We start from the raw sequence: 280,528 nt of genomic DNA on the forward strand, positions 1-280,528 counted from the left end.
GTCTCTCCCTTGCTATCCCCACCACCCCCTGTTGCTGCCTGTCAGGCCTTTATCCTCATTGAGATGCAAGGCTGGCTGCTGCGGCCATCCGCTGAGCCGTCTGCTCCTGAAGGCACCTTCCCCTCCTTCCCCCCCTTCTCCCGGGGCTGCCTGTGGAGCTATTCTTCAGCCTCTGCATTTCACAACAGCTCAAAGGCAGATGCATCAATCCTTTCAGGGGATGGGGACGTGAGGAGAATGGCAAGGGGGCTGCAGGCAGGTGTTGGTAGGTTCCCAGCCATCTCCCAAGCCTTGTCCCCCTCCCTGTCCCCTGCTGGCTTGTGCCTGAGGCTTGGACTGAGGCGTGGGGCAGGGATGGGAAAGGGAAGAGGATGGGGAGGAAGAGCGCTGGGATATGCTGACCCCATAGGCATGCCCAGCCGGGATGCAGGCATGCTCCCAGCCGTCTGCACACTGCAGCCTTTTCCCCCATGAGGGGAGCAGGGATCCAACCCTGTCTGCTGAAGGTTTATTCCAGGGACCAATTTGGCCCTGATGCAGACAGCTGAGGGAGGGGGAACAACCCCGTGGCCGCTAGCAAACATGAAGGGTGGGGAGAAAAAGGAGGGGTGGGGATGGGCGTTGTTCCTCCCAAAGTCGCCACCTTTGCTGGGCGCCCTGGACGAACAGCACTTCTGTTGTGCACACTGAAATGGGTTGGGGATGATTCAGGACTGGGTCTCCAGGACCCCTCCTCGACTCCCTCATGCAACCGCTTCGGTCCCACTGCTTTCCCAGCAGCTGGTGTGGGGCAGGAGGGAGGTCTGGGTCCGGCCAGCTTGCTGTCTGTGGGAAGGCGGCTGGTTCCCGGTGTGTGTTTTACCCGTAGGTGCCACAATCCTTTGACTGTGTGTTTGAAAGCCTTGAGTCTATACATTTAAGAATCAGCAATTAGAAAAATTGTCCTGAAATGTTGGAGGGAGGAAAAAGGCAGGAAGGCAGAGAGGGATGGGGAAGGACTTGGAGGGAGGGTGGGAAGGGGCTGGTAAAAGAGAGTTCATCCAGGGGCACTGCCCTGGCTTTGTGCCCATCACCTGCGGGCTGGGTAGGAGGGAGAGAGGCAAGGACGAAAAGGGAGGACTGATTTCACACATTCAGTGCATATCATCCAACCAGGGCAAGGCTATCCTCCCGGGGCTCCTACCCAGGATGGCACTGTTGCCATAGCCAGTCTAGAACCCTGCCCAGCAGCCCAAACCATTCTCACAGCAGGGTTACAATTCACTGCTTCATTGCTCGGGGGAAAGATACCTTCTCCTTTCTTTCTCTTTTTTTTTTTTTTAATTATATATATATATTTTTAAGTACTTTTTTCTCCCTTTTTTGTTTGTTTGTTTGTTTTTTAAAGTCTTATAATTTTCTGTAACAGCAGCTTCTTTCTGTATTGGTGTGGAAGTTATATATAGAGAGATATCTATAAATATATATAAGCCAAACTGCCTTACAGGTTGTTGTTTTGTGGGATTTTTGTTGGTTTGCTTTTTGTTTTGTTTTTTTCAGTGTTGTATGTGTAGCAGGCACTTGAGTTTATATGAAGATGTTTGCTTGGGAGCTGTGGGGCAACGGACTTGGGAGGGGGAGAGGGAAGGAAGGACGGAAGGAAGGAGCAGGGACTTTCAACAAGTGGCCACTGCTAGCCAAGGATGTCCAGGTAGATTGGTGTGGCCTTGCCCAGAGCATGAAGGATCTTGTAGATCTCCTTGATGTTGAGCCGTTGCTGAGGTTCTCTCTGCCAGCAGCCCAACATGATGTCATAAACCTCCTTGGGGCAGACTCGAGGCCTTTCCAAAACTCGGCCTTGGGTAATGCACTCAATGACCTGGAAAAAGAAAGAAAAGAGATGTTGAATACCAGTTGGGCAGCTCCTGGAGGATGTCCTGTCCCAGCTACTTCTTGTCTGATGTGATACCATTTAGTGAATGGGAGCACTGAGAAGCCAAGAGGTCTGCAGATCCTCAGCGCTCACCTGTTTGTGTGTTGTTAATGAAAATTTTACAATGAAAAGTTTATCTTCAGCTGCAGTCTTGCAGTTCCCAAAAACTTTCCCCATTTGACACCTACCTACCTCAATGCACTCTCCAAACACGAGGTCACAAGAAAGTGAAATGAAGTTTTAACTTCTGATGTCAGTTTTTCCTGATAATTGAAGAAGGAAAAAAAGCCTTAAAATCCCCAAACTAAAGTAATATTTTGCACAGCTGAAATGATATTTTTCTTCCCTGAAAATCAAGAATCCTTTCCATTGCAAAGCCCAGGAGAGTTCTACAAGGGAGAGTTCAGAGCATCTTTTTCTACCTCCACTTCCAAGGGCAGTTTTGCCTCATTTTGACATAGAAAAGCAGCTGAAAAAAATGAAATTTCATCTCAAATCACATCTGTGATGGAGAAAAAAAATTTGCAGTGCTAACACTCTGTTCTGGGTCAGGTCAGTGCTGCTAATGAGAGAAATGTAAGCTCCTGGGTAGCATTAAAGTGTCTTCAGAGGGATGCCATTGGAAAGGACTCCCTAAGTGTCTGTTTGTGTTTTGTTCACTGGAGGAATGGATGCAAAGGGCAGGGAGGTATGATTTGTCAGAGAGCTGCTATTACCATCTGGCCTCCTTGGTTGGAGTTGATGAGTCCCAGCATTGCAGTGCGCGAGTGACCTGCCACGCTCTGCAGATAAACACAGATCCCAAGCAGTGTGTTGAGGGAAGCCACCCAGCAAGGGGTGTTTGGAATTTATCATTTATGAATAGTAATGGGCCTGCCACACAGCTCAACGGATACTTATCGCTTTGCTGTTTGCATATAAATACAGAGGGGAGAGATTAGGACCTGCTGAAAGCAGGGCGAGGAAGACACAGCATGCAGAAAAGCCTGCATTGCCATAAAGCTGCTGGCAGCGGTGACCTGTGGGAGGAGGTGAGTTATGGTTTCTGACAGGACATCCTGGACATGCACAGGAGCCCTGTGGTGGGCCCTTTCTCTCCAGGGCAAAGGAAGGCCATAGAACAGACGTTAATGGACTGGCTGAGGCTTTCAGACGAGGTGGTGCCCTGCCTCATTCCTCTGCTCAGGCGGGGTCTCTTCCAGCCTTGAAAAAACCTGCTAAAAATGCTCTGGGAGTATGAGGCCATGCGGATGCCAGAGGAGGGAGTGGGCATCCCAGCCGTGCTAATGCCCACACCCAGCAGCAGCGATGCTCTATCAGCCTGGTGATTGCTCTCGGTCCAGCCCTAGCAGCCTGGAGCTTGGCACAGATGCAGTTAACCTGCCCCTCCGCGGGCTCTACAGCTGCGGCCAGGCTGACACCGAGACTGGTGGAGGTGTCAGTCCTCTGCAGCCACACAGGCTCTGCCCACCCCTCCACAAACTGTGAAAAATGAGCCAGAGGAGAGCTAATGTGGGTCTCCCACCAGGATAGTGTGGTCTGGGGTTGGAGTCCTCAGTTCTCAGAAAGAATTGGATACAGCAGTAGGAAAGCAAAGGAAAAGAAAAGATTTTTTTCCATGGATGGTAGCAAAGCCAGTACAGCTGTATCTGTACAGATTTTAACCAGCCCTCCTCCCTCAAGGTTAGGGGTGACTATTCTCAGTCCTAATGCCCTGCAGAGCAAACTGAGGCAGAAAGCATGGGGATAGCTGAGCTGTCATATTCCAGCGTGCCTATCACCCATGTACAAGCTGCATGTGCTCATTTGTGTGTGTTTGTATTTACCCTCCCAGGGAAATGCAAGAGCAGCTCATTAAATAGCGTGACAAATAACTTCTGTCGCTGTCGATTCCATTGTTTGTGTCTCTAAAATGTTTGCGTGTGCTACTTTGGGATATACAGTCAGGCCCCATTGAGCACACGAATGGGCAAGTATTAGAGCTGTAAAGCAACACCTTGGATTTGCTGTCTCTGCAACTCACTTAATTAAGGGATCTGTATCCAGAAAGCAGAAAATGCACATTTCTCATTACAAAAGGTGAAATTTTTGAAATCCATTAGATACACAGTAGGATAAAAATGTGCAAGGTTCCCACACACTGCTATGTCAATGCATCTTGTTCTTCTTCTATAATACCCCCTGCTATTCTGAGCAAAAATCTTCCAATGCATTTCTGCTGATGTGCCTCAAACCTCAGCTCTGATGCTCTGCTAATCCCAGCCAGCCTTCCCTCAACATTTTTACAGTATAGCCCTATACTGATGGGCTGCAACTTTTGCTATTCAAAGAAATAACAAGAACGAACAAGCTCCTTGGGTCCTACCCACAATGAACTGGGGCACCATATAATAGATATCCCTATGGGAAAAAAACCCACAGAAATGTTCCACATGCTATCTAACAGGCTTCAAACACTTTCTCATAAACTGAAGGCTGCAGTAAGAGCCTCAGCTATAAAGTAAGGAGAAAGAGAGCAGAGGAAATACAGGCCATGACAATAACTTAGATCCCAGCAGCAAATTGGGTATCCTCAGTTCTGGCAGCACCCCAAGATTTTATCAGGTGTGGCTGTTATGGAGGTATGTCGGGAACTTAGAAGGGAGAGACTGAGGATGAGCCAGTACATGGCTTTGGCAGAGCCCTTTCACTCCTGCATGCCTCAGTTTCCCCAGCTCTTAAACAGAGATAATGACGCTTCTCCCATGGAAGCGTGCCAAGGAGGAGGCCATCTATGTACAAAGTGCTTTGCAAGCAATCTGGAAAGGAGAGATGGTAAAAAGTACAGTTTCCAGCTGAGGTGTCTCAGCACTGTTGTACCTCTGTGTTTGAGAGCTGAAACCAGGGCTGCTTCCCATATGTGAAGATCTCCCAGAGGATCACCCCGAAGCTCCAGACGTCACTCTCTGTTGTGAACTTCCTGTACATGATGCTCTCCGGAGGCATCCAGCGGATAGGCAGCATGGTGTGTCCTCCAACCTGGGTGAGGGCAAAGGGACAAGGAAATCTGAGTGACGAGAGCCCTGAGCAAGGGGTCAGCCCTGCCATAATGCGGACAAACTCAGGGCCTCCCTGTGAACTACATCAACAAGGAGCCGTTCGAAGAAGCTGGGCTGGCTACTGCCTCCCTGACCGCCCATGGGCTTACCCGCCAATCCCACCTGGTTAACATGATGGATAGCAAGTGAAATGTATCAAGATAAATTATGTCCCCTCCTCCCAAAATGGGCTTGTAAAGTAATCGAATGACAAAATGCCAAGAGAGTACTCCAGCCCTACAGTCTGATGAACCAGGAGGTAGGGCAAGAGACAGTGTTCAGTGAAGTATTGTGCTGAGTTTTGCAGGGCCTCAGTGATCTGAGGCACCCACCCGAAATACAGTGTGAGGTTTGTCCCTCTTCGGTAAGGTTTTCTAAAAGCCATGCACAGGCATCTGCACATCACCTAATTGCATGAAAGATTTTATGCTCATAAAACTGTGCTACGGGCCTTTTCAAAGAGTGCTTTGAATATGTAAATGACTGCAGGACCGCACTGCAAAAAGGCGGTCTGTTTGTAAAGAACAGGCTCTCACGGGCAGGGCTATGCCCAGCATTTAATGGAGGGAGGAAAGCCAGCCCCTTTGGAGAGTTCAGAAATGGAGGAGCCCATGGGCCAAGTCCCATTGGGGTATGCCAAGCCAGGGAAAGGCACTTTCTCAGCCAGGGTCTACCCTTCTCTAGGGCACATGAATCCAGCAGGTATACAGAAGGTTTGCAGGATACATGCAAGCAGTTTGAAAGCAGATGGATTTACCTTCAGATTCACTAGAGATTTCTAAGCAAGTGTCTCTGAGCAGGACAAGTTTGTCTCTGTTCTGTCCTTCTACATAAGAAGCACCATCTGTGGGGAAACAGCTAATTGATAAGACCAGCCGGTGCTGGAAGCAGTATGGCTGCAAGTCTCCAGCACTCGTGTCTGCTGAGGGTAAAGTGTCTGAGGTTTTAGTGGTGATGACAAAGAGTGCTTTTTTGGTACTGCTTGGAAGACTGCTTGTCTCATTACGGACACCAAAAAAGCAAGTGCTAAAACTTTGTAGCACCGCAACTGAATCAAACAGGCAGAAATCTCTCTGGTCCTATGACAGATCAGGGGAGAAGGTATCTGGTATCTAGGTTTCCAGCATATGTATGGCTATTCAAAATAATGAGATTGTTGCGCTTGCTTGGATGAAAACGTTTCTTGTACAAACAAAAGCTCTCCTCCAAGCTGCCAGTTTTCCCAAGCTGCCGGAGGTTTCTTTGCCTGATTAAAGCAGAACTAACATGGGGAAGTCAGTACGGAGACAGTGCTTGGAAGCAAGAGGGACAGTGCTGGGGAGGTGTGACGGAGTAGGGTGTGAAATGGGTATGATGCTTAGCAGGCTTTCGGCATGGGGGGTGGAAGCCAGATTTCTCTGGGGTTTGACAGAATTTGGACCCTGGCTTGCAGTGTTGTACTCAGAGGTCTGCAAACCAGCCCTTTTTCTAACTCTGAAACAGCCTCTTCCTACAAAAAAAGAGAAGGGATTTTAAAGGTCTCAGGAACACCTGTCTTTCCTAAGTGCAGAGGTGCTCAGAACTGCGATGCATGAAGACAAAAAGCTCATTGCAGCTCTGTACCTCCTATTTAGAAAAGGCTTGGCTGGTGTGTTCTCAGCTTGCTGCTCTGAACTCCCAAGAATGTTCTCCCATAATGGAAATGGAAATATGCTTTTCTTTGTTTGTTCCTTTGAACTCTGGCTGCAATTTTAGCTCTTTCCTGCATTCCCAGCTTTTACAAGTTGCTTTCCCTTCTTGTGAAGGGCTCTGAGGAAATGTTATCAACAGAATGGGACATACATCAAACTTGATTGTTGCAAAAACTGTTTTGTGCTAATGCTTATTTTGTTCTCCTTTAAGCAGCACTAACTCTTCAGTTTTCCAGCAATCTCAAAATGATTACTTATTACAAAGCTCTCTACATTTGCAATATCCTGAACCTTGCAGGATCATTTGAGATTACAGGTAGTACAACGTATTGAGCACACTTAACTCCCTTTTGAACAGGTCTTACAGCAGTTCAGAATCTATGAACCAGGTCCTCATCTTACACAAACAGTATTACAGCAGTTTTGCTTGAATGGGAGCACCCTGATTTACACCACTTGAGAATCTGGACCTGAAAGCAGAACAGAGAAGCCAGTAGTCCCATCTCTGTTCTCATAAGCTAAAATAAAGTCCAGGACTTTGGTCTCCTCTAGACACATCCTGATGAAGAACTGCTAGTCAGGTGACCTACACAGTCAACTGTTGTCCCAAAAATGTGACAACACAGTCTTGGCTTAGCTCATATTGTAGAGTCCAGGGACTGCCAAAGCATTCCTCTCAGCCCTGTATGTCATGTGAGACGTATCTTTTACTAAAAATTAATCCAGTAATAATTAATAATCAAGCTAACTGTGGGGGGAAAAAAACCCCAAGCAATGCCCAGAAATGTGTGGATCCCAAAATATGGCTCAGCTACGCCCATAGGTAAGGAGTTATTCTCTGCAGAGGTATTCTTTGCATCGCAAACAAGGTGCCACATTTTTGAGAGGAAATGTTAAGTCTTGCACTTACTAGCTAGCTATAAGCGGAGCAGTCATCAATTAAACTGTACCATAAAACCACTCCAATGTCTAGCTTAGCACATAAGGCTGACTATTACATTTTAAAGCATCACCTTTGACGATCCCGTACTGCTCCCCCTGCAAACAGATTAGGATTAAAATTCCCATTTAACAGATGAGAAAACAGATGCAGGAAGGCAGGGAAAGGCCCTGCTCTGAAGCTGTGTAGTAAGTGAACGCTAAATTGAGTCTTCCTGGTCTGCAGTCAGCCGTACCCTGTTATTTGCTGATGTAGCAAAATTATTTAGAGCTGAGCACAGAGGGATTGTACTACTGGTGCCATAGGAAGCAGAGTGTGTCCAGGATGACAGAAATCCTTTGTATAACATGTAGTGGCTGTGATCTGTGTTATGCCAGCATCGACTTCCACGTGATTCCAACAGCTACATACTTCTTTTACAGGACCAGGCATTGCCAAAAGCTTAAAAGCAAAATGATGCTATTAAATCAGGCTTAAAAAAAAAAAAAAAAAAGGATGCTTTTTTTTTTTTCTTTTCCAAAGCCATTTTACATGGCATGTCCTTGGCTCTGGAAAGAATCATTATTGTGACTTTAAAGAGAAGCTGAAAGTTTGCTTCATGAAGTCAAGCCCCTGTTTGCTCAGAGCTTGGCCTGGCAGGTTTCAGATATAAGTGGCCATGCAGGATAGAGGCTTGGCAGAGCATGCTACTTCTGAGACTTTTCTAAAACAGTCGTGTCATCTTCCCACCCCACCTTCCTGCATTCCCCTTGGAAGCCAGGGATGGTGGAGCCCCGCCATCATGCAGGTTCATCTTCCAAAGGCTCCTAAGTGTGGTATGTCCTCAAACAGTGGCACTGCAACATGTCCCCTGGAGACACTCCACAACGTGGAAGAGGGATTTGCTTTCAAGCAAATAAGACAAGTAAATCCTCTTCTGTTCCTCCCTTTAAATCCTATGATGCTGCCAAGCTTGCCCTTTCTCTTTGTTATTTTAATGCTTCATAGACCTGCAGACTGGCCTCTTTATCCTATTGTCATGGCTGTCTAGCTTTGCTTGACATTTTTAGCTCTCTATCTTTCTCTCTCTAGATCAACTCCCCATGCCCACTGTGCTGGTTTTGGCTGGGATAGAGTTAATTTTCCTCATAGTAGCTAGTATGAGACTATGTTTTGGTTTTGTGTTGAAAACAGTGTTGATAATTCATGGATGTTTCAGTTACTGCTGAGCAGTGCTTACACAGAGTCAAGGCCTTTTCTGCTTCTCACCCCACCCCACCAGTGAGTAGGCTGGGGGTGCACAAGAAGCTGGGAGGGGACACAGCCGGGACAGCTGACCCCAACTGACCACAGGGATATTCCATACCATATGGTGTCATGCTCAGTATATAAACTAGGGGGAAAGCTGGCCAGGGGGCTGCTCCTGGGGGACAGACTGGGCATCAGTCTGTGGGTGGTGAGCAATTGTTTTCATTTGCATCACTTGTCTTTCTTCGGTTTTATTTCTCTCTCTTATTGTTATTTTTCTTTTTATTATTATTATTATTATTATTATTATTATTATTATTATTATTATATTTTATTTCAATTATTAAACTGTTCTTATCTCAACCCATGAGTTTTCTCACTTTTACTCTTCCAATTCTCTCCCTCATCCTACTGCAGCAGGGGAGTGAGCAAGCGGCTGTGTGGTGCTTAGTTGCTGGCTGGGGTTAAACCACGACACCCACATTGACATGTTATTCTCACTGTTTTGCTCTTCCAGTTTGCAGTACTATCCTGGTAATAAATAGAGCAATCCTCTATCCTCTGAGTGGCCAAAGTTTCCTTCTTCTGTCTCCATTTCAGGATCGCAGTATCACCTACTCATTTCCATCCCTTTCTAATGGATACTCCCAAGTGCATGACCTGGTCTACAGCCACGTTTCTGATACTCCAGGGCACCTGGCCTCTGCTCTGAAGCCTCATTACACGTCTAAGCCCATAGACTTGCAAGATAACCAGCCACCCCCTTTGAGCAGCTTATTGCTGTATTAGATATGAACCTCAGGGAGCTGGGGGAGGTTCATGAAAGGCCAGCATTAATGGCCATTAGGGAGAGAGATAATTACTTAATGCTAGTACAGCACTTTGACGATGTAAAGCTATATAAGTACTATGTACAAGTAGTATTATAAGGCTCGAGGTTTGTCTGCTACCAAGGAAAGGTGGTGTCTGGGGAAAAAAATCTCCTTGTCCCAGCTTTCTGAATGACATCCAGCTGATTAGAAGGGAAAAGATGGCATGTTATCCCCAGTGAGTTTGACAGTACAGCAGCAGGTACTTGAGCAGCAGTGTTCAGTGAAGAATGTGCAGTATATCTACAGTTTGGGCCACTAACAGAGATACTATGGAAATCAAAACCAGAGTAGGGCTGAAAAACCCTCATGAGAACTTTGGACTTGTGGGAATCCAGATTCTAACATGTTACAGGCAGCTCTGGGTGGGCAGCCCTGTTTTCCCCCTCCTGGCTCAGATATTAGCTCCATGGCTGTAGCCCAAAGTAGCATTCAGAGGGGAGCTACTGAGCCATCTCCTCCATGCTCACAGCTGAAGGTTGGTTCATGCTCCTCAGCTAAGAATGGAATTTGGTCTCTGGCATACTCTAAGGCTGTGTTTTATTTTCCTTTTTGTGCAGTTTCCTTCCCAACTTTGAAATAAAATAAAAAATAAATAAGTGCTTTTGTTTTCCTTGGTCGCTTGACATTTGCTTTCCAAGGTCATTTGACAGCTTTCTTCCTGTTCCTAGCGTACTTCAGGGAGGCTCTGCTCCTGCCTTGGGAAAGTCACAAGAACGACTGTAGGTGTCTTCATGTGGTGCAGCGTTATTTGAGCTTCCCCTTTATGTTCAGGAAGCTGAGACATTTGAGTGTGTACAGAATCATGTAGTAGTGGTGGAGCCCTTGACACCATTTCTCTCCAGGAAAATCAACTCAACACTCAATCCACGCAACCTAGTGATAAGATACACATTCTCTGATTGCTGTCTCTGTTCCTGCTGCTGTAGGTAGAGATGACCTGGGATCTTCTTTAATTGCAGACCTGGCTGTCATCCCAGGCTGGGCTGCACCAGAACATATGTCCTTTAGACCTCAGCCTTAGGAGCTGGGTGATCCCTGGAAGATACGTAGCTCTGAAACTTTCCCCAACAGCCAGAGGTATGTCCCCATCAGGACACATTAATTCCTGCTGTGGGCACAGTGTGTTATTCAGCAGTTCTGGAGAGCCTTGTATGAATAAGAGGCACAGGTGGTTGGGTCACCCAAGAGGACATAAGGACAAAAAAAAGCAATGCAAGCAAGATGCAGGAAAAGCTTCTGTGTTTGGCTAAGTTGAGCTCTTGGAGAAAAACAAACAGCAAACAAAACTGCTGTAGATCACGTCTTTGTGAGCTGAAGTTTGTCAGATCAGGTTGGGGCATGCGAAGGTGGCTTCTCAGGGGTGAGGCAAAGGGCACGTGCTCATGGCTGCGTATCCAGGAGGAGATGCTCCCTCCCTGCCTTCAGTGCTGGATCAAGCAGCACTGAGAGACATTTCTCCATCAGATGTGACAGTATTTTGCCTGCATGAGTCCTGACAGATTCCTGGGCACTTTTTGCAAAGCAGAGGGATTAACTCTGACACACCAGACAGAGCTGAGCTTTGCTGAACTTTAGCTGTCCCACACTTCATAGTTTTAACTGTCACCTTACTAGGCTCTTAAGTACCCAAGTAGTTTACATCAGAGGTAGCTGAATTTAAGTGCAAGTTGTGACTGGATGCAATTCCCAAGTACTTTATCTGTAACTTCTTTTCAGATTATCCAGAAAGAAGGGTGCTAGCTATATCTGAGACTGCAGTATTCCCAGAATTATTCTGGGCTCAAGAAATCCCCATGGTGTTCCCCTGAGTGAAAGGCATCATGTTTTATGGCCGTACCACCCCCTGGCTGACCCTCTTCTAACTGAGTCAAAAGCCACCACTACAAACTCTCAGCATAGCCCTGTCCTTGCCTTCAGGTCTTGTGCCTTTGCTGTCCCTGCTGTCATAGCCAGTGCTGAATGTGAGCTTAAAACCAGTCAACAAAAACCAAAAAGCTTCCGCCAAACATTTTGACCCACTTGACTTCTTGTGTCCTCCCCATGCAGCTCTCCACATGTGTCTGCTCCACTTTCTGGGAATGGCAGATCTGATCCTCTCCTAATCCTCACTCTCTGCACCTAACCATCTCCTCCACTGCAGGCTCTGGCAGCGCCACAGCATGGGGCTTGCAGCTCCCCTGCATGCTAGTGACTGAAGGCATCTCACAGCAATTTTCAAGGATCACAGAGGGGTTTTGGAGATTTACAGAACGCACAAAGAAACCTGTAGCCATTTCTCCTACTTGCATGCAGCTATGCTGGGTGTCCCAGTCTTGCCCAAAGCAGGGGAGATGCAGGATGCCTGCTGCCAGAGGGGAGAGGGTTGGACTTACCCAGAGAGAGCATGGGGAAAGGAACCAAATGTCCCTGTTGTGATGTGATGTAAGGAGCCAGATGGACTTGCTCAGGAGCAGGAAAGACTGACCAGGCAGGGTTAATGCAAAACTGAGAAGGGGGTGAGACCTTCCTGCTGTCAGTAGGACTGTTTGGCAAGGGACTGTTTGTTCCCCCCAGATGCACATACTGTGTTTAAACATGAGTCTAAAAATAAAGTCTGCCATTGACATTGTTTTTCCTTACTTCATTTAACAATCTAGTTGCTTTATGACCTGTAATTCTGAATCACGTTGAATCAAGCGGTGTAATTTGCAAGCAGGGACAGCAGCCTCTCTCCCCCTTCCCCTCATCTCTGCTCCAGTGAGTGTGTTTTAATCCCACGGTTTTCAGCATTCCTAATGAGCCATTAACAAGCTGCCAATTACTTATGCAAATGAGAGGGGGCAGACATGGAGGGGTGGCTGTAGCTAGAGGTAAATTCTGCTACCTCAAAACGGCCTGAGATAAATCACTGCTGCTCTAAGAGCTGCCTGTACCCAAGAGTCCTCTCAGTTATATTATCTGCCATCTAAAAATGCCAGAGGTAATGCAGAGGATGGTTAAGAAAAGGGAAACAGAGGAGTAATCGCACATATATTTTTAATTATGTTTGCCAATAATCTATTTGGTGTGCTCCTTACCACAGTTCACCCCTCCCCTTTTCTTCCCAGAACTCAAAGCAGCAGCACCCAGTGCTAGGAAAGGGCTGCACAACCAGCCTGCAGAGGAACAAAGGTCAGTTTTCCATTTTCATAAGTAAATGCTCCAAAAGCCATGATGTCCAACACTGGGACATAAACTCTGAGAAACCCCAGCCATGCCTCATTCAGCTGGGGAGACATGGGAGCAGAGCAGCTGTAGTTTGCAAGGCACCTAGTAAAGAGGTCAGCGAGGCCACCACCAGGTCCTAGCAGGTCCTAAACCCCTGTCCTAACAGTTGCTGCTAGAGCCTTCCCAGGCGAAGGAGAGGTGACCTGCTTCCTGGTCCCCTGGGCCACCTCCTGAAAGCTTCTTGTGGCCCAGAACAAGACCCCACACTAGTTTCTCAGGCAGTGGAGGAAAGTGGTAGCACTGGGGAAGGATTCACTGGTGGGAGACCCAGTGGCTTCCCAGGAGTGCCACTGCTTGGCTGTGGGCTGGCACTGGGCAGCTGTGCAGAGGGGTGCATGCAGATGGTGGCCGCTGCAGTCTTCTGCAGCATAGCCACAACATGGGCACCACATCTGGGCTGTTCAAAAGCTACCAACTAAGCCACCTTTCTCCTGGTCACTGCCCACTTAACAGCAGAGTCTGGGAAAGCCACTAAACCTATTCAAACTACAGCCATCAGATAGTTTGTCAGGCACTGTATGGATTTACCAATTTGTCTCCAGCAGGCTGGAGACGCTTGCACCACACCACACTTTTTTAGAACAGGCCTGCTCAGAGACATGCAACATCCATGAAACAGCACAGCTGTCGGCTGGTTCCAACTTCAAAGGGGATCTGTAGTCTGCAAAGACTGCATGTGCCAACAGAAATTGTCCATGACTGATCTGCATTATCATTTCGCAGTGAGCTGGTAATACTACAAGAAGTGTTTAATAGCTCAAAAGCTAATCAGATAGAGGCTAAGTTAAACCATCATGATGCAAGAAACGCGTCCATCAGGATTCGGCTCTTTTGCTGATGCAGAGAATGAAAATCAGCTCAGTTTCTGGCTTCAGAAAGTAGGAAGAAGATTTGCCCAATAAATCTTAACCTGTCGATATAAAAGCAAAGTCTCAAAATGGCCTGAGAAATGCAGCTTAGGAAACAGGGCCAGCAAAGCACTTGCATGTGCGATCACTCTATGCTAAAATGCTTTCAGATTGGTATCTCATAATCTCCCCTTCCATCGTCCCTCTCTCTCTGTCCTGACAGTGACTCCCCTCTGGTAGCCAATAATGCTCTGTCTTTGTCTGCAGCCAGATCCATTCCTGACTGACGAATATGCATGATTTAGATAAGGCTCCATTACTTAACTTCTGGATGCTGGATAATCAGTTCAACTACCTTGGCATTAATCATAATAATATTCAAAATTCATTAGGCTAGATTGTTCGGAAATCTATTTCTTGTTAATGTCAGATTCACTGAGCATAGGCCTGGCAGCATACAGACAGAAATTTAATACAACGCAGGGTATGGGAACTCCCTATAGAAGCAGTCCCTTTCTTTTTGTGCAGCTGGACCATGATCTGGCAGCTCCTGCCCGGTTTGTCATTTGTGAATCTTGTTAAGTAGCAGTGAAACACTGTGAGCTTGCTGCCTGTTGGTTGATCAAGGGGCATCTATAGAAATTTATAGCTGAGTATGAAGTTTTTAAGGGGGAAGGTTAGATGCTCAGATCTGCACCCACAAATCTTAATAGTATCTCTTTTATCTAAAAACTGGGCAGGCAACCCAGAGACTTTTATGTGCAACCATGGTATGGAGGTTATGTGCAAGCACGGTATGGAGGTACAAAAATTGAAAGTCTTTTTAAAATAGAAATCTGTTCATTGCTTTCCTGAAAACTTACAGTACTTTAGCTTAGAGGATGGGGCCTTAGTGTTTTACCAAGACAAAAAACTTGCAGCAATAAAATAGCTGGATGGTTCCTTCCAGCCAGTTTCCCATAGGCCAATTGAGGACGGTTCCCCATGGTGCGCTTCCTAATGGTTTATTTGGCCTGTTTAAGCATTTTAGGTGATGGTGCTTTCCTTCAGGTACCAGTTCTCACCCTCTAGTTGAACAGTGGTTTCTCAGCAGGGGAACATCACAGAAATATAGAACAACTTCAGAAGATGCATACGCTTTCTCTCCTAATGAAGGCAGTGCAGGCACAGATGGCAGCTCAGACAAACACGTTGCAAGCCGTGTTAAAATAAAGAGCTCATCATCGGAGGCTGCAGTGTCACACCTACTAATGATGTGATTAAACTCATCAGTGCCGGTGGGAAAGCTCTGCCAGCTCTGGCACTGCTTAATGGAGAGCTGCATTTCACAGCAGAGGCAAACCCCAACCCCCTCCATCACCCACAAGCTGGACCACTGTAGAGACACATTGAATATATGATGGTAATGGCTAAACTTCCTGAGACCTAAAATAGGGGAGGTTGCCCTGGACATGCCCTTCCCATGCCTGCCTGAAGCATCCCTGTCAAAAGGTGGTGTGTCACGCAGAGGAGAGGCTGCAGATGGTGACAACAGCCAAAGAGGGACAGGCACAGGAGAAGAGAGCGGCTGCACCCATCTGAGTACAGCTGCAATGGGGGAGCAGCAGCAGCACTGGGAAGCAGCAGAACTAAAACTAGCACTAGTGAAAATGGTGGCACATAAAGAAGGTGAGGCTGGGATTTGGCTGCAGGATGCTGCTGGAAAACAAGCTAAATTTGAGAATTTGAAGGAATCAAGAATTGCATCCTCTTCTACTCTATTTTTCTACCTGAGACTTTCTGTGCATTGAAGTTTCCTCCATTCTTTATCAAGTATTCCAGATGCCCTTGAGTATGACAGAGTTGCTGGAGTCCCATGCATTTTAACCACTGTGTTAAAAATCTTCCTCCCTACTTTATTTAGCCAGGAGTGTAAATAAATAAGCAAACCCACAAACACAGGAACATGGCTCCCAGATGCCATTAGAGCCCTCAAGCACTAAGTGGCCATCGCAGATATCGTTAGTTGCTTTCTGCTCCCCTTCCTGCAGCCAGCCAGACGCTCCACCCCAATGAGCACCTCGGGGGACCATTTCACAAACCCAGCACCCGGTAGGACACATCTGACTGTTTTTGCCATAATATAGGACTGCTTCTAGACAGTCAGCTCTCTGAACCGGGAGTTTTCCTAGAGGAGTCTCTAGCCACTAGCTCTCCATTAGGGGTAGCCACAAGAGGAAGGATGGAAGGAGAAAGTGAGTCTAAAGAAACCACTAATGTTCTGCAGCGTCTGGTAGGATGAATGACCCCTGCAGACATATGCTGAGCAGGCAGGACAGTCCTCAATTATGTCATTGCTGGAGCATTTACTTCAAGGAGAAATGTGACTACAAATGCTGGGCTTAAAGCCTTGGCTGGTTTCACTGCCTCTGGATAAACCTCTCTGTTCCAAGAGCGTTAGGTATGTGTATGCAGCATGCACAGGCAATGACACGCATGTCTGCGTATGAAACAGCTTTACAGCCCAAAGAGCAGAGCTGAAAAAAACCCCTACTAAATTTCATTCTGCCCTCTTCCCTTTGTGAGAGAGGACCCTAAAGGATTTGCTAAGGTATTGATGGGTGCCAATCCATATATCCTAGTGGGCAACCCACAGCCTCCCTCAGGAAATCACAAGCAAATCTTGCCTACATGATGGAAATTTCCTGCTTGCCACACTGATTTTCCCCAGCCTCATCCTCACCGCATTATCCCTGTGATAACGTCTATATACTTCTCTCAAAGTTTTCTAACCTTCAAGCTCACAACTTTGTAAATATTTGCAACCAGGTAGCACATCTCCTCACTCTGGTCATTCTTTAGACAAACTATTTACATACAGCTCTTTCTATCCTCAGCAATCAATTGCTTCACACTGTCCTTGTTTCTACTGCACCTCTCCAGAAGCTGTCAACCTTATGGATGCTCTTTGTGGGGCTGAGTCAGGGACATGTGGCTGTGTAATAAAAGTGTATTTAAAATAATGGTTGCTGTAAAGGCACGCACTTTGCTCTTTGACTTGGATTCTTTACATGGATGGCTTCAGAAGAGCATTTGTTTCACTGGCACACTGAAAGCCACAAGCTTGCTGGGGAGCTGCCACCCCACAAGGGACTGTGCTTGGTTCGAAGAGGACAGGGTTTATAAAGACAAAATGCAATGTGGCCTGGGGCGGGCACAATCTCACTTTACAGAGATACTTGCTGTATATTGATCAGAACCAGCTTGGTGCTTTATTAGCCACCCGAGAGGTGCAATGAGCTGCTACTGGAATTTGTGCTTGATAATCAAAGGCATTTGTCATTCTTTGAAATGCTCCATGAGTAGGTGTTTGATTTGGGTGAGTGTGAAAAACGGAGGACAGCAATCCGGAGCAAGAGGCAGGGAGGCAGCAGGCACAGGTAGGGTGTCCTGCTGCCCACCCTTTGTCCTGACCCACGGGGCATCCCCACCACAGCATCCCACATGGCCCCATGGACACCATCCCGCTGGGCAGGACCCAGCGGCCGTGCAGCTCCATGGCTCAGCAGACTCCTCCACCACTGGCAAAGCTCTCCCCGAAAGAGCAGCGGCCATTGCTGCCGTTCAGTGCCCAGCCACCTGGCAGATAAAGCCCTCCTTTCTGTTTTGGCTTTCCCTCATTTCCTAGACAAACTGCTCTGGGCGTTTTTTTTTCCTCCCTCTCATTGACAGGTACAGGTGGCCTCGCTGCCCTGTCATTGCACCTCTCCCAGCTTGAATTTTAAACTATTTAACAGCTTTAAATGCACCTAATGAGGTTTCAGTCTGCACTTTGCTGCCATCCCTCTGCTTCTCTGACACCGGGAAGAAGAGCAGTTTGGAAACCTTTTGAGGACTTCCCTGTGTTGGAGGTCAAATTACATGGTAACTGGTGACCTTGTAAGTACAGGGTAATCTGCTGTGTAATACTAGGGTAAATTATCTCAGTACTTCTGTCTTTTCCACTGCAGCCTTCTGCAGAGATGGAAATCATAGAATCATAGAATCGTTTAGGTTGGAAAAGACCTTTAAGATCATCCAGTCCAACCAATACAGCCACTTACACGGTAATTAATCTTTGAACCATTTGACACTTGCCAAAGCTGGCGAGGAGTAACGAGCAGAAGCCCACCAGCTCTGCACGGGTCAAGGGACCGGCTCAGGAGCCACCACTCCGGGAGTGTCTGGTGTCACCTGGCCAAAGCAGGGGCTACTTTGTCACCCAGCCTCTGCAGGTGCCGGCTGCCTGGGGCAGCGGGTATGGGCTGCTTTCTCAGAGCTGGATGTGGCTGTCTCCTGCCTGCCCTGTGTTAGGCATTGCTGATTCAGAGGAACACATCCAGAGTCATCTGCAGGAGGAAGGGAGCACCAGGGGCATGTGGATGCCTGAGGGGAACAGGCAACCACCTTGTCTGAGTTAGCAGGATGGGGCCAGAAGTTCAGAGAGGCTCATCTGTGATGGGGGTGAGCTGTCTGGAGCACTTTCTTACCCTCACTGCGAGGGAGGTGCATGGGAACAGCACCAATGCCTTCCTCTGAAACCATCCAAATGAGGCACAGCCTCAGGCATTCACCTTGCAAAACTCCAAGAAAACCAGCCAAGAGATCAGCTTTCTCCCTCCCGGCTGTTCGTTCCCTCCCATGCTAACAGCCCTGGGGCGGGGGGCTGTCTGTCTGACCCCTGGTACCTTTATAGCAACGAAATGTATTTGCACACATTTTAGACCTGCTGACATCATTCCCTCTGGAGAGCTTTGGGTTTTTATAGTAACCACGGTAATGATTTTCAGATTATAGACTAATAAAATTTTTTAATTTGTTAGGAACATTAAGGTGGGCACTGTAAGATTCTTATGACATTTAAATAGTGCTTAAAAAAAGGGGGGTGGGGAGGGGGTTCTGAGTGCATTTCTTTTCCAAACAGGAGCACTGAAATAGAAAGTCAAAATCCCACATGCTGGTACCGAGATCAGCTCTGACACCTCCCCTCCATGCCTGTTTCACTTGAATACCTGCCAAGTTAAATAAGCAAACATGGGATTTTTGGCGTCCTAGTTGCAAACTTTTTTTTGTCAAGTTAGCCCTCCTCCTTAGTCACTCTGGCTGATGATGCTGCACGGCATTGACCTGATCAAAGTGTGTACAACTCTGCGTGCCATTGCCCTCTGTGGGCTGGGTCACAGCTCATGGGTGTTGCAATGAGTAACACAGTGGTTTTGCACCTCTGCCTATACTCACCTATTTCTCCCCCCACCACCCCCCACCGCCAATTCATTGCACACTCTGATTAACTAACTGGACAAGACTGTAAAGCAAGCAAGTCATGGGTCTAGAGCATCCCATCATTTCCATAGCATGCAATATACGCTGTGTGCCACAAGGCAGGCTGCTGCACCAGCCCTTTCCTCTGGCTGGGTAGCAATTGCATGGTTTGGAGTGAATAAGACTGCACTGAATAAAGGAGGGGCATTTTGGAGGAGGAAAGTTGCCCCTGCAGTTCTATGGGGTGATATGGCTGATATAGCTCTGTGCTTCACTTCCTAATCTGTAAAATGGGGCAATGCAACTCACTGACTTCTCGAAGATTCTGTGGAGGTAATGACTTGTACAGTAAGGTAATAAATGGCATGGCAGAGACTGCCAAGAAAGGGAAAAACAGTCAAATGTTTAGCCCAGGGTTAGTTATCCTGGCAAAAGAAACAGAGGGTTACACCATGAATATTATAGAGAAGAACAGCAAAGAAGTGCCTTTGTTCTGTGAGTACTTTTGCCTTGTACCTCAACTGGATCATATAAGATTAACAGAAAGTGATTATGTAAAGTCTGTACTACAAGGCATAGGCAAGTGTGAGCTCGGGCCTCCCCATTATCATTACCTGACCTTGCATGTTCCCTTTTGCAACCTCAGCATTTTTTTGTAGATAGGATTTCTGGGTGGTTATTTTAAGAAAACTGTGTTAAATTTCTTGCTTCTGTGCCAGGTACCTGCTGTTTAACAAACGGGCCATGACTAAGCATAGACTGGAAATTAGAAGCATCTACAAGTTAAAACAATGAGATTCTGAGACTGTCTTCCCTTAGGAGCACATTTAATAGTGGTGCTTGATTATGAAAAGTATAAATCTGATGTGATTGATGCAACAGGGGATAGGATTTGATGATCCAGGGAATCCCTCCCAGGCCTCTCTACTCCTAATGAATTTATTTTTTAAGGAGGGGGTGGGGGGGATGCAGTGCTGTACTGATGGCAAACAACAGTGAAGTGTGCAGACACCTGCTGATGGTTAGTGGGTCTCCATCCCCAGATTTAACCACTTCCCATCACCAAGAAGGTAAACAGGTCTCTCTCCTGATTCTGCCCATCCTGAACATATCAAGCAGAGGTGGGTGCAAGGATCCTACCTGCTTCCCTCTTTGCATTTTCCAACTACTGAGGACTTCCAAAATTCACTCTCCTCGAACCAATACCACAAACATCTCAGCTCACAAGTTGCCTATGTATTTCTAAGGTACTTACCTGTCTCCCAACACCATAATGACTGTGTCCCTTGCAATGTTTTTTTCATGTGAACCTCCTCGGTGAAGATGAGCAGGGATCACCTTTTAACAATGGGAAACTGAGGCACAGAAGGACTAACTGAATTTCCTATGGCGACAGAAGACATCGGTAGCATGGAAGGGACCTGCAGCCCAGTCCAAGGCTGGGATCTCACTGCTGGACTCTTCTTCTTCTCAGTACACCTAACTGAGCTCTCCCTTTCAGAAGAGGAATAGCAGAGCAGAAAGTGTTTTTCAGCTCAAGCATTCACTGGTCTGGGATTCCCATTATCTGTCAAGCCAAAGGGGCTGAGCTTGGGGTTTCTGAGGACACAGTGCAAGGTTGTTTCAGAAGGGATACACAGGGAAAGTGGTTATGTTCCTTTTCCCCCCCGAGTAGCTTTAATTCTTTAATTCCTACTTGCTAATAGGATAAAATGCTGTGATTTCTGCAAGATCAAATTGTGCAGGATAAGCTAAGGGAGTTTATTAATTAGCATGCTTTCAGGGCTGGGGAAAAAAAAACAACAATAAAAAGAAGCAACACGGTTGCAGATGATAGCTATGACTCAAGCATTACCTGCCATGACATTCTAGCTAAGGGGAGGCTGTCATGTTAGTGCTGGGCATGGTACTCTGATAGTGAATAAAAATCATAAATGAGAGGGCAAGGCTTTCTCCTTCCAAAATGTGGCTATTCACAGACATGTGCTACATTTCTCCAGGGCCTGATCCTGCAAATAATACCAGGTATAGCACTTCTGTGTGTGAGTGCTCCTCTCGCTTCCCAGGGATTGCTTGGAGCAGTGAGTGCTAAGCCCAGTGGTAAGCAGTTGCAGCATCAGATTTATAGTGTGCCAAGCATTTTGGATGAAAAGAGCTATAAAGAAGTCACATATTATTATGTCACATTGCAAAGGTCAACCCCAGTATTTGTTCTGTCATAAGGACATGATTGAAAGGCAAAAAAATAGTGTCAGGGCACAGGGGAAAATAATTTTTTAAAAACTGCCTTCAGGGCTGAGGATACAAAATTACATCAGTGCTTAGAACTAAATTCCCATCCACACCCCACAGTTCAATTTTGGCTCAGAAAGGCATAAACATAACAAAATCACCTTTCTGTGGCATGTCTTCTTACCCACTGACATATCCCCTATAAAATCAGCAATATCTAAACCCACACTCCCGTGTGATTCTGGCAACAGGAGCTGCCAGAGCCCTGCTCTGTCACAGATCTCAGGAGGGCTTTGCAAGATCCACTCAGCTGCTTAACACCATGTAGGCATTCGCTTAATCCCTGTTGCTGCGGGGACAGGAAGAGCGGTGGTGATGTTGGGGAGAAGGCTGGGCAGTGGGACAGCTAGTCCTTCAGCACCTGGCCAGGAGCATACACCTCACCTAGCAATGTCACAGGGAGGTTTAGGTAATTGGACCCCAGTAATTTGTCCCAGTCACGGCTACTTTGCAAATATTTATAGAATCATAGAATCTAAGTTTAGGTTGGAAAAGACCTTTAAGATCATCCAGTCCAACCATTAACCTAACATTACCAAGTCCACCACTAAACCAATTAAGGGTAGAGTAGCAACCCCACGCCTCCAGGCTTGGCGGCTGGATCATTTATAATGTCCATCTCTCTGGGCTTGCTGGCACAGGGAAGCTATTGAGAAATAAATTGTGGAAGCCCCATCACTTTCCTGCCTTAACTTATGAGGGGTCATAACTGCTCTGCACAGACAGTGTCTTTGGGTGGATTAGCTCAAGCCATTTCCAAAATGGACTCAAGCAAAAGTTCCCCAACTTTCTGGATCAACAGAGCACTTCCTTGTGTGCCAGCAGCAAAACCACACAGGACAATCAAGTTCAATGTTTGCCCCTCTGACAGGCTTCTGCAGCTCACCTCCAGTAGCCTTGCAGCTTGCTCGCGGTAGCTTCTGGGAAGCTGTGACAGCTGGGGAACCACTGGGCTGAGCATCCCTACACAGAGGCTCCAGAATGCAGCGAGCACAACAGGATGGTGGCTCGCCTCCGTGGGAGGGTGGGCAGGTGAACAGAGGTGTTACCAGCCCTCAGCTGGCTCACATGGCTCCCATCAGCCACCACCTTGGCAAACCCAAACTCCTTTGCACTGCCAGAGCATCGAACCTGCACCGATCTCTCACTGCCACTCCACAGGGCAAGGGATGGGAGGAGCAGTGGGGCAGTGATGGCTGACATCCACTCAATTGCAGCTGCAAGCACCCAACCGGTCAGACACCAAGGCTATGTCTAGACTAGCAGACAAAAGGTGTCAGGACAGGCATGTGGCTGTCCAACTGTTCAAATGGTCTGGTTTTAGTCCATGCCAATTTGACAGCATCCAAACAACTGTTGAGAGGACAACACAAGTCAAGGACAGTTCCCAGTGAGCAGTGCAAATGCCACCCTTCTTGGAGGCAACAGAGCAATTTAGCTGTACGGAGACAACCCATGTTGTGCTTGCTGCCATCAGAGCCAGAGGACGGCCCATGCTGTCCACTAGTGCAGACACAGCCTGAACACCCACGGAGGAAGACTGAACTGCAGACTTTTGTATTCATCCCATATTATCTCACCGTTCAGACAAGCCCCAGAGAGTTGCTATGGTAGAACCATGTGCAGTTTCCATCACACACGAGAGCCCCTTCACTGCCAAATGCACTAGACCCGGCCTAGTCCCAAAGCCACTCAACCCCAGGTCATTTCATGCTCAAGTGGCACCAGTCCCCCGCTTCCAGCTGCCCCAGGGGTCGAGATCCACTCACTGTTGCAGCTGCCGGCGGTGCCAGTCTCTGTCGCTGCCACGCTGCGCTGAACTGGCCCTTCGGACGTGGCCCTTCCTGACAGTGAATGGGTGAAAACAAGGGAAGGAGACAAACAAAAGAAAAGGGAAGGGTGAGAGAGGGAGGGAGGGATGGGGGGGAATGAAGCAAGGGGACAAGAAGGGAAAGGGTATGTCTTTAACCGAACCGTACGTCTTTCACTGGCTACAACATCCCAATACTGCACAACCCTTGCTGTGAGGGCACGGGGAAGATAAGACCCCCTGGCCCTGGTCACCGCCACCTTGCACCCCACACCATCACCTGCACCAGTGTAGAGGAAGGGCGAGGAGCGAGCACTGGTGCTGGGCGAGAGTCACAGGGTGCTCTGGCATCCTGAAACTTCTCCTTGGACTGAGAAGCCACATCCCTTGGGGACCCAGAGTTCCCCTCTGACAGGAGAAGTTTTAGGAGGCTTGAGTGGTTCCTCTGTAGCTGGTACTTAAGCATCATGCTCCTTGGCCATCACCAGCCCTCCTGGGCACAAGCCAGGGACACACCTGCCTGTGCCAGCAGAGCAAGATCCAGGCCTGATGTCTTTACTCAAGCAAGCTTGGGTTAGCCAGTGTTAAGGGTATCATTGGCCAAATGTCCCAGTGAAGAACGTGGTACATCACCCTATGCTTCCCCAGAAGTCTTTGTCCCATTGGTACTGTCGCAGGCTGGGCAAGGAAGAAAAAACTCATCCCACAGCTTCCAATCACCTGCATACCTGCCAGTGCTCGCAAAACTGAACCTTAGGAAGGGACAAGGGAAGCAAAATGATGGAGCAGAAAATACATCACTACTTTTTCCCATGTATCAAAGTAGGAAAGGTTTGGGGAATGGGAGAAAGGAGAGGGGGTAGGGGTCTCAGTGTGCAAATTAAGAGCGAATGATGAGCGTAAGGTCCACTGACTTTCAAGTAAGGTGTTCATCTTCCCACCAGGACAAAAAGGAGACAAAATCCCAAGAGGAAAGGGTAGTTGGTGAGCATGGTGGTTTGGGGGGAGACTTCTGCCTGTGCTGCTTAGGAGCTCAGGCTGACAGCTGCCCAGGGAATACCAAAAATACAGCCTCAGGGTGTGTCCAGCTAGTCATCACCCTGGGCGCCTTCCCACCCTGCACTGGAGGTGAAAATTGAGCTGCTAAATGTAGCCAACAGCTCATCCCACTTGGGGAATTGCCCCGTGAATGACTGACTCACCTCCCTTCCCAAAAAGCTGAGGTAGGAAATGGGTGGGGGAAAGGCTTAGAAAATTGTTTCAGGATGGTTGTTTAAATTGCCTCTGGATTACAACGTTAGAGTTAGGGAAAAAGGAAAAAGAGATCTATCGCATAAAGCTGCATCCTAAAGCCAGCTGTGGCAGGTATGGACATTGGAAAGAAGTAGAGAAAATGAAGTCATCCAGCAGTGGAAAAAACCATCAATATAATATAGTGCAGAACAAAGCAAATTCTACCTCAAACACAGAGCTGAAAGAGAAACATCTTCCTCTGTCAGATCTATTACCATGCATTTATTCCAATAACAAATAACTAGCCCAGAGAGTAACCCAAACCTGATTTATTCCTCCATCTAAGTAAATATGAAGAGGCAGCCGAATCTGACTGTAAAAACCACTGATCTCATATGTTTTCCTTGTATGTATTGGAAAAAATAGGAGTGGAGTTTCTGCCTTGCTGCCAGGGGATGCTGGCAAAGCATTTGAGCTATAGATATTGTATCTTGTCACTAATGACTGCAGGGATCTAAAAGGGATTTGGATTTTTTAATGCTTCACATTAATTGATAATTTGGTCTCAGAATCCACAGTGGAACATGGGATTTGCTATATTGGATCAGTCTAGTGGCCCATAAAATCTGGCGTCTTGCCTCAGCGATGCTTAGAAAAATTATCATCCAGTGCCTTTGCTTATAAGGTTGCTGGCCATTTGTGTAAGGCCATACAATTGTAACAGAGGAAAGGTCTGTCTGGCCTGCACAGGAAGCCTCTTTAAAACACTGAAACGTGGTTTTGGCAGGGCTGTATTACATCTTTTTTTTTTTTTTTAATGCAAGGAAGAAACTCTGTAGCTACAAACATTTTCAACAGCCATGTGCTGTTTTTCCTCTTAGTCACCACAGCCCAAATAGGGAGAAGGTGAACATGTGTTTTCAGAGGGCAAATGAGAGCATGACTGGGGCCAGAGGGGTGAAGATGCCTTGTAGTGAGCAGAACAATATTGATTAGGCAGTGTAAAGATTTCCCTCACTAATTCCTTTAGCAATCTTATCATGTGTTGCTCACATAATTGTATGGGGAAGAGAGAGGTAGAATCACTTAAGCGTTCAAAGCTCAACACACACTGAGAAAAGATTCTTATTTTGTGTGTGTGTGTGCAATTTTGTGCATCGTTGCCCCTTGATTGTACATTGAACATGATGTCTTTGACAGCCTAGCCCTAAACAGCCTGTTTATTAAAGACAGCTGCTTGCAAATAGGGGCTTTCTCCATCCAGCTGGCGTGGAGGAGCTCACTGTGGCTGTGAGAGAGGCAGGACTATGCAACAGGGAGGGGATCAGGCGGGGAAAGCCTGCAGAAACTCTGACCATGCAGGAATCAGGAGGGAAAAAGAAAGGTAATGGTTTCTCTACATGCAAACATCTTAATTAAGGAGGACAATGAAGATATTTGCATCTTAGTTTTTCTAGGGAGGTCTTCAGTTGTCTTGAAGCAAGGCTTTTCACCCTGGGAAAAACCTTTAAGTCTATCTATCACACTCAAAAAGTCACTACTCCACTCCAAAAATCAGAAAAAAAAAAAGCAAGCCAAGTCATAATTTATCCATGCTCCCACTAAACTGGCTCATAACTTCTCTGCCTCCAGTTCTTTTGCTGAGGTTTGGGGATGCTTCCCACCTTTCCCAACTGATGTGTGATCTCATGGCTGTCCCCATGGTAAAGGAGAGCTGAGATCATGGTCCTGCAGGTGGGAAGGCAGGAGGAGGCCACTGGCCAGTGGAATGCAGTGGGGAAATGGGTCCAACAACACAGAGAAGCTGAGAGGGGAGGGTTTTGCACATCCAAGTCTCCCTCGATTGTATGTGGCAGTGCTCCTTCCAAAGCATGAACGGTTCATTTCCATGTGTTCAGGAGCACACACGCCGTTTCTGGTCCACCTGGGGCTAGAATAATGAAGCTCACTGGCATATGGTTCTCCACCTTCTTCTGCTCTCGCTACAGGTTAAGTCAGGTCACCTTGGTAAAACCCAGGAACCATCAGCTCCTCTGTCCTGCCCTGTACAAAATCCTTCCTTGTTTCTGGTGACACCACAAACGAACATGTTTTGGCTGGATCTCCACCATGGGAGAATCTCTCTGGCTCAAAACTAGGCACTGTGCTCTCTTCCATGTGTCTTGCAGCTTTCAGGCTAATGGGATGTTCAGAGTGGGAACAGCAGGAGGAACGGAGCACATTGCATGCAGGCAGCCTCTAGCAGGTGGCTGGGAACCACACTTGGACAATACAAATTAGAACAGGGGAAAAAAACAGTTTCACAGTCAAGGGTGGGGAGGGAAACTACTCAAGGATGGGTGGGGAATCACTCTTTCTGGATCTGTCGGCTGCACCCAAGGAACACTGAAAGTGGAAAAGAGTCCTGCCCTCCCTAGTTAAGTTTTATGGGAAGGGAATTGCTTTGAAGGGAAGGGCTCTTGAAATCCCTGCAGAAAACTTGCTGTATCAAGTTTTCACAGCAGAGGTGAACAGACTTGGGTAGTTTGCCTATGTCAAGAAACAATCCCAGCTTTCTGAACTGAACTGAATCTCTGACTTCCCAGGGATGGTGTCACTACCCCTCCGCTGGGTCCAGCATTTGACTGGTTACTCCCGTTACTCCCCCCAGCTCGCAGCAAAGCAGAGACCAGCCTGGACAGCTTTTAAGAGCAGCCAAAGCCCAGTCAGCTGGGACCCTGACCTCAGCCAGAAATGCATAGGGGAGAGTATGGAAACAGAAGAGCCCAGAGCATATGTCCCAAAATATCTTCCAGTCCTCAATAATCAGTGGCACAGGCATTTCCTGAAACAGGGGAGGTATTTTGTGCTTGATAGCCCCTGATAGATTACTTTGCTTTTACAATTCTGTTCAATCACTTTTTCAACCCATCTCAGCTGTTGGCACCTACAGTCTCCTGAGACAAGGAGTCCCACCACTTTACTACCCACTGTAGCATCCCTGTTGGATCCAAACCTGCCATGAACATCACCAGGTCTTTTAGGTCAGGAAATACTGAACAACAATCCCTTCCTATTTGACTACACATATGATCTCTGCAAATGGAAGGTCAGGATTTAAAAACCATTAGGAAGCTAAACTGAAAGGCTTTGAACCCCCAGCTCTCTGGAGCTCAGTCCAATGGTTGGGAGAAAGCAAAAGCCTCAATACGAATGTCTGGGAATGGGGCCGAGCTTTGATTGAAAGATCGTAAGTTTGATTAGCTCTCTGTGTGTGAGGGTTTAGGGGGAACACAGAGGGGTTAAGAATGGAGGTCAGTGTTTGGGTGAATGTTGAGACTATATTAAACAAAAAATCTGACCGAAATTGCTTGCAATGCAGCAGCAACATATCTAGAGCAGGAGAAGAGGTGAGTGTGGAGGTCAAGTACCATAGCAGGGAGTTTTTATTTTCCAAAACCAAACTGCTCTTTTGTGCCTGTGCTTCAAAGAAGATGTCACCAGATTGTGAGAGCTCTTCACCTGCCACATACCTCTCATTACTGAAATGAAATAAATGGCAACAGCATGAAAACAGCAACTCAAGCAGGAGAAAGACAGGTAGACAGTGAGGAAAAGGGGAGGGAGGAAACAGGGTGCAGGTGGAGGTCTTGGCAGAGTGGAGAATTAGGGCAATTACCATTTCTGAGAAAATGCCAGAAATACAACACAACCTAATTTCCCCAATTAATTCCTCTGCACTTGAGCTGCTTTGTGTGAAGGGCTCTTAATGTTTCAAACAGGAGGAAGGGGAAAAAAAAAAAAAAAGACTCAACATTTGTTTTTCCCTCAGTGTAGAAACGGGGAAATGTTGAGGAAAAATGTCTGGCTAAAACACAAGATGATGCTGTTACATCTTCCTTTCAGGAGATAAGGAACTGTACCGCGAATTCAATTTGCAGAGGTTTTTATAGGAGCCACAGAGATATCGAAGACCAGCACATTCAATACCACACTGACTTTTCCTGCACGCAGAACACACCACGACAGGCACAGAGACACTTAACCCACGCACCTACATTCAGCAGTTCCTCTGCCTCCCCTGTTTCCAGCCCTACTGCAAGTTAGGGGGAAATCGGTTCTTTTGTCCCCAAACCACCAGTCAGGGCAGTTGTGAGACACCATGGCATGAACCGTCCACACCTCATGGGGCATAGAGGTGTCATCTAGGGGAACGATGGCAATGAAAACAAGGCAAGAAATAACAAATCAGGGTTGGGGTGATGGAACACCTAGGGTAAACAGATGCTGAGAAGGGCATGTAATACTTTCAACAGCAGGCATGGGGTCCTGCACATAGCAAGACTGTGGCTCTGCCTGGCTGGCCCCTCTGTATCAGCACTAGGGGTCTCTATGTCACATCTCTAGGTCACTATGAGACTTTCCTGCCCTTACTTATGTAGGTATGACAAAGCAAGGCATATTCTTCAGGATCCCACTTAATACAGGAGAAAACTAAAGTACTTTTCACTTCTAAGTATTTTCCTTAGCGTAACATATATTTACAGATATGAAACAACACCCTGGCAGAAAGGATGGAAAGAGAGTAGCACATTATATTTTTCACCTCAGAGAAGGGGTAGAGGAGACAAAAGGCGATGCTCAGCTGCTTAGTATCTGCACAGCACTTAGGTGCTGGAAACGGTACCGACGTTGGAAGCTGAATGTGGCACACACATTGTACCATCTACACAAGATTACACACAACAGTCAGCACAGCCAGGGACTGAACTTGCTTTCCCCCACCCATCGCCATTGAAATAGAGCCTGAGAACACTATCTGGGTGCACAGAGCCTGGCTCGCTGTCTGTCTGGAGCTGACTAATCCTGCCAGCATACATCAGGTCTACAGTAAAACCTGAGAGTGGCAGCCTTTTTTTTCCCCCACAGAGTGAGTCAGTGCCATATCCCAGATAGAAATTCAGAGGGAGTTTTCCTCCCCTCTGCCTGTTGGCTTTCCCCTTCATAGGTGATGATGCAGAGCCCTAGCACACCCATCTCAGGGCTCCTTCCTGGTGCTAACAGTGCTGGGCAGCAATTTCCCTCTGCAAGGCTCAATCTCCCATGCACACGCTGCATGAGGTGGACAGCAAAGCAACAAAGAGAGCATCAGGGGACATGAAAGCAGATGTTGACAGCTGAAGGATACACACAGGCATTAAGAGCCCTGGCAATGATGCACAAAAAACGTCAGTGGGAGAGTACAGCTAAACCTCTGCAGTAAGTTCAAAGCTGGTAGGAACAGAGCACCATTCAGTAATGGTGTGACCATTTAGGGACCCTCTATCTAGGAAAGTGTGGGTCAGAATAAATTTACTTTCATTGTAAGTCTTGTCTGTTAGTCTTATCTACCATGTTGAATGAGCTTCCAAAGGAGCATGACCCAGGCAGCTGCTAAACCTTGGTGATCTATTACTTGTGTGGAAACTTTACTGGAAAAATAACTGACTGTACCCAGAAGAAAGAAAACAATTTTGAACTCTGGAGGAGAAGAACTAAAGTAAGAGATGGTCTAGATGGGAAATGGTCATCAGGAAGCAACTTGACAATGGGTACTGAAAATTATAAAGAATATGAGTTTTTCTCCAGCCTTTTTAAAGAGAGAGAAGAAAGAAAATGTTTACACAGTAAACCTTCATGCTTCAGAGGAGGAGGCATCTGCCAGAGGGATCCTAGACTTTTTAAAGAACACTGACCTAAGGCCAAAGTCATAGCAGAAATTTTGTTTTGGTTCTGACGGTCTAAGGATGTGAGAGCCAAGGTTCATAGGAAGAGATATTAATCTTTTATTAAACCAACTGATACTACTGAAAAAAAAAAAAGAGCTCAGAGAGGGTTTGTGTGTCTAAAATTCATTTTTTTTCCCCTCCAACAATACCGTATGTTCTAATAAAAGATATTACTTCTTCCTGCAAACCTTGTCTCTCCCAAATCCAAACAATGTTCCAGAGTGGTGAGGACACAGAAGCAGGGAGTGTTTTTTGTTATTATGTTTAGCTTTGTGTTGCCAGAAATAGAAACATATTTTCAGAGCCCTTTGCAAATCCTGCATTTGTCTTTTTTTTGATAAGCAGGTGTCCTCTGCCTGATGAACTGTGACCTGGAGTACACTCAGGACAGACCTCTGGGAAAGGATGGAGCTAAATCCCCTAGAGGTTCAAGCCCAGCCCAGGATTTGGGGCAGGATGCCAGAAGGGTGGGACATAGGAGACCTGGACAGAGGGATGTCTTAATGCGGTTTAAGGCCTACATAAATCCTTCCTCTACTCAACATGTGTCTTCACTGCTGGATTCCCACCCATGTCAGGACATTGCCATGGAAGATATTAAGGACTGTTGACTATGATTTAAGACTGTATTCTCTTCTAAACATGAAGAAATACTGCCCTTTCCCTGGGCAGCTGCCACATGATTTTCTTCTGGAATTGAATTACATATTTTAGGGGAAGGCAGGAAAATGATCTGGATTTTACTGGAGCACAGGTGAACTCAGAGCCACAGAAGGGCTCTGGGAGCAACCAAACCCCAGTCTGCTGGGTGAAAGAGCAGCTGGGGGTTCTAAGCCCAGCCCTGGTGATGTCCCCAGCTCTGGACAAAGCCCCAGCCACTGTGACAGCCTCCAGCTCCCCAGGCAGTGCTGGGCAGGCACCATGAGCCTGACTTGCTACAGTCTCCGTGCCACACTCAGCTTGGCTGAGGCACAACGTCCCTGACCTGCAGCGTCTCACCACCTGCTGTCACAGTCCTGAGTCATACCTAAAAAAATCGCCTACTCACAGATTTTTTTAAAGAAAACAACAAGGAAAATGAAATCCGCCCAAATCTTTTCTCTCCAATATGGATATATTCCATCCTGCCTTCCCACAGAGACCCACACCAAAGATTGCACAGCAGATTACACAACGCATCACAGAAATGCTTCTTCAGCATCCCCGCCTTTACGCTTCACACAGATGCTGGGCTACTTCTCCCTGTCTCCCCAGTCCTTCCACTTTCCTCTGCTTTCTAATCAGATGCTATTTCACCTCTCCCTACCACCTACACCTCCACAACCATCTTCTCTCCATCCTGTCTTGTTGCAAGAAGGTTTAAAGACACCAGCTGACGGGATCCCTCTGTGATGCACAAGGAAAAGGACGCATCTGTCTTCAGGCAGAACATGGAGAGCCTTGCAGAGAGAGGAAACAAGCCTCTCTGCTGCTTTTGTTACGCAAATGTTTCTTTTCTGTATCCAAAAGTGTAACAGGAAATTAAGCAGTTCACCTTTGTTAAAGCACCTTTGCATCCCACAAACGCAGGAGCCAGATGGTGTTCTTTCTTTGTTTTAAAAGATTAAAAATGGGAAGAAAGGAAATGGCCAGGAGCTAATCTTCAGCCTGGAACACACTCACATATCCACGTGCCCAGTTAGCTGTGCTCATGGGGCCTGGGCAGGATCAAACATGGGGACCCAGTGGACTGAAGTGAGTCTGCTTGCAGAGAGCTCCAGACCTGTCACTTTGTGTCAGCTTTGAGGTGGAATCCTTCACTGTGTTCCCAGAAACAAATTACAGTATTATCCCTGGGCTGCAGCTTGGACACACCAAGCAATATTTTCTACAAACCACCTGAAGTAGAACTTTGCTCCAGGTCCTACTGGTGGGAATGGCAGGCTGTTGACAGGGGAGACCTTCTGTGCACAAACACTGAGAACCAGACTTGGAAATATCACCAGGCAGGTTGTGGATGTGACCAGGGACAGCACCAAAGAGTTTCAAAGAACAAAAGGCTGTGTTGGTCTGAAGCTCAGCTCTTGCTCTGGTAAACAGGTGATAACCAGTTATTGCTTCGGTCATGCATGGCAATGTGTATTAGCAGAGAAAAGTCCACTAGAAAAGCCTTACGACACTGTACAAGATAGCATGGAGCAATCCTCAGCAAAGCATTTTGCACAGACAGGATGAGGTCTACAGGACACCACCACAGAGAAGACAAAAAATCCCACAACAGTGAACTGGCCTGTGGAGATCTTCTCAATTCTTATTTTTGGAGGCTCTCTCAGCCTTCAAATGGCAATAGCAGCAAATTCTCCCATTGCAGAGAGAGCTCTCAGTGCTGCAGGAACACAAGCTTATCTGGGATTGTTTCAAGTGGAGTGACACTGACTGTGGTTGAGGTAGGTCTAACACGGCTGAAGGAAAGGAGCCAGGCAAGAACGTGGGTAATCACACAGGCTGCTTCTCATCCTGCCCTGGGTCTTCTCTTCCCTACTTGCTACTTCCTGAAGTTTCTGCAGTGATGGGACCATAGCCACCTCTCTTCCCTCATCACTGCCCAGTAACTGCACCAAGCCCTTTTCCCAACATGGGCTTTTTTGTGCTGCACAGTGAAGATTAGTTCCCTCACTGGTGATTAAACTTAGTGATAGGCCAATGTCCTGGGCTGGGAGAGGTGATATGTCTCAGCAGAAATCTGATCACATTTTTCCTCCTCTCCAACACAGTAACTCCACTTGGCAAGTGCCTATCACATAAAGAAAAACTTCTGACTCAGATCAAGACCATAGGTCAACCCTTTCTCGGGTAGCTCATAGAAATCATCCTCAAAGCCAAACATCCATGTTGTAACCAGAAATAAACCAGTTTTAGTCCAAGCATCAGGCTAGAAACCACTGCTCCTTAGCCTGAAAAGCCCTTCCCTGCTGGTGGATGGCCCAGTGACAAATGCCTACTCCAGTGTGCTTCAAACTCTGCACATCACAGCTTGTCCTGTAGCTGAGAAAGGGTGAGAAACACGCTGTCCCCCCAGGGAGGCTGCCATCCCAGGCAGATAGGGCAGTGCAGACAGGTACAAAGGGAGTGTGCAAGACAAGGGGACAGTGCGAGCACAAATCACAGAAGAAAAGGCTGGAAAAGCATTCCTGACTCATTAAGTCTGTCCCCAGAGACGAGTACAGGATTAGCCTCTGCACTAAACCCAGGCATTTTTATCTAGTTGCTTCCTGAACTTCGTTAATGACAGGCCCTCAGCAACCTACCTCTGGCAAATTATTCCATTGTCTAAATGATGAACCTGCTGGAAAAAAGTGATTTGAGGTCGGACCTAAATTGCCTATTATTTCCTCTTCCATATTTTATGCACTTATCAGTCAGTCTTTCAGTTGCCTTTTCTCTAGGTCCCTGTATTACATTTCTTTAATCTAACACCAGAGATCACAGCCTGTAGTCTTTGTCATCTCTTTGGATTACCTTCAGTTTATCAACATCTTCAAAAAAGAGGGAGAAAAAATAGGAAGGAAGTAAGAATGGGATGACTTCAGAGCCATCCCAAAGCATGTGACTGTGTGCTGGGGTATCACAGAGAGTTCTGTGTGTAGGCGTCTGCATGGATGTCTGAACTACGAGCATGCCCAGGACTGAAAAGGAGCAAGGACAGTGGTTCAGGGATGCCTGATCGACATCTGTGTGCACGTTTCAGTGAGGGAATAACCAAGGAAGTGAGCCCAAGAGCTCCAAAAACTGATTTACTGTAACATTTCCTAGTCTCCCTTTGCTCTGAGCATCAGACTGCCGCTGGAGCTGCCTTACCCTGTAGTAATCAGTGCTGTAGACATCTCTTGACATCCCAAAGTCTCCAATCTTCACCAGCAGGTTGGCTCCGACCAAGCAGTTCCTGGTGGCCAGGTCTCTATGGACAAAGTGCTGGGAGGCAAGGTACACCATTCCAGAGGCGATCTGGCTAGCGATGTGGAGCATCTGAGATAGCCCTAGCTCCCCTTTGGCTTGTCGAGGCTGCCCATCCACGAGGATCATAGCATCTGGGCCATGTGCCCTATAGGGAGGAAGAAGCAAAAAGCATAGAGTTGGGTCTCAAAAGTGACCAGGAGATAGGAATCCCACACGGTCGCTGCTCCTGCTGGGGTGGCGACTAGCCCCCAACTCTGCACTGTGAGGATGCACACACAGCTCCAGTGGAAAGAAAAAAAAGAAAAGCTTAAGAGAACAGGAGGTTGGGGGAACATTTTGTGGGTGAGCGGGTGCCATACATCCTTATCCTATCCTTACTCTTCTGCAAGGAAGCTCTTATGGCCACAGATGGAGACAGACTGCCAAGACAGAGGGACCATTGGCTTGATGCAACATGGACATTCTTCTCTGACAAGACCAATACAAAACTGATGAGCCTCCAGATATTTACATGTGTGCTCCAGTTAATTCTTACACCTTGGAAACCTTCCCAGAGGTAGAGATGTCACCCCTTGTTCTTCCAGAGCCATCATATTGTTGCTACCTAGTCTCTTTATTAATCCCAAACAGCCTCCTCTATTTTCTCCAAACACCATATCACCAAACAACCTCCCCCTGATCAATACCAATAGAGCCAGAGATCACATAAAAGATTTCAGAGGAACACCAGCAGCTTCATCCCTGGAAAATACCTTTTATACCCTAAGCTTTCCCAGAGGTAACACAGGTACTATAAACTGTGAAGGCATGAGCAGAGATGCAAAGGTTAGACTTGGATGTCAGCAGGTGCAGAGAACATCCTGGGCAACAAAAGGAAATATTTTGCTGAACCAAGTACATTGTAAATGCAGGACTGAAGGTCAGTCTCATTGCTGTCCTGTCCCCTTTTTAGTCCCCTCCCTCGCTGTGTACAAGCCTGTCTTTGCTGTGCCCCTTCTGTGATGTCTCTTCCCCTAGGAGAGCTCACCCTGCGGTAGCCTGTGTGAAGGTGGAATAACAAAAGCCCTCATATTTGGGGAGAAGCAAGAGATTTTGCTGTGACCTTCCTCCTTGTGACTAAGATACAGTACAGCATTTCCTCTGAGGCTTTCATACTGTTCTCTTTGAAATCATTCTTGGCATTTCACCCCTGTCATCAGCAGTAACCCCACGGAGAGCTAGCAAATTGAAATTGCACATACAGAGCTTTCCCTCCTTCTTGACATAGGACTGAACCCACAGCAAGATCCAAACTGTTTCCCTCCATTGTCTCTGTACCCTAATGGCTCTGTTGGGCTTGAGGGTGCACCAAGGGGATTAGCATCCAGGCATTTGGGGCTCAAATGACAGTTTTTCAAATGCCCCTGTCTTCAGCTACTTCCTGCTGCCCTACCACTGGGAACATGGCTCTGAAGTGCCCTTCCTGGTAGAAAGGACAGCTGGAAGAGGAGAGGAACTCCAGAAATGAGTGCTGACAAGCCAGGAATGGTTTTTGGGAGCCACGAGTGGGTGATGCTGCAGTGAATGTGGGATGAGCTGGCTGGGAGCAACACTGCAGGCAGCAGGGCTGGGGCTGCCGGGCAAATCTTGAAGGCTCGCAGGCATGGTGAGAGCAGCAGCACACCAGAACTGCTGGGGGCAAGGAGGAGCTGCAGAAGAGTGTATGCACAAATGACTGTTTGCTGTCTTATTTAAACAGCCCACAGACGGGTTTACCCCAGGAAATTACCTGGTGGTGACAACAGATGTCAACAGCAGGTGAAGCTGAGCCAGGACTGAGCAGGTTAGCTAAAAACAGCAACGCAGGACAAATGATAGCTTCTAAAACTGTGCTGGACAGTTTGTACCAGTCATGCCTTGCAGTTACACCATATTTAGGTGCAGCTGATACCTGTTGTCACCAAAGGTAAACATTCCTAGGTGACAAGTGAAGGATATATTACTATCTCACTACTGCCACCTTTTTCAAATACAGTAATGGCCCCCAAAGAAATGTCTGTGTCTGAAGGGAAGAGGCGATGTTTAAAAAATGATCAGCCTATTTCACTGGCTCTTTTTACATCCTACTATATCGGACGCATCTCGATATGTGCTATATTTTTACATCCTACTATATCGGACGCATCTCGATATGTGCTATATAATACATACACCTCCCTCCCTCCCTTTCTCCATCCCATGTGGGTATAGTGCAGAAGAAAGAAGTATCAACACATTTATGAGATTAACAGGAGGGATAATGTTAGGTTAATGGTTGGACTGGATGATCCTAAAGGTCTTTTCCAACCTAAACGATTCTATGATTCTATAACATTAGTACATTTAGTTGTATCAAGAAGGCTGCAAGGAATACAAGAGGGGTCTGCTCATCTCTTCTGGGGGAAAAGGGTTTAATTCAGCTTTACAGAAAGGACGTAAGATTGGGTGGATCCCCTGTTAAAGAACTGTTGGGGGTGGGGGGGGGTGGTCTGTTATGGGGCAATGGAGGCTTTTGTCAACCTGGGGAAGAAAATCACCCCTCTAGCTGCATGCTTCCTCTGCTGAAATGCCTCTTTATGTCCCAAGACAGTCTGACTGTGGGGGCTGCTCCACAGGAAGGACTGACACAAAAACATCAGAACTATGCAACTTTTCTAACAAAATCTATTGCCTTTCTGAGTTAACAGCAAATGGCAACAACTTACTATAGACTGCAAAGAGGGTCTGTAATGGCAACGTGCAAACAGCCCTACTTCAAATTTGCTGCTTCCACAGACAGAAAACAAAAGCCAGAAACCAGTGACAGAAGGAAAAGGAGGAAGTGATGGAGATATTCAGTGAGCAGAGAGGGAAGGCGGTTGCTGCAGACACCCAAGCAGCGAGTCTGTGTGGCGGGGAGTGCCCAGCCTTGCCACACACATAACCTGCGGGCAGTCTCCAGCCCCTGTGTACACCAGCCTGAGGGATGCCCTGCTCACTGGGGAGCAATGCCTGTTTTTCTCTACGGCAGGACCTTTCACTAACCCTTTTCTATTAGCCAGGACACCACGATTGCAGTCTCCCCTGGTGCGGAGAGCAGAGGAAGTTGTTGCACCACTGGCAATGGTCTTACACACAGGAGCCCTGGGAGGAGTGTAGAGCCATGCCAATACATGCCAGCTCTAGCCCAGCTGGTAGGTGTTGATCCTAGTGCTTCACCTTGCCACACCAGTTAATTTTAGAGACCAGTAAAATTCTCTCTCTTTTCTGGGAAGCCCACAAAGCTCTAACAACACTTAGGGGAATTTATTTATTGTGCTTTTCTCCAGGAAACTGGGTCTAAAATGAGCCTCTTCCGTTTTACTGCTTTTCCAATTTCTGCAGTTAAACTGGGAAAAGTCCATCTGAGTGTCTCTTACAGACTCCCAGCGCCCCTGGCCTCCAGTGCCTGGAAGGAACCATGTCCTGCTGTGGGCTGGGTGAATCATGCCACAATAAAAGCTGCTACTCACCAGGGATGCCAGACACCCCTGCACCACCGACCTTCTCTGACCCCCTTGCAGTCCCCATCCCTCATCATTGCCTCTGTGAGGATAGCAGAGAGCTGACCTGACAAACAAAGCCCAAGACTCTCTTTCCATATGCCCCCTTAAGTGTTTTGCTGGGTATAAGCTCACTTGTCCCAAAAGCCAGCTTCCTTTGGGACACAAAGGGATTTCACTGCCTATCATGCACCAGCATGCAGAGAAGGCTCATAGCTGCTTGCTCCATAGCTGCTTGCTCCACAGCTGCATGAGAAGGAAAAGCTGGCAGCTAAATGCAGCAGGAAGATGTGAGGATGCAATCCCAAGGACCACACATCTGGAAAGTTTCTTTTCCTTCATAAAGGCCAAAGATAATACAACAATGAGCTTTCCTCCCCAGTGACACTGGGACAGGCCCTGGCCCCCCAGGGCATGAGCTTTTCTCAGCTATGTCCCAGGGAAGGGTTGGGACGTGGGGATGTGGTGGCACATGGCTTCAGCACAATATCAGCCTTAGGATCACACTGTTGTGTGAAGCTATTACACAAGGCATTGGCAGTGGGCACAAGACATTCCTCTGAGACAGCCAGAGAGCCTGTTTTGGACTATACTGTTTGGGAGGTCATTTATAGCAGTGAAGGAGGCTATGCCTCAGCTGTAATGTCTACCTCCTCTAAGGAGAATAAGGTTGCTTGTTCTGCCAGGAAAAAAGATGGGTCAATTTTCTGCTCTTCCTTGTGAAGCACTTCAAGAATGTGGTCTCTCATGCTCTATTTTAGACTGCCTTCCTCCAGTCACGAGGCTGAGGCACTGTCTTTAAAACTGCATCTCCAATCTGTACTAAAACACTGTTTCAGCCCAATGCTCGGTTTCATGCCGGTAGGCAGAGTTCAATCTGCTGCTGCTCGGAAGTTGCTGAGCAAGAGGGGTAACCAAGGCTGCTCCCCTTTGAACATGGGTCTGAGGAGCTCTGCAAAGCTAATGCAGCATCAGCCTTCACTTGTCCTAGCTTGCCAAGGATGTCATCTATCCAGAGCCTGAGACAGGGACTGAGCTATAAAATCATATTCAATCTACCCACAACTATGCTGAAATAAGGAAGGAAACCAATGCAGGGATGTTCCCAGCCCAGCCACTGCCCTGTGAATGCCCCAAGGGAGCTGCAGACAGGTTGGCACTGCTTGGCAGAGAAAAGAAGAAACCTTTGAGGTCCTTCTCCATATCTCTTCTGGTTGCAGGTGATTGCTTAGAAATTAAAACCTCAGGGAAGGACCTGTGTTTCCTGGTCAGAAGCAGACGGTGATAGTGGAAAAATAATCACCAAGTCTATCCCAACCCCAGATCTAGACCTGCTGTGCTCAAGCCTCTTGTTCCTGTTGCAATCATGTTCACATTTAGCAGTCAAAACAGGAAAATATCAAGGGTCCAATTTTCTAAATACTGGGAAATAAAACTACTAATTATTTCAAGAGGTAGGTACCACTCCACTTGCATGCAGGTTTCAGAGCATAATTTCTGTATCGTGGGAGAACACCACCACAAACATCCTCCCACAGGTGCTCCCTGCCCCTCACTGCCGGCAGATTCAGGGCACACAAATGATCTGCCTCACACTGATGAAATGGTTGAATGATGACTGAGGGGGGCTCCAGCAATTTGAATCTCTCTAGAGGCAGGGAAGGTAATTATGGCACTTCGTTAGGCCTTGCCTAGCTTCTTGAGTAGTGTGGTGCCACAGATTAGGATAGGTTGTACCTCAGTCAGCATCTCTGTCTGATGAGACTTGGGGAACAAGGACAAGGCATGGGTTCCACAGGCACTGCCTGAGGCCCCTCCATCATTTCTCAGCTTTTTTCTGAATAGAGGAATGAGAACTAGAGATCAGTAAATGCCCAGGATACCAATCAGAGCAAGGACTCCAGCAAGTTTCTCAAAGGAATGTTTTGGTTATGGTGCTGTTGAAGCAGGAGCTGGGTGACATGGGGAGTGATGAGTAGTGGCCTTCCTGCTTCAGCAGGGCATGTCTTTGCTGGGTGGATGGGACTTGGAGCTGCTGACAGCCGTGGGCTTCCTACCCCCACAGGGCAGAGAGGGATTGCAGCCACGCTTTCTGCAGCTTCAAACTTGCTGGGGTGGGAGAAGAAAAATCTGGCTTCCATAGCCCACAGGCACCACCCCTGGGACTACCTAAGAGGAAATATTGGGGTAGGGTTAATAAAGCACCAAATCTGGAGAGGACCATCATCTCCTACAAGCTGTCCTTGAAACAACCAGCTGTCATTACCCAGCCCACCAGCATCCACATGGCAGTGGTGTCACTGGTACACCACGGATCAATAACATGCCACACTGAGGCTGCGGAGCAGCTGTACAGCATCCCCCTTGCCCTCCTTCGCACGTACCTCAGGAACTTGTTCAGGTCCCCATGCTTCATGTACTCGAAGACCATGATGAGGGGGTCACCATCACCACACACGCCATAAAACTTGACTATGTGCTCGTGCTGCAGGTTGGTGAGCAGCTCTGCCTCCCTCTGGAAATCCTTGCGGGCTGCCAAGGTGGGGTCTTTCAGCGCCTGAAAGAAGGGACGCAGATACAGCGTGGGCTCAGGCAAGGGCAAAGCCAGAACAAACGGGTTGCAGTATCACAGAGGAGCTGATGAGGAAGGGAGGGGAGAGGGGCCGCTGCAGCCAGCCCAGTTGCACTGGGATGGCTGGCAGTAGGTGCCAGTGGCACCACCTCAGAGTTTTGTTCATGCAGTTACCAGCCCAGCAGGTTCCCCAACTCATTTCCCAAGCAGCAGCAAACATACCTTAGAGGGTAATAGCTTCCAATTATTCCCAGCTTGGGCAGGATTTGTACTGGTGACCTAGGGATGAATGGCTTCATATCTCATTATTATTAAATTCCTGAGCCAGCCAGTCCTTGCTATCTGTCTTTTATTTTGAAATAGCTGACTACACTGCCTTTATTCAGAAGATGGATTTGCCTGGCTGTGCAGTTATTGTGTGGATTTTTCAAACTGCCTCTGAAGAAGGACACTGTCAAGTCTTTTCTCATAATTTTTAAAATCATGTTTTTATTCCCTGCTGTTTATAACAGCTCCCCTGGCAGACTGATGTTGAAATCGGTATCCTTATTGAGAATATCTCATCTTCCACATTTGAGCACACCACTTTGCCATTGCAGGGTAGCTTGCAGGCTCTAGGCTGTGCAGACCAGCCCAACATCGCAGGGTTGCTATGAAGATGTTGCTGTGGGTGCAGCTGGTGATTGCGGAGAGTTCCCCAGGGTTGGAGGCCACTTGCTCATGCATTATCGTGCAGTGGCATCAGAGAGCTAGTTTGAAAGCAGCGTGTCATCATCCCAGGGTATCAAGGGAGGGTTTTTCCATGAGCACTTAGCAAAAAAGTTGAAGTCCAGAATATTTGACAAGATGGGATGGCCACAAGAAACAGCACAGTCTTTGCAAACATTGAAGGAAATGAAGAGGCAATTAGAGGCAATTCTGGTTTTGAGTTGCTGGGTCTTAGTTATATTCTCCCCATCCTCTACGTGCCAGGACTGTTTAGTACTAGTTCTGACATTAACCATGCAGGCTGATGGGAGTTGAAAAGGATTCAGGGAAACTTGTTTTAGTTAGCCTCAGATTCAATGTGATGTGCACCAGTTCCCCCTCAGTGGTGGGGAACATAGGTTGCTCTCCCATAGATACGCCTGCCCCCTTTTCCTCATGCCTTCAATCTCCCCTTGCTGACAGGATAGGTGGCATCAGCAGGTGCAGGCTCCAATTTATGTGCAAAAAGGGGTGTTAAGTATCAGAAAGCTGTGCATAGAGGAAGGGGTTGAATAAGCTGCTAATGCACCTCCAGCTGGTCCATGGCACTGCTGGGTGCAATGCCACGTGCAGCAAAGCAGTGAGTCCTCCAGAGTAGCCGCTTTTCCCCTTGGAGCAGATCTCGTGTGAGGTTTTTACCCAAGCCTTAGGACACTGCCTCATCTCCTTCTTCTGCCCCCAAACTGCTAGTCACATGGCATAGTTTTATTTTAATTCTACGTCCTCTGGGATAGCTTAACTAGAGATATTTAGATGGATGTTACTTACACTGTGCAGATGGCAAAGCATCCATCCTTATCTCAGGCACCCAATTACTTTTAGTCATTTAATATCTTCATAATGTTGATGTTACCCTATTTTTCCCCAGGAAAACAGTCCCCCTCCCCACCACTCTTTTCTCCCCCTTTTTCCAGTAGTTGTATGTAATATTTCAAACTGCAATGAGTTTAGGTTTCCTCTTCTTCACACGCAATCATTTCTACAAGGTGTTAGGGCTGTAACTGTGTAAATATCACACACCAAAAAAAAAAAAAAAGTTAAAAACCCCCACATTACTAAGGTCGCACAGCCAAGCATTTAGAAATAAGGGAAACAGGAGCTGGAAGTGGTGGAACAGGGAAAGAAGACCAGGACTGGAAGGTTTGGGGTGGATTGTATTTGTGCCTCCATCACATAATTTCTACGTGACATCTGGCAAGTCACTCAGCATCTGCAGGTTGCAGCCATGGTCACAAAGTGTCGGTTGTTCCAATATTACCTTGAAAATCCCCTCTCATGCGGCATCAGGGCCAGGTCTGCACAAGGTCCGCTGGTTTACTGCAGCAGCAGCGGTCAATGTGGGTCTGATACCCACTCTCTGCAGGGCTGGAAAGGCAGGTTAGTAACTCCATCCTCCACCTAAGTGGATCCTTTCAGCTCAGCTTGCCTGCTTATCCATCTGCCTTCTGCAAAATGGGGTTGATACAACCCCAGCACCTCACTGGGAGGCTCTGAAAACGAGCACACTCACATCTAGGGAGCTCTCAGACACAGGAGTGATCATCACAGTGAAGAAGTCCGTAGAGAATGAAAAATATGTGTTCGGAGGACATGCCCTGAATACCAGCCCCTCCAGCATTTCCAGTACTTGACTTTGCAACCTCAACACTCTTCGCTGAATATAGTTTTTGTGCATTTCTTAGGATGCTTTTAGAAGCAAGTTGAATAAAACAGGAAGCTTGGCCATGCCATCACACCAAAACTCAGCTTATCTGGGGGGGCTGCAATCTTTAGATCTGCTGAAAATCTGAGTCCATTTAACCAAGCGAGTAACTTTCTTTGGCCTTGGGAGGGAGTCCCTGAGAGCACAGAAGAGGCAGACTCTGGGCTGCGGACTCAGCTGCCCTAACCAGCATGTCCTGCTGCTGCCCTGAGCTGCAGTGACTGGGGAGGTAGTTCTCAGCCTCTTCCGGAAGCATGAGATCTTCAGGAAATGCAGCCAAATCTCAACTTAATATGTAAAGCCTTTTTTCCTTTCCTTTTTTTTTCCCCCTAAGACTTATAATGTGGCCCAAATTAGAGGGATTTTTCCCTGCCCCCCTTCCCCCCGCTGCCCCAAGCTGGCAAGAAGCCAGATTGCAAGGCCCTGCTCTAAAGTTGGATCTGTATGATCTTGCAGGATGAAAGGCACTCTGGAGATGTAAGCTTATAGTAGCAATTAATAGAAACAAGTTTGGATGCTGTTTCTGCCTACATGCAAATGGAACTCAGTAGAGACTTGAGAGACAGGATTGCATAAGGGATGGCTCACACTGATAGGCAGGTACCAGCCATTTAATCAGGCAATTAATCATGTAGGTAGCTGTGCTACCTCAGCTTTAACCAGTCTCAGAGGTGATAGGTGCAATCTTGCAGTTCACGGTCAGAGCATAAGGAGACAAAAAAAGTGCTTGAACTGTCAATGATTAAAACAACTTTCAAGTAACTGGATGCCTCCAGCATCCTGGAGAGAGAGCTGGAACCTTTCTCCCTGTAGAGCATCAGTTCAAATGCAGATCTTCGTCCAAGGAGTTAGGAGCCATCAATTAACTCCTGGGGATTAGACTATGCGTGTCTGCCCACCGGTGCCACTTGAGAGAAGAGCACATTTCTGCACTGAGTGGTCTCCTCTGCCCAGAGCCACACTGATGGGGCACGGCTCACATGAGGACCCTCACAAGGATGCAAACAGCACAGCACAAGCCAAGTTGAACTGGTGTTGCCTTAAAATCACCAAAACAGGAGCAATCTGTGGCTAGGCAAGCAGGACCTGGGTGGAGCCGAGCTGGGTTGCTTCACTCATCTTGCAGCAAATTGATCCCAGCAAATTGGTTTGTCATGCTTAGCTTTTCAGTGCTCATTTTTGCCAAGGCCTTTTGTTGTTTCAGCTTCTGCATGTTCCACAAAGATATAAAATCCAGAAAGAGAAAAGCCCTGCTCCCTCATGGAGGGAAGGTGGACTCCACACTGTGCTGCTGCAGCTGCATGGGAGCTTACAGCTTCCAGACCAGCTTCTCCTCCCCATCTGTCTCCTGGCCACATCGGCAGGAAGAGAGGCTTTGGCATTGGTGAGAGTAGACAACCTTGAAGTGAAACACTGAAACTTTTTGTGACTAAGTGGATTTACCACAATCTCAGGCATCAGATAATTCTCCGCCCCTGGCCCCCAGCCCTCCCCTGCTTCCCTTTCCCACGCAGGCTCATCCAGCCTTGCTTCACCGGCCAGACTCTGCCCTACTCTCTGCCGTTCACCCTTGGGATTTACCTTCACTGCCACCAGCATTTTGTCGTTGGTGGGGCTGAGGTTGTAACACTCGGCCAAGAACACCTTCCCAAAGGCACCTTCTCCCAGCTCCCTCTTCAAAACGATGTCTCTCCTCTTAATATGCTGGACATCTGTTGGAGGGAGGGGAGGAAGAGGGAGAGAGTTGAGGGAAGAATGAATCAGGGTTAATTCAGGGAATGGAAAACAACTAATTCAATTTTCTAGCAAGCTGCAAAGAATCTGCAATTGCTTTGCAAAAATATCTATTGGGATCTTTTTACCCACCCACGGAACGCAGCCATCTCTGGGATGGAGCTAGTCTCATGCAAAACATCTGCAAGGAAAGTACTTGAGGTTTATCCTGTTTTTCACTATAAGCTTGCGGCAAGCTTGTCCTCAGGGAGAGGAACCTTTGGGGCAAAATCTGCTACAAAGACCTGAAACTCTTTGGAACGTTCCTGGAAATAATTCATCTCCTGCAAGGCATAGCAAAGGTCACATACTTTCGATGCCAGGCCAAGTGAGATTAGAAGGTCCTGTTGAGTTTTGCATTTCAATCAGGATCAGTTTAAACCCCGAACTCAGGCAGATTTTTGAGGCTGAACTTTGGCAAGTCAAAGCGTTCCCAAGGGGAGGAGGACCACTGACCCCCATGCACCTTAGGGCACAAGCAGGAGCCAGTTGGACATGCCAAGCACTGCCCTGCAGCAAGACCCTGACCCTGCAAGCCATCTCCTATGTGCCTGTTCCCTTAGAAACAAGGTCATCCCAGGATAAAGTCACTGGCACAACAGACAAACTCAACCCATTAGTTTCAATGATCCTTTCCACTGACATTTAGGATGGCGAGGACTGACAGAGAATAGCAACCGAGGTTTCAGGAAGAATCAAAAGAGCAATAGCTATTAATTTAACAAAGGTACAGAGGCCTATGAAGATTGATCTGCTCAGCTAACAGGGTCATTCATAAGGGTTAGATCTACCCACGTACTAGGCACCTACAAGAGTAGATAAGCGACTAGGAGGATCTCCACAAATGATGGGTCATGATTAAATGACACTGGTTGCTGGAAGAGCTTGGGGGTCTCCATACTTTCTTTTGGGGATGACAGTAGGGTACAGCTACTTGCTGCCAAACCTTTCTGGCATCACAGCACCCATACAGCTCCTCTGGAACACAAAGAGGCTTTTTTTAATGCCTGAAATGAACCATGGAAGCAGCTAGAGATGCACAGCCACCATAGCATTTTCTGGAGGCACAGTACCCAAAACTTCATCTCTCTAAACTGCACTTCACCGGAGCTTACCGCCTCCCTTGAGAACTGTGGTAGCACAGACCACTCCCAGCTTCAGCCTGATGGTCATGGCAGGGCAGTGAGAGCTACACACTATTCTCCAGTGCTTGGTGAGCAAAAGCTGATATATTAGAGTCTCCTCAAGCAGAGGCATTAGATGGGACAGTGCCCTCTTTCCACTCCTACCCTGGGGCATTCATAACTTGACCTTGCATCTGCTTGCTCACAAACTGGACTGCTTTTGAGTCTTTTCCATCTCTTCCATGTGCCACAGGAGATGTACAAGTATTACCCCTTAGCTCAGACGCATTTCCCTTGGGGCACTGCAGATGCAGGAGGTGGAGGTGACTAACACTGGGTTTCAAACTGGCTGCAGGGAAGCATCATTAAACAGCAATCACAATCTGCCACCAGCTCCTACCACCCAGGTACCCAAGTAGGCACCCGCATCGACCTGAGGGAGCATATGCCTCACAGCAACAAAGATACCACTTAATGCATCAAAAAGCCAAGGGATTGGAAGAGTAACATCCTAATGGCTTTCATACAATTAAGTTTTTTTGTTAGGAACTCACAGGCAGGCTTAAGGACCTGCCATCTCTGGCCCTTTTTCTTGTTTGGGAAGATGGATGCTGTGAGATTGCATAAGCAATGGGCCTTGGAATGAACAATGCCTCTATAGAGAACTCCTGTTGACCTTTTGATTAATTGTTCAATAAACTGAAAACTGTTAGTTACCAATATTAATAAAATTAGTAACATTAAGGCACAGGGTGGTAGGCACATCCAAAATGACTTTGGTTTTAAATCTGCGGTGACAGCCAGGGAGAACAAATCACATGTGGACTTTGCCTTCTCCACTTGGTTTAGTTGAGTGTTTAAGGAGTACCTTGAGAAATCTGAAATATTACGTGTTGAAATGTTAAGTGATGCACTTGGGTGAGGAAAGCCCTAATCTAAGAAAAGCTCAAATGGCACCAATTTACTTAATAGAGTAGAGGAAAAGGGGTTTTTTCCTCTTTCTCTTGGCAAGCATTTCTATAGCACTCATCACTACAGCACCTAGGATTTGCTGTATTGACAAACCATGTATTTGCATTCTTGGTCTCCTGAATAGCAGCAGTCAAGAAAGCTATGGGGAAATGATCTTGTATTAAAAGGAGCCCAAGGACACTTTAAAAAACTAAAATCCCAACAGAAATGTAGCAATTGCAATTCGATTGCCCCATTTGGTGTGAGATAAAGTTAAAAAGGAAACTGTCTCAGAATAACCAGCAATACTATTTGAGATTATTTACACTTCTGATGAGTAAGTGGTAACATCATGAGAACTGAAGCAAACCTCTTTTTCTGAACTCCCCAGTGTCTTGCCCAAAATTTTCAGCTCCCAGTTTTTCCTCCCAACAACATCTTAATAAATGGTCAGACATTTCTGAGAGCCAGCATCCAGACTGCGTAATTATGTCTACATTATTAAAATGATATCCCATCTGTCTTCAAGACCAGATTTCACAGCAAGTTGTTAGGGTCACCTAAGAAGATTCAGGGAAAATTTATATGAAGAATTTAAGGAGATATTGTGGCAGACGGAGTTGAACTGAGGGATGAGCAATCCTTTTGAAGTAGTGGATTCATGTAGCACTGCTGGATTTAAAGTAAACTTGGGTGGTTATAAAAAAAAAAAAAAGGTTCATGAAGTTAAGCAGTTTGACAGCACCTGGACACTCTTAATGTAGAGTCAGAAAAGTACTTTTGCTGATCACAATTTCTTGCAACCTCAAATGTCCATAAATTTTACTTCATAGTATTTTCAGCACAAATGGAATAATAAGTGAGTTATAACAAATTGCTTTTTCACATGCTATAGACTTAAAATACTGAAGTTTACATCAAATTCTTCCGTTCACAGTGAGATCAGCACCATGATTAATTCTACATTACTATTAAATATGGGCTTTAAACAGAAAGCAATGACAAACCGCTTTGGCACAGTGCGAATGGCTGTGTTATTGTGCTAACCTTGCATCTCTTTGCTCATCTGTCCTGGTTGTAACTCATAAGGAAGGCCGAGTAGCCATGAAAGATGCTGTGCTGCAAGGGCACCCGGGAGGTTCATCTGCATAAATCTGTTTACCTCCTCCTGGAGAAAGCTGAGCCCTGTCTGATAAACAGCTGGTGTTTATTTGTTTTAGGCAGGCAGTGGTGTGCTAATCTGTCTCGGCTGTGTTGCAGTCAGCCCTGCCAACAAGGTGTATGCAAACTGTCTTGCCATAAGTACCACTCTTTTTTTTTCTCCCCCCTGTACCATTAACTTATAAAAACAAGCCAACAAGACAATTCAAAAGAAGAATCTATGCAGGAGCCACAGTAGGACCTGACAGGAAAATAACCAGACTTGACAGCATGATGGGAAGTCATTCAAGGCCGTGCTGTATCTACAGGAAGGATGTGAGCGCACAACACTGAAGTAATTCCAGTTTTAAATGAAACATCTTGCAGTCCTTGTTTTGGGATTACTATGTTGCTGCATGACACAGAAGGAGAGTTGGGCAGATTCCCCACCTTCCTTCTTGTCCATCAGGATTTAACACATAGAGAACGTGCTTCAAGCTCTTGCCATCACTACTGTTCTGAATAACACATGAACCACATCAGAAAACACTCGCCCTGCAGCTGGTTGGAAATGCCCCACAACTTCAGTTTAGTGATGGTAGCATGTGGGTAAGCAAGAGTATTAGCAAGAGAGTAAGTCTGGGACACTGCACTCACCTTTACAAACTACCTCCAGAGCAGAAAAGCTTTCCTTTTCTCTGGAAGAGTCAAGACAGAAGGGTTGCAGCTTTGGATCTGCGATGGGATCTTACCTAACCTCCTCTGAACCTTTTACAGGATGGCTGACTTGATCTATGCTTAAAGTGCACTCAAGTCAGAAAAGTGGCTGTCTAAAAACAGCAACTTCTTCCTCCCCATATTTGCTCCCATGTGTCCCTTAGTCATTTCCACTCGACACAAGCGTATTCTAGTTTGCTAACCTTGCAAACCCAGCACAGCCATGGGATAGAGAGGAAGAAGAGGGAACAAGATTAATTCTGCGGTTTTCATACATCAATCTACCATGTCCTGATGGGTCACTTCTGCACTGACTCCTGGGATGGAGCCTGGAAAAGCCAGAACTTTTTAGTATAAATCACTGATTCAATGACTCTTCACCCATCTTTTACACTCATACTGCAGAATGTCTCTTGCTTGTGACAAGGACAAGGCACAAAGACCCTGAGTCAACCTCCAAATCCCAGGTAGAGCATACAGAGCTGAGAACAGACTGTGTGCGATGAAAACACCCTTTTTTCTAATAACCACTGCATTTCAATCACATGAGCAGAAATCGGGAAGTCGCATGGGTACATTTCATTAATCTAATTTTCAAATTATTTTCTCATTTCCAAATCAGTCCTGGGGGGTCAGGTGAGGAAGATGTGGGTTCAATGACACTGCAAATTCTGCGTTTCAGATTCCCATCACAGCCAGCATCCTTAAAACCATGATTTGATAATACTCTTGAAGCCTGGATGCACACGATGAAGTGTTTGGGCACAGATGACTACAGTGGGAGGTAAATGGACAAATCAAACTCCAAACAGAGTAAACCATGAGCAGTGCCAGTACTTAGTTTACAGCAAAATGCAAAACTGCTTCTTAAGCTGGATCATTTACACAAGGTCTGAAATTAATTCCTCACATCTCCTTCTTTCAAACTCCTGAACAGTGGTCTATCTGGTCGACGTATTTCTGGTGGGTTTCCTGTCCTTGGACTCTTAATTCACAAACAACATGTAGCTCACTGACAAAACAGCAAACCTATGGAAATCTTTCCTTTTACTTTCGCCACCCTCTGAGCAGCAGCTTTCTCTTCTAGCCTAGAAAAGACCAATATCAATTTTCTATCAGTTTCTTTTCTCCTCTACATGTGTCCCTGTTTTCCCTAGAGGTAGGTCCTTTCCTGCACCTCTCCATCACCAGCTTCTTCCTCCTTTAGCTTTGTCACTTCATGCCATTTCTTCTCTCTTTTTCTTCTCTATTTCTTGCCCTTCTTGTTATTCAATCCCTTTTTTAAAACTGACTTCTTTTAGATGTGTTTCTAAGGTACCCTGATTTAAGCCTGATCCTGGGCTCTTTGTGGTAATGGCCTTGATTTTCATAAGCTTCTAAAGCCTCATTTGCATCAACAGCGCTTTATAAATGATAACAACAACATTTTTCAGTAGTGGCTGAGTCATTTGCTGTAACAACTAATTTATGCCAAAGAGTTGTCTCTTTTTTCTTTATACATAAGTTGTCCACAGAAAGGTAGCAAAGTTCCCAGTTAGTCAATATGATTCATTCACTTCTTTCTTGACTCACTGCTGTAATAATTCTTATGAATAAACCCTGCATAGCTTCTCTGCTCCATGACAATTAAAATCAAATAAACAAAGCTTACAATTTACACTGGAAATCTTGTCATTAAGACATGTAACTACCAACAGAGTGCCTTTCATGTCAAGCAGTCAATTGCAACCTGGACGTCAACCAAATGTGTTGATGAGTTACCCGATGTACCTGATCAGAGCAAAATGTGCAGATCAGGTAGGACTAGATCAAAAAGCTTTGCCACTGGAGGGCTGATAAGTCATTCTCTCACAGACCTGTCTCATAGTGAGAGAAGATAATGCATAGGCTAGCTGCACAGAGTCTGAGTCTCCCTCCTGGCCTGGTGCAAATCCATCAAAGTCAATGAAAGATATTGATTTCAATTGTGGACTGCTGTGAAGTACACGTAAACAAAGGGAGAATCAGTCCCACATTATTTAAAAAAATGGAGACATAAACAGGCTGTTTCTTATCTCTGTATGGACTCCAAGTAGGTAGCCCTCCATGTCTGGTGGCTTCTCTCTCACCTCTGACATGAGCCACCTCTGGGAAAAGGCCTGGATACACAATTTGGCAGCTCAGTACTGTGCCCAGACACTGGTTCTTTGCCAGGTTCCTTTGTTAAGGCACTCTTCAAGGACTCGCCTTCAAAAGAGTTGTGATGCACCAAGCAGTTCTGACAGTCTTTTCAAAGAGACCCCAAATCATGGAGGTTTATGCGAAGCATATCTGAATCTATGGGAACTTCGTGGAACAAGTACAGTCCTTGGCTGAGCCACCTGGGCTCCAACATATGGGTGCACCAAGGTCCTTCCCACCCCCTTCTTTGCAGGCCCTGTGGACAAGACCCCCTCACTCAGACCTTTCACTTCACTTTGGGGGCAGTATTTCAATCTTACTAATTCTGCATGACAGCTCTAACACACATTTGTGTGTGTCCACACAGAAAAATATAGAGAGACTTTCTCGCATTTTCCATCAGTCTCTCCTTTGGCCTTGGTGGAAACAACCTGAAATGCAAAGGATGTTCTCCCTTTTACTGTGTTACCCCTCTCTTTGCATCCCTTCTCAGGCTTTTCGATCTCCAGCAAACCAATATACATCATTGGCCTCACAGCCTCTCTTCAGACCATTTTTCATGTCTTGTATCTTATCAAGGTGCTGGCAACTTGCTTCCAGGCAGCCCCTGATGCCTGACTGTATATTACGTAATCAAACAGTCATGATCATACTCCTTCATAAAGACCTTAAAAGCCAATGACTTTATGCTTCTGCAGTTCTTTGCATTTTCTTACTATTCCCTTCATTCCTTGGGAGCAGCCACAAGGCATGAGTGCAGGTCCAGATATAAAGGAGGCATTATTGCCCAGCTGACCCAGCAGATCCAGAGCTAATGAAGTACATGCTGCTAAATAGACCTTGATAAAAAATAGCAGGCCTTGACGAATTTAGCTGGACAATATGGGCTAAAAAAAATTATCCAAGAATACCAATCTGAACGAGGAGCTGATGTTCAGTGTAATCAAGCTCAAGAAAACAGGACAGAAGAGCAACCTCTGCAAGCCAGATCTCTGATGCTTTGAAAATACCTTACATCCACCGCTTCCAAGCGTACCTCCAGCAATTAGGACATCATCAGCTCCTCTGGCTTTTGCTGTTGCAACAGCAGGTGGAGAGGAAGCCCTGACCCAAAGGGCTGCCTTTCACTCACCAGCTAACTCCAGCCAGCCTTGATTCAAGGGAGAGCTGCATTTCTGCAAAACAGCCCTCAAGCTCCACAGAGTGATTTGATTAGTGGCATGGAGCGACTGGATTAGCACCTGCTGAGCTGCCGTAACTTGAGCTGCTGCGTCTCTGCTGTAGCACCAGCTCCGATATCAGCCACACAGCAACTGCCAACAGCGACAGTCTATATGTACAATGCTCTCACAGCTAAAGGTAAGAGTAAATGGAGAGTGTGTTTGTGTGTGTGTAAAGGACCTGACAGAAAGGCAAAGCACAATCACGCCTTAAATCATCAACTCATCAGATACAAGCCCAGAGCCTGCCAGACTCCCTCACTACATCATGCTGAAAACCATTTGGAAGCAGGTGACATTACCTGGTGTGGCATACCTGCAAAGCTTAAACCCAAACCAAATGAAACTCTCGTTTTCTTCATGAAAAAATCTGAAAAATAATAATGTTATAACGCACCTGGCACCACCCCACAAACACTTGTTAAGCAAAAACTTCTGTCCCAGCTTAAACCACCTGACACTCTTATGAAAATACAGCACAATTTCAAGCTCTTCTCATCCATTTCAGTCCCATAAATCCGAGTACTAACCACTTAGTAATTATTTTATGAAGAGAGCAATGTAAAGTGTCCCATGGCTACTGGGTGCTAAGCAGTCTCAGCTGGGATGCACAACACCACATAGTCCTGCAGAAGCACAGCCATTCTGGGGAGATCCTGAAGCAAAGGAGTTACAGCAAGAGGAAGGCTCCTGCGCATCACCCCCAGCAAATGTCTGACAATGACTACAGCAACAAAGAAAGGAAGTCTCCAGCACATCTGGGCCTTGCACAGCAGAGGGCTCTTGCCTTTAAGACAGCATTTGCCTCCTCCTCTTTCTGCAGATTTGCAACTTACTGAAATTGCTCAAGCAAGAGCTCATCATACCAACAGGACCCTTCCTTGATCCAACAACGTAAATCCCTCCACCTGTGCTATTGTCAATGGTTAAAATGTCCTGTAGTATGGAGACCTGGAAGACTTCCCAAAAGAAATCTAATGCTCACAAGGCTCCCTGCAGCTGCTGGGGTCAGGGTTAGGGAGCAGGGACGCAGCTGTAAGCAGGTTCTCAGTTGTGCCCCAACCCAGTCTCTGCCCAACCTGCTTGTGCCCAAGACACATGTCAAGATCCCCTCAGGTTAGGACAGACACCCTGGTCACCCTTGCTGTTGTCACCTCTACAAAGCCTGGGTGCAGCTTCACCCTGTGCCCGCTCATGTCTCTGTATGCACCAACTCTTCCTCAGCTTGGCTCCCAGGGGAACATGAAACACTGCTGATGGGACCAAAACCTTATTAACATTCCAGACAAAAGACTTAAAAAATGACTAATGATTCCTATCATCCCCTGCACCCTCTCAAATAACTGCTGGCTGACACTAGGCTGCAAAGCCAAACTGCCTCTCCAGCTTCAGCAGTCTGGTTCCTTAGACATCCAGCACCAACTTCACATCCTGAGGGGACACTCGGGCTCTGCCTTTTGTATACAAGGGCTAACTACACAGCTGGGCTCTTCTGAGGAAGAAGACTAAGCCCAGCAGGAGGCAGACATTGGAGGGACTGTAGTGGGCTGCAGAGGTCTTTGCATTGGGTGAAATGCCCAAGAGCCCCATGGCAGTGTATCACAAAAGGGACCTTACACAAAGCATTGTCCTCACCGACTCACTGGTACACTCCAGCAGCTCTTGGAAACAGGTATTTGGATTCTTGGCAGGGTGGGAGGAAAAGGGAAAGAGAGAGGGGAAGGGACTCTTTCTGGTGAATGTGTTTTCTTTCCACCAGCCAGGCCCCTAGGTCCCCTGCTGCCAAAGCACTCAGAATAAAACATTAATTCAATACCACACATTTAATTACACATTATTTGAAAGTGAATTTATTTAACAGAGGAAAATAGTCTTCAGAGAGCATCTGCCTCCCTCAGACTCATGCGTCTGCAGGGAAGGGGCTTGGAGAGGAGATAGGAGGAATAATGGCTTGTTTTACATCAGCAGCTATTGCCGTTCAGTTCATCCCTTCAAAAGGGGAGATTTAAAGAGATAGAGTTGTGTTTTGCAGGAACTTACCAGCTGATTTGATTTTCCAGCTAGTTTTCACTTGATTGGAAAGCACTGCTGCAGACAGATATCACTTGTCTTCCTTTTTTATTATTTTTCCAAGGGAAGGGAGGGATTACTAGTGGAGGGACGGAGGAGGACTGGCTGCCCCTCGAGGGACCACACAGTAATCAGATTTCAGGCTTAAGGCTTTAACAACGCAGTAATCAGACACTTAACAGCATCCTATTGCCGAGATGGATAATCACGAGAAAGCTGGAAGCGACCGGGTCTCAGCAGCAGCCTCGCAGCTTTGAGACCATCTCCCACCAGGAACACAGAGGCTTACCTTCTGCCCCCGAGGTCTCAGAGGCTCTTGGCTATCGGCTCCCCCAGCCTGTGAGTCCACTGCCATGGCTCTGCCTGCTCCAGCTGGGCCAGGAGCCTGGCAGCACCTGCCTTCAGGCAGCATCGAGCCTCCTCATATTTCCCCAGTCAAAGCTCCACTGCAGAGAGATGAGGACTGACTCCAGTACCTGGCACAGGCAGCAGACCCTCCCCGGCTGCGTGCAAATCATGCTGAGCTGCTGCAAGGCCAGAAAAGAGCTGCCGGGTCCTTTGTAGGAAGGAGTTTGCTCTCAGTAAACTCAGCCTGAGCTTTCGCCTTTGCTGTCCTCTGGGTTTTGGCACTCCTGCAACATCCCAGCAGGAGGATGTCACTCAGGGCTGAATTAATTGGCTCTTGCCACAACATGAGCCTTTCTCACAACCCTCAACCCTGCGCTGGGTCTTCCTCTCACTCCTTAATTTGGGAGCAACACCAGAAACCTCCCTCATCTTTGCAACAACTTTGATTAGATTGCAGTCCCTACCCGGAGTGACAGGCAGGCACGAAAGGTGCTGTGCATCACCGCTGCTAGCATCCAGTGTTCCCTCCAACAGGTAACAGGAGAGCTCAGCCCAGCTAGTACTCACCCCCACAGCAGGGTACATCTCTGACTGACAGATGTCCTGTGGTCAATCTATCGCCCTTTTTGGCCTCACCAGTCAGATCCTGCTGGTGCCATCCTGGTCCCAGCAGTCAACCTCAGAGCCGTGCTGCAGTTTGCTTGCACACCCAGGTAGATATTGCAGTACTGGGTTCAGGTCACAGTGTTAAGTTTTTCCTTGCAATTTTGAGGATTTAGGGGGTTTTGATACTACTGTTTCAATGTTGTTCAGTCTCTGGCCTGATCCATGGTTTGAAGATCTAGCCACAGGTATATGCTGTTTCTGCCTAGTCTGATTCTGCTGACATTGTTTTCCTAACGGTTTCCAATCTCAATATGCCCCCACCATAAATGCTAAAAAATTCCAGATATATTGAATACATTCTGGGGACCATGTGACTATTAGAAGGGTGGCATTAAAGAAAGAGGTTTGGAACTGGTTTGAGTACCAAACTACAGCTGTGGTCCCTAATGCAGAACCCACTCTGAACAGAGTAAGAACTGGCCCCAAAGTTGGGTGCAAAATTAAGAAATATTTTTAGAAGAAGCACAGTTCCCTCCACATGTGGAAGTGTGAAAAGACTTTCAGAAAAATCTGTTGTGACAGAATTTATGGACCGTCTCAAAGCAGGAAATTTGGTGAGAGAGCCTGGTCTTCTGCATTTTCCAGCTAGAGCTCTAGGCATGTTGGAAATGCTTCTTATTGTTGCCAGCCTCACCATCATCACAAAGGAAAAGGACAATTTTGGACAAAATCTGCCTTTTTTCTCCTTTTTTTTTTTTTTTTTTGCTTCTAAGATCTCTGGGGACTTATGTCTTTTCTTGCCCCATGCCCAGTCATTTTCCCACCAACAACTGCCTTTGGTGGTTGTTAAATGAGTGGTTAATGCAGCCAAACTCATGGAACAAGAAAATTCCAGAAGTGAGGCCATATGGATAAAAACGTGATGTGTTGAAAGACAGATCTCAGGCTCAAGTTATGATTTCATTAGAAAGCGTCTCTCCAATATGCCCAATTTCCATCTCTCCCCTTTCTTCCCACCTCCTCTGACTCCCTTTCTCACAGGACCAACACAGGAGGTGCGCTTACGTCTATGGCTTGATGAGGTGTTCCCTTGGACTCATGTTTTCCTAACACCCCGAATGGACCTTGCTCCGTCTTTGTTTCTGCCTGAGGTTTCCTTGGCTTTCTCCCTACTTGTTCTGCGTGCACAACCCCATCCCTTTTTTCATCTTGCCAACTTCTGCAGAAGGAAACCCCTGAAGGACGAGTAATGTGAGACAGGTCTGCCTGCTGGGCTCTAAAATTACTGTGGTTTGGGTGATTTCGGCAATTGTTATGAGGCAGCAAATTATGCAGAGAGGAATAAAGAGAAGGACAGATCATACAAAGGAATTAGCTAATCTGATGGGGATAGCAGCTGGTCCTCATTTAGCTCTCCAGGTCTGTGCATAGTTGGGGCTTCCTGCACTCCTTTGGTCTACGTCTGAGTCATAAGTAGGTTGCAATGAATATTGGACTGGTGTTCCTGTGATGCTTCACACAAAGAGAAATCTACCTTTCCTCTCAGGTCCCGCTCGCTGCTGAAAAATGAGCAGGGCAACAGCAGGGTGGCTCTAGATGAGAAAAAGGATCCCACCAGTACCCTGGGTCCATCCTGCAGAAAAGGACCTCTGAAAGGCAGCGGCTCGGCCATGCGTCGACTTCGGAGCTGCTCCACGGTGGGATCCAACTCACTTCACAGACACTGGCTGAGTGGAGGCACTGTCATGCCAACACCACCTTCCTCTCCTTGGCAGAAATAGAGTGCTTTGAGGAGTGAGAACTGAACCAGAAAAAGTTCTCCTTGGACAAGGCTTTGGAAATCCCTCATCAGCAGGAGTTCAGGACTATTTAAGTAACCACATGCTCTTGTTAGGACACTGCACTTCCTTCTCTGATGGTGCTGCTTTATCATACCCCCTTCACATCTTGTCTTTATTACGATTATAAATGAGAATCCATCTTGGTTTATTGTCTCTGACACTCCCAGCATAGGAAGAACATGGGGTAATAAAACACTGTATATTTGTCCATTTTTTTGTCTGTCATCTTTCACTGATGTCTCATGCCATTATGAGCTAGATGGTTGGGGTGAATTTTCACAGAAAAACATCAAAAACTTCACTGCATGCAAGAGGGGGAAAAAAAAAATCCTACAGTTTTCGGTTGTGGCAAAACATCAGTGTCTGTACCAGGGGAAAAATAGCCAGTTAATTCTTCTTAAGGGCCCTGGTGAGACTTGAGAAAACATTCTGCAGTGCTAGTAGCCTCAGAAGACATGATTAATTGCAGATGGTGAAAAGGTGCATGTTCAGCTTTAACCGAACTATGTGTGAGGACTGAGTGATTGCTAAGTTGGTATTCAAGACACATGGGGAAGGCAACCTACTAGGATCTTCAGCTACAAAACCAAGATTTTATATATATATATGTGTGTGTGTGTGTGTGTCATACATGACTTCACAGCTTAAATTTAAATGTGTATACTGGAGTTTTACAGCAAGAACATACTGCTAGTGGAAAGGACCAAAATGAGCAAGATTGCTGAGAAAGGAGGGAAAGGGAAATAATGTTTTGCAGTTAGCTGAGGATACAGACCTCCCAAAGCTGGCAATAGCAATCTGTAGATGAATATACATGGGTGCTGCTGCAGAGCATGGAGTGGGGTATAATGGTGGAAAGATCTCCAATATGCCATTAGGCGTTTCTCTTCACTAGCCTAGGACAGGTCTCATTTAATTGGAAAATGTCTTGAACAAGAGTATATATGGTGCTTTCATGAGTTGTCTTAACTGGAGGGCCAGCATCAGATACTGGGATAGTAACATGGAAAAATCAGAGGCTAGTTTCCACTAATCTAATCCATCAGTCTATCTGCAAATCCTGTTTCATTATTGCAATCTGAGCTTGGAAAGTGACCCCAAACTCAGCTTGTATTATAAAGGTCCCCTTGATGTCTTTTCTTTATCAATCAGAGTTTAAATCAAGTCCTTTAACCTTTTCCCAGGGCAGAGACTTTTCAAGCAGGTAATAGCCAAACCTACTCAGATCAATATGTGAGTGCAGATGAGCACCCAAACTTCAAAACTTCACTCACACTTCTTGCATTTACACAGTCAGACTGCGATTCCTCTGCAAACAGAGCTCACATCAAGTCATCCAAGGTCTCCAGACTAGAAACTGGAATTGTAGAGAAAGCAGACAAAATTAAAAAATAATGAAGGAAAAAGTAATTACCAAGCTGTTCAAAATCACATCTTCGTTTCTGGAAGAAGTTCAATGAAAGAAGATTTCTATGCTGTCCAGCTTGCTTCATTTATCCTTTGTTCATAGACAGTGCTGTGTCTCCATTGCATAAATTGCAGTCTCCCTGTGCGATGTCTCCTCCAGTGTGGGTATATTCCCAGTGCTGCTCAAGGTATTGCAGGAGGGTAAAAGAGGTCCTTTCTCTGCTTCTCTTCTGTCATTTGGCATTCCTCTCTCAAACACATCCCAAATCAGGAGAGGCACATCTGGGACCTTGGCCATAGTCAGTGCTGGTGAAAAATCACTCAGGTCCGTGGTGTTACAGCAGGGACAACTCTGGCTCCTGCTTTCAGTCTTTTCTTGTGGATCGTTAGCAGACATTATGAAAAACACAGATGATTAAGACTGACCTCCAGGACACATCACTTTCAACCTCTTTGCAACTGGAAACACTTTTAGCAATAGCTCCCTTCTGTCTCATGCTCTTAGGGCAGATTTCTACACAGGCTTTTATTTTAAATCCTACACCAACGCTTCTACCCCCAATCATTAATCTCTGATGCTGGTCCTTGTCAAATACTTGCTGAAAATCTCAGTATACTATATCCACCAAATTTCCTTTATATATAGTGGCAGTCAGATCCTTGGGGAATGCCAGCAGATTAGTTGAGTGTGACCTCCCACTACTTCAAGCCACATAAGTTTGGCCTTCACAGAGCGTTGCTTTTCCAGGTGTTCTCCCACAACAACCCTTAAAGTTTAAGAAGATTTCCAAGAATTTCCCAGAGCAAACATTAAACTTACTAGTCTGTCTCTTGTCCCCGTTATGTCCACCCACCTTCCAACTCTCATCCATCTGCCCCTTTTCAGACAGGCAATTTAAAATGTCAGTGAAGAGCTTGGCAAGTCATGTGTGTGCTCACAGGCGTGCTCTCCATCTGTAGAGGATGCTCACCTTGTCCTGTGCCCTTGAACAGCTGGCCACAGATATGGGGAGATCCTTCTCTTCATCCTCTATAAAGTTGGATGCAATTTTGGCAGATGAAAAATATTTAATAATCCTTCTCTCTTCTTATCAATGATATAAGCTGGCTTGCTTTCTCTGTCGCCAGTCTAAGTTCTCCATATATCACTCTCAAGATAAGCACTTTCTCCTCCATATCCTCCATACCAGTTCACTGTTCTCCTCAAAACTCCAAACCCCTCCTTGCTGTGAGGCCAGTTTTGTGGTCTCTCAGAGATACTTATGTGCAAAAGGACCTTGCTGTCTGAAATAAACCCTCAGCATCCCATATGGCTGCTGCTTTCCATCCCTTTTTTTTTTGCCTGCTTTCTTCTTCCTCCCCTCTCCTTTCACTGTGATACTTCAGCAGTGCCCCACCACGGTCTCTATCTCTTGCTTGGCCAGCCTGGCATACATCAGTCCTTTCATTCCTTCTTTTATTGTCTTTACTTTTACTAAACTAAATGTTTAGGACAGCCTTCCCAACTGTATCTTAAAGATCTGCATTAAAGCCCAGCCAGCTTTCTTCAACTCATTTTGCATTCCCTGTAAGCCTGCTTGCTGAAAGGCCAGTGGTTTTGTACGGCTGCCCTTTCTGCAGACCCTCCTCAGCACTTCAGCTCTGCAGGGAATATAATCACTGCATCCTACATGCTCTTCAATTTCAAGTGTATTTATTACAGCTGCTCAATTTCCTTTAATCTGTCATTTCTCCTTCTCCTCCCCCCCACGATTGCTGCCTTTTCACTGAACTGTAAGTGCACTGAAGGAGGCTTTTACCTCTGACCCTCGCTGCCCGCTCCAGCCCCATCCCTGCACTGACTGACGCTGGGTGCCTTGTGCACTGATTACCGCTCATTACCCGTGTGGCTTAACGAATACACCGGGCCCTTTGCAAAGAAGTGCAAATGTCGCAGACAGCACGCTCCCACTGGTGACCCCTCGGGACTAATTGAGGGAGAGAAGACAACACTTTCATGCACAAATTGCCTGTATCATCAGCACCAAGATGGAAATAAAGACGGAGAAACTCTCCCAGGCCTGTCTGAGAGAAGGAAACCTTAATGACAAAGAGTGCTTGTGCCTGCCAGAGTCTTCTACAACAACATACTTCTGGGGGGGTGAACTATGTTTTTATGTAGAGGATGAGTGTCCCTTTGGTGACAAGGTTGAGCGTAAAACCACAAACATCCCTTCAGAGCTGGAGCTGAAACAGCCAGAGAAGTCCCAGTTGATATAAAAGACATCAACATGCCTTCCTGTATGTTAAGCTGCATGAGCACGCACACACCCCAAGGTTTAATTGGTGTATTAATGTATTAAAGCACTGACACAAACAAACAAGGACCGCTTTCATAAGCTACAAAATCCTTGAGTACATTGTAATTAGCTGGGCTTGTTAAACCACTTAATAAGCAATAGATGCATGTGTCTGATGCCCCCACACCTTGGCTCAGTGGGAAAGACAGGCAAGTGTTCAAATATGAAATGAGTTCAGTTCTTAGGTGAACCCCAAGAAATATAATTTCATTCCCTGTCACAGGGAACTTCTGCCCAGGGCAGACACAGCTGAGACCAGTGCCAGGGTAACAGGTTTCTCTGGTCACAGTCCCCATACTTCCCCTGGGGTCCTGTTCCCTGTCTGGCCATGCACTCCCATGTGCTTCTGCAGGAACCGCATCAGCCTGGGGAAGGCAACACAGTTGCCTCAGTTTCCTTTCCTGAAAATGGCCTCCAAACTATACCCTTAGCAAATCTTATTGACTACTGATTGCAAAAGTACTATAAAAACCTTCAAATAGGACAGACAGAGAAAAAGGGAAGCAACACAGCAGGACAAAACACCATGTACACAGCATTTCTCAGCAGATCCCAAAGCTTTACAGGCTAACTGTCGATTTATAGGAGTCCTTCCTCCTTTGCAATCCTGCCCTCTCAACTCACTACACAATGATTTCACAGGAGCAATCTCAGCCCTCAGCTTTGACTGGAAGCGGGGTGAGAAAAATGCATTTCCCTGTGCTTACCCAGGCCCTTTAGCTGGGGACTAAACCTGGAACCTGTTGGACTAGAGACTGTATGAAGCTCCCTGAGGATATGCCTGATTCAGTTAGAGAACAGGAAAGAGCTGCCATGTGCTCCCTCTACAATCAGGTGGCTCCCAAGCTGTGTCCAGTGGTTTCCGAGGAAAGGTGGGCAGGCACAGAGAGCATGGGGGATAAAGCACTGTGTTGGACACAGCAGGGGTTTACCTTTTCAAATGTTGGGTTTCTTTCCTTCTTTTGGGTATTCTGGGGAGCAAATACCTAAAAACTGCCTCTGAGCCAGGTAACTGAGGAGTGGCAAGTGTTTGGCAGTATCTGAGCCTCCAGTATGTTGATTTGGATGGGGTGAGGGGAATATACTCACATACAACACAGTGGTGCTACCTCGACTTTTACCACCTCACAAAGTGGACCAAAGTAGCGAGAACCAGGAAATCATCCAAAACACAGCCCAAAAGCTTTCTGTCCAGTGAACCACCACCAGGACTCATGCTGTGATCACCCTTTTCTCACTCCCTGAGGGATCCCAGGAAAGGGGAAAGTCAGCACAAACACAACCAGAGCAGGCGAGACATCTCTAGGGTTACTCAGCATCCCTGAATGCGGAACGGGCAGGCAGTGCCTTAATTTTATCCTAAATTCCAGCTTACACCCACAACTATACCACCAATCCACATGCTCCTGGGCAGTCCAGCTGGCTATCCAGCACCTGGCTTAACTTTCTCCAGCACATCACCACACACAACAGCAGCTTTCAGAGAGCGGGCAGAGAAGCTCCCTTAAACACCACCTCCACCCAAGTCCACCACGGGCACTTGCTGCTCTGCAGCTATTCCTAGATCCCCGCTGGATTCTTCTTTTCATCTTTGTTCTGCCTTCTATTCTAGTGCTGAACCCCAGGCCCGCTGCCTTGGAGCTTCCTCCAAACACTGTATTCATCCATTTTTAAAGGTGACCTTCCAACTTTAAAGGAAGTTAGCAAGCCTCACTGTCTTCACTTGCCCTCTCCTTCTTTTCAACCTGCTCTTTATTATGAATTAAAAAGGGGCCTCAAAGGTTTCTCTATTAAAAAATAAAAACTTTAGAAAGAGCACACATTTCCAAATAATTTCTCTCCCAGTTTTTTGCAGCAGCCGCCTTGGGTGTCACAGCACTTGCTTGCTGCAAACTATCAGCTGCCAGCTCTGATGGTGAAACCTGCTTGGGTGTTTGGCTTCCTCCCATCCCCACGGATGCCTGCCATCCCCACCACTGGCTTCCCCCTCCTCCTGCTGTCACTGCTGTTTGGCAAAGCAGTGCTCTGAGATGTTCTGGGTGAAAAATAACCTTTGAGGGAGCAGGGTGGAAGTGAGGCTATTTATATCCTGGATCATACTAGACACCCGGCTTACACTGTGGCCTCATAAGCGCTTGTGCTGGCACAAATGAAGAACAGCAAATAAATGAAGTTCTCTTTATCTCACCTTACTGCCAAAGCTGCATCTTACAAGCCCCGGGGCCATATAGCAATGGAAAGGGAAGGTGTCTCCAGCCCTTAGCAATAATAATACTACTCTTGCCAATGAATTGGTCACAGTAATTAAAAAGGCAGTAACAAAGCAACATGATAGTTTCCTGCTGTTGTGGTACAACATTTTGCTATTTAATCAGGACAGGCAGGATCTGAATTTTTACTGCAATACTGATTTTATAAAATGAAAACTCAGCTTCCAGCCCTTCTCTTAGATTACAGAATCAAACCAAAAAAAACCACAAATGAAAAACAACCAACCAACAAACCTCTCTTCCACCAGTGTTTTCACTTTTTTGACTATGAGTTCTGGGTTTATTCAGACTGGTTATGTTGAATATTTCTTTTTGCCAAGAGGTCAGGACACCACAAACCAGTGCCATGCAGCCACGGTCTGGATTTAGTCATCGGCATCAGCCTCCACGCCAGTAACCATAGACATTTTCTGTGCTATGGACACCTGCCTGCCAGGAACAAGGCTGACATGCACAAACTCTATTCATGCTGACCACCAAGTGACCACAAATGAGCAGGAGCCCTTATTCACAGCTGGCTTGTGCCACACCAAGCCCAGAAGTGCCTGGCTCAGTCAGAAAGCAGCCAGCCTCTCTTTCCAAACCATTCAGCTACATTCTCCCCTGCCGCTGTTTGCCAGACCCAGTGTTAACCCTTCAACCCTGCTTGACCCCAGACCATACCAAGGACTCTTCCATTCTCCGTCCAAGCCAATGTGTCCATGCTTTTCCCAGCAGTCCCGCTGTGCTCTCACACACTTACCAGGACATACCCTTTACTCCTTTAAAGGCCAACCACCAAGCTGCACAACACAGGAAGCAGCTGATTGGGTTCTTGCTACAATTATCTACTGAAAGTAAGAGAGTACTTCAGATTTTTAGGAGAAAAGAGGGCTTCCCAAAGCAAAGGCAGAATTGCAAGGAGAAGGTGCTACCAGGTCAAGATTTTGTACAATAAATAATGGAAGGTTCCTCGCCTCACACCCTCAGCCTTTCCTTAGCTCTGATGCTCTGTTTCATCTTTGGGCTATGAATGATTCATGGAACCTTAAAATATATATAATCTATATCTCCCAGAACAAAGAGTCTTTATTCAGGGGGTTGTGAGGGAGCAGGGAGCAGCATGTGAGATGCCTGCACTTGGGCTGGGATGTCCCTTGGGGAAGGACCCTTGTGGCTCCCCGCTTCCCCAGAAGCTGTTCTGAGCTTGAAGTTCAGCTCTGCAGGAGACCCCAGCTCAGTCTCTGTGACACAGGGACGTGCTCGCCACTGAAGGTCTCAAGAATTGCTGTCTTGAATCACACCCAGGACCAGCTCAGAGCCAGGCTCTTCTCATCCATCCCTAGCAGATGGAATGTACAAATGCCACCAGTGCACTGCGGGGCACTTAAATCATTTATGCAGGATTACAGATGGAGAAACTGCAGCAAAAACTTACCTCCATGTCACAGCCTAATCCACTGAGGACTTTACCATCCCAACTTCCAGTTCTCTGCCTTGGGCAGTAGATCACATTTAATGATTGTGTCTCTTCCCTTGGAAATCCAACACTGCCTTTCCACCATCAATATTTGATTCCTACTGTACATACAAATGCAAACATACACACGTCCCTGCATCATGATCAGCAAACATCTACTTACTTCTCCAGACAAGAACTTCACTTCAGGCAGTTTCCAAGGATGTTATGTCAAAGTAATCTCCTTTCCAACTGAAGAGATGGCCATCCTCTGATTTCTTGTTGGGGAACCTAAGCATGAGCCTGGGTAAGATCTGGTGAAAGCTCCAAGCCCATGAGGATCCATCCTTACTCAGAAGGGAGCACAGGCAAAAGCACAGGCAAGAGATGGAGAGGTCTCAGACAGGGCAGGCTTTGCAGCCAAGTCCTCCATGGCTCATGTCCAGAAAGCTATGGGATGCTTCCCTCCCCATGCTGGCAGGCCAACAGCCCAGGTAGCTGGCCAAACTGAGCTTCGCAGTGCCATAAACTAAAGACACAGACATGCCCCAGAAGGTTGAACCATCCTTTCAAGGGATCACCCAAATATATTCCTGTGCAGCCCATTTGTTTTCAGTGGTCCTTTCAGGATCAAAGAGCCAGGATTCAGTCTGTGCTGTATCTACAGCTCATGATCACCACATTTCCTTGCTCTTTGGAGTCTTAGAGATCTTCTTCCTTAGAAGGGACATTGTTGATCTTTACCCATTTGGGTGTATCTGATGATATCTTTTATGCTCAGGAGTCTTCTTTATTTCCTAAGGGTGACTGTTTTTTTGGCGAAAGATATTCTCCTTCCCTTGTAAGACTGCTATTGATATCAATCTGCCCATTTTCTTTGAGGCTCAGGCCAGCACCACTGAATCCAGGGAAGGAAATTTGGCACAAGATTAGATGCTTCATGCATTACAGTCATGCAGAGGAGCTTAAGGACCTACACAGAACAGTACCCAACTCCCAGGAGTCCCCTCTGAGGTTAACAGGCTTAAACTGAACTTTCAGTCTAGTCACAGGACAGTATTTTCATCCAAGATGCACTGTCAGGGACTTTGCTGCTTCCTTCTGAAGCCATGGCTACAGAGCTTCTGTTGGGGATGAGTGCCAAGTTTTTCATGCGGCTGCAAAAGAGGTGATCCATCTGAAATGCATGCTCTGCTGGCACCAGACAGAAAGGTTAAGGCACACCAGAGCCTTTTTTGCTTATTGCTGGTGAAAATGAGAGACTGGTGCTACCATCAAGTAGCCACCCTTGCAGTTCTGTGCTCCCAAGCTTTCTAAAGGAGCGAACAGCCATGCCGAACACCTCCCACCGCTCTGCCATACCTGCTGGCACCCCAGCTGCATCTCCCAGCTGCCAGCCCTGACCTGGGTGGTCAGACAGGAGCAACGGTGGGGGTTAACCCCAGTCTCCAGCAGCACTTGGCTCTTCTGGTTTTGGACTCTCACACAGTGCCAGATCTGCAGCATTTCCAGCCAGAAAAGCCTCTGCTAGTTTCTGAGCGGGGACTGACAGTTTCTCACTGATACTGTCTAATGCAGTCAGTTATCCTTTATGCATTTAGAGCAGATCCATCAAAATAATTCCTGCTAGAGGTTTGAATTCAGCATATTACACACAATAGCTCCCTGGAAGGAGAGAAATGACACTTACCTGTCTTTAAGCGAGTCCTTTCTCAATTGCCTGCAACGTCTGTGCGCTGTGAGATGTGATGGCTTTGGGGGACGTGTACTTCTGAAGTTGTTCTAGCAGCGCTGAGCGTATGACTGGAGCTTAAACACCCTTAAACTTGCAACCCCCTTTGGCACCATTTGATGAACAAATGTGTCTCAGGAAACACAAAGCAAACCTACAGCCACCTTCAGCAGTCTACGGGGGACTGGACCAGGTACTACCAAGGAAGGAGTGACTGTGCACAGCTGCTCCTGTTGTTCCCAAATATTGCTTGGCACTGATGCAGCAAAACAAAATGCTATTTTGATCTAGAATATCTTTAAAATTACCAGGTAACAAAGCCTCATGAGGAAATCTGAGCAGAGGTACAACTCTTTAGCTTGGCAAGATGAGCTCACATTGGTAGTGTTTGAAATGTGCATACTGCATTATCATGATGACACCTTACATCCCTGTTATTGGCATCAGGGACTGAATCCCAGCAGGACCAGGCCCCGGACACATGCAGAACATCAACTTGCAAGACCATGAGCCCCTGCTCTCTTGTGTCAGATGTTGCAATACACTCCACTGTCTCACTGGTCTAGTTCACAGACTGCAATCATCCCTCCCTCTTCCAATTATCTTAATAAACAGCCTGGACACATCTCCGACTCACTTAAGATAATGATGACCTGGCCATGATTAGCTTATTCAGACATCCTGGCAGTTTCCCGAGCCTAATGCGACTCCAGTCTGGCTCTTTCTGACTTCTCATGAAAGAGGCTGACCTCCAGCAGTAGCTGTGCTGTGATCAGCGGATGGAGACCCACATATAGATCAGACACAGGCTGCTCCCAAAATTCAGGCTGGAGCCATGAAGGTTACTTGCTCTGAAAACAAGCTCTTAACTACTCCAAAGGCCTGGGGAACAGCAGTTTTTCTTGCCTGCAGACAGACCTGGTGGGGTGGTAGCAGTCCCAAAATATGAAACAGAAACACGGGGTTAAAGATAACCCCAAATATCAGATTACTGAAGAGCATCTATGCATATTACATTCCTGGCTGCCTGTCTGAAACATTCACTCCCCCAACCTGAGAGCAGAAGCAGCACCAGTCAGCCAGTCACACAACATGAATATTTGAAGCAAACCCTTAGAGGAAAAAGGCCAAATAGTCTGAAATCATAGGCAAATCCTTACAAAAAGTCAACTTGTCTGCAGGAATCGGGCACAGGTCACAAGTGACTCACTAACAGCAGAGCAAATCATTTAACCAGCGCTTGGAACAAATCCCTCCACTTTGTAGAGAACAACCAAAATTTATTCCTGCTGATTAGTCAGCAGTTGCATTCGCAAGTTCAAAATTAATATCAAAGTTCAAATGTAATTGTCTTGTACTTGCACTTTGCTTTACTGCTGGAGAGATCATCATCTTCACTTAGCAAAGGAATCACCCTGCATTTATTTACTGGGGCTGGGACTGTGGCTTGGGATATATTCTAGCTCTTAACTTGACAAACTGAAAGCCTGAACTCCACCTCAAAGCGCTGTCTGGCAAAAGCTCAGTTAACACTCTTTTGAATTTCTGTACTGATTTCAGTAAGAACAGGTACTTACCACTTCTCTGGAAACCAATTACCAAATCCCAATAAGGAAGATGGACAAACAACCCCCAAAACTCCAACGGTTCAACCAAGGAGGTGAAATTCGGAACTGAAGAATGTCAGGAACTGACACAATCAAACTGAGCTCCCAGCAGAAACAGAAAGGCATCGTACCTGCACCCCTAAGCCCTCTGTATCTTCCCCGCATGTCAGTTTACAAGAAACACAAAGGAAGCCACACTAGGCAAATTAACTTATTTTTACCATTGGGTTTCCTATGTTGTTTTTTAGAGGTCAAGGCAAAGCAGTATCTATGTGATCCCCCATGGTGTGGACACAGGGTAGGATGTCCTACAGCCTGCATTGCACCCCTGTGGCACAACAAGCTCAGGTCACCAGAGATGTAGGGCTGGTGGCTGATGCTCTGTGGCATCAGACCACGCGCTGGAACCACCAAGGAGCCTGCCTGTCATGGTGGGGCAGGGGGATGACACATCAGGGAAACAACAAAAGATACAGGCAAAGCAAAATGCACAACAACAGAGGAAGATATGTTGCTTCACCAGGTAAAACACCTTTTTCCAGCTGTGTGTGTGCCAGTCTCACATCACACTCTTTCCCCTTCAAAGCAGCTGTATGCACTTTCCCACAGCTTGTTAAACTTTTCTGCCAATTGATCAGGGTCTGCAGGCACTGGTAAATACACAGTTAATAAGGACTCTTTGACTCATTGCATAAACTGCACCAGAAACACTTCAAAATCTTAAGCATAAATGAAGTCACCCAGCATTGATTTCTTGCATGCTCTCTTCCTGCTGCTCCTCCAAACCTGTGGTTTTTAGCTTTACTACTGTGTCTAGGCCTCTTTATCCTCTGCTAATGCCAGGGCTTAACCCTCAGGATCTGCAGCTTGTTCTGGGTACAAATCAGAGCAGAGCGGCGATGCACTGCTGCTGTTTGCTGAAACAGTAGAAGCACTTTCCTCTGACTGTCCACAGCTCCCGGACTCCTGCCCCACCACCCCAGCCACAGATACATACTGGAAAGGCCAAAGATCTGGTGGTAGAGAAAACTACCACCTTTGAAAAAGCTCCAACGTCTTGAGAAAGAAGGGCTAACTCCTTAAAAGCACATCTAAATAAACAAAAGAGCAGCAAAACCATCAAGACTCATCCTGTGCAACTTGGATAAGCAGCTACAGAGACTCAGTATACCCCAATCGTGACCTATAGCATCAAACACTCGCCTGCAGCAAGTCCACTGGGTACTTGTACAGCAGGTCCCACCAGGCCACATGTTGTTTCTATCATGCAGAGAGGTATTGTGCCAGAATCATATTGTGCCCATCACACTCATTCCAGGCATGAACTAAAAGAAATGCGACTCCATCTTTTTAGAATCAAAACACAAGGAAACAAAACTTCTTCTGCTTGTTCACATGCAGGTTCTATAAGAACTGAGAAGGCAGAGTTGTGATTTTCAGGAGGAGCAGACACGTACCACTGCCTGCACCCTACCAAATCAGTACCCCAAGCTCCTTCAGTAATAAGCTCTGTAAACAGCTCAAGAGCCATTTGAAGCCAGTGTGGGAAGGGAGAGCAAGACAGCAGTATCAGCTCACAGTCCAGCTGTCTTGAAGAGCACGGAGCCTTCATGTGGGTAAAGGCAACACAGAGGCAGTAGAGACAACCAAGAAGCAAGCACAAGGAGAAACAAGTGCCCAACCCCTCTGCAATGCATGTCAGAGCCCGTGTGCATAGTTAAGCTATCTCTTTAGGAACTGGCAGCAGCAAAAACATTGTGGGAACTCATAGGTAAGGAATCAGTTGCCCTGGAATACAAAGCAAGTTGGACTAAGGCTGACAATACCAGCAGTCTAAGTAATTGGTTAATCAACCCCCTGTTTGCAATGTTTCTAGGCTGTGAAACTTCATAACAGACCCTGGAGTAGTGGGGAGGAAAAGGTAGAGCTTCCAACACCCATGTTTGTTTCCCACACCTCAAAAAGGAGAGGGAAATAGGGATGAAATCCAACGCAGCTCAGCTGCCCATCCCATGTGTAAGGTTATATGTCAGGAGAAAACCATTTGTCTCAGGCATCGCAGACATCCCTGGAAAGGTAAAGATCTCAGCCATCACCTAATCCTGTGAACCACAGCACCCAATCATTTATTTCTACAGGCATGCTCAATAGAAGGGAATAGCATGCAGAAATTCAGTCATAGCATCATTTTGAGACACTTGCTTGAAAGCCATGCCAGGAAGTTATAGGAACAGAAGGATGCTGGAAAACATGTTTCTATTTTGCTCATCAAAACTCACCAGGTTTTCTAAGAGGGTTCCAGCACCATCCACCAATATCAACTCAAACACACCCCCAGCCTCATGCCCACAGTTGCCTGCAGGTTGGCACAGCAGCTTTAAGTCACATAAATGACATCTCCCATTAATGGTACTAAGACACAGCCACTAAGACACATCCTCAAACCGAGCCCCACATGCTGCAGAGTGGCTCCTCTCTCCTCCAGAAGCAACCAGCTGTCCTTACATGAACTCCTGACGAGGAACCTTGAGTGCAGCACTCACTTGTACCCCTCCACCTCTACATCACACACATCCTCGCTAGCTTAAAGGGAGGCTAATTGTCCCTGATGAAGGGACAACAGTCCAACACCCAATAGAAGAGCACTTTGCACAGCCAAGCAGGGAGACCTGTAGCAACAGCATATTCTGAAACAAGAGCACTGCAGCCAAAACAATCTTTTAGTGTCAAGCTCCCTGAGAGATAAGGCTCCTAATAAAACTCCTTCCACTAAGTGTAGAAACTTGTCTTGGCAAATCCTGACACCATCTCCAGCAGTACTGCCTTGTCCCTGAGAACATGACCATTTTGAGCTACAAAAAACAACAGGTTGACAACTGAGATCAGCAGCAGCTAAGCTCTCAGGCAAGAAAGCATCTTTGTGCCTGATGAGAGTGACGGAAGCAAGAGCTACACCTGAGCAATGTTCACATCACAGCTGTAAATCCCACCCTCCACACCCCCCGAAGAAGCAAACCAGACTCCCCACACATGGACCATCTCATGAAGAAGTAGACTATAGGATGTGTCATTCTGAACTTTTATTTATTTTGTCTTCAAAGAAGAGACCTGATGCAGGTGTTTCGTTAGAAAATAAAGTGTTTATTAAGAAACTAGACATTGAACACCCCTATAGTCTCTGTGAAAAGGGACCGTCCCATTTCCCATTAGCACAGGATGATAGTTATGGCAAGATAAGAATGCTCAAAGATGGAGGAGTCTCATTGACAGAAAATGAGGTAATGATTTACAATAATTAAAAATAAAATAAAAATTAAAAAAAAAACATCCTTAGACTTGCTACTTAAAGCCACCAATCGCAAACAGCCATGACCGGCTTTTGTTTTCAGCTGTGAGGAACCAGAGACTTTAATTGGTGTTAAACAAATTGAGACATCGATCACAGTGGGGAGAACTGCCTTAAATTATGCTGTACGGTCCAGAGGATTTCTTCTAAGCAGAGATGGACCTGAGCTGTAAAATTCAACCCTTCCTCTGCTAGGGTGTTTGGACATAGGCTTCTGGTCCAGGCCCACGGATGTATCTCTACGACTGATACACACAGTTGAGAGCAGAGTCCCCTGAACAGTGCTAGGGAGAGGAGATAGTTCAGACGGACAAGACATCCCCAGGTCAGGTGGGCAACTTCCAGGAGATGGGGAAATTCAGTTCAGACAAGCACCCAGTGATTCACACGTTTGGCGAAGCTCCTCCTCACTCTGTGAATCTGCAGAATTGAGGTGTCAATAACACATGGCCGCAGGTCCTCTCTGGCGGTGCACCTCTTGCATTTCCAGCTCCAGTGCGGGCAGGAAACATTGTTGGGAGTTTTGGTCATGGTTTCTGAAGCCATCCAACCTGAGCCAGGCCTCCTTGTCCTAACGCAGATGACCCCCTAAGGCATGTCCGTTAACTTAAAGCAATCTGTTACCGTTTCTCCTGTACTATTCTATTGCACTTTACCTTTTCATGCGAGTGAACCAGGAGAAGAAGCAAGAGAATGGAATATTCCCAGGGACATCCCTATGGGAAAGCTGATAATCAAACCTCCTGGCAATTTCCAGGGCAGTTCATGCAGGTCACCCGTAAAGGCAGGATGAAGCAGAACATCCCATTCTGAGGCTTCTGCCCAGTTCTGACAAAGGGGGGCCGTGACTCTTTCCAGTGGCAGCAACCATTCAGGGCTGGTGATTTAGAGACATCCCTGATGTGATACGGTTGCCTTAGGCCACCAAGAAGGCAAGCAAAGCTGAGTGGCTGGTGAGTAAGCTCCTGGTTCAATACTCCTCTCAGAAAAGGATCTGGCCACACCTGAAGCTTTTGGAAGGTTTTTTTTTCCTCTAGACAAAATCTAAATAGGTTATCACTGATATGTGTGAGCAAATCTGTATTTCCTGTACACTTGACATCCAGAGAGTCCAAGGAAAGCCCTGCCAGTTGCTGCGAGGGCATTTGGCTTCTCCTGAGGACAGGACCAAAGGGTTTACTTTTCCATCTGAGAGGCTTTGGATGAAGTAAGACAAAAGCAGGATGGGAGAGGGAGAGAGAATATGAATATCGGCCAGAGAACAGGATTGGTATTCTTGTTGATGCCAGAGAAGAAGCAACAATATTTATTTTTCCTCCCCTTCAGTCAGTCTGCCTCGAGCTGATGGTTCTGGGTACGTGACTGGGTTACAGTCAATCTCTAGCTGGGTGGCAATACAGGGGAGAGCTAAAGGGGGCTGGAAAAGGCCCAGCAACTGGGACCTGCGTGCGTCTGCTTTTCCATTTTGCTTACTGCCCTAGTCTGGCAAGGACACGGACCCTCCTGCGCTATGGATTCTCCATCCATGCAGGAAGTCCAGGCAACTCCTCAGATAAAGCTCATCATTCAAGCAGCAGGGAGAGACTAGAGTACAGCAACAATATAGTCAGATCCAATGAGCCGCTCTAACACACACAGACAGACAGACAAACAAAAAAAGCCTCCTAGAATATGTGCACTTCAAAGATAACCACATTCTCTTCCTGTCAGAGAAGTAACTTTTTTTTTTCTTTCCATTATTATTCCTTCCAACATTATTTTCTGTGCAAGAACTGGGAGCAGGGCTGCCTTTGTTCTTACCAAAAGTCTTCATTCTGCTTTAGTTTTCTTCCAGGCTCCCCGCCTCAGCTCGCTCTGGGAGACCTCCCATGGCGGTGCCACATAAGAGGTGATGGCGGCATTCACTGGGTGTTGCGAAGACACAAGCTTACAAGGAAAACTCCAAGCAGGGAGGACATGACTAAAGATGTCAGTTTGGTTGGCTTGGTTGGTTTTGTTTTGTGTTTTATTTTAAAGCAAAAGTACAATTATTTACTGTGTTTTTAGGATGACTCCTTTCAATGGGGTTTTAATTCTCTTTATTTGCTCTCATTGCTGCTGTTGTGCCTTGCAGGAATATTTAACGAACACAGCGACCATTGGAGGAAAAGAACAACCCTGTTATCTGGTGACAGAAAACCACAGTTTCAGTTGGCTTTAACGTGTGTACAGGCAGGGCTGTAGAGTCCTATTAGGAGGAGACCTCAATCCATACAGACCACGCTTACTGCTTCCCACCATTTTGAGGGCACAGCCTATAAACTTGACATCAGAACAGGGACTTTTAAGGAGTTTTTAAAAGCCATGACGTCCTTTGCTGAAATAAACACTGACATCCTCAACATAAATGCCTTGGTTAAGAGGTTTGGAATGTCCAGGGAGGCTTATTGGATTCAACATAATTTCTCTGAAACCTAAAGGGGAAAAAAAAACAGAAAAAAGAAAAAAGCAAAATAAAGTAAACAAAAGAACAAAAAAGAGCAAAACTAGAAAAAAAGAGAGAGATATCGACACACATGTAATTATTAAAAAAGAACCAAATGAATAACCAGCAAACGGCTGCCATTAAATTAAAGGCAAAACACCCTCTCCAGACAGGGCTACCTCGCTCTGTCTTTCCATGAAGAACAGGCAATCTTTTCATGTGGTGTGTGCAGGCACAAGTGCTCCAAGGACAAGGGGCATGCAAGCAGTCTGGATAGAGAACCAGGAACAACTCCCTTCTAGGGGTTCCCACTAATCAGGGGTGGAAAAGTCTTAATTCCTACCTAGTCTGCCTTTTCCCTAGACAGGGAGTGAGGAAAACAGAGAATCCTTCCTATGTCTACTTTTCTCTCATGATTATTTCTGAAGCTGAAGAGTACCATTGCAAGGCTGGGGAGACCTGACTGTCATAACCCCACAGACTTCCTTAGCCCCAGCTGTCCCATCTATACCGAAATCTGCACACTGGAGGCATCTTCTCCTTGCACAACCCTACCTCTTTAAAAGTAATTTGAAAGTTTAGGATTTGCTAGAAATATTGGCCAGATGAAAAGGAAAAATAAGTGGAACAGAGAACATAGGCATGTTCCTTCCTTCAGTCCCAATGAACTTACTGGGCAAATATAACATTTTCAAGGGCTGTATTAACCATGTCTTCATAATGACCCTGCCTTGGGATGCCCCAGCCAGGGAAACCCACTACTAGCATGTTTCTAATACAGAAATTATTAGATGTTAATTACTGTTAAAAATGAACATTATTCTCTGAAGCTAAATAGATGCAAATATTCAGGACTTGTCAGAGAATAGTTCTCTGGATGGGAGGGAGCAAACCTGTTGTGGAGTGCTGGATGGGAGCTCCAGGAGGGAATCCTTCTGCTGAGACATCCAGTCCCACAGTCCTCTCCTCAAGGTCTAACTGAAGGAGGCCACATTCTGGTTCACTGTTAGGACACATCCTGATATTTAGCCTACATTTCCCTTCTTCCTGACTTGAACCCCGGTTTTCTATCATCTTTTGTGTTAAGTCCTGCAAGTTCTTGCAGAAATGACCCACGCATTTGTCTTCAGGCATCAGCTCATAATTTTTTATATTACTTTCTCAGACACCTGTTTGGAACAGTATTTCTACAACTGAGGCCATCCCAATGGACCGGAAAGAGACATGGCAGGAATAGGCATAGGTCATTGAAGGTAGCTGCTAAGACTGCAGTGAAGTTGCTCTTAGCTCAGATCAAGTATGTGGACATAAGAGGCTTCTACACCAGCTTACCAACATCCCCAATACAGATCCACCGAGTTGCCTGGATCAAGACATGCATGGCAGGATCCTGGGGATTGCTCTAATCTGTCCCAACTTCTCATGGGCCCAAAGGGCTTCTCCAAGAAAATTACTGGGATACCTTGGCTACAGAATTCTTCTAAGGTCTGGAAAATGTTCCTGTTCTTCATACAGTTACAGGATCCTCAACAAATCAGGTAAGTTAGCCCAAGTCTGGCATCACTAGAGCGGCATGGAGTAGCTTGGATGCCCTTGTGAATTGATCTTAATAGGAAAGGTGCTTTCCACTAAGCTAGGAACAGAAAGTTTCTCACACTGAATCTACACCAGCCAGAAGTTTGGGTTTGGGTTGGGTTTTTTTTCCCCATTTCTTCTTTCTATTTTTTTCTTTTATAACTATTTATATTTCTTCCCTGCACTATCTTATTCCATCTGCTCATCAAAGGCATGCCTCTTTTGATGAACCTGAGGATGCAGACAAAAGCTGTTTGTTTTAGAACTGTTTAAACTTGTTTGGGGGAAACTATCTGTTACTCTCTGTGGCCCTGAAGGGCTGATCCACATGGGAGAGTAAGCCAGGCTCAGCTTCAGTTCATGTGTCATAAACAAAAATCATAGGCAATTTCCAAGTGTTGAAATATCATTAGTAGTGAGAAAGAGCCTAGCTCAACTCTCAGAGCCAGAGATTAAAGTGCTGATGCTTGGAAATGTGTATGTAAACTAAGTCCATTTCTTATCAGAGTCACTGGGAGACAAATAAACATGGCAACCCTGAACATCACTATTTATCGTGTTTTGGTTTTCTTAATATAAATATATTTTATGGCCACCAAAGGATAGCTGGGAAAGTCTATACTCAACAATACCAAGTATCTCCAAGGAGCACTCCTGTCTGCATTATTTTCTTTGCATTTCTTAGCTCTGCTAAATTAAGGCAATTCTACTTCGCCGGACCACATCCAACAGTCCTAAAAACCCACTGGGGACACACAGCCTCAGTAAAGGGACATGTGAAAGATCAGCAAGACTTAAAGCTGGGGACGCTGAGGGCTTTGCTCTTTGTCATCAGCACTATGCTGTGAATCCCAGCTGCAGGGATCTCCAGCCACAGCAGGGTCTTTGCAGAATGGGACTGCAGAAGGGGTTACCCCATAACTGACATGTAGTCACTACTGAGGGATGATGAGGAACATGGCAGGAGGACAGCCTACGTTTCTGAAGCTTAGGGGCTGAACACACATACCGCTGACTTGGGAAAGCAATGTAGCATCGGTCATTTTGGCATCCTCTCCTGATTTATTAAAGTCCCCAAAGAATCTGAAAAAAAAAATGCCTGTCTCCTGACTGGTTTTGTCTCTTTCCTCACTGCTGTCTCCCACATTGTACTGTTACCTTCAACCCCATTCTTTTGTATGGAGCAGAAACCAACAAGGCTTTTGCTAGGTTTATGTCTTCACTGTCAGATGCGAGATGGATGATGTTCACTGAGATGTCCAGGGTTAAAATGGGTGAATCTCAACAGGTTCAGAGTTTGGATGCTGCTGTGACAAATGTCATCTTTCTACCATCAAAGCTGTTAGCTCCTGAAAAACTAGCTTGGAAATGTCTTAAAGAATGTGGGGGGTTTGTTTTACTCTTTCTTTTTTTTCCCAAAAGAAAAAAAAAAAAAAAAAGAAAAAGAGAAATGTTCACCTTCTTAGAAGAAGTTGGGGAAATTTTAAAACCAATCCCTTTCGTGGAGTTTCACATTTGTTAGTGCTAGCTGGAAAATGGGAGGAAAAATACTATCTTTGACATTGGTGTATATTTGGAGGGAAACTCCAATATACAAGCCTGAAAATAGTAAGGAGGTAAAAAATCCCACCCCATAGATTCAAATCAAAAGCATCTCCAAAGACCTACAAAATTAGGAAGGGTCTGACTTTATGCTTCTCCCTGTTCTAGTCAGACCACTCTTTAAATTAAAACATGGTGCTGTCTCTACTAATAGCCATGGTATGGTAGTGAAATAAATGTATGGAGAGTGTTGGAGAACAGGGAAGGAGGAATGAGCTCAGATTTGCTGTGCAACACTAACAGCTTGAAATGGAGGGGGCAGATGGGGCATTCCACTAAACAGGCTGGAAGAATGTGGCAATGAAAGGACAAGAAAATTGAAGGCAGCCGAACCATGCAATCGGTTTTTGTCCTCAACCCTGGCCATCCACTTAGTCCTCCAGAGCTGTCTTGCATTTCCCAACACCCTGGCTAGTGGGTCTCAGCCACTCTGCCCCATGCACACACCCAATCCAGCCTACAGACAGTGCCCTGCAAGAAACACCCTTCCTCCACTGACTGAGAGTAAGATTAAGGAGATAAACCAGATAATTTCACCCCTCCTTCACTGTTTACCTTCTGGTAAAATTGCAACTATTCAAATACACCATGCTTCTAGGGCTCTTGAGAACTGAAGCTGCTCCAGGTCACCTGAGAAGAGCAGCAGGGAATGTGACGCAGCAAGGCAGGGGAACGACACAGAAAATGATGCACAATTCCTCACGGCAGCCTCATCCGCCGCAGCAGGAATGGTGCAGCCCAGTTTTGAAACCCAGGGATGGAAACTGCTTCTAAAACAGCAGCATAAATTGCTGTGGGAACGGATGAGAAAAGCAATGGGATGCCATGTAACGCCTGGCAAAAATGGGTTAACGAGCTGGCCAAACATAACACTGCTATCCGCACAGCCCACATTAGACAACAGAGCTTTGATCTCTCTTCTGTGTTACAGCAGAATTTATGATATAAAGGAAAAGCAATAGGAGACTCCAACAACAGTGTACATTTTATCTTTCTCTATGCACAGATATGAAGTATGAATAGCATCAAAGAAGGCATGAAAACCATCAAGCCTGGCCTGCATCCAGAGCAAAGGAAACAGCCATCCATCTAGTCAAAGCCAGGACTGATATGTCTATATCTGAGGGGAAAGCAACAGAGCAATCCGGGTTTCCTGTCACGGATGGGTTCATCTGCAGGGCTATGGTAGAAAACCCTCTTATTTTTTTCTCCCCTCGCCAACATATAGCAGGGTGAGATGCAACCCAGCCTGAGGCCTTGCCTGCCACAACAAAGCAGGTAACAGAAGCTCAGCAGAAGCACACCATGAGGTTCTCCCTGATGTTCTCAGCTGCAGATAAGCACATCATCTCCTCTACCATCCAAGGTAAAGTCAAAGAGCCTAGACCTCCTCTCATTTACACCAGCCCAACACTGTTGACCACAATGGAGAACCGCAAGAAAATTCAGCCCGCCGATGAATTTCACACTGATACACAGACCTCAAGCAGATCTTCAAGTAGATAACAGCTCTTTTAAGATACACAGAAATGCTCTGAGAGCTACAGAAATGCTTATGATTGTTCATTTTCATGGAAACAGGGTCCTTATTCCCCTGCACAGCAGCTCACCTTGTATCTTTGTTCATTTTCCATGGTTTAACCTCAGGCATAAGAGTCTCCCACTTTAGTCAATGAGACTTGACGTCACTGGAAACCTCTTGGGAATGTGCTAGATGGAGCTTTAGCTACAGTTTGCGGAATCTTCATCTTCACCACAACCCAAAATCACGAGCAGGGGATCGCAGCACTGAATGTGTTTTTGAGGGCAGGAAAGGGAAGAGACGGACTGAGAGCAAGAGAAACAGCAGAAGCAAATGGGTCCAGAAGATCCCATTTCCACACAAATTTCTCTCATGCTTAACTACAGCAGAGGAAGGAGTAGGAGAATACCGCAGGCACTCAACAGCTGAAAAATGTTCCTTGAGAAAAGGGCAGCGTTCGCAGCTTTCCACGCAGTGAACACTTTAAGCCTATGTAAGATTCATTAAACCTTTGGTCGGAGGAATTCCAGTATCCGTTGCATTTCTACTGTTGCTGCTGTTAATGTGGGCCATGTCCATATTAGCCGGGATCACAAGTTTGTTTTCTCTGGAACTCTTTCATGGATGGAGTAGTTCCAAGATACTAAATGATGTAGCCTGATAGCTCAGGAGGCAGAGCTCCAAGATTCCCCACCGATCCCCCTTAGGAAAAGCCCCAAAGTAGGAAAGCATTTACCAGGGTATAAAATAAAAAATAAAAAGGAAAAATAAAAATCTGTTTAAGACCAAGGACAAAATAAAAAGGCTATTTTCAGGTCTGAGATGCCCTGTGATTTGAGTCAAAGCTACCCTCCCTGTCCAGAGGCACAGCCAATGCTTTTCTCCAGACTGCACAGAGGTGCGGCTATTTAAAGCCACTCGGAGGCCCACTGCAAGATGGAAAGCAGCCAGATCAGTTGGGCCTCATCGGTTTTGTTTTCGTTAGATTGAAGCCAGAGTATGTGAAATGACTTGTAAGAGGACCAGGGAAGGGGGAAGGACTGGGCACCTAGCAGTTTCACCCACAACATGCAGAGCATAGTCCCTGCCTCATTTAAATCGTAGTGGGTCAGAGAGAAGGTACCCAAGCGAAGATGGCTGTTTTGTCTCTTGCAACACCCATGGCTGTGCAAAGGTGCGTGGCAAAACTCTTGGGGTTTATAGGTCAGCCAAGAGAACAAGCTGCAGGAAAGTTTGTAAAATGCCTGAAGAGTTTGGTGGTAGCTGACATCCTGGGCGTTATCAAGCTGCTGCCCTGCCTCTGTCCCTCTGTGTGCTTGCACCGCTACATCCAGGAGCCTTCTCTGCAATTCCCACCAAATAGAGGAACAACCATGTCTCCCTGCCTCCGTGAGTCCCCATCTCTCACCACCACACACTCTCTCTGCCTTTGCACTCCACAAAGCCCGCAGGACCCGGCATGAAAGATCCCATCCCAACAACTAACACGGCATTTTCATCACTTTGGTTTTCAAATACATTCTTTTGTCAATTTTTAATTTTTTTTTTTTAAGTCAGCCCTCAGAGTGCTGCCAATTTAAGCACTGTGCACAGTGTTACAAAAGCTTCTCATTTCCACTTTGCCTGACAGGTATCCACATCCCTCTGCCACCGCCTCTGTTCCCCAGCTGCTTCAGATAGCAATAGTTACCCTAAGCGTTTTACATAGTTATTGAAACCACTGACTAATCTGTCCAGAAATGAATATGTACTGGGAAAGAATCTGTTTGGGCTCATGTTCCTTAATTGCTGATTAATTCCAATTATGGTACAGCTGATCCACCAGTACCACAGATCACCACATCAAAGAGCCAACCAGCAAAAGAAGCCCCGAAGTTAGAACAGCAACAGCCCTGTTGCAAACTTCTTTCCAGCCAGAGAGCACTTCATAAACATTAATTTGTTACACCTTGATCATTCCCTTGGGAGGCAGGAGCTGTTATATTCATCACACAGATGGCAAAACAGTGGCACAGAGCAGAACCACGGTTTCTCCAACGTCCCCAAAGGAACCAATGCCAGTCTTGGGCACTCAACAGGGAATAGCCCCAGCTCCCAGACTCCTGTCCTCTCCAGGAGCTCTGGGGTCTAGAAGGGGACAGAAGTGCTTGGTAAAACCAGATGGCTGGGGTATGAGAGCAGACACCAAAAGGAGACACACACAGTGGGTAAGGAAAACACACAACTGCTGCAGTCTGCAGCAGGGACCTTCCCTCCCCAGGCAGTGCCAGCGATGCTTTCCTGCTCTTCAAAGCACAGGAGGAGCCTGGCGGAGGAGCTGATCAAGGCCCAGGATAAATCCTTGCTTGCTCAAGTCTCTTTACTCTGCCATCTGCTCCAGCAATACCTTACTTCATATAGAAAGGCCAGAGCTGCCCTCCAGGAAGCCCAGGAGCAGTACAAGCCCGAGAGCCTGAAGTGTCAGGAGAAGTATCCTGTGGGGAAATGCAATTTCATGGAGTTTACAAGCTGAGGATGGAAACTGAGGAGCACGGGAGATCTCGGCAGGCAAGGAGGCACCAAGCACTACAGAGGAGTTGCAAATGGGAACAGGAAGAGCTGAGGGCAAAAACACAGTGAGAGCAGCAGGAAACCTTGAGGAACAAGGTTTTGTTGATTTTTCAGGCTGTTTGGATGCTGCGTTGTCTGGAATTATTGTCCTTCATCTGTGTCTCTCCAGCACTCCTACTCTCCTGATTGTTTTGGAAACAAAGGCTGCCACCACAGCTCTTCTTCTCTTGATAATCACCCCACTAGATGGTTCTCAAAATAAGTTGCCTTCTGCACCAAAATATATCAGAAGAGTGTCATTAATCTTCCCAGGGGAGAGCTCCTGGCTCCAGATTTTGTTTCAAGACCGTGTTTTGGTACCTGCCAGTATGTGGCAAGCTCTAAAACACACAGGCCAGGGCACAGGGAGGGCTGTGTTTTCCCCATGGGAAGAGGGGACAAGCAGAGGAACATAGATTTGTGCTGGGATCATGCTGCTCCTAGGGAACAATTTGGGTAGTGCCAACCAAATGAGTGGCACGCATTTGTGGCAGCCTTCATTCTGTAGGAGGGGAGAAAAGGCTTTGCTCCCACAAACCACACATGAAACATAGTATGTTTTTGCAAGAGAAGGTATGAAAGATCCTTGCAGCCAGCAAAGCAGAGATAGGGTGATTGGGGAGCCCTCCCAAGCACTGCACCAGGGGGGCTGCTGGAGAGGGCTGCTGCTGTTCAAGGAGACGCTCACTCAACCCCACAGCAGAGGGTGAGCTTTGCAGAGTGGGGAAGGTCTGGCACACCACAGCAGGGCAGCAAATGAAGACCTAAGCCCAAAACGCTAGGATGCTGTCAGTTAGGAGTCTTCATTCAAAGGAGGGAGGAAGGACCAGGGTTTCTTCCCTATGAGCTTCTTCCAGCAAGTGGTCTAGCTGTGAATTTTTGCTCTGGTAGTCAGCTCCAAGCTTAACGAACTATATGACTGCCAGACCCTCCTCTGACCCAGTTTCATTTTGGGTCTGAAAGTAAGTCTCCCTCTCTCCCTTCTGCCTCTCACATCAAGTCACCTAAATGCACAAGGCATTTAAAACACTTCTGCCCAATCTTATTTCACAACGTATAATTCTGTGCAAGCCTTTGCGTCTGTCCTCCCCACTTGTGTCATTGGCATGTGCTGATCAAATATCAGCAGAGATGAGGGACAGGGAAGGGGCTGAGCTCTCAGGCCTCCAGATGAGGAGGCACTGCAACATGGAAACTCCCAGGAACGTGACTATCCAAAACCCATTTTCCCTCCGCCAGAGGATTTCATGCTCGAGAAAAAGAGAAACAGCTTTACTTAAAAAATAAGTTCTTTCCTCTTCTCCATCATCTATCATCAGAAGTCTTGCATGCCACCACAGCCAGGACATGTCCTCCTCTATGTACACTGCTTCTTGAAGCAAGAGCTGCCCACATCGGGGCAAAAGCATGCAAAAGATTCTAAAAACATACACTTCTAATGGCACCTTTGTATTTGCACATGCAACTAAATGTAAGAGATCACAGTCCGCAGCCATGAATTCAACCTCAGCGTCAAACCAGCCTGTGCAGAGAGGAAACCGAGCTGAGCAATACCAAAATTGCCAGCAGAAAGCAGGGAGAGTGTGCACACGACCTGCAGCATGTGGGACACGTGGGATGGCCAGTGGGGAACCATGTGAGAGAAAAGCAGAAAGCGATACTGCAGTGTAGAGCACAAGGCAGGGAACAGACAAGTGCCAGAGAGGGGCTGGGGAGCGCGCGAGCGCACACGTGTGGGGCTGAAAGCAAAACGCTACTGAACATTTACTCTCACTTTACATTACGGATTTAATGGCTTTTAACAGGAGACTTTGTAAGCGATCAGGAATTGGAACAAAAGGAGCTGGGGGAATAATTATTCTAACCAGGGGAGCTAAAGAACATGGCAAAATCGCGTGCTGAGCAATCATGCTAATTAAAGGCACCCAGAAGAATCAGGATAGAAAAGCCAAATGGTTTTCACTCTGCTGCCCTAATCCACTAACTGCCTCATCACTTTGACTCCCACCAGCTGTAGGAAGGACAGCTCTGGGTGAGTTGGTTTGTAGCAATAAAGGATGGAACTAAACCAGTGACGTGGAGGGGTTGGTCCCCTCTGCAGTGGGCTGAAGTGATGTTTGGCCTGCCAGGCTGAACAGTGGCTGCTTTGCACCAGGAGCCTGAGGGAGGGACCAAATGCCCCCACAGCCTCTGGCTGAGCAGCAAGGATCCAAACATGCTTACCAGAAAGCAGAACAGCTGCTGGCAACTACCAGCATGAGGCTAAACACAACCCCCAGCCACAACCTTGGTCCTTTCAGGCCAGTCAGCCCTGCTGCATGACTGCCTCTGCGATTAGCTGTGTTATGTGGCTCAGCACGGTGTGGTCTGTCCTGGGCTGTGTCCAAGGAACATGTTTCCAGTGCCACACCAGAGCTCTGGCAGCACTGAATGTGCTGCTTCCTTGTCTACACAGCTTTGGTCATCACTAGGTTGGGTCCACTCAGGTTGGTGCAGGGGCTTTCAAAGGTAAGGGCATCTTCTATGCAGAAAGCATCATCCTGATGATCTACTGTTTAAAATGCCAGCTGGGGTTCATGCCATGGTAGCATCAGAAAAGCAAGAACTAACACTGCAGCATGGGCAAATTTTCACCCAGAAAAAGTGGAGACTAGGAAAATGTCCATGTTGTAGGGAAAGGAAATGAACACAATATAGCTACAACAGACTAGAGGCCTTACTGACCCAAATAAAAACTCCCAGGCACTCAGCCTGATGTAAAACCCAAGACAGACTCCCTTCAAGGAGCTGCTGAGCCTCAATGGGCCCTATCCCCTGGGATGTCAGGGGAAGATCTTCCTCAGACATTGCTGGTGTCCAACAGGGTATTACATGCTAAGGCAGATGGGTGCATAAAACACGATTAACAGAGCAAGACACACAGCGATTAAATCACACACTGAGTACAAAGAAGTCTCTCTCTGTCCTTTCCAACCTCCAAGAGAAGGTCCACATACAGTAACTGCTTGGGTGAGATGTGAGTGCTTTTCTTTCCAGCAGTGCAGACCTGGGTTTTGTTGCAGCAGTCGCCTGCATTGGCACAGAGAGCTGTACATAGGAGAGGTGGGGCAGCAGAAAAACAAATGCTAACAATTGCCATCAAGTAACAGCTTTCTATTTAAAAAGCAATGGGTTTTTTGTTAATCAACAGGTCCATTAACACAGAGCAAATGCCTCTCTAATGGACACCCACAGGATCACAGACTGAACTACTTGTGTGCGGCATCTTTTGATTGATTCACCCTAAAGATCATCAAGTAAATGAGAGAGGATGTAATATTTCTGCAGGAAACATTCCACAGCAGATACATTGATTGCAACACTCAGCCAGCTGCTAGTCTCTCCTTAAAGAGACTTCATATTTGATATGCTGATTAAATATTCCGAAACCAAGAACAAATCGGGGACATTGGCTCGACTGTGCCAGGCACTTGGCCCATGGAGACCTGGTACCTTGCCAAGGAGGATCACATGAGTGGCCAATGTCCAACCTGCTCCCTCTCTTTCTGCCCTAAAGGCTCATGATCCCGTTCCCTTGATCCTTGCCCAGACACACAGGTCACTGCCACTCTGCTGCCTGGCCTCTTCCTGCCACCATTAAATTCTTGACCCAAGCCAAGGGAGCCTGCTTGGTGGCACACCAGGAACACAGATCTGTTGACTCATTTATTCAACTCCTACCTGCAGCTAAAGCTGCAAAATCATGGTCCGTTTTGCCTGCCAGTGCCTCTCTGAGTCCTGCCCTGTCACCACAATGAATCCATTTTTAATTGAAAGCCCACTGAACGCCCAACAGGACAGGAGGAGGCAGGGCTGAGAATAAGAAATAGTCTGAGAACAAAGGAAGAAAGTCCAGGACCCATAAGGAAAATAGCAATGAAACCATCAGCTGAATAATTTGCCACGCCAGCAATCCCAGCTGGCGGAGATAGCCCATGAGCCAGAGCTAAGTGCTTACTGCAATCTTCAGTTTGTAAAAGCAGGTTCTTTTTCCCACAGACCAGACACCGGGCTGACACCTCCTTTATGAGCTGCTGAAAAAAACCACCATTTTCTGAACAAGCTCTGCAAAAACACAGTCACACTTCCAGTTTATGAGCAAGCCCTGCCACTGCTCACCAAGCCACAGCCTTGGAGCTGTTGAAGCTGCCCTGAACAAGACCGGGGGGCCAGGAGACCCAGGTTGCTGCCACCACTTCTGAAACAACATGCTCATTTCACATGCAAATGAGCCACCCAAATTGAGACCAGACCCTCTTTTTCCCTTCTGAGCTACTCATAAAGAACAGATGCATAAGGCAGGTGAAGGGTCTTTGAGGCAGGAGAAACAGAGGTACAATGGACTGAGCATCTAATTGGAGACAAAAGGAGAAAGCTAAACACTCACCCAAGTCCCACGGGGAGACACAGCTAACCCTCCCCTCCGGAGATAAGCTCCATCAAGAGGGCATCCAGCCTGTTGGAATAATGACTCCTTGAGGCAAATCAGAGGTGCCAGCAGCTACAAATGAGGGCCTTTCTCTGCTGTAGCTTCCATCCTTTCTCCCCTTCAGTACCGGCAGGGAAAAAAAAAAATAAATAAAAAGAGCCTGCAGGTCCCATTGAGTCTGAACTATGTGTGCCATGGCAGCCTCACAGCTGGGCAACAAGGTAAGAGCTGCAGGTATAAGCTTGGCTGTGGATGCTGCGCTCCTGCCCCCACTTCCTTTCTTTTCAAAGAAAATAAAATCAAGTTTGTATCGACTACTGAGAAAATGAGACAACATTATACAGGACACGACCCTCCACAATCAAATTAGGTCATTGCAACATCATAACCAGCATGGAATACGTATCCCTGATAGCATATAGGATCAAGGAGAATGATTTTATGCAGCAAACATTAAAAGACAAAAGGAAAATTAATCATATCAGGACATCAAGAAAAAACAGAGTGTGAGATAAGTTTGGAGTGGCAGGAACAAGCAGCACTCCTGTGTCAGAGTTTCCCTCCCTCCCCTTCCTGTGTCCCCATTCAAACTGGCCTGCCACTTCTCAGAGCTGGTCATTAGAAACATGGCAAGTGTTGGGAAATATTTTTGCCACTTCCTGCACAGCTTCCTTGCTTCCCCAACCCCAGAGCTCTGATGGTTTTCAAAAGAGTAAAGCCACTATTCACAGAGCAGGTTTCCAGCCATGGCCCTCGCTGTGTCAGCAAATACCCAACAGCAACACACTCAAGGTGCTGATTTCAGGAGTGCTGAGATCTGTTTAGACAGGGGACTTAACGTCCTACTTTTGCTGTAAGTCACCACTTCTGTGTCTATATATACATTGCACACAGATCATCAGAAAATAAAAACCCATGGTCCAGCTGTGCAGACTTTCGCCATCATGGTTTGGCACTCCACTCTCCTCCCATCTCCCTCCCCCAGCTCACATCTTTCAAACATGCTATGTCCATGCCCTCTTCCTCGGCGTACCACTACACAGGTCACCCCCCTCATCCCAGCTCTCTCATACACTCTCCTGAGCGCTTGGTCTCCCATAGGAAAGCCCTCATCACCCAACTGCCGAGCGATCACCAGCAGAGACAAATCCATAAAGCTGTTTCAACCTAAATATCCCCCTGTAAGAGGGGAGGGAGGTCTCCAGCAGTCCAGGTGCACATGTTGGTAGGTATTTATGGTGATGCGGAGGCCACCACATGTCTCTGGAAAGGTGAGGGTGGGTTAGCACTAGCGTTGCTAACAGCAGCAGTGCTGTTCATCACTATACCACGACTGTGAGGATCTAGATGTGGAGCCCAGGCTCTGCGTGAGCTAGGAGGTGAGTACTGCCACCCCAGGCAGGTCAAAACCCAGCTCGGCACAACTCCCACAGTGCCTGTTTCACCCCATCAAGTAGAGGAAAATGCACCCAATATATTCGTCCTGCTACATGCAGGAAGGAGGACACAAACCTTCCTGAAACCTATGATTTACATAGCAGCCTGTGGTGGTAGTTTCCCAACTGCATAATGAGTACATTAACTTTAGCTAAGCTGATTCTCCAGAGGTGAAGAGATGGAAAAGAATAATCGAAGAAAACTGTGATAGAGTTTTTGATTAAGCAGCTGATGATCAATAAAAGTTATCTGCAGGGCACAGAGTGTTAATGAGCTACCATTCCTGTAGCAAAGAAACACCTGAGCCCACGCTCCCTGCTCAACACAGCCCACAGAGGTCAGCAAGACCTGCTCCTCCAGGGCTGACAATGAGAGTACATAGGCCACCGAGTCCACAGGTCTCCCCTGCCCTCATTCCTGTTAAAAGGGTGATGGTGGAAGAAGGAAAAGAAATAACCTTAAAGAGGACTGTGGCTAGAAAGAGAGGAATGAAAAAGGTTAACAGCCTGATTCAAGGCTTGAGATGCTATGTTTGGGGGAAAAAAAATAAATTGAAAAGGCATTCATAACCTTCTCAGACAGCTCCATTAATTTAAAGAGGCCTTAGAGCTCTGCAGCTGTAACACTGGCACCTAGCACACCTACAGCAGGGAGCAAGAAGGACCAGCCAGCCAGGCTACCAGCTCTCTGCAAACAATGAAGCCAGCTGGGCTACCAGATCTCTGCAACCAGTGATGCAGGGCACAAAATGACCCATGGCACACCCCGCAATTGCTATCCCATTATCCCTTCCCCCATAGTGATGTCACTGCAAAGAAATATTAGGTGTTAGATCTTAATACTTATTAATACCTTAAACTCATCCCCAAAGATTCTAAGGCATTAAAGAGTAAGGACTTTACAGAGAATTTCTCATAATAATGTAGCCACCTGTTTAATAGCAAGGCTGCACAAGGGTTTCAGAGAGCAAGTGGAAAGGAGAGCTTCAAATTAAAGCTAGAGAGAAGAGACAAAACTCATATTGGCAGAGACATAGAATATCATTACCTCTGCCTGAATTTAGCTATTTCACTGCAACTAATCATTTTACTCTTCCAGAAATGTCCAGAGAACTGTTAGTGACCACAGGGAGCTGCTAGGATCTTTGTATTGCATTTCCTCCCAAAGTTGCCTCCTCTGACAGCCCAGCCCAGCCTGCCCACAAAAGGGATTTGTTTTCCCAAAACTCACTTAGCCTTCCCGTCCTTGGAGGGTCTAGGGAAAGCTGAGAAAAAAATCAGCAGACAGGATACTCTTTCTGGAGTGTCCCAAAGGGAACAGAGGGGATGAACAGCACATTAGGATTTCTCCCCCAATTTCTCAAATTCTCACGGAACTGGGGTTTGCAATTGCCCTCTGCAGAGACCGCGTCAAGACAGATCATTAATACTACTTGACGCTGAGGATCTTTTGTATTAAAAAAGCACTGCAATTACTTAGTTCAAATCTCTGTATTATTCATAAATCCATATCTATCATGGATATAGTATTTACACTGCTATGGGGAAATGTAATAAATAAGGCAATAAGCGCTTCCTTCCTCCTGGTCAAGATGAAAGTCTTCATCTTGGAAAGCAGCGCTTTCCTTGGGCAGTGAGGCTTGTATCCCAGGCTCCCCACGCAATTCCTTCATCCAGGAACTAAAGCCAAGGTAAAAAAATAACTGTTCTTCCTCCAAGCCCAGCACTGAGGTTCCAGCCAACTCCAACTGCAACCAAGCGGGCCAGGAGGCAATGCCTAGGTGGAATGAGGTCGGCAGAGCTCCTAGGAGGTCGGCAAGGAAACGTCTTTTCAGAATTAGTCAAGAGAGCAAAGCAGAAACATGTTCGACTGTAGCATGGTCCCCATGAAGGTGGAAAGGCAGAATTTGATCTAATCTATCTTGAAAGCAGCAGGGAAAACTCAGAACTGCCATTTTGTGGGATCATAATATACAGCTGACAGCTCCAAGACCTTGTTTGTCCATCTAAACTCTTGACTCCAAAAGACTGGCCATGAAAGGACTTCAGATGGTGACTCATAAACACACAACACGGTCCAATGGGCTGAACATGGGCCAGACTGCTAGCTGTCAGCAACCTGGTGTGACCTTGAGCAAATTGATGTCTTTCCAGCTGCCTCTCCTCATCCATAAAATGGAGATGAAGATGCTTGGCAGCCCCGTGATGGGCTGGAAGGAGAAATGCCTCTTTCCAGGAATTAGTGAAGGTGCAAGATGCCAGGTTACTTCTCCTTGTTAAGAGGAGGATAAAATATACCCCATCCCTCAAATACTCAGCTGCCTGCTGTGCTCTCAGTAAGGTTCCCCTGACATCTGAGCTCTTCTGGGATCTGGCATGAGAACAGGACAGTCCCACCCCATCTCTGGAATTTGCCCAGAATTTATTTTTAACACAGCCCTCCCTGTGAACATTTGTGGTGGGATTCAAACAAATTCATGCTGATCTCTGACTCTGAGCTAGCCTCACCCTGGCTGCGCTGATAGCCAGAATTGTCGAGACAACAGACAGCACAATCTCCCCCATCCTGAACGAGGTGTTTAACACGGGCCAGACCCAAAGCATCCTATCTCCTTCCACTTGTAGGAAAGAAGCTTTGGGCAGCCACCTCAGATAGACCTTTTCCTGCTGTCCGGGGCTAACTAACTTGTCCTAGAGCATAAGACACATCAAACAGGGCCCTAAGCTGGGCTTAAATTGACCTTTCAAAATCATGGAGCCCTTTGCTAAGTTCTTTATTTCTTTTTGGTTTTGGGTTGTGAGCAATGGGATAGAGCAGAAGCTGTGGCCCATCTGAAAGATCAGGCTGCAACTTTCTGGTATATCAAGACCTCAGGTATGTCCTGAAGCATGAGGTCCTTTGCTTTGGTATACACCTGATGGCCATCATCTCCCCTTCCTCAGTGCATACAGTGCAGAGATGTAAAATGACTGATACTGTTAATACAAAGGGCCTGTCATTTATTTATTAGCTGGCAACAGGCCCTGCAGTCCAGGATGGATGCATTATAAATCAACTGCATTTCTAACCATTAAAAATTCATCCAATTCATAATGTAGGACGCCCGTAATTTCCTTATTAGTGTTGAGTGTGAAGGATTTTTCTTTCTCCTCCCTTGGTTTTACTTTGCTTCTTTGCTTTCCCAAAGATCTTGCTCATCTGAGGATTAGCTTAGCTTAATCCTGCAAGAGGGAGGTGGAGGGATGGGAAGGGCTGGGGGAAGGGAGACAAGGGCTGGAGTAATTTTGTTTCAGTGTTTTCTTCTAATTGCAGATTTGCCATATATACTTAGGAGACTTAGCTGCCTTGTTTTCTAGACACACTTAGGGGAGCGAGAGAAAATGCGCATCCTGAATTTAAGAGATGCTTGTAGGGAAAAAAAAAATAGATCCCTTTTTCCCTCACAAAGGGAAAAAAGGAGGTATGGTGGTGGGACAAAGAAGGATGATGTAAAACCTGTTGAAATATATTAGCAAGATAAGAACAGGTGTCCCAACACTGTGAAACAGTACATTTCAAATAGATCAAACATATAGATATTTTTATATATATATATATATTTAAAAAAAAAAAAAGTAGGCATAGTGCCTTCAGACTCAGTGCTCCAATTCATTGGGGAAAAATAGGTTAGTATGGCTGAAAGAAAGGTGTGACATTTTTGCAGGGCCACAGCTGTGAGAGAGAACCACAGGTACTGCTGAGACATCAGCAACAAATAGGAACTTGGAACTAACAGCAGGAAAAGCTGAGTCTACATGAAGCTGTAAGTCATCGCTTAGTTTGAGTACTGCATCCTGTACTGACCATGCTTAGCTTCAGATGGCAGGACAGCCCGATCGCTGAGGTACATACAGACATTTTCATGCTTTCACTGAGTCTCAGTTTGTTCCTGTCTCTTAAACGGATCTATCCTGGTAGGGGCAGGGAGAGAGGGCCCAAAAACCAGATTCAAGCAGGGTTCAGCATTAGGTAACTTACAGTCTGTTTAGGAATGAGCGTGCAGGAATCTAAAAATGGATTATGCAGTAAACCCTGCCTTAATGGGAGACAAGCCTGGGCATTGAGAGCAAGCTTTACATGCTGTGAATTCAATGTACTTTTCACCTCGAGACACTTGCATACAAATCTTACATCAGCTACACGTGGAAATGGGTTTGCTGAGTTCTCAGCCAGATCTGTTCACTTCAGTAAATCACGCCGAGTTCAACAAGGCTAGTGCTTCACGCTTAACCATGGTGCAAGACAGCTGCTTCAGGTCAGGGCTTCAGGAGCACACCAGCAGAAGTGATGCTTCCATTAGCAGCAGCACCTTCCTCCATCGCATCAACCCCACTGGCAGTGAACCTATTCCTTGTCTGCACCCACGACCAACGAAAGCAAGACAGCCAGAAGGATGTTGAGGAGGACTGGAAATGTTCAGCAACCAAGAATGACAATTTCTGCGTTTTTGTTATATTATACATGAAGCAATTGAGCTCTGCTCTACAGAGAGCAGCGCTGCTCCGCCTGCCCCATGCCGCCGGGAGGCACGAGCCATCACTGTCTGCGCACACCATCTCCCCAGAGTCAGCCACCACGCTAGGCTGGGAAACAAAAGCCCCCTTTGATATGAGAAGCTCTTTAGGCAGAATATCTTTTTACGTGGGTCTTTCCCCAGCTTTCAGGACTGAACAGGGTATTTTGGGCTGTCTAGCCGAAAAGCAGCACTTAAGGTAGATTTTTTTTTTTTTTTTAACCTGATGTATAGCTTCACTGCTGAATCTTGGGCTGTACTTCTCGTCCCACAGGGCAGCGCTACTAATAATGTTCCTGCTGTGTGTGCGGTCATGCAAAACTGCTCCAACTCCTAAACAATAGCAGCTATTTTTAATTAGGAATTGTAATTTAACCGGACAATGAACAAGCAATGAGAGCCTGCAATCTTCTAAACTTCTCTGACCATGATGAGTCCCTACACACTTCTGAGAGCTAGATTTTAAATGTGAAAACAGCCTGGTTAGACATTAGACTAAAAAGGCACAATACAATGTCCTTGCAAACTCTGGGAGCTCCCAGTGCCTTTGGGGTACCCCACAGCCAGGCACCATGGGCACATCCCCCTTGTCCCCGGAATGCAGAGGTACCCAAGCCTCCAGATACTTTCCCAACAGCCAAGCATTATAAGCCACAGTAAACTCATTAAAAAGCAAGACAAATATTTAACTGATGGCCAAAAGAAATCAGTACCACAACTCTACCCACAGGCATATACACACACCAGCTATTTTTAAAGGGACCCACAGCAAAATCCACACAATCAATGAGCCATTAGGAGAACATTCTTGAATCCCCTTTGTTACCCCTGACACCAGGGCTGCCTGAGTTTGCAATAGCTTCAGGTCATGCACTGTGTCGCTATCTCTTGTCTAGCAGGGAAGAAGCTCTGGGCACGAAGAGCGTTGGCTGACAAACAGAGCCCTCCTTCTGTGGCATGGACACCTCCTTCAGGTTTAAGAGCACCATGGGGTCAAGAGCACTATGAGCACAACTGGATAGGGAGAAGCACCAATACCTGGACATGCAGCCAATAATGTAGGGAATGAAAACCTGCTTTATGCTCATTTCATCCGGTTCCTCTTCTCTCACCCTGCTACGATGAGTCTTGACTCATGCCAGACCCCATGTGAGAAGCACACCTGTGCTCCCAACCTCTGAACACCCACTAGAAATTGGAGGTGCAACCATCTTTGATGGCTTTGGGCAATCCCTGGCAGGGGAACTGCCTGGTCAGGAGCACCGTGGCATCCCTTTGCTTTGCCAAGGAAAGGTAGAGAGAGCTTCAAGGGCACTCAGCAGAAATCCATGTGTGCTTCGGCAGCATCAGTCTTGAGGCAGAGGTGATCGGTATGTAGGTGTCACTGTGCAGGAAGCTGAGCCACGGGGAATGAAGAAGAGCTGATTCAGCAAGGGTTTTATACCATGCTTATCCCACGGTGAATGGGTGAGCAGGTGGGGAACACATGTCCATGTACGCAGGGATGGTGGCGGGGGCGGGGGGGCCAGGAGATGCCGCAAGAGCAGTGGGAGGGTGCGTGAGCCCCTATATGAGATGAGCAGGGGGCTGGATGCAAGACAGGAGTGCACATACACAACCTGCCAGCGTCGCTTCCCCACACCCGGGCTGGATCCCGCTCGGCCCCCTTTGCTCTCCGGTGTTGCTACAAATACCTTCAGTAAACACACACTAAAGTAACAGAGAGAGGATCTAAAACCCAAGCAGCTGCAGGAGGTGATCGACTTGTGTGCAAACCAGCTCGGGTGCACATCACATTTGGAGCAATGCAGGGCTGCACTGCTAGCTACAGCAGCTCCTTCTAAAGCACGCAGGGGTCAGGCAGAGCCACGTATCCCACCCTCCCGTGCTGCTTTTCTTTCTCTCGATACAACCACCCAGCCAACACTTGCAGAGCTGGCTGAGTGGCAAGGTATACACAACGGATTTTGCCAGCCTTTCCAAAACAGCCTGAAAAGCTTTCATTTCTGTAGGACCATCATGGCAGGAAGGTCTGAAGATTGAATCACTGAGCATGAGGTTGCAACTCAAAGTACAGCTGCCATAGGTGGGATGGGCACTCCGCCTCTGCAAACACAGGTTGGACTTCCGAGTTCTGGAAAATGTGGATATTTCTTCCACTTGCTCTTTCAGAGCTGGATGAAACAATGCAGAGCATAAAATAGCCACAGGTAAGGAAAACCAGCTGAGAGGGCTGGGAAGAGCTGAACAGGTTGGATCGAGTCCCACTGGCCATGGGATCTCTCCTGTTAGTCAGATGTTACAGCCTGCAGAAGGAGATGAGAAGGCTCAGAAGAAGTTCTTTCCTGCTCCGGGGGGTGACAGAAACAGTAAGCTTTGTTGCTTACACTTTTCTTCAGGTACCTGCAACATCTGCTCTGGAAGCAGCCAGCCAGAGCTTGCAGAGTTTCTTTGATGTCCAAATCTTTTGCGGGATGTTCATGTCAGCACTTGGAGCTCAGAGCAGTTTCTATGAGAGGCAACCACAAACCATAAGGAAGGGAAATTTGGAGGCAGAAGGTCATTGCAGCAACCTCCAATGCCTTCCACCTGCTAGCAGCTGAGCATTGAAGCCAGGGCTTTTCCACAGACCCAAGCCAGAAACCCAGGCTTTGCTAGGACAAATGGGGAGACAAAGAATAGAGTAGCAAAATACGCATAAATGAGAATACAGCTACTCAAGCGCCCTCGTTAAGTCCTCTAAAAGTATCTCATGCAGGTTGACTGAGAAGGACAAGACCATAAGACAGTGAGGACCCCCAGTGCAGAAGAGTCTCGACCTACAGATGACTACTTCAGAGAAGTAATGGGCATTGGGTCCTGCTGGAGAAGAGCCTGGGGCTTTCATGTTAGAGGAGAGAAGAGGAAAAGAGAACTCTGGAGAAACTGGAGAAGTAGCAAAGACCTGTGGGAGGAACTGAGACCTGCACAGCCTGGCCCCAGGCTGGGCACAGGGCAGCAGAGTGCTGCTGTTCCTTCACACTGGCCTCCACATTCATATTGCATGAAAATAATATCTGACAAATCCTCTTATCAGGAGGGAGAAAAAAAAGGAAAAGTTTCTCTTTTCCACTACCAACAGGTTTAGTTTTCTTTTTTAACCAAATGAAACTTCAAGCATTTATTGGCTTTATTTATATGTTATAGTTTTTGGCAAAAATGGGAACATGAACTGACCAAAACCAGAAATGTTCCATAGTTTTTAGCTCCCCATGGCCAGGATGAACAAAACACACTAGGCAAACAAAAAGAATTTACAGTGGTAAAGGTAAACATCCTTTGTTTTCAAGACCTATTAGAAACAGAGGTAAGGAAAGTTATTTGTTTAAAAAATATGATCTTTTAAATGACCACAATGTTCCTTTTAAACTGCACTGAAATACAAGATAAAGACAGGGTACTGAGTGAAAGAGTGCTGATGGCGCTTTTATTGTGTGATTTGCCTTGTTTTTTTTCTGAAGTACTTCTTTTTAGCCGATTACCATGTATTTACAGTTACTGTAATTATATCTAATTACTTAATTAGCATGAATACGTGTAATTACTAACTTCAAATATGTAATTATGTCAGGGCAGCCTGTAATAGATGAGGTTGAAAAAAACCCCTCATTAGGACTCTACGGAAGGACGGCTGCTCCACCCGTGTGGAGAATTCATCCCAGTCCCCAGACTGCGCCAGTCCTGGAAGAGGAAAACACAGCCAGCTCCAGTCATGCCTGGCAACAACCTCCACCAAAATCAAACCACTTGACCCAAAAGTCTATCTTCACAGCACTGGGGGGAACCAAGCATCCACTGATGGGAGACAGACAGGGATCTGGCAAAGGATCTGTCCCCCGGATTCATTTTCTCCATCGAGGTTTGGATACTTTTCTCTGCTTTGTGTCATTCTTGAGAAGACCTCTTTGGTCAGACATTGGTCAGACAAGAAATACAAGGGAACAGAGCAGCTGCAAAACTATGCTATGGCATTTGAGTAAAGCTTGAGAGATCAGATCCAGGAACTAATCTCCATCTGATGCCTTGTGCTGATAATAAATTGCTACTATTAAAGTAAAACAATCTTCCAAAATGTTTCTTCTGAAATATTACTAGTTTTTCACCACAAAAATCTGCAGCTACTTATAACTACCCATTTTGCAAATTCAAATCATGAACATCAGGAGATGGAGATAAGGTTAAAAGTTGCTGTTACCGCTAAGAAGCGTACGTATGAAAATGGTGTCCTACCAACAGCCTCATGAGCTTATTTCAAGCTGATGTTCCCGTTTTTCTGCTGATTAGGAACTATTTGTTGTAATGAGCTGACTTTTCCTGCCCAGAAGGACTGATAGCCATTTTCTGGACACAAATGAGGGTAGACTGGATCATGTTTTGCATTACCAAAACCCCTGACCATAGGTTGAATCTAGGTGGTCCTACACCCTATCTCCTCATCACATATTTTGTCCACAGTGCTTGCTCCACAAGTCCCATCCTTCTCCTCTTATCTGTTTATTTCCAAATATAGAGAGGTGCAAACTCATCACAACCTGTCACTCCTCCTGTTAACATCTGCCGAGCAGATATGTCACTTGGTTTCTCCTCATGTGCAAAAGATCCGGAGAAAAAGACTATTTCAGCTTATTCTTCTGAAGTTGATTTGTGGTTGGACTGTCCCCATTGCCATGCTCTTGGCTTAACCCTCCAGGCAGGGCTGAGGATGGCTGAAACAGGGATTGGTTGCAAACCCTTGTGCTACCCAGCATGCCATGGAGTTACAGCATAAAGACGGGGGGGAGCATCTTCTCAAAGACTCAGTGCTTCATCACAAGAAAACAAGGTGGTGCGGTTTCTTCCATGGCTCTTGAGAAGCCCTCAGCCAGGAAGGGAAAGAGGACCCTGAGCCAAGCTTGTCCCTCCTGCTCCTCTAAATTAGGCAGTAGCAGAAAGGGGGTAAGAGACTACTGCAAAAATCCCAGAAAGTCAGACGTGAGAGCTGGCTCAGGCGCCCTTCATCACATTGATGCGAGGACAGCACATCCCCAGCAAGGAACAAGTCTCGATCTCCTTGAGGACACATTAACAAGAAAAGCCCACAGGACAGCATTGCACAGCAGGATCGAGGGGCTGCAGCTCCATGGGCACGGAGCTGCTCTCCATATTTCAGCTGCAATTCCATTATGCAGAGCTAAGTGGCTGGGAATAAACATCTGTCATCCCTGCGTGATAAGCGATGTTTGCTAGTATAGAGGGTGACAGAGATCTATATCACATCAATGTACTATTAATACTGCATTAAGCATATAGAGTTTGCTCTCCTCATTGCAGCACGGTAATGGGTATCGGCATGTCCTCAACCCAGACAACATCCAAGAGCACAGGGAGGCTTGCAGGAGGAAGGAAGGAGAAAAGGCTTCACGATGGAGAAAGCGTTTGCTGAAGATGTTGCTCTAGCAACACCTCTGTGTAAAGGAGAGGCACTGGGTCCCACAGAGCACATTGCTGGGGGCTCTGCAGGAGGTGGGTGGCAGGAAGGAGGTGACAGCTTGCATCAGTACAGGCTCAGCTGGGTATCAAGGCACTCCCCAGCCCAGAGAAGTTCTCCTCTCTACAAGTGACAGCAAATGAAGAAGTGTTTGTGTCCAAGCTCTAGACAGGGGGAAAGAAAAACCTTCCGGCATGAAAACCACAGGGAGAATGGGAGCAACAAATATTCTCCAACTTAGGTTTAGGTTGAGCAGAGCACATCAGATCAAACAAAACCCTTACAGCGAAAGCTCCCCAAAGCATTGTTAATTTAAAAGGTGAATTATGAAACTTTCCAGCCTCAAGCAAAGCCACCAGTGAAGTCAGAAGTTTTGCCCAAGTAAAGTCCTGGGGACTAAAATACATTACACACACCAAATCTAACCCTGTCTGAGGTGTCAAAGCCTGGGTTTTGCCTCATGAATGACAAGCAAATCTAAAAAAATACAAGGGCTTTCAGCCTGCCAGCATCCAGCTGTGGTTTGCCTCTTGTTAGCACCCAAAGGGAGAGCCTGTGTGTGGGGTTTGGTTTCAGCCCCACCACCTGGTAGCCCTGGGAAACCTGGAGCTCAGAGGTGACGATTTGCTGTGGATTTCCAAGTGTGCACAGTTGTCAATAGCGCTGCCTTTCACCCCTGTGGCACCTTCCACAGGAGAATCGGCTCCGGATGCCACCCCCAAACATCTCTGTGAACTCTTCAGATCCTAATCAAATAGACCCATGAATCTCTGAGGCCAAATCCTGCTGCGAGCGACTTCCCCTGCAATCCGCCCAGCTCTGACAAGCCCCACAGGGCAAACGCTCAGAGCAAAACTTAATCCTTTGAGGTTTAAGCTCTGCCTACAGCACAGCCACAACAGCACCCACGTCTTGAAATGGTCGGCGCATAGATTAAAGAGATTCAAGAGAGCACAGGAGGGGAAGGAAAAAAATAAAGTGGGGGAGCTGCCCCCCCTCCCAAGCCATCAGAGTTTGTAAATCATTTTGAGATGAGGTGCTATAAGAAATGTAAAATATATAATTAACTGCAGAGAAAAACCACGCTACATTCAGCTTCTCCGCTCCTGCCTAATCACCACCCTCCTCCTCCCCCTCTCTACAAACAAACCAAATTTAGCACATTAAGATGAAAATCAAAGGGAAAGCCGGGCACATTCATTGGGCACACCCCATCGCTCCGGCAAGCGAAGCACGGTGATAACGGCTCTGGCACCAGCTCACAGTGCCTGGGAGGGGTTGCCCCAGGGACACCCCCATGGAAGCAGCGGCTGCAGCTCCCCATCCTGATGGGAGGAGCAGTGGCCGGGGAGCAGCATGCTCCCACCGAGCACTTAATGCTGAATGAGTTTCTGCAGGTTGGGAGATCAGCCTCCTCCCTGTTTCCAGGGGCTGAGTTATGTCTCCTGCACTCGTGAGTCAGCACAGCCACGAGGAGAACAGAGGCGACTTCAGTGAGGCACTCCCTGCATCATTTTACCCAGCGTTTTTCTTTTACGCACAGAATTTAGGAGCGCAAAACAGAGAGGACCACTTGATCACCACCTGCTAGTCTAATGAGCCCAGTTCACAACCCAGATTTATAAGGTGAAGCTGCAAAAGCTTTACAGAAGCCCATGAAAACAAGACAACCAGCATCTAAGCCTCCTGTTCTTTATCTCCATGCATCTGCCCCATCTATGGCCACATGTCCTGAGCTTCTCCCTGGCACAGTGGGGAGCCAAGGAGGCAGCCCCATGGCTGGGAAACTGCTGGAGGAGGAAGGGGAGGCAGGTCCTTTCTGCGGCCAGGCAGGTGTCACTTCCATCCCCGCACTCCCAGGCAGCTCCTGCTCATGCCAGGGACCTCATGCTCGGAGCCAAAGAGGCAGAGCCCAGCTTCAAATGGCACTTTCAGGCAAGGGGGGAAGGTGACTGGTGGGTGGTGGAGGGAGGGTGAAGGGAGGTGAAAGTGAGAGTGGAAAGTCTTCTCTGGAAGCACCTACATGTATGTTGTGATATCTGAGACCTGAGATTCACTTTGGTTTCTGGACCATACCAAGACCCACTCTCCTCAAAAACCTCCTTATCTTCTTCCTCATCCTCTTAACCTCTTCCTCCTCACCCTCCTTCCCCCATCCCCCCAACCCATCCCCTGGTCCTCGCAGGGGGCTCCGGCCGGATCGGGCACTCACACGTGTCTGGTTTGTGGCAGTTGTGACCTTGTCGGAAGTATTGGGGGTTCTCGATGACGGGAATGCGGGTCATGCCGATCACCACTGTGTCTGGGCCAGCATCCAGGGATGAGGGCGTCGTGATGCCGTGGTTGATGTGGTGGAGGGGACTGGCTGAATCCTCCTCTCCGCTGATCACTGCCACGGGACCTGCAAACACCATACACATCTGTCAGGCACAACAGGGGAAAGGGGACCCGCGAGACCTGCTGACCATGTGGGTACGGATCACTGCAGGTCAGCAGAGGATCACCACCAGCCACTTGACAGGATGCTTGTCCTAGCACTCCTGGCAGTTGTCCCGTCCCCAGGGCTAGTTTCTCCAGGCAGATCACAGTACAGGGAAGACACTTCAAGTTTTCTTCCCTGGTTTTGGGGTACCAGGCTAACAATCCTGCAGGGGTTAAAGTAGCTACAGGTGACACCACATCAGACGTGAGTCCTGCACAAAGTCCTCTCCTAGGGCTGTCACAAGACAGATGAGTCACTGTGGTGCCTGTATACCCTGGCATCACAAGCTTGGCAGAATACTTAAGTGAGCTTAGACTGGAGAAACATCACCCCAAAGATCTGTTTCACCCAAACCCATATTAACACAATTTCTCTTGCTCAGTGTGTTGCCCATCTTGTTTCCCCTCCTCCAGTTTCATTCAGGCACACACACAGAGCCTTTCAGTCAGGCTGATACCTACAGGGACCCACAATGCACTGGAGCAGATCCTGCTCAGCTCATGCTGCTTCCCACCACCAGCACCAAGACGAATGGCAACATCTCCCCTTTACCCTCTTGACCCCAAAATGCTCACAGCACCGTTAGACAAGCAAGGAAATGAGGCAAAGTAGTCAGACTCCCAAGATGGGAGCAATGGAAGTCTCCTGTCCCTCCACAGCCTCTCTGGTGTTCATTAATTGCTCTCACTGGAGTAAGAGCACAGAGGCAGTTTCCCATGGGAGAACCGCTCTGCGATGCTGGCACCCCTTGGAGGCCACAGGCACCCAAGGATGGCAGAGAGGAGAGTCCTCAGCAAGATATGGAGAAGGCAGTGCCACAACCTTTAGGCTGAGCTGCAATAAACCCAGAAGATACCTCCTCCTTGTCTCCTCTGATTCATCTGCCACCACCAAGTACTTCTTAACTCCCAATTCCCCATGTGCTGTTTGCTCATGGGACATGTTATCGATCCCTGCCAGGCTGAGAGGGATCTGGCAGAGAGCTCGAGGTGGTCCCTCTCCACTGACCCCCATGCAAAGTCCTGAAGTTGCTGCTCCATGAGCAAGAAGCCCTCAGCACTGTCCATGTGCCTTCCCCAAGTTCCCCAGCACCCACTTGCACATCTTTGTCAACCTCCACAGAGAAGGTCCTCAAAACACCAGCGTGCCCAAATGCACCCACATCGATCTCCCTCCTATAGACGGCCAGCCAGCAACCATGCTCCAGCTCCTTCAGCCTCCTGCCCCAGCCATGACTCCTTACACTCAAGTGCCTGCGCCCAAGAGCATCACTGCTCTAATCTCACCCTAACCAATAGCAGGCTTGTTCCCATAAGTAAAAAGAAGTGATGAAGGAAAGAGCATCCATACCTGAGAGCCAAGGCCTGCTTTCCCACACAGAGCTACTTCACAATATTCAGCTGTACCCCAATTTTTGGCTTATGCTTTGTTTTATTTTTAGACCTTCTAACTTCAGCCTTTGCTATCATCTGCCAAGGCTGGAAACCTCAGGGGACGTCAGGCATTAATACATTATTCCCCACTTCCATCTATTCTCAACACATCCTGGGGTCTCACTGGCAAACCAACATCACAAACACCTCCATCATGAGGTGAAACCCTCTTATCCATGCTGCAGACACTCATGCTGCGTAAACACAGGATCCTGAGGAGCTGGGCAATGTGAGGACCGCACTGCAACCTTCCATGAGGACCTCCCTTACATATTCACATGGGAAGAAAAACCACACTCAACTAGAGATGTTCCTTTTCTCCTGTCTGGATGCTACCAGGGGCTACCAGAAGCTCAAGCAAAACCGAGCAGAGGTGCTGCACTGAAGCTTGAAACCTGTTCAGAGAGGCCAGTCTTTTGCCTACATTGCATAGAAAATGCCTCTCTCCCATCACTAATCTACTTCTAATTGCACAATTACTTTATTATGTAGCACTAGCAACAAAGAGGGGAGTCTTCAAGCTATTTTAGTCTCTGGGGCTTCTGGGAGGACAGGGCAAACACCGGCTCCATGCAGTCATTCTGCCTGCATTAATCTAGTCTAAAGGCTGCTCATTTTTGGACCTTCAAGTATGGTTTGTTCTTCCAAGTGGGATATAATAAAGTTATTGTGTAATTAGCAGAGTCCTGGCAGCCCTGACAGGTGTTTTGGTCACAAGGAAAAAAAGTCTATCCCTTTATTATGAATTCCTTCTAGCAGGTTCTGGCTTTTTTTTACGTTACCGCCTGGGTCCGCATGACTTCCAGCTTTTAAGACGCAAAGGCAAAATTCAGCTCTTGCTGCAAGATGCCTCTGTTGGGACTACGCACACCGTATTTCTCCAAGCACAAAAAGCAAACAGACAATTTTGCTTTGAATGACTTTTGTTTTTTCATGATGTCAATTCTTTGCATGCAAACCAGGAGGATTGGGTTTTGCATGGTCTGCATGTTCCTTCAGCTGTACCCTGCACCACTGGCCTGCCTTGCTGTGGTGGGAAGGGGAGACCCCTGCATTTCAAGGTGCAGTTCACAAAACAAGTCATAAAAATATCAGCTGGTATAGACTGGTGTAAATAATTTGAGGAGAGACCATAAAGGTCTCCCTTGCAGTGGAGTGGTGGGAATGGCTATTGAAGGTTTATTGCTTTTCCTAAGCAGCCAAGGTGTTGCTTCAAAGGAAGGTACTTAACCAGGCAATGGGATGTGAAAGGCCTCTCTAGTGAATGATATGAAGGAAGTGTTCATTGTCCTCTGCTGTGAAAGCAGAAATCACACCTTTGTGACAAGGAGCAAAGAGGGCATCTCCTACAGCGTTAGTGCTGGACGGAGATGGTTGGTTTCATAACCAACCATGGGATAACACCAGGCTGGCACAGTCTCTGCTGGGGGCATAGTTCTCTGGTGCTCACAAAGCCCTGCCAGCACTTAACCCTTGCTGTCCTTGCTTGCACAGCACCACCTCACTTTTAAGGAATAGAGATCATGGCAATGTCCCTCTGGCACAAGCAGGATAGAAGGACATGGCTACAGCTAAAAGAGTAGGGCATGATCAAGGAGGTCGTGTACTTGTGAAATTAAGCACAGCCAGCATCTATTACCCAATGTTCTGATGGCAATCTCCTTGCCAAAAAGTAGATCCAGAGTCTGACCTTCTTTACACTCCACAGGTTTTTTTTCTGCAGCTCACTTAAGAGGACTTTCTACATGTGTTATCCCTAATTTCATGCCCCAAACCCATCCAAGACCTATGGGGTAAGCAGTAACCATGTCTCAGCTGATCCACAGTTGCACTCCCATTCCCCAGCAAACACTGGGTCCTGTGAATGGACCCAGCTTCTTAGCCATCCAACTCAAGTCCATGCCGCCAAATTTAGACATTTACAAGATCTATCAACCCCTCAAAAGCTTCAGAGCCAAACTCTGTTGTTCCATGACCATCTCAACTCCTTCCTATTTCTGCAAAAGTGGGAAACCAAAGAACTGCCAAGGCAGTTGCAGTCCTAACACCACAGGGTTAGTACACTACATAAGTATATTCTACCCTTGCAATAATCCAGAGACTGTTTACTGCCTCTCACTGTATTTCCAGGTCTTGAAAAAAAGCAAAATAAATCACATTCTCAAGAGTCCTAAGGAACACACCCGATGGACACAATGCACTAGCTTTCAGGCTTTCAGAAACATTTCTGGTGGCAGTAGGCTCTGAGCTGTCATGGATGATAACATATCATTCAGCCCATTCATCTCAATATCCTCTACAGGATATAATTGGATTAAAGACATAATTTACAGTTGAGGACTTTTCCAAGTTTCTCCTATTAACTCTTGGGGCAGGCGGAGGTGTAGAAATCTGGACAACATTAACTCCTACAACATAGTCATGGCTCTTTATCACTTTCATTCTTTCATTGCCATCTCTTCTGGATGGTCACAGCTGAGTTCCAGTTCCCTCCAAGCCACTCTGAGACTCAGACGAGTGCTGGACTCACTGCGCAAGCCTGAGACAAACTTTAAAAACATCATTGATATCAAGCAGTCACCGATCACTTTTATAGGTTTGACTATGGCTCTGACACTCAAAATATGTACTGCCATTAGTAACTCCTGGAAATAAAGCAGCTACCTAGACTTCAACTTTTTTAATCTATCTTGGCAATAAAATATTTTTTTTACTGTTAAGTAGGTAAAGAGGTTGAGTTTCTGATGTATAATGCTGACGAATGGCTTTGTTTGGAATAATTCTCACTGGCTGCAGCAGTGTATTTTCCAGGTAAGGTTAAAGGAAAAAATGGAATAAAAAGAAAAAGAGACTACAGATTTTAATATTTCAGTTTACCTTCCACTTGAGAAAGAAATGGGCAGAGGGACATAGAAAAGAAGCCAGTTTTGTACTGTAAAAATGCAGAATAATAGTCAAGGGTAGCCCTGGGTTAACTCCTGATATACCATCTTATGACCTTAAAACACAATATAAAATATTTTGGAGCTCCTCTGAAACTTAAAATCTAAACAGTGATGCAGTAGCTGCATCTGTGAATAACTCAGCCTGTGCTACGGACAAACATACTGTGGATATTAACTATAAAAAGAGTCTATCTGTTAATACTTTAAGAAGCCTTTGTATGTTTTGAGCATTGAACGTGTCAGGTCTATGTTCTGAGCATTGAACGTGTCATGTCTATACTCTGAAAGGCTTTTGATGTCTCTCCTTCCATCCAAGCAGGGGTCTCACCAGCCAGCAGCATCTACACTGCCTGCAAGGGCAGAGTTTAGCTGTTCTCCATGCTAAGCCCATGCAGTTTTCCTGCCAGGGAAGCAATGTCACCAGCAGTGATGGAGCCACAGAGCTGCAGGGAAAGGCTGGGGAGATATTAAAGATGCCCCAGGGGTACCCCTGGGTGAAGAGGGGGTCAGGTCAGCCCCTGCTCCAGCCCAGCAGTACAGCCACTGCCATCATGCTCCTTTGCAACACCAGTGGGAGAGTCAATAAAAACAACCAGAAAATTAGGATCAAATTTAATCTGATGTTAACCAAAGAGCAGCAAGGCAGCTGAAAATGTTGCTTTTGGAAACATCACAAGGACCAATGCTGTTCTCCCTTCCCTCCCACATCTCCTCTACAGCCAATTCCTCTTTCCCAAGAAAGACGCTTCATTCAAACACCACCATTCCTGGCCTCATCTCCACCCTCTTTTCTCCCCCGGCCTCCCAGTCAGGCTATGCTCCATCCATCCCAGCAATGTTCCACTTCTTGCTTTGTATCCATCCTGATATTATCATCTCTGTAAATACCGAGCAAATACTCTTCCAGATTGCCCCAAAATCTCTGCTTTTCACAAAATTTCCTATCGTTCTCTGTTCAGCACTCTTCCCTGTGGCTAAACTGGAGTTTAGCTTGGTGTTTTCCTTCATCTCCTTGTTTATCTGGAAGCTCTATGAAACAGGATATACCTTTTAGTCCATGCCTATGAATCGCCTAGTTCATTCACAGTGTTATATGGACAACTTGTTACTTAAGAAAAATAAAGCAAATAATAATAAATAGCTCGGGGACCCCCTGTTTGCATGATCACATCATAATGGTAAATTATTTAACAAGGCTAAGAGGTATACTTTCTGATAAAACATAAGCTCAGGAATATAGGGTACTGTATAAATAACCACAGATTAGAGAAGATAAGATAATGGTCACTTCATACACATCCATAACATAATGAATGCTCCAAGGCAGACAGGTGAAGAAACAAGAACAGCTTTCTAGCACAATAACCTCTCCAAAGCAACAAAAATGATCGAAGGTGTAGAAAACATGACCTTCAATGGAAAACTGAAAGAATTATGCTTTGTGTTGAGAGGAGAAGACTGAAGGGACACGTGATAACAGCCTTCAAATATGTAAAAGGTTGCAGCAAAGAGAAATATAATAGCTGTTCTCCATGTCCACTGGGGATAAAACAAGAAATAATAGGTTTAAATTGCACTGAGGGAGATTAGGGTTTGAATGTTTTCCCTAATGCCTAGCAGTACAGATGGTTAAGCACTGGAACAGATAACCCAGGGATGCTGTGGGGCTCAGCCACTGCTGGGCTGGGAAGGGAAAGGTTAAAGAAACTTCTTTCAAGGACAGTTTAGCTACAGGGCCTGATGCTGCTCAGAGCCCTCCCAGGCTGCAGCACTTTTCCTCTGCTACCAAAGAGCCCTCAGCAAGGAATGGTCTTCCCTTTTTGATGCTTCCAAAGAAACTCCAAGCAGGGACCTCGCCAGCACTGCAGACCAGGTTTGGGCAGCATCTGAGGCACCGTGGATGCAGCACTGGACTAGGATGGGGCCATGGTTTCTCCAACATGGTTTCAGAAAGGACAACTCCATCCACATTCCAGGCCACGTGCTCAGGACAGAAACTGAATTTGCTGAAGCAGAGAGCGATGAGGTGAGTGCTCAGGGCTACAGGGCAATCCCCCTCACCACCCATGCTTCTGGGAGCTGTCACTCAGAACATCATTTTTTGACCAAAAATGATGACTGCTAGAGCTAATTGTGCCATCCACATTTGTCTGTGTAATATAAAGGAGCCATATAATTAACCTACTTAATTAGGAACCGTATATGACCCGTAACTAGAAAAAATAATGCTCTTCTAGTAAAGTGGGTCACCATGCATTGTATAGCAAGTGCTGAAGCAGACCTCATTAAACTCCAATATATATTATACATAAAATCCCCTCCTCCTCCTCTGACTCCAAACCTCTGTTGGCACTTCGATATTTCCCTGATCTTAATCTTAAATGCTGTTCTTCAAAGGGCCATATCACCGACTGGCAAGTAGATAATTCCAAGGCAGGATCTCTCAGCCTAGCTTTACAACTCAGAGCTATACATAGGCACATACACATTTATTTTCAATGCAGATAGAAAACTAACCCCAAACTTCAGTTCATCAGGAAAACAAACAAAATAATGTTAAAAAAAATTCCAACCTTTTGCTGGAGCTTAAATCAAACCATCCCCCAGGGCTGATCTCTGCACCAGCAAGGAAGGGAACTGAAACTCATAAAACAATAAGCGCAGGCACAACACATACAATTAAAAATCTGGCGGTGCTCAGAGCGAGATTGCATTTACTGTCTCATAAAGAGCGCCTTGTCCTGTCAGGCAAACAAAAGGAAATCAATTTCTTAATTTTTATTGGCAGATGTGGGCACGGGGCCAAGTCAGTGTTTGGTGCCTGTATGGAACCTGCTTGGAGCCAGACTGCTGTGGGCTCCAGCCTGTCCCCTGCTCTCCCGCAGTGGGAACCAGCCACTGCTCTTCATCCCCAGAGTCACCAATCCCAACTGCAGGATGGTTCATCAGGTGGTGCCTCTTCCCCTGAGCCACAGCAGATCCCTCAACCTGTACAAAACACTGGGCTTTAACCAGAGACATCCCTAATTCCAGCTCCCTCTGCACTTGCTTTGTCGCCACCACCTCAACCAGGTCCAAGCGGCTTTTCCCACGCCCATACAGCTCAGTTCTGTCTCCCTGCCCCAAATTCACCCTGGGATATCCTTGCATCCTTGCACAACCCCTGCAACATGCCACGGCAGGTGGAGGGCATGGCTGGAGAGGCTGGCCCATACATCACAGCTCTGGGTTGAACCACACCATGACCAGCTGCAGAGCCTGCAAAGGTGCCGACCCCTCCTCTGCCATGGCCCACGGGGCGCAGACTCTCCCATCACCTTTTGGGGGAAACAGCACATACCGAAGGTCATATTCTTGAGCTTTGCAGACAGATGAAGACTCCGAGAACATAAATTTGAGCTCCCAAAAGGGTCTACTCCAAATACCTGACTTCCAGCCCTTCCAGCAGCAAAGGCAGGAGAAAACGGACAAGCAGCAATCAATTTTCCCTGCTCCTGAATGAGATGATGGGTTCAGAGCCCTGACCATCTCAAAAAGCTGAAAATCCCACTGCACTTCAGGGTGAAAGGGAATGAGGGGCAGGCCCGGGTGCCCTGCATCCACTACTGCTTCAGTTGGACGCATGGCTCTTTCCCCACCCTGCTGCCACCTTCCACTCTCTTATAAATTGCAGATACATTATCATATTAAAAAGGGTTGTCAGATCTGTTGTCAGTGGGTGATCCCTACGTAGGCGATCTTTAAAGCACTTCAGGATCTTTCCTGATGAAACAGTCTGCCAAAATGCTGCCATTTACAAAAGCCCCTTTCCTGCTTTACTTATTGACATTTCCTTCTGTCTCTGATTTTTTCAGGTGTTTGCAGGGGGAGAAGGTGGCTCTTGCTGCAAAGGAGGACACAGCAGCCCTGCACATTCCTCCCCTTGCCCATGCCAGCTTCCACCTGCCCCAGCAGTCCCAGCATGGAGCATCACTCCAGCCCCATCAGGGGGTAGAGCATCCCCAAACCTCAACCAATCTTCCGATGTCCTTTCCCCTCCCACCTTTCTCAGGTTTATTTATTGAGCTTAGACACGAATCTTATAAGCACTCACACTCAGGAATGGAAACATTAAGATCAAATCATATAAAGTCAATGCATATGACGGCACAAATGCATAAATCCAGCAGAACAAGCAACAGAAAATGCTTACAGTAAAGCCGACAAGACAATCTGATAATTAAAAAGGGAGGGATCTGACAAGCCAAGGCCATGCATGACAGCAAAGCCAGACAGCACCTGCAGGAAGGCAAAGGAGGAATTTTTACGTCTAGGCTTAAAGCTCCCAGTCCAGTGGTACCAAACCTCTTCAGCTCAGAAAACGTATAACCAGGAAAGGGACTGCAAGCAGGGCACAGGGATAACCAGGAGAATATTTTAGAACCTGCAACACAAGGATCTGCTGACTCTTTAAGTATCAACAAGCCAACACCTTTTCCCACATAACAGGGGATGGATACTGGGAAGCTGCTTCATTTGCTAACAGGAAAAGGTTTTCACTGCTGAGGTCAGGTAAAACTAGCTAGTAGTACAGACAACAGGACAGGAAGAAGTGTTTTATTTGATTGTCACTGCAGGGAGGAAGACAATATTTCATCTGGCGATGCTAGTGGTGGCATTCAGACCATCCCCATTCACCTTTCACCATCCTCCCCCCGCCCCCCGGCTTCCCCCATTTGCTGGTCACAAGCCAATTTTTCCCATTGCTGGATATGCATGCTCCCCATGGGACATGAGGAGCCAGCCAGGGTCCAACACATCCGTCATTGCAGAGAAACCTCCTGAGATGGTATTGTGACATGACAGAGACAGCGCCAGCAGCTCCCAGAAAAACACACACCTGGATGAGGCAGAAGAAGAGAGCAGGGGCACCCCGGGATGCATCATCTGTGCACACCCAACCTCCCCACATGGCTCTGCCGCAGCCCTCCTGCCCCAGCCCCAAGGTCAAGGCTCAGAAAGGGGTGGTGGGGCATTTGGGTGGCTGTTGGGTACCAGATGTGCAATGAGACATCAAAATGAGGTTCCCATTGCCTAATCTCCCACGCACAAGGCCATAATTTCCATCCCTCCTTATGGAATCAGCTCCATTTGAAGCCAAAACCTCATTTTTTTTCCCCCAGGTCTCCATCATCCCACTGCCCCCACCCCTAGCTCCAGAGCTGGGCACCATCCTGCCTGCCCCAAATCCTCCGCTTATTGCCATTTACCCTTTTCCCCCTTTCTTCCTCCTGACTAGAGATTTGCCTCTTGTTTTTTTCCAAACAAAGTCACCAAGCTGTCACCTCCGGGGCACCTTGAACTCTGGAGCAGCACAGGTTTTACGAGGTGAGAGCTGGGCCATAGCTGGGTAAAGGCCTCAGCAGCACCTATTAATCTCTTGGCTCACTCATCCCTATCACAGACACACCGTAAAAATGATATAAGCATTTCATTCAAACAGTACTGCAGAGGGAGTGGGGAAGAGCATGGGGCTGATTGATTTCCAGTATGTCTGCTCTTTACCTTCAGGTATAAATACAACAGCAAAATCAATCGGAATAACATCATATCAGCTTTCTAATCTCTTCTGTTCGCAAGACGCGCTTTATATACTGCAGCGTTTCCTCCAGCTTGTCTACAGGAGGCCCCAGCACCTCTGTGCCCCTCAACCTGTCCATGCCCTGCTTCCCTGCTCCCGGCCCCTCCAGTGAAAAGCTTCAGGATCTGCAGATCCAAACCATGGCTCCTCCCCTGCTCCACGCAGGAGGTGCTGAGAAGCCTCCCAAAAAAACGCGCCTTGTCCGCATAAGAGCAGCACTAACACACGCTGAGCCCTGGGTCTTGTTCGCACTTGCTAAAAGGGAGATGCTCGCTCACTCACACCCCTTCCCAAGAGGACCGTGGCTTGCTCAGGGTTGATGGGCATCCAGGCATGCTCAGATATGCTGTCAAGCACGCCGAGGGGGACAGTCCCACCGACACAGGCAAGGCAGCAGCAGTATATGCTTTCCTCACACCCTCAGGACCCCATGGCTGTGTTCACCTAGGGGCTCGCACATGGCCCCAATGGCATTTTGCCTCCTTGTGAGCTTCCAACACCCAGGGGCCAAGTGACCCCATGCAAACATCCAAGCCCGGAGCAGGGCTGCCTGCTCAGCACTGAGCAGATGCATTTCCTTTCTGCATTTCCAATTTATCATCAGCCCAAGCCTTTTATACTCTCTCCTGGCCCCCAGCCACTGTAGCTTGAGACTGTGACAAACTGATAAACATTTGCCTTGAGCTTTCGCTTGGGTGAATATGCGAACACAGTGTGAGGCTGGAGAAAGGGCTGCCTGGCGAGGCATCGAGGGGATGTCTTCTGCAAACTCCAGCTCAGCACCAAGGCAATGCTCTCCCCTACCTCAAACCAGACCTTGGCTGAACAGCTGCACGATGGAGAGGAAACTAGAGGTGGTTTAAGCTATGCCTCAGTTTTATCCTGCAACTCAGCCAGCAAAGAGCATGCACACAGTGTGCATTAGGACTGCGGCAAATCCATCACCTTCAACACTGTGGCCAGCATTGGGTGAAAGCTTTGGGATGTGGTATCTAACCTACTCAGTGTGGAGCTCCCTTAGTACAAGAGGGCCACCAGCAATGAGGGGCTCCATCCATGGCTCCACCACCAGCGTTTCCAGTCCGCTGCTGGATTGCTGACCTGATCCAAGAGCACGACGCTGCAGGAACCTATGTCTGTGCCAGGAAATACCTAAAACAGCGAGAACCACTGAAGGTCTCAGAGGCAACAACTGGGACCACTATTGCCCTCCTGCCCAAGGGTTTTCCTGACCTTTGCCAAGACTGGTGCCCAAACATTGCTTAATAAACACCATCCATGGAAAGAAAGCCCTGCCAGCATCTGTGCAGCACAAGTCTGCACGGCAGCACACAATTCCCACCAGCCAGGATCATTGCACATGCACATTGAGGGCAAGCACAAGCATTGGGTATGTTTCTCATTAGCTCCTTGCCCAGGTCCACCAGATGCCGCTGTCCCCCTCCCACCACTCCCCATGCCTTGGCTGCTGCAAGATCAGTCTGGGGTCGTCTTGATCTACTTGGAAAGCTTAGCTGCCATGAAAGCAAACCACTTGTCCTCTGGCTCCAATCTCTTACTGAAATTAGTGCCAATGGAAGTGTCACTATCAATTTCATAATGTTATTGGATGGATGTAAAACTGGGCCAAGTCCCATATTCCTGACGGGCCATCAAAGGTGTGGGGATTATGGGTAAGGAGACAGGCAGCTCTCACAGGAAAGGCAAAGGCTCCAGATCAATTAGCCTGACGAGGCTATCTTCCAGCCACATCACTTCGTGCTGACACCAGCGCCTTCTCCCCGGAGCCCGGCTGCTCCTGTGCCGAGAAGGTTTATTTTCTCCGGCGGTAACCGGAGCCTCTCTGAGCCCAGGGAGCTGTGTGTCCCCTCTCCAAATATCCAATTTATGAGATTCCCAAAGACACTGAGGGATTTTGCTCTCATTACAGGACATTAATTTTCAGGCCTCCTTATTTTGGTTTAACAATCTGTCAAGATAAAAAAAAAAAAATCACATGTTAAAAAAAATAAATAAATGCCCTGTTCTGCATTGCTCAGAGGTTTCAAATGGAAGCAGCACTCAAAATGTAAAGTACCTGGCACAACACATGGTTTGTCTTTGCTTTGTTTTTCTTCTTGGTTTTTTTTTCAGGATCCTGCTTGGACCATGAAACTAAACTGGTGAGTACCACCATCTGGTTCTCATGCAGTAATTAATAGTGCTTGTAATTTTTCAAACAAAAATAGTTTTCAGCTGTTGCTTTTTTGGTCAACTTTTAACCTTTTTGTTTTTAAATGGAATTTTTATTAAAACATCAAGCAGACATTGAGACTGCAGATGCCAATGGACTGGGTTCACTTCCAAAAGACACCCCACGTGCCCAGTCCCTGCCAGCAAGTGAGCGACTGCATTCACTCAGCGTGTGAATTTGTAGACCCAAACTTAAAATCATACCCATGATGTTTACTTTCAGGCCAAAAGATAAATCCTTACATGGTCAAAAAATAATTAAAAAATCCTTAGAACCATAGTTTGGCTTAGTTCATGCATGAGGGCAATGAAAATTTAAAATTTCTGCCTCTCAGAAAGTCAATTCTTTTTTTTTTTTTTTTTTCCCCCTCCACAGCCCTCCTTGAGATGATCTCCAGCAGGGATATCAGTCTCTCAGATTTATTCTATCCCAGGATAAATAGTGTGTTGCTTACAAAATCAAAACATATTTAACTTGTATGATGGTTTAAATCCTGAATCTGCTCCTGCAATATTATAAGACTCTTCTGAAGTATGAAGTCTGTGTCAGAAATACCCACAAACAAACAAGGAAATCCATTTTTCTTCATGCTGAGTAATTGGGAGAGGAAGCGGGGCCAGGGTTTGGGTGGCGCTGGAGATGTCAAGCTTCGCTGCAAGTCCAGGGATCAACATTTGCTAAAGGGAAAATCATTAAAGAAATGAGGTTTTTCAGGTTTTCAAGAGCCTGTTATAGGCTTACAGGTAGGGGGGAAGCCTTTGACATTCTCAAGGAGGAACTGATTGGAAAGGGACCGATGGTTTTTGGGTCAACTAATACCAACTGCAGCATCAATACACCGGTGTCATGCCTTACTCCAAAATTTATAGTCCTTGGTCATAAAAGTGGTGGGTTTGCTTAAAAGTCACAGAAGTGGCCCCTAGAGAAAGGTTCTAAAACTACAGCTTTCTGGGAGCTGACAGCTCATTTGCAATGAGTATCACTGTTTTGGTGTTTCCACCTGCCTTGCTGGAACCCTCATCAAGTTTGAGAGGGGGTCCTGTGAACAGGAAGATAAAACAAGCAGGGAACAAAAGGTTGGGAGATGCAGAGGGGGACAGAAAACAACTCCCCACTTGGAGAACTTGCTGCATTGCCAATCCACCAGCCCAAACAACCCCTTTAATAAATTAGAGAGCTATTCATTGAAATGGCTTCCTCTGTCCCCACGCTGCCAGTTAATCTGTAATTCAGATAGATCAGTCAGAAGGCAAGAGTCCAGCATATAAAATGATTAATTCCTCCAAGGCCTGAGGAAATTTCCCTTTCTAAACAGCACAGCACGCTCCCCTCCTCAACGGTGAGCTACAGGCATGGACGCAGCTCCCGTTGGAGGTCAGCGAGGAACAGCACTTGCATTTAAATACAGACACTAGCAAATACATCGCTTGTCACTGCATCGCTGGGTTGGCAGTCCCAGGGTAGCGGCTCTGCCATAGCCCTTGCAAGGAGCTTGCCTCGCACCTCCCAGCACCTTCCCACTCCGCAAGTCCTCCAGCACCCAGCTAGAAATGCTCCAACGCTTGCCACCCTGTCAGCCCGACACCAAAGCCTTTCAAGACAAGAGTTTTTATGCAGCAAGAGTCTAAATTGTCAATTAAAGCAGGCTGGTCTGCAGAAATGCAGCATCTACTGATTCCAGTCAAGAAACAAGCAGCTGGTGCCCAATGCAAGCGTGGAGGTCAGGGCAGAGCACATCTCATCTCCCAGCTCCCCTGCGGGAATCACCCCCAGTTCCACCTCTGTCCTTTACAACATCAGGAGCTAACCAGGGCGCTGGCCTCTGGCTGGAAAACACCACTGAAGAAGCCATGCAAACAGAGCAGCTTCAGAAAAGAAATGAAGGGTGGGAGTGAACCAGATGGACATGCTGCAGTGGGTGACCAGGGAATGGGGACAAGTCATATGAAGCTCCACATGAGACCAGAGGCATCTGAACATGGTGCCAGCCCTGGAAGCTGCAGAGTCAAAACAAAAATCTTCCTATAACCAGGAGAGAAGCATGAAGAATGGGAAACCCCTATTAGAAAGGACTCTTGAAAGGGTGCAAGAGACTGGGCATCAAAACAATCACCCCAGGCATGGCTGTCACAAGCAACGGCCTGACAATATGAAGGGACATTAAGGCAGGATCTTCAGAGTCTCTTTTTGATTCTGCTCGTTCTTGCAACCTCAGTCGCCAGCTTTTAAAGTATGAGAGTGTAAGAGCCATCACCAGCTAAATCCCTGTCTCCCTACACATATTCCACATCCTACCCCCAAGCTACTCCATCAGTATCCTGAAGGCAGGTGGGAGGGAAGCTGCCTCGTTTTAGGCTGTGAGCCACGAGAGCAGAGAAAGATGGGGCGTTTGGCCTTTACCTGCATGACTAAGTGCTGTCTCCTTGCCCCACAACCTATGCCTCCAAAACACATCCCTTGCTTGATGACTTTGTAGCTCATGACAAGAGACACAACAACATACCCACACTGGGCAGCTAGGCCTGAAGACGCGTGGAGGTCGTGTGACTTTTCTATCTGCACTGTTTAGGGAGCAGGAAGGAACAAGTGGGATAAACAGCATCCTCACTCACAGCATGGTGATGAGGGGGAAAAAAAAAAAAAGAAAACAGGAGCTTGCACAAGGCTGGTGGCTTTCTAATTGGGAGTAGCACATGTCTGCTGAGCCTCAGGCCAAGTGCCCCTTGGACAAAGCCCACTTTAGGCTGCAAGAGCATCCTGAAGCAGACCCTGCCAAACCCACTCCCAAATTCCCCTGCCTGGAGGCACCCATCGGGCTGGTAGCACCCTACGGACCATGGCTCGAGTGTGCATGCAGCACAAGCATGCGACTGGAAAGCAGCACAAGGCAGGAGGAGCTGTGGTGTGGAGGCACCTGGACCACAACCAAGCCATTTTCTAGAAGCAGCTATCAAGACTGTGCAGAAGCAGTGGAACGGAGCCACCTTTCATCCTACCTCTCAAGGAAATCATCACTGCTGTTACGCAGACACCATTATGTCTCCAGAGCCTTTTAACTGCAGCTCTTTAGGGCTGAGTGGGTTGATAGAAATCTATTCACAGGGCTGACATCACTTGGCTGGGTAGGGACACTGCCACTGACTCAGTGGCTGGGGAGGGATCACAAAATAAGACTGGCAATGGGGGAAGTCCTAAGCAATGGCAAGGCAGCATCTGCTGGGGGACCCACCCCTATTCCCTTGACAATATACCACAAAGGGCAGGCCAATTTTTCATCTTATTCTTCTAGAACTTCCTTTTAAAGAAAAACAAAATAATAATGTAAGTGGGCTGCTGTTTTCCTTTGGTTTTGTGCTCCCCCTCTAGAGGGAACCACTACTCAGAGATGGATGGCTCCACGTGCATGTCAGCCACAGCAGGGCAACACAGAGCAACATAAGGCTCTTGTCCCCAACACCGTCACGCTCCAGGTAGCCCTAAGCAATGCCAGGATCCAAGCACCAGGCAAATGAGAACACTGGAACACGGCTTGACCATCGGTCTCTCTGACACCTTGCCAAATCCATGTCTGGAGCAGAGGGATGCAGGAAGCTTTTACTGTGGGACCCTTGAACTGCATTGCAGAGCCCTCTCTGAGCTTGGCAGAGCCAGCCGGGGGCTGCTTTATCATATCTGCCATCTGCTTGTTTGCTTTGCAATCCTCTGCTCCTCCTGGCTATGCTCAAAGACTCCTACCTGTTCTCCAAAATCTTTGCTGGGTCTCAGTAAACAAACCACAGGCAAGGATGAGAGTGGGGAGCAGGTAGGAAGTGGGGGGGAGGGGTGCGGGCAGGAAGGAGAGAGAATCAAAATTTAATTAAAGATACTTTTGCTTCAGGGCATCTGAAAATTACAAACTCATAAATCTCTTAGTAAATGCCCTGAGCGGTTGCTATGCCAGGCCGCCTACCAGTCCCACCAGGAGGGCCATAAAGCACAAGTATGCAGCTCACCGGCTCCCTCCCTCCACCTCCGCCCTGCAACATCAGGCAACCTTGAGCAGCCTGTCAAGCCCGTGACAAGTGTTTCTGCAACCAGGAGCTATCAATCTCCAGCCCCATTAGCAACACGGTGCAGGGAGCTGCTCGTTTCATTTGCAGCCATGGCACAATGAGAAGTGGAAGAAAGGTGGGGTGCAGGGGGAGATAAGTCATGGCAAGATGGGACAAGAAGACCCTCAAGACGTATTGCTGGAAACACCAGGTTCTTCCAAAGCATATTTTCTAATGAGAATAGCCAAAGAACAGGCATAAACCAAGACATGGATCCAGAGGGACTTCTGCTGGCCAGTACCCATCTAAGGACACTATAGAGAAAACCCATCTTCTGATAATTCCCCAATGAATTGGCCCAGTATTTTCTTCCATGGCTGAGACAAATCTTCACCAGGGGATGCATGCACGCTGTCCAGCCCAAATGTACTTCTCACAAGGATGACACACAAAGATAGCGAGCACCTTCTGCCTAATAGCGGCAAGAACAAGCTGTTTCACCGTGTTCATTGTTCGGCACGCAGCGAGGAGCAGACTGAACGTCCAGCACGTGGGGGTGTTGCACAGCTCTACTATATTTAACAGAGCTGTCAGTACAGTCTCTGGTAGTGCTACGAAACAACAAGTCTTTGCCAGTAGCCTGTCATAGGAAGGCTTGGAAAGGGGGAAATCAGGGTATTTTTCACCCTTTACTCACAACTGGCCACAGCTTTGAAGGTGAGAGTAGAGGCTGCTCTCAGCAGCATGGTCAAGTCTTGGACCTTCTCTGCTAACAAGCAGGTGTTTGGTAAAGTGGTAATAAAATTTTGCTGGCTCTCCTTTAAAGTGGGCCTCAGTGGGTGAGAATGGAAAGTTTCTTGCACAAGACAAGACTGGTACATAATAAAATCATTTGCTGAGCCATATCCTTGGCTAAATTGCAACCAGAAAAATAATGAGCTTTCAGAATCACTCAACCCACCATGGGCTACACTTTGAACCATACCAGCTACTGACCCATCTAGTAACACTTATTTTTCAAGAGATTGAGTCAAGTGGGATAGACCAGTGTCAGTTATACGAGGAAGCCAGGGTAGATAAAGTAAAAAGTTATCTGCCAGAAAGGAGAAGACAACTGCTCTGAAGAAGCACCAACTTCTATTATTCCTAGAACCAAGCTGAACACCTGACTCTTTCTAGGAAACCACAAAAATCTCACATCCCTACATTTCAGCAACTACTGTGCTTCTGCTTCAGGTCATGAGTAGAGCATAAGAGCTGAAAACTGAGGCAGGAAACAGGAAACCTTTGGGAGCCAGCCAGTTCTCCAGACCTTCCCAGCCAAATTCTCCAAAGCATGGTTTGAAACACCCAGGACAAATACAAACTATTTGAATCAAATTCTGAACAGCCTACAAAGGAATGATGTCAACACTCCACTCTGAGACTTTGTTTTGCATTTCTAGACCATCTGCTAAAGGATGAAACCCTGCTAGGCAGAGGAGGCAGCACAACAGATGCCATCGCTTCCAACGGGTACCTGAGCCCTGGAGGGGCGCAGGCAGCCACTGAGGCTGGTTTGCCCACGGCTCAGCTCCCCTCATCCTGTTGGATCAGAAACCTACAGGAGCAGAACTGGAGGCAGGTCCAAGTCAGACTGTTTTCATAAATGGATTTTCCTGGCTTTCTTAAGCTCTCTCTTCCAAGGCTGCTCTCCAAATTGGAGTTACAATGCTTGGAAAGGTACAGAGTATGGAGACTAGAAGTCAAGCCTCCCAGAGAAAAAGCAGCAGCTCACCATGCAAATGACTGCCTGGGCAGGAGCATCAGTGAAGGGGACAAACAGTTCAGAGCAGGATCAGGGCAATATAACTAGAGTGCGCCTCTCCTATTCTACAAGAGCATCCTGATATCATCCATGTCTATGGACTGGTTGTGCACCCATCTGTTTACATAATTATTTACAGTATCTAAGTATCCACAGCACTTATTTGTCTAAGCAGTGTCTCCTTATTCTATTTATCTTTCTATAAAGCTGTAATATTTGTCTCTATTTTTAGACAATAGTGCTTCTTTTTTCCCCAAAGTTCCCGAAGTAGGGCAGTTCCCAGGGGACATGGCTCCTTCCTCCTGTGTCCTCACTGCAATTCAGGGAAGATCACGTGGAGATGGTGGGGTGGGATGGAGACAGGACATGTGCCCACAGGGCAGCAGCGGCTGGAGGAAGGTGAGCAGGCAGGCAGGAACACGCATCCCTGCGTGCGCGGGGGTGTGCGTGACAGCAGGCATGCAGGCAGGGTTCAAGCTTAGAAGTGTGGAATATGCTGCCACAGGGTATTTCTTTTTTGGTGTAAGCCAGGATGGCAGCTGACCCAGCTTTCTCCTTCTACCTGCCTAGTTGAATCTCCCTCTCTCCACAGCATTTTACATGCAGAAACGCACAAACCTGGCAATGCTCTGCTCTCACTCACACTTGGATAACTTTTCTGCGGATGACCATGCCTGGTACCTCTCAAGGCTGAGCCCCTGTTTTTCCTACAGGCACGTTCACAGCTTGTATCCTCACTCCTTGAGTGGGCAGCAAGGGCAGACCCTTACGGATTCAGCAGCAGAGACCAGCCCCCTCACGAGCAATGAGCACCCTCATACCCCATACACAAGGAAGGTAGTGCTCAGCTCTGCATCCCCCACGCTCCTTTACTTATGCCATTACCTTCTGCTTTATCCTTCTTTTTTTTTTCCCTTGAAGAGTGAAAAAGGCAAACAAGAGCTTATAAATTATCAATTCTTGATTGATTTTGCTGAGAAAAGCAAACAGAGCAGAAGCGTAATTTAGCATTTCAAGCAGGGAATGGTGATGCTGCTGAGACAGCTCTATGTAGGCAGAGCACTCCTGAGCTACCCAGCAGGATCTCCCCGCTCCAGCCTCTTCCTCCTGCCCTTTGAAAACAGACAAGCAAAACCATAAGCTTTTCTAGCAGCTGCCTTAAAACACAGAACCCCATACTTCCGTTAGCAGGACAGTCCCCTTCCAACCCAGTTATCTGATGTTGCACACACATGAATGCAGCTCCATGCACATAGGCTTCCACCAAGAAGATCCTGTGGTGTGATGATCCAGGACTGACCCACAGCCTGGGAGCTTACCTGCAGCAGAGTAAGACTTCTGCATAAAAGACTACAACTTCCATCCCAAAAGCTGCATCACAAGCTAGGCAAGGCTATTAAGAACAGGTCTGTTAAACCAGTCTGCATCAACAACTTGCCACTGTGGATGGTTCACGGAACTCCAGTTCTGCCATTCACACATAGCTGCAAACTAGCAGACAGTTTGGAGCTCTTTTCCATCTGTGGACTCCTAAAAAAAAAAAAAAGTCCTGCCAAGCGTTCACAGCTCTAGAGTTTCTCCAGCGTCACATGCAAACTTTCTTTTCTGAGTCTATGTGGGAAATGACAGTTTTTCCCCAAAAATTAGCAATAGCAGCACCCCACTGTCTGCTAAAAGGCTGCACACGTCATGGTTCAACCATTTCATCAAGACTACAAATGACACCATACAATGTTACTTAGTCATACATGCAGCTTTTAGCTTCTGTTTATGGAATTAGTATGACACTGTAGCTAAAATGCTTTCCAAGGTAGCTGATAAAATCACACAGGCATTACCTGCAAAGACAGAGGTGGGAGAGAGCAAAACAAACCACCCCACATCCCTCAAAGAGCTGATATCTGGGGGCTGAGACACCCAGACACCCAGAGCACTGCAGACCACCGCCTGAAACCCAGTGCTAGACCAGATGCTAAATGTGCCATAGAGAAAGCAAACCTATTACCTGTGTCTTAAGCAGCCAGCCACCACACACTGTTACAGTGGCAACAGTGTTGTTTTTTGATACATTCTGGGGTTTTTCAGATACATTCACTTCTTCCCATCCCTTCTGTTCTGTAGCCTTTGGCCACAAGAGTCCACTGTGCTAAACAGACATACAAGTCCAGTAGCTGGATTCTGGGGGTAGGGGATTATTATTTGGTTGGCAGTAAAGATGTTTGTGCACGTGTCTCTCAGCATTGGATTTCAAACCATCTGGGGTCTTTACTTGGGTTTAATTCTGAAGAAAAGAGTATTTTCTACACTGTCTAAACCTGGCTTACTTCTTCTCCTGCCTTTTCCACAGAGTGGTTTCATTTGTGACCGCCCAGAAAAAAAAAAAAAAAAGATTATATATATTATTTAGAAATAAATAAAGAAGATGCTGAAAGAGGTAGTGGCTCGTGGATGGGAAATTATATTCCTTCACTGCTGCAGTAACGATCTGATTAGGATCCAATCCTACCACATCCCTCATGCGCTAAGTCATCTTTACAGAGTTGCAGTTGCCTGAGGGCAAGGGATGGAGGGAGGGGGGCGCACAGGAGGCTCTGGTACAATGCGGTACCAAAAGAATTGTGCACCGAAAGGATTGTGCATTTGCCCTCTGGTCACCTTACAAAATGAGAAATTTCCTTGGGCACTGAAGTACCTTTTCTGGGGATGTCTTTTTAAAACTACAGTTTCATCCCTCTAAAATAATTTATGTGCATATTTGGGTCCTCTGCATGAGCTAGAAATCCATCCATCCTTTTCGGTCTGTTATGTCCCCCCTCTCCCCCAGACTTACCACCTTCCTTGCAAATCTGCCTTTCATCTCTCTCTCTTGCTCCGGTTTCCAAGCTGCGTAGGAAACCAAAAAAGCATGCCAGTGCTGCTCCACCAAGCCCTATTCCGGCTGTTTCTGGCTAGATTTTCAGGATATAGTCAGAATATCTAAGTTTTTCCTTTTTACCCTTTTCAGAAGTTAATTTCCTCTGATCCAGACGACACTCTCAGCCCAGACAAGCTCCTGGAGAACTTCCCACCATTAGCTGCCCTCCACCAGGCTTCACACTTGCTGTGATTTAGGACAGGCTCCCTGTAAAGCAGCCTGAAGCCCAGCTAAGCTCCTCACACAGTAATGCCTGCACACGCAGGCCAAGCCCGGAATGAGCCATGGTACAAGGTCCAAAGGTGTGACCCCAGAGCTACTCTGTCACCCTCCAGGAATGACAGAGGGACGGAGCATCAGTTCCCTGCCAGCCTGGGGGAACTGGCCCTGTCCTGGGAGGCTCTGACTATGACAGAGGTGCTACACCTCCAAAGGGCTCAGCAACCCACTCTGGACTCAGGATGTGACCCATCACATCTGCCAGGGTGATGCCAAGGTGCCAAATGGGTTCAGAAGAGGCTCCCCACATTTTCAACAGTGGTGTGTCCACAGGCACAACCTGCAGTCCTATATTGACCTGCACCCATACAGCTGCCCCACCAATATCTCCCTTCCCAGTCCAACACACAGTGGACACCACAGGTGTCAGGGAAAAACAGTCCCCATCCTTATGCAACTGGGAACATCTCTCATCCACAGACATGGTGCGTGAGTTTTTGATGCAATGTTGTTACTGTTGCTGGTATACACACTCCCTTCACCACTACAAAAAATAAATCCTGGGTTTTTGGGTTTGTTTTTTTTTTCCCTGGCCTCTTACTTTCTGTTCTGGTTTCAGCTGGGATGGAGTTAATTTTCTTCCTAGTAGCTGGCATAGTGCTGTGTTTTGGATTTAGTATGAGAATAATGTTGATAACACACTGACGTTTTAGCTGTTGCTAAGTAGTGCTTATACTAGTCAAGGACTTTTCAGCTTCCCATGCTCTGCCAGGTGCACAGGAAGCTGGGAGGGGGCACAGCCAGGACAGCTGACCCAAACTGGCCAAAGGGCTATTCCATACCATACGGCATCATGCCCAGTATATAAGCTGGGGGGAGTTAGCCAGGGGACAGCCATCGCTGCTCAGGGATGGGCTGGGTGGTGAGCAATTGCACTGTGCATCATTTGCTTTGTGTTTTCTTTTATCATTATTATTATTATTTTATCTTCCTCTGCTGTCCTCTTAAACTGTCTTTATCTCAACCCACGGGTTTTACTTTTTTTCCCTGATTCTCTCTCCCATCCCACCCAGGGGAGGGGGGAGAGTGAGCGAGCAGCTGTGTGGTGCTTAGTTGTCAGCTGGGGTTAAACCGCAACACTTTCATATTGACATTTTTGTGGCCAAGGAAATATAGCCCTAAAGACAACGCAAGGACAAGGGAGGTGGAGCAAAGGAGATCAAAGATTCCAATTTACTCTCCCTCATTCCTTGTCAGAATTGGAGATTGCAATAAAGCACTAATAATGGAGATTAAACAGCAAATAAAGGGATTCTTTTTTTTCCTAAAGAAAGATGGAATTAACCTACAAAAATCACACATGCAGGACCCTGCCTTGTTGGCACTCAAAAGGAAGTTTCTATAGACCTCAGATGCAAGAACAAATCACTTCCCATGCCATGGTAGCACCTCCACCGCCCAGAAACCAGGGAGATTTGCAGGGGCTGTAGGTGCCCTTTGCTTCCACTACAAATGGGTGCCAAGAGGGACAGGAAGGCTTGAAGCCTGGGTCAGGTGCAGAGCCAGGGGCACAGCTCAGGTCCCCTAATGCCCCACTGCCTGCATGTGCTCAGACACAGGACTTCCCTGGCCAGAAACCTCAGCCATGCATGGCTCCAGTGCTGCTGACTCCCATGGATATGGGCTACCAGGAGGACTCCACCCCTTCCTGAGCCCACCCTGGCAGGGTAGGAGTATCATCACACAAGTTCAGAAATAGCCAAAATGGACCATTAATCTGTTCCTGCATTTCAGGAACTCTGATGCCGGACCAAAGGGAACTGCAGGCTGGTTTGCGGACTTAAGCATGTCCAAGATAACGTGGCAGAGCACGGCTGTAATTTGTCATATGCCACCTAGAACACAGCTTGCGCAACCAAAATGAATATTTTTTTATAGGCAGTGACATAGAGGAAACAAGCTCAAGCCCAAGTGACTTCACAGCCAGAGATTACTGGCTGCAGCCTGCCCCAGTGCCTTGGTAATCTTGGAGGGTTGCGCTTAATGCCACGTACACAAGAACAGCATATTCCCTGTGTACAGTTCAATCTCCCTTATCAGAGTCATTTGGTTCCAGCAGATCTAAAGAATGATTCAAATATCACGACCATAGTGTTACACCAGGGGAGTGCAGGACAGGGCTGCACAAGGCTATCACAGCAAAGGCTGCAGCCTGGAAACAGTATCGGCTCCAAAAACCTCCTAGAGCCGCTTGTGTTGTCCGTCAACACAGAAATAAATCATTGCGCCTGTGCCTCTATCCACACACCATCTTTCTTATTTTCTTCCACTCGACAGTTCAAACCCAGCCAAATTCATTAGTTTAGGTCACGTTTGCGGATGACACATGCTGTACAGCCATGAAACAAAAAGCCAGCTTGGCGCTTGGGTGCAAAATATTCTTGCTGTGTCCATTGCAACTGAGGTCACAAGAAAAACAAATTCACTAAGACTTAGCTGGTGCATACTACAGCTTTGTTTCCAACCACAAAACATTCCTCCAAAACAATGGCCAAAAAAGTGCTGTTGCTTTTTAAACATTATGTTTCCCAGGGGTACGCATTGGGTTATTGAGTGTTGGGAAGATAGGGGAAAAGTTTTCATTCCTGTTTGGGGATTCATTTGGCTGCATTTCTTTTCTCATCATAAGTTATGTTTTTACTTATATTTTATTAAAGCATCTAGAAGCCTTTGGGAATGGATGCCCAGGAATTAAAAAAAAAAAATTAAAATGAAATTAAAAAACCCCAGCGGGATGAGGATCGCTGCCTTCTGCATGTGGATTTTGTCCAGACTCAACACAAGGCTCAGCCTGATCACCCCATTCACTCCAAGCCCATCACCTTCACCTGCACCACCAGCCATCTACAAATTGGTGTCCCCACTCACCCACTGCCCCTCTCCTCCAGAGATGGTGGCCCCTACTGTCCCCACGCCACCAGTCTGAGCAGTGAGACATGCAAGCCCTCACGCCCGGCTCAACCCGCCATGCCGGCAGCATCTGGTGCTCATGCATACATCAAAATCTGCTCTATGAGTTCAGACACTCCCTTTAATGAAGCAATGGGAAAAAACCACTCCTCTCATGCTGCTGAACAGAGCTCCCTCCTCCTGCTCCCTTTGCAAATTACTGGGATATTGTCACTAATTATCAGGCTCAACAAGTGAAATTGTGCAATTTGCTACAGACACGCTGGAGAACCGACACGAAAAGGGGGGCTCAGTGCAAGGAGGAGAGGGGAGTGTGGAGGAGCCCTTCAGGCAGGGTGCTGTGGGGCAGCCCCACAGGTGCCGGGTCCCAGAGCAGAAGGGGGTCCCACCGGCAGCATTGTTGTGTTTGCATTTCAGAGTGTTTGCTTTTTTTTTTGCCTGATGTTTACTTCAAGCATCACACTCTGAGGGCTTATAAAGAGGATTAAGTGGTGAGGAGGTCTCGTTGAGTTAGGAGGAATTAATCAAGCGGTAATCAGAAAGGAAATTAATCTGAAGAGTTAATTAATCAACCAAGGCAGGGAGACTGCAGCCAGTCGTCCCTATCACGCCTTCCAGGTTGCTATTTCATGCACCGGCACAGCAGCAGGGAACGGAGGAAGGGAGAAGGCAGTCTGGGGCCAGGGGGGATGCCCAGCCACCCCTCCATGCTAAGGGGATAGCAGAAGCCCAACAAGGCCAGGAGGTTTCCATACCCCCATCCCACCACGCAGGGACCTCAATGAGGACGTCTCTACCCAAGCACCACAGGGCGAGCGCTCATCATCTGCCCCCCTCAGCCTGGCTCAGAAGTTTCCAAAGGTTGAGGTATCCACTTCAGAGACTCTTCCATGCTCCTCTTACCGCTTTCCTTTGGAAAAGTGATCTAGATATGAAGTCCACAGGTTTTTTACTGCATATTTGATTCTATACACCCCATGTTCTCCTTCCGTCATCCTAAATAGTCTTTTTTACTTCTCCATTGTTCAACTCTTCTAAGTATGCACCACCAGGGATCACTTTCCCTTCAGTCTGGTCTAGCTGCATTTTATATATTTAGCTTCTCTTTTTCTTAATCTTTTCTTACAATACATTCCCTGCAGAACCTTAAACATTTTAGTTGCTCTTCTCTGAATTCCTTCCAAAAGGCGTCAGGCAGAATGTTTTGCAAATTTGCTCCTGTCCCTTCCAGACTGCATTTTGACTAATGTCCATTTCCCTTGGGATGAGACATACTCCACGCAGGCTGCCTGGTCAGGGATGCTCAACCTTTATTACAGCCTGAAGCATTTGCGGGAAGAAAACTCCCCAATTCACAGGGGCTGCAACATGACGCATCTTTGAACTTAAAAAACCTAGGCCAGTTTGCAAAGACATCTGAAATCCCATTAACTTCACCATTATTATTATTATTAGACTCTTTTTATGCACAGAGTAGACATTTTAATTGCCTGGACGTGGAGAACAGCTTCTATTGTGTGTTTTATAGACCGCAAGCAAAGATTCATTTCTACGTGCTGCCTTCAATCTGCCTCCAGGGAGGTGCAGCCGGTCCGGAGCCGAGCCCAGGGTGTGAGGGGTCATCCAGCAGCCCCAAACCAGCTCCTTCTTCAGTGGACAGCAGGGCCCATCCCTCCACGTGGTCACCCCATGATCATTGAGAGGTGCTTATTGGGGCTGCTGCCTTCTGTGAGATGATAGCTCAAACACAAGCCAGCTGAGCTCAGGCAACAGGATTCAGGACATAAAGGAAGCACGCATTGCACTAGACGATCAGCAATAAACATCACAGTAGATACACAATCTTCTCCCATCCAAGCTGTGTCAAAATAAAAGGAAAAAAGCTGCATTTCACAAGAAAGGACCTGTGGAGCTGAGAGCTGGTCAGGGGGGCTGTGGTTTGCAGAGGTGATGAACGACTAGAGAGAAACCAGCTGCAGTGAGGATGCCAGGTGGGGGCTAGCTGGCCGCTCTCAAGCAATGTTCTCCATCAGCAGAAGGTGCCGTAAAGTAGCTACAGCAGCCTCAAAGGGAACCACATCACTCCACAGCTTCAATAGCCATGTAAGCCCTTAAAGCATTCATTCCCATTGTCATCCCATTCCCTTCACACCGGTTTTATCTCCAAGGAAGACTGGGAAGGGCTGCTTTCTCTCCTTGAGAAAATGCCACAGTCACACAGAATGCTCCCACATCACCCAAGGCTGTACCTCCCCCTAAACCATGAACTTGTCTCTTTTTCCTTTTGATACACAAAGGCTATTTGCACACATCCTCTAGAAAGAAAAGTGACCTCAAAAAAAAAAGGTAAAAAGCAAAAAAAACTATTGCTATTGCCTAAAACACAGCTAAGCTCTGCAGAGTCCTGAGGGAATGGTGAGCTCCCCCAACACACACACATTTCTGCATATCCTGAGCCAGAGAAGCAGCTCCCCACGGATGCTTTTGTACAGGGAAAACCCTGCTCTTCTCCCACCCCGGCTACACAGCCTGTCTGTAAACTGCTGGATCCATTTCATTCTAACTCACTTCTACTGTGACTGCCAATTATAAAAAAAAAAATATTTCAATAATTTATAGCCTGCCCAGCACCACAGCACTCTGACCAGTGACAGGTATCCAAAATGTTGGAAATCTCTCCATTCAGAGCTAGGGCCTCGGATACCTCAGCAATCGATGCATCTCAGTGTGGCACCCCAAGAGCTGAGATAAAAGAGATGCTACTGTTCTTCTCCACACTAATAATGCCACAAAGAGGGCACATTAGCAGACAGCAGCTCCTTCCTTTGAAATCTCCCTCCCCTCCTGGCTCCAACAGAGACTAAGGAGTGAAGATCTAGTCCCTGGGGGGGTTGCCACTGTGTACTGACTTTTAGGGGTGCAATGCTTTTTATTTTCGCTTTTCAGGTGGCAGTTCAAAGGAGAAGGCATTAACTCCTTGCACAGCATTTGAACCCACAGCAGGAGAATCCCACAGCATCACCTGCAACACATCCCTAGGTCACACAGAGCTGGAGATGAATAGATAAAACACGCCAGGATAAACTGAAAGAATAAACACTCTGCACATACACACAAATATGTAAGCCTGGATAAAAAAAATGCACAGATAAATGCACACCCTCTCAGATGATGCTATCAAACGCATTACTCCCCAAATCCCTGCAGAGCAGCAGACCATCTCCAAGGTCATATTAGCGTGGAAGTAATGTAATCCCATTACCCAGACTCCTTCTCCCTCTCTTAGTTTCTGTGTTGATGTTTGCTTTCTTAATTTTAAACACCAGCCGTGTATCTGTGGCCCAGCCTGGGACCGCTTTGCTCAAGTGGCAGTAAACACATGGCTTAATTCACTCATTCTCCAGTTTAAAAAAAAAAAAAAAAAAAGGTTTTCCTGCATGAAATACACACGTCCTCCAGCACGATGATCGACACAGGGTGTGCTGAAAGCTGCCGTAACTAACTCGGGCTCAGGAAAAAAACGGAGCACGCAGGGCAGTAAGCAGAAAATCCGTGCATACTGCTCTTGTTGGTAGAAAATTATCCAAGTGGCACATAACTCAGCTGCAAGCAACCCACCACGTGAGCCTCCCTGGTGCCAAGGATGCAGCTCAGTGCTTGTGCTAAAGGGTATTTGCTAATTCTCCAGTCGAGGGGACAGGGTCATTAAGAGGAAAGCCACACTGAGTGCTTAACACTGGGGGGAAGCAGGAAGGGAGGGGGAAGCAGCTGGCAAAGCAAGCTCCGGAGAGACAGGATGGAGGACAGCACAGGCAGGGGCCATCATGGCACCTCTGCCCCATGGCCAGCAATGCTGGTCCACACAAGCCCTCTGCCAGCTTTTCCAGGGGGTTCATCCTTCGGAGCAGAGAAGTCTTCAGAGAGTTGTGCCCTTGGGGTCACCTTTTGGAAATCTGCCTCCACTTCTCCAGTCCAAGCCCTGAATCTGTGCCATGCTGGACACCATCCTCCTCCACTCTCCCCAAACTTTCCTAACCACTCTCCAAATCTTCCTGAAGTTCAGGTCATTGCTCTTTGTCTATTCACCTTCTGAAAACATCTCTAATCTCCCTTTTTTGCTTGTGTTGCCTACAGAAGGCTGTGATAATGTATCCTCCTTCCATCCTCTCTTCTAGCTGACATGATAACAAAAAAGTTTAATAATAACAATCTCTAACAAAGAATCATAGAATCATAGAATTGTTTAGGTTGGAAAAGACCTTTAAGATCATCCAGTCCAACCATTAACCTACACTACCAAGTCCACACTAAACCAATCAAGGGTAGACTAGACTAAACCATGTCCCAAAGTGCCACATCTACCCGTTTTTTGAACACTTAAAGAGCACAGTGAAAAAGCACAGGAAGCACTTCTCATTGGCAGATGCCAGAGAGATCTGCCAGGAACATACATCTCAAAAGATACTGAGCTTAGACTGCTCCCAAAACCCACACATGCCACTTTGCAGCAAACCCATGCTGAACAAAGGCCATGAGGGAAGTCAATGCATACACCCACTCTTCGAGGAAGATGCTCAGGACAGCATTTCAGGATGCTTTTACCCTAAGCGTGCTTTCATCTTTGGGTCTCCCAGCCTTTAACCAAGTCTGGTGGATGTCCCCAAGGCTCACTCTGCAGTCAGTGATGGGAGAGACACGGCTCCAAATGCTTCTGCATCTGCCCAGTGGGGAACCCAATCCTCCTGGACAGCCATGGAGGGCATCTGCAGTGATAAGTCTTGTTAAGCCTCTGCGAAAGCTGCTCCAACATCAAACTGATGAGCTATCCAAGGCAGACTTATTAGCAGAGGGTAAATGAAAAGCCAGCCTTGGTATTTTAACGTTCTACAAGGCGTCATTTCTGCTTGGATGGCCCTTAAACCTTGAATGCTCTGGATGGCTCGTTCAGCTGCCGGTGACAGCAGGGAGCCCGTCTCTGTCCCGGTCTTCTCACCAAGACCATACAAACTTACCCGCTCTGAGTTACTGTGAGTAAAGCCCTTTTCCTCTAGTTAACGAAACATTTTATTAAGTACCATCCCCTGCTCCCATATACATGCCTCAACAGTCGTTAGACATTAAACCCAGGACTGGCAAAGGATGTTAGAGGAATTTCAGTAGGATTTGTCTATTATTTCCCTTCACTACTTTTTAAACTCCCATGCTTAGAAAAATGCTGGCACGCATGTCCCTCTCAACAGGTAGCCACTAATGAAATTATCCACCAGGGCTTACTCAGTAAAGCTCAGCTGATCTGGTACGAGAAGCACTCCCAAACAAGTACTGCCAAGATGGTGGAGCTCAGAGCTACTGTCGCAGTTGGTGAAGGCTGGAGCAGAGGTGCATCACCAGGTCCTCATTCCTCCAGAAGTGCACACACAGCATCCCCCCGCCTCCCAGCCCACATTTCCCATGTCTGCAGCGCAAAGAAAGGCACAACCGCAGCAAAAGCCTTATCTGTGCATTTGTGATATGCCCCAGAAAAAGGGATAAACTACCTCAAACAGATGAGGACTGCTCATTTCTTTATCTTCTAGGAGCCAATATTTACTAGAAACATTTCCCTCAGCCTATGACTTCTAGGAGATTACGTCTTGATATCCTGAAGACTTTCTTTGGTACCACAACATGGTTTGACCCCCTGCACCTCAACAGCTGCAGCACAAGGCATAAACGCAGGCAACACTGCCTGCAATGCTCCTGCTTGTTCAAAACACAAGCATATGCACTCCTATTTCCAGGCTCAGGACTGATGAGTTAAAATTCAAATCTTCAGTCCTGTAGTTATTCAGGAAGGAGCTGAGATAATTTTATTGAACCTGATCTGAGTGTGATGGAAACATGAGGTTAATAACTGCAGGCTGCCACACAGTTCCCCCTGCTCTGCACTAGCATAGGACAGCCTTTGGCTCCAGAGAGATGGGTTTGTGTGTTTAGCTTTGGTTTTACTGCTACCTGATGGAGACAGTTGCATGTACCTTCTCAATATTTTAAACTGACAGAGTTTGAATTTAAACTGTGCTGGACTCTGTATCAATCAAATCCCTTTGACAAGGCAACATCCTTCAGCAGAAAGTCTGAAGGACTGCAGTATGTTCAATGGAGCCACATCCATAGGTCACACATCTCCCATAGCTACTGTCCTTACCAGAAAAATAAAAGAAATCAAGATTCAATCACCAACTTCCCATCTCCCACACCACTAACAAAAACAGGAAACGCTTGCTGCTCCCTCCTCCCTTCAGCCTCCTCCTGCCTTCCCCATTCACACCCCAAAAAAAGACGCAAGCACTGCCTTCCCTCCCTCTCCACCGCTCAAGACACGCCAGCACACTTAGGAAATCATTAGCACAAATTCCAGCCAAGATTATTTATCCTTAAAGAGCCTGCCCGACAGCAAATCTCCCTCCAGCCACTCCTGGGCTACGCAGCTCAGCGCAGATAAATAGGCACTTACCGCCAGCTACTAACAACTTCATAAAGCATCTTCCTACCTTTATTCCCCTGTGACGCCTGCACGCAGGTACGTGCATACACACGCTTGTGCTCTGTGTGCACAAAGCACTCGGAGACAGGAGTTTTCTTCTTCCCTACCTGCTTTGGTAAGGGTGGCACACAGCATTAGTCTATCAGGTATGTGCCTGGGCTGCTACATCGCCTCTCCCTCATCCTTCCACATCCTCATTTCTTCTCATCTTCCAACTGGGAACTTAATAACACCTTTGCAAGTTGTAAAGTGCCGTGCGGTCCAAAACGCGCTGTAGACAGTGATGGTGCAGGGGCCATAAATGTGTATTTATGTTATTAGTGATGGTGCGGGCGTGATGTTTTTAAACTAAAGGGGCGTAGATTCACACTAGGTATAAGGAAGAAATTTTTTACGGTGAGTTTGGTGAAACACTGGAATAGGTTGACCAGAGAGGTGGTAGATGCCCCATCCCTGGAAACATTCAAGGTCAGGCTGGATGGGGCTCTGAGCAACCTGATCTAGTTGAAGATGTCCCTGCTCACTGCAGGGGGGTTGGACTAGATGGCCTTTAAAGGTCCCTTCCAACCCAAAGCATTCTATGATTCTATGATAAAGTTTTCAGAAGACACATGTGCCTTGGATGAGAGCTTGGAGATCCCAAAGCTTGCAGGGCTTTGTATGTACACGTCAGCTTAGCACTGATATCTGAAAGTAAAATACTTGGAAATGGCTCCAGGGAAAAGTTCTCAAGTGCTGGGTTCAAGACTGAAGGGTTCTCTGCTAAGAATGGAGCACGTTAAAGGACCTGTAAGTTATCACAAATTTGCACAAAAGCCGGATGGCTTTGAGAACTATGTATGGGGCGGGGGGACACGACCCAATAACACTACACCTAAGGGTGAAGTCTGATCCAGGGAAAATGTACAGATTTTTGCCACTGGTTGGAAATCAGGATTTATCCTCAAGGCACAGTTTCAGGCAGCACACTGTCTCCCTGCCTGCATCCGGGAGGGTTTCGAAAGGCCAGTATCAAAGCAGATTGCTGCACCACAGGTCAGCAGAGCAAACAGGAGTTTGAACTAAGGTACCTTTTGCAAAAAGAGAGCTTACACAGTTTTCTGCAAACTCTCGTAGCAGGTAGATAAATGTCAGTTATGGTATCATCCAAATAATTAAAAAAAAAAAAAAAAAAAAAAAGAGGCGCCTGGCAAGCATTCAAATGCCCAGTAGTATGTGTTAGTAAAAGACTCAATCAACAAAATTTAATAGCACCTCTCCTCTTTTAACAAAAAAAGCAGAACATCATTCCTTTTTGGCAGATTAATAAAAAGCCTGCCCATACAACTGGTCCCAAAAGCACCGGCTGAAATGCCAGCAAAGCTCTGGCAGGAGCACACCCGAGTGAGACATCCTTTGCTGAAGCATCCCTAAACCCAGTATAGATTTTAGCTTCTCTGTTGGGATGCACGTAAGAGGAAGCAACTTTCTTTGGTGTGACCTGATCACAGCAAGTTCAGCAGAACTTAATGCCTTTACCTATACATATCAAAAGGTAGGAAGGTGCCCTGCTTTACCCTTACAACTTCGGATTTAATATGCTAGGGTGGAATACAGGTGTTTTGCTGATGAGGGGTTTTGGCACATGCTGACATCCCATTAACTCTGATATCATGTTAATAGACAGTAGCAGCCAAGAAGCATTACTTGAAATCTTTAAGCAGAGAGAATAAGCCCAATCACTCCTAAAATACACCAGTAGCATAATAAACTTAGATAGAAAAGAAACATAGTGAAGACTGTATATTTTGTTATTAAACACTAAACAACAACATAAAAAGGGGGAGAAAAATCTAAATCCCAGCTGTCCTGCAGCAGCAGAGTGGAAGGGGATTTCTGCAGACACCCAGAAGTGAAATCAGGCTGTATCTAATTTCAATTTCTATCATGATACTTTAGAAGAAGGGAGACTGAGAGCAAACAGGAGATAGAAGAATTAATACTCTTTAAAAAAAAAAAAAAATGGAGATAAAGAGAAAACAAAATAATGGTCAAAATGGCTAAGCAAATTCCTACTGGAAAATTCAGCAATATTTCCTCTCTTGGTCCCACATGCCAAGGGGACAGACCTGCAGCAGACTTTAGCAAGATACTCATCAAAAGCACTCAGCAGCCCAAAAAGCAGGAAGTCTCATTACCAGATGCTGCTACCAATTTAATTCCTAGCAGAGAAACTTGTCAAGAAGGCAGACGTACTGTAAATCTATAAAGACATTTTCCTTTATATATGTATATGCACACAACTTGCATTTGTTCTCCCAGCTGATGTGCAGAAGAAATTAATAAGCTTAACTTTAAATTTATAGTAAAAAATCACAGGTAATATTAAGAAAAAAATTATTTAAGAGCCTAAATGGTAGTGGAATCGAGAGGATGAAGCAGTTGGTCTATAAAAACAAATCACACTGAACTACCTTCAATGCCTTATTTTCTCCTGATTGAACTACAAAATTAGTCAATGAAGGCTGTAATATATTCGGGCTTAGTAAAATATTTGATAGTGTCTCAGAAAAAACTTCCTTGAAAAATAAATTCAAACTGGCTTGGATATGAGCACTGTCATACAACAGTATTAATAACAACAGTAAATTTGATTTACATGGCTCTTCCCTGCTAGTGCCGGTCTGGGTGGCACAAACATGGCAAAGCTTTAAGCTGGAGAGGATCGCCACGGGGACTGGTGTTAAGGCTGGGTTTATCTAACATCTTTATTAACTATTTGGAAATTAATCAAACCCACTGAATCAGATAATCTGTTGATATGTGTCTGTTTAGGGGACAGGGTGGGACTGTAACAATTTCAAAAGCCACCATGGATATTGTGGCTCAATGACTGAGCAGAGCTGGCTCCTCCTCACCAGCTCTGCGACCTTCTCGTAAGTCAAGCGGCACCGAAGGCACAAAGTCAAATGGCAGCACATACCTTAGCCATCAAATATGGGCAGAAGTAAGAAAACCAAGATGCAGACTTCAAAAACATTAAAGAAAAACGAGTTTTGGAAATAAATCGCCAACTTACTGGGAGGCAGAAACCTGGAAAGCAGTTAGCGTCCAAATGGGCTGGTGATGACAGCAGGCTGCAAACAGGTTATGAGCCTGCAAGGAGTAGGACCGTGCTCTGCACACGGAGGAGGTGTCCCCATCGAGTGCCAGGGGACCAAACCTGGGGTAACCCCCAACCCTGCTGGGCACGGGGCCAGAAGCCTCCCGCACGTCAAGAAAACTTGGCAAAGGGCAACAACAAAAAAATACGATGGTGATGCTGGAAGGACTGAGCTGGGATGAAAGAGGGTTTGCATCTGCGCCCTTCCTTTGCACCATGGGAAGAGCCAGCTGCAACGACCCCAAGGACAGCCAGTGATGCTGAAGCCAGGGGGATGGGGTGTAAAAGCATCTACTGAATTGACTTAAATAAAGCAGAGATTTAGTTCTCTGGCAGCAAACTGCCCTGCCCCTGGGTCCGGCCCCAGAGCACCTTTGGTGACCAGCACAGAGCAGCATGGGGACCCTGCATGCCACACGTCCTCCTTACAGCTCTTAGCAGCTGGTTCCCCAGTGTTACACCCCACCAGTGGAAGGGGTGCCAGCCCTGCCCTGCTGCACCAGAGCCCCTCGCCAGCTACTCAGCCCTGCTGCAACATCCCACTGCTGTCTGCACAGGGCTGAGCACGGGAATTTACCCAAAACCCAAATGAAAAAAAGCCGGAGAAATCGATTAAGAAATCAATAGGAATAAATATTGATCCTAGACTATTGTTACCTCAAAATTATGGGGGTTTTCTTTCCTTTTTATAATATCAGACACCTCTCCTTCATAAAAAATATATCATAGCTTAATAGGTAAGACCATGCTAATTATTACCCCCAACATCAATCAGAAAAAGAGCACATAGTTGCTATGGGCACTTTGGATGAAGACGTGCTTTGGTTATTCACACGGACCATGCACCTGCTGATTGTGGGGAACTCTGGCTCTGTTTTCCTGTTCCCAAAGCAGGACTGAAGCTGGAGCCCAGTGGAAGCACTGCAGCCCCTGGGCCAGATCCAGGAGCATCCCTGGGTACCATGAAACGGTGCCAAGGGGCTCCTGAGCAAGAGGCGAGCAGACCCAGCCAGCAGCTCCTGCAGAGCCCCACAGCCTGGGAGGAGAAAAGGCAGAAATCAGCCCACCAGGACGCAGCTCTGCATCCACGATCCGCATCTCTGCGCTGCATAACAAGAAACACATCTCAGCCCAAGGGCAGCAGCAGCTTTACCTGCCTCCCCAAGCGCCAGCTCCGCTCAGCGTAATGATTATTAAGCCCTGTCAGCAGATATGAAACCAATGGACGCAGCTCCGCAAACAAGCACTTCGAAAGCTGCCGCGACGCCCCTGCTCACAGGTTTTCGTTATTCATCTGGAAAATTGCGGATGTCACAAGAGCTTTTAGGGCATCAAGATGAAATCATCTTGTCAGCAACAAAAGGGCCAGTTCTCCCCTGCCCCGATCCCAGCGGCCATCTCTGTGCTACAGGCTTCTGTGAGACTGGCCAGTGTTGCATCAGGACACTGATGCCACCGGCACCAGCGAGCCTCACCAGCACACTGCCTGCCCCGGAGCTACCACGGCACCAGCATCTTACTCCCATGAATCTTACTCTAAAGGAAAACAAGGGTGAAGGAAAACAATATTTTTCCCTTCACATTCATTCACAGCCTCTCACCTGACTCTTGACTGTGTTAGGCTGGGAAGAACTTGCTGTTTGCTGGGGAGGGTGAAGCATGCGCTGGGACAGAGAGAAGATGGAGATGCAGGTTCACTGGCACCAGCTCCTCCTATAGCTGGTTCAGCCGGAATGAAAAGCAAGCCAAAGAGTTTTTAATCCAAAATCCAACCAGACCCATCCGTTTTCTCTGCCATAATTGTATGAGTTTTCACCCTCTGCAGTTTTTGAAGCTGCTTCACTGCTTGGGCTTGGGTGGCATCAAAGGCAGATGTAGCAAAACCACCTTGCCGGAGGCCGTGCTTCTCAGTGGGGCTCTGATCAAAAATGGCTTTTTCCTTTTCTGCAGGGAAAACCCCTCACTGGTCACAAAGTGAAGTCTTTCAGCAAGATCAGAGGCTATCCAGTAGAGCCACAAAACCACCCCAGCACCAGGGTGTGTAGGATGCTGAGCTGCAGCTTAAGCGTCTTGATGTGAAACAGCCCCTTCCCGAAGAGTCTGGTAACTCCTGTGGACGTTAGGCTGAGGTGAAGTAAAATAATGAAGAAAAACTTGTCTGCAGCTAGCAGGTTCTGGCAGATACAGGGAGCAAAGAGGTTGTGAAACACAGAAGATGGCCATGAGCACCAGCTCCACGTTGTTCTCAGACCGCAAGCCTGAGAGCAGAGGGGAGATCCTGCAATGTGGCCTTGAGTGTGGAGCAGAGCACGTTGAAGGCTGATGACTCGGCGGGGGTGAGTTTTCATGGGTGCACTGCGCATCATTCCAGCATGGACCCAGTCTGCTTGGTGCCCCTCAGAGCACCCTGATGGCAGCAGCAGCTCATATGCAGAGCCCAAAAGGGAGACCTGTGGCCAGTTTACATGGCCACAGGCAGCGAGACCTCCTGGGTCCTTTTCCTGAACCACAAGTCAGGTTCAGGGCAACAGAGCATTCCATCCTCTATCCTCCTTCACCAGCCCGGGCCCATAGCACCAACTGAAGACCACTATCCCAAATAGAAACTGGATTATAACCCTGCCCCTCAGACACAAAATATGAGAATCCAAATGTGATTTATTCCTACTGTGCACAAAATACTACCCAGCTGCCTTGTGTACAGGCATTAATTTCTGGTTCATTGATTTTTAATAGCATAGTTGTAGATCGAAATGAGATGCCTGAGCATCACATGGGGTTCTGCACCGCTCCCACCTTCCTCAAAGACGCTAAACACTGGTGCTGATGATGGGGCTGTCCAGGACATAAACAGGCTTGTTATTGCACCACAAGAAATAGAAGTTGGAGATAGAACAGGCCCATTAGATCATCAGATGCTCCAGTGCTCTCTACAATTTGCTTCCTCAATGCTTTCACCAGTCAAAGCTTGAACAGCCCAAGTGACAGTCCCTATCCATTCCCTTATTCCACTGTCTCCAAATTTCTAGGCACTCCTTCAAGCACATTCAGCCCAGGTTCAAAACCAAGAAGCACCATTCTCTTCCTTTCCTACATTTGCCATCACAGCTCCCAAACACTTCTCTTGTCAATCCTGCTGTTTAAATCACAGTTACTCATCCCTTGACCAAGAGCAAAGCTCTCCTGGCTCCAGGGTTTAAGGACAGAGTGCCAGATCTCAGCATCCCTGGCTAAACACCACATAAACGAACAAAAATCCTACAGCAAGTCACAAGGAGGAAGAGGTGATGAACTCACCAGTGACATCCTCCCAGAGGACCATTTATCAGCATTAAGAGTAGCAAAATCTTTTTCAAATAATAATTGGACAACTGCAGTACAAACTACAATTAAAATATTAACTAAAGCCCTTTGCTTCTTCCCACACTGCCCTGCACCTTATTAAAGCCACATCAAAGTTGGCACTTAGTTGTCTGGTTGTTGGCTGCCTTCGGAGAGGCACAGGAGAGCGCACAGGATGCAAGGCTTGTGAAGATGGTATTGCTTCATCAGATGGGTCATATTGGTTAAAAAAAAAAAATAGCCTGTCCTACTGCTGTATGTGACACCTGTTCTGGGGATAAACAGAATTGTTCTGGCTCTGTGCTGTCAATCCAGCATCTTTCACTAAAGCAAAACCACTTGAAGACAGACAGACACCATCAGATCAAGCAGCAGACACAGGCTGGAGCCATGGAGGCAAGGAATGGGGCAGGCAGGACCATCACTGCTGTCGAGAGGAGCCCCCTGAGGATTAGCACCTTCTGCAAGGTCCCTGGGGCAGGCTGCTCTGGAGGCTGAGCCTGGGCAATGGAAAAGATGTATGTAAGCAGTTGGATGAGGAATTGGGGCAACTCAGTTGGTCCTGGATGGCAAGTGGATGAAGAACATCTTCCCAACCCCACGGCACAAGGGAAGCAGCCATGGCTCATTCTCATCTTCTCCCTCCTCAAGGTTGTACCCACCACATACACAAAGGCAGAAGCAAGCAGAAGCAGTCCCCAGCACTGCCATTTGTTAATTCTTTGCTGGCAGTAAAGCCGATGCTCTGACCCTGGAACAGGGACAGCTTCAAAAAAAATTATTGAAAAAAAAAAAGGATTTCAGCATCTTTCCACCACCTCAGTTGGGAGTTCACATCACATCAAATCACAGGTAAGATAAGGGTCACTCACACAGCTTTTGACATTGCAACGTGAGAACCATTTGTGAAAGTCAGCAGTGAGACACCTGCTAACGCAGAACTGCCCTGGGCAAATGCCGACCGTGCTGTGGGGCTCCTTTGGGGCGAGCAGTGCACCCAAGGCTCCAGCACCCGGCTGGTGACCAGAGCAAATGCGTTCACCCGCGAGCAAGGGAGGTCATACATGGGGAGGAAGAGCCTGCAGGAACATGGCGTGAAGGAGGTCTGAAGCTTCTCAGGTCACCTGAAAACTACTGATCTGATTTTTTTTTAACTGCTTTTATTAGTTGCCTAGAATAGACACTTTGGTTTTGTAAAAGCAACTGAAATAGATAATGGCTGGTCAGTGCACTTTACATTGCCTTTATAAATAACCTATTAATACTTCTGGGAGTGGGAAAATGTTTTATTTCTAGATCTAAATAAATCCTGATCTTCCGCTAACCATTTCTCCTGCAGGGTCATTCCATGCATCTCTCCAGCCAAGGGTGGCTCCTTGCTCCTTCAGGCAGCAACAAGTGACAGCACCACCCCATCTTTCAGAGCCTTCACCGGACTAACCCCACCTGGGACCGAAGGACAAGGGGTGTGAGCATTAACTGCTGGCATGAGAGTGGATCTGCCTTCGCAGAGGGGAGAGGCAGAAGCAGGTGCCTTGTTACAGTACCCCGGGGGAGCGGTGAGATCTCTCGAAGGTTTGCCAAGGAGCCCAGGGCTGCATACCAGCTTCCCCTTGCTGCCACCATACCAGTTACAGGCTGCATGGCTTAGCAGAGGGTGAGGCACTTATCAGCTCGAAGAGCTTTATGCTTTATCACCTTGAAGGTACTAAATAAATAAATAGCACAGCTTGCACTTCAGCAGAGTATAAACAGGCATTTATAGAAAGAAGCCCCAGTGAAACCACATGCCCTTTCAATCCACTTCCCAGGCAAATAAAAGCAAGTAATATCGAGCGCAAGAAGTATATCAAGGGGCTTTTCAAACAAACAGAAGGATACCAACAAGGAAAAGCCCCGATCTCCAACAGCCCCACGTGGTCTCTTTGTCTGCGTTTCAGCGGGCTCAGCTCCTGGGCACCGCTGGGCTCTGCACATCACTCACTCGGGCTCAAAGCAAGCAACAGTAACGTGTTCCCCTTTCCAGTCTGTTCTACATCCCTGTTTCTACATCCCTGAGCCACCGTGGTTAGCCATGGCTTTTAACGTATGGCCATTTCTCTCCGGTAGCCACACCAGGTTGCCTGATACTACTTTGTGCTCTCTTTCTTCCTGCTCCTGCTACATGGCAGGCTCCCAGGAGGATGAAATGAAAGGGGCCTGATCACAGATTTCTCCTGAGCAACTAACCCTTAAGGTGCAGGCTCTCCCAGCTGCAGAGGGTTTGTTCATTCCTGTGCAGCTGCAAACAAATAATCATGGAAAAGCAACTAGTGCATGATTATAGCCAGACTTGGCCAAGGCAACATGGGTCAGAATTAAGCCTCATCTGAAAGGTAGGTCATGGCTCTTGTATATTATTTTTTCCCCCTTTAAAGCTGCAGTGATAATTGCATGACAAAGAAGCAAAGGAGAGAGAGAGAGAGAGAGAGAGAGAAAAACCAAAAAAAAACCCAAACCAACAAAAGCAAAAAGCCAGGCACCCGAGATATCTTTGCAGGAGCTGGTCCTCTTGAATCAGAACCCTGAAATTGTTCTGCAATCGACTCAGCGGACAGTTACCATCTGTTTATGGAAAAAAATGTTAATAACCCCCAATCATAATCAAATAGGCAACCACTTTACTTTAAGTACCTATTAACTAATGCTAAATTACAATGGAACAGCTCTGCAAGTACTTCTGACATCCACATGCACATCAGCAGTGCCAGCACTTTGATCAGGGCTATTAGAACAAATACCAAATGAACTGATAGCGATGCAATTCCTCAAACATTACAGAAAGCGTGGGCTGTATTTATTTACTGTTCTTTCATTTCTCTCCCACCTCCGTGTTGTTTCTGCCTATTCAGAAAGAAAATATGTATATGCCTGTGTACAGACGTATGCACCACCCACCCCGTGAAAGCCTGGTCCCCTGTGTTTTGCTTTTCTGCCCGAGGCTGAGCTGCTATATGGATTCTCCAATGCCCAGAAAAGTTCGAGGCATTTCCATCAGTGGGGCCTCACTGAGTTGCCATCCTCTATTTAGCCCCCCTATTTCCATGATGCCTGTAAAGGCATCTCTAAGTCCTTCTCCCCTCTCCTCTGGGTGGAACTGGCCAGCAGATACAAAAGCTGCAGCAGAGAAAGGGAAAAACCAGGCAGGCAGAGCTGTACACACGCGCTTGCACACACGTAGAGAGGCAGCATGATCACACGCCTTATTTCTTTAGGAAATCAGATTAAAAAGCCATCGACTCTTTGCCAACTGTAACCAAGTCTGAACCATTAGCTGGCACTGTCTCTACCCGAGGAAGAAAACCTCATTTGGAGAATGCAAGTAGTTTTTAATCTCAGAGCCTGGAAAATAGTTCATCTCAGCAAAACAACAAGTGGTCTTGTCTCTGGATTTTCTCTAGCATCTTTCTCCCCGTATCTCTGCAAACTCAGGTTTTTTAAATTTTTTTTTTTTAAACTTGTGCAGCACCAGGAATACATCACACAAATATGCATGAGCACACGTTCTTTATCCCTAGGCACTTGCAAATGTAATGGAAAACAAGCAAAAGGAGCATATATTTCAGTCCATCAACCTAAGCATTTACACGGCCTCCATCGCTGTGCCATCCAAACATTTTGTTAGTCCCAGGACTTTTCTGTGCAGTTGTTATTGTTTTATGAAATTTCATTTTTGTTAGTCCCGGGACCTGTGTGTGGCTTTTTTATTATATTATAAGATTTCATTTCCTGTCATCTGCTGGGATTAAACTTTGATGGGAAGACTCGGGTTTACGAGGCTTGTGGTGACAAGCCTGACCGCAGAAGGTGAGGTGTAAAACCCTCCACCTCCGGCGGGCGGTCAGGGAACGCAGGACACGGAGCCCAGAGCCGGAGCAAGCGACGACTGAGCGCAGGATGCCGGACTCCTTACTCCCATGTGGTCTATCCCACCTGTAAAACCCACTTCCCTGGGACATGGCAATACACTGAAGTGCCGTGACTCCAAATTCCTTGTTCTGTTAGATCTCCTCCTTCTTCCCACTCTAATACAAGACTAAAAAGCATCTCAGCTCCCCCTCTGGATACATCACGCTTTAGCAAATGGTTACAGTTCATGCCTGCTGCTTCAACGCTTCTCGGTTTTTGCATTCACTTTTCCAAGCAGTTTCCCCTCCGCTGCCTCCATGTTGCCCATGTCACACCACGTTTCACAAAAAGGCGTGTTGTTTGCCATTTTCCTGCTGCCTCCCCCCCCCTCAGCTCCAGTGATCCCCCAGCCCCCCCCCAGCTGTTTCAGCCCACCCCTATCCCCCCCAGCCAAAGTCGACAGGCAGCCAGAAAGGGGATCTGACCTCCACCATCCCATGTTAATGAATGCCCTCTCCGGAGGGAGCAGGGAAAGGCGAGGGGGATGGCACAGAGCCAACTTCCACAAGCTCAGCCGAGGGACGCCAAGGAGCAGGGAGCACAGCGCGTCAGAGCCCCCTTCACAAGGAGCTTTTGTTGATGCCACCGCTCCAGCCCGTCGGCAGCGTGCTTGGCAGCACAGGCTTTTCCACTGCTTGGCTGTTGGCTGTATCAGTAGCCGGGTCATAACCAGAGTGGTGGCTCTGCCAGGACTTTTGTGCAATGATCCGAGGGTGTGATACCAGCCAGAAGAGGACAAATGTGGACACACCATCCTCTCATAGTCCTCCCCCAGCCATGTGCCCGGAGGTGCAGTTACTTTCTTTTCAGCAAAGGCAGCTGGGATGTTGGACACTTTGCAGTCCATTAGTCTGCTTTTAAGACTGGTGGGGAACCCAGCAGGCTGGCCCAGGGGGACTTTCCAGCCCAACGTGACATCCAATCTTGTCAGTCCAAGTCCACCTCTCTCTCTCTAGGAGATAAACCATCTGCTTAACACTAGGAGACACAGAAGGAAAAAGATGTGCACAGAGAGACTCACGAGGTGCTTTGGGTAACGTGTCCAACATGAGCACACAATGTTCTGCATCCGTGACAAAAACAACAGGAAAAACCTGCTCCTGCAGGCCTGCCAAGCTGGGATTTCAACAACAAGTGGCAACATATCAGCTGGCGATGAACAGCTCCTGATTCAGGGAATGATGCACTTTCCCAAAAAGACTCAGGATTTGGAATTTTTTCTTAGTAAATGGTAACACGCTAGGTGCCATACAGGATGGCTCCTGACCAAGAATTAACTGATAATGAGGGACCCGGAGGAAAGTGTCGGCTAAAGGAGATTTGGAGGTGGTTGCCAGCTGCACTGTCTGGTACAGGGTGTCAGAATAAGGTAGGACCTGTTTGTGAGCCCCTGGAAGAGCAGCTCAGGACCACTCAGTAAAGTGATTTGATGATTTGGACAAGGGCATCACCTTGTGAGCAGAAAGCCTCCAGGGAGAAGGAAAGGAACAGGAGCCTGTTAGTGTCGTTAAAGAGGAGACACCAGGGAAAGAGACATCAAGCACAAACACAAGCTTCAAGGTATCATTGCCAGATTGGGACCAACTGCAACAGCTCAGCTGAGACCCTAAAGCAACCGAAGGTGAGAGTAAGGCTCTGGACTCATGGACCTGCAGAGCAGCAAGGAGGGAGAGTTTAGAAACTGCATTTTAGAAAGCGTGCAGGGGACTGTGATATTTCTGTCAGGGTGTGAGGGGGTGAGAAATAAATCAGCTACAGCTGGCAGAGCAGGCCATTGCTGGGGTACCACCAAGCATCGCAGCCACTGCAGGTGAATGGAAGAGTTGCCTTTGTTTGCTGTGGATGAAAGTTATGAGGCTTGGTAAAAAGCCTGATGCAAAGAAGGGAGATACAGCTAAAGATGTGAAATCTGGTGCCATGGCAGTTGACAGTGGCACTTTGGCTAATGAAAAAAGAGTAGGCAGAAGAGACACTGGGGAAAAGGAGGAGGCTCAAGGCAGGTAAGGCCATGTGCTAGGGAGACTGTCCACAGGGCAGGAGGATCTGCAACCTCCAACGGGGAGCAGAGCTTAGGCAGTATGAGTAGGCTGCCCATGGTGGTGCCTATGACACTTGTGACTCATTAAAGAGCTATCTCCCTGGTTTTAAAGATGTATTTAATTTCTGTCAACTCCATCTCTTCAAGCAATGTCATCAATAAAACCTTTAGAAACTCTACAGGGCTGTGGTTTCATTTCCGAGTTGGAAGAAATACAGCATGAGGAGGAGGAAAGCAGGCTTTTCTGGCTAAAGATTTTTGCCTTCCAAAAACTGCACACACAAGGGCCCATCACAGCACCCCTTTGGTTTTGGGGAATGCAGAATGTCCACTAACACACTTATCCAAACACCTCTGAACATGTACAAACATCTGTTCACCAAGACTGGTTACTCACATAAGGTTCACTCCTCTGTGATTCTTCCATTAGGGTCAGAAGTTACTTTTCCTTTTTAGATTTGTATCTCTAAGCCCCATCAGTGGCAAATGCCCAAGCACTTCCAAAGTGTTCTGACACATCCCTCCAGAAGGCACGTAATCATCCCAATTTTACAGATGGGGAAATTAAAGCAGAGACAGAGGTTAAGACAGCTAATTGCCTACGGACACTAAGTGAGTCAGTAGAAGAGCTGGGAATTGATCCCAGGAACCGTGTCTTCCATTCCTCTACTCCACCCACCAGTCAGTACACCCTACCAGATGGTTCTTATCATTGGACATATGGACTAAATATTGCTAAGTTGGTGTAGAAGATTTGCTATTTAATTAAACGTCCTGTCTTCCATCTCCATAGGATGCATAGGGGAAACTCCAGCCAGAATCCCATCTGGACCCACTCAGGAAATGTCTCTGTAAAGCAAACAAAGCCCTAGGCAAGCACAAGAAATGTTCCCAAACCTATCAACCTGCCGGGCAACGCAGACCCCAGCAAGGCCAGGAAATAGGCTGCAACTCAGGAGCCTTGGAAGAAGCTCATGTTTGTCAAAGTCTGGCTTCAAATGGCGTATGCATGAGCCACCAATTAGGCTGGGAACTACTTTGTCATGTGAAGGCTCTTCCTCCAGCCTTCACTGGGCACCACCAACGCTGCCCAGCTGGAGATACCAGCAGAGTCACAAAAAGCAGATGGCACAGAGTCATCTACTTTCTTCTGGCATTAACTCTATCACATCACAGCACTGGTGTTGATAGGACAGAGAGACCAGTTCTGCCTGGCAAACATCAGACGTCTTCTCGCTTTCCAATCACTATCAAGGACACTTGAAATAGCTCCTAAAGTGGTTTTTCATGATGCAGAGGAGGAAACCTTCCAACAGAGAGGCAGCAGAAAGAGACCTTCCACATCACTGAAAGACAGGTCAGTAATTGCTTTCCCAGTATGGACCTTACAAACTTACAGCAACATCTTGGTCTCCATTCACAGACAGGCACAGAATGGGTGCACCTGCCTTTCCAACAGAACCCAAACCAATTTCACATCCTTCTGTTCCCCCTTCACACCCTGCACTCTGCAGCCAGTGTAACACAAGGGGAAACCCATGCATCATCAGGTCCACAAAAAAGATTTCATCCAAGAGCATGCTCTCCTGAGTACAACTCTCTCAACGCATGGCTGGAAGTAGCAGGCTCAAAGCTCTTCTGGGCAACCTGTAGATGCAGTTATGTACTGATAAGGAAAACACATGCATCTTTCTGCCCAGCAGAAGCACATACAGGTGAGAACCACCAGCCTGTATATCTCCACTACTCTCTCAACAAACAGAAGAGGGCTGGACAACATTCTCTTTAGAAGGCTTTGTACCAATACTGACAATGTAGGAATAAAACCACAACACCTTTCCACGTGTGCTATAAGAGCCGGGCAATCCTGGAAGGTGCCTCCTGCTAGAGGAAAGCAACTGCACGTACCTTTCATCCCAAACTTGGACCGCCGACCATACTTGTTGATCATAATAAAGAGGACGACCAAGAGGACACAAGCAAAAGCTGCCAGCCCAACTGCTATGGAAACCTGAAAGGAAAAAGCCTTAGAGTCAAGACAGAGGAATTTAGGAGTCTAGGTTGGAAATACAGCACCTCCTTGCCCAGTTAACCTTTCTGTAGGCTCATACCATCTGCTGCAACCCCTTGGATATGAGCTGTGGAGGAAAACACAAGCGAAAGCAAAGGGTTCTGGCACAGCTTGGAAGCATCACAGGCTGTTTGCAGGACTGGAAGGTTTGAGATCTCCCTATCAGCAATGCTGTTCTGGCACCATTTCTCCCCAGCCGCTCACTCCATACATCTGCAGGGAATGCTCCAATGTCTGAGCTCTTCCTTCACTGCACCACATCATGAGCCTCCATTTGTGACATCACCACTGTGCCATGATGTCACAACACTGAAGCTATACTAACCTGAGCTGGGAACACACAGGAGCAGCAGAAAATTCTTTAGAAAGAGCAACTCTGTCTCCATCCAAACATCCCTCAGGACAAAGAATGAGGGAAAATAACACACCACAAAAAGAAAACAGAAGAAATCAAGTAGAACTGTTTTTTTCCAAAAAAACATTTGGTTTTCCTAAAGCCTCTAATGGTTCCCTATTTATTGTAATTTTTAGTAGTAAATATTTATACTACAACAGTGTCCAAAGTCCTTCACTGGAACTGTAGTTCCGCTGTGTCAGTGTACAAGCAGAGGAAAGAAAACCTCCTTGCCCTAAAGGGTTTACAATCCCAGGCTTATTTTAATATTTATGAATATTTATTCCTTCAAGCCTTTGCTCGAGATACTTTTATTGCATTGATGTAAACAACAATTTCTTTGGCATCTGTCCAATTGTTCTCCTGTACTGGGTCTTGCAATGCATTTAGAGTTCTCTTCCTTTTACAAAACTGTATTCTGCTATAATAGAAAATACCTCATTTAACCAAGAAAAAAGTAATTTCATTTTGCAACCCTTTTCCCTGCCCTTGATACATTAGCCACAATATTTTTAAATTTTTTATTTTACCACACTCTATTTTCATCCCCCAGCTTGTTTTCTGTGCTTTATATTTAATAATCAGTGCACATTATTACTCAGTCTCACTGTTCAAAGCTTTCACTTCACTTATAGGAGATTTTCAGTCAGATGAGAACTGAAACCAAGGTGGATTGAGTTTTGTTCATTCTGTTAACTTTCACAGAATTAGAGCAATTGTGTAACACACTATTTTTTCCCCCAATATTTTTACAGGATTTTTTTTCTTTTTCCACTTGGATTCTGCAGAAGACAGACAATATTGAGATCTGATAAGCTGTAGGCTTTCTTTCCTTTTTCATTTTTGGCATGCCCTGCAGAACAGGAGAGAGGGCAAATAGGCACTGACAAAATTGAACCAAGCTAAATCTGAGTCCCTCACAGGGCTAAACTTAACAGCTCAATAATAGTATGAAATACACAATTGCCTGTTTGTTTGTTCTCTGGGTGCTACTTTTTTAGAGTGAGAATTTCTGACCCTGCCAGCAGCAACTTCACAGGATGCCTTATTTTCAAAGAGCTCCCTGGTTCCACACTGTCAGACCCAAGAGGATCCAATGGTTCGTGTCAGTATTTTGCTTGCCTGACACAAGCCACAAAATCTTTCTGATTGTGCCTTGAGTCATAAAGGAAGAGATTTTCCTTGCAAATATCTCAAAACTGCACAGGAATGTAAATACTAAGTCATCAACAACAAGAAACACATGCAAAACAGTTCAGTAGAGAAGAGGACAGGACTCACCCCAAAAGTGTCCTCCTCCGGTTTGTGGGTCACAGTGATCGGTGGGGTGGGACTCACTTCGTAATCACCAACTGAAACCAAAACACCAAAGACAGAAGATTCAACATGGCTCCTACGAGACTCCCAAGGCACCAGCACATCCCCAATGGCAGTGCCTAACCCGACGAGATCCAGTTCACCCCTAACAGAGGCTGCAACTTTCTCTTTCAAAAGGCACCAAAATCAACCATCAGAGAGTTCCCTGTGCACATCAGCAGAGAAAACACAGACCAGGACAATGCTGATGTCACTCCAACCTTGCGAACAAGAAACACTTGGGTGCCTGGTGTCCTAGGGTGGGTGGCCTCTACCCCTGAGCCATCTCCTAGAGTTTTCAGAAATCTACTGGGCTAAGTAGGGTTGACATTTTGTTGTTGGGGGGGCGGGAAGAAAGAAAAAAAATCTGTTGAGGAAACACTACAGAAGCTGAGTCCTGCTTCTCATCCCAGTCCACACTAGAGATCATGTTGTAAATGGGCCATGACACACAACTGCTTTGGGGACTGGCCAGCCTACATCTAGTTAAGACCCCTTCTGCTATACCATAACCAACTGGTTAGAGTTTCAGTGATATTTATCTCCAGCCCTGCCATTTAAGACCTCAAAGACTGTAATTTCCACTATAGGACCTTCTTCAGGATGTCACTAGAGGGAAATGAGCATCTCCTGGACTCTAGAGATTGCCCAGCTGATCAAAAGCTCCCCAGACATCTTGTTGGTGCATGCGGAAGCCAGGGCTTTGTGCAACCTCTCCCAACTTGCTTTTGGCTTCCTGATTTTTCCTCCAGGAGCATGCAAGTCACAGGGGGAGGTGGGGGAACCACAAAAACAAAACATCCACAGTATGCAAAGGGCAGGGAGACACTTACTTGAGACAAAGTTGTCCGTACTCTCTGTGGAAAGGACAAAGAGAGAAGCATCACAGTTAGCAGCATAGCAAAGGGGGAGTGGTCTCATTCCCAGCCCGCCTCAGACACACTCCACCACTCTGAAGAGCCCAGGAAACCAAAACTTTTCATATTTTGTCCTGTTGGGAAACTCGAACTGGAAATTGCAGCGCATGTGCCAGCAGGACATGCTGGAGGTCAGGATGGAGAGCACAGGGGTAACTGTGGAGGCCTTTGGGCTGAAACAGGAGGGGAGGGATGTTACTGCAAGGCCAAAGTGGAGAGCAATTAGCAGCTTGCTAACCAAACTTGTGAATGGTCATTGAATGATCCTGCTTTCAGCAAGTGAGCAAAGCTCGACAGACACACAGGGCTCAGCAGGATGGAGATGGAGAGAAGCAGATTTTTGCCTTGCATGGCAGTGTTCACCCAAGGACAAAGTCCCACAAGGATGAGGACCAGCTCCCAGGGAGGAGAGCCCAACTTGGGGCAGGGGGTTAGAAGAGACCTCCTCTGACCTCTTTTTCATGAGCCACTCATAAAAGCTAAGAGCATCTGAACTGGACATGGAGGCTGTGTCTGTCCTAGAGCTGCCTCTTGCCTGAGACAGCCACGCCAGTCCCTGCAGTCAGCCTTTTGACTGCTCCAGTCTATTCAGTAAAGCTCCTTCAGCCTCCAAGGCAGCCGAGGCCCCAGACAATGAGGTCTAAAGCCCTCGGTGACACTCAGTTTACACAGCCTGAGAACAACGTCAGCTTTCAATTCACTCGCCCATGTAAGAAATTGAGCCCGATATTAACTGGAGTTTACACAGCTTTGCTGGCAGAGGGCTCCTGGAAGAACGCTGAAATGTTCACGCTGAAGTACGGGTAAGGTTTGGAAGGGAAGCGTAAAACAACCCCCGGGTGACAAAGACAGCTTTCCAAACCAGGGGGAAAAACCTGAAAAAATATTTTTGTTTCAAGGCAAGCTGAAGAGTAACTTTCCTTGGCTTTTTCTAGCCGGGGGGCGAGTGTGGGGAGGAAGAAATATTCATTTGGAGACTTTTTTTTTCCCTATTAAAGCAGACAGAGTCTAGTTGTAAAACTCTTGTTCCTTCTACATTTTCCCCTTTCCATTTTTCTCTGCTGGACTAAGCAAATTCAACAGAAACCCACAGAAAGTTTTTCCCACTAAACCCTATTTTTCAAAGCATAACACATAGCCAAGAAATTTCAGCCAGCTTGAGTTCTGGGAGATGTTCCCAAAGAACGGAACACTCATCAAGGGGGGAGGTAGGTACATTAACCTGTGTGGATTAAATAAGGTAGCCTATTGTAGAGACGCCACTGACAACATGCAATGGGATTTTTATCAGGACATGACACAAGTCTATCCTGGGAGCTGCCGCCCTGGCTCCTAGAACTGCAGCATGGCAGAGAAGCAGGATATGGCATGGGACACCTCTCCCAGATCCCACCCAGCTTCTAACAGCATCTCTCTCCTCTCAACCTGGGAAGCACAATCTGGCACAGTACCAACAAGAGACTGCAGACCAGGGGTTTCTAAAAAAACATGGTCACAGGTCCTTTTCTATGCTGATAGGAAGTTTTCCAGGCACTACGCTTTCATTAATTAAGACTAATAATCTCACCCTGTGTAGTGACAGCAAAGCCCTTGCACATGTGAATAGCTATAGGCAATAAGCTTCTTGAATGAACCACACTGCGGAACTTTCAATTTGTGGCATTTTCTGGAGGAGTCTACCTTCATATGGGAAATTATAAACGTCAGCTGCACTGAGTGTTAATGTCAGCTGTGGCGGTGGACAAAGCAACGAACTTCAAGGAAAGTAAATTACATCCTGCATTGGGCTGCCAGGGTCTGCCAGGGTGAGGAACAGCTTGGGACTTCAGATCAGAAGAAATAAAAGAAATGGGTCAGTTCCTGCTGAGAGATGGTTCAGGGTCTGTAAGTACTCCACACCAACACCACATACAAGGCGTGGGTGAAGATGCACTCACAAAGGCAATATTTTACATATATTTCGCACAAATGGATTCTCCCAGAGCCTTTGACACAAGTGGCTCTCCAAACATCAATGTGCCTTCCCACATCACAGCATGGCTCAGATCCATTTCCAAAATCAGCTCTCTGGAACAGCAGATCTGCCCCCTTTTCTGGAGGTCCAGCGCCTACTTAAGAGCTGTCCCCATTTCACAGATGGGGAAATTGAGTCACAAAGGTGGGACCTGACACAGTTGAGACCGCAAACCTGTGCTTCTCCTCACCCACCTACATTTGATAAGCTGCTCTTCTGCCCTGACAGAAGGAAACATAAATCGGTCAGATAGCCAAACAGGGCATCACCCTTGAAGCCAGAATACAAATTTTCCACTCCCATCCATATCAGCTCATTCGTTCAATTACCAGATCTTCAAGGCAGAGATTTAGGTTTGCATTTACGGCATTTGACCTGCAGAAAAACTCTGTGTACATATATGGTGTGATATAAATAATAAATGAGAGTACCATTGGTATTTTTCTATATTTAGCAAACGCCCTATTTTGCTGGATTTTCTTGGGCTGCAGGGGCCAATTTAGAGCTGCCACTTTCTCATGGCATCATTCCTGAAGGCAGCAGCATGCACAGATCTTAACTCCATGATGGCCAGCGTGGTGTTGCAATGACAGAGAGGAGACCAAGACCCTCCATGCTCCTATAGAGCAGACAGATCACCACAAAAGTCTCTACTGCACTCCCCAGAGCTGGATCTTCATGTCCTCAAATGGGTTTTTTGTAGTTAAGCCCTGAATCACTAGGGAGTACAACGGGGAATTCCAAACAATCAGTTAAGAAATCCCAGCAACTGATGCAAAGCAACTAATTGAGCCATTGCATCTTTTGTAGACCTGTCATCCTGGAATTGCACATGTCATATTTAGAAAGAAAACAATCCTGACACTGCTGCATCCAGCTATAATCATTTCACAAATGCAAGCTCTAGAAGAAAAAAAGAGAAGAGCTGCATCACTTTAATGGCCTTTCCTTTCTTTAGCTTATAACTAGCAATCACATATAAGAATACTTTCTCTCAAAAAATTGGGCAACCTCTTTGGGACACCCCAGAAGACATCCAAAATAATTGACCAAACTTGTGGCCTATTCCCACTGAAATCCCTAAAGATCTTAAAAAAAAAAAAAAAAAACCAAACACTGCAGAATATATTACACAACAAAAATATCTAAAGCAGTTAGTCTCTCTCTCTGCATTAAAAAGCTGTTATGACACACTGGAGTGGGAGAATCATGCTGGTCAGAAGAGGCCTCCAAAGGTCACCCCTTCCAACCCGCTGCTCAGACAAAGGCCTTGTCTAGGTGCAAGGATTACTGGTGGGACCATAGTAAGACCTTTGGACTGCAAGCAACCCTAGTAAGATAAACTGAATATCCTACCTGGAAAGGGTTTTTCAAGGAAGTGTCCTTTGATGGTTTGGTTGGCTGAACCCAGCTGGTTGGTAGCCACAATCGTGTAGTTGCCATTGTTGTAGTGAGTGGGTTTGTTGAAGAGCAGGCAACCCTCAGACACTTCCCCTTGTTGGTAAAACTCCATGTGGATGATCTCTGTCTCCCGGAGGACCTGGCCATTGTGCAGCCAGTGAAGGGTAGGAGCTGGGTTCCCATGCACTGCAAACGCAATGCAGTGCTCCAGGTGTAGCACCGGCTCCTCCAGGGTTAAGATGCGAGGGGGATCTAGGAGAGAGAAACATGGCAGGCTCACAGCACACCTCAACCCACATCATGTCTCTGTGCACCATGGAATTCAAGATTATTGAAAACAGAACCTCCAAAATCCCTTGTTCCTTCTACTCTTCCCATTGATGTCTGCAAAGTAGCAGCGCTGAGTCACAAGAGCCACTCCACACTCCCCAGAAGGAGGATCTGAACAATAGACAGCTCTCTTGGGCTTGTGGATAGGGGTACAAATTAACCACAGGATGGTCCTTTCACCAGCCCAGAAAAAATTAAGCTTGGAGTTGCCCCAGTCCACGCAGATAGAGCTGCTCTCCTTCCCTCAAGGGATCACAGGGAGGCTTTCTGTCCCTGTTAAGGAGGACACTGCAACGTAGCACTGTTACATTACACGTGTGTAAGGTGTGCCTTGGGGGGTCTCCAGTTGCACTGAGCAATTTTGGATTGCATAGCTGCAGAAGCAAACATCCCTCAGCGACTGCCTGTCCTTGGGGGTTTTGACTGCCTGAATATCCCAAAGGAGTTCTCACTCGCCGAACACCCTCTAGGGGTGTTTTAATTAAAGGAAGTAGAATGGGAGAGGGAAGAGAAAAGCAGAGACTCCACCTGCAATTTATTGCATATACATTGTCTTCCCCCTGGGACACCCCAAGAATTCAAATGTTGTTCTGCCATTGCTTCTGAAACCCCATTTACAACGCCTACATGTAAAGTCCCAAACCCCAAGGTTGACAAGGTCTGAACTAGAAGAACAGAGTTCTCTGCAAAGACAAAGGACACAAAAAGATGTAGGTCTTCCCTAAAACTCTACTTTTCCTGGTACCATCCAGCTGCAAAGACAATCCATGGGGCATCCACGAGGAACAAAAGCAACACACCAACTTTGACCCATCTTTTGGAAAAAAAGATGGTGAATTTTTCAGGCAGTGAAGGTGGTAGAAGAAAACAAGGTGCAGAGCTGGTTGGAGCCGAGCAAAATTCTCCCACCAGCATGCAGCTACCCTGAACCACACAGCCATGTCCCAGCCACCTCTTTTCACTCACAAGCCTAGATCTGCATGTGGCTTATTCACATCTTCCTGGCAAGGAGGATTCAAAAACAGGCAGCCACCTACACACACAAACCCAGATCTTTTCAGCGTGAAATTACAGCCTGAGTGATAGGTCTGGGCAACAAGAGCAGGGGTAGCAGAAACTGTCAGCAGCTTAGAGGATTACACAGGTGAAAATAGGCTTTAGCATGGTGCTGTTTAAGTTGTGGAGGAAAAGATGCTAAAATGCAGTGCAAGAAACACCCACCTGCTGACCAATCACCTCTGAGCCAATGTGAACTTTAATTACCTCTATTCTTCAATCCATCAATAGTACTTATTGGGAGGAAGATGAAAGTAGTAAAGCATCTGCTCTAATCTTTCCAGTCCCCTGTGGACTGGAGCCTTTACAGTGGCTCCTGCACTCCACTGGACATGCAACACGCATGGGTTCACCAAGACTAGCCAGAATCCCACTTGGGTCTCTGCTCTATCTGGCAGGGTTGGGGGTGGGGGACAGATTTTCCAACTACAGAGTAAGGACAAATATTACAGACACAGCAACATATAGTAAATCTCAGCTGCTTGAGAGCACAAAGCTGTGTAAACTTCCTCTTAAGGTCAGGTTTGTGTTAAGTTATATTAGAAAGCACAGAGAAAGTTTAGTTACTTGCAGCTAAAAGTGAACAGTTGAAATTTGACATGTGCATGTTTACACGGCGTTTGCAGTTTAACTTTGTAGGAACAGATCTGTGAGAAAGCGCTAGCAGCCCTGAAATCAGAGTCAAGATTTACACTGGCTTTAGCAATAGTGACATTTAACCTCTCACATGGCATCAGGGCAAGCAACTCCGTGTTTGTAAACAGAGTTTTAGCCCCTCTACAGCTTTTCCTTACTCTGCTGGATCTTCCAAGAGATGGATGGAGAGATGTCCACCACCAGTGTGGCACAGCTGCTCCTTGCCTTCTCTAGAGCCCATCTCTGCAGTAATGGAAGCAGCAGGAAAGCTAAAATACTGGCACTTAAGAGAGCTGTGCAAGGATCCACCTCCTCCTCAGCGTGCTCAGCTCCTAATCCTCATCTACAAAACCAGTGTGTCACAGGTAGCAAGTGGCCGTGCATTCACACGGTTCCCAGGGCAGCCCTCTAGCCTCTATATGGTCAAGGTCTCTCCACTGCTACTTACAGTAGACGGTGAGCAGCACACTGGCATTGCTCATCCCCACCACGTTCTCAGCAATGCAGGTAAGCAGGAACCCGTTGTCCTCACTGGTGACATTCACCAAGGTCAAATTGATGGCATGAACATTGGTCCAGTTGAGGTTGGTCTAAAAATCCCAGAGAGAAATACAGACAGAAATCAATGTCTGTTGGCTTCTCTCCCCGCCACTCCTGCCCCCAGAAGCTGAGGATCCCAGTTTCCGCATAAGATGTGAGGTCTCCAAAATTCAAGGACAACTAGGATCTGGGTGAGGGGAAGTGTTTCTTATAAGAATACCTACTGGAAGGAGGAGACCTGCAGCATTGTAGCACTGAAAAACATGGCTTGCCTCTAGAAAAGCTTGCTTAGCTGCCTATTTCAGCTACAACTATTGCAGACACCTCTGTAAACAGGTAGTTTCATTAGAGGAGACACAAGTTAATTCAATTAGGGAGCACTGAGATATAAAGCTATCTCATCTTTACTTTCCAGCCATATAGAGGGAAGGTTTTGTTGCCTTCAGGTTGTTCCCAGGTTCTCATGTGGATACAGTACGGCCTCGATTTTCCTTTAGATACTGCCCTTTCAAATTTCTCACAGCAGTCTCCAACATCTACCTGACCCTCTGCCCTGCATGCACAGACCTGGGGAACCCGTGGCAGCTGCCTTGCCCTTGCCACATCGGGCGCAGGCAGCACTGAGGTCCCGCAGCCCCTACCTGGTGCGTGTTGATGGAGTGGAGATCGGCCACCGTCCAGTCGACATCGGGCAGCGGTGAGCCTGAGCCATTGCAGGTGATGACAGCGTTTTCCCCTTCCCGCACCGTCAGGTTCACGTGGCTCACACTGATCTCAGGGAGGTCTAGGAGAGCCAGACACCAAGGCACTCAGGTGTGGAGCAGCATTTGCTACAGCCAGCTGCAGGGGGCACACACGTGGACCCAGATCCTGCCAAGCTGCTTCCCAAAATCAGCCTCCAGCACCCTGAGATAAGTAGCAGGAGGCAACAGCATAGCCTTGCCCTACCAAGAGAAGGATGAGGCATGGCAACAAAGGAAAGTACACTGAAGATGTGCCAGCTGAACAGACCCTCCCATCACACTCGAATCCAAATTTGTGTCCAGTGCTCGCTGCCCGTCCCTTCATGCAACCCCTGCTTTCCCATCTTTTCTACTCCCACAGAAGCTGCTCTCAAGGGCAGCTGCCTGAGATGGAAAAGCTGAGTGCGTTAGGAGAGGATCCAAAGCATTCCCACCTCGAGGGACAAGGCTCAGAGCACCTAGTACTCCAGGCGAGGAGACTGTCCCTCTAATTTATAACAATCAAGAGAAGATGACCAAGGATGTGTCCTCATATTAACTGCAGCTCTCCTAATAAAAGGTGCCCTTGTTCTTCCTTGGTGGTGGCAGACAGATTCACTGATTTATGGTGGCTCTGATTTACACCGCTTCCTTACTTGCTGCCACAGGCATCAAATATCTTTGCAACGTTAAAGACAGTGCTGCTTGCAAGAAGGGCAAACAGCCTTCTTGCATGGGGAAGGCTTTCTGTGTTCATTGTAGAAGCAAATTGGGTAGGCGGGGCAGGGGGAACTGACCAGTGGTCCCCTCCCATCATAGGGCAGCAGCATCCATCACACCAACCCAAAGCCACGGATGGAGATACGCATCCTTTCATTGCCATCAGGGAGTGACACCAGGATGGAAGCAACATTGCACTGATTTGGGGGGATACCAGAAGAAAGGAGGCAGTGGTCAAGGCCTGGCAAAGTTGCATAGGTGGCAGGAATCAGTGGAGAGGCAGATAGGAGGGACTCTTATGGTCTCTCCAGGTTGACCTGATATCAGACATGACCACACCAAGCCACGTCAGCCCTCAGCAACAAAGAGCAAAGACAAATGGGGTGGCAAATGTACAACATCCCTGGAGTCTTCTTCATGTTTGAACAGAAAGACACTCCTCTAGAGGAAAGCAGATCAGCGTGACTCCCTTTGCTTCCAGGAGACTGCGAGGTCAGAGGAGGTGCTCACGCTGCACACCAGCACATTTGTGTTCCCAAATCAGCACCCTGCTATCACCTCAAGTCTAATATCACCATTGATGGAGTCACCTTCTCCTCCTGTCCCTAATCCCTAAGGATTTTTTTATAACTCTAATCCTTGCAGAATATTCTTCCCATGCCGGGAGGAAATTACAGCAGTCTCTCAAATCTTTTTAGTTCATCCACATGCAGGCACACTTTGGCCAATTTCCAGAGCTTAATAAAGGGACATTGTGAACTTGAAAAAAAAAAAAAAATCCAATCACGCAAATCAAAATGTGCATGCTGTTTGTGTACTACTGCTATAAGAAACAAACCCAAATTCCTAGAACAGAGAATGATCATCACAAAAAGAAAACCTCTGGTTTTCCTCCTTTTTTCAGCCTGTGAGCTTGACAGCTGCTTGCGTATAGACAGTTTAATTGTTCTGTTGAAGATACACCTCCTTCCCCTTACTCTGCAAGGGATGCTTTCCAGTAATAGCAATAGCAGAGCAAAAACTGACACCAAACAGGCAGCTGATGTGTGAACAAGGTGAAGGAAAAAGGGATAACTACTGAACATGCCTCATGTTGCTCCTGGGGCCACTGGACTCTTTTAAACATCAGCAGGAAACAGAAAGAGATATAAAGTCACTCCTGCCTCTTCCCTACAGACATGGGCTTTCAATTGAAAGAATAACACAAAAGCAAATGAAAACAGACGTGTATTTCCTAAGGGTAATTACGAAAGATAAGGTTGCAGCGTCTTTTTACAATATGCTGTTTCTAGGATTTGTTAGACAGAGGAAGGAGCAACATGAAACATATCCTTTTTCAAGACATCATGTAGACTCATCACATGTACTTTTTCAAGCAATGGCATTACAGTGAAGGAAATGCCCCAAATCACTCGATACCTTCACTCATACAGCAACGCCAGCCCCATACTTACACAGATACTCTATTTTTAATCCACACACTGCCCCAATCAGCGTCAATTGTCTTGTTCTTGACCACATGGCAGGATTCTGCTAAGTTCCCCAAGTGAATGGTTGAACCAGAGGTGCCAGATAGGGCAGGGCTCCCTCCTAGCACCCTCCTGCCCTCCCCTGCACCCAGCCCAGGCTGTGCCTTACCACACTGTGTGATGTTCATCTCCTGCAACGGGATGATGGCAGCATCAATGTTCATGCAGTAGAGCTCCTGGTGCAGCAGGTTAGCCTCCCCCTTCTCCTGCCAGAGCTGGATCCAGCGGATGTCACAGCTGCAGTTAAAAAGGTTCCTCTCTAGTTTCCTACGGGCAGAGAGAGCATGAGAAAGAACGGTGGGGTGGGGAAGGACGAGCAGGGCCATCATCTGGCTCCAGGCTCCCTGAGGAGGATGACCACCATGCAGGTGCAAAGGGCCCTTTCGAACTAAGGGAGAATCTCCTCCACATTATTTGCCTGAGGTTTCCTGGCACACGTTGCTCATGTTTCTCCGAACTCCAGAGAGACCCAGGTCACAGATCCATGCATTCACACAGTCTCCTTCACACACACACACAAGGTTTTACATCTCCCAGGGCAGCAAGTGGATACACACAATGTCTTTCACCGCAAGATCTGCAACTTGGTCCCACAGCCGTCCAGACAGCCAAAACATTTATCCCTCAGCAAAGGAGCAGGCAGCCCCCCACTGTCCTGAAGTATTTTCATATCTTCAAATCTCACTTCAGTTGGGCTCCAAGACCCTGCTGGGGAAAGCACATCTCCAGCCCCCACGAGCGCACAGCGAAGCTGGCAGGTCTTCTCCCGAGTACCTTGTATGAACACAGCCTCCCGGTGACCCAGGGCAGGAGCTAATGCACAGGGTATCATGCATTTTAATCAACTCAAACAGCACTGCACTGAGACCCTGCTGACCTGGCCAGGAGAAATGGAAAAAAGCACTGCCTTTAAAGTACTTCATTTAAAACACACTTACACATAGTTTATATACCAGGAATGTTTATTATAATTGATTTTCCAACCTATTAACCATTTCATTTACATTTTTAAAGCCCTACAGCTCTCTGTGGAGATGCAAGGAGGGTAGATCCTAGCAGGGAGAAGAGCCCAGTGCTCAGCCAGGACAGACTGAGTTACCAACATGATTTGCAATGATAACTTGAGCAAAACAGCCTGAACAAACAAAATATCTCCCCACGTAACTGCAAAGCAAAAGAAAGTAGAAGCAGAGGAGCCAGCAGCGCAAAAGATGAACTCGGTCACCCCAAAGCAGAAGGGCATCTCCAAAGGTCAAACCGTTGCTTCACACAACATCTAGATCCCCCTGTCGTACAGGGAGAAGCTGTTTTTCTGGTCTGCTCCATGTGTTACTTCAAAATTCATGCTTGCTTTTACAAAATCAATTCCACTGACAAACAGGATTTGGAAACAACCTTCCAAACACGTGCAGCTGCTCTTTCATCCATACAGTACTGCAAAAGAAGGAGGAGGAGAACAAGGTACCTTCTGGTAGCACCCAGGGATGTTAAACCTGAACCCTAACAATGCCACTTTGAATGTTCTTGTAGAACAAGATGCCATCTGGCTACTTTTTTTTTTTTTTTTTTTTTTAGAACAAACACCAAGTTAAACTTCACCCTGTGGCTTTTCATTAGTTCACTCCTTTCCCATCAAAAGCACCTACACCTTTGCAAGACAGGTACAAGGCTCAGACAAGCGACTCAAAGGCCAAAGCACTAAATATAACAGACCAGAGCAGATTAGCACAGTGATTTGGTGGGATTTGAACGACGAGGCATCCCCTGCACGCTACGACAGGTACTGCCAGTGCCTTGCACAGGCTTTGCATCCTCTTCAGCATGGCCACAAATCCACATTCTCCTCACGGTTCTCCCAAAGTCACTGCTACCAGCAGGACACAGGATGGCACATGGGTAAGAACCATGGGCTTGGCTAACGGCAAATCAGGTAACCGGAGTTGTACCCTGTGACCCGGCAGGAGGCCGGGGGAGCTCAGAGGCAACAGGGAAGAAATTCTGCTCTGTTGCAAATATCCTCATGAAACAAGGCTGCCGGGTAGAGCCACTGTCCTAGCACTTAAGGGCAGTTCTGTAAGTAATAGACAGCAGCCTTCCCGCCCATTGCTAATTCATGAAGGCCCATGAATAATACAGGAGCAGCGGGATTCAGGGCAGAACTTACCAATGACCTGCCCCAACATCAGTGATGTAAGTTGCTCTAATCGAGACCCCCACAGGGGCTTTTGCACAAATTAACTCCCATCACTGGCTGGATGCACCGAGTGCCACCAGCAGCTAGCATGGCACCACGGGTGGCATCTGGGGACACAGATGTGTGCACCCATTTTCCCTAATGTGCACTGCAAAAGCACTCTTGACACATGGGAAATGCCCTCCCTCCTTACCTGGTGCCTGCCCTGCCCTGCCATGCCAGCCACCTCTCCAGAGAGGCACACAGCGATTTCCATTCTCACACTGTTCTGCACCTGCCCAAAAACCTGAACCTCCAACTCTCTCCTCAGACCCCATCAGTACCCCAGCCTCGAGGTTTGCAGGGATCATTAGGAGCTGCAGCTCCTTCCAACCCTTCCTCCCATAACTTCTGCAACATGTCCCCATTACCTATGACCCTCTGCTTCCCTTCTCTTCAATGAGGAGAAGCACCTTGAGGACACACATGGTGCCCTTTGGCCAAAACCCACTGTCGGGCCAGAAGGTACCATTACGTGCTGCAGAGACATCTCCCATCACAGCAGGAAGGACAAAAACTGGTGCTGGAAGGCAGGGCAGCCAAGAGATCTTCATTGCTGTTGTGTGCTTAATGGGTGCAGCAGTAAGAATTAAGGCAAAGGGCTCCTTCTCATGAGATGTATCCAGCACAGCTTACTCCCAGAGAGGACAAGTAGACCCAAAGGGCATTTTTTGCACATAGCCTTAGCCAGAAAATGTTGCCAAAGCATCGCTTGGTTACAGGCGCTCAGGAGATGTGCATACTCCCACACCTTTTGAAAGCCTCATTAAAACTGAAAACGCCTGTGAGAAATAGCAAGTATCACAGCCGCAAGCAAGCTGGGGTTTCTCTGCACAAGCAGAGCTGCTTTCTGCACCAAGGAGTTGGCCCGAAAAGGGATCAAACCCGCACATGAGCCAGAGCCATCCACCAGCCCTCAGGCAAAGCACAGGCGTATAGCAGGGCGTGCTCTGGGCACAGCCCCTTCACACAGTGGGCACTTGGGTTTGGGACAGAGGAAAACTGGGACAATCATGCCCTGCACTGTCATTCAAAGGGACGATGACAGAGCTGAAACCCCAGAGCCATCTAGGCACCAGGTCAACTCTTCAGAGACAGCAATGTTGCAAGTTTCTGGCTAAGCCTGGCTTTGCTCCCCACAGAAAGCTGTAGTCATCACCTCCCAAAACTGCCTGGACAGACTACACGAGGGTGGACCAGGGCAGGAGAGGGATGCCATCAGCATCCCAGTATGTACTGGGACAGCCAGGACTTCACATACACACAGAGCAGGATTTTTTTTACACCAGGCAGCTAGATGAGACAACACACCCTGTCCCCTGCCTCCCCGCTCATCAGCTAAAACAAAGCTGTCTGCAGCTAAAGCCTCTCAGAGGGCAGTAGAGATCCTTGCCACACTTATCCTGTCTGTTTTGATTCACATAAAACTGCTGCCGAGGCTTCATACGCTTGCAATTAAAACATTCTCCTACCTCAGAACTCAGACCGCTTCCCTAAGCCTGAGAACTAAAGAGCACCCAGCGGAGACAGAACAAAACCTATTTTTGTTTTTGATTTCTATTTATTTCCCAGAACCAGGGCTTCTCTTGGCGGTCCAGCCAGAATTGTTGTTTCCAAAGCCCTGCCAGAAAGGGATGGGATAGAAGGGGAAGAACTCAGGCAGGGAGCGATACATGTGTGTGGTAGCTGGATTAGCTAATGCAGAGAGCAGGCAAGTAGCTATTGTCTACCTACAACTCTATTAGTGTGACTGTTGGCGGCAATAAGTTTTTAAGCTAGAGGCACAGACGATGTTAGGTTGGACTCATAACATTAACAGAGATGCTGCTGTGCCCCATCCCAGCCAAAGCCTCCCACTGTAGCATTGCAGAAATCTACTGCAGGACAAGTTGGCAGGGACTGCTGGTATTAGAAATGCTGATGGGCTGGGCAGAGCGGCAAGATATTCCAAACTACAAGGTTTTAAACAACCAAAGATGTAATTGGATCCAGAGTCTTAGGTCTTTCTGGGAAGGATTCTTGAAATGTCAGCCCTAAGCTCTCTGAGGACATGACAAAGGAAGCCAAGGACATGACAGAGGAAACCATCTGTGACTTCTGGATAAGAAAGGCTCTAAGTCCAATGTTTATGAGCTGTTGCATGTGTCAGATGCTTCCCTGGGTACACTCAGCTTCAGACTTAGGAGAGCTGTGCACACATTAGCTCAAGCCCTGCCGGTCAAGGTCAGCCCATGCTCTGGGAATTAGGGCTGGAGTTACTGGAAACCATTCCAAGCCTTGCTTCTGGCCAGGACGAGAAAGAGATAGTATTCTTTGGAAGTGTGCCTCATTTTTGCCATCCTTTCTTCAGTGAGTCAGCAGGGGAAAAGCTCGGCTCTGTTTGACAAGAAAAGAAACTCTGCTTTAAAGCAATACCATCTCCCCGAGCTTGATATGCCTTGAATGCAGCCAAGCAGCTGTTTCAAGCCCCAAGTTCCCATCCACCTGCCTGCTCTCATAGCATGGCATGACCTTCACATTAGTCTTCTGCTTTTTTCTCCTCCATGTTCACTGTGAGCGGCTTTGTCAGGTCTCATGTTCCCTGGCAACCTCCATGTCACATCAGTTGTAGTTCCTCTCCTCCCAACACTCTTCCAGAGATGATCCTCCCATTGTTTCCTTTCCCACATGCTCCACTGCTCCAAGCTGCCTCGCTGCATGTCGTGGTTTTTGCCTTCAGTGACTATCCTCCCTCTAGATCCACGATTGCCTGGTAGCACCGGGGCACTGGTACTCAATAGGGTACCTCTGGTGAGCTACTGCAGGCCTACGCCTGCTCGTCCCACCAACCCTCCCCGTAGACCTAACTCTCTCAAGAAGAGCAGATTCTTGCCAGCATCTATCTGTCCCTGGGGACTTCTGACCTCTCCGTGGCCGTGAACAAGCGCTGCTGCTCAGCCTGCCTTCCTCAGGCTTGCTGCCTCTGCATCGGTCTCTGCTGCTCACCACCTTTTTCCTTTTCAGGGAGTTTTGGCTCAACTTCAAGTCCTTGGCTGATGTCAGTCTGCAGCTCCCTTTCTAGCTTTCACCAGTGCTTCACACTCACTTTATGTGGGCCATGTATTCTGTCTCCCTCCCAGATTCTGGAAGCCTCCTTGGAGTTCAGCGTGCCAAAAATCTGTCTTCTACTCACCCATCCTCTGCATTTCTAAAAAAATACAACATTTCCCACTTTTGTGCATCCATTACTAATTTCTCCCCATCTTGGGGATTTGCTTTTCCTCATCAACAGGTCCCATCCTTCTAGCACTCAGGACCATGGCCACCCCACAGTAGATAACATCATTTTTACCTTAATTCCTAACATCTTTATGTGAATGATTATTCAGAACCCATAGCTCAGGCTACACCTCCATGCTGTCTTCTCTCAAACAAATCCAAAGCTCAGCAGGACAGTTTCATGGCCCCAGGGAGGATGCATCCCCCTGCCCCATTAATACCAATGTCCCAGTGGGTATCAGCTAAAATATCCTTCTCCTGTCACACTTTGGGGAACAGCATCATCAAGTTGTTCTGGTACTGACCGTCCTGCCTGTGCTCATGTGGATGGAGGGTCCTTAGTGACAAGGGAAAATTTGTCAGGAAGCACCAGTGACAAAACAATTCTTCAGAAAAAATAGACTTGACCAGGCTCTTACTCCAGTCCAGCCAGCAGCAAGCCAGAGCCTGGGGGCATGTGCATTTTTAGGTCTAAGTTGATCACTGGAGTTTGTGCCGGGGTGTTGTTTGCCAAAACCCCTTTCACAGAGCAGTGGCAGGAGAGGTCCAGTCAAGGCTCCAGCCCCATGCAGTGCCAAGCCTTCCCGCAGGACACTGTGGACACCACACATCACATCAGTGCTGTGTTCCCACCCCATCACCTCTCCCTACCAACCAGTCCCACGATCTCCATTTCTATCTGCATTACTTCTTTCATCAATCAGCGCTTGTTATCTCTAAGAAAACTGCTCTGAGCATAGCTCCAGCTGGAGCCAAGTAATTCAGATCCTTCCCATTTGCCAGGCTGCAGAGCACTAGCCCCAAAAGACTTTGCTGACACCGACCAAAGCCACCCCAAGCACACCAGCTTCCCTGTCAGGATCACTGCAGCAGGACATCATGGATATATTCTTCATCAGCTGGTTGTAAGTACACTTTGCTGCCCAAACAGCAGCATCTCAATTCCCTTTGTGGCTGGTATTGGTCTTTCGAGCCTGACTTGGGCTGGCAGACCTGGGACATGCCTGAAGAAACAAAATATGACCAAAGAAACAAGGCCACATAAAAGCAAGCCCCATTGGAAGTATCCCCATTAAACTGCAGGCTCACCGTTACCCCAGGCCCTGCCAGTGCCTCTAGCTCAGGACTGCAGCCCCATTTGCTCTTCCACTCTTGGGTCTCTCTTGGGTAACAACCGTCAATCTGAGTTTTGCCAGACGGTGCAATGACAATAAGTAAGGGTCTAAGAATACAAATGACTCATGCTATTAAACTTGAAACCTGAGCCAGGCTTGAGAAATATTTAGAGCTGTAATCAGCGAGCAGACAAATTCCAAATTCAGCATTTTAACTCTGCAAGCCAGATTCCCCATCAGAAGGGCGTTTCTCTATTTTCTAATATCACTATTAGTATTTTTCATTTAGCAATTTGACAGAAATAAAATACACTGCAGTAACACCAGTGATAACACACTTACTCCCACTTGAAAGACTGTCTTTATTCTTTCATAAGTCACTTCCAGCTTACAGCTCTATTGATCATCAGTGAGGATGAATGGAGCTTCCCAGGATCCTCTGGGACAAATCCTACATATATATATTTTTTTATTCCCACCAAACAACTATTTCTAAAATTCAACAAAACAGGTCATCAGGGCAATGCTCCATTGATTTCATGTCCACTTATTCTTCAAGCACAGCGCTGAATGCTCTATCAATAATTCAGCAGGCTGAAGGCCACTGGTGCCCCAGGAGAGACGCTATCTCATCTCCCACATCGGAGTTGGGAGGTGTGTCGATTGCTAGAGAGCAAGGGAGTCATTCGCCTAAAAAGCAGGGGTGTCTTATAAAACACGTCCATGAGCTAAGGAAAAACAGTTAGCCCTACCCTGCAACAGATGAAGATCAAGTATTTGAGAAGATTCACTCAAAATCTGGCCTAGTAAGTATTTCTAACGTGTTCCCAGAGTTAGTCAACCGTTTACTACCCCAAGCATGACTTGTTCATCATCCCGACATTAATTAGCAAGGTGCTGCGAAGTTAAAAGAGAAACAGTTCTGCTCTGGTGCTCCCGTACCCAGGAAACCCTCCCAAGGATGGTGCTGCCCACTGGAGTTTTAGGTAATTATTCACAGGCTTCAAAATAGCTCTGTTTGGAAATCATTCCTCCACTCAGCCTCCCCTCTTCTCCCACGATATACCTCCAGGGTGGGACTTACAGTTCAAAGAGTCGCAGGGTCTGGAAGAGTTGCCATGACAGAGTGGTGAGCCGGTTCCCAGAGAGGTCTCTGAAAATTAACAAGAAAAAAAAAAAAAGTAGTCACAGTAAATAATTCCTCCTGCACATGGCCCTACCGCCTCCACAGAGCTCATCGTCCTCCTCTATGGGGAGGCTGTCAAGTAGTTTAGGACCCAAGTTTAGATTTCATAATGAGAGATTTTAATGAGGACGAACCCAAATAGAAGTTTCTCATTTTAATTATTTTTTTTCCAAGGGGGGAAAATGGGTTTTATCCTGCTGCCACGTTAAGAAAAAAATCCAAACAGAGCAAGATGTGTCTGATTCTTGCCCATGAATCTGGAGCTCGACCAACCACAAACAGAAAGAACAAGTCTAATTTCATACCTTAAACAAAAAAAGATTAAGTACAAACATCGTGTTAAAAATAGTAACAGCCAGGTTAAAATGACAGCACAATGATTACCCAAGGTGTTATCATATGATCTGCAAGTAGCTGTGCACTCAAAGTGTCCCGGTACAGCTGTGTGTTATTTGCACCCAGGGGTAGCACCGCTATAGCAGCCAACAGCTCCCCATCCCTCTCTCCATCTGCCCAATCTTGCAAAAACATAAATCTCATCTACCTGGGAGAGCTTTGCAACCCAGTAGACATTGTCTCTTCAGCTGAAAGCCAGAGAGGATAAAAGAGTGTAAAAGCAACCAAAGCACTAAAAACAAGAGGAAGAAACATGTTTGGGGCAGGCTAAGCAGAAAGAGAAAAGCCCCAGGTTTCTAACAGCATGAGAAGATGGTAATGAAATGCTTTCTGTAGCGAGCGGAAACCCCTTCCCAGGGATGCTCAGCCAACTTGAGAGCCACCAACCAAGGGACCAGCCCATGGGTTGAGCAGAGGGATGGGTGGTCACAAGCTCTTGCAGAAACCCAAATCCTCCCATATCTATACTGGCCTCCAGAAAACACAGGATGCTGCCTCACATCCTTTGCTGAATGCAGCCCTGTTCCCCCAGCTCCCTCCCGCTGCAAGCCGGGAAGGCAGGGCAGCTCAGTGCGAGGCTGCAGGCACCCTCCCGCCTCAGCCTTGCTCGCTGGAAAGGGTGCTGAAGGGCCAGAGGCATGAACCACCTGGAGGTTCATTAAACCCTCAGCTGTCCAGAGAGGAGGTAGGGAACAAGGTGGCACAGAGGTGACAACAGGCAGCTCAGCCATGCCAGGCGCAGCCCACAATGCCCATTTGATCAGAAACATGCTAAAACCAAAAGAGCACATCCTGGAATGGTTCCTGCCAGTGCAGGTCTGATGCATGAGGATTTGGGATGACAGATTCATTTGTTGCTTTACACTAGGTTGCAGCAAGGGCAGACACGTGTTAGGCAAATGCAAAGGGGGCACAGCTCAGGGACCGACAAGGGAAAGGCAACTCTGGTCCTGTCCTACCTGCCAGCAAGTGATGCTGCAAAGCCCCAAACCGTGCAATTAGGAGTGGGGAAGTCGCTGCAGCTCACACAGCAAACCATTGTCCCAAAGGCTCTCCATGAGCCTGGCAGAAAAATAAGCGCAAACACCATGATGGCACAGTGCTGCATCATTAAATTCTGGCTCTGCTTCACATCAGACTATCCTGCTGCGGAAGGCACGGCAAACCACAGGTGCCTCATTTCACATGACTAAGATCCCACCATTCCTACGGGTGTAGACAAACTGCTTCCAGCCTCCGATAAAGTTTAGAAAGGCGGCAAAAATAGCAGGTGAAGATAAGCAGAGGGAAAAAAAAATACTGCAAAACTCCCTCTTTTATCCACCCCGGAGCACTGAGCACCTGGAAACTTTGCAAAAACAGATGAAAAGTAGGAGGGGAAGGAGCAGCTCGCTGCCACTGAAAAGCGAGACAGTAAACTCCCTCCCCCAACCCAGGGAGAAGAAGGAAGCGTAAAGGGAGATGCATGAAAGACAGCAAGATGTGGGAGAGAGGCAGAGATGCAGAGGAGGGAGTGAATCTTGCTGGAATGTCCTTTCTCAAAGGTCATGTTTTGCTACATTAGGCAGAAATGTCAAGAGAAAATTGGATTCTGAAAGAGAAGAAAAAAAACAACAGGCTTTCCACGCAAATAAGGGAATCAAAAATAGCATGATCGTGTTATTACAATTTAGGACACAGAGAGATGGAGGAAGGAAACATCCTCACTAATGCAAGGAGCTTTGCCAGGCAGATGTGCTCTGCTTCTCCTCTCCTGCAGTCCCTGGAAACCAACTCCTACCACCTCCTCCCTCCCCCAGAAAAACAAACCACAGCAAGTATTAGGCAAAGAGGAGATGGGTCTTCACTCACACACATGTGGCAAAAGGCTCTGTTCTCAAAGGGCAAAGCCGGTGTCCAATCCGACCTGACCATCAACTTCTGCACAGCTGGTCAAGGGACATGCATCAACGGCTCAGCTTCAGATCAACCAGGACACACACAGGGAGGAACATGTTTGGCATTGCAAACAGACACCTCGGACACTTTAAAATGTCAGAAAAGTCCTTGCAATGGACTCTTGCAAAGTTCCTTGATCTCTGAACAGAGACAGAAAGGGGCTGCACGCAAACACATATTAAAAATACACCTTTTAGGTCACAAAGCCAAATGTTCCAAAAGTCAGTGATGCCAAGATTGGGTTTCCACATGCAAAGGATACATCTGCCAATGTCTGCCACAAAAGATACAGAGCTCCTATGGAAAAACCTCACTGCACAGCACTGATTTCTCCCCAGAATAGATCCATTTCCCGGGGAAGATAGTATGTGATTGTGTAATTAGAGACGGTATGCACACGAGGAGATTAAATTATGGCTCCACGGGTGAAGCTCTGAGCTCCAGCACTTTATAACTCCTGTTTGGCACTTGCAAGGTTCCCCCCGTGTTCGAACCTCAGCTGCACGCACTGAATTTCTGAGTATTTTGCAGAGCCTGAATGGGTAGGACTGGGGAAAATCAAGACCCTCCCAGCCAGGACTAGTCCTCTCCCAGCTCCAGCTGCCCATTCTGCCTTCCTGCCGCTCTTTCCAAGGCTGAAAGTCTGTTGTCACCTCCAGATCCCGACTGCTTGCAGCAACCTGAACATCCACCCTCCTGCACCCATGGCGAGGCAGTGTCAGGTATCTCTTTCCCAAGCTATTTGCCTTTCCCCCCATCCAGCCGCTTCTCCCCAGCAGGCTGAATCACACCACCCTTCATTCTCCAGCCACTCCCAAATACTTCTGAGCCCCAATTTCCTTATCCATGCCCAAATTTCCTATGATCTTCCCTGCCTTTACATCCTCCCATCCAAACCCAGTGTCCCAACAAGAGCTGCCGCTCATCTCCCCTGTACGCTCCCAAACATCCTTTCCAAAACTTCTCCCCTGCAACTGGACCAAGAGCCATTCTGCCTATGCAAGGAAACATCCCAGAGCAAAATTAAGTCTTCCAAACAAAATCTGCCCTTTGAAAAAATTTCTTCCTCTCCACAAAAGGAGGGTGCAGGTGCTCTGTAACAGAAACATCACCAGTATTTTCTAGCTTGAGCAAAACAGCCCGTTCCCCCCTCTCCCATCCACTGCCTCAAACATCTGAGCGGGTTTTGATTTGAAACTAGAAAGAAATAATAAAAAAAAAAATGTGTATATATATATAATTCAGCCAGGAGCAGACACCCAACACAGAAAACTTCAGCCTGAGCAATTAAAATTTGGCAGAGTTATAGGAAAGTGGAAGCAGCCCTGTAGCAGAGTGTGCCAGACAACTTTTATAACAGCCTGTGCATCAGCTCCACCTGTAATAAAATACGGCACATCATGCATTGAGGAAACACAGGGGGAGGGAAGCAAAATGCCTTCCCTGCGTATTTCTCAGTGGCAAACGGGAGCCTGTCTCTCTCAGGACAGACCTGCCATCAGCGCTCCCGGAGCACATTCAAACTGCTTTTTTGCCATGGGACATTTTCTCCATCACTCAGAAGACACTATTTTCCACAGAGACAGTCTTTATAAAGAGCTGCCAGGCTCCTTTTTGCCTCCAGAGCAGGTTTCAAAGGAGTCACACAGGGAGAAGGGGTTGGATGAAGCTCGCCTGGACCAGGTCCAGGGCAGCAGACAGCCAACCCACTCGTGACTCAGGCTCAACACCACTCTGCTCTCCTCCAGCCACAGCAACCATGTTCTTAAGCCTCCTGCTTTGCAGGTGGCTCATCACGCCATATCCCCACCAGCCTTCTCCACCAGCAAGCCCACGCATGCCTCAGAGGTGGGACATTATCACTGAGTGACAGCAAAGTGCCAGTTCTTGCTTTCTCCCTCCCTCCATCCATCCTCCTCCTGCACTTGAAAAGAGGTGGGTGGACATGGGACAAGAGAGGGGTCTGGATCCATGCAGCCCAGAACAAGTGGACTTTAGTGCACGAAGAGACAACATGTTTTCTCTTCCCTCAATTACCCAGCAACCAAAAGTGTTTCCACTGCTAAAGACATTTTTATTCAGCTAAATTAAGCCCGATGCCTCGTTAATGACACCAACAAGCAGGAGCCCCTGTAATTAAACTGTAAGCTATATTATGCAGTTCAGCCCAGCGCAATGGCAGAAACACAGCTGCTGGGGAGGGACCCTCCTCGCCTGTCCCTCCTCCATGCATCTCCATCCTCCACTCACCCTTATTTCCAACCTGACACATTTACTTCTGCATGAGAGAAGTTTTTCCCACATTTTAATAACATGGTGCCACTCTGAAAACCCTGATCGTGGGGAGATTAACTGCGCAGAGCAGCTGGGGCTGAGGGAGCACAAGCGACCGCCTGGCAGAAGTGAGAGGCGAGATGAACATCCTCAGCTGCGGTCCCCAGCACTGGATATGCCAGCGGCACCGCGTGGGACTCCCTTGATATCCCCTGTGCTCTGGGCACAACAGGTGCTTCCCATCATCTCACAGCTCGCTGCACCCTTGGCCGGGTACTGGTGGCCACAGGAGAGGAAAATGTCAGCAGCCTCACATGCTGCTGTACGTGTAGGGGTAGCTCCATCCAGGCTTCATCTCTGCAGCAAGTAAGCTGCTAAAGCTTTGGGTTTGAACCAGAGAAATGCTGGAAAGTCACTCTGGGGCTTGCTAGTCCAGGCCAGATAACTCCAGTGACCTCTAAAAGCAATGTTACACTCCCCATTGCCTGCCCTGCCCTCCCTTTCCCCCTCCCTCCTTTTCCTGTTTAGTAAGCAGCTTTGCTCATTAAGGGAAAAAACGTACTGTCCTCCCTTAATGAACGTGCTAAAATTACCCCAGCGAGTCCCAGAAGCTGTGGCAGTACAGGCCTCCCCACAAATCAGGCTCTGCAAATATTAGATGTAATTGAAATCTCCAATAGCTTAGCACAAAGCCCCAGCAGGATGTTCTTGAGATAGAGCCTGCAAAAGCACTGGGCAATGCCAAGCGCTTGCAAGCCTCACACACCCACAAAGCAGAGTTAGCAGAACGGGACACAGTGTTAAAAACTGGTCAGCCTGAGATGTCATAGCTGCCAGCAGTTCTCCCGTTTGTGCTCCCTGCTCCAGGATCAGCACCAGGACATGTGTATTGGTGCTGTGGAGGAGTAAGACAGTTTACAGAGGTCCTCCAACCATGGTCTGGCATTACCTAAAGTCCAGTTCTGCTCCTCAAGCAACCCCTTAGCAATGCCCAGGTCTTTACTGACCCCAAACACAGCAGAATAAAAAAGCCTCCAAGGTTCAATCTTCCTTTGTGAGTTTGGACAGAGTAACTAACTCTTTTCTCGCATCCACAGGTACTGTCCTGTGCCTTGTAAGGCATCTGTCGCACAGCATGTCGCATTGCATTATCATCTCATTCCCCCAAAATAACGCCTTGCTCTAGGGCTAGAGCCAGAATTTGCAATAATTTCCCAAATTCAAAGCATCCTGCATTGGAGGAGAGCAAGGGACCATCATCAGTGACACACAAGACGACACCCTGCCACTCCATATGCACACCCACTAGCCCTGGAGGTGCAATGCGGGAGGAGGAACCACCAACCCCTCCATATTTCCCAGTTGCACGACCTTGATTCGTAAAATCCCACCTGTCACTGAAAGAGGGCTTCAAGAGGTGGAAGTGGCTGGTCTCCTGCATTGTTCTTTAAACAACAGCATTACAAAACAGAAGTTGCAGAGCAAGTGGAAAGGCATAAGGCACCACACCTCCGTCACAGGGCTCCTGCAGCCGGAGCCAGCAGCACATCTGCCCCATGCCTCTCCTCCCACTGCCTTTGCCAACACAACAAGCAGTCTCCTGCTGCTGCCTTCATCCCAGCCTGTCCTGAAACACTTTAAAGGCCATTTTAGAGGCCCAACCCCATGACGCTTCCACACCCTCCAAGTCATCTTTTCTGAGGCATCTCCCAGCTGCATGAAGCTTTGTTTGGAGACAAATCACCCCTCAGAGCTTATTGTTGCTCACAGCTTTGGTTCAATACACAGTACAGATGGGAAGCCATCACCAGATGTGGGTAATATTGTCCCCTCTGCTTCAAGGCAGATCAGATGCAGGGATCTGGCCTTCTGGACTACACTCATCTCTCCCTTGTTGTGTGCAGTTTCCACTGCTCTTCTCCAAAGACATCTGGGCTCTCAGAGGACTCAAGGAAAGGTTAAAAGCTGGGTCAGCCCTGCAGTTGCTTTCCCTTTGCCTGCCAGCTTCCCTGCAGGGCAGAGTCCAGCAGCATCCATGCAGCATGCCAGTCTTTTGCTAAACGAAAAGAAAAATCAATCTGTAACGGGCAAGAGCCCTTCCCCACAGCTGCCCTCCTGCAGCTGAGACATCCTCAGGGCTGCTCTGCCCCCACCCCAGCTTTTCTCTCCCAAACTGTAGATATTTTAGATCCATTAGGCCTGTACGCTGGGCTTTTCTCCTGCTTCGGCATGCAGAAATAATATGGGAGATGTGTGCCGATTGAGAACAAGGGTTGCCAGCTGACAGCTCCAGTAAGGGGTTGGGTTTATCGTGCCTATTTGTTTCAAATTGCCTGTTTCTTCGAGCTAGGAACAGAGAATGACTGGGAAATGCCTCCTACTCACAGGTTTCCAGTGGACCCAGAGCAAACCCGATCACTCTATACGAGAGAAGAGAGCTCTGTGCCACGGCGAGGCACAGCTCAAGGAGACAGCACAGGGAGGTCCATGCCCAAGGGACATTTACCAGCATCTCCAAGTACACGGTGACACCAGACCCCAAAGATGTGCTCTCCCAGGCTCCTGCATGTTTCCCACCACCTCCCCCTTGAATATACTGAAGCAGCAAGGACAGGCACTCAGGAGCTACCACCCCAGCTGGAACATCATCCCAAATGCAGAGGAAAGCACTGGGAGAGCTGGACAAGGTCCACGCAAGAGCCTCAACTTCAACACATCAAGCACAGAGCTGCTGGGATGGAGTCTGGTCCTTCTGCTTCCTCCTGAACTAGGGCTGTGCTCTCAGCTGTCAGGGGACTCTTGCATCAAATTTATACTGGGGAGGGGGAGGGGGGACACACCTACTTGGATGCCCAGAAATCAATGAGCCCTGAATAATCTTAAACATTGCTCTTGCAGGGGGGTAGTAAAGAGAAAAGTAACAGCTGTGCCTGAGCCCAAATTTGCCTGCCTCAGGGAGGGGTGCCAGAGGCTGCAATGGGCTGGGACGGTACCAACAGCTCTGCAGAGCCTCTGAAGAAAGGAAAGGGTACAAATATGAATACATATATATATACATACACATATATATATTTCCCAGCAATAGCAAAACAACAGGGCATAAGGCAGGCTAAGCTCTCGGCAGACACTGCTAAATGGTTTCCAATTAATTAACTGATTACACGATAGAACAGAAGGGGTTTCAAGTGAGTGCTGTTGACCTTTAAGAATAATTAATATCATCAGGATCGCAAAACTCGTCCAAGAAAAATAATTAGGAAGATTCTAATATTGCCTCCAAAACCACATCGAAGGGGGAGAGGAAGGTTCTGGTTAATTCAGAGGCACAATTCCCAAGTATTTGCTAGCAAACCCATTTCTCCCTTATGCTTGCTTCCCCCTGCAGAGCTCCCACACACACATGCTTCTTCACTACCCCAGTCAACCCTCCCTCTTCTCTCCAGATCCATTTTCCCCATCACCTTTTCTATACCCCATCCCCTTTCTGCTCCACTTCAACCTTCTTTCCTAATGACTTCTTTCTCCAATTCTTTCTTGCAACCCTCTCTCCAGACTGGTCCCTATCCCTCCCACAGTCACTTCCCATCCCCTGCTCATCTTTGACCAGCCCCAAGCTCTGCTCTCTGCCTTCCTGCACTTCAGGAAGGACCCCTGCTCCTTCCGTATGACATGGATCCATTTTTTATCTCCAGTCACCACTGGCAGCTTCATAGGCTGACAGAAGGCAAGCACTACATGTAATCCCAAAAAAGCCCCTCCCTGCTTTTCCTCAGCAGTCAAATCCATCACAGAGGCTGGGCTGGGAAGAAGATACAAGAGATGCACAGCAGGAGGAGAAAGTGGAAGATGGGGAACTTGTGACTCCCTTTTCTCCCATTACACCTCACCAAGCACATCAATACTCCCACCTCACTATATTTTCCTTGCCTCTCCTTTCCCAGTTTGCTTGGCCCACAGGTCCTGCATGGGAGAGGTGCTCGAAAGCCACTGAGCCAAGCAGGAACTGCAGTGGTGAACTTCACAGGGAAGATTGCTTGAACACAGTGGAAGGGAGGTTGCATGAGCAGCCAACATTTATTGCGAGGGAAGCGTAAAAAAAGAACCCCACATCCCTGGAATGAAACCCACCTTTGCAGAATAAATAAATTTCCTCTGCTGCTTATTATCGTTAAAACTTCCGTGGCTTGACACTTCACTAAATTATAGATAAAAGGAAAAATGGTCTTCCTGGGCTCAGAAAAGCAGGCTGCTGCCAAAGAGCTCTGTTTACACCAGCTAATGAAAAGAAGCCTGTCATTAGCCTACAGCACTCACCCCACCTCAGGGGAAAGCAGAGCTACCTGCACCCACAGCACAGGGGGCCTGGCAGCAGCGGCTGGACACCACAAGGGACCAGAGCTGGGGAGCACACAGAAGCAGTGGGCTGGTGTGGGAAGATGCCTGCATGGGGAACGGGGGACCAAAGGGACCACGCCGTCAGCCAGCAGAGATGGCAGCTGCCACCTCCCATGCTGTGCGGAGGCTCCTGGCCACAGCGGAAGGTGAGGCTGACATGCTCCAGCTACACCTCATCAAATGGCAAGAAGAACACTCAGCTTAGGAGACAGACAGCATCAAGCGGGGAGCTGCCTCACACCAGGTTGCTGCTTCCCTCCAGGGGCCCATGGGGTGGGGATGCAGAGTAGGCAGCAGACACCTGGGAGCACACCTGAGCATGGGCATAGCCTTTTGGGCAGAAATGTTCCTGTTTGCAGCAGCTGACCACACAGGGAGGAGTAATGCTCCCAGCAGAGACCTGCCTGCAGCTACACCTGAGCTGGGGTACGATGTGCCTCATCACAGCCCCAGGCATACTTGGCTGAGGGGGACAGGGAACTGTTGCAGACTTAATACAGTCAGAGTCCAACAAAACCTGCTTGCTACACTCCTCACTTATAACCATCCCAAAAGCAGAAACACATTTTGTCTTTGACAATTAGCTCTGTCAAAAAACACAAGAATGTCTGGACATGGCAGTTACATGTTTCCTGCTCTCCTTAATACATGTTGTACTTAAACAGGAGAAGTATCTTTCACCCACCCTTTATCTTCAAATATTGGTCACTGTGAAGAATATTTTCAAATGAAAAGACTAATCACCATAAAGCACTAAGAGCTTCAGATGGCAGCAGGCATTCTTTCATCATTCGGAGACAGCAAATTACCCACAATTATCAACACACACAACTGGATACAACAAACATTTAGCCAAAGCCCGTGGGTTGTGGTTGCAGTGAGGTTGGATGGCAGTTATCCTGGAGAACAACTCATGTGAGAAACCCACAGACAGCAGCGGGGTGGCATTGCTGCAAGACAACTCCATCCACACTGCAGAACAAAGCCCGTGCCAGGAGTCACTGCAGTTCAGAAAGTTTTTATTGCATCTGTCAAACAGGCATCTTGGCAGACTGGCTTCATAGCAGGAGAGATGGAAGAATAAAGGTGCAGCTGGTAGTGAAACCAGGTGTGAGCCCACCTGAGGGATGGCCAGCCTGATGGCTTGACCCATCTTGCACCTGCAGCCAGGTGTGCACAGCCACTGCTCCACTCACTGCCCTGGGGTGCCTGGCTGGGGCTGGACGGGGAATGAGGTTGTTCCAAGAGAAGGGCAAAGGAGGCAGCAGGGACAGGCAGGGAGGCCAAGCTGCAGGTTGGGGCCAAGCAAGAGGCAGGGAAGCTGGGAGGCTTCAGTGGAGGCAGGGAGGCTGGGTCAGAGGCCAGGCTGCAAGCAGAGAGGCAGGGAGAGCCAAGAGGCCTGGGTGAGGGTAGAGGCCGGGGTCCATGCGGCAGGCAGGGTGGCCAGGGCTGGTTCTAGGCTGCAGGCAGAGAGGTCAGAGCTGGTTTGGCAGCAGGGAGGTCCAGCTGCAGGCAGAGAAGACAGGAGGCTGGAGAACTGGGTTGGAGGCAGGGAGGCCTGGAAATTTGGATGGTGGGAGGCAGAGAAGCCCAGTCACAGGCAGGAAGGCCAGGTCTGGGTTGGAGGATGGGAAGCAGGGAAGCTCAGCTGCAGGCAGGAAGATCGGCATCTGGGTTGGAATCCAGGAGGTCAGTGGTGCAGGCAGGGAGGCCGGGCAGCTGGTGGTGCAGGCAGGGAGGCTGGCGGTGCAGGCAGGGAGGCCGGCATCTGGGTTGGAAGCCAGGAGGCCAGTGGTGCAGGCAGGGCAACCGGTGGTGCAGGAAGATCGGCATCTGGGTTGGAAGCCAGGAGGACGGTGGTGCAGGCAGGGAGGACGGGCAGCCGGTGGTGCAGGCAGGGAGGACGGGCAGCCGGTGGTGCAGGCAGGGAGGACGGTGGTGCAGGCAGGGAGGACGGGCAGCCAGTGGTGCAGGCAGGGAGGCCGGTGGTGCAGGCAGGGAGGACGGGCAGCCGGTGGTGCAGGCAGGGAGGACGGGCAGCCGGTGGTGCAGGCAGGGCGGCCGGGAGCCTGCCGGCCCTGTCCGTGGTGCTGAAGCGCGGTCCCGCGGGGCACACGGTGCCGGGCACGGCCCCACCCCACGGGACACTCGTGGGCATCAGCAGAGCTGCCTGGGGAGAAGTCCTGGGAAAGGCCACGCACGACCTCACGGCATGCCAGAGGACGGCAGACACGAAACACGCTCATCCTCGGTCACTAGCAAGTCTACTGGCACGGTTACCCACAGCTCCTGGGGAAGACAAACTTCTGGCTCTTACTGGCAGCCTTGTAAATAACCCATGGTCTGTTGCATCTGACATAATTCACAGCTCACCCCTTCCCAAATACAAATGAGGGGAGGGGGTTGGTGGGAAACCCCACCCCCTCGCCCAGTTTTCTAATAAAATTTTATAATTCCAATAAAACACACAACTGCCTAACTTATGACATTTAAATGCTTGCCTAGTCACAGACCATCATGAATTAATGTCCCATCATTCATGCCCTGTCATAGCTTATTGCTCAAATAACATATGATTTTAATGTTTCTATTTTTCTGCCCTGGTGCTTATTGCCTGTACATCAAAAAGGGAAAATCAGCCCTGCAATCATACTGTTAGTAAACCAGTATCATGGAAAGATAAATCCCAGGTGAGATAACTTGTGCTGTCACTTAACTTTCACTCATCCTGCCGTGATTGTTCACTCTCTTCCCCAGCAGCTTTCAAGCAGGTTTCCAGGTCCTCAGATCCCTCTTGGGGAGGGTCCTCCTCCCTGTGCAGCACCTCTCACACTGACATAGGCAGGTAAGGCATGCCTTGCATCACATCTAATCAACTGAGCTGCAGGGTCTGGGGAGCAAGCAAAAAGGACAGCCAGAGGCTGTTTCTGGAGTACCTCCATGCTGCAGTGACCTCAGAAGCCTAGGAACAAGATCTGGTCCTTGTCATGCCCAAATCGTCAGAAATCAGCTCATTCTGTGCTGCTGGTGATCTCAGAGATGTGGTGAGGTTTAACCAAGACACAACTACACCTCATCTTCGGGATCACATCCAAGAGGAATGTCTGGCCTCTCTTTGAAGGGAAGCTCACAACAAGACATTCGTCGGGCCGTTGTTGCGCAGCAAGTACTATGTCACAGAGGATGAGCCCACCAAAAAACCCAATGTGCCTAAAGTTCACATTTCACCCCAATCCTGAAACACGGCTTATAAAGAGACACAGAAACACACACCCCCATATAGGAACAGCCTCATTCAAAAGATCCCCCGCACTGTCTGCAGCCTTTCTTAAAGAGGGGATGGGAAAAAACAGGACCTTTGCAAAACCACAGTTGCCCGTTTCACATGTCTGCCAAAAGACAATTGATCAAACTTCAGAAAGGGAAATAATTCTCATAGGCACACAATGCAGCTGGAAAGAACATCTCAACATTTCAAAAGCAGGAAGGAGAGACAAAGCCACAGCAAAATCCTGAGAGCCCAGGTACCAGAGTGATAGGCATAACATAAGAATCCGAGCAGGCAACAAATATTTGTGATAGCATTATAACAACTCATCATACATCGCAACAGCATCCCACAATTCAAGGCCAGGTTTCAGTGGAAACCGTACAAGGTGTTACACTGCAAATAGATCAAATAAAAGCAGAGAAAACAAATGTCATTATTCTAGGTTTTCAGATAAGGAACTGAGGCAGGACAAATCTTGCCGCAAGGTGTGCTTGAGCTAGAAACTTTCTTTCTCAGGTCCCACTAGAATACATCAGTCACAAACTCACTGCTCTGCCTCCTATGACAATACAATAAACACTCTCCACAGCTGAGCAAAGTAGGCTGCAGCCAGGAATTAGTTACCCAGGCCTCTGAACGCAGGTCAAATGATTTCAACCCAGCCTGAAGGAAAGCCACAGTCCCACAGAGAACTGGTCTCTCCTCTGGCCTTGTGCACAGTGACTGGTAAAACACAGGACCTACCCTCTGCTGCTGCAGAAAAGGGAATAGCTGCAGTTAACTGCTTATCAGTCACCTGCGGTAACAACTGAGAATAAACCTGCCATCAAACACCACTGCTGCTGATTAGCATATCAGCAAGGACTGCGCTACACTGGCATCCAGGGGAAAAAAGCAGATGGGGGCAGAGCAGGAAAGTTTATGGAAGCAGAGATGTTACTGCTGTTTATTTTAGTGACTGCACTATAAGCATGCCCAGCATTTTATAGAAGAACTAGAAAGAAAATGCCTCCTTGAGTAACTCGCAGCACAGAGGTTTACTCCTAGAAGGGGTTGGAGCAGGAACATCCTCAGAGAGCAAATGGGAATCAAAGGGTACCCAAGCTGTCTGCCTGATTAGGGATAGTAAAGGAACATTCACCTCACAGAAATTAAAGGCTGTTTCAACCTCTTATACTTCTTATTTTGCCTATATTCATGGAGATATTCAGTTCCTATTTAGTCCTTTGCAAATGCGAAATAAAACACACTAAGCTATCAAGGAGGCAGTTTAGGTAAATGCATTTTAACTTCACTCTCCCACTGAGCCAAGAGCTTACATATAGTCATATACTGTGCCCTGGCTGACACACACAGACTTGTTAGGCTGCACTGACTCAAGAGTATGGACGGGAAATCAAGAGCAATTAACACATGACAGTTTGGGTTAGGAGGAGACTGCCAGGATGGGTATGACAGCAGTGCAGTGATGAAAGGACAAAGCAGGGAGAAATCATCAAGAAGGAGGAGGAAGGGTAATAGGACATCCAGAATCAGACGGAGGGTTGCAGGCAATCTCAGGGCCTGGAGCTAGTTGCAGGAAGAGAGCAAGAGAGAGAGTTTAACCCTGCTTCGTATATAAGAATGGCTCTTTCAGAGCAAGGCAATAGATCATTAACTACAAAGCAGGGGGAAAAGACCCTCAAGCCATGACCGAGCAGGAAGAGTGCTATACTTGCAATAATTCAGCATCTGATATTTTGTTTATTTCTTTATTTAGTGTAAGATCTCAAACAAGCTCCCAGACACACTGAGAAAAACAGGTGAAGCTTGCCAGCCTTACAAGATGGTTGCCTGCAACCCTTTGAAAGCACATGGGCCTCAGTCACTGGAAGGCTTTGAGTGCTGTCCTGAAACAGCACTGAAGAGGGCAGAGAGCCACTCACCAACCTTGTGCTGCCTCAGCCACCTCTATTTTCAGGGGATGCAACCCAGTTTCTTTCCTATCAAAGCCTAAAACCATAACACATCTCTGGGAATTCCCATGTCAAAGCTACAAACTACATCCAATACCAGGGTACCAGTTCATATGACACTGCATAACTGCCATGAACCCAGCTAGGACACCAAAGCTAACAACATCCTCAGAAAACAACATAACCTACAGAGGAGGTTCTGGAAGGCTCCAGATTAATCACAGCTCAGGTTTGCCTATGAAAACAAGCCCATAGATAAGCCAGCTCAGTTCTTCACCAGGCAAAGCAGGTCCCTGCGCATTCCTGCCAGCACTTCCAGATCTTCCCCAGTCTTCATTTCTGGGAGAAAAAGACTGACAGGATGACACAGATAAAAATGCCTGTGGAGCAGGTGGTGATCTGACCATACCATATTCCAAAGCTCATTACATTCAGCACAAAGCGCTCCAGGGTCTCCATCTTTAAGACCCTTGGGTGAAGACTGGAAGAGAAAGCTTGATCCTCAACCCCATCCTTACTCTGGCAGACAGTGCTGAGAGAGCACTTTTTGACAGGAGCTGTGTCTTGGCCAGCCCACAAACCAATTTAGAGCATGTCTAAACCTCCAGAAGACAGTTTAAGAAGAGCCTCTGAATGCAGTCAGAAATGGCAATTATTAATTTTCTAAATAGAAATCTGACTGCTTAAGCCTTATTTAAGAGTGTGCCTGTCTCTATAATTACACAGCCTTAATTTGTTTTCTTTACTACACAATAAATAAGGTGTGCAAAATTACCCTCTGCAAATACAAGGCAGTGCCTCCTGACTGGCTGGCTGAGTACACAGCCGCCCAGGAAAGAATTTAGAGGCAATCGCAGTCTCTTGAGTACCTGCTTCTCAGTAAAGGGGGACTCTGCAAGAGTCTGCAAGGTACTGCAAATGTCAACTTGTCTAACCCTAGACACAACCTGTTGGGAGCCTCCTCTCCTACATGCACAGCTCTACTGTCGCACGGCCAGTGAAGGCTGGACACTTTGGCCAGCAGCAAACAGGTCCTGTCCTCTTCTGTGCACTGGTTCCTGGTGCACTGTGAAGCTGAGATCTCTTGTGGACTTCCCAGTGCCTAATGAGGAATGCGATAATGTTGTATTCTTCCCCACAAGCCACTACAACAACATCTCTTTACTATTTCACTGCCTATTTTCATGATACATGTAGGAACTTGATATCCTCATGTCTTGTAAACCTCTATCTAGTTCAGATAAACTGGCCTACATATTTGAGAGTTATTAGGAGAAGGACAGAGAGAGAACGTGCAAGACTTTTTCCTCAATAAGCTGTGCTAAACACAGAGACGTAGTAAATATGTATTCAACTGGTTTGTGTGTCTCAAATTTAGGAACCATATCATCCTAAAGTTTTCTTGTACAGCCTCAAGCCAAAGACTGAGGTTTTCTGTCAACACGAAACATTTCCTATGTTCACCTGCATTGCCTGCTAACACTGACTTCCACAAATCTTGGCTACAAGGGCTCAGTTTTCCACAGCCTAGACCCGTGGGTCCTCACATCCAGTGCATGATATTCCCCAGGACCATCCCTGTACTAACCAAAGAGCTGTCAAAGCTGCACAGAAATGGGACCAAGAAACCACCAATGCAACTTTGCCCAGCGAGACAACCTCCAGTGAGGGCACAAAATAACACTGGAGGATATCCAGTTTAGATCAGACCCACATCCATCCCCATTCAACATCCAGCCAGTACTTGTTCTGGAAGAAGTCAACTGACTCAGCCCAATTGCCAGCAGAAGAGGTAGATCCATGTTGCAAAACCCACTGTTATGTTTTGGATTAATTGCCTCTGTAGCAGCAATACTCTTCACAGCACCGACAAGCAGACAAGCTGTGGAGCACCAACCCTCCTCATTCAAGGAGAGATCCAAAGTTATTTCTAGATCCACACCTCTGGCTCCAAGTCACCCACTGCTCCTCCACTGATTAGGTTGGCCTCAAGCCCCTTGCACTTATACAGCTAATTTCAAACCTTAAAGGACAGGTATGACCCTGCCAGGCTGCATATTGGAGCACTTTGAGGTCTACCACTTGAGCAGCTGAATGCTGAAAATCCCCTTCATGGGTTTCTCACCTTTGCTCCCCGACTTTGTGATGGGAAAGAGGGAAAAAAACCAAGCCAAACCTCATCCAGAACCATTATCTTAAACCCCCACAAACCTGAGCTCCTGCAATTAGAGCCGGGATAAGTGATCTGCTTGTGATTGCACAGCTGGGGTCTGAAGACAAGTGCGTGCACAGAGGAAGGGCCAGAAATAGAAGTTGCTGGGAGAAGGCAGAGCTATCTGGCCCATCTGAGAGGAGGAAACCTTGATGAAAGGCACTGGGAAAAAACTCACTTCAGCAGGAGGCTGGGATTTAACCCAGGAAGGGGGGGCAAGGAGGGGGAACAGCTTTTGAGTCTTCACAATTTGTACATGAGCTTCATCTGGAAAAATGCCTGCTGCTGCTCAGACCCAGCCTGTAGAACCCTGCAAAGGTCCAGCCCAGGATCCCCACCAGCCTGTGCCAGCCCCCCCGGCAGTGAAACCTCTCTGTCATTTATTAGACACATTTGCCATCTTATTGACTCAACTCCACCTGCAACCAGTCAAAGAGCTAGCAAAGGAGAAGGAAAACCAGGGCAGCAGCAATAATGCATAGCAGTAATTCAACAAGCCTTAAGCACTCCACGGTCCCCAGCCCCACACCCATCCAGCTGCAGCCAGCCCTGCCACAAAGGGATTGGGACAGTATCCCTTGCTCCTGTCAGCTACTGTACCTGGTTACGGCAGCCCAAGACTTACAGCAGAGTGACATTTCCATTAATCCTTTTATCCCTGGCTCCTACGTGCAACAGCTGTAGGAAATGTCAGGCCCTCAGCAAGCCAAGCTACCTGGGAGGCAGCAGCTGTGGAGCAGCCAAGGAGGCACACCAATGCACTTGCATGGTGCTGTGGCCATGGAGGGGACCCCGGCTGGCACCAGGTGCCTGCTAGGCTGCGCAAAGCCTCAGGAGCCACCATGCTCCCCCTGTCAGGGACAGCGAACCCCAGAAAAAGCAGTCTGGGTGCAAGGGAGCAATGGCACCATGGCCCGATAGCCTCTGGGGAGCAGGAGGGAGCCACCATCTCTGCAAGCACCAGGTCTCCATCCCTGGGTGCCTGGCATCCACTGTGGGGGACATCCACCTTGCAAAACATCCATGCTGTCACATCCCAGGAACAGCATCAAAACCCACTGGCAAACACCAACCAAATAATAAACTTACTTGCCTCGAGCTTCAAAAGGCAAGGAAAGAAAGATGTTAAGAACATGATCAATCTTACATGGCCCAAGCAGTAAACAAACACATATTTCATCACCACATACTAAGCTTAACTCTTGACACAAGATGGATGTGGGGGTTTTTTCCATCTCAAAAGTAATCTCAAAAGACAAAAACAAACACTTTTGGAAAAAGCAGCAACAATTGCATGTGTACACATTAACTACACATTCAGCCTCAAAACAAGCATACCTAGCCTTCTAGACTCCTACAATATCCAAACTAATTTCATCAGGAGTCAAATGTTATTCATTTTATCTGCTAGATACATAAACAGCAACTGCATAATTGACAGACCACCCCCCAGAAAAAAATCAATTGGGAGAGGTATTCGGAGAGAACACTTCCCAGTAACAACCAACTACAGAAAACACAAAACAAATGCTACAAATTAAAATAACAAAGTGCAGAAATCAGGAAATCCCAGTGGTCAGCATTAAGGAGGGTTTATGATGACAAAATAAGGACTTCTTTAAACTCAAAAAGGCTCCTTGCTTGTTCACAATGCCCTTAACTATTCATGCCCTTTGGTACCACAGATCTATTTAGCAGCTACTTTACCATCACTTAGCAACTGTGACTGGTTTTCCAAAAAGGAGGCTTTTGGGGTTTTTCAGTTCACATCGTTTCCAAGCAGACATCAAAAGACAAATCTATCCTGCTCTGCAGGTCGTATCTATCTCCCTCTGCCAGGAACATGCCCATATCTATGGCCACATGCATCTGCAGACACAAATGGATGTGCGCTACAGCCGTTTTTCATGGAAGAAGGCATTAGCATTTATTTCCAAAAAGCAGGGATACGCACGCTCTCCATCCAGCCCATCAGGTCATGCCCAAGGCCAGTGGCCCCTCACCAACCTCTTTTCACCCCTTATACCTATACCGGAGCTGAGAGGGGTTTGATCTCGGACACAGCCACTTTGACAAGATATTTCAAGCCCATGGAGCACCTTACACACTGGCCTGAAATTCAGGCTTTCCTTTATCACCTTGGAAGAAGTAAGTACACATTTAGGAAATAAATCAGTGTCCTTTGCCTCAAGGATGCAGGAGTTCCCCAGGACACTGTACCCACTGGCTAACTATGCCCCAGCAGCTGGACACTTGTACAATGTCCCGTGACAACAGGACTCCAGCCTCTCTGACACAAAACATCCCTACCCCAGGCCTGCTGCAGACACCAGTTTAAGAAGTCGGTAATTAGGAGCAGAGCTGGCAGCCCCGTGCCCCAGGATTTGTGCTGGAAAAACACCCTTTCATTAAAAGATAACAAGCGGGGTAGGCTGCGGCTGTGTGCTGGGGCATGCGGCTGCCCCCCAAACTCTGCAGAAAGGGAAATGCGCACTGGCCACTGCAAGACTGCTAATGATGCAAGCACTCATTAGAGCAGTGACCAAAGCCTGGGCAGTTATTAGAAACTGAAACCCATCAGCTGCCCATCAGGAGCTCACCCCATCTCACATCACAGCCCATTGCACTTCCCTGTGCCTTTGCTTTTCCTTCGCCCACCCTTTACCATCTCTCCCTCTCTTTCCCCATCAGCACCCCCCTTCCCTCCCGCTGCTCTTCCCGACAGGCACTTTGGGGATGCACTTTGGGGATCACCTTTCCACATGGAGCAGAGGGAAAAGGGGAAAGGAGCTGCCAGCACTCACATGTAGCGCAGGTGAGGGTTCTTGGCAAAGGCGCGCGGCTGGATGTTTCGCAGTCCTGAGTTCCTGATTGTCCTACAAAGAGATGCAGAAGGGTAGCGATGGAGTCAAGGGTGACAACTGCTCTAAAGCCCTGCGCTCAGCACCCAAGGTGCACTGGGAGCCCTGAGATGCCCCACCGGGAGGTACAGCTCTCCCCAGACAGCCTCTGTGAGTTACAAGCAAAGAGAAAATTGAGCTTTTCAACTTCATCTGATACGGTGACAGCACACACTCAGCATAGAGTGGCTGCTGGTTGACACTCTCCCCCTACATCGACCAAGGCTTGCTGGGGTGGCTGGGAGCATCTCCCATTCCTCTCTTCTACCTCCATCTTCACAAGCAGCACTGCCTGGCCCCACAGCAAATCTAACCTCCAGCACCACTGGTTCCCTCAAAACCAAGAGAAAACCCTTCTGCTTGCAGCTCTGATGAGGAGGGGTGAGTATTTTGCATAGGGAGTTATGGACATGGAAGGGGGAATCCTCCTCCTGCCCTGTCTGCTGTATCAGCACTATGACCAGGGTTTATTAATATCTGCTGCGGATAAAAGTATGCCCAACTTCATTGCTGTTTTCTTAGGTGACACGAGAACAGCAGCCAGCCTGCTTACAAGGTCTGTGTCTTAACAGTACAGCTTGCTGGGGCTTGGTTATTGACTGCTCAGCAATGTACACCTCTCCTCCAGCCTGCGGGCAAGCTGTACCTAATGTAAAGCTCCCAGTGAATACTCCCAGCATCTCCGATTAACCCTGAGCAACACTGTGCATCTCATGCAAGCAGCACCCAGGGTGCTCCCAGCTCCAGGAGGTGGGAATTAAGAGATTGAGTGGTACCCTCAATCATCCAGGCTTCCCAAGCACCTAGCAAGGCCCTTCAATCTCATGGACCTCAGTTTCCTCTCTGTGATGCACAAAGTCAACCTTTCCTGGTGTTCAGAGGGTTGTGCAGGGAGGTGCGATTCCCTTATTGTGCAGCACCACCATGATGACAACTGCACTAAATGAGGACCAACAGCCCAGCAATGAAGGATCGGTAGAGACAGTTGGAATTTCGCACTGTGGGGCTGAAATAAGTCAAAACAATGCACAAGGCCAGAACTAGAACAGTGAGGGAGAAGGGAGGGTCAGGGCTGATATGCGTTGACAGAGCTATCAGGAGCTAGCAATCTTCCTTTTTGCAGACACAGCAAAGACCAAAAAGCACTTCATCCCCATTTTGCAGTCTTGTAGCAAAATACAACAGAGCCAGTAGTTTAAACAGGCTCTGAACATTGTGGCACAGAGACTGCGGATGGAGGGAAGTTTCAGCTTTTTGCTGGAAGGAAGGGGCTGCCCAGTGCTGTTCTCCCCGACATGCAGGACATACTCACAGCCTCTGGAGTCCCGTGTACAGCTCCATGTCGACGGCATTCAGCGTCTGCAAGTTCTTCCAGTTTTCTATGTGTCTGTGGAGAAGAAGAAAAGCCTCAGCTGTGGCATGACCAGATGGTCGCTCTGCCCATGTAGGAGACAGCACACAGAGAGAGCTCATCACGCCCTACCACCCAGCCCCACACCTCTTCCCACCTTCCTTCAGCCAAACCTCCTTGCAACAGGTCTGGGGACTGGACCCGCTCAGGCTTCAGCATCCACACCCTCACACACGTACAGTATGCATCACACTGCCAAAATCAAGTAGTTTCTCATGCTGCTTTTTCTTGTTTTCTCAGTGCTTTGGAAAAGCCAAATAACATGGTTTTACCAACAGTTTCAAGTGTGGAACATGCAACCGATCCATTGAACACCCTTGCCCAAGTAATTGCCCCTCTCTGCACACATCGGCAAAACAAAGACACAATCAAAACAGCTCACGTGAAAGGAATGAATGCAAATAAAACTTCTCATCAAAAATTTGGGGCCTAAATGGGAAAAAAACCCTCATATATTTATCCAGTCTCTTACTGGGGTGGACAAACAGGGTCCTAGTCTTTGCTGGCTGGAAGTACTGCTGGCAGGAGAGCACCATACTTAGTTTGGAAACCGTGCCTTTATTATAAATTCCTCAGTCGCCTAGGGCACTCTGGCAGGTATGTTACAGAGAACAAAAACAGCAATAGATCTGTCACCTTGGGATCATTATTCAGTAAATATTAGAGCCGGGGGAAGGTGACAGATCGACAGCCCCAGAGAACTGGGTCCCCTGTTACTGGCAGCACAGGAGTGATGCTGGCAGCAGCGTGGCCAGATGGCTGCAGCCACAGGTCTTTGCTAACAAGCTGCAATGCTGCATGGTGTGGAAGGACCTCAGTCTTCATCCCCCAGGCAGTCCTTGGCCAGTTCCAGCTTTCTCCCAGATTAAACTCGGACACCCCCCCACCAGTAAGTACAAACATTTACAAGAGGGTCTTTGCTGGGGTGCAGGTGGAGGTGGTCCTCTTTCAAAGTGAGCTGAGAGAGGGGGAAACGTCTGGCTGGTCCCCTTAGACAATACGTGAAAGAAGCCCAGCTTCGAAGTTTATGAACACATGCACTCAAGCTCACATCTGCCTTGATGCAATAGTTGGCTTTGGACTTGGCCCTGGAGACAGGAAACACTTCCAAGTGATGCAGGGTTGGGGTGACAAGCCAACACTGAGAACCATCCCATGATTCTATAATTCTAGGCAAGAAGGTTGCAGGACCCCACGTGGTGGTCCAGAGGATAAGTAGACGAGGGACCTTTGATCACTTCCAGAGCAGTCACAGGGGCCGCACATTCCTCCTCCAGTACTCGCTACGCCTTGTGCTTGCACAAGTACAGACGAATTAGCGTGACAGTAGTATACAGACCTATTTGAGCCACATCCCAAATACCATCCAGCTCAAGAAAGAAAACTACAAAGCCTGGACTAAATCTAAACATATTTCTCTGCTCTCACCATACAGATCCAAGAAAAGCAGAGACCCACAAGAGTCACCTCTGCTTTCCACATGTTCCATAATTGTCTGCATACCCAAAGGGGTTAGCATAAGGACGCAGCATAAGCTCCCAACCTGCTGCTGCATGACAGTGTAAGTTACGGTTCATCCTCAATGACCTGCTCATTGGCTTGGATCGCCTATGTCCCAGACAGAATGAGAAACAGGACATTATTACAGCCATTTCATATTCTCTGCCAACATCTAAGGCCTCTGCGAACACTTGCAGAACAAAACACAGACTGGGAGGAGTCAGTCAAGAGATCCAACGGCTCGCTGAAACCCTTCCGAGACAGGGCAGGACTGGGAGTTCAGGTCCTGGGCCACAAGACTGCAGGACTGAGTTGTCAGGGACTTGTCACCAAATGGTCTGGCCACACTGGGCAAGGCTAGAAACACAGGATGAAGACTTTTCCCACCTGCAACTCCTACAACCCAAATGAGAGGGTCCTCCAAAAGAAAGAATGAACAAAACATGGGAAGTGGGAATGGGATGATGTGGGTTTACCACCAGGGCATGCTGAAGCTACAGCATCCAAGCAATGACCTTGAGAGGGATGGAACAGCCCTGAGCCAGGAGCTATGGAGCAACCACAGCTGGGAAGGAGGCGGCGGCCAGATTGGCTCTTGTTTTATTGATTGTGTTTGCTAAAAAAAGTCAAGGTTATTTTTGACCTGACACTCAAAGCCATGTGGGCAGCATTCTAGAAGAGGCAGAAAGACCCAAGCTTGTTTCCAGAAACTTGCACAGGCATGACTTTCTGATGACTGAGCACTGGGGTACAGGGGTCTTGCCTGCCCCTCCGCCCCCCGCCATGGCTAGGCCCCCCAGAAGTGACATTACACTAGACTGTAAATACAACTCCACAGCCTGTGTTCCAGCCTCCCAAATGAAGCCCATGAGCTTCCTGAGCCAGATATGCTTTGGTATGTTATTTAACATGGACGCACAACATCCATAAAGGGAGAGACAGGAGAAGCAACAGTGGAAATAAATGCATACACACACACTTACATACAGGATAATCCCCCAACTCAACAGCTGCTTTACGTAGAGTGCAATACAGGGAAATAGCATCATCTTGAATTAGGTGCACAGATCAGCAAGGGACTTTTGAGTCCTTTAAGCTACACAGACACTTCCTTTCTCAGGGCCTCCCAGAAATGGCTCTTCCCCTTTTTTCTCTGATTTTTCAACTTAGTGGGAGTTACACCCTTAATCCTTGAAATGGCAAATCAGTCTTCGTTCACAGGCACCTCAAAGATACACCAGGAAAAACATTTTTTTTTTTTGTTCCCTATTGCTTTAGAAAGAATAGTGTAACTTTGTGCTGGCTGAGTTCGCCTGAATCCACTTTAAAAACAAAACAGAAATGCATCTTATTCTGAAAGATCAAGGAGTCAAGCTGTGATTGCAAAATTGGCAGTGGTTGCACAGGAAAGCAAACCAACCAAAAAACTCCACCCCTAAAACTTAAGTCCCTCTTCATGTCCTTCATATCCTTCAGTATCTCAACTAGCTCCTCCTCTTTTCCTTCCATGGTTTTCCTTGCCCTAGAGACCTTATATCCTGCCCATTGCTGCTGAAGACTGAGACCTTCCCTCCTCCTCTGCCTCAGTTCATTAACCGGGCAGGAACACGGGTGCTGGGTTCATGCCAAATACAGATGTGACAACTCCCAGCCCTGCCCTGATCTCTGCAATCAGGCACGGAGGTATGAATTACAGTCAGTGAGTTACTCTCTCCTCCCTGCAAACATCTCTAAATATATATTCCTGTGGCATTCCTCAGTGATTACTAAGGTAAGCTGCTCTTCTGCAAGATGCAATAGCTTCAAGACCAATGCCATACTTCACAAATCCTGAAGTGCTCAGCATGTATACATCCACCCAGACTCCTTTCCAACTTCTAATTGAGACCATATGAGATGCATCTTAACACAGATGAGATTGCCCACTTTTGAGGGCAGGGAGGATGGATGGAAGGGGGTATTTAAATACTTGCTTCCTTCTCATACTTCTTGTCTGTTTGGAGGGTCCTGCTCATCCAGGTCTCCTTGCACTGCAGAGCTGTCATTATAGCATGCTGTCTACAGACAGATCAAAGTCCACCTTAGGAGTAGCTAGGGCTTTGCCTTCCTAACTCATACTGAAACACTGCACCAGAACTCGCCTGCTCCTCTTCTCATTTCTTACCCAAATGTACTCACAAGTGTTTTACATCCATTTTCTCTTGTGTCAAAACTGTCTTTGCTTAAACAGCTCTTTTCCTTTCCCGGCATTTCCTCCTCCCTCCTTTACAAGCAAGAGCCAGACCCACCCAGCTATCATTTATAGGTTACGTGAGGCCAGCTCTTCTAAGGCAGTGCGTCTGTACCAAGCAGTGAAGTGCAAGGCAAATTGTCTCAAGTGCCTTGAAGAGATACTAACTCAAGTCCCAGAAGTGATGCAGATATATTGCTCAGGCAGAGTCCTAGTAGTGAAGTTATTTTGCTTCTCGTTTCAGAACTGGCATGACTGACGCTCACGCTTGGTGACCTATGCAAGAAGGACCACTGTGATAGACACTGTAATAGAAAATGGCTGTCTGTTTTCTTCATCAGCCTATTTAAAGTCCCTTTTCTTTGAATAAGAGTGACCAAAACCACAGAGCAGTCTCCAGGAAGTCTCACTTGTATAACAGCACAAGCAACTCCCCAGTTACACTGGAAACACCATGACTCGCAGCCTGAGATCACACTGGCCTTTCTCACAGCCCCATCAGCTTAGAGGCTTGTTTTCACCCCGTAATTGAGCACTGCACCAAGCACTTCTATCCACCAGGTCATTTCCAACAGACATGATTTCCTAGCTGGCAGGAAAAGCCCCATTATGCCCACATTTGCATTCATCCCACTTTGCATTACAGACTCTGTCTTGGTTTTGCTGCTGCAGCTCTTGGCCATCCTCACCCCACTTTGTGTTCCCACAGCCCCAGCACTGTGCCAGCAGCGAAGCCCATGAGCATGCTCCTGCCTTTTGTGCCAGTGCCCTCGATGAAAGCAGAAGCCAACATCACCTCCAAGGAACATCAGTGGTTATCTCCTCTTTCAACACCTCCCACCACCGCTTCTCTGTTATCCCACTCTTCACCTACAACAGGTGGGCTATACTGTGTCTTCTCCAGAAAAACAAACCACTTATGATGTAATGCAGCATCATATTAACCTCTCACCACAAAGTCATCTCTTTGCTGAGGAAATAGTTACCTTTCTAAAGGAAGATATGGGGTTAGCCTGACAAAAGCTAACTTGAGGACACCAACCCTTCATCGTATCTCAGCCTCCATGTACCTACAGCCACGCCTTTACAATTTGTTGAAAGCCTTGTAGACCACTGAAGTCAGACTAATGGTCAATCCACAGCTTGCATGCTGTGTCCCAGTTAACGGCAAACTTGTGAAGCATGAAGCCCCGTTTGCCAGGTCTGCAGCTCACAGGCATCACTTCTCACTCCCAGATCCCAGAGCACCATGTGAAGTCAGCAAGGAAGCAGGCGTCTTTGCCCCCGCATCACTCAGAGACACAGAGAGAGATCAGCAATCTTGTTGGTGACCATATGGTCACCAAGTCACAGGGTTTAGGTTTCAGCTGGTCTCCAGTAGTGCCCGGACCTTGCCCCACTTGCTGGAAGGGGACTGGTAGTGACCAACCCCATGGGAACAGCAGTTCCTTTCATTCCCAGAAGGACACCATGCAAGGTGGTGTTTGACAACGCAGGCTGCTGTCGCCTTCTTGAGACCACACAGCAAGCCTGCACAGCTCCATGTGCTCCCCCTTCCAGCCCAGGGCCAATGCAGAAAGGGAGACTAGAATATCCACTGGGATTTAAACACAGCCAGGCTCATTTTGTCCCACATGCTATGAGGCAGAGGTGAAAAAGAGCCTCTTATGCCAATTTACCAAGTGATTAGCTTGAGGCTACTTAATGTGTCTGGCCTTCCTTCACCCTCATCATACAACAAGGATAATATTTATCTAATCTCTCTCAACTTTTCAAGCACTGCAGTCAATAGCTAAAAAGGCACTTGATAAGTACCAAGTATTATATAGCATGTGTACACACTTGCTACCCAAATCTATATCTAGCCCAGACTGGAGGTGAGCAACTTTTCATCAGGATGCCATTAGCTCCATTCACTGCCAGAGCAGATGACATGTCCCTGTTAGACCCATGCTGTGCAAGTGCCACCACTTGTGTTTGGATGCTGGGCAGTGAATAAATTGTGTGCCAGCAAGCAGGCAGCACCCCAAAACACACACACTTTATATATATATATATATATATATATATATATAAAGGCAAACAGAGCATTTGACTCCTCTCTCTCGTAGGGTAACAAGAAAATCAATTCGTCATCCAGGCATATTATACCTCGCAATCCAGACAGAAGCACTATCTTTCAATTACCTGATATGTTTAGCATTATAAACAAACCTCCTGGCACGCCAGCTCCAGACCATACAAATATGAATTTGATTGCAGGAAGGGAATAAAAGGAAGATGTCTCTTAAAACCCTTGACCAGTAAGCCCTGCTTCCTCCAAGCAGAGATACTGCAGATGTTGATGGGAAGCCCTGGAGGCTGAGAAACCTGTGGCACTGGGACAGGTCCTGCACCCCAGGGCAAAGCACAGCAACGGTGGGGACTGCCGGCTCCTTTTAGCCATCTCTCACACCCCACGTGGGGCTGAGGAAGCCATAAAGGAATCAGCCATCTTTCACAGCATTATAAGGCACTTATCGCATACATTTAATAACCAGAGGCACGGAGGACTTGATTCCTTCAATATGGAAGTTATAAAAGTGAATTGGTAACTAAACATTAAAGGCAAGTGAAGCTGAATAGAGACTTATGACGACAATATTTTCCCCATTTAAAGCGTGGGCTTCCCCTTCCCAAAAGCACATTGAAAAATCACCCAGTGGCGGATAACTTTGCATTGTTAAGGATAATTTGAGGTCAGTGGGGAAGGGGCAAGAGGGGACAAAGCAAATCCAGCTTTGTAGAAACAATTATGAGCATAACCCCGCAATGTAATTGTGATTCATCAAGGTAATGATCATAAAACACACCACTGCAACACAGCTCCCTCTGCACTAGCAGATCTGCTCCTCTTGCCGAGGCCATGTAGGGATATGCAGGTGCTGCAGAGGATGCGAAGGGGATGTACCCAGTCCCCATTCCATGGGCCCCACCACATCCAACCCAAAGATTCAAACTGGCCCCTCCAGAACAGCTAGGCAAAGGAAAAAGCCGTGATCCCTTGCTGACTGGGGAGAGTGTGGGAATGATACAGCCATGCACAAGCCACTGCAGTGTGATGTCTCAACAGTCTTCTTGAAGAAACCCAACTGCTACACACCACAAGCAACTCACAGGGCATCAGGCGTTCAGAATAAGATTCCCCTGCAGGATATCTTTCAGATGAGCCCAGGTGAGTTTCACGCTCACCCCAACAGCATCTGCCTGGCCCCAGGCTGGCTGGGAGCAACCTCTAGGTGCAGAAGAGCTGCTACAGCTGCACTAACAAGATTGCCATATAAAGACACTCTACTGTGGAAGATACCCTGAGAAACAGCTTTAAGCTCTGCTGAAACACATGTTTTTTCCAGGCACTGTAATTAAGCAATGCTGCCTGGCACCCATAAGGACACATAGGAGCTGTACCTAAAGGAGAGAGGGAAAGTGCCTGCATTTAAAAAACAGACAGCAGTGCCAACATGACCAGGACCTCACCCTTTGCTTTTGTCCCCAAGGACATGAGACCCTCTCAGGCACAGGGTGCACTGTGCCCCATGATTATGTGTTCACCCATTTCCCCTCGACGATCTCCACAAGCCTCCAGTTCACCCCAGGGCAGCTGCTGCCTCCCACACCAGCTCTGGCTGGTGACTTACCGAGCAGAGAGCATCCCTTCCAGGGACAATGTGTCAGTATTACTAGAGGACAGCGAACTGCCTGGACCTACAGCATGGACAGATTGCTGCAGCACACGGGAAGCAGTATGTTCCCGCTATTGTACACTACATCCAAGGTTTTTCAGTGCAGGAAGAGTTATATCCAGTCACTCGCTTTCAGAAAGGAAGAAATAGGTGCAAGCAGGATGGCAGAGGTGAAGAAGTGCTGTGGCAGCAGTGTAACTGCCATCACAACAAATACTCTCCTTAATATCCCATCACTATTACTCAGCTAGCTCTGGGAGAAACCAGCGCTGGGGTCCCAAGCAAGAACTGAGGCATCCAAAATCACCCCAGAGCTGAAGAAACCTCATTTATCAGAGGTAAGCAACAGTGCAAAAACTTCAGGAGGAAACTCTCAAGGGCTGCAACATCTCCTGCATGGGGAGCAGGGTTGAGGGGACAGTGACCCTGAACCCCTCTGCTGGGCTCCTGGCTTGGCCCTGGCTCCTTGCCTGCCACCTCAGCATCTCCCAGCTGCTGCAGGCTCTCTCCCCACCTCTTTCTTATTTATTGCCTATCGCTATCCAACCCTTGCACAGTCTCAGACACTACCCAAAGTCAGAGAGCACAAGACAGGAGAAGAATTTTAGTCCCACAGACATGGACATAAATACACAAATGCAACCGCCTTGGAGTGAAGCACCAGCAAGAAAGAGAGCTCAGCCTCCGCCTGCAGCATCAGCCATAGCTCACTCCCTTTTTCCTCTTGATGGCAGACTCAAAAATGATGTTATTTCCCCAAAAGAGCATTTCTTTCATTAGTCTCCAGCAGAACAGCCTGCAAAGCCAGCCCTCTGTGCCTGGAGAAATGCTTCCCACTGTTAGACACAGACCTGGGGTACGTGGAGCAGAGGCTCCTGCTCAGGACTGCTAACGTCAACCTGCACATGTCTAATCACACCACATCTCCAAAACAGCTGTGCAGCCAGCTGGGACGAGAGGGCAGTCCAAGGGGAGAAAAAAACAGTTCTCCTGGGAGTTTTACACCAAATACAAACCTCAAGGTGAGGCAACACCTTTGCTTTACAGGGTGCAGGAGACCAGGAGAGCTTCCCTTTTTAGGCAGCTCCCCAGGCACCTGCCATGCCAAAGGAAAGGATGCTTTTATCCATAGGATTTCATACACAGTGAGAGCCAGCAGTGTGCAGCGTTTTGCGGTCTTTAAAGATCAAACAGCATTTTATAGGGGAAACAGCAGCCTGGTCAAAACTGGCTTCAGTAATCGTATTCTGCCTTATTAAACCCTGCCTGCAACTTCAAACTGGAGGTCAGATTCCCTTACACTCCCACCTCTGAACAGGTCCAGGGCTTTTCAGAAATTAAAATATATATATAAATTCATACAGGCAGAGAGAGCTGCCAAGCTCTGCTCCAAAGGCAGCTGTGTTTCTCTCCTGGAGAGCACAGTGCCTACACACATTAGCAAGACAAGGAGATGTACTAAAGGTACAGGATCACTAGAGTTCAGCTTGGCAGGAATAACTCTTGGTACATAGTAATGCCAAAGAGTGTGTGGTGGAAAGGAGCCCCCCAAAAAGGCACAGGGCTTTGGTGATGGGCAAGACGATGTCCTGATAGACCATATTAGCTCAGCTAAGACCCAAAGGGGAGCGCTGCCAGCCACACGCATGCATTGCACTTCATGCTGTGCTTGAAGACAGGAAAATGGATGGAGGAGGAAAAGGAGAAAATAAAATCTCCCACAAACCGGCTGTTACTGTGATATATGGCGCTGGGAATGAAGAGGCAGGAGCAAGAGTCCAGCAAGAGCAGGCGTGAGAGCTGGGGATGGGGATGCACAAGTGCCGTGGCAGGAGGGGGTTGCAGTCCTTAATCCGGACCTGCTGCCTTTCCCGGCCCTGCCCGCTGCCACCCACCCACACAAACCCACAAGCACGCTTTCTAAAACCACAGCCTCTACGGGAGTCTAAATTCGGGAGCTTTTTCATCCACATCAGCTTCATCCCAAATCCTGTTTCAGTGTAGCTGCACATAATCAGGCAGATCCTTCCCACTACTCCCAAGCCTGGATCCCAAAAGCAGCATGGAAACCAGAGCTCGGAGCTGCAAACTGCGGGTGCCAAAGGGTGCCTCTGCTTCTGCATGGTTATGGCTATTTAGCAGCCGAATCCAGCGCCCTCCCTCAGTCCCCCATCCCACTTTATCCTCCGCTACTCCCCCACAGCTCCCCGCAGCCCCCATAGTGTGGCTCATCCCATTTCCAGTTTTCCCACACACCCTGAACACCAGGAAAGCCGCTGCCTGAGCAAGGGAAGAGGAGAGCCAATCTTTCTTGGACTCGTATCCCGCTCCCACGAAGCATTTGTTTTCCCAAATGGCTCCCAAGGAGCCTGAACTTTGATCTTCCAGTATTTTGGCTCCTCAGATGTTTATGAAGCTCGAACAAGTGGGCAGCAATGCCCAGCTGGGCTGGCCACAGGCCAGGCTCCCAGCCGCTCCGCTCAGGATGGCCACAAGTAGAGCAGTTCCAACCTGCAAGGAGACTTGCTGGGGTCCCTGTTACCTTCACAGCACCTCAGATCTGCCTGCCCAGCCTGCCAGCTGCTCCCCTTAAAACCAAAGGACTGGGCAAGCTCTCCACAGAGTTTATTTTGAGCCAACTAAAACCACCCCCCCCAGGCTTGCATCTACATTGCAAATAAATCACAGCCAGCTCTGTCCACCCTCCCCAGCAGTGATGGATGGGCTCCTCCATCACCCATGAGAAGGGCTCAGTCCCCTTCTCCCCAGCCAGGAAAAAACCTTCCCCTTTTCCCCACCACAAGCTTTTCCTACACACTGGCTTGCTCTTATTGCATAGGTGTAAGAGCAGAAGCATCACTCAGGAGTGAGGGGATGCACGCATTAAGACACTGGGACTAGGAGCTCTAGGCTTCCCGGGATAGCAGATATTTTGTGGGAAGTCAGATGGCTCTGAAAACGAAAAGCTAACCAGCACAGCTATTAACATGACACAGGCAGGAGGAGGCAGGGAAAGGAAGAAAGGAGAGCAGGGAGGGAACAGACACTTTAAAAGCTCCTCTCCCAATGCTCTACTTTGTTCATATAAACATGAAAAAAAAGCACCTTGCAAAAATGTTACAGGAGAAGACACTCTGACAGCCAGAGAATGCTGCTAACCAGACTGCTGTGTTCGAGCCAATCCAACTACACAAACAGCAAATCTGGGGACGGTTTCTATCTCATCACAGCTCGGTCTGCCATTTCTCTAGATAAAGGTGTTTGGGAATTATGGAGAAGCCTCTGCTCACCCAGCACCTCGACAGAGAACAGCACTCACAGCCAGGGCTTGCCAGCACTCCAAAACCAGCCACGCCAACCAAACCCCTGCCCTTCACTCAGGGGCACCTCCTTCACCAGGGCCAAAGATGGGGTGAAACTCTTGAGCTCATGCTATCCAAACACGCTGCTGTCTGGCTGCGCTGGCTGTTAAGCAAACACATTTTGCTTTACACCAGGAGCAAGGCAGGAGCACACAACCTGACTTACTGCAGCTTGGCCAACACATGGCAACTCATTAACCCTGTGCTGACATCCCCACCCTTCGCTAGCAGGCTCTTCTCGCACCATTTGAAAATGTTCTTCATCACCCGGGCTTGGGGATTTGCACAGAGGTTTAAGGCCACAGCGGTGAGAAGCAATGACATCCAGCCCCAGACGGGCCATGGCAGCCCACACGTACCCCTCTACATAGCCCAAGGCCACGTCCTCTTGTACGAGACATGAGCATAGACATGATGAGCCTGATAGCTTGGTGCTCCTGAAAACAAGCGCCCTATTTCTGAAGCATTCCCAAGAGGCTGGCGTTACGCTGACAGGTATAAAAATCTCAGAGAAGCATTTGAGGGATCCAGCGGTCCTGCTCAGTTGTAACTGTGGAGACGCAGCGAGCGAGGAAGCCAGATTGCACCTCCTGATGGTGCCCGCTCTTTCACCACTTGGGCTGAAGATGTATTTAATGGGACACATGTCTTTTTGGCACTGTTTAGGGTCACGGAGCAATTTCAAAGCCAGAAAGCAGATCATCGGACAAAGTCTTTCCAGCAAGATTTTGTTGTTGTTGGATTTTTTTTTTTTTTTTTGCAAAGAACCACTCAAACTTTGTTCCTGCTCCTGGGCAGCTGGAGAGCCAGGAGGGTCTCAGTACCAGCCCAATCTCAAACTACTTGAGCCCAGAGGGTTATCAGCAAAGGGAAGCTCATTCTGCAGAAAGAATACAGACATTGTCTGCCGCTGGCCCTAGGCAGCCCTCCGGGGAGCAGGCTGGCTCGCTCGCAGCCTGCAGCAGCTGGGGCCAAAGACCTCATGCCGTGTGCCAGGCCGGGGCTTACCAGGGACGGCAGCTGGCGGGGGACAGCCCTTCTGCATGCTGGCTCCTTCTCTCTCTGTGGATATTGCAATGGGACAGAGAAGGGCTGCCATTGTGCTCCCTTGTCCTCTGCAGCAGGAGGGCTGGGAACAGGTCTCACCAACGTGCAAGGCTGGCATCAACCCACTAACATGTCCTCGCTTGCAGCCTCCCTGCACCAGCCTTACACTGAGCTTGCAGGATGCCCATTCCACCTTCAGGCTTGCCAGGTGGCCAGCAGACCTGCCCAACGCCCCACCGGTGGCCCCCAAACCCAAGTCACCCTCAAACCACAGATAAGCCCAAACAGCACTGGGTCAAGCCACTCTCTCATCTCTCCTGCTGCAATGCCAAGGCTCAGATTTAGCCTCTGGAACAGGACAAATGGTCACTGTGCCAGGCTTGTGCCCATCACTGCATTCCCAACCTTTCTGCCCCAGAAGCATCATTTACAGCCCTTCTAGCCATTTCCCTGGCTCCCAGTGAGGGCAGGAGGCAGAGGAGAAGGAAGCAGAGTGAGGACAGACAGGAGGACAGAGCCTGGAGCCAAGACGGCACTGGGATACTCAAGGGCAGAAGCTGCAGCTCTCTCCCCTGGGGCTCTGGACCCTGCAGGAAAGAAAGGGCAGGTGAAAGGCATCCCCAGCTCCCATGTGAGCTGACATGGACCCCAGCACCACTGGAATTGCCTCACCAGTAACAAGCATGGCAATGCCAGCAGCTTGGGAAATCACACTGTGCATTGGCAGCTGCAGCATCCTCCATGGCTCCACAGCACACGCCACCTCCACGCAGCTCAGCTCCACAGCGCCTGCCCCTTGCTCAGCTCTCCTGAGCAGCACAGTGTAAGCACCAGCTCTGGTTTCCATATTTTAGGTGGCGAGAGCATCGGGGCTGCCTGTAGGCTGCCCAGCCATGAGGTCCCACACAAATACACTGAGACAGGGAATCTTCTCCTGGGTGAGAGGCAGTACACGATACCCTGGAGTCCCCACACACATATGAACAGCTTCTGCCCATAACAGTTTTCAGCTGGGTTGTTCTTGGTTTTTCACATCTTTCCCCTATCTCCCCTTTGAAAAAGCCTGTAGTTGCTATGGAAATAGTCTCATCAGTATGGGTGGAGCGTAGCAGCACCAGCCAAAACTCCCTGTGGCTCCCAGTTGACACCAGTGCCTAGGAACTGGCAGCACTGGAGGTAATCCCATGCTGCACAGGGGATACCCTGAGCTTAAAGCAGTGCTTGGCACTGACAGGTGAGTGAGATCCATCTGGGAGTCAAGGGCAGGGACCTGCAATTCAGCCAGGGATAAACCAGGAAAAAAAAAAAAAAAAAAGAAAAATAATCGAGACATCCTCACGCTGGCTAAGGGACAAGAGGGTTATAAACAGCAGAGCTGCAGTCTCCTCCAGTGATACCGTTGCTGCAAGCGGGAGGTGGCCACAGACAAGGGTAGCAGGAGCAGAGCTGAGCTTTGTCACTGGCCCTGCCACCAGTTCAATGCACCCGTGCAGGGAGGCTTCTGCCCTGCTCTGCGCTCCCGTCTCCCCACCTCCGATGGAAAGCTAGTAAGCAAGCAGGGTGCAAAAGGCAATGCGAAGTGCTGTGAAGAGGGTTCGAGAGCAGAGCAAGCATCTTTCCAATTCAGCAAAGATACCAGCGTGCTGGGCAATGCTATGTGCCCCAACAGACCCACTTCACCCGTGCAGTCACCCGCTCCGATCCGAGAGCCGTGGCTGCACACCATTCACATTTTACACTGTGAGCAGATTCCTTGCTGAAAATGCTGGCAGAGTCTTTGCAGGCAAAGGATCATCCTTTACCTCTAGAGCCTGGAGCAAGGTTCTCAGGCACCAGAGACCAGCTGAGTGGGAAATGCATTTTCTCCATGGGAGTAGACAGCAAGCCAGCAGTGCTCAGTGCACACGGAGGTGCTACTGCCATGATGGCAGAGGTAGCACATCTGTCATTAACCCTGGATTTAGGGTAAGTGCTAGGGACCCCCATCTCCATCCCCCCACCCAGCTCGGGGAGAGGACATGACATGACACCCTGTGAGCAGCACAGAGCCCAGCCAGGCTGTGCTTGCCACCTCCTGCCTCCAGCCATGCTGAGTAGCCATATTCAAGCTGCTGGTGTCCATCACCTTGTCACCAGCTGCAGCCCATGACAAACAGCAGCTCCCCTAGTAATGACAGCAGGAAGCTCTCCCAGCTGCAGGATGCAAATGCAGGTCTCTGCCACTACCGAGGGCTGTCCCAGGGGAGATCACTTCACAAATGGCAGTTTAACCCTGATGCATCCTGGTGCCACAGCAATGAGCTTTACTGAGCTTTGTGGTGGACAGCCACATCACCAAACCCTTGTCAGTACTCATCATGGACCACCACGTGTGCAACTCATTTCACAGCATCATTTCATGCCTGGCAATGAGCAGACTACCAGATGTTTCCCCAACCATTTGTCTCCTAGAGCAGGGATTTTCCTACATTCAATGTTGATGCCACTGTGCCAATCTCACCAAGCTTCACCATCCTCCCCCACCAGCCCTACACAAAACTGCTGGGGCTGTCACACAGCACATCCCACCCTCTGCTCTCTGTCCTGCCTGAAAAGGGGGAAGCATATGGGCAGCACCACCACGGCACCGTGAGGCACTACAGAACATCCATTGGGCTCACATGTTACTGGTGCCAGGGTGGATCTGAGCGCAGCACGGAGCATTGCTGGACCCTGCTAGTCCTTACAGGTGCACAAGCCTAATTAAAGGTCTAAATAACAATTTGCATTATCAAACTGCAAGGGGCACATCTACCTCAGAAGCCATCCACATCTTCAGTCTTGACAGATCCTGAATGCTTTCCCAAAAGGATGCACTGGAGAGAGGATGGGCTTGAGCTGTTACTGAGCCATCCAGGCTTGGTCAGAGACACTGCAAACAGGAGCCTGCACTCCAAAAACAGTCCTTTCCCATCCACATTTAGCAGATTCAAGACCTAAAGCACAAAGCAGCCAAAATGCTTCCCACTCCCACCATTTTGTCCCATACCCAGGGAACATGCAGTCTCTTTTGCTCCCTGCTGGCAGAAATCTCATTGCACCAACCCACAACAGTTTGTTCCACAGTTTTAGGGAGTTGTTTTTGGAAGAAGCTGCATGTAAAGCTGCCTGCAAAGCAAGGGGTCTCTCTGCAAAAGCAACAGAAAGGCCTGCATCAGCCCTGCTTGGACCAGGGACAGCAAACCCAGGCTTGAGCCAAGGGTGCAGCCAGCCACCCATGACACTGCCACCTCCATCTCACAATGTTACTCCAGTGAGCATCACTATCCCTCATGCAACATCCCCAAAGGCCTAGGTGACAGGCTGTGCAGTCCATGCTCCCACAGCCCTTTTCCCCCTGTGACCAAAAGGTGACCTCAGCAATGGAGCAGGGACCATCCTGTACCACGGAAAACTAAAGCACAGACCAAGAAAACAACTTATCCCTCATCACACAGCAAACCTTTCAGGAAGCCTTAAGATGCAGATGTCCCAGCATCCACCTTTACACTGTCTTTACCCCAACCTGGGGATACACATCTAAACCTCAGCAGCAGGGATGCTTTGGTGAGGCCGGGTCAGCCCTGGGAATGCTGCTACCAGGTGGCACAGCAGCATTTTGGGGCTGGCTTCTGGGGAGGGCACCCAGGTGGCTACCCAGGTGCACCCTCGCTGCACGCCACAGCACCCTGAGGTGCCCAGTGGAGAGCTGCCAGCTGTGCCCAGTGCCTGCATAGCAGCACAGCACCTCAAATAAAAACTCCCCATGGCCAACACAGCGAATAAGATTACAACAAATATAAACTAATGATACAGCTGTCAAGACAGATTAGACTGCACAGTGTAAAAAATTGCAGGGCTGTTTAGTCACAACAATATAAGATTAATTTATCAATACGGCTTATGTGGCACTGGAGAGATAGCAAATTGAATAAGTGAATCTTTTCTACACCTTGCACAAGGAGGGAGTCTCAGACCCAATGGGCGCATGGGTCTGGATGCCTGTGAGGATCCGCAGGCTGGGATCAACCCGACAGGGCTGATTTCATACAGCCCAGGGGGGTCTGCACCCCCATCCCAGGCATCAGGGATGAGCACGCATGCCACACACACGCATGGCTCTGCACCCACACGCTCCAAAAGGTGCCCACCCGTCTGCAGTACCAGGCTGGAGAGGGATGTTGCTAAATCAAGATCTCCAGAAGCTGCTGTTGCAGGCAGGAACTTCCCAGGCGCCTTTCCACAAGCTCCTCCAAGGCCAGCGTTACAGGACTCGAGCCGTTTGTGTCATCTTGCCTTTAAGCTCTGTCCCAGTTACAGCATGTGCATGTTTTGGCGCACACAGCAATCTGAGGCAGCGATCCACCGCGCTAACACATGCAAAAATATGCACAGCCACCTCCACCCTTTGGGGGCTAAGCCCTGGCAGGCACGGGCAAGCTTGCAGACCTGAGAACATCTCTCAAGGGTGCCCAAAAAGCAAGAATCCAAATGGCAGGTCCTTGGGATATGCCTCCCTATTCATCCCACAGCTTCTGCCCAAAGACTACAACATCCCCAGCAGGCCCCTATAATTTCAGATCTCTCATATGTTGCCATCTGTGGGTTAAAAATGTGCAAGTAAATAAATAGCTGCAGCGATAATGAGCCAAGGTTTCGATCTGTGAAGGTGAGAGCACAGCGGCAGCCGCCGATACGAAGGAAGCGCCTGTTTCTATAAATATTGAAATCCGGTAATTATCATCATTAGAGCTAGTTGTGATTTAGTCGTAGCTCAATCCCAACAAGTAAGAATGGCATTTATTTGCCACAATTAGAACAGCTAAAAATACCTCCCGAACCTTGCCTGGTTCAGCCCCGTCCCACCGCCCCCACAGCAGGCTCAGCCTTGGGCAGGAAGCAATGCAAAGGAGGGACCACTTAAAAGACCATGGCAGGGGTGAAGAAACCCTCTGCTCCCCCAGGCAGACCAGGACACCAACACAAGGCCAACTCATCTTCTAGGAAGCCTTCCCAGCTCCTCTCCATGGCGCTCTCCCTAACTCTGGTTCAGCCCAGCTAACTCCTGCCCCACCATGCTGGCTCACCAGTGCAAGGTAGCTGCTCCCTATGCAAAGCAATGTCTCCTCTAGCAAGCTGCCCTTTAACGTACTGAAAGTTTTTTCTCATTTGTATCAAAATGCACAGATTTGTTTTAAAAGGCAAATGGAAAGGCCTGGCTCTCCCAAGCCATCCTGCCAGCTGTGGAGGGCAACGGCCCTGATAGCACCCAATTGATCTGAAATAGCCATCGCTGATGGACACACGTGTTTCCTCGTCTCATGGGAACACTACAGTTATGCCAAGAGCCTTCACACACTCAGCATCTCTTCCAGGCCTCAAACAAGTGCTAAAGGACCCCAAGAGCTCAGCATGCCAGACAGACACACACCTTCATGGATGAACTTGCTGGAAGACCTCATCCTTCCTGACCTCTACAGACAGGGATCAACCCCCTATATAAAATCCTGCAAGGGGCATCAAGCTATCCTGCCCCACCTCTGCAAGGTGACCGGGGGCCACCACTTCTCCACAAGCTTTTAAACACTCAGGGACTCAGTCATCCTCCCTTGGGGACACATCTGCACTTCAGCTGCCACCAGCAGTTTCCCAGCATTTTCCCTGATGATAAATAAATGCCTGCAGGGTACGGACAGATATGGCAGGAGGCAGGACCTCAAGATAGTTATAATCGCCTCTCAGCTTCCCAACCAAGCACCTGACCCAGGAAAATCCCCATTTACTGACCCAAATCACCCAGGGCCATCTCCTTGTGCTTGCTCCGAGACTCAGTATTTTCCCCAAGGAAACGTGCCCAGCTCCCCTGGTCAGGGATGTTCTTTCTGACAGTCACGGCGAATACTTTCCCCTGCTTATTCGATAATATCTGGAAACGGCCATGAAATGGGCAGCTTAGCAATTTTCTGCTGTGCGGGGGCGAAGGCACTAAGGTGCTTGCTGCCAGGTCCCAACAACAGCCCAAATATTCACCCCAACCCCACAGGCTACCACCTGCTCCTCCCCAAAATGCCTCCAGCCCTGGGACTTTCTCAGCCTCCAGCCTCCCTTAAAGGGTAATTTGACCCCTGCAATGGCTTTTTTCCTCTTGTTTGCCTCTGAACTCTCTCCAGTTTGTCAATATTCCTGTAATAAGGTGCCTCAAACCAAGGCCACATTCCTGGGGTCTTTTATTATTGTTATTATTGGGGGGGGGCGGGGGGGGGTGTTCTATCATTTGTTTGTTTGTTTTGTTTTTTTTTTTTTAAAAGAAAAGCCAGTTCATAGCTCTGCCCCCACTGCTCCCCCTCTCCCCAAATGCAGCCCATCGCTATTTGTTTAGGGCCCTAAGCCAGTTTTCAGTCCATTTGGCAGCATCGTATCCAAGGCAAACTGAACTAATTTTAAGAGTAAGATTTGGCGAGACACTATATCAAATGCTTTGCTAAATCCAAATATATTAGGATTTCCACGTTCTACTCAGCCACTAATTTTGTGATTCCATCAAAAAGAAAAAGCAATCAGGTTTGTCTGGCAAGATTTATTCTTTCTAAATCCCTGCTGTTATTGCTCATGCTTTCCTTATCCTCTAGTGCTTCACTTTCTTAATACTGCAGTACTGGAAGCGTTTGCTGGAAATTTATTTTTGCTATTTATATGGATTTTGAAAATCTGCCTCTGCTCTCCTCCGCTGCCCCCTGCCTTCCCCACTGCTGTTAGCATCCCTGTGCAGCCACCGTACACATGTCCTCCTCCATCCTCTTCCCAAAGCCAGAGCACAGCAGTATCATAAGCCCAGTATTAATACACAACTGGCCTCAGACACAAGATACAGAGGAAAAAGTAATCCAAAAAAAAAAAAAAAAAGTATGTTTGGCAGCAGGAGAAAGGTCTAAAGGAAACACCCAGCTGGGTCAAACCCAGGTCCATTGCAGAGCACCGCCAGCAGTGTGAGCAGTTAATATTAATGCCTGAATCGGCCATCCCAGAGCATCACCTCATTTTTTGTTGCAAGTCTTCTGGCAACCACCCTCCAGGCGATCAGGCAAAGCCGAGCCACAAATGACACTGGTCAGTGCCTGTCCAGAGGACATGCACAGTCCATGGTAGGTCAAGAAGGGCTGCGCTCCCCTGCCCTAGACTGGCACCCCAGCTTCGCACTCATACCTTGGGGATTTGGGGCACCTGAAAAGCCACATCACAAGGCACTCTGTTCTCCTGTAGCATTTTCCTCCACAGAGAGCCAAGCAGCAGTCTCTAAACCCTGTGTGCACGCAGCAGCTTTGCAGACAGCACCATCCCAAAACACTCCGGTGACCCCATCCTGGCTCTGACTGTGCATCTTCTGCTGTGTGCTCCACTGAACTCCGTGGGAGTGGGGCAGAGCTGCTCACGCATTTCAGGGTAATGCTCACTCCTGCTCATTAGGAGGAAAAGGGCAGCTGTGCTGGAGCATAATCTGTTTCTGCTCACTAGGTCCCTGAACATAGAAAGGCTCAGTGTTTTGCACATGAAATAACACCCTGTCGGGTGCCAGGTGCGTGCGCACCCACCCTCAGGACACCCCATCCAGCCACAGCAAAGCAGTAGCACTACCAGCCTGGATCAAGCCCGAGCCACCTATACAGGCCAAGCCATCAGCTCTAGCCAGTCTTCCCCATGAAGACACAAACTCCTCCTCTTGCACAGCCCAGCGTGCCTGGGCTGAGCAGTGAGGCCAGGGTTACAGAGAGCACAGCTCACAGCACTGAACTGATGCCCCTATGCTTGGTTTCCTACACGTCCCTTGGGTCAGGTCTCTGCCAGACCCCTTGGCTTGGCTCCTACATGCTGTCCCAGCATCATCATAAGGGGAAAACAACCACAGCATGGTCACGCCAGCAACTCAGGGCTCAGAAATTGGGCACAAACACCCAGCAGAAGCTCAGGAGATGGTTCTCCATTACCACAAGGGACCTCTGCTGCCCACAGCTCCTTCAGTGCTCGCTGAAGGGAGCTCAGATAGGGGCACAGCAAAGCTAGGCTACAGCATGACCCCAAGCACTAGAGGGATAAATGGAGTTTTTTCTCTTTACTCTGGCTATTTTTACTTCTCAGAAAAATGTCCCAGGGGAGCAGCCATCTCCAAGAGCCCTCTTGAGGGCTGGGATGCCTGCGGTCAGGTGCAGACTGCATCAACACCCTCCAGTTTGCACCCAGCTGGCTGCAGCCCAGGGGCTGAAGGTGACAGCCCAGCCCTGTCCTGCTTCCAGCACAAGGATGACGTTTCCCACAGGCAGCCAGGCAGAACGTCCTCCACCAGCTCCTGCTGGCAAGCAAGTCCCGGGGGAGCTGTCGGGAGGGATTAACCCATCCTGGGGCAGCTGCCCTCCATCACCCCATCACCGCACCCTGCATCCCCCCCAGCCTCACCAGGGCTCAGGATTTACAGCACAGGCAGAGCAAGGGGGTTGGCAGCAGAAAACTGATGGGGACAGAGGATTTACAGGGAAGGGCTGGTTTCAGGCGAGGTAGAGCAAAGCAGAGGGTGATTTACAGGGTCAGCCGCAATTTACACAGCAGGTAGCACCGAGGAGGCAAGGATTTACAGGGGCAGGGGAGAAGTACTTTTTATGGGTGTTTATTAGGAAATGAGTGTCTCCTTCCCCTGACCGCTGTGACCCAGGGAGGGGTACAGGAGCAAATGGATTTGCCATGAGCCTCCCCCTTGCTCTGGACATCACAGACAGGCAAGCATCAGGGACCCTCCTCATCCCAGTGTAGCTGCAGGCTGCAGCTGGCTTCTGCTTGGCCACAGCACCCTCAGGGTCATATCAGTGTGTCCCTGTCCTGCCACCACCCTGAGGCAGCACTCCAAGACCAGGCTAGTTGTCAGTCCCTCCAGGGAGGCTACAAATAGCAAATCCTCAGCCATCTCCTCCTCAGGCTAGAGGCCCTTCCTCCTGGCAAGCCCCACAGCCCCTCCCCACCAGGGTCTGACCCAGCCCATCCGTTGGCAATGAGGCAGAATCCCTCCTGATGCCAAGGCTCCTCACAGCCTCTGGGATGGGGCTGCCAGGCTGGCAACAGACAAGAAGGGGTCCTGGTCTGCCATCCCTCCATCCCAGGGCTGCCAGCACAGACACACACCAGTCACATCACCGAGACTCCAGCCCCATTTTCCAGCTGCTTCTGGTACCCAACAGGAGCCAGAGTTTGGGGTCAGCCCCACATGTGCAACCCTGAGCACATCAGTTTGGGCAAGCAGGTCCTTTACTTCTCCCACCACATTTTCCCCCCACTCCTGAACTGCAGCAGGGCTGGTGGGGGATGCACACCTCAAGCACACAGTGCAAACACGCAGGGTGGCAGCATGTTTGGGTCTCCAGCTGTCACGAACCTCCCAGCTCAGGCTCATATTAGCAGCATCCCTGAGCTGGCAGGTGCCAGACTGGGCCTGGAGACATGTGGGTGACACATGACCTTTCTCACACTACCAGGGGTTAACCTCAAGCGTTGCAAATGGACTAAAAAAAAAAAAAGTAAAGAAATATATAGGAAAAGTCGTCCCAGCACCAAGGCTCTGGTTGCCACCCTGCCACGTTGTGACATCCTCCCATCGGCACACACCACGCTGTGCAGGGCACTCAGGGAACTCTGACAGGCACCACAATGGCCTCTGCCACCCCAGGAGGTGCCAGGACCAGCTCAACTTAAAGTTTGGGAGTGAGCAAGGAAACCCTGATGCCCTCAGCCCTTCCCTGCCACTGCTCCCTATCGGTGGTACGAGCCAAGGGCTACCTATGCAGAAGCGATGTTTGCAACACATCATGGCCTGGGGACCAAAAATTCAACTGTGTCAGCAGGAGGGTGCTCCTAGATGACATGCCAACCCACATCTTTGCATGTTCCTACATTTACTCCCCAAAAAGACACCAGGTTTGGTTTGCAACAAAAAAGGTGGAGAGGTTGGCCCTAGAACAGCCCAAGAAAGAGGGAATTCACTCGGACATCGCACCTCGTCTTCCAGATGCTCCCCCAGATACACTATTTTGCACCAGATACCAGGAGACCACATACTTAACAAGTGCAATCCCTGCAGGGGACACCTAATTTGTCGCAGCATTGGGTTGCTCAGCACTGGGGTGCCACTAGCAGAGGGAGGGAGGGGAAGGGCTCCCAGCATTGACCACAGATGCCCACAACAGCATCGAGCACTGCCCAGCCCCAGCATGGCATAAACTTGATGAAAATAAAGTTGTGAGCAGCCTACACAAGGCAAGAGAAGAAGTTTCTCGCTTTCAGCTTGGAGAGAGAGCAGCTTTGCAGTGCAGACAGGTTATAAGTCAGACTGGGCAATATCCCAATGCGTAAGAGCCCTGATAACGTCCCATCACTCGCAGCCGAGGGCTCACTCCCAGCTCAGCCTGGCTGATCCCGCAGCTCCTCAGGGGCATCTCCCCAGCAGAGAAACACCGGCACGCACCAGCACTAGGGCAGCATCCAAAGCAACCTGGTTCTCTTCTCTGTGTAAAACTTCCAGAGAGGCACAATAGCAGCATCCAACCCTCACAACGTCCCTGAACAGAAACCCATACATCTTCACCTGAACCACAGGCCGCAGCAACACCATTGCCCCACCCCTCTACCCCAAAGTTTGACTAAAGCTCAGGAGTATCTTTGCTTTTATAAATCTCTGCCTTTTAATGATGGCTTCAAGGCTCAGAGAAAAAAAGGCCCATTAAACTCACTGAATAAGTTAATGGGGCAGAGAGAATCCATTTCAAAGCCACCCCAGGCTATTTTCCTCTGGAGCTAAAGCCTGAATAAGCAAAAAGGAAAAATTAAAACTGTACAGTGCTTTGCCAATAAATAACCCCCAGTGTAATCCACTACTAGGCAGGCCTCCATTTGCATAGATAATAGGATGCAGAACAGTTGCAAACCACCTCCCCTTGCAGGAATCACCACCTTTTGATTGCAATTAGCTGTGCCATGGCAGGAACCTCCATCTCCTGCCTGTCCCCTTCCACCTGCCTGGGCAGGAGGGGGTGGCACATCCTGCAGAGAATTACCTAAATCCAGCACTTGGCTCTGCAATTCCCCAACACCCATGCTCTGAGCACACATCCCTGCTTCTCTGCCTCCTTTTTCCCAGCCCGCCTGCCTGTTCATGCCCCTTCACCCCTGCCTTCTCGCCCTCATTCACCAGCAGCGCTGTGGGTCTGTCCCTTGCCCATCAACCAGAGCCCACACACAGCCACTCCTCCCCAAACACTTAAAAAACAAGTGCATGTCCCAGAGGGGGGGGGGGGGCGGGGAAAATCCCTGTTTGTAAATGTTGATCCCACTAGACGCAGTCTGTTTACTATTTAATATTTAAAGATGCTAATTAAGTCGCTGAATAAATAAATCTATGTTACCCGTGCCTTTTGGAAGGCAGGGATCCTTCCCCCAGGGCCAGGGCAGACCGGAGCATGCCGGGTGCTGGGCAGCCTGCCCAGGGCTGGAGGCAAGCCTGGGGCAAAGCCTGAGGATCCCACCACCTTCCCTCATGGAAGGGAGAGCTTATCTGCAACATGAAGCAACACCAGGCACAGCTCAGGCTGGGAACATCGGGGACTTTGGCCATTAAGACCCAGAGGAGAACGCAGGCAAGGCAAGGCACAGAGAGGAGGATTTCCAGGCAGGGTTGCCCAAAGCTGTGCCTCTTGGCCCCAAGATGGGATCTCAGCTGCAACTGAGGAGCCAGAGGAGCAACCCACAAAGTGCTGGGGGGACACAGACAGTCACCAACATATATCACTGCAGCCCACCACCAAGCAGGTAGTCAGGGCTGCTCCAGGGACCAGCTACACCTCCCTCCCAGCTGCTCCCCTGCCCAGAGCCAGGGCAGGCAACACACACAGCTTCGTACCTGAGAGCATCCCAGCTTCAGCTCCTCTTCCCAAAACCACTGCTGCAGGATCTTGCAAGGAGCACTGCAACCGCCTGTCTTCCTCACCCACAAACCCTAACATCCCTGGATGCCCACACCTCAGCTCTCCCACCTGATACCTCTTCAGCCTCATCAGGCTCTGCCTCTCCCAGATCCGCTCCAGCTGTACCATGCACCTTGGTGTTAACCCACCAGATGCCAGGCCCCACAGAGCTCCCTGTTGCACAGGCTCCCTCCCTGCCCAGCATCCCTGCATGCACTCCCTGAGCTCGGGTTTTGCTCTGATGCTCCCAAGAACACCCTCCAGCATCTGCCCTGACCTGCAGTGAGGGGCACAGCACTTGCCAAGGGAGCACCAGGCTGCTGCCCTGATGCTGACCCGGGTCTGCGCTACTCTGTCCTCCACACTGCAGAGCCTGGGACAGCCCGTGAGACTGCAGGCAGTACAGATGTGTCCAGAGCCCATGTAAAGCTCCAACTAGGAAACAGCCCTCAGTAACACAGCTTCTCTGAACTGGCACGAGGAGAGGCCCAGGAGGACAAGGATGCTCTCTGCAGGCTTTGGAGCTGGGAATACACAGCATCCTTGATGCCATGTCCCACTGAATTTTGCTTGCTCCCCAGGCTGCTCAGCAGCAGCCACCAAGTGATTCAATGGCTTTCAGCTCGCTGTTCCTGGAATATATTTTGGCTGAGAGAGTACAGGCAAGGCAGGAGCCAGCCAAAACCAGGACCGACATCATTGGCCCAGGAGCACCCAGCCACATCGTGGAGGCAAGAGGTTTGTGGGACAAGAGAGATCTTTCCAGCCACACAAGTCACAGAGTTCCCCAGAGGCAATCCCATCTGTACCAGGATGAACACAAGAGACAACCAAGCTGGTCTTGCTTATCTGGGTTAGAAGCAGGCAGGAGGAGGGCGGTGGTCCAGGACAAGGGCAGGCAGCCCAAGGGAGCATTTGCACAGCTGGATCACAGACCAGAGAGCCAGGACTCCTGGTTCCCAGCCCAGGTCACTGCACAACATTTCCATGCAGAGCATAGAATGGGGATGGGGCCAGAACTGCTCCAGGAGCAGAAGGAAGGTCAGCAGATGGAGGCATCCAGGCTCTCCCCCACATGGCTTCGTGTCCCAGCAGGGTCAGGAGTTAGAGCCTGGCATTGCTGCAGCTCAGCTGAACACTCATGTTCCTAATTTATCCTGGCAAAACCCTGAGCATGCAGGGTCCTTAGCAGCACCCAGATTCCCAGTATGTGCTTGAGCATTTCCACATTAACATTCCTAGTAGGAACTACCTGGGGAGAGCTCAGGGAGACCTAGTTAAGGGACAGCCTCACACAACCCAGGAGGATGGGAACTTCACCGTGCTCACTTCTGCTGCTACCCACTTCTCAGTCCCCCAGGGACAGAACAGGGCAGCCAGCAGAGGCACCGGTGCCCTGTGCCCTCCCCAGCACAACCGAGCCCAGCATGGAGCCATAGGAGGGCTGCAGGGAAGGGGCTGCACAGGGGATGGCTCCTGGGCTCAGCATCTCCCTGCATCCTTCCCTGGAGCCCTGGGATCACAAGGCCATTTAGTTGCCACTGCAACAAGCACTGAGGTCAAGGATGAGCAGCCCAAGCCCCCATCTGTGCTATCACACCATCACACTCCCTTGGGAATCCTTCCTGACCTCTCTGCTCTACTGCTAGGACAGACTGCTTTTGTTTTTAATTAAATAAGCAGTTTTCCTTTCTGTTTAGGCAGATTGACGTTGGGAGAAGGGGAAGGTGGAGGTCATGGCACATGCTGGAGGGAAGGTACAGGGTGGGGACAGGCACTAACAGGCTCCATTATCTCCTACACCGGAGCACTGGGTGGCAGCTGGAGGAAAGCTGGCAGCACACATGGTTCTGGCTTCTCCTTCAGCTCCCCAACTGCTACGTCACATGAAAACAAGCTAAAAATACAGCACGTATTTTCCTGGTGCTACTCTTCCAGGCAAGCAGGACCCCCAGCCCCATGGGTCTGGAAACAGGGTGGTACATGGAAGATGGAGATGCACAAGGGCGCATGCAGCAGGGCTGGTTGAAAAGCCCTGCTAGTTGGCGCTGACTCCAGTGCAGCCTTCTAAGTGGAATCCAGGAAGATTTTAATCTCATTTTCTTCAAATGAAATGAAGCCTAAGCCCCAAGGCAATACCACAGCTCTAATCCACATCCACCACCCACCCCCCAACACCCATCCACCCCAATGCCATGATGCTGGGGACCCATTTGCTGTTGCATTGCAGGACCACTGGGTGCCACAGCCCTTCCACAATGCTGGCAGCATATGGCAATCGCTGGCAGGGAAATAACCAGCCCCACCTTGGGCCCAGCTGCCAGGGAGAATGAGATGTTCCTCAGGAGCTGCACATGGAAGATGCTGTGGGGTCAAAACCAGCTTTCTACCGCAGCCAGGACCTTTCCCCATCTCACACCAGCCTCTTCTCAGCCTTACCCCCTTGGGGAAAGGCACATGGCCTTTTTAACCCTCCATCCTCCATCCAACCCCTGCAGCAAAGGGTTAATCAGAGAAGCAAAGCACATCGAAGCCACCCTGGAGGCATCCAGAGACAGCCCTCAGCCTGTGCCCTCTTGCCTCTACATCCAGGATTTCTCTAGGGACACTTCCCATGGACAGTCAATGCAACAGAATCAATGTAACGGCCTTATTTATCCCCCCTCCATGCTTGGCCTCTCCTTAAACCCTGGCTGGTGCTGGGCTGGAGGGTCTCCGGCCATGTTCTGCTGCTTGCAGGCCAGTTGCACTGCTGCTCCGTGCCTCAGTTTCCCCATCAGTAAAATGGGCAGAGCTGTAAGGGGCTTCCTTACAGATCATGCACAGCCACGAGGCAGAAACAGGCGGCAGCACGCCACCCCAATCAGGCACCTCTTGCCAGGCGCTTCAAACAGCCCAGAAACACCTCCCCACAGCACCTGCTCTGGTTTGGTCAACACCTTCCAAAAAGCTGCAAATCACCTCAATTCACAGATGGGCTGGGGCCGTATCGCTTGCAGCACTGGTGTAAGAGCTACCGGTATGTGGGAGCGCACCGACTGCATCCTCCCACAGCAGCACAGAGAACGCCGTGACCCAGCACCCAGCCAGGTGCCAGGGGACAGCCTGTCACCGTGGGGTGCCCACCTGGGGGCCGGGATGCTGAGCTGGGGAGCAAGGTAGGAGCCTCCCAAGAGGGGTACGGCACGGCAGCGTGGACACCCCAGAGCAAAGGCTCCTCTCCCGCACGGCACACATCAGCGTGACAGCAAGCAAGCGGCGACGACCCCCCAGCCCCAGCAGCCCCCGGCCGCTGCCGCAGCCCGCGCTGCCCCGGTACCACGGGTGCCAGCGGCCCGGCTGTGGCTCCCGGCTCCGTCCTCGGGCTCGCCCGTGCCAGCCAGCCCGGAGCCGGGCCGCCGGCCGCTGCCGCTTGCCCTCTAGCGGCACAGCCACCCGCCAGCCGGGACGGGAGGGGAGGATGAGCCGGGGCTGAGCCGGGCTCCGGCTGGCCCACGGGGGCACAGGGCAGAGGCTCGGTTGGGGCTGGGGGTTTCGGCACAACCACGGAGCTGCTCCCGCACAAAGAGCCTCTGTCCGGAGCAGCCGCACGATGCTGGGGGATGAACGCGGGGACTTGCCCGGTGCAGCCGTGGTCCTGGTGCCCGGTGCAGCCGTGGTCCTCCAGGACATGGAGCATTGCGTGGGGCAAGCGGGGCTGCTGCTCCCCATCTCTTCATGTGGGGCACAAAGTGCCTGCCATATCCAACCACCATATACGAACTGCAGCCTCTGAACAAGGAACTCGCCCCACGGCACCGCCTCGGTGGGGCTTTTGCTGCGCACCCCTTGGTGCGGAGGGGAGAGCAAGAGAATTTGTGGGAGACCAGAGCCCGCATGCTGCTGCCGAACACACCTGCTTAGAAAGCACCTACACAACCTGCCAAAACCCACGCAGCAGGAAACCCAAAGCTCAAAATCACTGCTATTGCACAGTGCCTGGTAAATAATACACCGAGTTACAAGCATTATTAACATTCACTTTTGGAAGCCTGACAGGCTCATGGGTTGGTTCACTCCCCGCTTGACTGCAGCCCCCCTTGAATGGGATGCACTAAATACAACCATAAACTCGTGGGCAACACCCAGCATGGGCACTGCATTGAGCAGGACAAGCCAGCGTGCCAGGGTAGCACTGGGCAACATTGCTGAACACGACCCACATGCAGGGCTCCCCAGGAGTGACCCCATAGGACATCCCATGGCCTGTTTGGGGAGTTCACTGAAAGAACCTAACACTGCTGGGTGCACGGATGGTCACGGGCCTTTGGGAGACCACGAGCAGCCTCATGCCAAAGCACATGAAGGTGCCAGCCCCACAGGGGTGAGTTGATAGGGTAAAGCAGACCCAGAGAGCTTTCCCTAACCCAGCTCTACAAAAGCCCCTAGCCAGAGGCAACACACCTCTGAGCGTCCAGGGACAGCAAGGCAGGTCCTTCCTCAGTCTCTTCCTCTCCATCTCTGCTTCTCCCTCCACATGAAACACCTCTCCTAGACCTGAAGCATCCCCATCTCACCTCTCCAAGCCCAGGGAGACAAACCAGCAGGCAGAGGTGACCTAGACCTCCCCAAACCCTGCAGGAGATGAGGGCTGGGGAGATGTCACATGTACCTTGAAACCATCTAGGTCACCAGCTCCTCCTGTCCAGGCAGCAGCTCAGACCCCACATTCAGCTCAGACAAACCCTGGGAGGTCCTGGCAGGCACCAAAATTGTCTCTTCCCCAGACAAATACCTGGTATGGGCCATCAGCAGAGCCAGGCAATGCAGACATGGCTGGGGAGCCCTTGCAGACCCCAGTGGGATCAGGCACAAGAGGGGCAGAGACACCAGCAGACTCCAGCATCAAAAGGCAGGTAACTCAATCCAGCAGGAATCCCATGTCCCAGACAAACCAGGACTGTAACCCTCAGATGCCTGATGTCCTCTGCCCAGCGTTAGCTCAGCCATCGCTGGGAAATCAGAGCTGAGACCTGGCACTGATAGCCAACTACTCCAAAAACCCCCTTTTATAGTGCATCTACCCCAGATCCTTCTGCTCTGCCCCCCCATGTCACCTGGGGGCTGCAAAAGTACAGGAGGTCCCAGACATCACCCATGCCAGGCAAGTGCCTCCCTCCAGGACTGGTCAGCAGGGAGAAAGTCCATAAGAGCAGGGCAAGGAGCCAGCAGCCAGCCCAGAGAATGCACCGGGTCCTGGGTGCCCCTAGTGCAAGTTTAGCTGCTCTGGTGCACAGAGCAGTGCCCACCATGGGCCCAGTCCCCTGAGACAAGGGGGACAAAACAGGGAGAGTCAGGACCAGTGCTCCCAGCTTAAGGCACTTCTAGAGCTTCAAGACCATTTCTCAGCCCACCTCCTTGTCCCAAACATCTCTGCACCCCCTTCTGTCCTCACAGCCCTGTGCTGCACCCGCCTCCCCCTTCCTAACACACTTTGGGACAGCCACTCTGTAGAAACAAAAGCCCTGCAAAAAAAAGCTGGATTGAGTTAGGGACTTTTGAATGGTCTCTGCAGCAGCCAAAGCCTCCAGGACCAGGAGATGGGAGGAACGATGGGGTGGGAGGCTTTGGGAATGCAGAGCCTTTCATCTCTGGAGAGCAGCAGCACACAAAACACACTGGGTACACTGTGGGTGATTCACAGAGGAGGGGAAAAGTTTGTCCCCTGTTGTCTGAAGCAGAGCAGTCACCAACTGGAGCATCACAGGAGCTGCTTTCCCAGCTGTTTTGGGCCACCAAAGCAAGTTCTGCTCCCTCCAGCCCTTCCAGGAAGATGCTTGCCCTTTTTTTCTTCCCTCCTTCCCAGATACAGATGCACATGGGCATCACCAGTGCCTTGCCTCTCCCGGTGCCGGCAGTGAAGGGGTGCTGCCGCTCCATGCACCCCCTCACTCTCCCCCATGCCACGTGCTCCCAGCTCCCGCGCGGCGAGTGGGGGCTGCGCTGCCGCTAGCCCCCCACAGCACCCGGCTCTGACGCGGCTCTCCCACCCCCAGCCAGGCCCACGGGATGGAGCGGATGCTCCGTGGGCTGGTGGGACAGGATGGATGGGGCTGCTCTTCTTGTCCATGGGGGGGAAAGGTGCTTCCCCTTGGCCCTGTGAGACCCCAGAATCCTGCATCCCATGGTGCTCCGCAACGACCCACCTACTCTTGAGTTGCTCTGAATTCATCTCACCCAGTTGAAGGCAGCTAACAAGCTGCACAAATAAACCCCGCAAACCCACTCATTGGGCTATTTTATCATAAGAAACCCCAGTCTCCCCTGGTGAGGTCAGATAAGGGAGCAAGGCTTTATATACCAGGGACAACTCCCTACCTCAAGGGAGCCCAGGGGTGACAAAGGCAGGCCACCACTGCCTGCCTGGCAGCATCTCTGCAGTGCCATAGCAACAGCTGAGAAGTCGGGAGGCCCAGATGGCAAACTCCTCCGTCTGTCCATCCCCACGCACCGTGCTGGCGCACGCAGGCGCTGCCCACGCTGCCAGAAGGGTAACTCCCCGGCCCATCCCTGGCATGCAGCACCCGCTGTCACCCTGACACGTGGCAGCACAGGCGAGCCCAGCTGCCCTGTGTGCTGGCCAGGCTCTCCACGGTGCCTTGGATGGGGACCCAAAGTGGCAAATGCCCCAGCTGCTCAGTACACAGGGGCAGAAGGGGTTTTGTGCCACAGGACTCCCAGGACTGAAGTTCTCCCAGTGCATCTGGTCTTTTTAGGAAGGTCTTGCAAAGGATGGAGCCCCATGCCACAGGAGTGAGGCTAGGTTAGGGGAATCTTGAGCGTCCCCACAAGTCACATCTGGCTGGGGACACAGCAAAGGCCACCCCGCTGCACAAGGAAAAGCAATGGAATGAACATACCCCAGCCCCACAGTCATCCTCTCCCGGAATCAGGAGGGAGAAGTCCAGCAGCATGACTCCAGACTGGAGCCATCTCAGCCAGGCTCCAAGCCGGCTCCTCAGCTAGACAGGACCCTTGGCAGCTCTCACAGGGGTCTCCATGCAGAGCTACATCCCCAGGGATACAATCTGAAATTGGATAAATTTCTGGGCAGGCTGGGAAAGGGCGGAGGGACAGCAGCCAACCCAACCTCCTCCTCCTCCTCCTCCATCTCAGGGCAAGAACCTCCTGCCCTTTCCCTGCTTCACCCATTAACTTGGCACCACCTGGATTTGCACAAAGGTTGTGTGCCACCACCCCCCAGTCCAGCTGGGGCAGGAGCCACCCAGCCCTGACTGCGACTGCTCTGCTCTCCCTGAAAATAAGGAGGATGGATGGGAAACCAGAAGCAGCAGTAAATGAAGCAAAGGCCATTCATTTGAGGGGTGCAACAGGAGGCTTGATGATGGGGTACCATACCGCAGGCACCCACAGGGCTGGCTCACCCTGCCAGCCTCCATGGGCAGTGCTACAGGCTGGGTGGCTCCTGTCCTTCTGTCATCCTTGCTTTTGGGGCCTCATCAGCCACTGAGATGTGAAATAACCCAAAGCTCCTGATGACTTGGCCCTGGGGGGACCTGCCTGGGTGTGGTGGGCTGGTATGGAGGGGCCTCTGCCCTGGCTCGGGGTGGGGTAAGATGGACAAGCCCACCAAGCCGCTAGGTCACACGGCTTACTTTCTCCAGCTCTGCAAACGGGCCCTGACAGCTTTTCATCAGCACCCCAAGCTCAGATTGCCTAGCTGAGCTCGTCTTTCAGACACGAATAAGGCCCCACTTGGCCCCAGGGTGGTTTCACCGCCCCATATCCCATCACCTTTTCACCAGCAGCAGGATGGAGCAGAGACCACCACCTCCCCCAGGGCCTGTGGGGAGGACCCGGCTGGAGCATCCTATCCCCCAGCCGCAGGGACAGGGCTAAGCCTCCCCTATTCACCTCCAGCCCGGTGGGCAAAGGTGCCTCTGCCCACTCGCTGCCCACGAAGGAGGCAAGCTGCCTAAAGCCAAGCCCCCGGTGAGCGTGGCAAGCAGGGGGAAGCGCCATTCGGTGCCCAACTGAATCAGACCCGCGTGCCGGGAGTGATTCAGCGATGACCAGGCTGGGCTTCGACGCGCCCCTCGCCCCAGCACCCAAGATGGGGGGGCTGGCAAGGAGAGGCCTGACGTCAAGCCGGGAGGGAGCAGGACCCAATGAACACAGGATCAGCCCTGGCTCCCAGCACTTACTGCTTTGCTAGGAAGCAGCCCCACCACCCAAACCATCCCTCTGCTCCCATAAGCATCCTCTGCAAACCACTGCCACCTCCCCAGGAAGCACAGACCCCTGGGGAAAGTTTTCATTCATACTCAGTCTCAGCCCCTCACAGCATTTTGGGGTTCACCCCAGTCCTGTGCCTTGGCCCCCAAGCCCAGGGAGGGAGGTGTGGGGCCGGCAGTGATGCAGGGGGCGAGGGAACACATTTTGCTCAGCGTGGAGCAGAGCTGCATACAACATCCAGCAAGAATTGGCACCTTTTCCTCCTTCCTCAACTTAAGAGAAGCTCCTCTCCAAAAAAATACCCAACATATCTGTTTCTGGAGTTGAATCTTCCCCCCTCTCGCCCTTGTTATGGACCGCTTATCAGCATTTTTCAATTTCAAAGCAGTAAAGACATTTTCTGGGCACAAAGGACTCGCGTAATACTACCTCTCGCAGCAGTTCAGATGTGTGCATCTGACAACGCACACTCACTCACGCTGGCGGCTTCCAAACCCTTCGCAGCCTTTCCTGCTGCTCCCCGCCCCGCAAAGGGTTAAAACCAAACCACAACAAACAGCAAGCACAGGAAAAAAACACGAGTTTCTCTGACTTCCCCAGCATCACCCACATCCCTCCGGCATCGCAGAGAAAACACTCCAGCACCACGACGCAGGATAAATATGGGGCAATTGCAAGGGGAGCGTTGCATTAGTTTCCCCCTTTACTTTCCCCATTCCTGCTGGGTTTGCTGGCAAGGTGAAGGCAGGGCTGGGGGTTCAGGGTCAGTGGCACCTGCTGAAAACCTGCGTGGGCATCGCATGAACCTGTGAGCAAGCGGGGAAAGCGGCTCCCGTCATCTTTACCCAGCAAAGGTGACAAGCAGAGCCGCGGAAGAGGCACTGCAATTACTCCATGGCTCTGCTGCAATTGCACTGTGACCAAATAAAACAGCCTCAAAAAGAGACCCAGCAAAGCCCTCTCCCTCCATGCAACTGTGCCACCGAGGTGAAAAAAATAAATAAATAACCCTCCATTAGTCATTTCGAACCTTGCTGCATTTAACTGCCAGAATAAAGGATTCCACCTCTTCTCTGCTCAACTCCCACTGGCAACTTGCTCTGGGGGCTACATTTCCCTAAATGCTCACATTTCAATTAGCATCAGAATAATGAAATGGCTCAGAGTTCATCTCACCCAAAAATGTACTGGAAAATAAAGACAAGAGATTGGAAGAGATGAGGCTTTTTTTTTCCCCCGCACACACACACACAGAGAGCATGATGGATTCAGGAGAAGGAAATATATTCCTTTCTCGACTCCACGCTGATGAGATTAACATGGGCTTTGCTAACTGCCTCTCCAAACAAGGATAATGCAACTTCAAGTTGATTTTCCAGATAAACAAGCATGCAAACAAACGCAAAGTGCTCAACTAAAAATATCTCCCAGCTCCGATGCTTCTCCCCACCGCCACCACCCCGAGAGGAAAACACACAAATCCTATCACAGCACCACAGCGAGTTGCAAAATTGTAACAATGCGAGTTAAATAAGCTACTTAAAGGACATCTCACTGTCTTTTTTTTTTTCCTCCCCTTAAAAAGGCGAAACCGCAGATCCCCAGATACACTCAGCCAGGGCAGGGAAGGGAGCATTTTCTGTTGTGGGGATGAAACAAAATTACATTCTAATCGGTTCCAAAGTCTCGAAAAAGAACAAGCAGCTCAGAACTTGCTTTTCTTGCCCAATTTGGGTATATATGTGACTGTGTGTGGCTGTGGCGTCCCCCCCTCCTTGCAGAAGCAAACAGTTAAAGCGAGCAGCAGCTTTAGCATCTTTGCCTGCTGCTCTCTCTCCCGCTAAAGAATCAGATCTCATTTACTTTATTCCTCTTAAGCCTTGGCCAAACTGTTGCTGGGCTTTTTTTTTTTTTTTTTTTTTTTTTTTTTTTTTGCGGGGGGGATGGGGCAAGGGGGAAAGCCGGATCTGCGTCCTCTGCACGGGAAGCAGGGCTGAGCTCTGCCAGGCAGCAGCAGCGCCGAGGGCACCTGAGCCCCGCACAGGCAGCGCTGCCCGCACCCTGCGCCGGGAGGGGACGGCGCCCCGGGAGAGCCCGGGGGCACCCCCACTTACATGGAAGTGATGTTCCTTGAGATGTCCGTGATATTGATGCTCGTGTTGCCATTGCTGCTGCCTGAATCCTGCCCTTCCAAGAGAGGGAAGAGGTTCCCATCATCCGGCTTCTTGCAATTGATGTCTGTCTTGCTGCAAAGACAATTAGCAGGGCAAGCCAGCACCGAAAGCAGATAGTCTCCCCAAATGCTCCAGAGCAAAAATACCCTCCAGAAAGTGCACTTGGTAGGGCAAAGAGAGACATCCATCTCCGATTGCTGCTTCTAAAAAAGAGGAGGAGGAGGAAAGGGGGGATGGAGGGAGGGGAAGGGGGGGAAAGGGGGAAGGAAACAAAGACAGAGGGAGGAAAAAAAAAAAAAAAAAACACACAACACAACAAAACCTCAAGCGATCAGATGCAAAAATCCTCCAGCAGATGAAATCATGCTGGCAGCTGGCTCGGAGAGGCTGTAATTCCCGCTACGGTAGCGGCAGCGGCAGCGGGCGGGGATGCATGCTGGCCCGGCCGCCCTGCGCCCGCCGCCCGCCGCTCCCCGCCAGCCGCTCCGGAGGATTGCAACGGGAGGCTGGGGAAATAAATAAATAACAAAAACGGTGCGAAAGTCACCAAGTCCCACCTACTGGGCAGAATTAAAATTGACACACCTGCAAAAAAAACACACAGAGGGAGAGGAGGCTGGGGAGAGGAGGGGGCGACCTCCCCTTCCCATCGCTTCCCTCCCCCGGCCTGGCCAGCCCTGCTGCGGCGGGCACAAAAAGCAGGGGAGGAGGAGGAGGAGGAGGAGGAGGAAGGCTTGCAAAGCGAGCCGGGCTCTGCAATAAAAAGGATTCCCCACCCCTCTCCGTCTCCGCTAAAATCAAGCTAGGGGAGGGGGGAGAGAGGGGAAAATCCCACCCCAGCACTGCTGGAGCCCCAGCTCAGCCCCGCCAGCGGAGGAAAAGTTGCAGCTGGGGTTAAATTTGTGCTGGGGGGAGAGCAGAGGGGCTCTGGCTCAGCTCCTGCTTTCTCAGGCTCTTTCGTCTTTTGGAGGAGGACGATGCTGCCTTTCGCTTGGTCGTTGGGTGGGTTCCCCCCCACCCCACCCCCCCCGCCGCAATCCGGACAGAAGGGTGGAGAGGAAAGAAAGATTAAACTGAACTGGAAGAGAATAAGCGCCAGTGTGTGGATTACAGCATATTTTTTTTTTCTTTAGAGGATCCTAGCAAGAGGCAGATCAGACGTCTGGGTGGGAAAAAAAAAAAAAAGCGACTGGAGAGCACCCAGGAAGGACTTTCTAGAAAGACACACATGCACACTCCCCCCTCCAAAATGCAACGGGGACTCAGCCGGCTGCCGGGAAGTGCAGGCAGGAGCACCCAGGATCGGGGCTCCCGTCCTCCCTCTCCTGGCTTCCCCCTTCCCTCCTGCAGCAGATTCTGCAATCAGACATGCAAAAAAAAAATCCTGAAAGAGGAAGACTGAAGTGTTGAAAAGGCTGAGCTCAGAGCGCCGAAATGGCATCAGGAGAGCAGTGAGTGCGAGCTGAACAGCAGAGCGAATTAAGATGCATGGTGCATTTTTGGCAAGCACAAACCCAAGCAGATCAGAGCTCTGCTTAATTTGCTCTGCTTTTCTACAGCGCTTTTCTGCATGCCTATCCCACCACCCCCCCCACCCCCCGCCAATAGTTTCATGTCTCTGCTCCTCCGCACAGAGACACAGTGATAAAGGGACAGTGCTGCAGGCAGGAGCACGGGTGAAGGCAGGAATTACAGGTGTAGGACTCCAAATATTTCAAGGGTCTGCTTCTGCCACGCACAGGGCTTTGCACAGGGCGGACAGACAGCAGGATCTCTGCACAGGCTGAACCAACACCTCCAGGCTCTGCTATGCACCCTGAATCATCCTAGTCCAGAAGAGGTAACAGCATTTCAGCATAAAAAAGGAAAAAAAAAAAAAAAACCCACCAAAAAAAAGCAGCTGCAGGAAGGATTTGCAACCATGCTTCAAGCACCCATACCCCTCAGCAGGGAGCAGGCTGCCCACAGCCACGCTCGCAGGGCACAAGCGGGGCTCATGCACAGGTAACTCCTCACCCATTGCTGCACAGCCACATTGCAGGCCCTGGGAATGGCAGTGACATGCAAAGCGCTGCACATACCAGGGTGTCAGTCCTGCTCCCACGGGAGTTTCTAGGGTGCTAGGAAGCTTCATCAGGGTTTCTCCTGCCAGAGCTCCCCAGGGAAAGCAGGGGTGCTTGTCTAGTGAATAAATACCAAGGTGGGAGGGCTGGTTTCTCCCTGAGCCCCACCTGCTTGCAAATCACTGAAGTGAAACACCTGGATCCAAAGAGGTCACCGAAGTGCCTGGCACTGCGAGGAAGAGGAGCATGGGGGGTTGGTGGGTCCCCACCCCCATGAGAAGCAGCTCCCATCCTCTTGCAGATGTATGGAGACCATGGCTGGGAAGGCACCAGAGAGGAAAACACCCAAGCATAATTTTTACTCCCTGCCTCAGTTTCCCCACTGGTGTCAGATGCCATTCTTGTGGCTCAGCACTGCGACTGGACTGGAGAGGACACTGATGGAGGGCACTACGTCATATGCCCCTGCCCGTGGGGAACACATGGCTCCCCACAATGCCCAGCCAGCATGTGGGTTCATCCCGCAGCAGCACAGGGGACAGGGATGTCACATGACCTGCAAAACAGTGCCTGGGGTGAGACCAGGGATTCCTTTATACTGGAGCTGGTGCAAGGTCACAGCCTCCTCGTGGCACTTGACATCAATCACACCATTGCGCGTGAAACCAGTGTGAGGCCATCAGCCTACCCTGGCATGCGACCGCAGGGCCAGTCACAGGGTGGGGACACATTCGGGGGCACACACCCGCCTTGGGAACCCACTGCAGTTCAGCGGCACAGCAAGGCTCTCCTCCAGGCAGATCAGCACCGGGACCTGGGGGAAGCCACTGTCACCCAGAGGTGCCAGGGTGGCACTGATTGGCGTGGGGCTGCGTGCACGAGCACCCTGCACCCTCCTCGCCCGCCCGCGTGGCAGCCTGCCTGGTGTCCTTCTGTCCCCCAGGGCGCAGGGTCTAACCCTGACCTGGAGCAGAGGCCAATAGAGGCTTTTGGGTCCTCCTCTGCAACCCAAGGCAGTTACGTGCTTGCACTCTCCTTGCAAAAATGAGGTTTAACCCACAGAAAGTTGGGGAGGTCTCCAGTCAGCTGTCCCGGGTTGGGGGGACGCAGGAGCCCACCCGCCCCCATGACATGCACACCCTGCTCTGCCAGCCGGTGCCAGGCAGGCCCCACTTCAGCAGCTGATGAGGAGGTTTTGTGCCAAGCCATGGCTTCCTCTGCCGCTAACAGATAAAGCCGCTGCTTGCAGAGGAAACGTGGCCGGGCAAAGCGGGGGAATGGGAGGAGCGGGAGCATCCAGCTGGGTGCCCAGAGGGCAGGCGGAAGGTAGGCAGGAAAAGAAAGAAACTGGGGGGGCTGTTCATCCTCCCCATTGCAGGCTGCCAGGGGGGACTGGCGAGTACACTGGCAGAAGAGACTGCAGCGACAGCAAAGTCCCTGCCACAGAGAGCAGACGGGCCACCAATCTTCACCCAGCCACCGGAGCTGGGCAGCCCATGGTCCTGCTTCCCCCGCTCGAACCCAGCACCCCTCACCAGTCCACGGACAGACAGAAGATGATGCTCAGTGAGGGCAGTGCTACCTCTTGCACACCCAGGTCCAAAAGGGGACAGGACTATTTGGGAGCTGCCAGTGGTGGGAACGCGCCATCCCTGCCTCCATCCCTGCCTCCATCCCTCACTCCTGTCCCTGTGGAAGAGGGAGGCAGGAGCAGGGCATGAGTGATGGGGCTGTCAGAGCACAGAGATGGTATCTCCAGCAGAGGCCTTGCCATTATTGCTCTGAGCAATGCTGGCAAATTGCTCTTTCAAGAAGCATCTCCATGAAGGATGAAATCAGTGCCTCCTGCGAGAACTCTGCACCACAGGGGCTCAGGGGCTGGGTTCCCTCTGGCCTTTGAGAGCCTCCAGAAATTCCATGGGATGCACTTGGCCGAGACTAAACCGCAGTTCCTCTGCGGAGAGGTCCCCATCTCCCCCATCCCAGCTGCCCTCTTTATGGGGACATGAGTTGCTACCAAAACACCCAGCCCAGAAGAAGGAGCGGGGCTGGGAGGTGCCCAGGGGACTCCTGGCCATGGACAGAAGTGAAGGAAGCTGTTTTGTTTGCATTTCTGCTCTTCCCACCTTCATGGCTGCTTTTAGCATTGCACTCTTGGACTGGCCATCCCTCGGGGGAAAGCTTTCCTTCTGCCACCCCACTACCCAGGTAAAGGCTCTCCAACACACCGCTTGCCTCCCAGGGCCAGGAAATACCATGGCCCTTCAGGGCACGACCAGAAAGAGATCCATGGGCCAATATCTGCTCAGTCATCATAAGCTCCGACGTCCACTCCTGCCTCTGATCTCCATATCGATCTGGCAGGCCCGCGCTGAGGCATGCACCGCCCTGCTCCCTATTACCAGAACAGCACTTGCTGCTCACTGAAAATGATGAGCTGACATTTTTCTAGCCCCCCTCTCATCCAGAAGGATCTGCAAATCTGCCTACAGCAGGACCACTTTGCACACCCCTGAAATGCAGCCAGCCCCAGGCTGGGCAGAGCTGCTGTTTAGCAGCGTGCAGTGATGCTGGGCAGCAGCACAGGGTGCGAGCTCTGGCAGGAGAGGCAGGGAGAAAGGTTTCATCCCCTGCATTGGGAATCTGGCAGCAGGTTCACATTCCCCTTTCCAGAGAGACCCCAAGAACTGCAATTTTGGAGAAGTCCAGCTTGCAGGCTAAATGCTCCAGAGCTGCTGCCAGCTTTCGGGGAGGGTGTCAGGGCTGGTTTGGGGGCACAGCATCCCCTACGGCGTCACTGGCATGGGCTGCAGGAGGAAAATATCAGCCCCTGCAGAGCCAAGAGGCAAATTTTGCTTCTTGCCTGAGCCGTGCAGGCGCATGAGCCTCAAAAGTGTTGCTCCCTAAAGCAGAGCTCCTCGTTCCCACCACCGTGGGAAGAGCTTGGAAGCAGCTTTTGATCTGACGTCTGTACCACTTCTCAAGTGTCTGGCAGGAGGAGCCCCGGTGCAGCAGGGAAGGTCGCATCCTGCACACAGGTCAGCCTGGCCCCAGGAACCTACAGGGAGAGGAGTAGGGAGAGGCATGTGGGGCAATCACATTTGGGCAGCGACAGCTGTGTGATGAAAGGTAAAGGTCTCAGCTGGGGGAGCTGGTGGGAGAGCAGTCTGTGGTAGGAGACTCCAACCTTCGGTTCTCCTTGCCCATGCTGTGGGCATGTGGGGGCAAGGGCAGGATGAAGCCATTCTGGCAGATGTCCTGTTCATAAACTCTCCAAGGCTTTTAAGAAGTGTAAGGAAAAGCATCTAACCAGGAACTGTTTGCTCAAATAAACCAGAACAAAAAATTCAGGAGAAAACATATTCAGGTGAGGTCTAAAGAAACAGCTCTGTCACGAAGATAAGAAATATTGCTGTGCTTGCATTCATCGCTAGGACCTGAACCAGTCTCCTACATGGGCAGCTCCTGAATTAATGTGTCAAGCTAGGGAAAAGGTCTGGTCATGGCTGTAATGTCCAAGAGATGGTCCAGGGAGGATGTCTGCAATGGTCAAAAAAAAAAAAAGACTGAAACGAAGGTCTTGGAAAGCCCAAGGAATAGGAAGAAGAACAATGTGGAGCAGATTATAGCCGCCATCAAAAAATCAAGGCAGCACTTTGATCTGCCAGCCATGCTCTGCGCAGAGCTGGTCTGTCTCTCACCAAGAGGAAAGAGGAGCAACTCTCAGACCCGGGAGGGGAAGCTCTAACAGGGGCAAGGCTGCAAAGCCTGAGGGCAGCTGCTGGGAGAGGAGCTGGGGACGGGGCTGCAAAGGAGTCCCAGGGGGCACTCAAGATGGCCATGCTGCAGGCAGATAACGGGAATTATAGTCCCGGCATTGTTCCTCTGATGCCCTGCCATCTGCACATCTCTCGGGGTTTTTTACATGCTCAGAACCGCTCGGTTGTGGGCACAAGTTAGGAAATTCCCAATGTGAGCAGTCAGGCCACGCAGTCATGGACACAACCCTTGCCAGGACAAAGGAGTGGAAGTCTCCGTCGTGTTCTGTCATGATTTTCCCCAAACCAAGCCTGTGCTTTCAAAAATCCCATGTTCCTAATTCAGTCTCTGAATGTGCAAGTGGAGGATGTGGGACTGCAGGGGGGTCAGAGAGAGCCCGGAATATCCCACAACACAGGACCTTGGTGTAGGAAAAATTGCTTTAGATTTTAAAAATAATCAAAATGAACCAAACAAATCCCCAAACCTTCAGCTTATTTTCAAGCATGCTTTTAAGAACAAAAGGAAGAGCTACGTCAGTGCCAAGCCCTGTTTTCTTGCATTGCAGCACACCATCTGAGTGTCCCTGTCCTCTGGCCAGGCACGCACACCCGCGGCAGCATCCCTCCCGCACCGCCGCGAGGTTTGCAGAAACTCAGGCTGCCGCTGAGATGCTGAGGAGGAAATTGTGCGAAAGGAATAGTGGCCGTGACACACGCCTCATCAGAGAGGTAACAACGCTCGTCTCAGGCCCCTACCAAGCCTCCAGGTTGAATCACAACTCACCGGAGAATCAATTCCTCCTTGCCCTGAGCTCTTTCCTGCACACATGCACAGAAACATGCTCCGCAAACCCTGGCCACCCTTGTGAGGAAATTAAATTGCTTTAGAAAAAGCTCCGCAACCTATTTATGCCTCCAAATCGTTCACTGATCTTCCTTCCTGGGGGACTCTGTTGACTTTGGGGAGAGGTGCCGGAGCAGGGTTAAGCAGGGAAGAAACTAATATAACCAACTCTTTGTAAAATGATTTACCAAAATCTTTCTGTAGGGTGCTGCTCTCCCAGACAAATCTGGTGAAGTTGCTATCATCTACATAAAGGTGGGGAAAGCAGCTTTTACCTGGGTGTTGGGGCTCTGATGTAGAAAGGACATATAGCCCCATCTCAGCATCACATGCATGTAATGTGCTTCCCAATTGTCAGGGGGACAAGGGACTTGCAGCCCCCACAGCCGACTGGGTAGACGCCTGCAGCCCCCAAAGGGCATATATTTAAAAAATCTTTGCTACCTCTCTTGTCCCAAGGATGAGTTGAGTCAACAGCTGCTTGAAATGGTTGCCTGGTCCATCAGGAGAATCATGAAACCCTGAAGTACTTAAGACATCTCCCCACCCTATGATGGGTGCAAGTGAGACAGCTGGTCCCACTGTCAACCCACCATGCAGGGAGAAGTGACCATGCCGAACCCAAAGGGACCAGGACTCACAAAGGCTGGCTTAGCCAGGAGGTCTGGGCTGAGCAAGCAGGACCTCAAAATGCTCTGTCCAATCCACCCCACTCCAGAGAAAAGCAAATGACTGCAAGATGCTCCCCCTCGGCTGCTTGTGGCATCTGTGTTTTCCTACTTTGACACCTCTCCGGCATCACCTGAAAGCCGGAGCTCCCAGAGCATAAGGTGACAGGCTGACAGCAGCCCCAGTAGCAAGACCGTGCCCCTGAGCCCTCCTCTCCAGGTGCTGCCATACTTGCTTCTCAACATGGGTTTTGCAGAGCTGTTAACAATCCCACTAATGCACAGCATCTAATCTCTCCCTGCCTGGGGATGACAGCAGCTGGGGCTCAATGGCATAACTGTGCTTTGATCCCTTGTGCCAGACTTCCTAGACACATGCTGGGAGTTGATACCACCTTACAGGAGGGGGCTTTGCTATGGGAAACAGCTACCACGAACTCTGCTCACCTGGGGAGAAAGAGGGGGGCTTTGAGGGGAGCGCTGGTTTTGGCTCTGAAGGAAAGCCCTTCACCATTCTCACAGGGCTGGGCTAACGGGGATTAACCTGGGAGACCCTGGGGCACATGGGTGCACTGGTGGGGATGGAGGGATGTTGCCCTCAAGGCGGGGCATATGGTCCCCATGTCACCCTCTAATACTGTGAGCTGCAAGGGGAACTGAAGGCAGGACCCTGGTGTGTGAGCTGTGGCAAATGTCCTGCCAAAGTATCTGCAATAAACAAATCAATAATTAAGGGAGGATGTACATTAGCCTTTGAACACACTCCAGGTAGAGCTTATTTTAGCCCTTCCAAGGAAAGCATGTGGGGTGAGCAAAGGGGCGGGGGGGGGGGGGGGGGGGGGGAGCTGCAGAAGAAGGCCAAGGGGCGGCAGGAGAATGAGGTGTGGGTTAGGGATGAAGATGGAGGACCAGGAGGAGGAGGGTGAGATTTATCAGGCAGGCAAGTTGCAGGTTTAGGGACATGTGTGGGAAGCAGCCAGCTGGAGGAACTGTTGGGGGGCTAAGGAGAAGAGGGATGCAGGCATTTCCAGAGGCTGGAGGTGATGTGCATGAGTATGCCTGCAGGTTTGGTGGGCACAAAATCCACATGCCGGAGCTGAGCAGTGGGGATGTGCCATGAGAGAGCATCGTGGACTACTTGTGTGGAGAGAGCACATCGCCAACACTCCAGTCCCCCACCCCTTCCCATGCATGGCGGGTGAAATCCCACCGCAAGTTCTTCTGCTCCTCCAACAGTGGTGGTGCTCAGGGCCTGCCCCATCTCCTGGTGGGTTGGCTAGTGGCCACTGGCTAGGGGCTGGGCATTGGATGGAAGAAGAGCTCATGTCAGCCCCAGCCCTCACACACTGACTCAGGATCACCAAAGCAAGATTGTGCATCATAGCTCCATTCAACTGTGGCTGTTGATGATCCACAGCTCTGCCCCATCGGGTGGACAAAGGGTCTAGATTCCTGCACATAAAACATCTGGGAGGTTTTCTTCTCCTTGAACATGCAGCAGTTTTGCTTGCCTACTCCTGCCTGGCACCTTCTCCAGCTATGTCCCTTGCTAAAGATCACTACCTTCCCAAAAGCAGCCTTACCAACCTCACACCCACCTGTCCAAAGCTCAAGATGCCAAATAACTTGCCAACCTCCTTTCCAGTGAACTCCAGACCTGCAGTCTAAGAGAGCATGCTACAGTGGGAAATGATCTCTCAGGTCTTTTTTGTTGGTGGCAGGCACCAGCAGGTCAAGCTCCAAGATCCCCATGCTCATCTGGGACACACTGCCAGAGTAGGAAGGCAAAGGAGGACACCAGCAAGCCCTGAAGATGTCTGGGCAGCAGTGCCATATTGTTCTCCATATTGGCACCCGTATCATCCCTGCCCTGCCACTTTTAATACCAACAGGGAAAAGCCAAAGCCCAAGATCTCGCAGTGCAGATAAATCTTTGTTCTACTAAAAGGAGTAAGCCCCCCACATCTTTTAGCCCATTGCTGAGCAATTCTTAGCACTGAGCAATTCCCGCTATCACCTCACCAGTCTGAAAAGAGGCTGTCCCCATCTTTAGAGAGAAAGATTTGTCTGACGTGATTTATGCCTACTGCATATCCGAGCTGGCTTGCCACAAGCCTCTGCATTTGGGCTAGTGCTGGAAACCACACAGGAGCATCAGCTAATGTGAAACACAACCCAGTTTCTCAGCGGGATGGGGTCCCCAGAGCCCATCTTCCCATTCCCCCCTCCCCTGGCTCAGCACCCGCTCCCCCTGCCAGGCAAGGCTGTGGTTCCTGATAGCCAAACGCATCAATAGCTGATGGTGCAGCAGCATTAACCAGAGCCCTGCCAGCCCTGCTCCTCCCAGGGAGCTGGGGAGGCTCTGGGAGAGCCCTGGGGAAGGATGGAGATAGACCTCTGCCAGCCAGAGGCACTCAGCCACCCACTGCAGAGCTTGCAGGGGAGCCTGAGTTGGTCCAAAATCTCAAACATTGGAGACGTTTCCTCCAGCAAAGGGCTTCCACTATGAAGAGCTATCAGTGAAACACTTGTGATGCAGTTCCGCTAAGTAAAGTAAATAAAAGTGACTAATGACTGATTAAATATGAAAGGATCACTTTATTTTTGCAAATACACAGAACATTGCACACAGCTGAAATCTGGAGATGGCCCCTACAGCTGAAATGACCAAGGATAGCTAAAATGACACCAGGTTCTTCCTTGTGCTGTCATGAGGAGCACCTGGATAGAGACCTCTGCTTCCCATCAAGACAGAGGTGGGTCCAGCAACAATCTCCATCGGCTGGTCATGTGCAGATTATCCAAACAGAGCTTCTACAACCAAGATGGATAAGCTGAGCCTCCAGACCACACTGTACCAGTCTGACCTGTCTGTGTGTGCAGACACTGCTGCACTGAGCAGGCAGATTCAGTAACAGTTGCTTCATCATGCTACAGGGCTCCCCTCGCTCCCTCACTTCCCTCAGTGATATGCCAGAGCCATCTAAGGAAGTTAAGATAAATATTTCCTCCTACTGCCTATTAACGTTGGCTAAAGAGGAGCTCCTTCTCTCACTGGTCCTGCCACAAGCCCACACCATTTCACTGGCCCCAGCAGCCCATCCCCATTCATTCCTCTTGGGGCACTCCTCTCCATGTCCTCCTAGAGGTCCCCCAGGTGCTCCTGGTGCTATTTGTCTCCCCACCTGTGTTGCTGTGGTTTTGGTGGGCGAGATCTGCCAGAGAGGATGGAGCAGACTGTTCTGGGGGTCTGGCAGCTCTGGGTGCTCTGGACCCAGATCCACCACTCTGAACCCGCAGGGAGAGCAGGTGAAACACACCGCAATGTACCAATTGGAGCAGCGTTGCCGCAGGACCCAGCGGGATGCAGTGCTGAGCCAGAGAAAAATAAGAGATTGTATGGTCCAGTGTCCAGGTCCCATGGCTCAGACACGGCAGCCCTGGGCTGAGCAGCCAGCACTCCTCCGTACGGGAGATACACGTGAAGAGCATGTGGTTGCTTCACAGGCAGTTTGCACTGGGAAGAAGAGACATATTTTGTTATGAAATAATTCCCTTGGCACCATCTGGTTGTGTGCTCCATCCCCAAAAGCCCGACAGAGAGGGCCATCCTGATCCTAAATACAACTTCCTTCAGAGTTATTGCAACTGAGCAAGAACATTTGTCTCGGCGCTATTTTTTATTTTTTTCGTAAGGAATAGTCCGAGAGGCACTGCAGCATCACGTACATCAGCCCCATCTCTGGAGGACCCCAAGATAACTACTGTCCTGCACCCATCCCTTCCCCTGCCATCTCTGGCTGGCCACAGCCACTGCCCAAGCACAGAGAAGGACGCTGCTCGGTTAAAATCCTGGTTATTAGGAACTCAAAGGGAAAGGAATGAATGAGTGCCAAATGGCGAAGGATAAAATCAATATGGGGAGAGCTGTTATTTAAGCTTCTGAGCTCCGGGGTATTACAAACGTTGGAGAGCAATGAAATAAAAATGATACATAAAGTGACAACATCATCATGTCTGTATAACTGACGCCCTTAGCAGCTGTTTGGTCTGAACAACAGAAGTAAATCCAAATCTGTGCCTGCTGCCCAGGGCTGTCTGGCACTCCTAAGGGGGCACTTTGTGATCAGAGAGAGAGGAAATTACAGGGTATTTTTGCCAACCGGATCATTTTTAACCTCCTTTGGTCACCGTGCCCTGGAAGCCCAGAGGATCATATAGTCAGCAACCCACTCCATGGACCAGCACACCAGCTCTTCTAGAAGAGGTTGGGTCTTTGCTGCAGGTGGAGGAGACCCCACAGGGCATCCCAGTAGCTTCAGGGGTACAGGATGGCTGTGGGGCTCCCTGGGCACAGGAGCCAGCCTGCTGCCATGGCCAGGACCTGCCCTCACAGGACACCAGTCCCTTGGCTGGCCGTGAGCCAAACTGCCCTGCACAGGCAACGCTGGGGAGATATCCTGCAAACCAGGAGTGAAAACACTGGGCTGGCATGCAAAGTGCCCTTTCCTTGCCTCCGAGGCTTTCTGACACCCCCATCACCCTGTAAAGCTTTCCCACACGAACACAAAGCAATAACATTTTTATTTCTTGCTATTGGTGGAAAATCGAGATCATATTTTTTCTGCTTTCTCTGCCTCTCCATCATCTCTCCTCCTATTGACCAGACCCTGGAAGCTTGTCAGCCTTCTCAGCTCTGCCTGCAAGCTACTCCTCGCTGCCAGCCCCCCAGTGCATCCTCCTGCGTGGGCATGCATGGGCACCACTGTTGCTGCTGGCAGTGGTCGGTGTTGCGGTGCCCTGGGTCCCCCAGCAGCCGCTCGGGACCAGGCTGGGCTGCCAGATGGCACGGATGGGGATCGAGCCATGAAACACAGTGCTGGGTGCTTTGGGAGGCAGAGGGACACCTTGGAGGATGCAGAGCTTAAATACTGGGTTGCGGGAGGATGCTGCAGCGAGGGGATTCGTACTGCCACCTTAGGGAGAGCGAAAGAAATGCTTAACCTGAGAGCGGGAAGCGATGTCGCTCTCGCCTTGGGTTGAAGACCAGCTCCTGCAAGGCCAAGGCAGGAGTTTAACCTCTCCAGCAGCGTGGGGAGCTGGGGGGAGAGCAAGCGTGTTAACCCTACTTATGGCTGCACTCTGCGGCTGCCACTGCATTAACCTGGCTCTGGGAAAGCACCCAGCCCCACTCCAGCACGGGCAGGCAGAGGCTTTTAGCCCAGCCCAGCCATTATAGCACCATGCGTTATGGGTTTGCTGGAGGGAGAGGAGCAGGCTCCAGCTCCCAGAGCACCGTTTAACCTCCCAGAGGTGCCTGGGGATGCGCTGGCAGGACGTGCTGGCAGACAGTGAAACAGTGCCAGAGCTGAACAAGGCAGCTTAGCTGTGCCTGCCGGCACAGGGGCAGTGGGGACAAACCCAGCGGCGGGCTGGGGCTGGGATGGGCAAGCTGGACAGGGACAGGGAGGGGACAGATGTTCTTTCCTCCTTGCTCACGTTGGCATGCTGTTTCTGGGCCTGGGGAAACCTGGCATGGCCTTCAGCCCTTCTCTGCCCAAATTGCCTTCCCTGGGCTTGTTCCCTGGGCTTTCCGCGCCTTCTCCCACCCCTGCAGCCCATCCTGCAGCCCCAGCATGAGGTCACGGCCACTCAGATCCACCCCACAGAGCTATGGTTTTCTCCTACCCTCCTGCCTGCTCCCAGTTCCCAAGCAGCAGAAGAAATCAGGAAGGAAAAGGGGATTTTTTTGACTGTGGTCTTTCTGAAGGAGAATTGGGATCAGTGCTGTTTCTAGAGAGGAGATGGGACAGCAGGGACAAAGCAGGGGGGCAGGGATGCAGGATGGGGAATGCTGACAGTGTCACATGGGATGGGATGGGATGGGATGGGATGGGATGGGATGGGATGGGGTGGATGGAATGGGCTCAGGTGCTGCAGGGCAGGACAGAGAGCTGCACTCTGTATGGAGAGATACAACGTCTGGGAAGGTTCAGGCCTGCAACAGCAGCTTGGCACGGCAAGGAGCTGCTGACAGCCATATCCGGAGAGTAAACATGGGCCAGTGGAATAGAAAGTGTCTAGAGAAACCTGAGAGCATTGCCTGTTTTCTGCTGTCCCTGATGCTTGCAGTCTTTCCTGCTTTGGGGGAGAGGTGGAAGGTCCTGGCTGCAGCCACAAACACAGCCTAACCCACAGGTTTCCCCCAGCCTCTCCAGCATTCCTGGATTTTGATTCTTTCCACCTCCTCCCAAGCCCTCATCCGCATCTCTCCCAGCAGTACTCAGCTCCTGCACACGACCCCAGTCAAAGATGCAGCACAGAGCATCTCCGCAGTGGGTGGTTACACTGCACTTCGCCTACTGGAAATGTTGGGAGTAGGAAAGAAGAAGAAAGGAAAAAGAAATAGAAGCAGAAAAACAGCCTCCAGGTTCTGCCTCTGTTTTGTGAAACTGCAACTAAGTGGCAACAAAATTGGGGAAATCAGGGCTTTTCCCATTCTGCTCTACACGGGCTCAGTTCCCAAATTTGGAGGAGCACGAGAGGCTGGGATTGCAAGAACAAGGCAGGTGCATCTCCCCTTACAGACCTCCCAAAATCCTAACCTGGGAGCACAGAGGAAAGCCAAGAGAAACTTGCCAAATGGAAACCTCCCTGCAAGCAGCAGGTTAAGGCAGGTTTCCTTGGATACAGGGAGCACTCCAGCTGTTTAGCAAATGGCCAAGAGAAAACTCCAGCCTTGCTTTACAAAACAGGCAGGGATTGATGCCACCCTCTTCTGGCTGCTGGGGAGGTGGGGAGGGGATGCTCTGGGGCTGGTGGTGGAGCTGGGTGCCAGTCGCAGGCTGAGGGGACACCAGCTGTGGGGAGGGTGCTGATGTCCACTGGGCTGGGATGTAGACAACGTGGGGTCAGGCTCTTGTCCTGTGTTGATTTTCAGGCTGGTCCTTTGCAAAGTGCTCATCTCTAATGAGTGGATGAGGAAGGTTCATCTTTAGCCCAGCAGATAACCCATCTGTGCTGATGACCAAGGTTTGTTATGGAGAATTTAGTGCTGAGGAGGGTGCACCTGACTGTCCTGAGGGATGCTCTCATGTCTGCATTCGCATCCCAAGCTGTGTAACATGAGCTGTGGTGGGCAGCTGCATGCAAAGGAGATTTGGTAGAAGTGTCCCTGCCCAGAGAGGTGGAAGGGTTTTTCAAAAAAATTAAGCAAGCAATGAGGGCTGGGAGAAGCTTTCTGAGGAGACACGACATGCAGCTCTGTTCATCGCTGAAAATGTGAGTTGCAAACAGCTCCCACAGGAAACAGAAGACAGAAGAAAGAAACTCATGCATAAGAGAAGGGAGAAGGACTTCTGTCCTTCAAACTCACCCTACAAGCCTGGCCTTCAAATCCAGAAGTTGTCAAGAGACACCAGCCTGATGGGGAGGTGTTGAGACAGTGGTGGCAATGCTGGGAAAGGTCCCACGTGTCCCTGTGTGTCCATGGCAGCACAGCAGACCAAAGGGAGCTGGCTGAAAAAAGGAAGATGAAGTGCAAGGCGTGTCCTGTTCATTTGGTATGGCGCTTTTTTCGGTTTTAAGCTGATTATTTTTTGGAGGGGGCTAAGCTGAGGCAATGGCAATCTGCATGGGAGATGGGAATGCCACTAGGACAACTGTCCTAGAAATCAGTGGAGTGAAATTTGGCTGGTCTTAAAAACAAAACCAGTGTGGCTACTTTAATTGGAGGTGGAAGGCATACTACTGTGAATGTCCCTGCTAGATGCTTGGTTAACACAGTGCAGCAATTCCCACAACAGTGACAGAGAGCCCTGGTTGGGCTCCCCCAGCCATTTTTCAATTCTGCTGCACCTTTCACTTCGCTTCGTCAAGTCATCATTAGGCAAACGCTCAGAGATGACACCAGCAGCAACACAAGAGAAAGCAAAGCTTCCACGCCAATGCACATGACTTGACAATGCAAATAGCTTGGGATACACAGTGCATAAGTATATATTATTAAGCAGCAATAAATGAACGAATTTCCCGTACTCGCCTGGTGGGTAGGGGAGGGAGGATTCAGGAAAGACCCAGGGAACTGACAGCCTGAATCGCTCCCTTCTCAGCTTGTCTCTATCGAGTGGCTCGTTTGCCCTGGGTGTTTGAAATTGATTCAATTAAGATTCTTTGTGCATTCAGGTGTAATAAAATAGGGACAATTAAACCTAATAAAATTCAGGTAGTTGTGTCCTACCCTCCTTATGCCTTCTTGCTCCTCTTACAGCCTCCCATGAGAGGCCAGGGCACACCTGACGGATTCAAATGGGGGCAGGGTGAGGGCTCTGCCAACACAGCCCTGCTCTGGATAGCCCCAGATGTCCAAAACCGCACAGAGGAGAAGAGGTAGACAACAAGCTCCCATTGCTGCATTGGTCCAGAGATCAGCCCAGGTGCAGAGGTGGCCTGGGATGGATGGGTTGGGACGGCTGGAGGACTAATAATAGGAAGCATGGGGAAAGTATTAAATAGGGGTCTCCCCAGTTACAGATGGGCCCAAGCTGAGCAGATGAACCTAGATGAAAAGTAAACGCTTGGCTCCATTGAAGAAACCTGGGCGCTTACCATGCCTCTGAGGACCAGACAACTGAGAAATCCCATAGTGTCCTCTTGAAGACTGGCCCTGATGTGAGTTGGCAATAAGGTGCTCCCAGTACCGTCACTAAAGAAGTGGGAGAGGCAAACGTACTCAAAAGGCCCTGCCACAGAGAGACCCTATAAAGGTCTGGGTCCAGTGCCATGGGTGCACATCCAGGCTTCTAGCAGCTGCAGTGGTGGGAGGAAGGAACAGCCCCTTGGATGATCTTCTCACAGGGTCCAGCCGCCACCTTGGAGCACCTCTCACCAACAGGGTCTCTCGTGCAAACAGTGAAGGGACCAAGGCCACATGATGTCAAAGGCAGGGCTTAGGACCTGAGAAGTTAGATGAAGAGCGCTGCATTTCTTCCCCAGAACTGGATGAAGAGTGTGTGGTTATGAGCATGGCCATCAATGAACCACAAAGCCTTTTAGCATCCATTATTTGCAACTGCTGCTGAGCAAACAAATGCAACCACATCAGTCACTGGGCCTATCCCCAGATGAAAGCTGTTTGCATCAGCCGATGCCTCCCCCCCAGGAAAGAATAGCTGACCCTGAGGGAGCGTGGTACAAACTTAATCCCCTTTCCCTTCTGTGGGCTTGTAAGGAAGAGACAAAATGGGGTATCTCACCTCTCCCTCCCTCTATCATGCCCACTTCAAGGGGGTCACCATGGTCCTTGAATGATCACTGGGCCACATCTTCCTCCCCATGTCAGCTGATTAAGTCCCACTCACAGGCAGGTTTGGGAGATGTGTGTACATCCCCACCAGACTCCCGTTTGCAGCCAGCAGCATGGAACAACTGAGGCCCCCAATGTGGGCACTAACATGGAGAGGTCAGATCCGTGTGAGGATCTTCCTTCAGCCCTGCATCACCTGCCCTGACTCAGAGGAGGTCCAAGGCTGGGTGTCAGCCCACCAGGGGTCAAAAAGAGGAGGCTCTCCTGGGCGGCCAGGGGGATTTGGCTGGCATCCTAAGGGCTGGTTTCACTGAGCAGGTGCTGGGCTCCCTTGGCAGAGCAGACAGTGAAGAGCCTTGCAGATGCCTCTTCCCAGCCGCAGATCTTCCCTGGCTTCAGAGCAAAGGCTTGTGTTTTGCCAGCACACTGGGGCCTCTGCACCCCTCCACTTGCCTGCCTGTTTATGCTCAGGCTGCCAGCTTAACAGGATGGTTTATTTATTTATTTTATCGGTCTTTCTTTCTTTTCTCCTCCTTCTATCCCTCTCTCTTTTCCCCTTAGTCTTCTTTTTTTTTTTTTTTATGAGTTGTGCCGCACTTCTTGGTAAAGCACTTTAATCCATTTTAATGCCCCAGTTCTGCTCCTCAGTGACAGCCTGGTGGTTAGTCTAATGCGTCCCGCTCACCTCGGGGTTACTAATGAGGTCACGGCAAAGGCAATCTCCAAACTGAATAATTCACTAATCAGATGCTGCAGACTCCAGTGGTAAAATTTATTTCTGACACCTAAACAGCAAATGGGTTTGTGGACACACACACGCGCGCACGTGCCTGCACGCACGCTGCTTCTCTTTTGCTTTCTTCAGAGCTATTTGTGGTGAATTGGTGCTGTGCCATACGTTTAACAATGGGTCTCACCACAAAGGAGAACTTGCTCATCCCAAGCTTAGGGCAAAGAGGAACTAGTGTGATGGGCAGGTGCATTGGGCAGCTCCATGGGATGGCTGATTGAGTGTAATGAGACAAAGATTTGGGGTCAAAGGCATTCTTGTGCCATATACAAAGACTGTCTGCTGCCAGTTTTTTCCTGGCCTTAGCCTTGGGAGAACTGCCTGGCCAGCCATGTGGAGAAGCTCACCATTGATTCAGATACAGGGAGCTGAAGAGTCTTGGGACTAAGGACTAGTTTTAGTCTTTTATATCTTTATAGCTGGAAAAATAGCAAAAACATGCATTGAATTGAAGCATCCAGCCTGTGGAGGCTTTGGTGCTGGCATTGCTAATCTCATACTCTATCCCCTCTAAGACAAGTCTTGCAGATCTCCACTCACCTCTGCCACTTTGTATTATCCAAATAACATCACGTGAGTTCCCTCTTGTCTTTTTTCTGTATTGAAAGCAATGTCTGTTACTTCTGTGTGCCACCCCCAAGCATCTCCAAGAGGGGAAATAGTAATAAGCCAATTAATTAGCATTGCTAATAATAAAAGTCACAGGGAGTCATTAATAATAATTAACATTCCATACTCCTGGAGGAGGCAGTGGTCCAAGAAATTTTGCCTCTCCGTTGATAAGCCAGAAAAGAGGTGGCTGTTGTTGTTACATGACTGGTGGGTCTTCAGCATGGGGTGTATGTTGGCAAAACCTTCCCCTTGCCTTGAACCTGAACCAATACTGCCTCAGCAGGCAGCCAGAGCTGGAAAGCCCTGGAGGACTCCATCAGTGCCACCCATATCTGTCCTCTGCCACAGAAAGGCTGTGTTTCTCCTGAAATTGCCAGTCCTCCTCGTGATGATTCATCTGCAAGAGAGGGAAGGAAGGGCTGGAGCTGTTTGGGTGGCAAATGGCTCTGTGCATGGGAAGTGCAAGGGCTGAAGGTGGCTAAGCTCTGTCTGAGGAGGATCTCATCAGGCATGGGAAGTCTGTGATACCTCTTCCAGCTGGATTTGGGCTGTGCTGGGGGGAAGAGAGGGCACAGAACTCTTTCAGAGAAGAGCATCTCCCTGTCAAAAGTATAAGCTGAAGCTGCTCTGAAAAGGGGTGGTGAGGACACGGCAATGGAGCTGGACACATGGAGGGGCCCATCCAGGAGTCTGGCGGAAGGAGGAATAACTGCTGGACCTGGCTGCAACATTGCTGAAAGCTTTGTCCCAGCCAAAATATTTCTTGGAAACAAGCTGGTTTCCACAGCCAGGAAAGGTGAGAGGACACAAGGGAGTGGGTCTGCAGATGGAGCATTAGGGATATGGGATGCTGAAGTGTCCAGCAGGGAAAATAATACAGGCACAGAGAGGATTTGATTCTGTGCTCCCCAGCCCTGAGCCAGTGCCCTGCACACCCGCCCAGCTCTCATCTCTGAGTGCCTGAAGGTTTGGTTTTCCACAGTAAAGAAACAAACAACAAAATCTGAGAGCGGTGACAATGTCAGCTTTCTCGTCCTGTGGCCAGCTCTAGTAATTACACAGCTAAGTGCTCATCTGTGATGGGACCTGTACAAATTAGCTATATGTTTTGGCACACCACTGCTTTCCTGGAGATCCAGAAGATGATGTTAATCACAAAGCCCATGTACATTGGCTGCAGAGCAAGATGCAGGAGACGTGGCTCAGTGGGCATCCAGGTCCCACAGCCTGGCACTGAAACTCCATGTGCAAACTTTTTTGATAACCCATCCCCGGTGTGATATACTGCCATGCTGGACTGAACAGTGCTGAGTGGCATGCTAGCAGCACACAGGATTCGTGGGTCTAAAAGGAAGTGTAGCTCTCCCTCCGATTTACAGGCTCAAGAGGAGGAAGAGCAGATCCTGACAGAGCCAGAGCAGCTGCAGCCGGTGGGGTTCCCTGCCCCAGACACTCACAGCCCCAGCCGGGGAAGAGCTGCTGGGTGGTCACAGAGCTCCCACCCCCTGCCTTGCAGGAAGGGTCGAGCAGGGGCAAATGAGCTCATCCTCGCCAGAAGTCACCCTTTGATGTCCAGCCGTTTCCCTGGGGTGCAGATCACATATGGCCCAAACACGGAGCAAACCCTAAGATGCAACATGAGCAGGGAGTGAAATTCCCTTGCTGCTTCCTTTTGGTAACGCTTTCATGCTGACCCCTTTTTGCAGTGGCGTTTCAGCAATGCCTCTTTTTATGGCCAGCGATGAGGAAGCAGTAAATCCAGGTTCCACGCGAGCGGCTAACACAGCATGGAGCCAAAATGGCCCAGTGATGAAATGTCTCAGCACAAGCAACAACCTGACAAGATGCTATCTTTTCTGAAAATGGGTCCACAGTGAAGCAGTGTAAGCCCCAGTCTGGCTCTGGGGAGGAGGGAAGCATGCAGGGGACAATGGCAAGAGTAAAATGAGGTAGGTACCACAAGCACAACAAGATGGTGAAAGGGAAACCTCAAGGCCTGGAGAATCCAGGAGAAACAACCCTCACCAACTTTAGCAGGGTACCAGGGGCCAAGAGAGCCTCGTCTGAGTGCCAGGCACTGCCAGGCTCCTTGCCCAAGTGCTGAGCAAGATTATGTGATAAATGATTGCATTAGTCCGGACAGCTTCTCATTTTCCTCCAATCTGGCCTGTCTGCCCTCTTAGCACAGGGCTCCCTGATAGCATTTCTTCCTTCACTGACTTCATTTTTCCTGGTAGGTTGTCAAGCTGTCAGGGGGAAGAAAGGAGAAGCATGGACAAGGCTCTTACTGTCTGTGTTTCAAGAACGTCCTGTGCCTCTGCTGTCCCTGGCCCACCCCAGGCAGGTGCCTTCCCACCCTCTGCTCATCTTTCTTGGAGACCAACCTAGGCATTGCACATATCCCCACTTCAGCTCTGGAAACAGTGGCTGCCTCTGCCTCTGACCATGCCAAGGATGCAGTGGGGTTTTGTAGAAATTAAGGTTAGAAGGGGTTTTGCAGACACTCTCTGGCTGAGGAGTTATGCATTAATAACAGTTTTGGGGGAAAAGGCTCATGGCTGCTGTGTTGGGGTGCACAGATGATGCTTATGAGCCCTTCTGAGTGAAGCAGATGCTCCTGTCCTCGTTGATTGTTGATGGAGGGAACAAAACTGATGGTGGGAACGAAGCCAAGCTTGTTCTGGTATGGCTTGCTTCTTTTCAGTGCAGCCTGCTTGACGTTTCTGCTGTGAAGACAAAATGGGGAGGTTGGGGGAAAATTAGTTTTCATCAGTCTGCTGTGTAATGTTCAGCTTGGCGTCCAGGCAGCCATCCCTCCTGGCACCGAGTAGTACCATGGTGTGGAGGTGGTGGCTCCAACAAGGCTGTAGCTCCAGGGTCCTCTGGTCCAGACCGGGGACACAGTTAGGGTGAAACAGCCCCGTCACCTGGCATATCTCCAGTTCTTCCTAAGGCTTAGGGGGATGCTGGAGGAGGAGGTGGGTGAGCTTAAGATTTGGCCTGATTTGGGGGAGAGACACACAGCCAGAGCTGAGCACTTAGATCTCTCCTGGGTCATTCAGGCTAAGAAGGTAATGGTCCAGACAATGGTCCAGACAAGCTCCCAGCAGGGAGCTACCCTGCTCCCACACATGGTGGTTTTTGAAAAACCCAAGTCTTGAGCTTGATTTCCAGAGAGAACATTGTGCATCTACGGCAACATTGTCAGTCAATACCTGCTTCCTAAACATCAATGTCTTCAAGTCCAAGTATCCCCTAGGTGAAGATCACAACAGCATGCAGAATAGGACTCATCCCTCCTAATCCCAAGCCTGTGAGAGATGTTCAACAGCTCCCCTGTGCTCTGCATCCCTGTTTCTCCATTTACTAAAATGGCACAGTAATAATATTTGCACCTTCCACACATGCCCAGCACAGGTGACATGCTGTGAAATCCTTGGGTGAAAGATGTCCCATAGCTGCAATCCTCTCACCTGAGCGAGAGATACACTGGGATCAATGGTGCTGGTACCTGCCACATTTCTAGGATATTTCCCTTCTTCAAAGCACTTTGCAAACATAAAATAACTCTCCCAACCCCTTGTGAGGGAGCTGGAGAAGCCTAATTATTCCTAGTAACAGAGCACCCCTCGTTTTCATTTAGCACAGACTGAGGAGAGGCTTTCATGTCTCATTCCCCACCACCACCCCTAGATAGCATTCCTTCATGTTGATACAAGGGTTAACAGCCATCTGTAATTGCATTGGAGAAGAGGTTTAATTCCAAGGAGGCCCGTTCCCTGGACTCGCTCCCCTCCACTGCATCACAATGAGCAGATCAAACAGCACCAGTTCTGATGTGGAGATCGATCCGGGACAAGGGGAGCACATCCGCGGGCTGGGAGTGTGGTGGAGACCACAGCCAGCATCCTGCTCCACCAGTGAAAATCTTTGCAAATGTCGTTAAGGAAGGGCTGAATTAGGATATCAGGTACCAGGGAGCAGGGGATGACTGCAGGAAGGGCCGCGCAGCCAAGTGATGTGGGAGTCGGGTGACCTGGGACTTTATCGCTTTGCTGCTCCTCTGTGGAAAGAGCTGAGCTCAGTAAACATGGGGGATTTTGGCTTTTCAACACCAAGGAGAAAGCCACCTTCCCCTCATGGGGTGGGATCTGTTGCTGGGAAGAGCTGAGGCAGGGTAACAACTCTGTGTGCCCCTATTTCAGGATTATTTTAGGGTCTAGACAAGAGGCCAGCATGTAGAAATTGGTAAAGAATGCTGATTTTCTCTTCCAATACCTTCCCTGCACCCCCTCACTAGACAGCCTGTTTAGCTACTTACCAGCTAGATGGGTTTTTTTATTGAACTTGTCAATATTTGCATTTGTGCCCTTTGAAGTGGGTGAAGCTTGGATAAAGCAGCAGAAATCAGGTGGATCTGCAAAATTTCCACACACCTCATCTCTCCAGATTCGACAGATGAAATATAATTCAGGAGGAGAAAAATCTTAGCTAGAGCAAGGGGTCAGCTCAGAAGGAAGATACAGAGACATGGAAGATGTCTGGGAGATTAATTGCTAGATGTGGGCTTCCCAAGGAGTCGGTGCTTCAGCAAGGCTCTGACAGGAGATGGAGAGACAGTTGTGGGGTGCTCCACTCCTGCCACGAAGGGGTGGGTCCTCCAAGATGGAGCCTATAAACTCTGATGAACCATGAGAAGATGCAGCTCAAGAGGCTGCAAAGCCTCCCAGCTCCTCTAAACCAAATTTCTGCCCCTTAGCTCTCCTAGCTGTCACCACCGCCTTGCCCTGACCATGCTGTTCCCTGTGCTGCTCCTTTGGGCATTGCTTTCAGGGTTTGGCTGTGTTTGACGCCCACAGAAAGCACCAGGTTGGTGGCTGGGGAGGTTGGAGCACCCCAAAGAGGTCCCCCAGTCGCCTGCCGAGGGGTCCCACTCAAGGATGCTGTTGGGAGGGGAGAGGACTCCTCTGCAGAGACAAGATCTCATAGTTCCTGGTCTACAGTTATTTTCAGATAATTAATCTCTCAGAAGAAGGAGATATCAGTCACTGCAGGCACTGACGAGGTGTCAGCCTGCTGTTCACTGACAGTAATTGCTTTTTCTCTCCCCCTCACTGGAGGGAAACTGAGGCTCCCCCACTGCTGCCAGCCCCTGCCCCAAACAGTCTCTTCTGCCTCTCTGGGGCCAGTGTGGCAGGGCCAGGGCTGGGCTGGGAGCAGGCAAGACTCCCCTGCCTCCTTTGCTACCTCCTGGCAAAGCCTGGGATGCCTTTCCCATGGGACGTGCTCCCTGTCCTCCCTGCCCAGCCCCTATAGAGACATGGTCCTGGAAGGGACCTTGTGGGTCACAAAGACCAGTTCTGCTATTGATGGACTGCATCAGCCCCTAAAGCCTATCAGCCTCCTCTCTTAATTCTTTCAGGCACAAAAGCTCCAGTGCTTACCCTGGTTTTGTCTCCTTTTCTGTCTGAAGAGAGGCAGGGACAAGGTGGGGGACCGACCAACCCCAGGACTGGGGTCCATGGCCTGCAGGAGCCATGCTAGGTCAGAGGGACCAGCAGATGTAGTAAGGCAGCAACTAGTTCTCTGCAGCAATAATTTCTTCTCCTGAGCTTGCCAGCTCAAGTGCTGGTGATCCCCCTTGCCCATCCACATTTGTCTCCATCCTTCTTCCAACACTTTCTCTAGCCTGGACACCCACAGGACTCAGCACCACTGAGACTTGCAGCCACCTGGGCACATCTGAGCTCCTCAGTGGCTTGTGAGTCTACCCCAAAGGCTTTCTAACAGGGGTGCATCCCAGCCAAGCAGCCAGGGAACCCACTTTATTTCCCACCACATGCCCCCAGAGTCTCTCTGGGACCCCAAGGAGTCTGAGTTTGACAAGAGAGAAGCTATCATTAAAGAAAAAAAAAGTTCCCATCCATTTTCTTTTAGTGCTTCTATCTGGAAGGAGGGTTCAGCTGTCCCGTGGGGAATGGCTGATTGGCATTTCAAGAGGGACACAGGACCCAGTGGACCATGTAAGTATCAATTTTCCAGAGTGGGCAGATCATGTGTAATTATAGACCATGCCAGGGTTTATGGCCATGGAGAATCTCTCCAACCAACACTAAAATTCTTATGAAGTCATTTTGAACTTTTTCCAGGGGGAAGGGATCCAGCATGGGTCATCCAGCCCTCCCAGCCCCTCTTTCTGCCCCTCCAAATACCAGATCACCCCATGCTCACAGCTAAGCCTTGGGGGAAGAGTAAACAAGCAGTAAAGGGCTATAAATGCCAGAAAAGCAGTGTAGGACTTTGCCTGCCTTCTCCAAAACAATGTGCAAAGAGCAAGAGATCAGGCTGAGATGCTCAACAGCTCTAAGAGAAGACTGCACCTGAGACATTGCTTTGGGCTGGGCCATACCTATCAGGCCTGAATATAAGAAGATTATAAAACATCTCCAGAGTCCTGGAGTGGATGGAGATGGACACAAGGATCTCCTCTGTTATTTTTCCTATGTCCTCAGCACCAATATTTTGCCAGAACCAACTCAAAGAGCAACCAGACAAGTGCAAGCACAGGTCTTCTCCATAAGATATGGTGGAGGAGATGCAGGTCTTCACACTGGCTGTTACTGGGAGACTTGACCTGGGGTCCCCTGGCATAAGCTGACTCAACCTCCACCACCCTGATACAAGCAGTGTGGAGAAGGTCAGAGACATCTCCAGGAAGTCAGAGCCAGTCCAAAGCTTCAGCACCAAACCTGCCTAAATGGTCCCACCTTTGGGTGCAGCTCCCTCCTCACAGAAGTCCTCATCTTTCATAAAAAGTACTTCTCTGTGAATTGCGGGGAATGAGCCATGTGAGACACCAGGCAGTCTCCTGAGAAATGTTTAGACTAAATCTAGGCTCCCCAGTGAGTCAGTAGCAAAGTAGGTGAGGAAAAAAAAATGCTTTTAGAAAAAAAGTGAGATGTTCTGAGACAAGAAAAAAGCCCTTAGAGCAGGCATTTAATAGCATGGTCATAAAACAGTTGAATAAAAAAAGGACATGAAATAGCAGGATTGGTGCAATCTTTTCTGATTTCTGAATCATCATCTCTTCTGGGGCCTGTAAGCATGTACTGGGGGAGTCCACCCGAGCCCACCTCACCTGGGTAACCAGTCAGATACATCCACACTGCTATCTCCTTCCCCAGCCCTCCTCCAAACACCCCCGGCGCATCTCACCCACAAACAGATTTCTCCAAGCCCAAGATGTGTCCACGAGGGCACACTGGTCGGTGGAGCAGCAATGGTTTCAGATGGCCCGTTCGTGCCATTCCCAAATAGCTACCTCCATGTAGACATTCTTTGTGGGAGAAGAGAGATTTCACTTCCAGAATAATTACTCCGCTTGGAAGCACACTAATTAGCCTGGAACAAAGTGGCTCGAGTGTCCGCATGGGGAGCTATTGTGGAATAGCTTATTCTGTCAGAGCTATTCTGGGCAATTTCCTCTCACAAACAGGCCATGAGATTTAATTTTCCTTCTTTCTACAAACAGATGAAAGGTCTGTGCTTACCAACCCCAAATCATCCCAGCCTTCCCTGCCAGGAGCAAGCGATGGGTGCAAATTTTCCTCAATTCTCCTTTCTTTGGGACTCCCTAAATTCCTTTTTTTTTTCAGGGTGGGGGGGGAGACATAAATCAGGACGATTTATACCACCAAGACTCTGGACCCTTTCCAAAGGGTGAGGTCTAACCCAGCATAAATTAACCCGAACAATGGCAAGTGAGGACAATGTTCTGAGCATCCCATGAACACGCAGAGGGCTTACGCAATACATGTTTACCAGACAAAGGAAAAGACAGAGAGGAAAAAAAAAAAACAATGCCAAGTGGCTTTGTAAACAGAACTACCCTCTCTTAACTCAGATTGCAGTTTTTCAAGAAATGCATTATGAGTTTCATTAGCCTGTAATTAAATTCACCTTTCCCCAGCATGCAAGATGGCAAAAAAGGGAAGGAAGATAATGGGTCAGAAGCGAAGAAAAGCCCACTGTGCTCATGGGGTTGGAGGGGCCTGGGAGGATGTAGGGTGAGAGGACACTGAGGACTTTAACACCCAAGTGCCCCAGCAATGGGCATACTGGTGACGCTCTAGATAGACCCACCTCTAGCACAAATGTAGCTTTCTCATCTGGCTCTTTTGGCATCTTCTTGGCCTGATTAATTTTCTTCATCTCCCTCCACACACAGCAGGTCTCGCAGATAGGGAGAGGGAGAGCAGACTAGAAACACAAGAGCAGCTTCACAGCAAAGCAAGAGGGACGTGGGAAGGACCAAGACCAGCTGTTCCAGGAGATGAAGCAGAGGGTGGCTTCATCTGCAGGTCTGAAAAGGCTCAACAAGAGCACTGCCAGCCTGGGATGGCTGGGGACACCTGGGACATGGTGCATCAGGGCACTGCAGAGGTAGGGGGGACAGCCGGGGAGCCGAAGGGCTTCAAAGAGCAGAGGACAAACCATCCACTTGCTGCTTGGTAAAAGCACCACCACTTTGATTTCACTTGTACCTGATCTTCTCAATATCTGTCCCACTTTATGACAGCTCCCTTATTTAAAAATAAATCCTTGCAAAAAAAAAAAAAAAAAAAAGAAGAAGAAAAAAAAACAACTCTGCAATTTGTTCCTCCAAGCCGGGCTGCCTTTCTGGCCCTGATTTTATCAGAGTGGAGACAGGCTGTCCTTGCAGAATGATTTTACCATCTTGAAAATGATTACAGAGCTGCACAATGCCTTCAGCTCACCATGTAACGATATTTTTATACGCTGTCTCGTTAGATCGCCGCCCGGGTTGAGGATGTTTTCAAACATTGTCTCTTCATGGTCGGCGTACCGCAGTACCAGGAATAGAGTGACGAATTGGAGGGAGTACAGAGGGCAGCGGCAATAATCAGAAATCTGATTTACAAGGAAATGTTAAGAAAGTTGAATCCATTTTGCTTGGCTAGAGCAGAGAACTGAGCATCCAGCCACAGAGATGTGGAAGGACAAGAGGCAGGTGCTGGGGAAGGTGGTACCTGGCGTAGAAGTAGAAGAAAAATTAATAAACGAAAAAGCATAGGTGCTTTCTCCAAAATATTTTGTTTTCAGCAGATCTGGTATGGATTCATGGAAGGATCGCTGCTGGAGGGACAGGAAAACTCAACTGGAAACACTAGGAAAAGACAGCCCCCTGGGGAATAGTTCTGCTTAGGCAGAGATGTAGCTTACAAGACTTACCGGGTCTGCTTCTTCTCCAACTTCCCTGCTTCCTAAACCACCACTGACCAGCAGCAACATCCAGCCATTAGTGACCCGGGCTGCTGCCAAACCTGCGAGCTCACTGTCACCCCTCGGAGTCACCTGAGCCCCTGTCCCCCGTCCCTGGGTAGGTCACACCACGTGCCTGCATGAACTGACCTTATCCCTGCAAATAGAGTTCATGGCGTGTTGCACACTTGAGGGTTTTTTCCGCTTTATAAATACACGTGCTATAGCATGGCTGCACTCCGTGAACCGAGGGTGTGAGCAGCCTGTGATTAGAGGAGAACGAAACGCTGATTATGGGTTAATTAGCTAGGCTAATAAACTGCCTGTAGCTTCGTTTAGGAGAGAAACTGTATTTCGCCACACAGAAAACAGTGCAGAACATGGAGGGGAAGAAGGGTTTTCTTTGAAAGGTTGAAACTGGGCCCCTGGGAAGGAGGGAGGAAGGGAGGGAAAGGGATGCCCTGTGTGGCTGCAGAGGGACATGGGCAGATGGTGATGGGTGGAGGGTCTGGGTTCATCCCTGCTCCCGCCCTACAGCCAGGCTGGGGGAGCAAACTGGAGCTGCTGGAGGGGCTGGAGGAGCTGCAATGGGAGGAAAGCCAAAACCATGCTGATAAGAAACATCTCCAGGCATGGTCCCCAGCCCTGAAATCCTATTTGTGGCCAAAGGTGGGTCGGGACCTGGCAGGGAGAGCATCTCAATGAGATGGGGCTGTGGGGAGCCCCAGCAGGAGCCAGGGCAAGGGGCAGGAGCTTGGGGGCAGAGCACTTCTGGTACTGGAGAAATGTAAGGAGTTTGGCCAAACTTAGCCAGGGAAGCAGCGTGTGTGAGACAACAGGAAAGGGACAATCCTGCCTGGGGGAAGGATTAAGTGATCTACAGTGCTTACACAAAACAGTTGTTTCCATTGCTCATCTCTCTGAATCAGATGTTTAGAGGTTTATCTGAAGCGGCTTTTCCTTCTTTCTTTTTTCAGTGGAGGAGTTAGAAACCCCAGCACCAGCCCTTGCCGGCAGTTTCCACTGCCTTCCTGGTGGCATTTCTGCTCCCAGATCTCTCCACGACAACCAAGTGCCCTGGAAAAAGCCAAGCTGGCTTTGCCAGCCTCTTCCCACAGACCTGGCACCCAACCAGCCTGGCACCACATTGGCCACGGCCCCTTTCCCCTTCCACCCTGTCATGATGACAGCGTATGTGCAAGGCTCCAGCATAAAAATAAATCCTGTCCCATCGCATTCCAGCATATTAATAATGACACTTAATAACTTCTGCTTAACAGCCTCCATATTTGTGTGGGAATCGTTGACACATAGAGGACTGGACATGCTTTCTCAGCACATGCAGCGTGGTTGCCCCATATGTCGTGCAGCTTGCAAAAAAAAGAGAGGGACAAACAAATGGAACTCTGGGAAAAAAATAATGCAGCTTTTAATTGAATTTCATGTTGCTGATAAAAATAGGGCTGACAGCTCTGGAGAGATCAATGTCTTCTCATTCTACAGTGGATATAAGCTCCAGACACTTATGGGTATGGACAAATCCTGTCCTGGAGGGTTTGAGAGGACTTCTCTTAGTGTGCATTGCATCTTCATCCCTCAGCCACTTTAGGTTCCAGGAATGGGCCGGGGTTACCCAAAGATGCTCAGCTCTCAAGGGCTGTGCATCGGCCATGCCCAAGCCACACCTGTGGTTTGCTCCGCATACGGACAACAAATTTAATCTTGAGGGCAGCCAAACTACATCCCTGAAAGGGCAGCCTAAATATACTATGTGAGTCTAATGAGCCCATGAACAAGCTGGATGGCCACCAAATAATGTCCTGTGTTTAGGATCACGCAGAAACAAGGGGAGTCTGCAGACAGCCCCAGAGGGGTTTCTTTCTCCAAGGATGGAAGACCTCAATGTCTCCTAAGGGGAGCATTCATGGGCCACTGGGAGGAGATGTCTTTGCCAGGTGCCCAAGCTGGGTGAGGAAGGGGTCTCCTGCAAGGATTTCAGGTGGAGATGGTGCAGGGGGAAGCTGCTGAAAGGGTCCTCCCATGCCATAGGCATGGGTTTCACCTTCCTGAGCTCTCCCCCATTTGCAGCCCTGCTCCTCTCTGCTGGATTTCCAGCACCGGTTATATTTTTGGCTCCACTCACCGAGTAATTGAAAACACTCATTTAAAAAATAGCAAAAACAAACAAACTAGAAATCAGTCAAACCTCATCAGTCAAGACTGCTCTGAAGCAACCAGCAGCTACAACCACAGAAAGACTTTGATTCCCAGCCCATCACCCTGGGTTTGGCATGAGGGAGAGTAATCTTCCCCACATAGTAGAGACTGCTATTAGAATTTTTTGCAGTCAAAAACCCCTCCTGGGAAGAGCTGCATAAATCCCAGAGCACCTTTCTTTGTTGCGAGGAAGGACATATAACCTGAGGTGACTCCCAGGGTCTGGAGGAAGGCCACCCCTCCAACCCACGCTGCCATTGTCCACCCAGCCCTAACAGTCCCCAGGAGAACTTTGTCACTCCACACATGGGATTTCAACCACTTAAATCTTCTTCCTGTACAATAAGTAGGTGAGGCTAGAAATAATGGCAATGGAAATGGTGGTGGTGGGGAGAGAGGTTCGGACGTGGTGATTCAAAGGTCTTCCTACAAAATCTTTCTAATTGGGCATTTACCTAAGCCGCATTCCCTGCCTCACAAAGCTGTTGCTTAAAGCAGTGCATACAGCGAGGCAATTGCCTTTTTATTTTGCTGGTTATTATTCCTCACTGGAAAGGGGGGAAAAAAAAAAGCTATCACTCTGGATTTTTTATCAGGTTTCAGCCACTCTGCCTGATGTTCGATAAAAGAAAAGCTATCTCTGTTAGAGATGAGTAGCCCTTTACAGAACAGTCATTGCCTGCAAAGTAACCTTTAAGCACCTGGCTGTCTCTTAAGTTAATGCAGGTAGAGGATGGAGAGGAAGTTACAGTCACTTCTGTATGTTTGAAAAATGCAGCTATTTCTCTTAAAATTCAGCAGCCAGCCACACACGCTTTGATTGGTTTCATTGATGTTGTTGTTTTCAGTTTTCCTGATATCACCATCCGTCACCTTCCCCCTGCCCAGCTCAGCCGCCTGAGCCCCTGCGCAGGTGGGAGGAGGGAAGCGTAGCCAGCCTGTGCTTTGGGGACCAGCATCATGTCCCCTTCCCACCACAGGTGCTCGAAGCAGGAGGCCCCTAAACCTTCCCTTTTATCAGCTCCTTCAGGAGAGTGCAGAAGTAGACATCAGATCCCACGTGAGGGTCTGGGCAGCAAAGGGGGAGCTGTTAGAAGGGCTGGTGTTGCACCCCAAGCCCTCGGTGTGCCCATCCGTACCAACACAGCAGCTCGTGCTGGGACATTTGTGCACCTGATGTGTTCTCTCTGCACATCTCCGGGTGTGCCTGCAGCAGCCAGGGGTGGCCTCAGGGTGACAGACTGTCCCCTGGTGCAACACATGCCACCGGGCAGGCAATCCTGTCCCACCAGGAGAATGGGATCTCTGTGTGCCTGCACCTGCAGATGCGTTACACACTTCTCCTAGGGCTTGCTGTGACCATAAGCTCTCCCATTACAACCACCCCAGCAAGGTAAGTTTGCAGCCAGGCTGCTAACATGGGCAGGGTTTGCCTAAGTCTTTGTGGCAGAGCTATGTTAGCACCTTTGGAGGCCTTTGGCATGGCAGCCTAAGATGCCCCCAACCTTGCATGACAAAACCCAACCCTTTTGCAACAGAGATGGTCCTTGCAGTGCCATCTTCCTTCAGGGACTACCGCCAGGCTCAGGAAGGACAGCACTCAGGATACAGGGCTGCAGGATGGCCAGGCAAGAAGGACTGATGGTGACATGGGTCACCCACTGCATCCCTCCATGCACATCCATCCCCATATGCTCTGAGCCACATCAGCAGGGAAGAAACCCCTCGGCTTTGCTGGTCTGGCTTTACAGAGAGGGGTGGCAGACCCCGGCCAGCAAATACACATGCACCAGAGGAAACCTGAGCCCTCCCCACACGACCCATGCCACGGCTGCATCCCGTGTTAGGAGGCTCAGGATTTAGGGTACCCCCAGCACCTACTGCATAAGTGACAAGCAGCTGTCAGCAGCTTACAGGGGTCTCCGGCTGCCTGCAAATTTCCGCATTAAAGCTGTAAGCTCTCATGCCTCACTTGGGACCAATAATACAGGATAGGGTAGAGGCTGTCGTGATAAATGGGACATAAATCACACCTCCCCCTCCTCCTTCCCCTTCCTTGGGGGAGGTGGTGCTGCCAGAGCCTTCGTGAGCCCTGCTTCAACATGCTCAGACAGGTCCTCTTCTGCCTGTGCAGTCAATTAGAACTTCATCAGAAATCAATTTGCGAGGCCCAGCTGAGATGTACCTATAGATCAGGCAATGCCAAGTGATTATTACACTAATGGAATATTCCATTGATTAATTGAATATTTAAGTCCTGAAATGTAAGCCCCACTGTCTTATCCGTGGCTTGTTACGGAGCTGAGCAGCAGAGACATTGCACCAGCATGAGGAGCTAACCTTGAGTCTTGCTCTTTTAGGGTGAGAAGCAGAGGGTCTGGTCCTGGTCACATAGGGGACATTTTTACCTCTTTGGTAGGCTCCTCAGCCACCCTGAGACACCGTTCTTTCCCGTGACAGCAAAAATAATGTCCTACCTTTTCTAATAGGCTGGGCTTGGACACTTGTCCTGACTTGGATGTTATGCAGAAACTGTGCATTCTGGGTGATGGATGAGAAAGTCCATGCAAAATAACAAATGCACCTACAAAAAGCACATACAATAGCTCACGAAGTGGAGAGGATGCTCTTGAGTCTGTTGCTTAGATTCGTTCCCAGGGCTCTCCAGCTTCCCTCTGCAGCTGGGCAGCACCCATCGCACCCACTGCTTCCTCCCACACAGAGCTCCAAAAAGTTCAGCCTTCCACTGCCTGTTGTGAAGCACTAGCTTGGATGGCTCAGCCCTATCCCAGGGACAGCACTGCTCCTGTTCCCCAACCCCAGGGAGGAAATCCTCAGTGATTTATCTTCTTTTTTACACACAAGCAGATGTCAGGGCTGCAGATCATAGCCAGCAGGTCAGGAGGGCCATCTGAGGGTTTTCTGAGCCCCTCTACCTACAGCCCAAGAGCTTCTCCATGCCACGACAGCCCCAGGTGTCCAGAGGGCAAAGGTGGCCAGATGCCTCCAGATGCTTCCGGATTTGCAGCACAGAGAGGGCCAGGTTACTTGTTCGGTGAAACACCTGGTTAAGTGCTTTGTTGGACGAAGGCCATAATGACCAAGGGAGAGAGAAACAAGACAGACATGGGGGAGAAGGGAGGGATGGAGCAGCAAATGGAAGAGAGGTGGGTTGCAGCTGGAGTAATCATCACCAAAGGGCCCAGCGGTGGGTTAAGGAATATTATCCCCGAATGGTATTACGTGATTAACTCAGCGGAGAGCCGTTAACTAGATGAGCAACAGAGAGGACTCCAGTCCTTTGCACAGAGCTCCTGCTCCCATGCTAGGCAGTGAGGTCTCCTTCCCCAGCTTGAGGAGCACTGGCTGCCCATGCCCAGACCCTGTGGGTTAGCTGCTGGAAGAAGGAGCCATCCGACACGGAAAGGTGATCTCCATGGCAGATGTCCAAAGGACTGGAAAGCCATTTGCTTTCCTCCCAGCGGGGCTACAGGCATCCCCTCAAAGGCTTCTTCCAAGGGGTGGTAGAGGCTACAACAGTGGTCACTATTTTCAGAGAAATCATTGCAAGGGTGAAACTGGATCCTTGTTCCCACCTGCTGCCTATCTGCGAGGCCTAAAGCCATGGCTGTCATACAACCATAGACGTCAAGGTGCACATAGACTCCCTGTTGTTCCCACCTTCCCTTCTCCCTGTGCACAGCATCTGCCCTTCTTCCTGCCCTAGGTATTGGAAAGGGCCCTGGAGCCAGCCAGGCTCAAGGGAGCACATGGAGAACAAGCACTGTGTCTTGCTTCTGGCTGAAGAAAATCAGATGTCCTGTCTGCACCTCAACTTCCCACCTGTTTTTGCACTGCCCTGGTCATCACTGGGGACTCCTGGTCTCCAGTATTGCCCCCAAGGTGTACTGGGGTCTTTGGCCTAAGCTCTGGCAGTAGAAGCTGCTTAGCTGCTGTCATGGGAAGGAGCATTTTTTTCCTCTCTTTATGTGTGTTTTTCTGAACAGGAAGGTAAAAGTAAATGGAGAGGAAAAACAAGTATTGATGGAACAGCTAGAAGGGAGAAGAAAGCTTTTCGCCTCACTGCGAGACTTGACCTTTCAGTGGTAGCTCCAAGAAACCTCAAGCAAATGTGCTTTGCTGGCATTTGCTGCAGGTGAATCAGTGAATCTTTGGGAGTTTTCATCCACTCTCTCAGGAGATAACGTCTAGACGTTTACTAACTTGCAGGCTCTGGGTGTCTTGGAGACCTGAGGAGTCTAGAAACCCCCAGCAGGTGAGATCAGGCTCTGAAAAGACACCTGAAGTCATGGCCCTAAGTCTTTTCTCAAGCAGCGGATCCCTATGAAAGCCAGCATTTCTCCTGCTCAGCATACCCTCTTGCCCTCATGCATGGACTGGGTAGGCTGCAGTGGGCCGTGGTTCTGCAGTGGCCTCATGCACTGCTCGTGGTCTTCAAACCACTCTTTAGTCACAAAACACAATAGACTCATAAAAGCAGCATGGAAAGATGGGCCAGAAATGAAACACATTCCACTGGGTTTGGGTTTGCGTTTGCAAAAGAGAAGAGGAAAGTTCATCTGTGCTGGCGTAAAACCATACAGCCCCTCCTCTCTCATAGCAATGAGGAGCAAAGTGTCCAGGCTGCCTCCCTCGTAGGAGAGGGCTGGTAGTTCCAGGTACACTGCTGAGGCCAGGAACCAAGGGGGGAACTGGAAATCAGGCAGCAAATGGGGTTGTGCTGTTGGTCAGGGAGAAATGAGACACAGAATGATGGAGAACCCATCTTACCCATCCGGCCTTGGGTTCCCTTAGGCTCTCCTCAGCCAGAGGGATTCGGGAGGCCCTCAGCAAAGGTATTACAGCAGCAGCATCTGGACACACGCTGGGGGAGGCATGCAGTATGTCCAGACACGGGCCTCCATCTCCCGCTGTGCGTGGAGCAGGAATGTCTTTGGCAAGCCCTGAAACATGGCCCCTGGGGCGGAGGGCAGTAGAAGCAGCCTGGGACCCAGCAGCGCAGCAGGCTGTCTAGTGCAGGGTACCACAGCCGGTTCAAACAGCGGTCACTGCTGACATGGGGAGAAGAGAAATCATCACTTCAGTGGGGTTTGTTGCCCCCCAGGCAGTGCACAGAGGTCAAATGCTGTCCCCGTGGCTCCTGCCTCCCCTGCAGCCTCCTGCCATGGGGCTGCTACAGCCGCTGAGTGCCCATAAACATGTGCACCATCTTTCTTTCCCTCTGCAAAGAGCACAAACATCATTGATTTTAGAAGAATCTGCAGGCCTCCCCACAGAGGTGTTTTGCACAAAGGCAGAAAGCCTGGGGTGGTTTTTCCATCCCGGTAGCCCTGCAAGGGGAGCAGCAGGCAGCTGTCCTTTCTCTGCCCTCCCCAGGCTGCTCAACCTCCCCAACGACTGATCCTCAAGCTGTAGGGAGCTGATACCCGCAGGGTCACGCCAACCCCCGCCATTCCAGCCTTGCTATGAGATGGGGCAGGGGGAGAGGAGGCAGAGACACAGTCCAGCCTACTGCAGCCCTCAGCAGAGACCCGGAGACCCTCCTCTGCCCAGGGAACCTCAGCTTCAAACCTAGAAGACAGGGAGAAAAACTGGAGGTATCAAAACCATGGCATGAATCGCAGGGAGATTTCAGACTGATAAATATTTCAGACTGACAACTATTCCTGTCCTTGAAAGTTCATTCATCAAACTCTCAGCAAGGCCTCCACATCCCAGGACCATAAATACTAAGACCTATTTTAACAACTGCTTTCAGTGTGGCCAATACCAAAAGTATGGAAACCTGTTACAGATCAACCTATATCCTTGCATATTGCAGTGTAATTTATTGCACCTATAAAGGCTATATTCAAATATACTTCTGCTGTAATTACAGTCCCTGACTGTGCAGGATCCATTTGTGAGCTGATTGTACCTTGTTTAGATACGACTCCACACAATGACGACGATTTAGAAACAATGACAGGCGTTAGTATCCCAGCAATATAAGCAGCCTTGGTCTTACGCGCAGGGAGAGTTTTACTGTCTGTCTGTGGAGGGAAAATTCAATCCAAAATCAGGAAAACCTGCCTGCTGTCAGAAGAATAGAAACGTTGGAAACTTGGAGCTGTGATACTCTCCCCAATTCGGCGCTGATGTGGTTTCTGAGCGATGCTACACCAGCTCATCTCTGACCCCTGCAATGGGTATCGCAAACTCCAGCAGGCAGGCACAGGTCCCGCTCCTGTTTTTCTGCAAGCCTCATGCCCCTGAAGGACTTGAGGGATTGGGTTTATGGGGGTATTTGGTAGTTTTCTCCTTAAATTAGCCCTGAATTTTTGGGTTGCCCAGATGCTCCTCACATGATGGAGCAGAACCAGGAGCCTCTTACTAAATGCCACAGTAGAAGGGAAGCACAGAGCCCTTCATTGCATCGCATCCCTGTTAGCGATGGCCTATGATGATAAAGGGGAAATTTGCTCTGCTTCTTTCTGTCCCATGAATAAATTTCATCCCCAGACCTTACACCAAACCCCAGACTGCGACATCCCAGTGCTGAGCAGCCTCCAGGCTTCTCAGTTCTCAACTCCAAGCACCATCTTGGCTACAAGCTCTTTAAGCAGAGCCTTTGCCTACCGGGCGCTCTTAAGCACATTTCATTCATGAATTAAGTCCCTGACAGCCCATATCTCTATGATCAATATGTTTGTTTATTAGCAGCAGCTGCTGTGTTTTAGCAAAACTGGAGGGCTCCAGCAGGAGCAGTGTGCTCTAACCGCAGAGCAGGGCTTGGGATGGGGAGAAGGACCTCCTGCTGGCAAATGGGAGCTGGGCTGGATAAGATTTCACGCTAATGACCCTTTAATTGAAATCACTGCTCAGGACAGATTGCTCAGCTCGGGGATATCTGCACTGATGGCTCCCAGTTTGGCCACTCCTGAGATGAGTCCATTAACTCAGCAGCAGTGAACAAAAGCAAGTGAGAGGGACAGCGAGGAGTGGTCCATCCCCAGCAGAGCGGATCTGCACATCCAGCGAAGCCCAAGTCAGCAGCTGGTGTAAATGGAGACCCGCACAAAGGGAGTAGAGAGTGTGCAGCTTGTTGGACCTTACGCTTCTGCTTCACTGTGTCTGCTGACCCAGACTGGATGTGGCCCCTACTGTCTCATTGTCTGGGCAGGGTTGTCCCCATGTACTGGTCTTTTGTGCCCAGGAAAGGGGAATCAGGACAACTGGGACTCATCCCAGCTCATGGTGTGACCTGGGCCTTCGCTTTGCATTTGCTCCACCTTCCTCACTCTCAGTCTCACTGCATGGATGTTGCAAGGCAGTAATATCTGTCTACCCTAATACATGCTAGGCAGGAAGATAGACACAGCAGAGAAGAACAAGAGCTGGAGAGAGGGGAAAATCCTGGTCTCCTGTCATTCTTGTGCAAGTGACAAAGCAAACTCCCTCCCTGAGGTCCCTGTTCACTTTGCCTTCCCCTGCCATAGCAGCAAGGGCAGCATCACACAGGAGCACAGGCAGAGCTGGTCCTGGCTGGACCGGCAGCACAAGCTAGCAGCTCAGGATGAGGGTGAGCCGTACCCATTCTCACCCCACCCATCAGAGCAGGGCATGTGTGTGGGTCTATGCCTTGTAAAGCTGAGACCCTTCCCCACCAGGCAGGCTCAAGGTGAAGGGCAGCACGTTACTTTCCTCCCTGCAGAGGCTGGGGAGTTGCCAGGATTGGCACAAAGTCCTCAACAGCAGCAGAGATGCTCCAAGGTACAGTTCCTGCTCTGTGCATCCACCTCACTCCCAGCCAATAGGGAACCTCCCCATCCCCAGGGACCCTTTGTATCACAAGGTTTATTATGGGACGGAGAGTGCTAATGAAACCCAGGCTTGTTAGACATAGGCAGCTCTTTTGGGCTTGTTTAGTAAGTGGAAATGTTGATGTGTGTCTCTTGCAATGCAAAGAGATGTCTGAGTGCACAGAAAGGAGGGTTACGAACCTGCTTTGAATGCATTTATTATTCCCATTAATTACTATGTCTGCTAAAGAGGACCAGCTGTTCTAGGAGGCTGTGGTACCAATTTATCAGAAGAAGATTCCAACAGAAGTCGCAGAGAGTTTTCCTCTGAACTTGGGAGGATGGAAGATGGAGGGTTTTTAATTAGAACTTGTTATTAATGGGAACGTAGCAAATTAAAAATAGTCTCCCTCCCCCCCTCCCTATTATATGAAGCTCTGATCTCAATTAGAAAGATCAGGGACTAACCATTGAATGGGAATTACTGAGATGAAAACTGATTGAAAGACAAAAAACCAAAGACAGAGGCATCACAGGGAGAGAATGGAGATGGGGAGCGGCAGGACTAGGAAACAATGAGCAGAGGCTGGCGGAGGCTGCCTGCAGCTGCCGGGTGTCAGAGGCACAGCCGAGAGCTGGTGGCTTTCTGCTTTCCCCCGCGGTGTGGACACCCTCCCAGGGCTGCTGCTAGCAGGGACTGTCCCATCTAGAGCCATGGCAGCTCATCTCCGTCTGGGTTGGAGCTTGAGATGTGCTGCAGGACGTCATTTGTACCCCAGCTCTGCAGGCTCAGCAGAGTGGGACCATAGGGTCGGGCCTATATGGGCATTTCTATAGAAGGGCAGGTCCCTGCCCTCAGGCTCAGGGCCATCTGGGGTGTTCCTGTGCAAGTCCGCTGGCAGGTGCAGGCTCCCGTCTGCTTGTCACTGCACCTGCAAAAGTGTCCCATCTCACCTCGCCTCCTTTCCTCCACCCTCCTTCCATCTCACCCCACCATCGCTGTATGGCCCCAGCCCAAGGGTCCTTGCCCTGGGCTCTGCCCTTTTGCAGGTTATGAATAAGGCTGCATCACATCCCCAGCTCTCTGGTCTTGTCCTGCTGGTTCCCCAAATCTAGCAGCATTGAGGATGCCCTGAAGCTGCTGAGTTCTCAGCAAGAAATGATTGAATTGGTCCCCAGGCCCTCCACTCTGGGAGCTGTGGCCCCACCACCCAGGTGTGGAGCGGAGGCTGGCTGCAGGATCAGTCCCTGCCGTGTCTGGGTAGACAAGGAGGGGGTAAAACAACCCAGTGTGGGTTGGGATGGAGCATTATGTTTCATTTGGTTTTTGCCAATCTGAGTCACACCAGGTTGGGAAACAGCCGGTCAGGAGCCAAACCTGGGGTGACGCAAAGGGACAGCTGGGTCTGACCAAACCCACCTCCTGCATGCTGCTGTTTGAAAAACTTGGTTAATGACTTCTTAATGAGAATTTCATCTGCTCCCTTCCCTGGTCACCTGTGGATCAGAGCCCCTGTCTTCCTTCCAGCAGATAATCCATGCCATATTCTAGGGCAGGCAGGGACCTTAGGCTGAAATTACAGCCTTGCTTACTAATTGCTGCATGTTCTCTCTCCGTAGGTATATCATTGCCAGCAATTAGCGCAAAATCCTTTCCCACTCTTGTTAAGTTCCTGTGCTGCAGTTAAATACTCCCAGATCCCATTTAAATGATTTCAAATGCAATTCATTCTGGCTCGTTAAATAATTCCACAGCAGTGTTTGTCGTCTTCTCTCTCTGTTTTCCAACAGCCACTTTCTCCCAGAAAGAATACAACAACTGAAGAACAGAGAAGAAGGGAGAAGGGGAAGTGATATGAAAACTGAGAAATTTTGGGTCCATCCTCTGCACCCATAGTTTCACTTCTTTTTTTCCCTTCTTCTCAGGCTGAGACTTCTCCTGGTAGATGGATTTTGAGATCTTATGGCCCAGGGAGAACAGGTCATGCCAGGGCATGCTGCACCATGTAAACAACCACAGGGACCTGCCTTGTGCTTCCCACTGTGTTTTCCTGAGTCCAGGGATGTGGATGGGCAGAGTTGAGGGTCAGTGAGACAGCAAGCAGCTGCTCAGGTCCAACTCAGGGTGCCCTGGGGACAACCTGCCAGTTCCACATGTGTTTTTCCTACTTCCAAGCCTTATCTCTCCTTCCCCCATCTTCTCCTTTTTTCCTTCCTGCACCAGCCAGCTTCTGTCCCTGCATCCCCACGCTGCTGGCCCAGTGCCCCATGGCATTGCCCAGCTCTCCTAGAAGACATGATCTTTACCTTGACTCACACATTAGGTGCAGAGGTAGTGGACGGAGGAGGCCAGGATGGGCTGAGCTTGATGCTTGCCTGTCATCACCATCTACATAGCATCCCATGGCATTCATCTGTCGCAAGTCACAGGACACGGTCACAGTCACAGAGTCCTTCCCTTTGACCAGGGTTGCATATGCTCCCAAACACAATCCTCGTGTTGTCCTTCCCGATGCGGCCATATTACATCATCTTTTGGTTTCATCTTCTGGTGGTACTGCCAAGTCTCATGCGTACGCCGCACACTTCCCAATACTGGATATTTTCCTTAAGGCCCCAGTTCCTGGAGACAAGTGATTCAGCGAGACTCTCAGCTTTCAGTTTATACTGAGGGGAAAAAAAAAAAAAGAAAAGTTTTAGTTCTTGTGGCTGGGGGGAAAATAAATAAAAGCTGTGAGTGTTATTTGAGTGCAACCTACTGGTTCCAAAGCCAGAAGGCAAGTGGAAAGAAAACAGCATTTAATATTTTTGTTTGAATTTGGAGACCAGCCTGGCAGGCTCTGAATGTCTGGGGTCAGCGGTACAGCATCTGTTATGCCTCTGCGCTGGAGAGGAGGCGAAGGAGCCAGGCTCGTCTCCATAGGCAGATCTTTGTGGCTCCACAGCCAGGGCTCTGCTTAGCACGAGGAGGGACACTGCGGCAAGAAAGTACTCCCTGTCTCCATCAGAAATATCCAAACTCCCACTGCAATTTCAGTAGCTTCTTATTCCCTCCTGTATCCACATGAAATGCTGCTGCTTGCTAAATTTGATGGCTAACCTGTTCCCACCCAGAGATGTTACCTGAAGTGATCTCCATATGCAGCTTGATAAGTCACTGGCTTTCAATCTACAGTCCTTGAGGCCAGGGGTCCAGTGACTACTTGCAGGGAGTTGTGAAAAGGTTGCAAATAAAAGCAATTTCCTTTCTGCCATTCAACAGTCCACAGCTGTGTTACTGTCGGAAAATTTGTCGTGGTCCTTGAGTTGACGAAGCTGAAAGCCACTGTGCTAAATGCATTAAAGATCCTGTGGGATGAAAGGTGGAAGAACAAGAGAGAGCGCTGTCAACAGGAGGGCAGCCGCTGGACTGCCTGTCAGGGAAGGAGAAGAAGGCCACGTGGGTGGAGGGATTCACAGGGTTCAAAACACAACTTTGTGTTTATTGCTGCATGCGTTCTTTTGTTTATGCCAGAATGAGTTTTGAGTGAGGTGTGTGGATGAAATCCTCAAACCACTTTGTTTCCAGGGTGGGAGCAGGTGACATTGAGTGCTCACAGCTAACGGTCCTCCTGAAAGGCTTGGGTGAGAAATGTGAGTTTGGTTGGAAGGGAATTAGAACTGAAAAGGGTGAAAGCAAACCAGAAATGTCACAACAGTGTTCACATAGTAAAGTTTGCTACTGAAAATCAACTTGGCTAGCCACAAACCTCAGACTGGGATGCCACCTTATTCCCTGGCAGCCATGGCATTGCAAGGATGGTCCTGAAAAACACCCTCTAAAATAAATGGGGCGATGTAAGGGAAATCTCTGCTTGAAAAATGTGTGTCCCCATCTGTTAAACAACATTCAGGTGCTCCTGCATTTACGCTTCCTCCAGATTTATGCAGTGATGGCTTTCGAAGGCAGATTGTCTATGAGAAGAACAGATGGAGGGAACAATCCTCCCATCCAAGCTTTACACCAGAACTGAAGTAGTTTGTAATCTGGTTCTTGTTTACAGAGCCAAGGCTTCAAATTAAGCCCCCTCTGGTCTGACTCGCTGGGTAGCTCAGGAACCCGTGGCAGAGCTGAGATATTCCTGGGTTTACTTATTGTTTTCTGCTGGTTTCCCATTGAGGGCTATTTTGTGAATGCAACAATGCTGTCAGGGTTGTTTTCTGCACAGGCATCCACTGGGGTCAAGAATATGGGCCAAAGATAACAGGGCAGCCGAGCTGAAATATCTTTCTTCCCCACCAATACAGGAGAGAATTTTTTCAGGCATCTGAGCCAGCTTCCCAAGCTTCATGACCAACTGGTGAGCAAAGTCTCTCCACTACCCTGAACGTTTCATCAGCACAAAATTCACTGTAAAATGGAAAAAGTCATTTCATGGAAGCAAAATAATACTCAGTCATATCGGCATCTTAGCTCTCAATTTCTGTTTTCTGCATCTCCGTCAATGTTCAAAGGAAAACAATGTGATTGTTAATTACAAACTGTTTTGAATGCATGAAAGAAACCATTTCAGAGCCAGAGCTAGCCAGAGGCAGGAAAGCTGAGAATACGGCATGTGCCAAACTGCTTTAAAGGGTAGAAAGTCCCTTTGTAATTAAGGCTGATGCAATCATTGTAACAGACACAAGGTGGAAATGTTACCTTGCTTACCTTCCCATTTATCTCTTCTCTGCCTGTTGGGTTTTGCTTTGGACTAGGTGGAAAATGCTGAAATATCAAGGGAGTGCTTTGCACTTCAAATAAGTTAATGCATAAGTGATGGCGTGATTCATTCGTCATCTATCAATGCATTGGTGTTCCAGGGTCGACGGATAAATCAGCAGACCTTATTGAAAGCCGGTGGTCCCCTGTGCTCATCTTCTGCTGGCAAGTTGGAGGTGCACAGGAAGGAAGAGACCAGATGAAGTCTGGCAACTCAACCTCAGTGGGAAAGAAAACAGAGCCGGAGCTTGGTGCAACAGTTAATGTTCAAAACACAGTTGCTTTCCCTCACTCTAGATGATCTTTTTAATCCCTTCATGAGCCAGCCCACCATGCGGAAAGCAATCACAACAACCTGATGATGTATATGATGAAAGAGAAGCACACAGCTGTAAACAGAGAAGTAGTCTGGATGCAGTACATGTACAAGGTAAAATATATATAGGCATGGAGTGAGGCATGCGCAGTATCCCCGTGAATACTGGGCAAGGCAGGAACAGGCTCAGATGCAGACACACAGACGTGCACCACACACATATGGAGTCAACAGGTTCCCAGAGGAGGTCCAGGCATGTGGCACATGGGCAACTCACAGGGGAGGGATGCTCAGAAGGTCCCAGGACCAGCCCCAGGCACGGTGTGTTCCTGGGCTGTATACTCAGAGATCACTTCCTAGTAGAAGATTCCACCTGAGCAGGACTACCCTTCCGCAAGCCCACCTGGGGCTGGAGAAGATGTGGAGAATGGCAGTTCACAGCAGAACGTCTGTGGGGCAGGACAGGGGGGACAGTGGCTGGAGTATGTGTAGGAGAGCAGGGAGGACAGGAAAAAAAGGATGTAGAAGACAGGCTGGATTAGACACCCAAACCCAAGGAGGCCTTTGGACAGAGACATGTGGAGGGGCTGTGGGAAGGTCCCAGGAGCCCAGGATGGCTTGCAGCACCAGTTCACGGTCACCTGCTCATTACCAGAGAGGGACTGCAGAGCCTAGTGTGCTGGTCCTGCCCAGCCAAGGACAGCCATGCCACTGCCACTGCCACTGCCATCTCTGACTCCGCTGGCCTCTTCTCTGCTAGCACCATTGCCAGAAATCACCAGCACGCCATGGCCAGAGCTTTACGCCTGCTGGCTTGCATTTCCACCCGCCCTGAAAATAGGGCAGCTGCCTGCTTTGCAGTTCAAAGGCAGCCTGCTTTCACTTACCAGCCAGGCCGAGGTTAATTCATAGGGAAGGAGAAAATGCAAGTAAGCATCTGTGGTTACTCTCTCCTCCGACCTGCTGCCCACATGCTCCACGGGACTTGGAAGCTGCAGGTTGAAGGAGCTGGCAGGCAGGGCTGCTCTCCCAGCTGAGTGATTGCTCCACGCTTCTCAGCCAAGGCTGCTGCTGTTGGGACCCCTCTTCAGGACAGCCAGCCAGGCTGCCTTCTCATTGTCACCTCTTGGAAACTACTTGAAGGGGAATGTCCCTTTGCTCAACCCTGCTCTGCTCCCCTTGGAGCCCCCCAAAATGCTCTCAGCCCCACCATGACTGCCTTTCCCTGCCCCTGCCTTGATTTCTCATCCACATTGGTAAGCCAAAGTACCCGGGGTGCTTTGCTCTCCCCTCTCCAGTCCATCTCCTCTAGCTTTATCTGCCTGCCCTTGCACTCCTTCACACCCAGCTCCTCCTCCCCAAAAAGGGACACTCAGAAACCTGTCAGCTCCATCGCAGGGAAATGCTCCCTTGGTTCTGCCCCTCTCTCGACCTAATCCCATCCACATGTTCCTGCATCAGCAGCTCCATGTTTGGCCCAGCCCCTTCCCTTCCAGGGGGCTGCAATGCTCCCAGGGTGGTTTTTCTCCTCCACAGGAGTCGTGCAGGCATCGGTGACCCCCAACAGCCTGCTCACAGGCCCCAGCCAGGAGGCTGCCTGACCCCAACCCAGCCATGCAATTATTTTGTGCCCCCCCCAGCTCCAACCACAAGGAGCAGGACAGTCAACGGTGACACCACACCTGAGCCGGTGGCTGTCCCTAGGGCTGTGGTCTTGCTCCACATTGTGGCTCTGCTCCTCCTCCTCTGCTTGCAACCTTCCTCCTACGGAACCGGTGACTAATGCTGATGGTACACGCTCCTCTCCGACATGCATCATCCCAGCGCACGTGGGTGTGCGAGGGTGAGAGAGCGAGCACGCGGAGGAGGAGGGGCATGCTTGCGAGAGTGTGAGACGGGCTGTGGGAGCCTGCGTGTGACCGTGGGAGGCGGGGGACAGCTCTGGGGTCATGAGGGCAGCCGGGCTCCCTGGCTGGGCACAGCAAGAGCTGGGTACACGAAGGGACATCCAGGTGGCACGTTCTAGCAGGAAGTTGTTCCCAGGGTCTTGCTCACCCAGCGTGAGTGGGGGCACAGACTTGAAGGAGCTGGAAGCACTGGGCACACTCGGAAGATCGGGAGTCCTAGGTTTCTCTTACATGAGAAATAGAGCAGGAGTCCAGTCAGAATGTCTGAGACCCTTAGGGCAAGTCATGGCCCAGCACCCTGCCTCAGTTTCCCCCTGGGAAACACTTAATATTGCTGCAGCCATTATTTTTAAGAGGTCTCCCATTCTCTCACTGGCATGGCACAGCTCTGGGACTTGGTACAACACAGCTCATGATGCACTGAGCCATCAGCAGTGACCATGAAGGCTGATGTGTGGGAGTAAGGAGACAACAGGGTGGCCCAGCATTGCCCGGTGTCCCTTTCTTGGGCTGCTCCATCACCCACGGGGTGTCAGACCCTCAAGAAAAGAAGCCACCGTGGGTCAGACACTTAGGGGACCCTTCCCTCCCCCAGTAGTCCCACCAGTCTCCATTTAGCCCCATTCCACACACGGGGCACTGGTTGGTGGCTCCTGGGGGACACAGGGTGCTGAGGGATGCAGGATGCTGAGGGAGGCAGCTCCAGGAAGCCAGATCCATGCAAACTCTCAACCCAGTCATGGAAAAGTGCATTGCATGAAGATGTCATCTTGCCTGCTGTGCCCTGGCCAGCCTTGAGTGCCCACCTGCAATTTAACTGTGCACAGATGCTCTCACGGAAACCTTGGATGTCGCTCCCAAAGGCTGCAGGACTCCAGCCAGGGCTGCCCTTGCTTTGTAGGAGGACACAGCCAGTGTTTGTGGCCGGGATGCTGCTGTGATCTCAGGCTTTGGCTGCAGGATATGGCCCAGCACCCAGGCCACCAGGTACAGTAAAACCCCATCTCCAGGGTCCGCTGTCCCCTCAGGCCAGTATGTAATATCATTTCTGGCAGCCACAAACTGGTTTTGGGGACTGATGACACATCTGTCCACTTTCAATCACCCTGCCACATGCCTGTCACCCATGCATGGCTGGCATGGCTGGGAGTGAGGTCCTTTGCCCTCGTCTCCTCTTGTCATTCCGGGTGCACCTCCTCGTCACCCTGCTGCAGGGAGGCTGTCCCATGGGAGGCCAGACAGTGCTCTTAAACAAGGTGGTTAACCATGTCTCTGTTTTCCAGGCATGCGGGCATGCGTTTTGTTTTTTACAAGTCCACTTAAGAGCGAAGGAAGGGACGAGCTGCCGGCTGCCGTGCCGGTGTCCCAATGGGCTCCGGCGCCCGCACTGCCAACCGCGGCCCGGCGAGCCTGGTGTAATGGCCTAAAGAGCAGCGGAGAAAGCCAGAGCAGCCTGCTAATGCGAGCAGAGCAGACAGCGCTGCCCGCGAGCTCCTCACCCCCCTCCTCTTCCTCCTCCCTTCGCCAGAGCCCTGCCCAGACGGGGAGCCCGGGGAGTCTGGTTTTCTCTCTGCCACGAGGAGAGTCCAGGCCTTGAGACCCCCCCACAAGGCTGGATGGAGAGACAGAACCAGGCTGAGGCCAGGGAAAGACTCTCCTCCCACCCTGCATCCCCCTGGGGTTGCTTGGATGTGGCTCCACCCAGCCCTCACCCTGCCTGCTCCATCCAAGCTGGTCTGAGGGACACTATGTCCTGGAGCAGCAAGGAGGGCAGCAGGATCAGGCCTCCACAGCCAGCTTGGAGGCTGGGAGCCATCTAATTGACTGAGGGTCTTAATTACCTGTGCACTGGAGAGACCCCATGGGGAAAAGAGTGATGGGCAGGCAGCTGGACTGGCAGGTAAAAAACAGGGAAGGTCATTGCTGAAGGTTTGGGTAGCAATATTATGGAGCAAGTGCCACTGAAGCTGCATCTAACAGGTGTCATTCTGCACACGGTGTGTCCATGGGCAGGTACGAGCCATCAAATGGGACCTTCTTGCACCTTTCCTTCTGCAAAGGTCCCCAGACAGACCCTACACAGGGCTGGAAATGCCACCTCACCCCTGCAGATATTCTGGGTCTTTGAAGTCTGGATGGGGATGCTGGAAGGAGCAGCTCACTGACAGGTAACCAGAGCTGGAGAGGAGAAACCATTTCTGCTTGTTTGGAAGAAAACAGAGTGGCAGCTCTTGGCAGCTGAGGGCAGGTTGGGCCAAGTCCATGTTACCAGGCAGAAGATGGATTCAATGGTCGCAGTCTTGGCCCTCCCATTTATCAGAAGAGCCTTGTCTTCAAAGGGGACAGGGATGGATCCAGAGCACTGAGGGCAGAGATGGAGAACCCTCACCCAGGTCCTGCCCAGCTCTCACCAGAAATGTGCTAAGGGACAACAAGGACAGATTTAGGGATGCTGAAGGTGTTCAAGCCTCTGTTTGCAAAGTTTGAAGGCGCAGCAGTCAGCAAATGTCAAGGCAGCAGGTCAGCATCAGCGTTGACTTAAAGGATTTCTCAAGACCTAAAGAATCCCCTCGAAAGCCCCCAGACCTCAAACTCTTCATCGACCCCGTGACCACTGGCAGCAGGTTTCACTACCTAGCAGCGGTGGTGATTTGCCACATAAACCTTGTCCATAAGCAGCAGGATGGAGCCCTGCAGGAGCTTCCATGGTGGGTCCTGAGCAGCTTTTGGCACCTCCTGTTTGGATCAGAAACACAGTCCTCACAGGCACCTCCAACCATAAAAATGGATGGGAGAAGCAACAAGTAATCCCCCGTCTTTGGCATAAAAGCACTCATAAAGGAGGAAGAAGAGCACTTCAGCGCAGGTGGCAAGGACAGAGCATCTGCCAGCCTAGCCCCATGTCCTCAGCATCCTCCAGTGCAGGTACTCATGCCCCAAGGCTCACCACAACCTGTCGCCCTGGCATGTCCCATCCTCAGCTGCCCCACACTTCCATCCATCACATTGGGAACATATTTCCCAGCCATCCGTCATCCAGAAGGACCCCAAGGCTTTTGGCAGCTGCTGCACCACAAAGCATTTTCCTCATTCCTACGTGAATGTCTCCGTTCCAGGAGAGCCCATAAACACCCGGCAGCGGTTTCAGCATCGGGGTAGATGCGGGCTGGAAGATGCTGCCTGCCAATTCAGCAGTGCTGTGAACAAACGCGTCGGAGGGGTCTGTTGCAAGCAGAAAGCTGGCCAAATCCTGCTTATCAGATGGGATCTAGCAATATCCCTGCTCACAGTGGTATGACTGCAGGTTTTTTTGTCAGCTGATGATACGAGGCTGAAATGAAGATAAATGAGAGCAGGAAGAAAAAGAAATCCCTCATCAAAACACATTTGAACTCAGGATAAAAAGCAACCCAGCAACAAGGGTTTTTTTTTTCTTCTTCCCAAACTTTGGGAACTTGGATGTGGGTGTGAATATCACTTTAAGGATTTATAAAATGACACATGGCCTCACCTGTCAGCATGCCAAAATCTGAATGTCGGTTTTAATTACACCGAATATTTTACTTTCTTATGCAGAGGCATAATCAATTATCTTATTTAAAGGCATTACGATAATGTGTGTGTAAAATGGAGCCATTCCCTGTATTGCATTAGATTCTCTAATTATAGGAGAATGTTTGGAGCTAAAATGTCAGCCTGTCATCTGGCGGGTGTGTAATTCATGATCTGCATTCGCCGGCGCGGATGGAGCTGACAAAAATTGTATTCATTCCCTTCCACTGCTTTGGCCTCAAATGTGCCTGGTCTGTAGGTGACAAATCCCACCCCATCTCCCTTCCTGGAGCACAGTGAGTCCGTCCCATCCTGTCCCCAGTGGATGATGCTGCGGGGATCTGAGTTCGACAAAGTGCTTTCTGTTGGTGGGTGTTTCTTAGTTAAACCTCGGCATGCTCGGAGATCAAGTGTGGGAATATATATATCAAGCTCTCGGCCGGCATGGAGCTGTTAGGATGTGGTCATGGGCTCAGCAAACAGCTTCCTCGGGGTCCCACCCAGTGGGAGGAGACCCAGGCGGGAGCAGAGCCGGAGGCAGAAGACAAAACCCACCAGGGACTTTTCAAAACACCCTCATCTGAATTACGAATAATGAAAGCCCTCCAACTCTCAGTTATTAAAGCAGAGGGATTAGATAAAAATAGTGTGCTCGTTTCTCAGGAGTTTAGTCCCTTTCTCTAAGCATTACCCAAGTGAAAGCAGCCTGGATGGCTTTGCTGCCTGTATTTTGCAGGACAGTTCATGATTGCATCCATGTTGTCACTTCTAGGTGGGCAACCACGCAGAGCAGTGGGAAGAGAGAAACCCCTTTGACTTGGGGCAGGGCAAAGGAGGAGCTTGGGTTTTTTGGAAGTTATGAAACTTTCTCAGTAAATGAGAAACACTGCAGGGGGATTGCTGTGACAGCACCGAAATGGCGATCGTGATCCCTGCAGGACGAGGGGCAGCGAGAAGCGTCCTGGAGGTGACACCTCAGCAATACCACCACGGAGGGGATGGTCCTGATGAGGGAAACGCAGCTGGTGGCTTTTCCATTGATCAAAGGGATAAATCACAGAGGGGAGTGCCATTGCTTTGTCCAGCTCCAGGCGATGCCGCTCCCCGAGCAGTAACTACCCAGTCACCCCGAAAACAGGTGCTGTCGGACCAGACACGCCACACCGTGCGATGCCACTGGCTGTGGGCAGTGTGATCTCCTAGCCTGCCCCTGTGCCCATGTCCCAGCTTTCAGACCAGGCCACCTTCTTGACTTGCTGCAGTGACCTGGATCCATGCAGCAGAGAAGGACCAGGGTCCCACCCTGTGCTTTCCGCATCACCCCTGCCTCCCCAACCCTCCAGTTCCCGGCATTGCCTTCCCCGCACACGGGTGTCCTAATGCAGGCATCATCCCAAAGCTGCCAAGGATCTGCACAATGCCATTAAGAGGCTTATTAAAAAGTGATGCTCCAATTTAACACCTATTAGCCAGCACGGTGCCCTTTAGCGGCATGTGGCAACCTACAAATGGAAGCCCCGGCCCCCAGCAGAACCCTAAGTGGCTGAGTTTAACTTTATGGCTCCAATTAGAGGAACACTAAAGCAACACCGGCGCTGCGGATTTATTAACGCTCATCCCATCCCCAGACCGCTGCTGGCCAATGCTAGCAGCAGGCACAAGCGGGTGCTTTGCTGGCTGTGCCCCTGCCACGGTGATGCTCCATCCACCCCAAGGGGAGGTTTTGGGGAGCTTTTAGGGAAGAGATGGCATCAAACAAAGGAGTATCAGGGCAGCAGAGGCTTAATCCATCCCTGGTGGTTGCTGCGATTTGAGTTTCCTATTTTGGCGGACGTCACCAGCTGGCAAGACGTTAAGGCAAAGCAGGGAAAAGTCTCTGCAGGTCCCAGCTCTTCCTTGGGTCTGGATGAGCGGGGCGAGGCACGCTGCAAGAGCAGGAGGGAGAGCAACCGCCTTCACGCGCAATCTGGAGTTGTTTAAAAAGCCTGTTTGTTCCAGGAGATTTACAGGCCGCCTTTGCCCAGTAAAGTAATTTTTTAGCATCTCGCATCACCCTAATTACTTGTCACAATAACGAGAGACAGCTCTCGCGTGCTGTCCTCCCTGGCCCGGCCAGGGGCAGGCACAGCCGGCAGGAGAGACAGTGGGATGCACAAGTCTGCGGGGAGAACAGAGACTTGGCGTCATGCATTCCCACCCCTCCGCCCCAACGTTTGAGGTCATTTCCCCACGCACCTGCTGTTTCCCATTTCCTCATCACAGCTCCCCAAAGCAATAGCCCAAACACCTCGCGAGGGGCCCCTCTCGCCCGGGTCACATTGCCAGCGGGACCCTTTGCCAGCTGCGGGGATGGGAGCTGTGTTTTGGTACAGTGCTGCTGCTCCAGGACCGCAAACATCCCCAGCCCTGAGCCACAAACACCTGCTAAGGAGAGCCAGGGGCGAGGCAGGACAGCAGGACCAAGTAGGCCCTATTCTGGACCCTCCAGCACGAGAGGAAATGGGCTTAAGCTGCGCCAGGGGAGGTTTAGGTTGGAAATTAGGAAAAATTTCTTTACGGAAAGGGTGGTCGAGAATTGGAACAGGCTGCCCAGAGAGGTGGTGGAGTCACCATCCCTGGAAGTGTTCAAAAAACGGGTAGATGTGGCACTTCGGGACATGGTTTAGTCTAGTCTACCCTTGATTGGTTTAGAGTAGACTTGGTAGTGTAGGTTAATGGTTGGACCGGATGATCTTAAAGGTCTTTTCCAACATAAACAATTCTATGATTCTATGATCATCCCCCGTGCAAACCACCCACGGGGCTGCAGTCACCCCACGGCACTGCCGCCCCAAAGGCTCAACCCCCTACCAGCTCCTACATGCCCCAAGGAGCAGCCACTGCCCACATCGCTGCCTGCACCGGCAAAGCCGGCAGGGCAGCTCCCGCCTCGCCATCTCTCCCACCCTTCTCAGGCTGCTGCAAAAGCCCAGGAAGGATTTTGTCGCTGCAATTTTCTCCCCGTCCCCACTGCTGGCTCATTACCCGGCGTGCCCTTGCCAGCGCATGCTGTCATTTCCTTACCATGAACAATGTCTAACAGCTCTTTTTCCCCTCTTCATTCAAACAAACAAACCAACCAACCATTCCAGGCCTTCGTAACCAGATGAAAATTAGTAGCAGGTGAAAACAGATTTTAATTAGACCAAACTGTTCCTAATGCGGCCCAGGAACAGCATTTCTTTCCCCTCCCTTTTGCTGTTCTGTGGTTTGAGTGGGTAAAAAGCAAATTAGCGTGGGGAACACTTAAGCTTTTCCTGAGCAAAGTACAGGCCTAATGGAGGGCTTGTCCCAGGCATCTGTGTCCCCACTTGCTCCCCGCATGGATCCCCCATCATCCATCCTCTGCCTGTCCTCTGTGGGCAAATCCAGCCCTTATTCACATGCAAAGCTCCGCAAAGCGGGAACTTTTCAGGCTGAACAGACAGAGAAAACCAAAAAACCTCATTCCAGTTCAACCTGAAATGTTTCATTTCATTCTTGCGTTACTTAACTTGGTTTTTTAAGCTTTTAAAAAACAAGGAAGATCAATTGCATACCCCCAATGTTTGGGAACAAAAAGTCTCAAGTTTGGAGAGGGTAATGAACCGCCTGGATGTGGTCACACACTCCCCAAGAAACGCCGCATCTTTCAGCCAAACCAGAGTGTTTGACTTGAATTCATTGGTAACTTTTGTTCCTCCTGCCACTATTTTCTCTGCATTTGTTTACATGAAGAAAATCCCCCCCCCTTCCCATTCCCCAGCTCTGCTCACATATTAGAGGAACATTATGGGATATTTATAGCTCAGCTGAGCTTGCTAAATGCCTTCTTCTAGGAAAACAGTTCATCAAACTGCCTATTTTGACTCTTTGTTTAATCTCTCTTGCCCATCTGTTCCCGCTGCCATTGCTGGAAGCCCGGCACCGCCTGAGTCCAGACAGACACTGACGGGCACGGGTGCACGGCTCAGTTTGGGGACATCGCCTGGGTTTAGCGGAGAGCAGCAAGTGTGAACTGGGAGTGAACCCTACTGCCGGCTTTGTGGACATCCCTTCAGTACCACTGCACAGCAAAATGTCCTCGGTGCCACTGCACAGCAAAACACCTTTGCTGCCATTGCGTGCCTGCAGCAGGGCTGGGCACAGCAGGGAGCTAAACCAGCCCCCAGCTAAGCCAGGGCTAGCTAAGCTGAGTGCCCCAGTGCTGGGGCAGCTGGGGCTTTGAGTGGCCATGGGGCAGCTCAGATGGGAATAAAGGGACTTGCAGAAAGGTTTGCTGCACTCCAAGGGAAATCCCAGTCACTTGGAGCAGTTCTGGCTGGAGGAGAGATGATGCACTACCTCTGCAGGAGGGGAGAGCAACTTTTTAGCTGGCTGCACCCATTTATCACACACTGGGAAATGCAGAAACGGAGCCCCCAGGACATGTAGAGCAACGTGCTGCCTGCCACCGGCTGCCTGGATGGGAAAGAACATCCCCCGACACAGGGCGCTTCGCTGCACAGCTCTGCTTTCATTGAAAGTCTGGCAAACGTGACAAACTTTAAAGAAAAAATCCGTGTGCCCGCAGGCTGCCAGAGCCAGCTGTAACATTTGCAAAGCGGGGAGCAGGACACGCCTCTGAGAATCCCAAAGTGACACAGGAGGAACAGCCCGATGCAGGAAGCCTCCACCTTTTTCCACCATCCATTAGTCAGACAATTTCAGAAAGGTGACAGGAGTGCTAGCCTCCTCCCTGTCCCTAGGGTAGCTCCAAAGCCACATCTGTACCAGCACATCTGGCAGATGCCCCTCAGAGCAAAAGCTTTGCTCACCACCTGAGGACACAGCTCCAAGGCATCCCGCTAACCGCCCCCCATCCCCACCTATGACTGTGTGGCCAAAAGCTCCTCTGCTCCCCTTTCTCTTAATATATAGGAGGGAACCATCTGAGATCGCTGCAGTTTTATTGTCAGATTTGGCAGCCTTTTCATATTTGCTTGGATTGAGATATAAATTGAATTTAGTTTTCTCCCGCTGACTCAGTTATTTGTTATAGGAATAAGCAAGTGGCAACAGATTAGACAGGGGAAAGAGATTTCTCTTTTAGGGGTGTGCACGAGGTGGGATTTGCCATGCCCTGTCCCGTGTTTTCCTGATGTGGCTTTGCATCACCGATGACTTTGCAAGCTCTTTCCCCTCACTGTCTCACTACAGCTGGACATGGGATTTTTTTCACGGCAGACTTATGCTTCTTTCCCCAAACTCTCCAATGTTTTAGTGTGGAGGAAATTTAACCAACAGTGAAATCATTTTCTAAATCTGCTCCCCACTCATATCCTTCCCCCTCCCTCAGTCCCCGTCAGTCACTTTGCTGGAAACAGCACAAAGCATTTCTGGGGCTCTTCAGCTGTGCCTGCAGCCATCTCCCTGCCCGAGGAGCTGTCAAGCCCCCTTTGCCCTTCCATCTTCCATTTGTGCAGAGCAGGAGCAGTATATGATGCTTTCTGCATCCCAGCCACATCCTTCCCACCTTCCTGCTCGTGGGGGGCCATGCTGCCCCACCACTGGCCTGCAGAGACTGTGACCAAGGAGGAAGGCAGCACATGTGGCATTAACCCTTGGATCTGCCCACCAGCTCTGGCATTTCTATGCTCCCCATCCCAGCATCGCTGCTCCATCCAGGGTCTGGCACCCTTGGGCTTCCTCCAGTGTCCCCAGGCCAAACAGAGTCCCCCAAATCCACTGGTGTGCTGCAGGCAGCAGAGCCCAGCTCTGGCTCCCCAGCATCCCTCCTCCATGGCACCTGTGGGGAGTTTTCATGGAAAACCCATAAAATCCTCCTGTCCCCGGCACTTGGCAGGGGCTGCGGGTCCTCACAGCATCCCTGAAGCCACAGCACACTCTGCAGGCGCTCGCGCCACAGCACCAACCCCAAACTCCCCGCCAGGTCCATCCCCTCCAGCCCTGGCCACCCCATGTGCCCAGGGAATGGTGGCACTGGGCTGCAGAGGGGTCCGTGCCCACAGCCCTGCCCAGCAGGCGCTGGGAGCTGGGGCCACACAGAGGCCATGTCCGCAGACACCAGTGAGCAAGCAAAGGCGTCAAATAGAGCCCATCGTGTCATCCTCCCACCTGCTCCCGCAGCTCTACCTCCCCACTGCTCCCCCCGTTTGCAAACCACCGGGCACTCGCAGCCTGCAGCTACCCCGCCACAGGGCTTGGCAGCCGAGGGCAGCCACCGCGGGGCTTTGCCCCTTCCAGTGCTCACCCCAGCTGCAGGGCTCCAGCCCGGCACAGCGATGGCTCCACTAATTGTATCAGCATAAATATGGTTTATAGCACTGCCGCTGCTGTATGTCAGCTTTTCTAAATCACCCTGTGCAATGGCCTCCATCCCTCACCACAGCACCAGCCGCTCCCCTGACCCTCTGCTGAGATTAGAGGTGCTGGGAGATCCCCCTCAGCAGCAGACAGCATTAAAGGAAAATTTGCAAAGGGGCATCTGGCAGCGATGGGGCAGGCTGGAGGCACAGAGAGCAGCCTCCAGCAAGGAAACCTCCACACCAGCCAGAGAGCAGGTCAGTCCCTCCACACCCCTGGAGGGAATCCTGCAGGGGATCATTTAAGAGGGGGAAAAAGAAAAAGAAAAAAAAAAAAAAAACCAAAGCCCTAAGAGAAAAGACAGGAAGAGCTACACAGCTCTATCCAGATGAGAAAAGCAGAGCATCACAACCCAAAGCCCCTTCCAACACAGATGCCACCCACCAGAGTTGCAGGGAGTTTGTTTTTTTCATACACCACCCCACTGTCCCAGGGCATACCCAGTACCTGCTCCCAGCCCCTTAGGGCAAACACCCCATTTAACAGGCCCACATCAAGCTGGATATGAAGCAGCTGTGGCTCCTGACCCCCTCACCAGACCCAAAAAGTCCTTACATCAGTGGTTTCACCTGCAGAAACCATCTGGCCCCAGCTCCTGGGCATCTCCCTGTCCCAGTGCCACATACCCCGGTGCAGGGAAGGAGGCTAGAGCTTGCCAGAAAGCAGCAGCATTTCTGAGCAGAGCTCTTGCAAAATCCCCATCCTTTCCCGCACGATGCGCAGCAGAAGCAGCCGCAGCATTCCCACCTCGGAGGAAAGGAGCCGCGAGGCAGACAGTCTCTCGGCGATGAAGCACTGCAGCGCAAGCTGCCAGGAGCCGGCTGGGATGCTCCTAAAGAGCATCCAACAAGCCTCAGTAATGTGAATCTGCTGCCGAAGCCTCATGCAGTGGCAAAGCCCTTGGCTGCGGTTCCTGTCGGGGAGGCTGATGGCCAGGAGAGCTACTGTGGGGTGTCCCAGGGCTGGACCGGTCCCATTCATGGCTGCTGGAGGGTGACTCTTGATCTCTGAGGAGGACCCCCCCCAAAAAAAACTGTGGGGGTCGTCCCTGGAGAGAACAAGGATGATGCGGACTCTGGGGAGCTGGGCGTTGGGGAAATCTGGCTCCAGCAAGTCCACACACAGCAAAGGGGGATGTGTGGGACACCAGCTCACTGCCTGCAGGGCTGAGCCTTCAGAGATGCACACATGGGGGTTAAAACCCACCGCTCAGTTTGCACTCGCTGTCGGAGGCGGTGGGGTACCCCGGGCTGCTGCATCCTCCCTGCTGGAGTTGCACACCGGGCAGGGAGGGGAGCTCAGCGTCTCTCCCGGGGTGTCCCTGTGCTGCCCCCCACCGCAGCCCGCGTCACCCAGAGGCTGGCATCTTCAGGGCACTGTGCCCAAAATCAGCCTCAGATGTGAAAAACTAAATAGCTAAAGCAGCACGTTTCAGCCCCTTAGGGATTTTGGTGCTAAAGCTGCCGGGTTGTGGCGGGGCCTCTCGGCTGGCCCTGTCCACCACTTGTGTCTCAGCTGGGCTGAGCCTCCGTTCAAGCACGTGTGCCTCTCACAGGTATTTAAAAATAGAAATAATAACAACCTCTCTCTTTCCTGCCTGGTTGGAGAAATACCTTAATTAGTTAATAAGGGGTTTAATTTGTTGTGTAGCTGTGTGAAGAACTTGCAGAGGGCGAGCTAAGTCCGTAAGTCAAAGCAATGAGCCTTAGAGGTAGGCTGGAGAGGGGAGGGTGTCCCCGCCGTGACCGGCCATGTCCTGCAGGGAGACCCGGCTCTGCCTCCAGCCTCAGCAAGGACCTCCAGGCCAGGCCTGAGGAGCTTCTCTCGGCGGTGAAATGATTGTGTCCCAGCGGAACAGTTGGGGCAAATCAGTGTTTTCTGTTTTGCCAAACAATTTCTGCTCACTTTAGCAGGGCAGCTGGATCTCAAGCAAGATGCTGCGGGCCCCAGCCACGGGGGTCTCCCCTTCTCTGCACTGAGGCGTGGGGCTCCCAGTATCCCCCCCAGCACTGGGAAAAGGCAGGGAAGTGACCAGAGGACAGCTCTTTATTCCCATGCACTCAAACCCAGTGGCAATGAAGGTGTCGACTCCTGAACGTGGATTTCAAAGTCTTTATCTCCAAGTGCGCTGGACTTGCACACCTGGGGAAACTGCCCTTACCTCTCACTGCCCATATCTCCTGCACCCCTGTCCCAGCTGTAGCGGCAGGACCTGGTCCCTCAACACCCAGTCCCTTTGGCCAGCCTGGCCAGCGAGCAACTGGCCAGGGCATGCACTGTCTCAGCAAGCTCCTGCCTGATCCAAAACAACGTGGCAATTAGTGTTTATCCATAGCAACATTTAAAAAGACATAAAATGGGTCTTCATGTGGAATCACTGCCACATTGCAAAAGAGGCTTCAGAACTCCTCATCCTCAAGACTAGGGCAGGGGACGAGGACCCTGTGATGGCAGCCAGGATGCTCACCAGCAGCTATAGCTCTCAGAAATGTCCTTACAACCCTGGTTTCTGCTGGACCTTGTTAAGGGTGAGCTCTTAGATGGAGATAAGCAAGGTGGAGGAGAAAGACAGAGAGCTGATCTAGCCTTTGGCACAGGCTGTTTCAGCCTGTTAAAGCTCAAAGAGCCGATGGAAAAAGCTGCACACACACATATGGGCACACAGACTGTGCCAGCAGACCCCCACCCCTTTCTCCACTCCTCTTCCCCATCAGGCACTGTCATGCAGCCCTGTTGATGGCTCTGGACCGTATCGCACAGCACCGCTCAATTTAACGCATGGCTCTGTCAAGCCCATGGCATCTGGGCTGGGCTTCCCAGATATGCCTCCTTGACCCTGCTGAGCACCGGCTGATTTCCCAGCAAGGGGAAGGGTTGGTGCTGGGCTGCTGATGGAGCTGGAGCTGGGGGGGCTGCTGGGGTCCACCAAGAGCCATGCTGGGAGATGCCAGAGGAGCCAAAGGTTTCTCCCCAGCAAGCCAAGGCAAAGCCATGGCAAACTTGTCTTTCTTCCCACGTGGCAGCTCTCCACGTTCCGTTTGGGTGTCATTATAGGTAATTCCCTGCTTGACGTCTCGTCAGAGGTGGGGGAGGGAGGCACCATTTCAAGAAAAGACAAAAGGGCTCTTTCTTCATCAGCATTAACCTCAGGCAGCTCTCGAGAAAAATTCTGGGCAATTAGTGGAGCATAAGAAGATTTATAATTGAAATCTAGTTTGTAGCACTACAGGCGGCTCCCTCGAAAGACATTTCTCAGAGACCAAAAAAAAAAAAAAAGGGAGAAAAGAATAGAGAGAGACAGAGGGGGAGAGGGAACCAGTTAAAGAGTTTTAAAATCTTGCCGAAAACTCCATTTAGTTTAACATTGCATGATAGCTTTCATAATTCAGAACAAAGTGCAAAGCTCTTTAATGAGGCCATTAATGACCCTTTAATTTACTCCACCAGGGCTGAATTCATAAAACATTTATGTTCCATTTACACAGGATTTTCCTGAGACTCTTCGGGGCAAGTCACCATCACAGAGCAGGTGGGATGAAACAGAGGGCTCTTCTCTTCTCTTCCCTCCCTTCTTCACCCTGGCACTGAAGCTCCACGTGTGTCTTTTAATTCTGCTGGAGAAGCTGCAGGGACCCAGGAGGGAAAAGAGCCATTTTTGACCCTTCTTCATGGTAAATAGATGCAGAGCACTCACTTGTATTTCTGCTCGAGGAACAATGAAACCCTTTTTAAGATCTAGCTGGGACATTGACAGCCAGCCTTAAAAAACATTTTTTTTAAAAATCACTACAGCCCAGCTCCAGTTCATTACTCGCTTGTGTGCTGGGAGAGGTCTTGCTTGCGATATCAGATTTGCTCTTGGGGTAGCGCTGTGGATCTCGGAGCATCTGGGGGAGGTATGTCCCACCAGCTTTCCAGGCTGCTTCCCACCCCTTTGGGTGGTGATGGAGGAAGGAATGGGGGAGGCTCAAAGGATGCAGGTCCGTAGGTGGGTGCTGAGACTGGTGATGCCGACTGCTCCATGTGCCGGGGAGGGCGGGCTGGACCGGGAGCTGCTGCCAGGCTGAGCAGAGATGCGCGCCAGGCTGCTGGTAGAGGTGGTAGCTGAGATCGTCTCTTGGCATTTCAGTATCTCCTGTCCCTGCAGCGGCGGGAAGCTCAGAGAGCTGTCAAGGCACACACAGGGCAGCACCCTGTGGTGAGAAAGGGGCTGGTTCACCGCCCCCATACAGCACTCTGTGAAGGCCACACCTGAGCTGTAGGTGATGGTCCAGCCCGGTTGGCCCTTGACCCAAACTAAGCTATTTGTCTCTCAACCATTTTTCTTCTGTTACAGATTGCAAGCAGGGAGAGACACCTAGGAATGTGTAATTTCTTGTATCAGCTGAAACCTCTTTTTTTTAAAAACAAACAAAAAAAACCCCAAATCTCTTCCTAGTTTATTCCAAAGACCTCACTCTTGTTTCCTCAGAAAATGTCAGTTTCTAAACATCTTCAGATAAAAAGAGCCATTAATCATCGCAACTGGGTTCACAGCATCTTAAGTTTGCTTTTACCAGCCTTCTCATCTGCCTTCTCAGCTTCAGGACTGTTAAGCACTTCTGGTCTGCTTGTGTCCCTCTAAGGAGGGTTTCTTGCACCGGCAGACACAATATTCATGGCAAACTCAGGAGGACAGAGGTGCCAGCCCACAAGAAACAGTCCCCAAAAAGCCTCTGCAGAGAGAGGCAGGGAAGAAGCTCTCAGGCTATCAGCAGAGGAAGAAGTTAGAGCCCGTTGGAGAGCATGTCAAGAGTCAATGTTTCCAGTATCTATAAATGACAGGAACAGTCCATGCCTGAAGGTCTGCAGAGCTGGGTCTCTGCAGCATATGTCTGGTAAGGAGTGGGGACACAGTCTTAGAGGGAGTTTTATTTTCCATATCAGTTGCCCTCTCCCCCTCAAATTCAGATTGGGTTGTCATTCTCATTTCCTTCTTCACCCCTGATTTTGCTGACGCAGGTTAGAAACCTGATGGACCATCGAGGTACTGACACCGCTTGCGTCTGTATGGTTCATGAGTCATCCTCCTCGTTTCACAGCTAAAAGGACTGCTGACGCTGATGCCCTCAGAAAGGACACATCAGCAGGAGCATCAATACACTTGAAACCATGTCAGCGCTCAGCAGCAGCAGGCTATGTGCACACTGGTTTGTTATTGTAGGGTCTCTTGCGTGCACCAGGTTCTGCACACTGCGTTTGTGGTTGTAGGGTCATTTTTTACTTCAGAGGAAAAAAACAGAGAGGAAGATTGCTTGATGTACCTGGTTCATTCGTGCAGAACTGCTTTGCAGCATAGGGTCAGGTTTGTCAGAACGCTTACATCACAAAAAGAAATTATGGCCAAAAGAAATCTTAAACATGGACAAGAAAAAAAAACCAAAACCCCCACATATATACACTCCAATGGAAAGAAAAAAATAGACACAGTTTTTCAAATATTCCAAGTGATTTTGGAATCTCACACTCAAAAGTGACCTAAGGACTAAAGCACCAGGACCCTGACAGTCCCAGTTCGAGTCCAAGGTGCCCAGTGTCAGCAACACAAGTGGTGTTGCAGGAGATCAGTGAATGGGGGGGTGGGGAGGGAACCTGCAGCAAGCAGACGAGGCAAAATGGAAGTGGCTGCCCAAGGGACCAGTGCACCTGGCAGCAGAAGGTTGCCCGCTCTGCCTGACATAAAGGGATGCTCTCCATCCCAGTGCAGAGGTGGGATGCACCTAGGTGGACCTAGCCTTTGCGAACCACAGAGGCAGGAGAAGCCAAATTTCCTTGCAAGAGCAACTGTGCTAAGAGGAGCCCAAGGATGGAGCTGGCTGCCCCCAGGGCTGGGATCATTCCTGGGAGGCCGTCCTGTGTAGTGATGGTTGACTGACAGAGAGCAGGGAAAGGAGCCACGTCTGAGCAGCACAGGGACCTCCCGCTGCCAGACAGCTGCCTGCAGACTTGGATGCTCTGGGGGCTCTCACTCCCTTTGGCTCCAGCAGCAAACAGCCCTGGGCAGCTCCAGGACAATTTGCTTTAGCTCGATTGCTATTTGATTTCCAGAAACATCAATGTGGGGATCCCATCCAAACTGGACCCTGGATTGTTTATTAAGCACAAGCTGCCATTTAGTTAGAAACACATGAGCTCTTATTATTACGTTTCCCTGGGAGGGAAAAAAAAAAAAAAAAAAAAAAAAAAAAAAGGTTTAAATTAAAGGGGAAAATATTTAGTGAAAATCAAAATTTGCACTCACACACATAGAGGATCTGACATTTCATAACCACTCAATTCTCCACTCCTCCATCCCGGTTCCCTGTTCAGCGCATCCCTGCTTACAAAGACCATCTCTAGGGAAGCCTACAGCCAAAGGCTTCAATTTGCTTAGGTTACCCACGTTGACTGTGTGGCCAGCCACATGGGGTCAAGACTTGCAGCCTATGAAGCATAGGCAGGCCCTTGAAAGCTGCCTACATCTGCACCAATTTCTCAACATTTCCAGGTAGCTCACACACCTCCCGGGCTCCAAGAGCCAAGACCTCGCAGCTACTGCCCTTGAAGGCATGCTGTACTTGAAGCCAACAGACACACCACCTTTATGAGGAACTTTCTGTACTTTAGCTAAAATCAGAAATGCACAGCTTCAGCCACACTGAAAGACCACTGTGCATATATCCATGAGTGACCTGAGCTCCTCTGAGCAGACCAAGATCTCTCTCCACCACTATAACTAAGTGCACAGACACCTGAGGATCCTCATGCACCCACTTTCCTTCTGCTGCTTTAAAACCCCCAGGAGAGGGCAGCTGAAACATTTAAAGCCTCAGTTTGGTCACTTTGATGGGCCCCAGGAGGTGAGCCAATGCTCACAAGGTGTCTGTCCTACCGGTGGTGTTGATGCTGTCTGAAAATCAAGGTGGTTTCACAGCCAAACGATGAGCTACAAACAGGAGAGGATCAGCAGGCCAGTGGGAAAGCCCTGTTTTCCTTAGCACAGCTGCTGGATCTTATAATCAAGACTATCCGATACACTGATGTCATGCTAGTAATGGTATAACTCTATATCAGCCTAATGGCACAATGGGTTTACAAAAGGAGCAGTGTATGCAGAAATACACATTCATGCTTGCTAATCCCTCATAAGCCTGTAATCCTGATTCTTTCTTTTCTGAATAAAAAGTGCAGATCTATTAAGACCCTATCACTAGCTGCATGCTAAATTCCCCTCTTCCTGCCTGGAATCTGCTGCGTACCCTACACATCGTGGGGCAGGGGGAGATTTGCCATCCCCAGCAGCCCTCAGCCCCTTGTAATGATGACTGTGATGGTGCACACTTGAAAATCCCACCCTGGGGTTTCTTCCTCACCTGTACCAGGGGGACCACATGGAAGCAGCCACAGCTTCACTACCGCTTCCTTTCTGGAGGGTCTGAGCATGCCTTCTGGAGAGTCTGAGGATGCCTTCTGGAGGGCATTTCTGCATCAAAATGAAACACATTTACTCACAGGCATGCATGTAAGCAAGGGGATACCCCGTGTCAGTGTTTGACAGCCTCCTCCAGCCATCCCTGGCAGAGTTTTTCACCCCCTTCTTGCCAGCTGTGTCCCAGCGCTGCCAAATCCCAACCTCCACCAGCATCACC

General features: G+C 49.0%; 1 protein-coding gene across 6 annotated transcripts; it reads right to left on the reverse strand.

Moving 5' to 3' along the window:
- Nucleotides 1-1,672: 1,672 nt before the first annotated feature.
- On the reverse strand, nucleotides 1,673-218,972 carry NTRK3 (neurotrophic receptor tyrosine kinase 3). Of its 6 annotated transcripts, none has more exons than XM_075713677.1 (19): nucleotides 218,941-218,972; nucleotides 218,757-218,765; nucleotides 218,559-218,690; nucleotides 184,236-184,310; nucleotides 182,828-182,899; nucleotides 163,481-163,549; nucleotides 155,900-156,057; nucleotides 153,461-153,603; nucleotides 152,728-152,869; nucleotides 150,213-150,509; nucleotides 146,759-146,782; nucleotides 145,851-145,921; nucleotides 144,013-144,115; nucleotides 98,667-98,855; nucleotides 44,232-44,362; nucleotides 40,014-40,186; nucleotides 33,992-34,235; nucleotides 4,772-4,930; nucleotides 1,673-1,858 (listed from the first exon to the last, which is right to left on the reverse strand). In XM_075713677.1, the coding sequence occupies exons 4-19, from the start codon at nucleotides 184,262-184,264 to the stop codon at nucleotides 1,673-1,675; spliced, it is 2,190 nt and encodes a 729-aa protein (XP_075569792.1). In that variant the 5' UTR covers nucleotides 184,265-184,310; nucleotides 218,559-218,690; nucleotides 218,757-218,765; nucleotides 218,941-218,972. The 6 variants fall into 6 exon arrangements, with proteins under 6 accessions (XP_075569792.1, XP_075569789.1, XP_075569788.1 ...); XM_075713674.1 differs by lacking the exon at nucleotides 218,941-218,972 and adding exons at nucleotides 6,039-6,062; nucleotides 29,615-29,632 and having other exon boundaries at nucleotides 218,559-218,806; XM_075713673.1 differs by lacking the exon at nucleotides 218,941-218,972 and adding an exon at nucleotides 23,134-23,208 and having other exon boundaries at nucleotides 218,559-218,806.
- Between the last annotated feature and the right edge of the window lie 61,556 nt (nucleotides 218,973-280,528).

This window comes from Pelecanus crispus, chromosome 7, assembly GCF_030463565.1.
Source record: "Pelecanus crispus isolate bPelCri1 chromosome 7, bPelCri1.pri, whole genome shotgun sequence".
NCBI lineage: Eukaryota > Metazoa > Chordata > Aves > Pelecaniformes > Pelecanidae > Pelecanus > Pelecanus crispus.

Bases quoted from the DNA above. Each gene is read 5' to 3' on its own strand.
- NTRK3 (XM_075713673.1), bottom strand. From the start codon at position 218,806: ATGGATGTCTCTCTTTGCCCTACCAAGTGCACTTTCTGGAGGGTATTT. The intron at 163,550-182,827 runs GTGAGTGCTGGC...GTTAATTTTCAG, and splicing joins AACCCTCACCTGCGCTACAT to AGACCTCTCTGGGAACCGGC. The intron at 98,856-144,012 runs GTACGTGCAGTT...TGGTGTTTGCAG, and splicing joins GTCCAAGTTTGGGATGAAAG to GTCCCGTGGCAGTGATCAGC.